The sequence below is a fragment of the Urocampus carinirostris genome, chromosome 7, assembly GCF_059441175.1.
Source record: "Urocampus carinirostris isolate Australia breed hairy pipefish chromosome 7, RoL_Ucar_1.0, whole genome shotgun sequence".
Taxonomy (NCBI): Eukaryota; Metazoa; Chordata; class Actinopteri; order Syngnathiformes; family Syngnathidae; genus Urocampus; species Urocampus carinirostris.
In genome coordinates this window covers 35,715,114-35,927,661 of record NC_142355.1, presented here as the reverse complement: position 1 = coordinate 35,927,661, position 212,548 = coordinate 35,715,114, and the positions used below count along the sequence as shown (strand labels likewise).

Below are 212,548 nucleotides of genomic sequence, written 5' to 3'. Positions count from 1 at the left end.
ATAAAAAGTATTCTATTTTCAAATATAAAGTAATATTTAATTTAATTACATCGTATTATTAGTTCAAATATAATATGATTGTGTGTACAATGTCTAATTATTATACCTTAAAAAAATATCACATTTTTTATAATAACAACACCGTATAATGCTTGTTATTTCATAACATTTTTTTCTTTTGAATTATCTTTTTGATTTATTAAATTTTGGCACTCTCGGGCTTCCATACTTGACTGTATGTAATGCATGTATCAATTAGATTTGTAAAAGGGCCACATTAGTCCTTGTGTTTGTTTTGTTTGACTAAAACTATCTAAATTTGTCTTGTTTGTATGTCTTAAGAAAAAAAACAAAGTTTGAATAGCTAAAAAAAAGCTTCTTTTTCTATGTGCTTAAAATCAAACGCGTCCCTAGTTACGAACAAGATAGGTTACGGATGATCGTTCGTAAGTTGAATTGGTTGGAATTGAGTTGCTTCACTGCTATATTTTTGATGTTTATGGTTCATAGAAGTATGTTTAGGGCTTGAAATATTTTGTACTAAAAATAACAATATCATCAAATAATGTGCTCTACAAAAATTAATTAATTTAAGTTTAACCTACTTTCGGAAGATGGGCTTCAAGAGTTAGGCGACTTCCTCCTCCGTGGTTAAAAGTTGACGGAAAAAAAGCGATCCAACCATTTTCTCAACCGCATCAAGCTTTCTTATTCCACTTTCAAAAGAAACGACTCACCTCTTCTTTACACTTTACACCAACCCTATTGAATAGATGCACGAGATATTAAACTATAAAAAAGTTCTAAGGGCTGGAAATACAGTATAGAATATTTATACACAAACTACAAAGAGGAAGCGGATTTTCTTCTTCAGGGCGGATGCTGGTTGACATCTCACACCGCCAGGCGGTGGAAAGAAGCACTATACCACTGTCCTCTCCTCGGTAAAAGGTGCACGCAATACAAAATATAACTTATAGTAATGTCCGGATATTTTTCTACGTGCCGAAACAAATGTTCGGATCTACCATTTTTCGTAAGTCGAATTGTCAAAAGTAGGGGAGCGTCTGTAATTGCTTTGTGAAGTTGCGAGTGTTGTTGTGTGTATGGATGGGTATGGGTGTCGCATGAATTTTGTCCTTAAGTGACACCGTAGCTTTAGAAGAGGGAGACAGGTAAAGGAGAACCCATAGGTAAATAGGAAGCTGCTTTGTTTGAGCCTGAGCCACAAAAGTGTCAGGAACAGAACGGAAACAGGACCCAATTGCGTAACATTTACCACAAGTTTTATTAAAAGAAAGAGTAAGGGCTGCGCCCACGATCCTGTGTTCGCTGGTCGCGGGATGCAAGTCGCTTTCGCACTCGGACTGTGATCCGAACAAGGAAGTGGATCGTAGCGTAGCGAGCGATGGCTGTGTCGGGGACAGAAAACCTGGTCGGTAGCCAGGACTGGGACAGCAGACGTGGTCATGATCAAAACAGGTCGTAGCCGGAGACAAACGGGAGCAAAAACGGGACAGGCGGGAGTCAGGGTCGAAAAAGGATTGCCTTGTATAAACAGAGGTTCGCAGACGGACTGACAACAGGGGATTGACAGGACTGGGTTTGATTAGGGACCGGAAACCAATCAGAACACGCAGAAGCCAAATGAGCGGGCACAGGTGATTCACATCGGTAATAATGACAAAGATGGTTTGTTCTTTAGGCTCCGGCTTCAACTTTTACGACATTTTCACAAAAAGGGACTGAAGAAAACACCATGAACACCATTTAAACATCCATGGTGAGCGCAGTAAGTTATTTTTGTTTGCTTATTTGTCTATTTGAACTATTGTATCTTTGTAACATCGAGAGTCTGTATTATCATTTATATAATACTTTGAATGGGTTAGGAGTTATGGTACTTTCATTCTGTCAAGTATGGAAGCCCGAAAGTGCCAAAATGCAATAAATCAAAAAAATAAACCCATGGGTTTTAGCTGGGTTTGATATTGATGCAGGATTATGTTCGTACTGTGAAGACCTCATGGTGACCTGTTTTCAAGTTTCTAACACTGACACACAGTTTTCACGGTGCTATGGTGAATCTGATTGCTACAACTTAAATAAAGGTCACCTTATATTCTATAGCTTATGAATGACCTATGTTCCATGCAAGTGACGTCTGTGTATTGTTTGTTGCATTGCAACATCCATTACAGCCTGGTCAGACTGGAAGGGGGATTACCTCAAAGGCGGTCCCTTTTCAAGGTTTCTCTTTTTTCTTCATGTTTAAGTTTTGAGTTTTTCCTTGCCCTCATGTAGGCTTTGGATCATGGGATGGTGTAATTATAGTCTGTAGCCTGTAATAGTCTGTGGTATGTCCAGGCCTTTGAGACTTCTTGTGATTAGGGGATTAAGGGATGTGTCTGAAACAACCTGGACGCACTGGGAACGCATCTCTTACGTTGGGCGTACAACTTACAAAACATCTCCGCCCAAGTGGCCGACAACCTTCTAAAAAAAACAAAAACAAAAAAATAACGTTTGATTTTGAAAAAAAAAAAAACAATTTTTATTTTCCAAAATCAAACGTTTGCTTTTTTCCGATTTCAAAATCTTAGTTCAGTTTGGTAATTTCGGTTCGTTTTGGCAATTTCCGGGGATCGTAGGTCACGGGTAACAGATCGCTGGGAACGCGGAAGTGGCACTTCCGTGCCGAGCGAGGAAAAACAGGAGGAGCAAAAACATAAACGGGTCCAGGAAAGAGGTTGGCAACGGGAATCAGACAGAACAACAGGGCAGGATTGAGTCAGGGGTCACAAAAGTTTGCTTAGGGTGTAGCGTGGCTGTTGGCGCCAACGGGGCAGACTCAGGTGCCCCGCATCAGTAATCATGACAGTACCGAATAACTTCGTGCTTCCAGACTCTCCCGAGCGTTATAAGGTTGTGCATTTGCATATCGTTTTCCAAAGTAAACGCACAGAAAACACAATTAAAATGGAGTAGTGGTTAGGAATCAAGCCAAAACCTCAGCCCCAGAAGAAACATTCAAAAGAAGCAAACAACATTCATGACGCTACAAAACGTAAGAGTACATTAAAAGCATCGTGGAAAGAGGAGTTCACGTGGCTTGTAGCAGACGACGCAACGCAAACATAGCATGAATGAAGATGAGTAAATACAGGCAGATGGAAAACAGCGATGTCATATTCATTCAGTGAATGTTATAAGTAGATTTATAATAAACTTAATTTTAAAGTGTTGTTCTGTTATATATTCTTATGATCAATCCTTAATACTTTGCAACAACGGGTTTTTTGGCGATGAGTCGTCTTATTGAGTTTCAACTTGTGAAAAATGGGGCAGGCTGGTGTCCGGTAACTTTTTGTCATAAATTTCAGACACTGTTAAGGGCTATACAAATAAACATGACTTGACTTCACTTGACTTAAGCATCAGCTGAGACTCTCTTTGGGGATCCAAGGGCTGCTACAAGAGTTAAATCAAGCAATTAATCCATGCATGATTTAAAAAAAAAAAAAAAAACACCGGTAATGACTCGAGTAAACATCTCGTGCGAAAAGCTTGATTTATTTTCTTGAGGGTTTCCAGCGATGACATAATCTGGCGTTTGGTGCGTTCGCTGTCCGCCAAATGGTGTTTGTTGACATTTTTAATGCGCTATCACCGAAAGTCTTTTGGGGATTAGATTGTGTAACCGGATGGAATTTGCAAACAGGCTCCTTCAGGATGTCCAGGCGGGACGCCCAAAACACGCATTTTGCATGCAAAATCCCTTTTTTGGCTTTTATGTATCTGCTCTCAGGTGGTTAGCAACCACACTACATCGAATATATGAAATTCGATTTACCATCGACAATGTCATGATTACTGATGGGAGGCACCTGAGCCTGCTCCTTTGGCGCCAACTGCCTCGGACACTGATTGGCTGTCCGTCACTTTTTAAACCCCCGTCTTCCTGTCACCGGTGGTCAGTCCGTCTGCGAATCTCAGTTTACGCTAGGCAAGCTTTTCGACCCTGAATTTCTCCTTTTCTGTTTCCCATCTGTTTCCCAGCGTTTTTCTGATTCCGACCAAGTTTTTTGCTCTCCAGTCCCGGCTACTGACCTGTTTTTTCCGTTTCCGACACCGCCATCGCTCGCCACGGAAGTCCCACTTCCGTGTTCAGAGCGACCTGCTTCCCGCGACCAGGGTTCCCAGGATCGTGTGTGCAATCCTTTCTCTTCCTTCCAATAAAACTGAGAGAAACGCACGCAAGTGGGGCCTGTCTCCGTTCTGGTCTTGACAGACAAAATGTATCCAATGAAATCAAGTAATCACAATACTTAAGGTATTTAATATCTAAAGCAACTATTATAATCAAATGTATTAGAATATGGCGTATTACTCAATTAACTGCATCAATTTCATTTTGATAAGATGATTAATTTTAGTTTTTATAACTACACATAATTATCTATTATTCATTGAAGCTGTTTAATTGAAAAAAAAGTATTTAGAGTAAGAAATAGTCAATTAAATGACTTCAATCAATCAAAATAGTCAAACTATATTCAATTGATCAATAATACAAAAAAATTGAATTAATCAAATTCTTAAGAACAATTATTAAAATAATTACTTCACTCACTCAAATAAACAAATTAATTAAATTAATTAATTGAATTAAATTAAAAATCAATTCAATACATCCAATTGATAAAACTAATAAAATAAAATAAATTATTCCTTTTAAAGAAATAATACAATCAATCTAATGAATTAAATGGTTACTTTTTTTTCAACTAAATAAGTTAATTCAATTATCAATTATTCGAATGCATATAAATAATGGTTGTGTCAATCGTATTATCTAAACTATTTTTATTTAAGCAAATTAATTACACATTAATCACTTTTTTCAGGACCAGAACGGAAACAGGACCCACTCACGTAACGTTTCTCACATGTTTTTTTAGAAGAAAGGGAAAGGGTTGCGCCCACGATCCGGGGATTGCTGGACGCGGGAAGCAGGTCGCTCTGAACGCGGGAGTGGAACTTCCGTGGCGAGCGATGGCGGTGTCAGGAACAGAAAAAAACGGGTGGGTAGCCTGGATAGAGGAGCAAAAACGTGGTCGGGATCGGAAACAAGTCGAAAGCCAGGAGAGAAGAACAGACGTGGTCGAGCTCAAAACAGGTCATAATTCGGGACGGGAGAGCAAACATGGTCGAGATCAAAAGAGATCGTAGCGGGAGACAAACAGGAGCAAAAAACAGGACAGGTGAAAAAGGGCTTGCCGTGTAAAAACAGAGATTCACAGACGGACCGACAAAAGGGGACTGACAGGACAGAGTTTAAATACTGACAGGGAGCCAATCAGTCAACAAGCTGCAGCTGGCGCCACACGGGCGGGGCCAATTGGGCGCCATGGCAACCGTGACACTTTATTACATGTTAATAGATAATGACCTGTAATAACCACAATTATTTATTCATGTAATTGATTTATAAGAAAATAATTAAGGTGAAATCATTAATTTGTTAAATCTTTTTATTCATGTAATCAAATGACAACCCGGTCATAAATCTTATTTTTTTAATGCATTTAAATAAATAGTAAAAGTTGGTATATAAATCAATTATAAGTCCTATATGAATGTTACAAATGCAGAAAAGTGATATCATCACAGCCCTAAATGACATGTCTGTGGTTGATTTACATAAATATAGTAGATCATTTGCATATGTACGACAAATCGAAAATCTATCATATATTAAAAGGATGTTATAAATATCTGAAGTGCCAAAATCTACTAATTTCAAACATAAATCACATAAATTACTCGAAAACGACATGCATTTTTATAAATATGACGAGTCGGTCATAAACTCCAGTGTGAGGAATGTCAAGAATTGATAGAAACCCTATAATGCAATCCTAGCATCATGTTTTTAAATTTGAATACACTGCACATTAAGGGTCATAAATCAAATAGGAATGCAAGGAACATAACTTCTACGGTTGTAAAACATTTTTGTAGTAAGTATGCTTGTGTCTAGTCCAGAACGCAGACAGGACCCACTTGCCTACGTTTCAAAGTTTTATTGGGAAGAAGGGAAAGGATTGCACACACGATCCGGTGATCACTGGTTGCGGGGAGCAGGTAGCTCTGAACGCGGAAGTGGCACTTCCATGCCGAGCGATGGCGGTGTCGGGAGCGGAAAAAACAGGTCAGTAGACAGGAGAGCAAAAAACGTGGTCGAGATCAGCAACGAGTCGAAAGCCAGAAGAGGAGAGTAAATGTGGTCAAGATAAAAAAAAACGGGTCGAAGCCGGGAAACAGACGGGAGCCAAAGGAGGAGTGAGTTAGGGTTGAAAAGCTTGCCTAGGGTAAACTGAGGTTCACAGACGGACTGACAACCGGTGACAGAAAGGAGTGGGTATAAACAGGGACAGAGAGCCAATCAGGGTCCGAGGCAGTTGGAGCCAAAGGAGCAGGCACAGGTGAGTCAAATCAGTAATCATGACAGCTTGCTTGTTTGTATCATGACAGGTTGGGTCCTAAATCAATCAGTGATGATAAATTAATGTTAGGAATGTCAGAAATCCAAGAATTTAATAAATTTTCTCATAAATTAACAAAAGGACACCTTTAGGCACGTAAAATCACAGATTTCATGAAAAAAAAATCAGTTTCAATCCATTTGCACGAACGGTGCTAAAACACTAAACCGGAAACGAGGTGGACGTGAGCATCAAGCCCGGCGGCGTAATCGGCCCGCATCTAATCTAGCATCGCTAACCCAATCCAGCCGCGGTCCTGTTCCGCCTCCCCTCCGCTCTATTTTTAGCCCGGCGGGTCATAAAACAGAAGCCCACGTTTCTTCAGTGATCCACGGCAGCTCCATTCTACCCTATCATCATATTTTCAAAAAAAAATTACCATTTTGATCTTGCTGATCTTGATTATTGATCTTGTTTTCTTAAATATATGCTAGCAATTGTTGTTAAGGTCCTTGAAACTCCTCTAAACATTTTACTCTTAGCTAGCTAAAGGGATGATAGCAGCAATAGCCAAGCTTGCCACCATAACGATGCTATTTGCTCATGCGGCTAGGAGCTAGGTTAGCGAAAATACAAGCTTAGTTCAGAACAGGGACTGTAATAGGCCCCTGAGACGTTCTAATGATCTTTCAAATTTGCGATCTAAAAATGGTTAAAAGTGATGCTAATTGCTGATGCGGCCAGCAGCTCCTTTAATGTAAAGATTAGCTAAATCCAAAATAAGTTTGGAACTTTTTGAGCTCACAATCCCGTGTAGTCCTTCAACAACTGATATAATTATTTTCCCCGACTTTCAATAAGAGCGATACTATTTGCTAATGTGGCTTGCTGCTAAGTTAGCCAAAACATTAGCTAAATCCAAAACATGGACTTGAATAGACCCCAGATACCGGATAGAACGAGACAGACGGGGTCAATAATGGATACTGGAGACTGGAGCAAGATACCAGACAGGACGAGACAGGACGAGACAGGCGGGCTCGGTATCGGATAATGGAGACTGGAGCAAGATACCGGGCAGGAAAAGACAGAGGAGATCGATATCGGATACTGGAGATTGGAGCAAGATACTGGATAGGACGAGACAGACGGGGTCGATACCGGACACTGGAGCAAGATACCGGACAGGACGAGACAGGCGGAATCGATACTGGAGACACGAGCAGGATACCGGACAGAGTCAAAATACAAGTCTTGCAAGTGCAGAGGTTCGTTGACAGACTGACAAGGAGTGAATGAGAGGACAGAATTTAAATAGGAGGGACGCCAATCAGGCAACGTGCCGCAGCTGGCGCCAAATGGACGGGGCCAAGTGAGGGCAAGGGGCAACCGCGACAATTTTTATATTTAAAAAAACCCAAAATAAAATATACTATAAATGAGTTACATGGGGTAAGATTTTACTTATTTGCATTGTTTTTGTCAGTCTAAAACAGAGGTTGGCAAACTACGGCCCGAGGGCAGGGTTTTTAACCCTGTCCTCCAAATGAAACTGGCCAAAATACCATGACAATAGCAGAAGTACTATGAATAATAAGAATATTATATATATTTTTGTTTTCCCCGTTTTTTTTTTGTGTCTACAACAAAAATACTATTACAGAATTACTACAAAGTGAAAAACTAAAGATTACACAAATGTAGTGCTTAAAAACAGGGACCTCATATATTACTTTGCTTTTTATTCTGAGAAAAAAACAATAATATTGAAATACTACAACAATTTAACCATAGTATACAAAAGTACTACGACCAAAATATTACCCCAGAAATACTACGAAAATACAACTTTGGTTATTTTACAAAATTACTTATGGAATATGGCAAAAATATAAATACGACAAAAAAATCCACAGAAATACAACTAAAATATTACGGAAAAAGTTGAAAATATAGAAATGTTACAAAAATACCACTGCAGTAATACTACAAAACAAACACACTATAGAACTATTGCTAATGAAACACAACAAAAATCGGAGAGATATTTTTATTATGGAAATACTTCATAAATACCAATATGGAACTAATACAAGGATACTACTGCAGAAATAAAACTACAGTAATACTACAGGAATTCTACAGATATACAACAAAAATTGTATAATTGCAACACTACAAAAATACTACCGCAGATACTAGAAAAATGCTACAAAAATTAAACTACAGTAATACTACAGAACCACAATAAAAAATTTGCAGAAATTTAAAAAAATACAACAACAGAAATACTACAAAACTAAATATTAAATAAAGTGCTTAAAAACGGGGAATTCATATATTATTTTGCTGTCATTATTTAAACTCTGTCCTGTCAGTCCCCTTTTGGTCGGTCCGTCCGCGAATCTATGTTTTTACACGGCAAGCTCTTTTTCACCTGTCTTGTTTTTTGCAACTGTTTGTCTCCCGTTACGATCAGTTTTGACCTTTTTATGCTCTCCCGTCCCAAATTACGACCTGTTTTGATCTCGACCACGTCTGTTCTCCCGTCCCGAATAACCATCCGTTTTTGATCTCGACCACGTCTACTCTCCTCTCCTGGTTTTCGACTTGTTTCCGATCCCGACCACGTTTTTTTGCTCATCTACTGACCCGTCTTTTCCGTTCCCGACACCGCCATCACTCTCCACGAAAGTCCCACTTCCGCATTCAAAGCCCTGCGACCAGCAATCTCCGGATCGTGTGTGCTATCCTTTCCCTTCTTCCCAATAAAACTGTAAGAAACGTTACGCAAGTGGGTCCTGTTTCCCTTCTGGTCTTGACATTAGTTTAATCCTTTCAAAGGAAATCAGATGAGACTAATATGTTTCAAAAGAAATATAACATGTAAATTTTTGCATGTGTATTTATTCATAAATGAAAAAAAAATGGATAGGTCTCCAGGATCGGACACTTGGCCAAATTTTTAAACCAAACGCGGCCCCTAACTCAAAACAATAGCCCACTTCTGGTCTGGAACGTACTTATTCCACCCGGTGGAGAGCGGAAAAACCATAATCCCCTTCTGGATTATTATACCACAATCCGTTTTATTTAGTTTAGCTGCAAGGTGCTACCCTAAAACTTTTTCACACAATTGGCAGCGCACACCGCAGCCGGGCCATTATAAAATAGTAAGAAATCCCAGTCCTTTCTTACACATCCGTGGGCGGTAGGGTTGGACGGTTCAATAACTCATTACAATAGCTTCGGGTGAAGGATGAGCTAGCTAACTCAGAGGAGGCCGATCCGCACCTAAGGCTAGCTAGCGCCACCTTTCACGACTTCATTAGCGCCGGCTCGTAAAACATCCCGAATCGTTCCCGGGACTCGAACCTGAGACGTTTCCCGCCGGTTCTAATTGACGAGCTTTTATCGGCGGTCCTCAATTCCGATGCCGAAAAGAGTCTGTTGTCGCTAGTAGCTAGCGACGGGAGATATAAGGAGATTACATCGAGAAGGAATTCGTAATGTCAAAAAATGTTGGCATCGTCAGATCGTCCCTTGGGCTTAGTCCGGTCCCTGTCCTGGATTTGTAATTATTTTTGCGCAGCCGCAAGCCACATTAGCAAGTAGCATCACTTTTTAAAAGCCCCGAAATTAGATGCAAAGAACTGAGAAAATCATAATTTACGAGATATCTTTAGATTTATCAGAGTTCGTGTTCTGGATATCGCTAGTATTTTGGCTAGTGTAGCCGCTAGTTACATTAGCAAAAAGCATCAGTTTAGTGGCTAGCTTTGCTGTAGCTGCTAGCATAACTTTAGTAGTTAATGCTAAATAATTTAGTAGTTTAGGCTCTTGTCAACATACTTCAAAAACAGAAACATTGTTAGAGCATCTCTGGGTCCTCTAACAGTCCCTGTTGTGGATTTTGTCATGATTTGCCCATTGCCCTCACCTGTGCCCGCTTGTTTGGCTCCAGCTGCTGCTCGTTTCCTGATTGGTTCCCCTCCTATTTAAGCTCAGTACTCTCATTCACTCCTCGTCGGTCCATCAACGAACCTCAGCATGCAAGGCAAGTATTTTGAATCTGGCTTCTGTCTGTTCCATATCCCGTATCCTGTATCGATCACTGAGCTAAGCCCCGTATCCTGTATCCTGTCCGGTATCCTGCTCGTTATCGATTCTGTCTGTCCGGTATCCTGTTTCTTGTATCAATCCCTGATCCAAGCCCCGTTATCCCGTATCCTGTATCCGGTATTGATCCCGTCCGTCCCGTCCTCACCTGTATCTTGCTTGTCTGTCCCCGACTTCCCGATCGTCTCCGGCTACTTGACCCATTCTGTCCATTGACCACGCTCCGATCTCCCGCTCCAGCTACTTGACCCGTTTTTGCACACCGAACACGCTCCGACCTCCCGCTCCGGCTACTTGACCCATTTTTGCACATCCACCACACTCCGATCGACAGTCACGGCTACTCCACTCGTTTCCGCATTCTGACCACGCTCAAATCTCGTGGGCTTCCTGCCTCTCCTGCCCAGCGATCACCGAACCGCTGGCATTTGTTTTCCGGCGCCTGATTTCTCCGCTTCAGCAATCAAGCTTGTTGGGATACGTTATGCATTACCCTCTGTTCTGGCTCTGACAGATTTAGCTAGTATTTTCGCTAACGTAGCCATCAACTGCATTAGCATATAGAATCACTTTTTTTTAAATCTGGTGAAATTATGATATATCCTGATTAAGAGAAGATCATGAACTCAAAAAGTTGTAAGATCGTTAGTTAGCCTTTGGGGCCTCTACTGGATCTAGCTAATATTTCTGCTAATGTAGGCGCTGGTTGCATTAACAAGTAGCATCACTTGTTAAAAGGCTGACAAAATAACAGCTAAAAAACTGAATTTTTTCTGAGGCCTTTTCCAGTCTCTGGTCTGGATTTGAACGTCTCATCTAATCTCATCTCATCAGCTGCACCGCTTATCCTCAGTGGGGTCGCGGGGATGCTCGCGCCCATCCCAGCAATCATCGGGCAGTGGTTAGGGGACACCCTGGACTGGTTGCCAGCCAATCGCAGGGCACACAGGGACAGACAAGTCACTCGCTCAGTCACACCTAGGGACAATTTGGACCGGCCAATTCACCTGAAATGCATGTTTTTGGAATGTGGGAGGAAACCGGAGTGCCCGGAGGAAACCCACGCAAGCACGGGGAGAACATACAAACTCCGCACAGTAAGGCCGGGAGCCACTCAGGAGGTTCCCACGACCTCAGAACTGTGCCGCACATGCGCTAACCACTGCGTCGCCGTGCTGCCCGGATTTGAAAGTATTTTCCCTAATTTAACTGCTAGCTACATTAGCAAGTAGCATCAACTCTGTGAAGGCAGGCACAAAAGTGACGGGATCCAAAAATTGTGATCTCTATAATTGCGAGATTGTCAGATTGTCTTTGGGGCCTATTGCACTCCATGGTGTGGCGACAAGCTTTACTTTTGCCACTTTAGTAGTTGAAGTGAAATTATAGTTACTATTGAAATAATTTAGGGTCTAGTGTCTGCTTACCTCAAAAATTGAGATGTTGATAGATAATTTCTGGGTCTTCTAACAGTTTCTGTTCTGGATTTAGCTAGTATTTTCACTAACCTTGTCTCTAGCTGCTTAAGCAAATAGCATCACTTTTTTAAAGGCGGGAAAATAACAATGTTAAATTGATTCGGACTTTGAGAAGATAATAATCTTTAAAAGTTTATGGGTTGTTATATTGTCTCTCGATACTCCTCCAGTCCCTGTTCTGGATCGTCAAGTATTTGAGCTAACGTAGCAGCTAGCCTCATTGGCAAATAGCAGTGATTTTTATAAAAGAGGGGAAATTAGTGATATGAGATCGTGACGGGATTCAAGTAGATTGTGGTCTAAATTTTTCTTTGACAACATTTAAAATAAGGACATCTTATGCTAATGCTAATTTATGAATCACGCTAGCGTAAATCCGAGTCAACATTAGCATTTTTCTTCAGTATCATTTCCGTTAATACTACCACTGAGAAAAATAGCTTTAATATCCACAGGCTTGGAAATAATGGACAAAGAAGACCGGGTCCGCTGTACAATATCTATTTATATCCTCATATTTTTTGGTCGCTAAAAATCCCCCAACGCAAGCTAACCGCCCTCTGCGGCGCTCGAGATGCTACTCGGGTTTTAAATTAAATTTATGCGCCGGCGTTCCCTGCAGGCGACAAAACCTCCTTCGCGGCGTTAGCCGCTTGAGAAAAACACCTGATCGTTGTTTGGGTTTGAAAATACGGCGCCGAGGATTAGGGCTGGCGAAGACAGGGACGATTGCTATCGAACCCATCCTAGTAAATACATAGTACCATGATAGAAATATTTCTATTACTACTATTTCAGAATAAAAGCCGAGAGTCGAACAAAAAAGCAGTGATGTAACAGAAATACTTCGTAACAATGTCAACTAAAGTACTAAAGTACGTTCCATTGCACAATATTTTGAAAATAATCCCAGTCATACAAAATAAAGTGTCTATTGTCTCTCATTAGCTCTGTATCCTGTCGGAATCCTGCTTGTTATCGATCCCGTCTGTCCAATATCCTATATCTTGTATCAATCCCTGATCCAAGCCCCGTTATCCCGTATCCGGTATTGATCCCGTCTGTCCCGTCCTCACCTGTATCCTGAAAACAGATTTAAAGCTTTTGTTGTTGTTTGTGGCCCATTGCCGTCTGCAGGGCAGATGTGCCCAAATATGGCCCGCAAGATCTTAAAATGTCAAGAGACCAGAAACGGAGACAGGACAGGACCCACTTGCGTTTGTTTTTCTCAATTTTATTTGAAAGGAGGAAAAGGCTTGCGCCTACGATCCGGTGATCGTAGGTCTCGGGTAGCAGATCGCTCGGAACGCGAAAGTGGCACTTCCGTGGCGAGCGAAGGCAGTGTCGAGAGCGGGGGAAGAACAGGTTGATGGCCGGAAGGAGCGCCAGAAACGTAATCGAGTTCAGAAAAGGGGTCGGAGCCGGGAGTTAAACAGGAATCAGGACAGGATAGTCAGGGTCGAAAGGGCTTGCCTAGCGCGGAGCTCAGTAATCATGACATAGTGTCTAAAAACAAGTGGGTCGAAAGAGCGCTTTGACCAAAAACTGTATTTCCCACAGAATCTCTCAACTATCATACCTGCAAAAAGGCAGCTCAATGCACGTCAGCGTTTCCATATGAGTACCCATGAGTGGAATTTAGAATTAACGATCCTAAAAAATGTCAAAGATTTTATTTTAATTATATTTGAGTTTTTCCTTGCCCTCTTGTAGGTTTTATGTCAGGGAACGCTGTCATAATAGTCAGTAGTTTGCAATAGTAAGTGGTCTGTGCAGCCCTTTGAAACTCCTTGCGATTAAGGGCCAAACAAATAAACATGATTTGACTTTATCACATTATATAGGTGTTGCATTTTTCTACATAACTTTTAATTTTGTTCAGGATTTTATTTAAATGTCTGGCGTTGCCACAGTAGCAGACCACAAAGTCCACCTGACACTGGCCTTTTCTTTACTTGAAAAACAAAAGTCCACACCCAGTTGCGCTTCCTGATGCGTAGATTTGGCCCTATAGGCAGGATGCAGCAGGGTGCTGGGTAAGAGAGAAAAAGGCTGCTCTATCTACATAGCAGCAGAGGAAAATTGGTGGTACATATATACATACAATAACACAGGTTTATGAGACTCTTGTGGGACCAATAAAACCCCGGTGGCCCGCCGGAACCTTCCTATGATATGGGAATCCTCGGCTTTAATTGATTCCTTTTCAGGCGTCTCGCTCCTTGGAAAAAAATCCCATGTCGTCCGAATAAAATCTCAACCGGTGGGAGCTTTAAAGGCGACGTTAGCATTAGCGTTAGCGCACTTCAGGTAGTGCAAATCTCAGCAGGCGGGAAGGCCGGAAAACATCAAGAAGCAATCTTTTCGTTTTTTTTCTCCCCGCCACAAGGTCACGGCATCGTTGCTGTGCAAAGGTTCGGGCAGGAAAAACTCGTTTAAGTCGCGCCGCTGCAGGCAACCTTTAGCTTCTGGTGCGCCCGATGCGAAAAACAAAGAAAATTGGCAAGACTAGCCATAATGTTGGGCTGGAAATGATTTGTGACGGCAACAAAACGACATGGAAGCTGTTATAAAGGAATGAAATGTGTCGAACGTAGTTCTACTCCGAACCACTAGTGGCGCTACAGCCCTTTATAATTAGGAATACATTTTGATACCTCTATGATTTATTATTGAATTTAATTCAAGGTGATGTCAGGACCAGAACGCAGACAGGACCCACTTGTGTGCATTTCTCTTAGTTTTATTGGGAAGAAGGGAATGGTTAGTTCACACGATCCGTAGATCGCTGGTCGCGTGGAGCAGGTTGCTCAGGCGCGGAAGTGGTATTTCCGTGGCGAGCGATGGCGGTGTCGAGAGCGGAAAAAACAGGTCAGTAGCCAGTACGGGGGAGCAAAAATCGTGGTCGAGATCACAAAAAGGGTCGGAGCCGGGAAACAGACGGGAGCCAAAACAGGAGAGAGTCAGGGTCAAAAAGCTTACCTAGCGTAAGCTGAGGTTCGCAGACGGACTGACAACCGGTGACCGGAAGACGGGGGTTTAAAAAGTGACAGCATCCGAGGCAGTTGGCGGCAAAGGAGCAGGCTGAGGTGCCTCGCATCAGTAATCATGACAGGTGAGCTAATTTTTATCGGTAATCCCACAGATGAACATGAAATACGACCTTAATGCTAATGTATTACGCCAAATTCTACTGGCATGCTAACAGAATTAGCTGTCAATTTAGAAAAGAACAAATAAACGATGCCGCTAGGATTTATCATTCCGGATTAAAATTCAAGTTAGCTACAACCTAGTTTCAATATGTAGTCCCGCGGAGGACTAAACAAATGGGACATAAAGCTAAATTTAGTTGACATGCTAACGGCATTAGCCTGTAACAATTAAAAGAAAATCACACAAAATGGAGTAATAATTCCAAAACGAATTCTACGATGTTAAAATCTTTATTTTTATTCATTTGTAATAAACTTTTAATTCATTTCTACTAAACAACTTTCAAATCAATCAACAAAGAATCCTTGATAAAATGTAATTATTTACTTTTCAGTGTTATTGATGAACTATAAAATAAAGCAACTTTTAACTATTTACAATTCAACCTGAGACAAACTATACAGAACTGCTAAAAAAACATTAAAATGTGTATTTATGATTTTAATGAATCCAGATTTGGCTCCTTCTCCTGGTACATTTCTTTTTGTCCTCCATATTGCAGTGGCTCAGGAGGTAGAGCGCTCGTCTTGGGATCAAGAGATCGCAGTTCGAATCCTGGCTCCTCTGTGTTACATGTCGAAGTGTCCTTGGGTAAGACACTAAACCCCTAATGCCCCCAATAAGCAGGTTAGCGCCTTATATGGCTGCACGGCTGCTATTGGGAAATGTGAAGCACACTGTAAAGCGCTTTGGGAAGTCTTGACTTGAAAAGCGCTAAATAAATGCAGATCATTTCATTGTTTCATTTCATTTCATAGATGTCAATATAACCTTGCTCAATCTCTTCTCCTTGTTCAGTCAATCGGCACGTTTGAGTGGGACCACATCTCATTTCATTGTGATTTTGTTGGTTTTGTTTCCTTTTTCTGACCATAATAATGGGTTCCAAGAAAGTGATAATGAGAAGAAAAAAAATGGAAAACAGTGACTACAATGATTGAGTTTAAAGAAGGAAATGATTGCAAAATACACAAATAATGTACGAGTGTCTGCCATTGAAGCGCTGATGGAAAGTAGTCAAGTCATGTTTATTTGTGACGCCCTTAACCACAAAGTCTCAAAGTGCTGCCCAGACCACAGATTAGTGCAAACCACAGACTATTATGACACGAGCCCCTGATCTAAAACCTACATAAGGGCAAGGAAAAACTCAAAAACCTCAACATGAGGAAAATGAAAAAACCATGAGAAGGGACTGCACATGAGGTAATCCTCCTTCCATGGATGTTGCAAAAACAAATAATACTGTACACAGATATTGTCGACATAAAATATAGGTTTTTCATATGCTATAGAATAGAAGTGTGTTTTAAGCTTAGAATTAAACATTTCCACTGAGGTTGCAGATCCAATTTCAGGGGGAAGAGTATTCCAAAACATTCATACAGATATTTCAGCCTAATAGATAAAAATAGTCAGGGCCGGAATCAGGCTCAAAGGACCAAGTGGTAGCCCAAAGACCAGTCCTCAGATTCATAATCCCACTGATTGTACAGTAAGTGGTTGAAAATTGTTATATTTTTAGCTTTTTACCAGTATATTAATATTTAAAAATTACATTTATAAGTAATTATCAATGTTTAGGTACAGACTTTCTTCGTATTTGAATTTATTTTCGTATGTGGCTATTTTAAAGCCGTTTTAAGGGATTTGTATGATTGTACGTCTACTTTTATGCAATTACATATACTGTCTTGGGCATGAGATGAGATGAGATGAGGAAAATATGTTCTATTATCTCTGCTTTAAACTGCAAAATCCTTTTATCGGATGCATTTAAGAAGTGGACATTTTTCTTGATTTGGGTTGCAGCTTGTCAGATTATTAGAGAACCAGTGGTAAAATACCATAAAAATCAGGGTTAGTACTCTTTTTTAAATTTATTGGATTATTATCTCATCAATGTCTCCAAATCCACAATAACCCAGTTATATTTTCAGTGTTTTCATTTGCCAAGCTTTGGCACCGCTCCGTTTGACCGGTGACATTTGCCGCGGCACCCCGTGGCACGTTGAGGCCAGATGGCCGACGGTGCCTCCAAAAACAAAAAAAAAATACTTTTGTATGCATAGGGGCTTGAACAACAACTCTACTCGGCAAAATAACGCGAGGGGCCGAGCAACAGATCGATTTATCACCCCAAATAATTCACAAAGTGCTGATGGAATGCCAAGGAGAGAACTCGGTAGATTGATGCCCTACTAGTGGTCCGGTCGCTTCGGGTGAAACCATTTTAAGAAGGGACGTCTCGTTTCTCTTTCATGTCACCTTGGTTTGGCTAAATCTGTCTGCGTCCTCCTCGCAGTTTTTCCCCTTTAGCCAATACCGAGACAGCAAACTTGAATTTGTCATTGAACTTCATGTGACCGGCGCAGTGACTGAGCGATTCCTGCTGCTACCTCGCAGTACCGACTGGTCTGGGTCAGGAAAAAAATCTTTTAAAAATGAATGGATGGCGGATACGTTGTAGACTCAGCACTCCTGAAGCTTAAACAAACAACTGGGACTACACCTGGGAATACAAATTTGTCCTGAGTCACCCAGGTGGCGAATGAGGACAGAGTGCTGGAGTGACAGGACTGGTCTGGGTCATGAACGAATCCTTTGAAAATGGATGGACGTTGTAAACTCAGCACTCTAGGAGCCTAAAAGACCAACTGGAACTACACCTGGGAATACAAATTTGTCCTGAGTCAGGCGGCGAATGAGGACAGAGTGCTGGAGTGACGGGATTGGTTTGGGTCATGAAAAAATCTTTTGAAAACGGATGGAGTCGAGGTACGCTGTATACTCAGCACTCTGGGAGGTTAAACAACCAACTGGGATTACACCTAGGAATACAAATGTGTACTGAGTCACCCAGGCGGCAAGTAAAGACACAAAGCTGATTTGTGGAGGTTTGTCCTAGTGAAGCGACTGGTCTAAAGATCATTTTCAAATGGATGAACTATGAGTTCTTTGTAGACTCAGCACTCTTGGAGGTTAAACGACCAATTGGTACTACACCTTGGAAAACAAATTCATTCTGAGTCACTCAGGTGGCAAGTAAGTACACAGCGCTGGAGTTACATACCCAGATCTTAAATGACCAACTGGAACTATATTTGGGAACCTAGATATGTCCTGAGTCACCCAGGTGGCGAATGAGGACAGAGTGCTGGAGTGACGGGACTGGTCCGGGTCAAGGAAAAATCCTTTGAAAATGGATGGAGGTTGTAAACTCAGCAATCTAGGAGCCTAAAAGACCAACTGGGACTACACCTGGGAATACAAATGTGTCCTGAGTCACCTAAGCGGTGAGTGAGGACAAGGCGCTGCTCTGGAAGTTAGTGGAAGTGGAGAGACTGGTTTGAGGGACTGGTCTGTGTCCGGAAAAAATCATTTGAAAATGAATGGAATGGGGTTACGTTGTAGACTCAACACTCCTGGAGCTTAAATGGCCAACTTGGGCTAATACAAATACAAATGTATTTGTATCTCGGAATAGTTAACAGGAAACGAGGACAGAGCGCCAATTTATGAATTTGGTGATTTTAACGGGACTGGTCTAGGTACTGAAAAAAACCCTTGGAAATTGTACGGGCTGGGGGTATGTTGTAGACTTAGCCCTCCTGGGACTACACCTTAGAAAAATAAGTCCTAAATCAAACAGGTAACGAGTGAGGACAGAGCGTTGATGTGTGGTGGTGGTCTTAGTGACAGGACTGGACTGAGTCTTGAATAAATCTTTTGAAAATGGATGGATGAGGGATAAGATGTAGACTAAAAACTCCTACAGGTTAAATAACCAACAGGGACTACACCTGGGATTACAAATGTCTCCTGAGTCACTCTTTAATGGCACTGGCCAGGCTGCGAGGGATTTGTGGAGGTGGTGCTAGTGACGGGACAGGAGTCTGAGATGAGTCAACAGCTAATAACACACATTGTGTCGACAACAGCGTGCTGTTTGAAAATATCACGTCCTAATCCAGAACCAGCTTTGATGTCCTGCTTTTTGGCAGATGGTCCTCTTTGGAAAGTTACTGGTGCGAGTCTTTGGGGTCTCGGGAATCATAACAAGAACCATCAGGGCTGTTCACACCGATAAGGTTTGAGGGTCCTGAAAGTCGTACTGAGATAGAACTTGGAATGTTGTAACACTCAACAAAATATGTGGTCCCTCAACAATCAGTCCTTGGGTCAAATGCTTCAGAACTATAAATAAGAAATGAATCACTATATGAACAAACATTTCTGTTCCTGATTGTTTGTGGATTGGTCGGAAAGATCCGTGAAAACTTTCTCCAATTGGACCGGGACACTTGAGAAAGTCTTTCGTTTCTGAGTTGAAATCATCAAAGAGGACACATTTACAGAGGATGTTGTTTTAAATAACTGACCTGAGTACGTTTTGGACTCAGGAAAATTTTGGATGCCTGCATTGTCCAAATTTGGTTGTGTTTATGACAAGATTGCTGTTCCTGATGTTTGATTTTTTTATGGGCCAAAATCTGTTCACAATTGTGTGTGTTTGTATAGGGCGTTGATGGGTCTCTGTGCCTATCCGTTTTTGGTTTATGGGACCTGTATCATTTGCTAGGGGGCAGCAGGTTGTAGAAGTAGTTTCCAGGGTGAGTTCACCGTTCATTCATCCCTAGGCACCAGTCAGCGGGGCACCTCTTACTGTAACCGTGTTTTTGTGTAGGGTTTTTCCTCCCACACATGGAACAAATGATACGGGTTTCCCCATCTGACTTTGATAGCACTTATATCATCTGTTAGTTGTTTGTCGATGAGAGAAGTCTTTTGTCCGCAATGTCCTCCAGACCAGGGGGCAGACAATGATTTTCTGTGTTGTGTTGATGGCTCTCTGAAAGAGTCTCCTGTCACTTAAACATTTTAAACCAAGCCTGAACTCAAATGGATAAAACCTTCATTGTTTGTCACCTCAGAAAAAAGTTTGGTAACATTCATGAAAAATGTTGAAATACACACCATCAAAACTTGCGTAGATATCTGAGAGGATCCCTTAAGTAGACATTGTCCTTGTTCCATTTACTTAAGAGCACAGCTGTAGACTCGTTCACAGGAATCATTCGGAAAGCAAAGAAATGTTGTCATTTCTTCAAGAAACAACATCCGAGCAGATGTGCCGATAGTTCGAGTAGCTCGGAGCGTCGCGCAGAGGCTAAAAGCTACCCGAATAGAACCGAGGTAATGACAGAGAGAACAGGTGGCACGACACATGTGCCAGCCCGGAAGGTGATCCGCAGATCGAGGAAAGCGAAACATCAACAGATAAGAGCGGACCTTGAAAGAACCGACACGCATTTGTTGTTTTTACATTCAACGTTGACTTTGCCGGAGGGGCAATAGCGAATCTGTTCTGGCTTTGATTGTTTCATCCATCAAGAGTAGCGCCGCTCCAGAGCAGCACTCTCGGAATTCATCGTACCTTCGATAACGCTAATACTCCTTCAAGAGCTTCGAGTGATCAAGGAAGTGAGTCTTCCCCGAGTAATTATCTTCACGGGAAACTGAGCACGGGATTCATTTAATCCAGAAGTCGCCCGGCAAACACATCCGGCCTTTTTTTTGCGTACCGGCAAGCATTTGGGGAGATGAAGACGCATCTGTCCTTCAAATGTAGGCCAGCTAGCGCCTGGCGAGGACGACGGGGCACGCTTGGAATAAGCATCCCGATTGGTTTACTGTGTGTTTTCTCTGCCTAATTGGTGTAAAAAGCAAAGTGTTAATTCACAGCTGTACTGGGGCTCGTGTCTGAGAGCTGCAACTTCCTGTAGTCTTTGCCGGTTGCCTGGCAACTGCTTGAGCCGATACATGACATCGTATGTACGCTAACCCCCACTGAAAAAAAATAAACAATCTAGTAAATTCAGGATGATGAACCGCTACTTTGTTGCTAGGTTTCGAACTGTGTAGCTTATACGATGATATGGCCAATTTAGGGATCAAGTTGGGGCTTATTCCTACTTTGCGTAAAGTCCTAATTAACTAAATGAATATAAATTGTTAACAATTAGTAATCATGGGAAATGTGAACTCTCTACCAAAAAAGAGCGACGAAGCGTACAAGGAGTGCAGTTTGCTGTGTTTTACGGAGACGTGGCTCACGTCTAGCTAACGTGGAGCTTCAGCGCTGTTAGGGCAGACAGAGACACAAAAGTCTGCGGGAAGCAGAGAGGAGGCGGACTCGCTATCTACGTGAACACGAGGTGGTGTAACCCGGGGCACAAAGATTTACATCTGCTGCAGGGACGTCAAAGTTTTGGTCTAGCGTGTGACGACATCCACTCCGCTGTTGCTAAACTACAACACAGCACCCTGAGACCATCCTGTTAAGCTGTTAATAAACAACACAAGGATACTGCTGGAAGTGTGAATAAAGTATCTATCTATCTATCTATCTATCTATCTATCTATCTATCTATCTATCTATCTATCTATCTATCTATCTAATACATCTAAGTAGGAACACACATGCCAATGGAAACACAAATAACTAGGTTCTTCTTGTACCTAAGTTCTTTGAGGTTTGGGTCATGGCAACGTTGGCACCGGTCCATTCCTTGAAGTTGTCGCCCCACAATTTTATACCACATGTTTTTGACTCGGGCAGCACAGCGGCACTGTGTGGCACAATTCTGAGGTCATGAGATCGAACCTCCTGTGCGGAGTTTGCATGCTCTCCCCGTGCTTGCGTGGGTTTCCTCCCACAGTCCAAAAACATTCAGGTCAGGTTGATTGGCCTAACATAATTGTCCCTGGGTGTGAATGAGCGAGTGAGTTGTCTGTCCCTGTGTGCCCTGCGACTTGGCTCGCAACCAGTTCAGGGTGTCCCCTGCCCACTGCCCGAAGATAGCTGGGATGGGCTCCACCCTACTGAGAATAAGCAATGCAGATAATGGATGGATGGATGGATGTTTTTGACTGTTTTTGAGCCATTAGCTTGTCACTACCAGGGTTGGGTAGGGTTACTTTAACTTGATTACTTTAAAGTACTTTTGGATTCCTCCAATACCAAATATGCTAATAAAAGACAAAAGGAACTAAATATGAATAAAATTATGACTCACAACACGTGGTATGCTTTCTCTCCTGGCTTTGTTCTCTTTGATCTCCGGCAAAACTAACATAAAATGCGACAGAAACAAAATGAAAATAAATCCAAACAGTTTGCCAACATCATTTTTGCCGTTCCATGTATTCCGTTACTCCCCAAGCCTGCACAAAATTTAGTCATTTTATTCATATTCAATTTCTTTTGTCTTTTATTAGCATATTTGGTATTGGAGTAATCCAAAAGTAATTGAAAGTAATCAAGTTAAAGTAACCCTACCCAACCCTGGTCGCTACACTAAAGAAGAAGCTACTTACTGCCACCTCATTATAAGACACGCACAAGAGCGATATTGATCTATGAATTCCAGTCCTCGCAGTCGTTTTCCTCCCAAACTTTAAGACTTTATTCTAGCCGGCTCAGGAAGGATTGGCACGTAAAGCGCAGGGAGGGCATCGACTCCATCGTGTTAACCTTTGAAGCAATTCTTTGCACGTAAGAGCCTTATACAAAGATAACCACGCATTGCGGCCGTGTCGCAAATGAAGGAGCGAGCCGCGGCGATAACCCGCCTATTAAAGATAACCGCCAGGTCGCCGGTCGGGGGGGCGGAGCCTCCTCGGAGTTTTGTAATTAATCAACGTCCTTCTTTGTCAAGCAAACTCTTCATCGGCGAATTTGATCTGACGCCCTCCCACGTGCGAAGCCCCGGTGTGATGTGAGCTCGTATCTTAATTAGGCTCAGATCACCGATACGACTTCAAGAGACAGAAAATCATTTTTACAGCCGAGCAGATAAGTCCCCGCGCTGCCTTAAACAGACACCCCCCACTCAACTCAGCCCCCCGCCGAGGCTCATCTGACAATTTTCTAATGACGGCCAGCGGAGGTCCTTGTTCGGCTAATTCCTCAGCCACGGGGTAGGGGAAGCTAGCCAAGAATTTTGCGCCCTATGCCCCACAACAATATCCCACATAGATTTTTCTGTCCTGCCGATTCAGCAAAAACATCCATCTGATCATGATCGCTGTTAAGATTCGGGGACGGCTTCTGCTGTAGGGCACAGGCAATATCAGGGTTCACCGATCCCTGAACCGCAAGGCTCATAGTGGCACCGCTTCCTGCGGTGTGTCTTGAGGAGGAGTTCGTGCCCCCACACAAAACAGATCGTACTGGTTTCCACCGATACCTGTCATGATTACTGATGTGAAGCACCTGTTCCCGCTCATTTGGCGCCAACTGCCTCGGACGCTGATTGGCTCCCTGTCACTATTCAAACCCACGTCTATCTGTCACCTGTTGTTAGTCCGTCTGCCAACCTCAGTTTACTCCAGGCAAGCTTTTCGACCCTGACTCACTCCTGTTTTGGCTCCCGTGTGTTTACCGGCTTCGACCCGTTTTTTGATCTTGACCACGTCTACTCTCTTCTCCTGGCTTTCGACTCGTTGCTGATCCCGACCATGTTTTTTGCTCTCCTGTCCCGGCTACTGACCCGTTTTTTCACTCTCGACACCGCCATCGCTTGCCACGGAAGTGCCACTTCCGCGTTCGGAGCGACCTGCTTCCCGCAACTAGTGATCACCGGATTGTGTGTGCAATCCTTTCCCTTCTCCCCAATAAAACACAGAGAAACGTACGCAAGTGGGTCCTGTCTTCGTTCTGTTCCTGACAATACCAGTAGAGTGATGAGGCTCATGATCTGACTGCACCGTCATCATTTAGTCACCGTTGTTTTCCGGTGTAACATCTTACAATAAGAATTGCATCACTACAGTATACAGTCGAGCTTGCTTTGACTTTGAGTCTACTGAGTCTAATAATGGTTTACATGTTGCATCATTCCTCTGTTATTATGTAAAGTTCAAAAAAACGATATTAATCCTATATATTTTTTTATGGCTAAAAAAAGTAAGATATGTGAACTAATATCAGAAAATGTCATTTCACACACATAGTACAAAATAACACAGACTACACATAAAATACTCTATTTTCGTCACGCCCTTGAAAGAAGCTAACAGCTATCCTTCATGATTCACTAGGTTAACTCATGGACGAGGGCTAGGGTTCGGCTTCAAAATCCTTATAAGTAGCCCAAACTCGAGTTTTAATCCCTACATTTAGTTTAAAATAAAAAAAAGCCCAAACACAAGCTGAAAACCAGCGTTATAAACCCTGAAATTGTTTCAAAATGCTGATACTAAGCGGGAACCCGTTTGAAAACATAGAGTTTGATTCTCTTAAAATGCTTTAGAACCATTAGGGATTTGTAGCCCTTGTTTGAAACCCTAGCTCGAAACCCTAAAACATTTTAAAACCCCAATATTTAGCTAAAACCTTAGTTTGAAACCCTAAAAAAACTTTAAAACCCTAGCTTACTGCTAAAAACCAATGTAAAAGCTCTAGTTCAAAACCCTAAAAATAATTTGAAAAACCCTAGTTTTAAACCCTACTTCGAAACTCTTTGAAACCCTAAAATTAAGCCAAAACCGGAGTTCGAAACCCAAATTCAGTCCAAAACCCTACAATAAAACCTAAATGTTTCATGATTACTGATGTGACTCAGCTGTGTCCACTCATTTGGCGCCAACCGCCGCGGGTTCTGATTGGCTCTCTGTCACTATTTGAACCCAGTACTCTCTGTCCCCTGTTGTCAGTCCGTCTGCGAACCTCAGTATATACAAGGCAAGCCTTTTTTGAACCTGACTCTCGCCTGTCCCGTTTTTGCTCCCGTCTGTCTTCGGCTACGACCTGTTTTGATCCTGACGACGTTTGTTCTCCCGTCCCGGCTTAAGACCCGTTTTTGTCCCTGACTACGTCTACTCTCCCGTTCTGGCTTACGACTCGTTTCCGACCCCGACGACACCTTGCTCTCCCAGTTCCGGCTACCGACCCGTTTTTCCGTCCCTGACACCGCCATCGCTCGCTACGGAAGATCCACTTCCATGTTCGGATCACAATCCGAGTACGAGACCGACTTTCATCCCGCGTCCAGCGAACACCGGATCGTGGGCGCAGCCCTTCCTCTTTCCTTTAATAAAACTTGTGGAAACGCTACGCAATTGAGTCCTGTTTCCGTTCTGGTCCTGACAAAAAGCTAGTTTAAAACCTTAAGTCAAAACCCTAAAAACCCTTTAGAACCCTAAAATGAAGCGAAAACCGTAGTTCGAAACCCTAATTTAAAATTCTTTTGAAACCCAAATTTAAAGATGAAACCTGATTGCAAACCTATCAACTCACTGGCTCCAGGATGTAGTGTAGGATGACATTTTGTGTCATTAATACTAAATAATACTTTTGGTGCGAATTTGGATTAGTATTGTTCACCTTTAACCGAGTGCCTCTCGGGTAGGCCAGGAGACAATAGAGAGCTGGAAATAATTAAATGCAGGTTTAGACACTGACAAGGCAGAGGTGAGCAGTTTCCAGCCACTTCCCCCAGGATGCCGCCCTCTAGGAGGGGTAAATGGTGAGCCAGATCCTGACATTACTCTCACCTCATGGCCAGATGGCCCAAAAAGCCCCCAACAGAGTCCCTACCTTGAGGGCAGAAAGAAGCACGGAGGCTCTGGTAGGCAGTCTTTCGCTGCCCTAACCGGAGCTAGAAGCGGCCGAGGGTCCTTCACGGTTGAAACCGCTGATTGTTGCGGCTGGGGGTCCCTGCATACCGTGATAAGGCAGCAGAATGTCCTTCATCAGGGAAACCGGGGACAGAACAGACGGAGGATCCTTCACCGCTATAAACAGTTCAGGATCCTTCACTGTCTTTTGCTTTAAAAACCGGAGACAGAAATAGCCGAGGGTCTTTCGCCACCTAAACCAGGAACAGAAGCTGCTGAGGGTCCTTAGCCACCGAAACTTACCGCTGAACAAAACCAGGGACAGATGCGGCTAAGGTTTCTTCACTGGTCCAAAAAATGGGGGCCAGGAGCAATTAAGGGTCTGTAGCCGCTAAAACCAGGGAGTAAAGCGGAAGAGGGTCCTTCATCACTGAAATCAATATCCAGACCAGATATAAAATACAAACTTACAGACCATATAACGTGCTGGAAACAATGATGTGTAGGGGTGGGGTATAATTAGGCACAGGTGTGCATTTTCCAGCCACTCCCATTTGTTTGCCGTTCATTGGGCAGATAGCATCAATATTCCAGTCTTTGTCTATTAATTCATTTCAAATCCTCTGTAAGAATTCCATAAGATTTTGTGGGATTTTGCGACCTACGTTGTCTGAAGCGGTGTAGGACAGAGGTGCCGCCCGGGATATAAAAAATAAATAAATAAAAGTGCCTTGGACCCGCGGCATCGATGCCACAAATTGAAAATGAGATTTTCTAAAGCCGCTGTCAGGATCATCATCATCGCTTTTCCTTTCCCGAAGGCACCGCTGCCAAAGGCCACGATATACATGAGCTGTCAGGAGGACTTCTCATTTTGAATGCTATATGACCCGCCGTTGGATATCAAAGGTCAACTGGTATTGTTGTTTTATGAACTTAAATGAAACAATAAAAGTATATTTAGTCAACTTGAAACAATATGCTCTTTTAATCGAAAACACAAATAATTCAAACTCTAGGCATAAACCAACATTAGATTGGGGTATGATCGTTTTCTAATAATAAGTGAGTGAGCATTGAGGACAACCAAGTGGCTAACATATGTGGCTAGGTAAGGAAAGAGTGGGAAAAATGTTTAAAATGACAACCCCAAGGTGCCTAAATAAAGGAATTCAGTGACATTGGCTTTTTTGATCAGCTGGGGAGGGTGAGTGTCAATGAAGTATATAGCAAGCTTTTTTTTGTGGAACAGCTAACTATAGTGGCTAGCGCTGAGTCATAGCCTGCAGCTAAGTAGCCGAAATGGGTGCCTAGAGAGGGAAACATGCCTGAATCATATAACCTGGTGACATTAGCATGAAGGGAAGGCTAGTGACAATAAACGATGAAGCAGGAGCCGCTAACAATAACAGTTGCCGCTAAAGTGCATTATACCCTGCAGCCAAGTGGGTGACATGACTGGCTAGAGAAGGAAACTGTGAAGAAAGAGGAAGATGCTTATATCACAGGAGTCAGTCACGTCTAATTGAGGAAGGAAAGTCACACTTGTAGAGAAAATTGCTTTCAATTATATTGATCTGGTTCTGAATCTAATTTGGTGCTCAAGGTTTTCCACCTGAGTTACTTTGACATAGTATCATACTGTGGTCATCATTTATGATGAAAGAAGCAATACTATAAACATAATTTGCAAGTAGTTTTATACAGACACACTACGTTTATTTATATGACAAAGAAAATTTAATCAAACGAAAAATAAAGGTCATTGTTGACAGGAGAAGCTCTGATTCCTAATTAACAAGGGAGAAACTGTGTGGGGGAAAAAAGAGTTAAATAAAGATGACAACATTGTAGATTCTTAGAAAAACACCCGATTCTGTATTGCTGTGCTTAATTTGAGAAATGTCCTCAACAAATGTGTACTAAGCTTAACGGCTAACCAAAACCTAGCCGGCATATTGTCCATGTTGTGCCCATGTTACCTTGATAAATGGGGCCAGATTTGTGAGTCACGTCTTGGCACGCAGCAGGAAGCATTTGTGGGACCACGGGATCTCACTCTGTGAGCCCTGCACCTCGAGAGTGGGGGTGCATAGTTGAGCCAACACTCGTCCCTCGTTCGCAGGAGAAATGATAGCCGGAGAGGTCAATGCATACACTGATTAAAACGTGACTTAAATCCACCCAAATGGGTGGAGAGAGGGGGGTGGCAGACCTAGCCCATGTGCCCTTCCCTTGCAGGCCTTCTGTGTAGAAAGTTGAATAATTAACAAAATAAAACTCACAATTGGTAATTTTCTACTAACTAAACATTTTATGATCCTGAATTATCTAACATTGGCCTATCGTGACATGAGAGCCCAGCCATAGATATTTCTTACAATGGAAAAACTTGTTAGTCGGCTCCGGTAAGCTATATATAATCATCTTATAGAACAAAAGGTTTTTGAGTTTTTCCTTGCCCTCATGTAGGTGTTAGATCCCGGGATGGTGTCATAATAGTCCGTAGTTTCCAATAGTCAGTGGTCTGTGCAGCCCTTTTTGACTCCTTGTGATTAAGGGCGTCACAAATAAAATTGACCTGTGGGGTGAGGGTGTGTCATTTGAGTCAATCGACGTAATGCAGAGTGTGATTGGTTTATGTAGCAGGAAGAAAAAGAGGGAAGTTTATGTAGCTTGTTTGAGAATATCTCTACATATTCTATCCATATCCTCTATACACTAGTGGCTAGCCTGTGACCAAGTGCTTAACATGAGTGGCTAGAAAAGGATACTGTGGAAACAAGTGGAAGATACCAATTATGTTGGCTTCTTTAAGTTATGTCATATAATTACAATGTTCTCAACCTAAAATCTTATGAGCTAGAATATGTGTGTTTTTTATGATTTGAATATAAATACAGTGGAACCTCGGTTCTCGACCATAATCCGTTCCAGAACCCTGTTCGAGAACCGATTTGTTCAATCACCGAAATCATTTATCCCATTAAAAATAATGTAAATCGTTTTAATCCGTTCCAACACTCTGAATGTTTACCATGATTCTTTGTCACAATATGTTAACCCATTTTGTAATAATGACAATAAAGGTATATTCTATTCTATTCTATTCTATGAATGTTTAACGTGAACATGAAGCTAACCCAGGCTAATCGTACGTTCGCGTTATCGTAATCTTCCATACGAAAGATTACGCTAACATGAACGTTTAAAAATTAAAAAATCAGGTTGTTTACAAGTCATTTAGCACCACAGGTGGCTAGCGCTTCATTGGAAAGGGGGCTCAGTTCCAACACCCTGAATGTTTACCTGAATATTCAACGTAAGCATAGAGCTAACCCAGGCTAATCGTACGTTCACGTTATCGTAATCTTCCGTACGAAAGATTAAGCTAACACGAACGTGTAAAAAAAATAAAAAATAAAATAAAGAAAAGAATTATGAATAGGATTTCTTACCTTTGTGGTGGTCAGCAGAATGCGCATGCTCTATTCCCTAGCAAGATCGGAAACTCGCACACCTCTTTCATATTTAGCTATTATGTCTTTCTTAAAGGCAATAGTTGTACGAACAACTTTTCTTTTTTCACCTGTCCTGCTTGCACCGACCTTCTTCGGAGGCATAGTTAGGGGCTAAAACACTCCGTTCATCGATATTAAAAGCGAAAGCAAAAAGAGGCAAGTGCGCACGTGATAACAGTTGGTCACGAGGGGTGGGGGCGATCTACACGATCCACACCCGTACGCCGCTCAGCATCGCACTCTAGCGTACGCACTCACGCATTACCGGCGTTCGAACTCCGAATTTTTGACCGAACTGAGAAGCAAGAATCTCTCGAAATCTTTGGTCGAACTCCGATTTGTACGAACTGAGAGGCGTTCGAAAACCGAGGTTCCACTGAACCATATCCATATGAACTAAATATTTTGACTCGACTATGGTTTCTGTACAACACACGCTGGATCTTCTAAAATGAGCAACATTTTCTTTCAACTGGGTAGCATTCTTTCTGCAGTAGGTGAAATGTTTTCTGTGCCGAAGCTCCACTCCAAGTTTCACGTGTGATGAAATATTCGACGCCCCCGGGAGTTTCACAATGCGCAAAGGCGAACGTTGGTACACGTCAAATAAGTTTGGACACGTTGCATTAAAATCAAAACGGCCGTCACGCGGCGGCCCGGAAAGCGTCATCTTTTATGACGCAAAGCGCCGCGCTAAGCTTTACAGTGAGCCGCCGTGTCTTTGATGCCAAAAACAACTTTGAAATACCCGCTCCTTAAAATAAAACCGACCCATTAAATTGCAATGTTTTCTCTTTTTTTCCGAGCTAAGCCGCGTGTTTTGTAGAGCGGCGAGGAAGAAAATGCCCGAGGGCGACGTGGCGGCTCAGGGGCGGAGTAGCAGCTGAGGGGCGATGCTGTCGCCGTGACAACGTGCTAAAATGTAAGGGGATACGGAAAATAACACGAGGTGAGCGACCCAAAGTGAACTGACGATATGACACGCCGTTTTAACACAATGTGTCAATAAAAGTAGCAGGATTTCACGATATTATTGGAATGCTGAGAACTGAACTTTGCGACTTTTCCCCTCCGTGGCTAACGGGTTGATAAATATTTTGCGATCCATTATTCCCGCCTGCATATTGCTGCGAGCGAGGGCTGACAGAATACATTTTTGTCAGGCCTGTTGGCTCTTTGTTGCCGAACTGTCCACCGAAAAGTGAGCTGCACTTGTGCAGCCATGTTCCATTATCTCAGATTGCGGCCGGCAGAATACATTTTAAGGGGGCCTGTCTGATCTTTTATGCTGTTCTCCCTACAGAAAAGTGAACTGCACTCGTGTGGCGGCAATCAATTAACCCCGGCTGCAGATTTCTACAAGCAGGTACCGACAAAAGGCATTTTTGTTTTTTCTGGAGGCATGCCGTTCTGGCTCGCTTAAAGTGAAATGCAGGGGTGTGGCCGCATTCCTTTATCCATGGTTGACTATTGCTGAGAGCAGGGTGCAGCATTTGTTTCAGTTTGGGCTGCTGAAGCTTGCATTGTGGCCCATATGAATAAACTACATAGTTGTGACCGTGATCCATTATCACCGGTTCACTATTGCTGAGAGCGGAGACAGAGAGAGCAGATTCGTGTCACGCGTGGAGGCTCCTGTTTCATTCTTTCCACTTAAAATGAACAGTACCGGTGCGGCCACGTTCCATTATCCTTGGTTGACTATCACTGCGAGCCGCAAAATTTGTATTTTTTTTCATATTTCTGAAAAAAGAATGGGAGTTTTGTTTTTTTCACAAAACAGTGATAAATCGGCCAAATTATTTTTTTTTAATTCTTTTCATTTTCATATTCCTGCAAAAACGAATTTTACGGTTACGTTTTTTTTTTTAACCAAATGACATGCAATTAATCAGAATTTTTTTTTCTGTTATTAGGATGCACCCTTGCAGGATTATGTCGGCCATCTTGAATAAACATTCTCATTTTCCGTTTCTTCATTTCCTTTTGAGCCTCGACGGAGAAGACTAAGACTATCTTGCGCTGACGGCAGACACGGAGGCAAGCAAGTGAGGCGCGAGAATGTTCTGTCTCTTTTTTTTCCCGCGGCTATAAAACGTAAGAAAAAGCAAGCATGTACCTGCAAGTGAATGCAATCCGGATTATGTCTTTTTTATGGACTGTGACCATCCAATCAAAGCAGTAATTAGTTTACAAAAAAAATGCAAGAATGCGCTGCTTTAAAGCACCCGCGGTTGTTTACACCCTTTTTTTGCAGAAGTCTCTCGGCGTCTACGACCCTCTAGGGTTCAGATTTTGTTCCAGGAACGGGCGGAAATGACAAATGTGGAAGTCTGCCAAGGAACCTTGGGGGCTGAAATGTAAATAATTAAATAGTTAATCCTATAGTTTTTTTCTATGGTTAAATGAAGTAAGATATGGGAACTAATTTCAGAAGATTTCACATGGTACAAAATAACACAGATTACACATAAAAAACATTTTGTCTGTTTTTTTTCCATTTTAGTTGTGTTGAAACATTTTGTGTGGACACATTTTTTTAAAAAAAAGATAAGCCTTAAATGTTTCAAAAATAAATGGCAACCATTGAGCAAAAATGTTCACACCCTTGAAAGAAGCTAACAGCTAACTTTCATGCTTTACTAGGTTATTTTAAGGACTAGGACTAGTGTTAGGCTTTAAAATCCTAATAAGTAGCCCAGGCTCTTGTTTTAATCCCTACATTGAGTTTAAAATAAACAAGAAGGCCAAACCCTAGCTTAAAACCCCAGTTAGAAACCCTAAAATTGTTTGAAAATGCTGATATAAGCAAAAACCCGACCGAAAACCATGTTTGAACCCCTTGAAATCTTTAAAATACTTCATTTAGGTGGTGGTCTCTGTTGGACAGCGGGTCGATGGCTTGGTGCTAACTAAATGTAGAGTTAATAAAGCTGAGGGATCTAGCGGACGCAATATAAGCACTGGCACAGTTTCTGAGCTCTTTGAACTCCTTCCTGGAGCAGTTGCGTCCTTTCCTAAATACAATGGCTCGATTGACTCACTCATGAATGAGTTCAATACCACCCTGACTAGTGTGCTGGATTCAATAGCGCCCATAAAACTAAAATCACGTCCTAAAAGACGCACACCTTGGTTTACTGATGAAACTAGAACCCTTAAAAAAGAATGCAGGAAATGGGAGAGAAAATGGCGCGCTACCAAGCTTGAGGTTTTCCATCAAACCTGGTGTGACAGCTTGTTAAAGTATAAAGCGGCCCTTGCCTCTGCAAAATCGGCCTACCTTTCGAAGGTGATTGCGTCTCAAAAGAACAACCCCAAAGCCCTTTTTGACACTGTAGCATCGCTTACAAGGCAACAGCCTATCGCAGACAGTTCGACACACTCTGCTCAGGACTTAATGGTCTTCTTCACTAAGAAGATTCAATGCATACAGGAAGAAATTGCAAAAGATATTGTTAGTACCACACGTATTAAAGGACTGAAATTTACAGATGCACGACAGGGTGGCTGCCCTGGGAAAATGGCCGGTTTTAGTGAACTGTCACTTGATGATCTCAAACAAGTGGTGAATGCGGCCAAACCGACAACTTGCCAGTTCGACCCGCTCCCAGGTTCACTTATTAAAAGTCTTTTTAGCGTCCTTGGGCCTTCAGTTCTAAATATTATAAATACATCACTCTCCTCAGGTGTAGTTCCAGCAGCTTTTAAGTCCGCCGTTATTAAACCCACACTGAAACGACCCAACCTTGATCCAGAAATATTAAGTAATTACAGACCTGTGTCAAACCTACCTTTCCTCTCTAAAGTACTCGAAAGAGTAGTGGCACAGCAGCTGAATGCTTTCATATCGGAGAATAACCTTTTTGAATCCATGCAATCAGGATTCAGGGCTAACCACTCTACTGAGACAGCTCTGATCAAGGTAACAAATGATCTCCTAATGTCAATGGATTCTGGCGCTTCATCACTTTTGCTGCTGCTGGATCTTAGTGCTGCTTTTGACACAGTGCGCCACAATATCCTACTAGAACGGTTGGAAAAATGGATTGGTCTCTCAGGAGCTGTCCTCTCGTGGTTCAAATCCTACCTCTCAGATAGGACACACTGTGTTAAATATGGTGAAACGACATCTGAGCCCTTTAATGTTACCTGCGGTGTTCCGCAGGGTTCAGTGCTCGGCCCCCTACTTTTCAACATTTACATGCTTCCGTTAGGTGATATTATTCGCAAGTACAATATCAGCTTCCATTGCTATGCAGACGACACTCAACTATATCTTCCGTTGGAGGAATCTTCCACACTAAACTGTGGAAATTTGGAGGCCTGTCTCACTGAGATAAAAGAGTGGATGTCACTCAACTTCTTGCGTCTTAACTCTGAAAAGACTGAAATGTTAGTCATTGGTCCTTCTAAATGCCGGGACTTATTCTCAAAAACTGCTGTGAACATTGACAAATGTCACATCACACAGAGTGACTCAGTTAAAAATTTAGGTGTCATATTTGACCCTGAACTATCCTTTGAGATGCATGTAAAACAAATTACTAGAACTGCCTTCTTCCATCTTCGCAACATTGCTAAAATCCGTTCAATACTGTCTCAGTCTGATGCGGAAACAATAATTCATGCATTTGTTACCTCCCGTCTCGATTACTGCAATGCACTACTCTCCGGTCTCCCGAAGTCCAGAATCAAGTCTCTTCAGCTAGTACAAAATGCCGCAGCGAGGCTCTTAACCGGGACAAAAAAGTACGATCACATAACACCGATTTTGGCTAACCTGCATTGGCTCCCAGTTAGCCAAAGATGTGACTTCAAAGTTCTCTTAGTATTGTACAAAATCATACATGGACTTGCTCCCTCTTATCTTTCAGATCTGATCTGCCACTATGTCCCGGGCCGAAGCCTACGATCTGAGAGTGCTGGTCTTCTGATGATCCCGAGAGCAAAGAAGTCTTCTGCTGGTTCGAGAGCGTTCTCCATCCGGGCACCGGTGCTGTGGAATGCTCTTCCCCCTGAGATTCGATCTGCAACCTCAGTGGAAATGTTTAAATCTAAACTTAAAACTCACTTCTACTCCATTGCATACGAATAACCTACTCCTCTTGTCGGTTGAAAATAGTTTGTGTAATATAGTGTAACAATCTGTGAAGCCCTTTGAGACTCTTCGTGATTTAGGGCTATACAAATAAAAATGACTTGACTTGACTTGACATTTAGGACCCTTGTTTGAAACCCTAGTTCGAAACCCTAAAATACTTTAAAACCCCAATATGTTGCTAAAACCTTAGTTTGAAATCCTAAAAACGCTTCAAGACATTGAAACTCTATTTTGAACTCCTAAAGACATTTTAAAACCCTAACTTACTAATCCTAACCCTACCCTAACCCTAAACCTAAACCCTTACAACAATTTAAAAACCCTAGTTTTAAACCCTAAGTCGAAACCCTAAAAACACTTTGAAACCCTAAAATTAAGCCAAAACCGTAGTTTGAAACCCTAATTCAAAATCCTGAAAATAATTTAAAACCCCAGAATAAAGCTGAAACCGGATTGCAAACCTAGTACGAAACCATTAAAACACTTAAAAACGCTGATATGAATTTCAAAATCCTAGTTTTAAACCCTAGTTTCAAACCCTAGTTTGAACCGCTAAAACGCTTTAAAACCCACCTATGAGGCTGAAACTAGTTTGAAACTGTAGTTCGAAATCCTTCAAACCCTTTTTAAACCCTGACCTGAAATCAAAACCCTAGTTTGGAAGCCTAAATCACTATAAAACCCTCATTTGAAGCTTAAAATTGTGTTTGAAACCTTAAAAACACTTAAAAATCCTCATTTAGAGCTTAGACCCTAGTTTGAAATCCTTAAAACACTTTAAAACCCTTTCTTAAGTGAAAAACTTCGTTTGAAACCCGAAAGACCCCTAAAATCCCAATTTACTGCTAGTTTGAAAACATTAAACACTTTAAAAATCTTGTTTGAAGTCGAAACCCTATTTTGAAACCGTAAACCACTTTAAAACCCATTTATAAGATGGGAACCCTAATTTGACACTGTAGTTTCAAACCCTTAAAATACTATAAAACCCTAAAGATGCTTTAAAACCCGAATTCGAAGCTGATACACAATTGCAACCCTAGTTAGAAACCATGAGAACGCTTCAAAACTCTGATATGAATCAGAAACCCTAGTTTGAAACCCTTAAAATGCTTTAAAACACAATTATGAGGCTCAAACTCTTGTTTGAGATCCTAGTTTGAACTAAAAACATTTTAAAACCTGGATATGAAATATAAAATCAAACCCCTCATTTAAAACCTAAAAAACCTTTTGAAACCCTCATTTCAAACCATAGTTTGAAACACTAAAAATATTTAAAGCCGAAAACCTAGTTTTAAGTTTAGAACCCTTAAGATCTGTAAAACCCTATAGAGACTTTGAAACTGGAATTCGCAGCTGATACCCAATCGCAACCCTAGTTTGAAACCATTGAAACCATGCTTCCAAACCCTGATATGAATCCAAAACCCTAGTTTGAAACCCTTAAAATGCTTTATAACCCAATTATGAGCCAGAAACCCTGGTTTGAAACCGTAGCTCAGAACCCTTAACACACTGTAAAACACTAGAGACCATGGGTGGCGAACAAGTTTGACACAAAGAGGCGAAATTTTTAACTGTGAAAGTCAAAGAGCCCCACCACGCACTGACCTGCCATGACAGACGGACACACACACAAACACACACAATAAAAAACATATTATTTCCCATAAAACATTACTCTCCTTACAATACAAAAAGTGTTGTTCTTGTGTTGATTTCAAGGAAAGTGTCCACCCTCAATACACACACACAAAAACTAAACATGAAACAAGGCAAAGAGCCACAGTATATAGAAGATATGATGAGGCAAAGAGCCGTATTCTTATTGGCCAAGAGCCGCACGCGGCTCTAGAGCCACGTGTTCGCCACCCCTGCTATAGACACTTTGAGACCTGAATTCGAAGCTGATACCCAATTGCAACCCGAGTTCAAAACCATGAAAACGCTTCAAATCTCTGATATAAATACAAAACCCTAGTTTGAAACCCTTAAAATGCTTTAAAACCCAATTATGAGCCAGAAACTCTGGTTTGAATTTGTAGATTAGAACCCTTAACACACTGTAAAACCCTATAGACGCTTTGAAACCTGAATTCGAAGCTGATACACAATTGCAACTGTAGTTCGAAACCATGAAAACGCTTCCAAACCCTGATATGAATCCAAAACCCTAGTTTGAAACCCTTAAAATGATTTAAAACCCAATTATGAGCCAGAAACCCTGGTTTGAATTTGTAGATTAGAACCCTTAACACACTGTAAAACCCTATAGACGCTTTGAAACCTGAATTCGAAGCTGATACACAATTGCAACCGTAGTTCGAAACCATGAAAACGCTTCCAAACCCTGATATGAATCCAAAACCCTAGTTTGAAACCCTTAAAATGATTTAAAACCCAATTATGAGCCAGAAACCCTGGTTTGAAACCGTAATTTAGAACCCTTAAGACACTATAACACCCTCATATGAAATCTTAACCTAGTTTGAAATCACCTTTAAAACCTTTATTTGAAGCCGGAACTCTGGTTTCAAACCCTAGTTCGAAACCCTAAGCTTCCAGTGGCGGTACAACAACAAAAATTTCGATTATGCTATAATGAGTATCAGTAGGGAGTCTCTAGACGGTTTTAAAAAAAATATATTTTATATCTTAAGTGTAGGTTAAGATCCTGAAAATCGCTCCTCGTCGGCAGAAGAAGCAATTTCGTCTGGTTTTGCAGCCTGACTTGATTTAGCGTCGCCCGCTGTCGTCCGTGCACGGCAGCGCTAATAATTGCAACGTGTCCATTGCGACTTTATCGAAACGACGCCGAGGCAATCCTCCCGTCGCTCTTTTAATAGCACGAAGGGAAACTCATTTGCGGCTCGGCCAAATACAAGCCGGTTATCGATCCGCCGTTTGTAGCCGCAATTAATGGCGACAACGCGACACCCGAGCCTGTTGTCTTTGATATACTCGCTTAAGTACGGTCACGTCCTCTTCGGATTGAATTGGAATAAATAAAAACGTCCGTTCTAACTGTACCTGTTGTTAGCAAACGAGTTAAACGAGGACTAATGTTGCATTCGAGGACAGTGGGATATTTCTTCCTAATCCAAAAGCTATGTGAACCTTTGTGGAATGAATATACAGTATTAAAACAAGACAACATAGGTCTGTATAGAATCGGGCACTAGCAGCTTTAGCCGGAGAAAACCTAGTTTGGCTATAGTTTGAAAGTGCCTTTGTATGATTTTATCCTCAAAAGTACATTAACGAAGCCAAAGATTTGTCACGGTTGCCATGGCGCCCAATTGGCCCCGCCCGTGGGCCCCAGCTGCAGTTTGTTGACGGATTGGCTCCCTGTCAGTATCTAAACTCTGTCATGTCAGTCCCCTTTTATCGGTCCGTCTGCAAATCTCAGTTTTTATACGGCAAGCCCTTTTTCGCCTGTCCTGTATTTTTTGCTCTTGTTTTTCTCCCGCTACGATTTGTTTGATCTCGACCACATCTGCTCTCCCGTCCCGAATAACGACCCATTTTTTGATATCGACCACGTTTTTGCTCTTCCACCCCTGTAACTGACCCGTTTTTTCTGCTCTTGACACCGCCATGGGACTTCCATGGCGAGCAACCTACAACCAACGATCTCCGTATCATGTGTGCATTCCTTTCCCTGCTTCTCAATAAAACTGTGAGAAACGTTATGCGAGTGGGTCCTGTCTCCGTTCTGCTCTTGACAAGGTTATATCCAGGTGCTGTTTGTCTCTTGTTACAATTGTATCACAATTGTATTAGGTAATTAATTTTCCCCTTCAGACACAAATATGAAGTCCTTCAGAGATAGTGCCTGGCTGTCTCACCTCCATACAATGTGCCTGTCCTCCCTATCTATGCTTCCTTAGAAATACACTGCATCATTGTTTTAGCTTACCGTAAATAATTAGCTTCTCTCCCTCCAGGAGGGCTGATCTTTATCTTCCAAGGTCAGTAGAGTAGCTGATACTTGAACTTTCGTTTCTCATTTATTATGATATTCTGACAGGTCGCGACCAGCATCATATCATTTCATGTAATCATGTGATCTTTTTTAAATCAATCAGGGTGCTGTTTTACGCATCTGTTTTTAATAAATGGGACAGTAGTTATCGGATGTGTGTGATTCCTCTCTGAGCCGATCTTGGAAGCAGATTTAAGGGACAGCTCAGGTGAGATGCTTCGCCATTGAAAGGGCTACCCAACTCAATCTCCGACTCAGAGTGTGTTTCTTCTGTAGTATTTCTGAAGTCAGATTTCTGTATTATTACTGTAGTATATTTGTTGTATTACTGTAATTTTATTTCTGTAGTATGTTTGTAGTACTGCTGCAGTAGCATTTTTTGTATTTCCATAGTAGTCTTTTTGGAGTATTGTTATACTATTTTCTAATATTTCGATTGTAGAATTTGTGTATTGTATCTCTAGGTGTGTTTGTAGTATATCTGTAGTATTTTTGTAATATTTCTTTAGTTGTATTTGTCTAGTATTTCTGTAGTAATGTTTCTGTAATTGTACCATTGTAGTATTTCGGTCGTAATATTTCTGTAATAGTATTTTTTTAGTATTTTGTGTAATATTTCTTTTGTAGTATTTTTGTACAATGGTATTGATGTGTGGTATTTTGGTATTATAGTATTATTATAGAGATGTTTTTGTAGTATTTCTTTAGAAGTAGTTTCATTGTATTATTTCTCCAGTATTTTTGGAGGATTCCATAGTACAATTTTTGTAGAATTTCTTTAGTGATTTTGTAATATTACTGTTGTACTTTTGTAGTATTTATGTTGTGATCATTCTATAGTAAGATTTTTGTCGGGTTTCTTTCAAAGTATTTTTGAAATATTTCCATTGTAGTACGTTCGTAGTATGTCTGTAATATTTTTTATAGTATTTCCATAGTAGTATAGCTGAAGTTGTATTCCTATGCATTTTTTCTTTTCAGTATTAAATAAAATTAATATGGGGTCCCTGTTTTTAAGCACTAAATGTACTTAGTTATACAGTAGTTTTTGATATTTTTGTTGTTTTTGTGGTGTGTATTTTGTACTGTTTTTGTCATCTGTCATAATTTTGTCAAAACCAGAACAGAGACAGGACCCAGTTGCGTTGCGTTTCTCACAAGTTTTATTGGAAGAAAAAGAAAGGGTTGCGCCCACGATCGGGTGGTTGCGGGACGCGGGAAGCAGGTCGCTCTGAATGCGGAAGTGGATTTTCCGTGGCGAGGGATGGCGGTGTCGGGAACGGAAAAACGGGTCAGTGGCCAGGACAGGAGAGAAAAAAACGTTTTTGGGGTCGGAAATTTGTCGTAAGCCAGGAAAGGTGAGTAGACGTGGTCGGGGACAAAAAGAGCTCGAAAGCCAGGGAGGGAGAGTAGACGTGGTCAAGATCAAAAACGGGTCGTAGCCGGGGGACAGACAGGAGCAAAAAACAGGTGGGAGTCAGGGTCGCAAAAGGCTTGCCCCGTGTTAGCTGAGGTCCGCAGACGGACCGACAACAGGGGACAGATAGGAGTGGGATTGAATAGGGACAGGGAGCCAATCAGAGTCCGAGGCAGTTGGCGCCAAAGGAGCGGGCACAGGTAATCATGACACTTTTTTGTGTTTTTGTGCAGGGTTCGATCAAACCCAGGTTAAGAACCACTAGTTTAAAGCCAAAATAAAACAATGATATCTAAAAAACAAACAAAAATGAGACTGACTTTTTCTTAGAGTGTCAAATATAACGAATTCTGGTTTCGATATCTTGGCACCGTTGTGTTTCTTTCTTATTTATTTATTTTTCATCTCGCTCCAACTGAGCCCCGAGTGAAATTCTGACAGGATCATCCAGACTGCGCTGACAACAAGTCCTGTGGAGAAAAACAAAAAACAAGTCAGATTGTATCATGCAAATATGCCAACTTATTATTTTCCTCCGCCAGAAAATAACAAACAAAATATTAATTAAAAACTTCTGTCTGGTATGAGTAGCTAGAAATGAAGCCAACATTGTACCGATACCGATATTGATGCTTTTAAATACTTGTGTCAAGAACCAGAACCGGATCAGGACCCAAACGTGTGGCGTTCTCACACAAGCCTTTTATTTTACGGGAAATGGGGAATCATGCTCGTTAGGTAGCGGTCTGGCGTGGAAAGACAGGGAGCCAGAGACTGACGACATCGATACCAATTGCCCGAGCAGATATCGGACGGACGGGGTCGATACTGGACAAGACAGGACAGACAGGATTGATAATGAAACAGGATATCGAAAATAAACAGGACTTACAAGACGGGAACGAAAACTGGAGAGAATAATAAACAGGACAAAGATAGACGGAACGAAACTGGAGACCGCTATTTAACAGGACAAAATAAACCGGAACAATAACGGACAGGAAATACCAACAGGAACAGAACCAAGTCGAAACTCACATCTTGTAGGGCAGAAGTTCGTTGACGGGCTGACAAACTAAGAGAGAGCGCACTGAGCTTAAAAAGACGGAAAGCCAATCCGTTTATGAGTCGCAGCTGGCGCCACACAGGCGGAGCCAATTGGGCGCCATAGCAACCGTAACATACTAAGATTTCATGGCCCAAAAAGTACAATAGATACGACATGAATTGGTTCTGAGGTTGAGATCATAAAGTGAAATTGCAGGAGATAGAAAACATATGCTAATCGGCTAAAATAATGCATACTAAGTACTAATTATGTGTAACATACATGCATATGATTAACATAAATAATATAGCTGTAAATGAAAAATGACATTTTATTTACTTTTGGTGAGATGTGAATTGAGCCTGGTGCAATTGAGTAGCGGTTGGATGCAAAGGGGGAGGAGACAGCTGGTTAATAATAATAAAGATTTCAAAACTTTCACTGGTGAGGATTATTATGCCTTTATAAGAATTCCTTGCTTTGATTCCCTCCTTATTTTAAATAAAGAATTGTTGATTGGTTATGGACATATTCCTTGGTGAAGGTAGTGATTCGTGTGCCTTTTTTGTATTTCTTGCTAATCACAAGCTTTGGTTATCATGGTTATCATTGTTGCTTGTCCCTTTAGCTCATTACAGGCCTTGGACCTATAGCTATAAAATATTGTACAAATAATACAGCATTGTATCATAAAATTTTTACAAAGCTCACGAGATTCTGAACTGTAAAAGAAAGAGGAAGGTATTGTTGGAGGTAGTTCAGCCAATAGTTTCAGGGTTTTTCTGATGTTGTAAACCAATCGCAGGCCAGCATTTTATAGGACGTCGACCAATAGTAGACAGGCGTCTTAACTGGTCATACCTACAAACATCATTTTTGGTCTGGCGAACTAGTTGATGTACTGTCAGGACCAGAACCTAGACAGGACCCACTTGCGTTGTGTTTCTAATAAGTTTTATTGGAAGAAAGAGAATAGGTTTGGGCCACAATCTGGTGATTGCTGGACGTGGGAAGCAGGTCGCTCTGAACGCGTAAGTGGATCTTCCGTGCCGAGTGATGGCGGTGTCGGGAACGGGAAAGCGGGTCAGTAGCCGGGACAGGAGAGCAAAGACCAGGAAAGGAAAGTAGACGTGGTCGGGGACAAAAAGAGGCTGAAAGCCGGGACGGGAGAGTAGATGTGGTCAGGATCAAGAACTCGTCGAAGCCCGAGAACAGACGTGAGCAAAAACTAGGTGGGAGTCAGGGTCGAAGAGGCTTGCCTGGTGTTAACTGATGTTCGCAGACGGACTGACAAAAGGGGATGGATAGGAGTGGGTTTAAATAGGGACATGGAGCCAATCAGAGTCCGAGGTAGTTGGCGCCAAAGGAGCGGGCACAGTTGATTCACATCGGTAATCATGACATGTGCATGTTGTATAGTGGGGAAAATGCCATGACCAGGGGGCCCGGAAAAAAGTGAAAATATCCTAAGGCGGGGGTCCACTGTACTCCCAGAAAAAAACACAAGCAGACGAAAACATCAAAGTATTTGTTCTTTGGCTGGTCTCAATACTCCGGTGTGCGACAAGCTTTTATTTATAATCATGAGCCGGTTGGTGGGAGTTTGCGCAATGCAGCTTTATTTACTCGCCACACAACAATAAAACACAAGCCGACGTGCGCACAGCCGAAGCGACATTCGGCTTTTCGGAAACGTTTTTATTTAGTTTTTTTCTGCAGAAATTCGGGCGAACGGTGGCCAGCCGAGATCGGTCGTGGTGGATAAAGGAAGAGAAGAAGCGGGAGGGAGGCGTTCGTGTGGCCACGGGAGGCTCAAGCAAAATCAATGGGATACATTCAGACCGGGGACCGCTGGCACGACGGCGTGCATGACAGTCTTTGATGGAATGTTTCCTATCCGGGGGGAGAAAAAAACCAACCCCTTTTTCATAGCGGTGGGAGTACTTCAAACGGGGGTGGACATTTGGAGCGTAAATCGAGGAAAAAAAAGGAAATTGATTTCAATTGTATTTAAAAAATATATATATATATATATACAAGTACACATATATATATATATATGTATATATATGTATATATATATGATATATATAGATAAAGTTAAACGAAAAAAGGGACAATAAAAACCACGTCTGATCTCCCGTCCCGGCTTATGACCTTTTTTTGTCCCCAACTAGGTCCACTCTCCCGTTCTGGCTTACAGCTCGTTTCCGACCCCAACCACGCCTTGCTCTCCTAGTCCCAGCTACCAACCAGTTTTTCCATCTCTGACACCGCCATCGCTCGCTACAGAAGATCCACTTCCGTGTTCGAATCACATTCTGAGTACGAGAGCGACTTGCTTCTTGCGTCCAGTGAGCATCAGATCGCAGGCGCTGCCCTTCCTCTTTCTTTCAATAAAATTGTGAGAAAACGTTACACGATTGGGTTTACCCTGTGTGCTGGTCTTGACAACCCTGCTATTTTGCTATTTCTCCCCCTTTGAAATCATGGGGTCTGAAATTTTCATCGTAGGTGCATGTCCGCTGTGAGAGAGACCAACTAGAATGAAAAATCCAGAAATCACAATGCATGATTTCTGTTGCAGTGGTTAGCACATTCGCCTAACATGCGAAAGGTTCCTGGTTCGAGACTGGGTGGAAACATACTTGGCCCTGGAAAGGGATGAGCGCCACCAGACTGTGCTTTCCCAAGACACACCACAGGTAGAAGTGCCCCTATAACCCTAGTAAGGTTATAAGGGATCAAACCAACCAACCATGTATGATATGTAAAATAAGTCCATCCATCCATTATCTGCACCGCTCATCCTCAGTAGGGTCGCGGGGGTGCTGGAGCTCATCTCAGCTGTCTTCAGGCAGTGGACAGGGGACGTATATGCTTATATCTTTTATAGGGAAAACTACGGATATAATATCACATAGTTTGTTGTAGTCTGTAGTTGTCAAGAACCAGAACTGGATCAGGACCCAATCGCGTGACATTCTCACAAAAGCCTTTATTTTACGGGAAATGGGGAGTCATTAGGCAGCCGGCCTGGCGTTGAAAGACAGGAAGCCAGAGACCGACGAGATCGACTCCAATTGCCCGAGTTCATATCGGACAGATGGGTTCAATACCGGACAGGACGGGACAGACAAGATGGATAACGACTCAGGATATCGAAAATAAACAGGAGAAACTAGACTGGAACGAAAACTGGAGAAAATAATAAACAGGAAAACAATAGATGGAAACAAAACTGGAAAGCAAAATTAAACAGGACAAAATAAACGGGAATAATACCGGACAGGAAATACCAACAGGAACAGGACTGTGTCTCAACCCACGTCTTGCAGGGCAAAAGTTTGTTGACGGGCTGACAAACTAAGAGAGAGTGCACTAAGCTTAAAAAGACGGTAAGCCAATCTGTTGATGAGTCGCAGCTGGCGCCACATGGGCTGAGCCAATTGGGCGCCATGGCAACCATGATAGAAGTCACCTTTTACAAAAATATAAAACAATATATACTTACCAAAATAATGTGTATATGCTTACATATTATAGACTAAAACTACTGATATGATATCTCATCGTTTGTCATTGTTTGTGGTCACCTATTACAGATGTATAAAAATATGGTTATAATATATACATATTACAAAAATATTGTCTCCATGCCTACATGCCTTTTTACTGATAAAATATCTCATAGTTAGTCGTATTTTGTGACCACGTGTATAAAATAACAATGGTTATTATATATACATATTGCACATTTTCCATAAGTACTGTAAAATTCCTCAGTTTCTTGTAATTAGGCGTGCACTTTCACCTATTGTAGAAAGGCATGAATATTTTGTGCCTTTTAGTTGCGCGTTTGGCCATCTAGTGCTTGTTCTTTGGGTTTTTGTGAAATCCAGGCACGATAGCGCTTATTTATGGCAAATTCATAACTTCAGGTGTGTTGGAGTAGAAGCAGGTCACCCCCCTTCGGCACACCTGATGATCTTATGAGAGACGATGACCCGAGTCTCTGCGAGGCTTCGCTTGAGCCTGGAGTTTATTGTCGACCGAGGAAATTAGGGGATTTGACTAAAGAGGATTAAAGTGACAGCGCGTAATGAGCCACAGCTGGGATGGGATGACGAAAATGAACAATGTCAACATCGTAGCTCGACGTTATAAATCCTTCATTTCATGAGCGCATAAAACCAACACTCGCTGGACCCCGGATTGGAGGGACCTGTTGTAAAGCTGATTTTTCTTTTTTTAGGGGGATTGTTTTTTATTTGAAATTAGATTTGGATTGGATATGAATTTTGTGAACTTGTCAAGACCCAGAACAGGATCAGGACCCAAACACGTGACATTCTCACACAAGCATTTTATTTTACGGGAAATGGGGAGTCATGCACGTTAGGCAGCGGTCTGGCGTGGAAAGACAGGGAGCCGGAGACCGACGAGATCGATTCCAATTGCCCGAGATAATATCGGACAGATGGGGTCGATACCGGAAAGGAGCGAATAGATAATGAATCAGGATAACGAAAACAAACAGGACAAACTAGATGGCAATGAAAACTGGAGAAAATAATACAAAGGACCAAAGTAGATGGAAACAAAACTGGAAACCAAAATTAAACAGGACAAAATAAACGGGAACAATACTGGACTGGAAATACCAACAGGAACAGGACCAAGTCGAAACCCACGTCTTGTGGGGCAGAAGTTCATTGACGGACAAAAGCGTGACTGCGCTGAGCTTAAAATAGGCAGAAAGCCAATCTGTTAACAAGCCGCAGCTGGTGCCACATGGGCGGGGCCAATTGGGCGCCATGGCAACCGTGACAGCACTTGCTGATCGCGGTAGCAAAATACTAAGTCGAAAATTTGAAGTTCACCGGAAAATCACTTCCTTTGTGTTCCAATGTCTCAAAACATGGATTGTGGGAAATAGAATTGAACCAGGATTCAGAGGTTGGATCCCTTGACAATTAGGGCTGTAGGGGCACTATTTCCTGTGGTGTGTCTCGGGCAAGTACAGCCTGGTGGTCCATATTTTTGTCCTTTTTGTCATTTAGTTATCGCTAATGTAGAGAATATGGGTAAGAAATAAGTTATTCCTACAAACAATTCATTGACCAATTTGAATCAAAGAGCCGAGTTTATTCTTTTCAAAAGTCGTCTCGCCTTTTTGGAGCACCGGATACCTTTTTAGATCATGATGTCAAGGAAACGGATCGAAAACCTTGTTTAGTCAGTAGTATTAGTGGAACTTAGCAAGCGTGTGGATAAGAGAGTACTCGGTTGGTTTGGACACATGGAGAGGATGGATGAGGAGCGAATGTTGAAGAGGTACTGCAGGAAAGAGGTCTAAATCTAGTGGAAGCTAGAGCTCTTGTTGGTGATAGGAACGAGTGGAGTGGTGTTGTGAAAGGATAGTGGGATTGTGGACGTGTTCTTAAGGATGGGCTTGGCACCTGTATGATGTGGCAGGGGTAAACCAGTGAAAGCTGTCGGGCTTTGCTTCTTGCTGGCCAAAGTTCAGACTGCCCATGCAAGGTGAGACGTGTACCAGTTCTCGGTTCCGGTTTCCTTGGAGGAGCGGACCCCCTGTGGTGGAGTTGTCATGCAACCTTTGATGCGCATGTGCAACCTCACATTCTAGCAGTATCAGTCAGATAACATATCTACGTGATTGACTTAAAACACAGTATTCACATCAATGTCTTGAGATTGTTTGGACATTTTCTGACATTGCGAAACAGAATTCTGACCAAAATATTGAATATTCTACACTAACTTTAAAGATATTGATACCTAGACCGAGCTGAATTGTTTTTTTCCCAAGATGAATACAAGGCTTTATTTATTTTTTATTATTATTTATATTTATTAACTGTAACCCAAGACTGCTTTGTTTTTGATAGCTTTTAATTGTATGTATCCATAATAGATCCAATGTCCGGACCAGAACGGAAACAGGACCCACTTGCGTAACGTTTCTCACAGTTTGGAAGAAATGAAAGGATTGCACACTCGATCCGGTGATCGCTGGTTGCAGGGAACGGTTGCCTTGAACGCGGAAGAGGGACTTCCGTGGCGGGCGATGGCAGTACCGGGAACGGAAAAAATGAGTCAGGTGCCGGGATGGAAGAGCAAAAACGTGATCAGGATCGGAAACAAGTCGAAAGCCAGGAGAGGAGAGTAGACGTGGTCGAGATCAAAACAGATCATAATGGGAGACAAACAGGAGCAAAAAACAGGACAGGCGAAAAAGGGCTTGTCGTGTAAAAACAGAGATTCGCAGATGGACCAACAAAAGGGGACTGACAGGGAGCCAATCTGTCAACAAGCTGCAGCTGGAGCCACAGGGGCGGGGCCAATTGGGCGCCATGGCAACTGTGACACACAGGCGGGCCCAATTGGGCACCATGGAAACCGTGACATCCAAGGCTGTTTTCTATATTACTTTTCTTTTATTTACAAAGACAGTCTTGAATGGATTCTTTTCAACGATGTATTATATTGTATTTTTTTACAAAAAGGTATTTATTGTATTATTAGGTATATAGCCAAAGATCTGGATGGGAGGCTTTTCTTTGTTTTATGTTTTTACCGTTTGTTTGTTTGTTTGTTTCAACCGATATCGTTCTGAGGCTTATTTTTTAAAGTGAGATCAATACAAGCCAGAGTTTATTCATTTATTTGTTTACCATGATAAAGCCAAGGATGTTTTGGTGTGTGTGTGTGATTTTTCTTTTGCAGGGACAAATCCAAGAATTTTTTTTATTCATTTCATATTAATGAATTGGTTGACTTATCGCTCTATTCATTTATTTAGCAAGATGAATCCAAGGTTTTGTTTTTTACTGCTTTCAATCCAAGGCTGATTTTTATTTCTTATTTGATTCATTACTTGATTAATTTATTTATCAGGACCAGAACGGAGACAGGACCGTTTCTCACAAGTTTAATTGGAAGAAAGAGAAAGGTTTGCGCCCATCATCCAGTGATTGCTGGACGCAGGAAGCAGGTCGCTCTGAACGCGGAAGTGGATCTTCTGTGGCGAGCGATGGCGGTGTCGGGAACGGAAAAGCGGGTCAGTAGCCGGGACAGGAGAGCAAAGACGTGGTCAGGGTCGGAAGCGACTTGTAAGCCAGGAAAGGAGAGTAGACGTGGTTGAGACAAAAAGAGGTCAAAAGCCGGGAGTGGAGAGTAGACGTGGTCAGGATCAAAAAACGGGTCGAAGCCGGGGGACAGATGGGAGCAAAAACAGGTGGGAGTCAGGGTCGAAAAAGGCTTGCCTAGTGTTAACTGAGGTTCGCAGTTGGACTGACAAAAGGGGACGGATAGGAGTAGGTTTGAATAGACATGGAGCCAATCAGAGTCCAAGGCAGTTGGCGCCAAAGGAGCGGGCACAGGTGATGCATATCAGTAATCATGACATTATTATTCTTTTTATTTATTTAAGAGGAGAGATTTAAGGATTTTTTACAGTCTTGAATTGATTCTTTTCAAAAATGTATCATTGGCAACCAGTTCAGGGTGTCCCCTGCCCACTGCCCGATGATTGCTGGGATGGGCTCCAGCACCCCTGCGACCCTAATGAGGATAAGCGGTGCAGCTGATGAGATGAGTTGAGATGAGATCATTGAAAATGTATTTATTGTATTATTAGGTATATAGCCAAGGTTCATGTTGATTCCTGAATCTTTTTTTATTATTATTATTTCAACGAAGATAATTCCAAGATTGCTTTTTCTTACCAACCTTTTTCTTACCACACTATATATATATATATATATATATATATATATATATATATGATATATATATATATATATGTATATATAGTGTGTGGATTTGAAAAATACAGCAGTAGCAAAACTGAGTTTGGTTGTGGTCTAATTAAGTATCAATTATCAATTATCAATTAAGAAGTAAAGCAAACGGGTAAAAACTCATCGGAGTACGTTTTCAGCGTCCTCCAGCTTGTGAAACTATGATTCATTGTTCCTCAATTCTCTCTCGCGGCTGCTGCTCAGTTTCTATGTTCTTCCGCGTAGTGTAAAAATCAACACACCACAACAAAAACAGGGAAAGCATTCAATGGAGGGTAAGTGAGGTTTTGGATTTAATTCATATTTGGGGGAACAGTTCTCTTAAACCTCCGGTAGCACAATAAATTGCTAGATACGCTACGGCGTTAGCATCCATGAGTCCTTCCGCGAACAATGCATCACGTGTGACGTCACTTGTCCTCTCCTGTGCAAGGGATATAATGGCAATCAAACAAGGTAGGCTTTAAAGTAGAGCTAAGATTTTGGGCCGGGCCCGAACCTAATGCGAATTTCGGGCCAGGTTCAGGTTTAGAATAGAATAGAATAGAATATACCTTTATTGTCATTGTTACAAAATGGGTTAACATATTGTGACAACGAAATTGGGCATGACACTCCAGTTTTACACATTCACAATGAGGTATGAGCCAAGAAGATAAAGGAACAGAGAAGATAAGGTTATAAAACAAGGGGGAAGATGTCAAGTATTACGTCTAGCCGGACGTGCTTCTCTCTCTATATTTTTTATTTCTCCTTCGTGGAGGATCTACACAGCATGCTCTTAATTTTACTCAAGTAAATACTTAGATAAAGAAAATTCTTACCAACCTGTAAATTCAACTCAAAATTAGTAAATCCAAAGACATTCTCCTCTACAGTGTTGAGGTAAAAGACGTGCGGCTTCCTCCTTCCACATCCCTCGCGTCAAATTTCATTTCTGCTTCCTAGCAATGGCTTAGAATATTTACAAATATTCTTTCTGCTTTTTGGGAAAATCCTTTATTATATGCAGCTGGTAATGTGCATAATTTGATGCACACTTGATTTGAGGGACTTGGCCCCAGGTGAACCCCTAGCTGCGTAGTTCGGCAGAAACGCACAGTTTGGCGCTGAAGTGTTTATCCGTGTTCATTTTAGCGGCATATTAAAGCTTTGGGTATCTTTCGGGCTCGTTTATCAAATCAAGTTAATCCGTTGGGTTTTAGCGGGTTCGGGTTTGTATACCCACGACTCGGGTTGGGTCAGGCTGAATATTTTAGGCCCGATCTTACCTCTACTTCAAAGTCATGCGAGACGCATAGATGTTGTATTTAGTTGGAAATGTGAACGATCTCACAAAAGCATCGGATTTCGCCCCAAAACATTTTAAGTTTTGACCTGGCCAAGGCTCAAACCTGTGTCTTTCCAGTCTCAGGGGCAGACGCCCAACCCTGAGGGCACAGAGCTGGACTCCATCCGCCACTCTGCACGAGAGCACTATCCGATAGGGCGCCCCCTACAATTTAAAGACAATCGGAGACTTTTACGGGCGTGAAAATATGGTAAATCGATATTTTAGAAAATGAAAATCAAATTTGGGTACTAAAGGATTTTATTACATTTGACCATTAAGGATTTTATACGATTGAATACAAGTTACATGTATTGAGTTTAATGCAATAGATATTTACTGACTGTGCCTTTATTCAATGAGCAGAGTTCAGGGCAGGTATAAGTGGTGGAAGATGTTGTTTACAGGACAGGACGTACTGCTGATAGCACATCAGCACACCCAGACGTTGTTGACGCAGAACGACTCGGCGTTGTTTTGGGAAGCCAGACATCAAGGCACTGAGTTGTGAGAACGTTGGGCGCAAACAACTGCTTGGCACACCCATGGAAGATAGCCGAGACGCCATCTTGCGGGGAGATGTGAGCCAATAAGAAAAAAGCTAAAGGTGTTCAGAAGAAGGCTTCACACCGACTCGAACGTCACTACTTCGGCCGTCTCCCGAGTACACTTAGTTCTTCTGTTGGGAAAAATAAATCCGCCCCCGTGTGAAAATGTTGGCTTTCCTGGTCATTTTTCTCTCAAGAAACGAGCGTGCATATTTGTTGGATGCATGTAGGTTGTGTTTGGTTAATGGAGTCAGATAACTAATTCAAACAATATTTGGTAAAACGGCCATTATATTCCAACAGTGCGCTAACTAGTAACAAGTAGTAGCTCTCATTTCGGAAAAGTTGGGAGACCCCCAGTCTAACTGACTTCCGTTCATCATAAAAACCCTCCAATAATACAAAAAGCTCTTTTGACTCTCCCCGTTGCTACCCTACGTTGACAACACCCCAAATCATTCATCATGGTCTCCTCCGCAGTTGAGTCCCTATCTATTTTTGTGTGTTTTATCATCAGACAAGCCCAACAGGAGCATGTTGCATTGCGACAAAAAGAAATGACAGCGCCTTATCCGTAGCGGGACGTTGATAAACGGCTAACGCTTAAAGCGGCTTTTATCGACTGCGCGGGCCCAATCAGCGCCCGGCCCCATGTATAATTTATCCGGCAACAGATAGCGATTTACCGCTAAACAAAGAAAAATGGTGGCAATCGTCCGCTTCGGACCTACCGCTTAATCCGATAGCGGATTACTTTTAACCGCGTTTTCGCTGACTGGAGGACATCATTGAGTCCTAGGCGCCGCCTTTTCCATATCCAATATGCGGCTAATTTAGTTTATGCCTGGCGAATAGAGAATGTGCTTATGGCTAGCGGAGGAGATAATGTCGTACGAGGGAACACGATGGGAAGACGTTCTGTAAATGGGCTTGAATTTACTCCTGTGTAGGAAAACGGTGAAATACAACGAGTTCATAGTTTAGTACGAGGTTTCTCAACCGGTGGGTCTGGACTATTGTTTTCATGAATGGGTTGATTCTTTTTTTTCCATTCATCGGTGAATCGGAATTTCTCAAGACATTTTGTGCACAAAACACAATCATATTTTGTAATATGGAACAATAGACATGTACTGTTTATTTGTTACGCCCATCATCACAAGGAGTCTTCAAAGGGCTGCACAGATTATTGCAAACTACAGATCTCTCTGTCTCTCTCTCTCTCTCTCCCTCCCTCTGTTTCTCTCTTGCTCTCACTGTGTTTCACTTTTTGTGCCTCTGGTTTTCACTCTTTGTCTCTCTCTCTTTCTCTCCTTTTTTATCTCTTAATTATCTTTTTCATCTCCTCTTTCTGTCTCTAAGGTTTTCTCTACTTCTATATCTATTGTGCTCTTTTTTTCTCACTGTTATGCTCTCTCTATTTCTCTCACTCTTTCTTCTGTCTCATACCTTCTCTTCCTCTCTTTTTCTCTCGTTGATCTCCCTAACTCACTCTTTTACTTTCTTTTTTTTCTCTCTCTGTCTTGCTCACGCCCACTCTTTTTCTCTCTTTCTCAGTGTCTATTGGTCTTCTCTAATTCTTTTCATCTTTCTCTCTCTTTTTCATTTTCTCTATTTCTTTCTTTTTCTGTCTCTTTCCTTCTCTTTTTTTTCTCTATTCTATTTTTCTCCCTTTATAAATTGTGCTATCTCTCTCTCGCTCTCCCCCTCTCTCTCTTTCTCTCTCTCTATCTCTCTGTATCTCTCTTGTTTTAATCCCTTCATGTTCTGAGGTATGTGTCTTTAATTCTCTCTCTCTCTCTCTCTCTCTCTCTCTCTCTCTCATTTCTCTCTCTCTCTTTCTCTCTCTATCTCTCTCTCCTTTTTAATTGCTTCATGTTTTGAGCTATCTATCTTACCTTCTTTCTCTGGCTTTGTCTCTTTTCTGTGTCTTTCCCGCTCTCTTCCTCTCTCTCTCTCTCTCTCCCTCTCTCTCTCTCCCTGTATTTCCTTTTTTATGTGTCTCTCTCTTTCTCTCTCTCTCCTGTCTCTCCTGTCTCTGTCTTTCACTCTCTCTCTCTCTCTCTCTCTCTCTCTCTCTCTCTCTCTCCCTTTCATTTACTCTTTCTTTTTGTCTTTTTTCTCTCCTTCTCTTCCTTTTCTTTCTTTTCATCAAGTCATGTTTATTTGTGACACCCTCAATCACAAGAAATCTCCAAGGGCTGCAAAGACCAAAGATGATTGCAAACCACAGTCTATTATGACACCATCCCCTGATCTAAAACCTACACGAGGGCAAGGAAAAACTCAAATACCTTAACATGAGGAACTTGTAGAAAACTTGAGAAGGGGCCGCACAAGAGGTAACCCTCCTTCAATTAACTTGACAATAAACAAAAATGCATCCAAATATATGCTATACATCTGCAAATATTTAGGATTATGCAAAGATCATTTTATATTTAGACTTATCATGTAAAACAAAAAAGAAATAGCAATACATTTCATCTAATTTTTAGAATTGTTTCAATCCACAAAAATGTATTAAAAATAAAAACATTCCTTTCAAAATAATGTCAACAAATTAGTTTTTTTTAGTTGAATCTTTAAAGATGATAAACATTCCCATTACAAAAACGATATATGATATGCTTAAGAATCTTCCCATTTTCAAACACCACAAAGTTGAAACTTTCACACCAATTTTACTTTTAATGATGCAATGTTCAGTAAAAATATTTTATAACATGTAAGACAAATTTTTCATAGAAAACCTATTTGCGCCTTCTTCTGGACCAGAGTGATACTACAACTCTCAACGTTGCAACAGAATGGTGTGCACTCTTATCAAAATTGATTTAACCTAGTCGCTCAGAAATCATGTGGTACAGCCAACCGATGATCCTTTTACCTTTAATAATCTGTTTTCATCTATTTTATCTATCAGTATTTGCAGCCCTAGTCGGTACCCAAAGGGGGGCCGTGAGCCTTTGCCCTGGCAATATAATGCTGAGAAAAGAAGATAATAACTGAGAATATTTGACACTCCTGAGCAGATTTTAACTGGTCTACTTTTTGGTTATATATATATATGGCCCTTTGAAGTGGGTGTGTAGACCAAAATTACAGGACATTCGAAAAACCAACAATCGTCGAGTCTAACATAAAAACTTTGCGAGTGTGCATTACAACATTATTTTTTGTACCGTATTTATTGGCTGTGGGTCCCAAAAGTTGCAAGGGTGTTAAAGGGAGAAGCAAAATCATGGTAACCATGGAAAGGCAGCATTTGATTATCAAGAAATACAAAGAACGCACACATTGTTTTTTTATCACTTTGGAGAAAAGCCCTAAACAATTGATGATCTGGATAAGTATTAACAATAAAGGGGCAATTAAATCTCAGAACATCATAATCGTGCAGGTTTTAAAACCTAATCTGTTTGAATCAACTATCATTCTCCCCTGTGCATCCACCAGCTACTCCACCGTACTAGCTCAAATCTTTTCACTAATTAAGTAAATAAAATGACATTTTCTTTTACAAGAATATTTACTTATAATTGTATTTAATCTTATTCAAGTATATTATGTATGAGTAGTACTATTTTGTTATTTCAATGTTATACGGCGGTTCGGAATGCCTTTGCTAGTTGGCATAGGTTTCCAATCCCTCACTATATGTGCATTTCATTTTACAATTCCCATCTCAGAACCGATTCATATTGTATTGTGGAATATATTGCTTAGCGTGCAGTTACAAAATTGATTTGTTATCAGTCCCTAGAAGCAGGACTTTATTGGTTATCAGTTTTGTGAGGAAAACATACGTTACTGTCTATCCTCAATACTTATATATTAAAAATATATTAAAAATTCATTTTTAGAGGGGAGGGGTGTCAAGACCAGAATGGAAACAGCATCGTTTCTCACAAGTTTTATTGGAGGAAAGAGGAAGGGCTGCGTCCACAATCCGTTGTTCGCTGTGCGCGGGAATCAAGTCGCTCAGATTGTGATCCGAACGTGGAAGTGGATCTTCCGTAGCGAGCGATGGCGGCGTCAGGGACGGAAAAACTGGTCGGTAGCCGGAACAGGAGAGCAAAAACGTAAGCCAGGACTGGAGAATAGATGTAGTCGGGGGACAAAAAGAGGCTGTAAGCCGGGACAGAAGAACAGACGTGGTCAGGATCAAAAACGGGTCAAAGCCGGGGACAGACGGGAGTCAGGGTAAAAAAAAGGCTTGCCTGGTGTTCACTGAGGTTCTCAGACGAACTGACAATGGGAGACAGACAGGACTGGGTTCAAATAGTGACAGGGAGCCAATCAGAACCCGCGGCGGTTGGCGCCAAATGAGCGGGCACAGCTGAGTCACATCAGTAATCATGACAAGGGGAAGTGATACAGGTGTATATAATTCTGGATAATAGTGCCGATAAGTGCAAAACGGATTAAGAGCCAAAATAGGTTCTCATTTGAATATGGCGCCGTTTTTAAAGCCCTACTTTACATTCTTGTTCCACACAAATAGCACAGACGTTTTCTATCATGCAAACCCCGCAACCACCCCCCATAGATGTATTAATTATCAGTGGTGTAGCTCAAAGCTTTCACTCCATTAGACAAAGTTAAAAGCGTGGGAGATATCTTTGGAATTAATGACATGCTGCAAAGCACGTTTTAGCACTTTCAAAATCAAATAATAAATAAAAAATGGTCGGGGCCCCCCTCTTTCTCTCTCGTGTGTAAACTGAAAGGTGTTAATGCATGCTGTTGTCTCCATTTGCATTGATTACTGCACCCGACTTTTCTGGGCTTCCTAGAACTGGGGGTTGTCAGACTCATTTCGACTCGGGGGCCACGTAGTGGGGATAAAAACCTTATCGCGAGGACCGGACTATTAAATGAAAGGAATAGAGTGAAAGAGAGGGAGCATCAGAGTGAGACAAAGAGAAAGAGAGAACAAGAGAGAGATAAAGAGGTAGAGAAAGAGAGGAGAGGGCAAAAGAGAAAGAAAGAAATAGTGAGAAAGAAACAGAGAGAGAGAGAAAGAGTTGAATAAAGAGAGAGAGAGAGAGAGAGAGAGAGAGAGAGAGAGAAATAATTCGAGAAAGAAATAGAAAGAAAGAAAGAAACAAAGAAAGAAAGAAAGAACTAGAGAAAGAATGAGAGAAAGAGGGAAGGGGAGGTAGGGAGACTGAGATAAAAAAAGATAAAGAAATAGAAAAGAGAAAAATAGAGACGAAAATGAAATATTGTAACGTAAAAGAATGTAAAAAAAGAGAGGATTAAGGGCTATACAAATAAACATGATTTGACTTAAAAAGAGTAAGAGAAAAAGAGGTAGAACAGGAGAGAGAAAGAGAGACAGAGGGATGGAAACCAGGAAAGAAGGAAAGACAGAGAGGCAGTAAGAAGGAAAGATGGAGAGAGGAGTGAGGAAAAGAGAGAATGACTGATGAAGAAAGAAAGAAGAGAGATATCTCAAAAGATGAAGCAAACAAAAGAGATACAAAAGGAGTGAGAGAAAGAGGGAGAGTGAGAGAGAGAGAGAGAGAGAGAGAAGAGGGACAGTTTGTGTGTGAGAGAGAGAAAGAAAAGAGAAATGGGGAGAATGAGAGGGAGAGTGAGAAAGAGAGAGAGGGAAAAAGAGGGGCAGTGTGTGTGTGAGAGAAAGGAGGGAGAAAGGGGAAAAATGAGAGAGAGAGAGAGAGAGAGAGAGAGAGAGAGAGAGAGAGAGAGAGAGAGAGAGAGAGAGAAAGAGAGAAGGAAAGACAAAGAGAAGAGACGAAGCGAGAGAAAGGAAAGATGGATAGCTCAAAACAGAGAGAGAGAGAGAGAGAGAGAGAAAGAGAGAGAGAGAGAGAGAGAGAAAGAGAGAAAGGGGGGAGTAGAAAACAGCTACAGTAAATAGCTTGGTTACACGAGCCTGGTTTTGGCAACATCCAGATGACATTTTGATAACAACAGCTCATTTTTCCCTTGTACTTCTCAGTGTTGTCCCCCGGGCCAGATTCACATCCTTGGCGGGTCTTATCTAGCCTGCGGGCCACATGTTTCACAAAAAACCCAAGACTTGTTTATAATTGATGCTGAATTAAGCTAGATAAAAAAAGAGAGGATCCATTTCTTTAGACTCTCATTTGTATTTAAAAAAAAATCATGAAAGACTTCATAATCCCTGGATATTTTCACGAAGGATTTGCTTAAGTAATACGTACATACATACGTGTACATTACACTTTTTTTTTGTCTAGGACAGAAAGTACATATCAATATCAGCGTGTTTATTCCATAAACATGCGTCATTTTTAAACATAATACAAGTGCTCCAACACTGAAGGTCACACAAGCCTTGGCTAAGGAAATGAGAGCAAACGACATAATCGTATCCATACGCATTAGTAGCTACAGTATATTCAATCTAAATAGATATACAAGAGCGACATTGGGCAGACATAATGCTTGGCCAATTACGACTGTAATGTACGATGAATCCAGATTTGGAACTGCTGAACCAGAATAGAATCAGCCACCGTAGACTATCTGAAGATCTTTCCATTATTTTAGATAACTATCTTGTTTCAGTCCTTCACAATAAAATATTGTGATACTGCCTACCTCTTAAATGTTACATGCAATACAGAGGCATTCGCAGATAAATGTTGTATTATTTAACTAGTTAAGGGATGCTAGCGGCTAGAATAAAGCTACTTAGTGAGCCGATGCTATTTGCTAATGTAGCTACCAGCTTTGAAAAGGGCTATATCCAGATTAGTGACTGCTCCAATGGAATCATAGAGCAGTTTTGCATTGATTTAAAAGAAGGGAGAGCGTTCAGGGTCCTAATGCTGTCTTTGAGCCTGCTGGTTCTGGCTGAGACACTGCAGTCTTTTCTCTGAAGGTAGCAGTTTGAAGAGGCTTGGACACAAATCCAGAGTTGATGGGACGTGCTTTTACTTACACAGGGACATTTTTCACTGTTCCTGGACTGACATAATCAAAATGGACGTCGCGTTTATGCCCCTCGGGGCGCTTCCCATTGGCCCCACCTCCCCCTCATATCTTTGGTTGTCTTGTTTAGCGATGCTCTATGTGTGCAGGCAAGGATGGCTGGTATTCAGCCATGCCAGTAGCAAAAGAAGAATCCCTTCCACTAAAGCGATGCTATTTTTATCAGAACCAGAACGGAAACAGGACCCACTTGCGTAACATTTACCACGAGTTTTAATGAAGAAACGAGGAAGGGCTGCGCCCACGATCCGATGTTCGCTGGACGCGGGAAGCGGGTCGCTCTCGTACTCGGCTTGTGATCCAAACATGGAAGTGGATCTTCCGTAGCGAGCGATGGGAGTGTCAGGGACGGGAAAACTGGTCAGTAGCCGTAACTGAGGAGTAAAAACGCGGTCGGGGTCGGAAACGAGTTGTAAGCCAGAACGGGAGAGTAGATGTGGTCGGGATCAAAAAAGGGTCGTAAGTCGGGAAGGGAGAGCAGACGTGGTCGAGATCAAAACGGGTCGTAGCCGGAGACAAACGGGAGCAGAAACGGGACGGGCGGGAGTCATGGGTCGAAAAAAACACTTGCCTTGAAAAACAGAGGACGGACTGACACCCGGGGATTGACAGGACAGGGTTTAAATAGGGTTTAAATAGTGGGGAAGCCAATCCGTCAACAAGCTGCAGCTGGCGCCACACTGGCGGGGCCAATCGGGTGCCATGGCAAGCGTGAAAATTTTTCTAATTTGGCTAACTACTGCAATAGCAGAAATATGCGCCAAATCCAGACCAAGGACTGCCAGGACAGAATTGAATAGGTCTCAGTGATGATCTAAAAATTTCAATGCAAAGTTGCGGCTTTGTGCTCGCAACTAAGTGCTAGCAGCTGCGTCTGCGATAGAAATTCATGTCTGCGACAGGAGCATTAGTTGCTAATTTATTTAGTAAGAATACAAATTAGCGACTAGCTAACTACTGCGTCACCAATGTCTCATTAGCATTTATCATTCATGACACTAACATTAGTTGCTAGTTTATCTATTTTCTAATACAATGTAGCTGCTAGGTACTAGCAACTGCGTTGCAACGTAGCGAAGTAGTTTTCATCAATGACACGGGCATGAATTGCTAATATATTCAGCATTAAATGCTAAAGTGATGCTGGGTCGTGACACACGTCACGTCGGGGTCAGAAGACAAACTTGCCCTTCAATGCAGCGTTGATGGGAGGTGCTAGTACTTGAATAGCCAGGGCTTTTAAATTCCAAGTTAACAATGTCGAACAATGTAGTGTGATTTTTAGAGATCTCCTTTAAGTGCTGATTTAACTATTCCTGGACTTTAGCCATGCTAAAAGAAAAATAATTCCTGCCACTAAAGCAATGCAGGTTCCTAATCCGGCTAACTGTTGCATTAGCGAAAATATGCGCCAAATCCAGACCAAGAACTGCCAGGACAAAATTGAATAGGTCCCAATGATGATCTAACAATTTCAATGACAAGTAGCAGCTAAAAGCTAGCACCTACGTGATAGCAGTTGCGTCTGCAACGTACCAATAGTAATCGACGACGCTAGCATTAGTCGCCCATTTATTTAGGATCGATAGAAATTAGCGACTAGATGCCAGACTGCGTCCGCTATGTACCAATGGTAGGTATCATCCGTGACACTAGCATTAGTTGCTTGTTTATCTAGCATTAATACAATGTAGCTGCTAAGTGCTAGCAACTGAGTTTGCAACGTATTGAAAGTAGTTTTTATACATGGCACTGGCATGAATTGCCAATTCATTTAGCATTAAATGCTATAGTGATGTTGGGTCCTGAAACACGACACGTCGGGATCAGAAGGCAAACTTGCATTGAATTCCGAGTTGATGGGAGGTGCGAGTACTTGAATAGACAGGGCCATCAAATTCCAAGCTAGCGATGTCGAAACATTGTAGTGTCATTTTTTAGAGATCTTGTTTAAGTCCTGATTTATCTATTCTTGGACTAACTTCCCATTGGCCCCGCCTCTCCTTCTTGTTCTACAATGTTTCGTATGTGCACGCAATGCTGCCTGGTATTTAGCCATGCTAGTAGAAAAACAATTGCTGCTACTAAAGCGATGCTATTTGCTAATGCGGCTAACTATTGTATTAGCGAAAATATGCGCCAAATCCAGTACAAGGACTGCCAGGACAGAAGTGAATAGGTCTCAGTGATGATGTAACAATTTCAATGAAAAGTAGCAGCTAATTGCTAGCAGCTACGCGATAGCAGCTGCATCTGTAATGTACCAATAGTAATTATCATCCACAACAATAGCATTCGTTGCTCATTTATTTAGCATCGATACAAATTAGCGACTAGGTGATGGACTGTGTCCGCTATGTACCAATGGTAGGTATCATCCATAACACTAGCATTAGTTGCTAGTTTATTTGGCATTAATACAATGTAGCTGCTAAGTGCTAGCAACTGAGTTTGCAACGTACCGAAAGTAGTTTTCATCCATGACATAGTGTCTTGTTTAAGTCCTGATTTAACTATTCCTGGACTAACATCATCACAACGTGCTTGACGTTTCTGCCCCTCGGGCGCTCCCCAATGGCCCCGCCTCCCCGTCCTCCCTTCAGTCGTCTTGTTCTGCAATGCGCCGTGCGCGCACGCAAGAATGCCCGATATCTAATGCATATTTCACGTTTGCGACACGGGACGAGACGTGCCCGTGCCAGCCCGCAGCCAATCGGCACGCTTACGCTATAGACGACACGCTTGATTAAATCCTCGGAAACGGGAAGCTAATGCGCCTCCACATCAATTGCCATGCGTTATGAATGTTAATAAAGAGGCGGCGTGTAAATAATATAAGTGCGGCGTCGAGAGAGGAGACGTGAATCGATGTGCGGCGCCTTCGCGTGTTCTGCCGCCTGGCGTGTAAATCAATTTTCACTTCATGATGCAACCGGGATGCACCGCCGTCCTGTCGCTCGGCGTTAGGAATGTTCTAGCTTCAGAATACGAACACTGGCCAAGCGGAGAGGCCGGTAATCTTCACTTTGTTGCTTTTTCATTTTTGTCACCTTCGGGTTTCCGTAGTTTCTATACCAGGTTCTCTCCAACATTTTTGAAGCTGATAGCTGCTTATCTTATAGGGTTAAATAGACTCAATTAAAATAAATCAATATACCAGAAAATCACAATGATCTATTACCAGTGAGCTATTTTCAGTACCTGTCCACAAGCTACTCAGCCGTCCTTGGAGGGCTACCTGGTGCCCGCGGGCACAACATTGGAGACCCGTGGTTTATACTATAGTGAGGAAGCCCAAGATTTCGAAAATACAATAAATAAACGCAACATTTTGAAAGATAAAAGGCAATTAAATAAAATGGCTATTAATTACATGCTATAGTTTTCAATTTTAAAAAGTTTACACAAATAATTAATCAATCATTTTTGAAATAAATAGCCATCTTTATTGTTTGTTATTTTTCAAAATGGCATTTTTATTTCTCGGTTTTTGGCACTCTTGGTATGGAAGCCCAATTGTGCCAAAATAATTCTGTCACTTGCCTGCGAATTGCTTTCACTTGTGTTTACTCTTTGAGCCCCAGATGCCACTCGTTATCCCTCTCCCTATTTAAGCACTTCATCCTCGGTCACTCTTTGTCAGTCCGTCAGCAAACCTCCGCACGTGCAAGGCAAGCACTTTTTGACTCCCGTTTTGATTGCGACCTGTTCCCGCATCCTGATTCTGTCCCCTGTATCCTGTATCGATCCCCTGTCCCTGGCTTCCTGATTACCTCCGGTGACCTGACTCGCTTCCGATCCCCGACCACGCTTCGTTTCCCTGTCCCGGCTACCCGACTTGCTTCCGAGCCACGACCATGCTTTGTTCTCTTGTCCCAGCTACCTGACTTGCCACCTGTCACCGGCCGCGAGGGCTTCCTGCTCCTCCTACCCTGCGAGCACCAGATTGCTGTCTTTTCCTCTCCCCCTGACTTCTCCCGGTTCCTTGATAAAGCACTGTGTGAAACGTTACACATTTGGGTCCACTGCTTGTTCTGTCCGTGACACAAAGTACATCATAAATCATTTAAAAAATAGAAATATACAATTTGTGACATATCTAATGAACATGAACTATCATGCTTGAGTCAATTTTAATAAAAAAAATCATAGGTCAAGAAATTTGTATTTCATTTACATAGTGGAATCCCTACTTAGAGGTCACTACCATGTTTGTCTGGTTATCTTGCTGCTTCGCTGTGCTTTGTGGCACTGTTTTTTGCATAATGCCATCTAGTGGTCAAATATCACACAAAGCTTTAAAAATATCCTGTTTTTTAAATAAAATATTAAAAAATTGCATGTTATTTCGCAAAATACTGATATCATTGGGCCAAATTTATTCATCGCATTTTGGTACTTTTGGGCTTCCATACTACGGGAAGCTTTGTTTTCTAAAAAAAACACAGTGAACGAAAAATTTTAATGAAATACAAATGAAAAAACAAAAAGCGTGAAACGGTCTATAGTTATTGCACTTGCGCAGTTATAAAATGACAAAAAATGTGCTTTGTGGGAAATATCTTAGCTCTCTGGAGGCCCCTGCTGGCTAGGAGGCCCGAAGCAATTATCCGCTTAGCCTAATAGGGAGCTACGCCTCTACTTGTGACCTTTTAATAAAAAAACGAATTTATTTTGAGCCCTGTGGGATTCTTAGATACTGCTTTCGAATAAAATTGAAAAAAAAAACAGCTTTTAATGGCCACCACTTTCGAGGATGGAATATTTTCAATGTAATAGCGCACAGGTGGCGTTGTCCCTGCGCCACCTGCTAGCTTAGCCGCACCGAAAGCCCTGTCATTTGTTTGTGTCTGCAGATGGCCGTCTGTTCGAATTTCCATAATGGAATTCAGAGCACACGCACCAAAAATTGGGCTAATTCGGAGGCTCGGCACGTCTACGGAAGCCCACGAGTGCCAAAATACATGAAATTAAAAATAAATAAAATCAACAAGTAGTTTGCAAAATAATTATTATGAAATATAGCTTTTTATTTATAAAATTAGGTGGCTTAAAATATATCAGTTATTTTTTTAATGGAATTTAATATTTCTTGTTTTTAATTCTTTTTTTTTTTTTTTTTTTTTTAAATTCCCCCAAATTAAACAAAAAACATAAACATAAAAAAAATTGCTGATGCTTATCGCTTTAAGACAGATTGTCTTTAGAATATATGAACCATTTTATCATCATTTGATATTTCTCTTTATTAACCTATTAAATGTTCTTTTTTTACCTAATATTAAAAAAAATCCTGAAAAATGAATAAAACTCAATATTATCTATCGTTTTTAAAATAGGCGTGTCTTTAAATAGTAAATGGTCTGCATTTATATAGCGCTTTTCAAGTCAATGAACACCTCCCAAAGCACTTAACAATGTGCTTAACACTTACTCATTCACACACACACTTACACACCAGTAGGATATAAGAGGAATGTACATATACACCTGACAAAATGTACATAATTTATTTTATCATTTGAATAAAATATTTGCCCCAAAAAAACTAGGCAAATAACGCTCCTTGAAAATGTTCTACCATTAAAAGTGTTGTATATTACACCAAAATCCAATTTATTGCTTACATCATGATTTGAGCTGGTTGAGTAGAGTAGCGGATGGATGCTTGCGAATCGTGCGCCTCTTTCGTATTAACGGTTTTATCATCTCATAATATTTAAACTTTTTATATATATTTAAATATTCTTTTTTTGTTTACTTTCAAATTCCCCCCAAATTAAAATCAAATATTATTAAATTTTTTATTATGAAATAAAGAAAAAAAAACACCAATTCTATTTTTTGAAATGTAGTTTTAAAATGTATTTATTTGTATTTAATTATATGTACATTTTTTTCATGTCATTGTTTTTTTCTTCCATAGTACGAGAATTTAAAATCGGTTTATGGCAGACTAGCTAAAATGGATTTTTGACATCTGTAGCCATCAATGGCAACCTTGCGAATGTTGATCTTTGACACCTTTAGTCGCGGATGGCCGCCCAACCAAAATGGATCTTTGTCGTATAAAGTACTGTATATCTATTGATGTATAAAGCTCTCTTTGACAGCCATAGCCTTTGATACCCAAGCTATGGCAGAGTAGTTAAAGTCGAATTTTGTGACGCCAGACGAGGTGGGGAGTTCCTGGCCCGTCAATGGGGGAGGAGCCGACGACGTGTCAAAAAGACAGAAGACGGAAGACGGAAGAGACAGACGGGAGCAGAGACAAAAAGATGGGAGGCTCTACGAAGACTAATTAGACTAATTCGACAATAATTCGGCAAAATTCGATGGAATTCACTTTATAAATAATTTAAGAAAATAAATCTGCCCCCGTGTGAAAATGCCTGACTCTTGTCAATATTTTTCCCTAAAATTAAAAAACGAGCATACATTGTTAGGAGAATAAAGTTTGTGTTTGGTTAATAGTGTCAGATAACTAATTTGAACAATTGAGTAAATGCTACATTTGTAATATAGTTTTTTCCTTAACACTAGCTAAAATAGATCTTTGTTGTATGTATCTGTCTAAAGCAGCTGAGCTAAAGAGGATCTTTGGCAGATACCCGGGCTTTGGCAGAGTAGTTAAAGTAGAACTTTGATGTCTTTAGCCGACTTCTATAGCTATTCACGGCATCCTAGCTAAAATGGATCTTTGTTGAATACTGTATATCTCTCTATAGGAGCCAAACTAAAGAGGATCCTTGATGTTTTCAGCCGTCTGCGGCAGCAATCGAGTTAATTGTCATGATTACCGATGTGAGGCACCTGTGCCCGCTACTTTGGCGCCAACTGCCTCGGACTCTGATTGGCTCCTTTTAACTATTCAAACCCACTCCAATCTGTCCCCTTTTGTCAGTCCGTCTGCGAACCTCAGTGTACTCTAGACAAGCTTTTTCGACCCTGACTCCCACCTGTTTTTGCTCCTGTCTGTTTCCCGGCTTCGACCCGGTTTTTAATTCTGTCCACGTCTACTCTCCTCTCCTGGCTTTCAACTTGTTTCCGATCCCGACCACGTTTTTTGCTCTCATGTACTGGCTACTGACCTGTTTTTTTCCGTTACCGACACCGCCATTACTTCCGCGTTCGGAGCGACCCGCTTCCCACGTCCAGTGATCCTCGGATCGTGGGTCCAACCCCTTCCTTTCTTCCAATAAAACTGAGAGAAATGTAACGCAAGTGGGTCCTGTCTCCATTCTGGTCTTGACATGAATATTGAAATCGTTTATAAATGTTTATTATTTTTGCCCTTCACGGTACAACAAAGTGCAACTAGTGTTACCCGGTAGCACATACCTGTGGTGCTGGCCCGGCCCAATCTATCAAGGCTGAAAAATTCTCCCCGCATGAAGAAAACAAAAGCAAGTTATGTGATACTTTTTATTTTTATTTCTGTATTTTTTTGCTAGTAGTCTGCAGTCAGTCCTCAGCGTGGGCCGGAGCGAGGGCCACACATCAAGGAAAGCTGGCTGGTGGGGGGCACTTCCATTAGCGACTGGGGCCGAAGGATCGGCTCCAATTAGAGGAGGCCACACGGGGACTTTGGCCCCTGACGTGACGCCGACGTCGGGTGGGGAGCAAGGAAAGAATACTTTTATTCTCATTTTATGTCACAAGGTTGAGTTGTCCTGTATATATCCGCTATGGGGCCCAAGACATTACATTACTTCTTTTCCTAAAATATTTATGAAATTTTTCCAATCACAGTGTTTTACAAATATGCACAGATTTAAAAGGAATCCCGAATTCTAAAACGTAAAAAATGAGAGTAAATAGTACATTTTGTTTACATAATATCTATTTATGTATATCTCATTGGTATATTCCAATTAATGCATTTTGGAGAAAATCTGCCTCGTCTTTGAATTCCTTAGGTCTGACGTCATGGGAAGCACACCAGCACCCGAGCAAACCCCATCGGTTTTGATAGATTTTGTGGGGAATAGCAACAAATGGCAAGAAGCTGACATAGGCGAACTGGCAAACATAACACACACAGAGCTAACTGGGGTTAAACCAGTTGGGACATGGCTGTCTGCTATAGAGGACGAACCGCGACCGATCGGCGGGAAAAACAGGGAGGCTAGTTGACTAAAAACATGCTGTAAGCGGCCAGAATAACCGCGAGCAACGACAGCGACAAACAAGGACACAGTACAAACAATGAGCACGGCAGGCTGCTAACAGGGTTAACTTAGACCAAGCAAAACTAGAAGCCTTCGGAACCTGTACGCTATTGGGGAGCTATCTGGACAATATTACATACCTGTCAACCTCCAGGGCTCCATGCCCTTACAAACTGTCGTATTTTCCCTTACAAAATACAAAATAATCTTACACCATGAAATTATTTTTTCACACGTGTCTATTTAGGTAGTTTAACACGTTGTATTGTACATATGTTTCTTTATATCATATGTATTGTTCATTAACATTTTGTTGTGAGATACTAAATTGCTTGACATGAATGAGGTTTATTATAAAAAAATCTTCAAAAATCAGGTAGCTTGTAGAAGGGAAAAATACATGCAAATATAATTAAGTAGAATAATACATTTTCTTATTCAAATTATAAATTCATTTTCTGCATTAAATTATTGTTGGTAATATAGTGATTAAAGGGATAGCCACAAACCTTTTTCATTTTCTCCTTTTATAAAAAAAACGATACCGAGATAGAGGCTACCGTGGCGAACTCGTTTGACTTGATTGATTTGCCATTTCGTAATAGTCGGTGTATACCGGATGGTACCCATAATTGACAAATGTGCGTTTTTCTGTACAGATTTTCTTGTACGTCGTACACGTCTTAAAATGCATAATAAACGTACTTTGTACGGCAAAACGTACAGGTTGACAGGTATGATAGTATATTATGATAATAAACTTGGACAAAAGTCAGAAGTCCCCCAAGGACACAGTAAGCAAGGTTCCAATCACTCAAAGCTGAAATGAGCGCTATTATATGCATGATTTTGGGAAGGAATGCTACACGTTCTATGCCTAATTGAGAAAAAAAGAGGGTCTTTTATAATCCTTTCAAAGAAGAATTCCAATATTTTTCTCAAGTTTTCCAGAAACACATTACACCAGGGGTGTCAATCTAGTTTTAGCTAGGGGGCCACATGGTAGAAAGAAAACTCCACGAGGGCCGGGCTGGTAGATCAGAGAAAAAGAAGGAAAGATAGGGAGAAAAGGAGCGACAGAAAGAGGGAGATTTTTTTAATTTGGTTTATTTAACTTTCATGTTTTGATTATTTAGACGCAGTTCATTTTACTAGGGAGAGAAACAAAAACAAAAAGAAAGAAAAACAAAAAAAGATCAAAGAAAGCCCATTCTTTTGCAAAAAAAGAAGTAAAAAATAAAAAGGGATAAAATAAATGGAAAACAGGAAAAGGGAAAGGGAAAAAAGACAAAGAAAAAGAGAAAGGGAAAATATTTAAAAAAGAGAAAAATATAAGAAAAAATATTTTTTAGGGATACATGTTGCAGCAAGATGGCCGACAATAATGTCAGCTCCAAACGTGACTTTCTTTCTCTACGTATGAATATTTTAAAACATGGATGTTTATTTCATAGTTCATGTATTTTTGCGTATTTTTCAAATCAGTATCTTTCATTTTATTTAATTATACTTCTGTTACGGCAGCACGGCGGCGCAGTGGTTAGCGCATGTGCGGCACAGTTCAAGTCATGGGAACCTCCTACGTGGGTTCAAATCCAGCTCCAGACTTCCTGTGCGGAGTTTGTATGTTCTCCCGTGCTTGCGTGGGTTTCCTCGGGGCACTCCGGTTTCCTCCCACATTCAAAAAACATGCATTTCAGGTGAATTGGCCGGTCCAAATTGTCCCTAGGTGTGAATGAGCGCGTGAGTTGTCTGTCCCCGTGTACCCTGCGATTGGCTGGCAACCAGTTCAGGGTGTCCCCTGCCCACTGCCCGATGATTGCTGGGATGGGCTCCAGCACCCCAGCGACCCTACTGAGGATAAGCGGTGGAGCTAATGAGATGAGATGAGATGAGATACTTCTGTCACGGTTGCCATGGCGCAAAATTGGCCCTGTCCGTGTGGCACCAGCAGCAGATTGTTGACAGATTGGCTCCCTGACAGTATTTAAACTCCGTACCGTCAGTCCCCTTTGGTCGGTCCGTCTGTGAATCTCTGTTTTTACACGGCAAGCCCTTTTTCGCCTGTTCTGCTTTTTTGCTCCTGTTAGTCTCCCGTTACGTTGTGTTTTGATCTCGACCACGTCTGCTCTCCCGTCCTGAATTACGACCTGTTTTGGATCTCGACCACGTCTGTTCTCCCGTCCTGAGTAACAATCCTTTTTTTATCCCAACCACCTCTAGTCTCCTCTCCTGGCTTTTCGACTGACTTGTTTTTTTCCGCTCCCGACAGTGCCATCGCTCCCCACAGAAGTCGCACTAACACGTTCAGAGCGACCTACTTCGCCCGTCCAGCAATCCCCGGATTGTGGGCGCAACCCCCTCCCTTTCTTCTAATGAAACCTGTAAGAAACGTTATGCGAGCGGGTCCTGTTTCCGTTCCGGTCTTGACAACTTCTCCCACCAGGAGACGCTTAGTAATACACGCTGTCCCTTCAAACTTTCCTATTAAGGCTTGGGCCTCAAACTATCCCCTTGCGGGCTGTGATTGGCCCCCGAGCCGGAAAATTGAGATCCCTGATTTATCCTTATACCTGCAGATATTCAAAAAATGCCAGAATTTGTCTCGAATCCTCCAGAAACATATTTGCGCCAGGTCTTAGACCAGATTTGACCTTTTTCTCGGTTGTAATAGAATTGATTTGAAAAAATTATGCTGTTTTTCGGCAACTTCTTTGTGCGCCGGTGTTGAAATTCTCTGCACAAATTTCCCTTTTCAAGCTTCCCAACCTCCACCTCGCGATGCATGATTCATCTCGGTGAAAAAGAAAAGTTGGAAGTTGCAGAAACTTCCTCCGGCGCAAAGTGAGTTGCATCAAAATTCCGAGCGAAACGCCGAATTAAAATTCATCCTGGCGCAAGGTGACTGATGTGTCAAACTTTAGAACCGTAATCTCCGAGGGGCGTGTCCCGCGACTTTCGGACCACCCCCTTTTCTTTCTTTTCGTGATGGCGTTTTCGTTGTGTTTTTTCCTGCCGTGTTCTTTAACGGTGATTTTCCGGCCCGGGAAAGCGAGGTGGGAGTCGTTCACAAGATCGCCGCCTGATGAATATTTCATATTTCTCCTGTATAAATAAAACACGACGACCCTGATTCGGCCACGGGGCCAAACTACCTTTCATCGGCCCCGCGTGAATGGAGGAGACGAGCGAGGATGCATTAAAACAGCGTAATAGCTGTCCTAAAAGGGCCAGATGCAACTTGGAAATGTAACTCTATGTATATTCTATCTAACAACTCCCATATGTTGTCAAAACCAGAACAGAAACAGGACCCAATCGTGTGACCTTCTCACACAAGCTTTTTACTTTACGTGAAATGGGGAGTCATGCACATTAGGTAGCCGGTCTGGCGTGGAAAGACCGGAAGCCAGAGACCGTCGAGACCGATTCCAATTGCCCGAGTTGATATCAGACAGATGGGGTCGATACCAAAACTGGAGAAAATAATAAACAGGACAAAAACTAAAGGTAGTTATGCCTGCAAACCACTATTTTTGTCCTTGGCGCCACCAACTGGCAAAGTGGTGCAAACACTCAACAAAGAATAACATAATTGACTCCTGGGAGTTGTAGAGGAAAACACCCAAATCCTGGGAAATTCATTGCAATATAGCAGGTGTATGCTATATCATTGGCTATTGTCATGGTTCCCATGGCCCCCAATTGGCCGCACCCGTGTGTGTCACGGTTGCCATGGTGCCTAATTGGCCCCGCCCGTGTGGTGTCAGCCCATCAAACGGACTTCTGCCCTACAAGACGTGGGTTCTGACTTGTTTTCCTGTGTTATCTCCAGTCCGGTATTGTTCCCGTTTATTGTTGTCCTGTTTTATTTCAGAGTTTAGTTTCTGTCCGTTTTTGTCCTGTTTAATATTTTCTCCAGTTTTCATTCCCGTCTAGTTTCTCCTGTTAATTCTCAATATCCTGAGCCGTTATCTTTCCTTTCTGTCACTTCCTGTCTGGTATAGACTCCATCTGTCCATCTAAAATAAGGGCTTGTGAGTAACGTCACGCGATTGGGTCCTGTATTTGTTCTGTTTCTGACAGTTATGAATTATAATGGATGTCTACGCGTCCAAATAATGTACATAGCATGTTTTGTGTATAGTATGAGGTTGGCTCCTAAATGCAATAACATTATTCACAGCACAATGCCATTTTGATCATCAACAGGAAATTTGAGCTCCCAAGATTTTACTTTTGAATGCTTTCAATTTGATTGGAAAAAGACAGGCTTTATGTTTCGCCGCATAAAATGATGCGCTGGGCCACATTTGGCGTGTGGTACACAAGTTTGACTCATGTGCATCTTAGACGTCCGACTGGCCTGTAAATGCGAGTGTAAACGTGGGGAAAAATTATGCGATGTATCAACTATGCATGAAGCAATTACATAGCAGGCCTGGGGGCGCCCAATGGATGAATTCCTACGACCCCCCCACCCCCAACCCCCCTTCTTTGCTTGCAGCACGTCCATTCATTAATCCAGCCAGGCAGCCATTCGCTTGGGCAAACATTGCTTCGGATGTTTGTTTTCTTTCTTTCAAGTCGGCGTCTTGTGAAACTCTCTTCAGGGATTTACGTTTGAAAGGGAAGCGCCCGCAAATAAAGGTCAAAAGGGATGCTGGATAAGGACATTCTTGCAGGGACTGTTTTGAAATGCGGGAAAGCGGAATAGAAAAAAAACACGTGGTAAAGATACTGTAATGTGTCTCATTTCCTCACTTAAACCATTTACAGGGTTGTACGGGTGCTTGAAATCCTTGAATATGCTTTAAAATGTTTGAAAAAGCGTGAAAATGACGCCAACATGCCTGCTCTAGTGGCTTGTCGTTATGCCGTTGTCATAAGAAGCGTCACCACCCCTACTGGTCACACCCAAGAGAACAGCTCTATCGAGAAAACCGTTTATTTTTGGCTCAGCTCACCGAGAAGAAGGCAGATATCACTCCCGTGTCTGTATTCTTTATCCTCCACAAGGAGCAATTGTTCCTGATAAATGGCGGTTTCTGAACGCACATTTTCCCCTTCCGACGTCAAAGTTTTTTTGTTTCCCTAACGCTCCCCATCCTCTTCATGTGTGCCGGAGCGAGCAGGGTGAGGCGCTCTTCCGCCCCGCCTCACCCCCTTTAGCCGCTAGAGTCCCCCCTGCAGTGCTGCATTAATAACACCCTTAGCGCCAACACGTGTGATTGCTCTTAAACCTCACGCCGCGTTAGCCGCGTTTGTCGCACCAGCGCTAAACACTTCAAACGCGCTTGCTAGCTCGCCGCAGCTTTTATTTTCATGTTGTTTCTTTCTTTCATTTTCTTTTTCTCGATACTCTTTCTTCCATCCGGATTCTTTTAATCCCATTCTCTCTCTAACCCACCTCTCTCTCTCCCTCCCACACTGACTCTCATTGCCCCCGTTTGCTGCCTTCGCCATTACTGTACATACACTGCCTTGTTTCCCTTTCATGTTTTGTTTTATTTAACTTTCATGTTTTGATTATTTAGACACAGTTTATTTTACTACATATCGTGAGTAGGCCTCCTTTTTGTCATATTATAGTTAGTGTTTCATATCTTGGGTTGGTCCTTTTTTGTTAGAGTTAGTCTTCCAATATATGCCGCGTTTTCTTTCCTGCCTTTGTTTAGTTAGTATCTCAACATATCCTACAATGTCTTACTTCCATGTTTTTGTTCAGTTCGTGTCAGTTGGTGTCCCAACTTTGCCTGACTGCTTGTTTATGTGAGGTTAGAGCTCTTGTTCCAACATGAACTGCATTGTCTTCTTTTCATGTTTTTTTCAGTAGGAGCTAAGTCGTGTCCCAACAGATTTACCCGTTGTCTTTTTTTCCTGTTTTTGTTAAGCTAGTTTGTGTCCCAACATATTCAGCTCAATTTTGGTTTTGTTTAATTAGGGTTAGTGAGAGACGGGCACTGGAAAATCATGGACAATTCATCACATCCACTACACAGCGTTATCTCCCGACAGAAGAGCAGCTTCAGCGACAGACTGCTGTCACAGTCTTGCACCACGGACAGACTGAGATCTTTTCTTCCTCATGCCATGGGGCTCTTTAACTCCACCCGGCAGAGTAAAGGCCAACATTAAACCACACCCCCCACATTGCATATTACCGTATTTTTATTGCAGTGTGTATTCTGTGTAGCACTATCTAGATACTCTATATAACACGCTACATTGGGTATCAACACGTCACATTGGCTATTTGTGTATTGTATTCTTTTTGCTTTATTACTGTTTTGTTCTCCAGCGCAGGGATGCTGCTGGAAGTGTGAATTTCCCTGCAGGGATGAATTAAGTATCTATCTATCTATCTATCTATCTATCTATCTATCTATCTATCTATCTATCTATCTATCTATCTATCTATCTATCTATCTATCTATCTATCTATCTATCTATCTATCTATCTATCTATCTATCTAGTGTTCCAATATATCCTAAATTGTTTTCCTTTATTGTTTTTGTTCCGTTAAAGTTAGCGTCCAATTTCCCTGCAGGGATGAATTAAGTATCTATCTATCCATCTATCTATCTATCTATCTATCTATCTATCTATCTATCTATCTATCTATCTATCTATCTATCTATCTATCTATCTATCTATCTATCTATCTATCTATCTATCTATCTATCTATCTATCTATCTATCTACCTATCTATCTATCTATCTATCTATCTATCTATCTATCTATCTATCTATCTATCTATCTATCTATCTATCTATCTATCTATCTATCTATCTATCTCTCCATCTATCTATCTATCTATCTATCTATCTATCTATCTATCTATCTATCTATCTATCTATCTATCTATCTATCTATCTATCTATCTATCTATCTATCTATCTATCTATCTATCTATCTATCTATCTATCTATCTATCTATCTATCTATCTATCTATCTATCTATCTAGTGTTCCAATATATCCTAAATTGTTTTCCTTTATTGTTTTTGTTCCGTTAAAGTTAGCGTCCAACTTATCCTAATGTTTTTCTTTTCTTATTTTGTTGATTTAGATTTGGTTAGTGTCATAACATATCGTGCGGTGCCTTATTTTCACGTTTTGTTCTGTTAGAACTAGTTGGTGTCCCGACATATCCTGCCATGTCATATCCTGCATTGTCATTCATGTTTTGTTCAGTAACAGCTTGTTGGTGTTAGTTAGTGTTCCAATATGTCCCATGTTGCCCTCTTTTATGTGATTTAGTGTTCCGACATATTCCAAGTTATCCCCTTTCTTGTATTGTATTGTAAGTAATTGTAGAATTAGTTAGTTTTTCAACATGTCTTGTTGTCTCCCTTTCATGTTTTGTTCAGTTTAAGATAGTTTGTGTGCTTCCATTATGTTTAATGGTCTTGTTGTCATAACACGCCATCTAATGCTCTATCCACTTATGGATGTACATACAGCATTGTTTTGTTCAGCTAGAGCCAGTTAGTGTTCCAACACTGTGTGTTTATGGTCTTGTTCTTTTTCTTTTGGTCATTTTCATTACTCTTTTATCCATGTGTGATTACATATTTTGCCTTGCTTTTCATCATGTTTGTTAACTTTGAGTCAGTTAGTGGTTCAACATAGCCTAAATAGTCTTTCTTTCATGTTTTGGTTCATTTATAGTTAGTATTTGACATCCAATTCATGTTCTTGTCATTATGGTGCTCACTTCTGTTCTGTCCTCGTGTGAGAAAGTTTCATGTGTTGTCCCTTTTCATTTGTTGTTCTTTTAGAACTGGTTAGTGTTGTGATACGTAGTTTTACCAACCACACCTGTGTATACCCTCCTGAGTCCTCATGCATTTGTGTGTTGTTCCGTTAGAACCTGATAGTATTTCACCATTCCCTCTGTCTTCTACCTTTCATGTTTTGTTCTTTTAGATCTAGTTACTGCTTTAACATGATGTAGAAGGGTTGTGTGGTTGAGCCTGTGTTTGAGTAGCTTTGTTGTCTTGGATTTCTGAAGACCCTTGTAAACTTTGTTGTTTTGTTTCCGTACACTATTTGATACGATTCCCTTTCTGTAAATAAATTGCATTTTTGGCGGCATCACGGCAACATGTTGCGTGGGACAGACGGGCGAGTCTGGAGGACAGACTGAGGTGGGCGTGTTGCGCTCCGGCCTCGACGTCATCGGGCCAGATGGTCCGAAATGGCCACTGCTCATCTTGCCTGGTAATGGACCCCACACGGCCCCCCCACGGGCCCCACACGGCCCCCACGTCACAGCCAGAGCGGGGAAAATGAGCACCTAATTATAGGCTCCTTTCCTCTCCTCCACGCTTGACATGAAAAATGGGCCTGGCTGCTCGGCCGCGCTACAATTATGTCCTTACTACGCTTAAGTATTCTGGCGTAAGGAAAAAAAAAAAGGAAAACGTTGAATCTGAATAACTCGTTCTCGTGGAACTGCAGGACACTTCTTGTTCTAAAACTGTTTGAAACGGAAAATCCCTTTTAACTCAGTCACTGCTGGCCAAGTTCCTATCAATACTTGACGTCTAGAGTCATCAGAAGCACTGAAATTAAAATCAATATTGGACAACGAGTCATCAACTGCAATGATTTGATGTTTATTGATGTCAAAAGCACTAAAATAAAAAAATTCAAAACATGATGTCTCCCCCCCAGGCCGTATTTTAGGTAAGGGGTCTCTCCCCAACATGAAACAGATAGTTTCCATGGATACCAGTAGCAGGAAAAGCCTCCTGAACTGATTCAGATACAGCACCTCCACCATCTGGTCACTGTTCTATTTTGTTGTCATCCTGCTCTTCAGAGATCAGCCAGATTTTGGCATTGATGAACAGTCGCGTACTCCAGAAATAATACAAAAATACTACTACAGTATTACTATAGTACCATCATGCTTCAAAATTGCCAACATCATCCCTGTGCCAAAGAAACCCCAGATCTTATCATTCAACGATTACCGGCCCGTTGCACTGACTCCTATCATAATGAAGTGCTTTGAGAGACTGGTTAAAGAGCACATCACCTCCAGTCTCCCCTCCTCATTCGACCCCTTTCAGTTTGCCTACCGGAAAAACCGCTCCACCAGGGATGCCATCTCCGCTTCACCTGAGCCTGACACACCTAGAGGAGAAGAACACCCATGTGCGGATGCTGTTCCTGGACTTCAGTTCAGCATTCAACACCATCATCCCACAACATCTGGTAGACAAAATGAGACTCCTGGGTTTCAACACCCCCCTGCGGAACTGGCTGCTGGACTTCCTCAGTGACAGACCCCAATCAGTGCGGATAGGTCAGAACATCTCAGATGTCATCTACCTCAGCACGGGCTCCCCCCAAGGCTGTGTCCTGAGCCCCTTGCTGTTCACCTTGATGACACACGACTGCGTCCCTAGGTCCGCCACAAACCACATCGTGAAGTATGCTGACGACACAACAGTGGTGGGCCTCATCAGGGACGACAACGACCTGGCCTACAGAGAGGAGGTGGAGCAGTTGGTGGCCTGGTGCAGGGACAACAGCCTGGTCCTGAATGTTGACAAAACTAAAGAGATCATTGTCGACTTTAGGAAAAACCAGCCCAACCATGCCCCACTTTGCATCAACAACAAGGCTGTGGAGGTTGTCAGCAGTATCGAGTTCCTAGGGGTGCACATTACAAACAAACTCACCTGGTCCGTGAACACTGCATCACTGGTTAAGAGGGCACAGCAGCGCCTGTACTTCCTGCGGAGGATGAGGAGAGCCCACCTGCCCCCACCCTCCCTCATCACATTCTACAGGGGCACCATAGAGAGTATCCTGACCAGCGGTATCTCTGTGTGGTGTGGAGGCTGCAGCGCTACCGACTGGGGTAGTGTGAGGAGGGTAACGAGGACAGCAGAGAAAATAATCGGGACTACACTTCCCTCCATTCAGGACATTGGCCAGAAGCGCTGCCTATCCCATGCTAAGAACATCATCGGGGACCCCTCTCACCCCCATCATGGACTGTTCACTCTGCTAGCCTCTGGGAAGAGGTACTGCAGTGTGCGGTGCAGGACCACCAGGTTCCGCAGTAGTCTAGTCCCCCTGGCCATTAGACTGTTAAATGGTCAATCTAACATATAGTTAACCTAAATCTAAACGGCTGCTAATCTGACTTTTTGCACTACTGGCAGTTCTTTATAGCTTGCCACTCCTTGCACATTTGCTCTCTGCACTATTGTACTTACAGCGTTATTGTTACAGTGTTACTGTTACTGTTTACCTGACTTGTTAACCTGACTGCCCATTTTGCACATCTGGTTAGCTACTCCTCTTGCACTATCGGCACTATGGTAAAATACTATACGTAGCCATAATACAATACAACTTTTACTTATATCTGTACATTCGAGGAAACTGTGCGGGTCAGATGTATCGACATTTCGTTCTGTATACACGTGTACTAGAATGACAATAAAGTAGATCTGAATCTGAATCTGAATCTGAATGATACAGAAATACTACAAAAATCTTGAAAAATACCACATAAATACAGGTGGTCTGTGCAACTCTTTGAGACTGTTTGTGATTAAGGGCGTCACTTGACCTGTATCGTCATCAATGGCACTGAAACTATGACAGCACGGTGGGTGAGTGGTTAGCACATCCGCGGCACATTTCTGAGGTCGTGGAATCAAATCCAGCCACCAGCCTTCCTGTGTTTTTATGTTCTCCCCGTGCCTGCGTGGGTTTCCTCCGGGCACCCCAGTTCCTCCCACATTCCAAAAACATGCATGTCAGGTTAATAGGCCGGTTTTCTGTCTCTGTGTGCCCTGCAACTGGCTGGCAACCAGTTCAGGTTGTCCCCTGCCCACTGCCCGAAGACAGCTGGGGTGGGCTCCAGCACCCCCACGACCCTACTGAGGATAAGCTGTGCAGATAATGGATGGATGGCACTGAAATTAAAATCATCCCTTGATGTCTACTAAAATCAACTTTTGACGCCTTTAATCCCTCAAATCAGTTAACCCCTTAATGGTCCTGTAAAATTTGACTTAAATCCCAATCCAAGACGTACCCAAAGTAAATTGAAGTCATTTGGAGAATATGGACAGTTTTGGTCTCTCTTGAAAGGTAACGCACTGAAGTTTTGTCACACACTGAAATAATCCCTGCAACCGGTGGGAAAATTGATTCATCTGAGTTGGAAAACACTGGAATAGAAGGGTTTATTCTCCCCTGATTTCTTTTCTCCAGCAATTAAATGTCTGCAAATGAGTGTGGCATAGGTATCTTATCTGAAAAATAGGTGAAACATTAGCAAGAAACCTTACCTGGTACCTCCTCAAATGTGATCTGAAAAATTAAACATTGATTTTTTTGACATTTTGAAAGAGTTGTAAATATTGAACTTTTCTTTCCAGAAGTCAATGAATGATTGTGCAAACTTTCTCGTAATATGATGTAAAAACGTATCACGAGTGATGTTGCAAACGTTTATTGTTTATTTATCTGTATATCGTTCTGTGTACCCAATGTGTCAATCATCATTTTATGCAGTTATTATTTGGAACTAAAGAAGGCGGTCTTGCTTTTATTAATACAGGCCCTTATAGGCTAATGCGGGCAGTGGCCCGTGAAAAAAAGTGCTGTCAATCAAAAGGCCAGACGCTAATGGCCATAATGGAAATAAGTTTAAGTATCTTTATTTGTAAACGGAATTTATGTGGCGAAACCAATGGAATGCAACAAGGAACGTCTAACAAGGAAGAAATGCTTTTAGGTGGATTTTTATATATCTGTCTGCATTATCGTGTGTTTTGGGGTAAATATTCTACACGGTTTGATTCACTGGACTCCATTTTTGCAGGGAATTTAATAATCAGCTGACTACCAGGAGACTTATAGGCGAGCTATCCCTGTTTTAAAGTTGTCATGTATCTTGTTTCAGACTGATCGTGCTGTTTCTGCATTGAGTTTATTTTGCAATGGTCATTGTATATTGAATCCCGAGAGTCTTAAGCTTTCAAATGATGCGTGGCTTGACGTATGTCAGCAATTGGTGACATCGTACAGACACATATTTGTTTATTAACAGGCAAAAACTCAGGGGTTCAAATCAACCTTTGACGTCTATACTCATCAATGGCGCTGAAATTAAAAGCAATCACTAGAATGGCACTGAATGATAAAAAAACCACCTTTGTCGTTTACAGTCTCAATGGCATTGAAATTAATAAGCATCGTTTGATATCTGTCATAGGCACAGAGGTTAAATTCAACCTTTGACGTCTATTGTTGTCAATGACAATGAAATTTAAACCAATCTTTGACGTCTAAACTATTTCAACGGCACTGAAATTAAAACCATAGTGTTGTGTCTGTAGTTGGCTGTGGCACTGAAATTAAAATCAACATTTGACATTTATAGTCATCCATGGCACTGAAATCAAAATGAATCTTGGTCGTGAATACTGTATCTGCCAATGGCACTAAAATTAAAGTAAACGTTTGACGTCGATAGTTGTCAGTAGCAAGGAAATCAAAATAAACAGTTCCAGCACCTATTTAATTTCATTGCCATTGAGGGGGATGGACATCAAATATTATTTAATTTCAGTACAATTGATTGATTTTTTTAAAATGCCATTGATGACTACAGATGTCAAATGTTGATTTTCATTTCAGTGCCTTTGACAGCTATACATGTCAAAGGTCGATTTTTAATTTTAGGTCCGTTGATGGTTACAGACGTGAAGGATTAATTTAAGTATCAGTGCCATAGATTTGAGTATTTATTTTTAATTTCAGTGCCACTGACAGCCATAGATGTTATATGTTCATTCTTAATTTCTGTCACGACCGGTACAAGGAGGGGACCCAAATGCGTAACGTTTCACACAATGTTTTATTAAGGGATTGATACAGGAAACAGAATCAGGATAGCGGTAGCCGGGACGGGAGAACGGAGCTTGGATTGCGGATCGATACAGGAAACAGAATCAGGATACGGGTAGCCGGGACAGGAGGACGTAAGTTGTATCGGTGATCAATACAGGAAACAGAATCAGGATAAAGGTAGCCGGGAGAGGAGAACGGAGCTTGGATCGAGGATCGATACCGGAAACAGAATCAGGATACTGGTAGCCGGGACAGGAGAACGGAGCTTGGATCGGGGATCGATGCAGAAAACACAATCAGGATAGCGGGACCGGGACAGGAGAACGGAACTTGGATCGGGGATCGATACAGGAAACAGAATCAGCATGCGGGCAGCCGGGACAGGAGAACAGAGCTTGGACCGGGGATCGATACAAGAAACAGAATCAGGCTACAGGACAGGTCTGGAACAAAATGGGAGCCAGAGTCAAAACTGCTTGCCTTGCAAGTGCGGAGGTTCACTGATGTTCTGACCAGGAATGAATGAGAGTGTTGAGTTTAAATAGGAGGGCAACCAATCAGAAAACGAGCAGCAGCTGGAGCCAAATGAGCGGGATGGCAATGGGCAAATCATAACAATTTCAGTTCCCGTGACGACTATAGAATAATTCTAGATGTCTATTTTGTATCTAAATCTTGTCTAAAATCTTGTGGGGATCACATGAGACTTAAATGTTTTTATTTCAATTCCATCTATGAACGTCAAAGCTTGATTCTAATCTCAGTACTATTGATAAAAAAAAAATATTCCGGTGCCATTGACAACTATAGATGTTAAATGCTGATTCTAATTTGGTTTCCATGAATGACTATGGGTGTTTGGATCCCTTAAGCGCACGGGTCATATGGGCACCATTTCCTGTGGTGTGTCTATGGAAAGTACAGCCTGGTGGCACCCATGCCTCTTCAAGTCAACATATGTTTCCACCTGGTCTCGAACCGAGGACCGTTTGTGTGTTAGGCGAATGTGCTAACCAGTGCAATACAAAATCAACTGAAGACATCGAATATTGTTGATTAATTTCAGTGCCATTGACGACAGTAAAGTTCGATTTTGATTTTATTGCCTTCGAAGACTAAAATATTTTTTTTTTATTTCGGTGCCATTGACAACTTTAGACGTAAAATTCGTTTTTTTGTTTTCACTTGCAGTCTAATTTGAGACGTCTATTTTTAGTTTAAAGCATGTTGAAAACAGATCGCAGAAGTTCTCACGAAAAAATGAAAATTAATCGTGAATGCTGTGTCTGTCAATGGCAGTGAAATTCAAGTAAACATTTGACCTTGATCTTCTACTGGCAATGGACTCCGGCGCTTCATCACTCTTGCTGCTGCTGGACCTTAGTGCTGCTTTTGACACTGTGGACCATAAAATCTCACTAGAACGGTTGGAAAAATAGATTGGTCACTCAGGAACCGTCCTCTTATGGTTCAGATCCTACCTCTCAGATAGGACGCACTGTGTTAAATATGGCGAAATGATATCTGAGCTCTTTAGTGTTACCTGTGCAGTTCCGCAGGGTTCAGTGCTTGGCCCCCTTCTTTTCAGTATTTACATGCTTCCATTAGGTGATATTATTCCCAAGTATCATATCAGTTTCCATTGCTACGCAGATGACACTCAACACTATCTTTCGATGGAGGAATATGACACACTAAACTGTGGAAATTTGGAGGACTGCCTCACTGAAATAAAAGAATGTATGTCACTCAATTTATTTTTATTAACTCTGAAAAGACCGAAATGCTAGTTATTGGTCCATCTAAATGTCGTACTGCTCTCCGGTTTCCCAAAGTCCAAAATCAAGAGCCTTCAGCTGGTACAAAATGCTGCAGCGAGGCTTTTAGCTAAGACAAGAAAGTTTGACCACATGACCCCGATTTTAGCTAACCTGCATTGGCTCCCTGTTAGCTGTGATTTTAAAGTTCTGTTGGTAGTATACAGGTACAAAATCATGCATGGACATTCTCCCTTATATCTTTCCGATTTAATTTCCCCCTATGTTCCGGTCCGGAGTCTTCGCTCTGAAAATGCTGGTCTACTAGTGATCCCAAGATCCAAGAAGAGATGCACAGGTTTGAGAGCGTTCTCCATTTGGGCCCTGGTGCTGTGGAATGCTCTTCCCCCCTGAGATTCGGTCTGCAACCTCAGTGGAAATGTTTCAATCTAAGCTTAAAACACACTTCTATTCTATAGCATATGAAGAGCCTATATTTTATGTTGACAATATCAGTGGATGGTGTCATAATAGTCTGTAGTTTGCAATAGTCTTTGATCTGTGCAGCCCTTTGAGACTCTTTGTGATTAAGGGCTATACAAATAAACATGACTTGACTTGACTAGATGTATTTTTTCTTATTTATTGATTCATTTATTGTGATTTCTGTTTCCTGTAGCTTTCGTCTGGTCTTGTGCGGTCAACCCCCCCGAGGATGCAACATCGTAAGCAAGTTCCAATCCCATTCTGCAGCCAAGCAGGATTAATTATGCTTACAATGGAAGGTGACTCCTCTGTTTTCTTTCCGCTCCGCTGTAAAAAAGAGAAGTAGTTCATCTTCATGGGGGGGTTTTGTGGTGGCGGTGGGTCTTCAATGAGCGTTTTAGATCATCTGTTGCAACACAATGACATCTTGACTAATGCTGCCACCTTGCGAATCATTTTTTGAACTAGTATGCATGCAAATGAGAGTGGGCGGGGAAGGGGGCGGGGACAAGAGCGATTTTTCGTGGGGCTCAGCAGACTCTCAGTAGAGAGCTATTAGCAGGAAATGGCAAGTCAGCATCCCACCCAAGGGGGGTAAGCGATCCTCGTAAATCATCATCAGTTTAAAAAACATCCAAGCGATAAAAAAAATGGGGGAGGAAAATTCTTCACTAAATCCGCAAAAGAAACGAGTGTCACACCGCTAGCAAAAAAAGAAAAAAAGCCCCCCCCCCATAATCTCTTAAGGACTCTTCCTCCCAGACCACCACCTCTCTGACCTGTCGCCCTCTGGTAGGTGCTACAGGTCCCTTAAAATAAGGACGAACAGGCTCAGAGACAGTTCCTTCCCCGGGACAGGAGAACGGAGCTTGGATCAGGGATCGATACAAGAAACAGAATCAGGATAGCGGTAGCAGGGACAGGAGAACGGAGCTTGGATCAGGGATCGATACAGGAAACAGAATCAGGATACGGGTAGCCGGGACAGGAGCACAGAACTACCCTAAACAAGAGCACAAAAATGTGAAAGAATACCTCATCTCATCTCATCTCATTAGCAGTACCGCTTATCCTCATTAGGGTCGCGGGGAGCTGGAGCCCATCCCAGCCATCTCCGGGCAGTGGGCAGGGGACACCCCGAACTGGTTGCCAGCCAATTGCAGGTGAAAGAATATATGTTTGCGAATTATTGGAGATTTTTGTTGCTGCCCTTCTTTCATTCCAATATTTCATTGCACTATTATTATAGCTTGGGCAATTTTCTCAACGTTTTTACGGTGTCAGAACCAGAACAAATGATAGACCCAAACGCGTAACGTTTCACACAAATGTTTGTTGGGATATTGAGGAAACAAACGCCAGCGATCCGGTGCTCGCTGGACAGGGGGAGCAAGCAGCTCACGGTATCGGAGCATGATCGGGGCAAAAACAGGTCGATAGCCGGAGCAGGAGATCAGAACGTGGTCAAATTGACAAAACGGGTCGATAGCTGGAGACAAACGGTAAATCAGGAACAGACGAGTAGGAAACGGATGAAGATGGGACCGACGGGAGCCAGAGTCAAAGTGCTTGCCTTGCGTATGCAGACATTTGCTGACGGACTGACAAGGAGTGAGTCGAGTACTGGGTATAAATAGGAGGGGAATCAATCAGGTAACTTGGAGCAGCTGACGCCAAACGAGCGGGCACAGGTGATTGCGATAAGTAATCATGACAGTCGGGGCACAATTCCCTGTGGTGTGTATTGGGCAAGTACAGCCTGGATGTGCCCATCTTTCTCTGGTTTTCCACACAGGCTCAAATTGAGGACCTTATGTTTTAAATATGTCTTGCCTGTCTATCCCTTTGTATCTGATTTTTCCTCTTTATTACAAGTTTTACCGGGGAGTGCCATGTCTAATATAATTGCATATAATATTTCACAACATTGATATCTATTCAAGAAAGAAGCAATATTCGTCAATGTTGCCCAACCAGTCTTAAAAAAAGTAATGTGAATAGGAATTTAGATACTTTAAATACAATTTAAATACACAGGAAATCGATCAAGTTAAAATGTATTTTTTATACACTGCCAAATTTTCTTAAAATTTTACAAAAATCTTGTTTAAATTTCTTTTTAAATGACAAAATCACTACTTTTTTACTTTTGTTTTCTTATTTATTATGATTTATTTTTTATTGTATTTTTATAATGTTTTATTCATTTATCATTTGTCACATTTTTAGTCATGTTTTATTTTGTTTATTTTATTTATTTACACCAAGAGAAAAACATTCAGTTTTTATTATAGTGTAAGTGTGTAATAAACTGCAAAAATGGGTTTTGTTTTTCCATTATTATAAATCAGCCTTTCATAAAATCTTCTGAAGATTAAAAAAAAGTTTCATGCTCAAATCAAAATTAGGGTATTTTTTTTCTTTCTTCAAATTTCTTAAACATTAATTAAAGTGACAATGTGTATGAATCTTCGTTATTGTCTAAAAAAATAATCCAAATTTCATTTTTGAGTTAAAAAAAAATCTTTCTTTTACATGTTGATTTAATTTCTCTATTTTTCCCACAACTTTTTTTTTTTTTTTTAATAATTTCATATAAACTGTCAGGACCAGAACGGAAACAGGACCCAATTGCGTTCCTGTCACAATCACCCGGATCTGGAACACCTATGCTCAGGATTTGGCGCCAACAGCCAGGACAGCTGATTGGCGCACCCTGTCCATTTAAATCCTCAGCTTCTGGAAACAAGCTGTCTGATAGTACTATGCTACCTGTTGCCATCTGCTCAGAAAGCCCGTACCTCCGACTCTTTGCCTGCCTCCTGTTTTCTTCTACTTGATCTCCGTTGCCGACCCGTTTCCGCCCGTCTGATTCCTGATCCCTTTTCCGAACACGAGGACGCCCTTCTTCTCCAGCCCCGACCAACAACACAACGATTCCGCCTGTCCACGACCATTTCCGCCAAGCCTTCGCCCGCCTCTCAAGCTTCGCCAATCTGCCAAACAACGGATCGAAGAATCACGCCTTGTCATTCCTTCCTTCCTTCCAATAAAAACCAAGTAACGAGTGCAAGTGATCTCAGTTTTCCTTCCGTCCCGCTTGACAGTTCCGTTTCTCACAAGTTTTATTAAAGGAAAGAGGAAGGGCTGCGCCCACGATCTGGTCTTCGCTAGGCGTACTCTGATTAGGATCCAAACACGGAAGTGGATCTTCCTTAGCGAGTGATGGCGGTGTCAAGAGCGGAAAAACAGGTCGATAGCTGGGACAGGATAGCAAAAACGTGGTCTGAGTCAGAAACGTGTCGTAAGCCAGGACGGCAGAGCAGACATGGTCGGGATCAAAAATGGGTCGTAAGTCGGGACAGGAGAGCGGACGTGGTCGGGATGAAAATGGGCCGTAACCGGAGACAGACGGGAGCAGAAACGGGACAGGTGGGAGTCAGGTTTGAAAAAGGCTTGCCTCGTAGACACTGAGGTTTGCAGACGAACTGACCAAAAGGAGACAGACAGGACTGAGTTCAAATACTGAATGGAAAACAATCAGAACCCCGCGGCAGTTGGCGCCAAATGAGCGGGCACAGGTGATTCCAATCGGTATTCATGACAATAAACAACAGTGTCCTTTTCAAATTTGTCTCTTTTTTAATGTCAAATTTTCCCACCAAGACCAAAACCTTAATTAAAGTGTGTAAGCATCTTTGAAATCTGTATTACTCGTTCAATATCTAGATCAGCTCATTACAAAAATGATCCAAAATGTATTTTTAAGTAGAAAAAAAAAAATCTGTTTCATGTTCCTTTAAATCCTTTATTTTCCCCACAACCTTATTTTTGGTAATTGCATTAAAACATGTTAGAGTCCCTTTGAAATTTCTAATTTTTTTAACTAATAACAGAACACTAGTTAAAGTGACAGTGTTCAATAATCTCTGAATTTCAATTTTATTAGTTCCTTACCTCAATTCCAAAAATAATTACAAAAACTTAAGTGATTCATTATTAACTAAACTAAATTGAATTGCTTTGTGCTTTTTATTTAGTGTATTTATTTTAATTCCCTATTTTCTTTCCACAACAGTATTTCTTATTTCAAACTAAAACCCCAATGTGTCATTATTTTTTCCTTTCCCAATTTTTCATTCTTTCCAAAACATTAAACATAAAGGCGTGCTGTACAGTGTAATTGTTTTCATTATCCAAACCATCCAAGAGTTATTTAGTCATCATTTATAAATTAGATAATTGCAAATGTATCGCTTTTATTTAGAAATTTAAAAAAAATATCTGAAATAATTGTTTTAGGGGGAAAATTATTTTTTTTGTCCTCCTGGGAAAAAAATCGAAATACTTGTTTTCACATGACAGCAACACATTTCTAAACTTAGCCTAGTGTCTGAAACAACGTCTGCCCGGACGCCCGCGGCGTGCGTCTTTCACGTCGGGCGTACAACTTACAAAACGTCTCTGCCCGGGTGGCCGACAACTTTTAAAACAAATAAATAAAAAATAAGAAAATTAAAAAAACTGTGTTTTATTTGTATTTTATTTTTTCAAATGAAACGTTTGCTTTATTCCGATTTCAAAATCTTCGTTCGGTTTGAGAATTTTGGAACTTCGTTTGGCAATTTGCATACTCGGCAGCCAATCAGAGGCCTGCATCAAATAACTTCGTGCTTCCGGACTTTCCAGAGCCTTATAAGGTCGTGCATCTGCATATCATTTTCCAAAGTAGACGCACAGAGAACACAAGAAAAATGGAGGAGTGGTTAAGAGCCAAGCCAAAACCTCAGCCCCAGAAGAAAGATTAAAAGGAAACTAACAAAATTGATGACGCTACAAAACGTAAATGTACATTAAAAGCGTCGTGGAAGAGGAGTTCACGTGGCTTGTAGCAGACGACGCAACGCAAACATTGCATGAATAAAGATGAGTCAATACAGGTAGATTTATAATAAACTTAATTTTAAAGTGTTGTCCTGTTGTATATTCTGATTATCAATCCTTATCAATACTTTGCAACAATGTTTTTTGCGATGAGTCGTTTTATTGTGTTTCAAGTTGTGAAAAATGGGGCAGGCAACTTTATGGCTGGGCAGGCAACTTTTCAGAATTGTCTGCCCTGGTGTCCTTTAACTTTTTCGCAGGTTTCAGACAATATATATTTACACCAATAAGGGTCCTAATATAACACACACTTTTGCAATTTTTATCAAATCTTTATTGGATCTGCAAAAATAGGTTAATATAACAAAAACAGGCAAAGACTCCTTTTGAAATCATACAAAATCCGCCGTGCGCCACACTTCAATACTGCTGTGATTTAATTGGCTCCTCCCACTCACATATTTCCAAATTGACTAATCGTAACTCGTCATCGTAAAGCGAATATGTTTCCAATTCGTAAAAGCAGCGTCGGGGTTTTTAACACACAATTTGGCTCAAACGCACACAAAAAAACGCTCGAGTGCCGTAATTCATCCGAAAAACGGGGGCGGGGCTTCACGACGAGCAATAGGAATCGATTTGACGTCTCAGGGCGCGACCACTTTGTAGGGGCTCCCGGGAACGTTATCGTCCCCCCATTTGACGATGACCGTGTAGCTGCCCTTGTCTTTCACCGTGTACGTCACATTGTAGAGCTTGTTGCCGACGTGCTTCACGTAAACTTCTTCGCAGGGGGCCTGGGGCCCGTGGACCCCGACCATTAGCATGTTGCTACCTGTAATGCAAAGATGGCCAAAAAAACAAACAAATTATATTAACATTTAAAATTACAATCTTCCTTTTAATACAATCGTTTAAAAAATACTATTTAGTACATTAGAATTAATTAGCATTTTTGATTATTTTAATTTGTTTTCACCAAAAACTGACATTTTCGAAAATGTATTCACGTTCTGAACCAAATGTTACCAAAATTTTGCATTTTTAATCAAAATGTGCGTGGTTTAACCCAAATCAGAAGACAATAGCATTTGCAGCTAGGTCCTTGGAGGCTACTCAAATCTGGGGCCCCCACATTAGCATGTGGCTACCAGCGAAGACGGAAAGTTAAGATCATAATTTTCTTTATTAAAAAATGCTAACATGATTTTTTTCTAAAGAAAATTATGATCATAAGTTTATCATGATTGTTAAAAATAACAAAAATAAAGTTGCGACTATTTAGCAAGTTAGCATTAGTTAACATCTCTATCCATCTTTAGGTAAATTTCTATCCAAAAATAAGATACTTTTGGAAATGTAGCTTTAAATACTGCAACTTTTAAAATTAAAATTCAGATGGTTTAACTTAAAACATTATTGCAAAAATACTAGCCATAGCGGCTAGCTTCCTGAATGCCTCAAAGAGCCCTACGGGCAATGAACCCCCACCAATAGCATGTTGCTACCTATAACAAAAAGAGGGCAAAAGAACATCACGTTTTTCTTGCAAAAGAAATGTACCATCTTGATTTTATCACGATTTAAAAAAAACAACTTCCTGTTTTGTCCATTACCATCAATATTAGTTAGCATTTTTTTGCTGTTTTACACTATTTTACTATCATATATCATTTTCTTCTACCCAAAAAATAAATCTGAAATTTTAGAAAATGCTTATATTTTCTGATCAGCAATTAATTGAAACTTACATGGTTGAACACAAGGCATTGAAAATTAGTGGAGAAAATCTTGACACATCTTAGGAAATTAGCATTAACATTAGCATTAATCAGCATTTTTAAATCCTTTTTTTTGACTAATGAGCACACTTCTGGCTATTTGAATTCATATCCCAAAGTCCGCCCAAAAATTGTTTTAAAACGTTGCGACTCATTAGCCCATTAGCATTAGCATTAATTCACTTTTAGCACGGAATAAAAATTTAATCTTGGATTTAGCACCTGCTTTTATAGCATATCAGCGTTTTTCTACCGATTTTCCATTGATTTCACACATTATCATTAACGCCTAGCGGTCATGTCGAATACGGTGAAAGTGGCATCTGCTACTTATCTTTTTGGCTTTTAATACTTAAAAGCTGCTAGTGGCTAAAGTGAAGCTATGCCCCAAAGCAATCCTATTTTCTCTTGTGCCTAGCGAGAATACTGACACAGGAGTACAGTTACATCATTTTATCTGCGTATCATTAGCTAATTTAACGTAGCTTACCACAGCAATCACTCTATCAAACAAAAGAAAAGACAGCTAGCCGATTTATTTGCGCTCGTAAAATCCAGCTAACAGCGCTAAAAAGGCCATCAATCAGATGCTACACTGAGCTAGCGGCTGTACTACAGCCACGACTTGCTCTGGCTTTTGAAAGTACAGCAAACCCTCATATTTTGTGTTTTTCTTACAAGTAACTTCTTTCAATTTATGATTTTAAAACATAGCCTTGCAATTTTATTTCAGAACTGTAGGGTATTAATTAAGGACACAAACCACTTTGCTTTACATGATACTTTGTCGCCATCATGTTATAGAAAACTGCATTTACCTTCGAGCCAGCCAAAAACCCCAAAAGGCCATATTTGATGAAAAAGTCTCAAATATGCCTCATGAGGAAGGAAACACATACTGTATCCATCCATATTCATTGAAAAACCTTAAGAATGTGTTTTCTTTGCCCTTTTCTTTTTTTAGGAGTAGGATATGAAGGTAAACCAAGAAGCTTCGTTTATGGTGCAGCGCAACGGCACTCAAGACCTGGTGGACGCTAAAGTCCACACCCCATCTGGATGCTCCGAAGAGTGAAACTGTATATTTTTCCAATATCAACATTTTTTGATAAAGCGCCAGGGAGCCACTAGGGAGTACCAAAGAACCGCATGTGGCTCCAGAGCAAGTCTAGCGAGAGGTAGTAGTGGAAGCCCAACTTTGTTGGCAATAGAAAGCGTCTTCTGCTACCTTTTGGTCAGATCTGAGCGTTTTATTGACATAATGGTTTTAAAATATTTGTGAATAGGTAATGTCAGTCTGTTAAGCTATTTTATGTTTCTGTGCATCAGTACTTTTTTTTTTTTTTTACACATTGACTGTAACGATACTGACAGCCAATCAGAATGCAGAACACAATGGACAATGAAAATCTGCCAAACCGTGATAAGTAAACTGCGATTCAGCAAGTGAATACTGCAATCAACTACTAATTGTTAATATATTAAGAAATGACATACAAATTCGTATATATATACAGTACGTGTAGCTCACCCGCGTTGCTGCAATCAACCGCAAAGGTGTTTTTCTGTCCGACGGCAGCCTTGCTAAGTCCGGCCCCGTGGCAGACCACCTTGCTAGCGTCCGACGTTAGCTTGGACGAGGAGGAGGAGGCTGAGCTAAATGTGCCACCGCCCACTTTAGACGATTTGGTGACCGTTTCCACCAGGACAGACGAGGTCTCATGCAGGCTATGACCGCCGGACAGACGGGCACCTGCCGGACAGAAAGACAGTCGGGATTTCCCATGGTTGAAAAAAAAAACACAGAAATACAGTGTATAGTATATATAATCTGGACTATGGCTTTAACTACGATGCACCCTATTTCTTTTTTGTGGCAGGAAAAACATTTCGCCCAGCACCAGTAGACCAATAAAATTGTATGATTAATCACGATTTTCGTCATTGTAAACCGGTCAGGTGTGTGGGGGCACTTTTTGTAGAAAAATGGCGCAGTGCGGATGGCGCCAAGTAGCGACCATCTTTGATCATTTTTAGGTCGCCAAAATGATCAAGCGTGGTGGGCACAGGAGAAAACAGGAGCTGTGTGAGCACCAGAACGAAGACAGGACCCACTTGTGTGCGTTTCTCTTAGTTTTATTAGGAAGAAGGGAAAGGATAGTATACACGATTTGTAGATCGTTGTTCGTGGGGAGCAGGTTACTCAGACGCGGAAGTGGTATTTCCGTGGCTAGCGAAGGCAGAGAGGGGAAAAACAGATGGCCGGAATGGGGGAGCAAAAACGTAGTCAAATTCAGAAAAGGGGTCGGAGCCGTGAATCAAACAGGAATCAGGACAGGAGAGAGTCAGGGTCGAAAAGCTTTCCTAGCAAGAGCTGAGGTTCGCAGACGGACTGACAACAGGTGACAGGAAGATGGGGGTTTAAAATGAGACAAACAGCCAATCAGTGTCCGAGGCAGTTGGAGCCAAAGGAGCAGGCTCAGGTGCCTCGCATTAGTAATCATGACAAGCGGCCCTTTTCGACAACGCACGAGTTCCTTATCCAAAAACGCAGTGACATCTGAAAATATTAATGATGCCCTTCTAGAGGAGGAATTAGTCATTGTTTTTGTTAACATTATTCATATAACAGTAACAAAATGTGGGGTTTAACAATACTTTATTCAATATTGACTACGTACTCACGTTATTTAAACGTTTTCACCCATAAATCAAGTCCTCAATTTATACAGCTGCAGACATGCCAACCTTTTGACATAAAAAATGATTGGTTTTTGCGTTCACTTCATTCTTAAGCGCAAAACACAATCCGGATCCAGAATGTTAAAGAAAAAAAATGCTTATTTAAAACCGGAAGTGGCAGACTAATACCAAACGGAACGGAAGATTTTTTTTCATGTTGTTAACATTTCATAAAGCGGTAGATTAAAAAAAATCCATCAGTGTTTTTTGGGGAGAACAGCGGTAGTTCAAAGCCTGAAACAGTAGTAATGTTGAGTATGCATCTGATTTTAACAGCAGTGGAAGAGGTCTTTCAAAAACTCCTCTGTTCTCTTTCCATGTCATCGGTGTCAATGAGAGGTCGCTAAAGGTTCTTCTCAACCTCGAGGAACGATAAACAACTTGATCCACTGTGTACATACAGTTTCTCCTGTTACTCTTAACAATGGAAACCAGTGCTATCTGTTTCATATTATGGAGAAAGCCCCTACCCAAAAATATAGCCTCGAGAGGATGGGCGCCACCATGCTGTACTTTCCCAAGACACAAAACAGGAAGTGGTGCCCTGGCAGTTAAGGGATCCCTGAGAACAGCGGCAACCACCAATGCAACCAACCGCACAAAAAGACCTGTCTTTGTTGCAATCTGGTACTATTCTCCCCAGTAGGGCTGCCCTGGCACTGTTGTCTAGAAATATAGTGCTCATTCGCATTTTCTTTAGCATGTGCTTGTTTTCCTAATTGCTCCAGCAGTCTCCATCTTGAATCGTTACATGTTCTGAAAACGCGTAACAAACAACTTGCCGTAGTCGAGCTGAAAACGTCTTCAGTTGAGCCTTTGGGGTTCTGTAGCCAAAGGCCTCGACACCTTAAATTCCAGTGCTGCTTGTATGAAGACAAAATTGAGTTCCGGACCTAATTTTGAGCATGCAGATTTTAATCAGGGGCGCTCTTTAGTCCCGAGATTACAGTAAAATAAAATGGACTCGCATCATTTTAAAATTGGAAATATGTGCGTGCTGTCTCACCTGTGATCTTGGCTTTAAAGGGGCTCCCCACGATGTGTTGGGGGCCGCCATATTTTATGGTAATGAGATAGTTTCCGGGCGCCATGGGGATGTAGGTGACCTTGTAACCTTCAGGACACTCACAACAGTCCATTTTGACCTTGGATGGACCGTCGATGTTTACAGACAGCGTTCCTGGACCGGCGTTGCATGTATTCACCACAAACTCCGATGGAACCCCTGAAACAAAAAACAAAAAATTGTGAGAAAATATTCAATAAAATAAACTCCATGCCCTGATTTCCATCTATTATATCCACCTGTGTTTCCTCCCAGAAGTCCGGGTCCATGCGCCGTGACCATGCCGGGATCTCCGACCGATCCGGGGTCTCCAACACGCACGTTGAAGGGGCTCCCCGGAATATGGCAACCATTGAACTTGACGTCGATAGAGTGGACGCCATTCTCCCGAGGGATGAAGCGGACCGCCGTCTTGTCTGAAAGGTCGATTTTACACATACACAACTACGGTGAACCCCAAATGAATAGTTTATCAGTATTTACATCATACCCCAGCAATACAGCGTCTTTTACATTATGATGTTTTCGCCTTACAATGTGAACTAAGATGTTTTTTGGTCCCCCTCGATAAAGTATTTGCCCCACTGTATATACAGTCAAGAGAACAAGTGTTTGAACAGTTTGCTATTTTGCCCACATAGAAATTATGGAGGGGTCTGAAATTTTCATCTTAGGTGCATGTCCACTGTGAAAGAGATAAACTAAAAAGAAAAGTCCAGAAATCACAATGCATATATATCAACATTGTAAGGCAGCTACCAGTCTATTCGTCTCTTTTGTGTTTTGCCGCGGGCCTGAAAGACACATCCTTACCCCCAAGACCTTTCGCCTTTCTTTTCAATTTTCCAAAACAACCAAGTCTTATCACATGAAATTGTAATTGTAATTAAAACCATTTACTTATAATATGTGTCGTGATTAGCACTACTCTCGTTTTAATTGTCCACCCTATTGGATTCAAAAACAATATTGGGTAAGGTTTTCAAACACCTAATCCAGAAACCAGTTCACTGACGAACCCACCGGAAAAGTATTAGGTTTCCCCCAAACCGTGCACCTGGGGTGCGATTTTTAACCACACAGGACCTGTCTGTTAAAATGGAACAGTGTACAGGTTTCACTCTCCTTAAAGTCAAGTCAATTCATGTTTATTTGTAAAGCCCTTAATCACAAAGACTCTCAAAGGGCTGCACAGACCACAGATTATTGCAAACCACAAACTAATATGACACCATCCCCTGATCTAAAACATACATGAGAGCAAATAACACACCGATATTGTCAACATAAAATATAGGTTATTCATATGCTATAGAGTAGAAATGTGTTTTAAGCTTGGATTTAAACATTTCCACTGAGGTTGCAGGTCGAATTCTCAGGGTGATGAGCATTCCACAGCACCGGGGCCCAAATGGAGAACGCTCTCGAACGTGCGGATCTCTTCTTGGCTCTTGGGATCACTAGTAAACCGGCATTTTCAGAGCGAGGGCTCCGGACCGGAACATAGGGTAAAATTAAATCGGAAAGATTTGAGGGAGCAAGTCCATGCATGCTTTTGTATACTACCAACAGAACCTTCAGATCACATCTTGAGCTAACAGGGAGCCATTGCAGGTTAGCTAAAACCGGGGTTTCTTGATATTCGGACAATATGGGGGAACCACTGAGCCAAATCGTGTAAAAAGAGCGCTTCAAAAGCACGCCGTCGCACCCTGCAAGTCCAATCGATCTCACCTGTCCGCACCACTGTACCCCCGCTGAAACGAGCATCCCAAAGAACATCACAAGAACATCAAACACATGCTGTACGAATGAATATCCCAAATTAATCCCATCAAAATTGAGATCCCGATCCTTTTTAATCTTAACTTCACTTTGGACTACCTAATTAGAAAGGCAGTCCACGATTGGCCAATACTCTGCCCCTTTTCCACGTTCCCGACACACTACATTGGCCATCACCCACTGCCCCCTCGTTTTTGTCTTTCTTCCCCTTTACACACTTTAACGGTTAACATAGTGAGTTTGTCTTCTAATTACTAGACTGATCCAATTAAAATTCTGTCGTGAATCGCTGGCACTCTCTAGTGGCAAGTTTGGCATCTGTTTCGAATAAAGAATAATTATTTCTAAAAGCTGCGTGGATTGAAATTAAAGCAAACTCTTTTCAACGTATTTTTACAATTTTTGTTTGGCGAATCGATTTCAAAAGCCTGACGGGCTGCTTGTGGTCCGCAGACCGTAGTTTGATAGAATATTGTACCGCCTATTCTTAAAGTCTCTACAAAGCACACAAGACTCTGAGCTGACTTAAGAGAACAAACGGCATTGTGGGAAGTAACTCAGCTAATAGCATATCACCATTTCCGCGATGCTGGGGCGCAAATTGATAGCATACCAGTCTTCGGTATGACGTCGACCAATAGCAATCAAGCATTTTTGAGACATAACTCATCAATTTTAATGTCATGTAGTGGAGAAAATGCCATAAAGAGGGGCTGAAAAATCATCTTATTCCACCGTGAAGTAAATATGTCATAAGGCGGGGTTGCCTTGTCCCGTAGGGGTTCTATTGTGCTTTGAAATGAGCACTTACCGCCATCCAGCTCAGTGACGTAACACTCCTCGGAGCATCCAGAGGGGGTGTGGACTTTAGCGTCCACCAGGCCTCGAGTGCCGTTGCGCTGCACCATAAACGAAGCTTCTTGGTTTACCTTCAAATCCTTCTCCTAAAAAAAGAAAAGGCCACAAATCACAAAAGGGACAGGCATGCGATTGGTTGATCCCGACAGGACTAAAATAGACGAATCCGGCGGGGATACAAGGCGGGAAAAGGTCAAAGTTGATAGCGAGGTCTTTGCACCCTGCGGGTGCTTTGGACATGATGGCTTGCCTGACATTTAGAGTCCTGCTCTGATTTTTTTTAAGTGGTAATAAAGAAAAAGTGGTTTTAATATTGCTGGCAATGAAAAATGGGGAAGGAGGGCAAGTGTGAAGGGTGTCCTAATACTGACACTTACCTTCTTGTGCACGTTGACTTGAAAATAAAAACGTTTCTATGATGCGAAGTCGGCTTTGACTTTTGAGAACTTTTTTATAAAAACTGGCAGGCATTGGGCTCACAACTAGTCTGACTTGAGGACCCACCAATCCCACCTTAATGATTTGTTGCGATCCAAATCATAAAAAAATATATATAAATTCGAATTCTAATTCCTCAAATATAAGAATTTTGTAGTTTACAGTAGAAATAGTAAACTACATTCACATTTTTAAAAACAAATTGACCGGCAAAACATAAACGAATTTAACTAGCATATATACTCGAAAATACGCCTAGATGGCATAAAAGCAAGCCCTAAAACCTCTTTAAAATAGCCACACACTAAAAGAAATTCAAAATACAAACAAAGTATGTACATGCTCATCCCCGAGTATTTGCTATGGTAGCATGAAAATGGTGAAAGTAAGAAAAGGACTGTTTAAAATATAATCCAAATGCCAACCCAATCCCCCGAAAAGTTTAAAAGTGTCAAGAACAAGAACCGGATCAGGACCCAAACGCGTGACGTTCTCACACAAGCCTTTTATTTTACAGGAAATGGTGAGTCAAGCACGTTAGGCAGCGGTCTGGCGTGGAAAGACAGGAAGCCAGACCGACCGACGAGATCGATTCCAATTGCCCGATTTGATATAGGACAGATGGGGTCGATACAGGACAGGACAGGACAGACAGGATAGATAATGAATCAGGATATCGAAAATAAACAAGAGAAACGAGACGGGAACGAAACCTGGAGAAGATAATAAACAGGACAAAAATAGACGGAAACAAAACTGGAAACCAGAATTAAACAGGACAAAATAAACGGGAACAATACTGGACAGGAAATACCAACAGGTACAGGACAGAATCGAAACCCACGTCTTGCGGGGCAGAAGTTCGTTAACGGGCTGACAAGGGAAGCGTAACAGCGCTGAGTTTAAAATAGACAGAAAGCCAATCTGTTAACAAGCCGCAGCTGGCGCCACACGGGCGGGGCCAATTGGGCGCTGTGGCAACCGTGTACATTGTAGAAAAGAGTTTAAGTTACGTACTTGCACGCACAACAAAAATAGGTTCAGCTATTAGAATAATTTGAAGCCACCTTTAAGACCATGAGAAGACATCTAAATTTCGACATCATTCAGTCATCATTAACTATTTTGGGACTTAATGGAAGGGCTATACAGTTGTTCCCAAAGTCGGCCCCAGTCAGTTGTTCACGTGCTTTGGATTTTCATTTTTGCACAATAAACTAAAATGCGGTTCAACTCTGGAAAGGGCATTTCTCGTATAAGCTTGCAGATGATTTTTTTTTTGGTCTTCATATATAATCAAGTTAAAAACCTCGCCTCACACTTGTACGTGGCAACGAAAAGAAACAAGTATTCCATGGCTGATTTGGCGAGTTTTGGGAACAGTTCCAACCCCTTGCACCAAACGGTTCTATGACAAATCTCTTCTACTTCATTCCTTCAATCACGTTTGAGTTGACACTTACAATACGTGCAGCGCAAAGTCCACTCCTTCCTCTTGTGCCACGCGTCTTCTCTCTATGCTACAGCGCAAACCACAATCAAAATCAAATCCACTCCTTCCTCTTGTGCCATGCGTCTTCTCTTTGTAGAGCTTGGGGGCTGCCTGAGTCACCCATCTGGGCTGGGCTCAAAATAAAACTGATGGGCCGTGAGAAAGGGCGAAACAGATATTTTGTTCTCTTCGTCAGAAAACTATTTTATTATTACTCGGTCTGAGACATTGTGTCAAAGACCCCCTGGAAAGAAGTTTTTCATTTTTCGTCTGTGCATACCACTTTGGGAACCCCTTGGCTATACATAGCTTCATTCTAGATGTCTATATTGGTCTAAATCATGTCAAAAACAAACAACAGCAAAAAACTAAGTCAGGTTTTTAGAAAATCCGATTGTGATGACCCATCATAACCGCCAAAAGTAAATGGTCTTAGTGTCGTCCTTGTCGCCATTGACAGCCCTCAGCGAGGAACAGCTAATCCCGACCTGTCCCGCCGGCAAGCTCGCCTGTATTTTTTCGCCAAGGTCGAAGAAACGCGCGTCCCCGAGCGCCGTATCTGTTGTTTGGAGCCTTGACACCTTCTGATTATTTCGGGCGTGAAATTGTGCTCACCTGCAAGCTGGTGAAGGTGAGCCTGCGGGCTTCGTCTGACAGCGTCGCAATGGGGACAATGAAAGGACTGTCGGGGATGTGCTCGTTGTTGAACTTAATTGACACTTCGTAGTCGCCTGAGGGGGAAAAAACGAACTTATTAGTTCTCTGCTGCATGCAAAGCAGGAAGAAAAACACAGTGAGTCCACCGTGAGGTTGGGGGGGGCAGGCTTCGAATTAAAATACCGTATGTCCCAGGATACGATATGAGATCTTTGGCCCGGGCCTGAACCAGGTCAGGCCTAAAATGTCAATCATTAGGTCGGGTCGATCTGGCTTCTCTTTCGCTGTATTTCTTTACTTTGATTTTGACATGCCCTTACTTTTACTCAAATAGTTATTTAGATAAAGAAAATGCTGACCCAACTATCAGTTTTACTCAAAATCACTAAATCCAAAAAAATGTTCCTCCTCGGGGTTGGGGTAAAAGACGCGCGGCTTCCTCCTCCACCTCCCTCACGTCAGACTACATTTCTGCTTCTTTCCAGTAGCGTACAGGCTTTACAAACTTTCTTTCTGCTTTTGGCCAAATATTTCACTGTTTGCAGCTTTTAATCTGCAGAACTTTATTTATTACCCAAGCTGAGTCGTTCAGCCAAAACGCACAGTTTAGCACTTAAGTACGCACGAAAGCTTTGTTTACTTTGGCGGCAAATTGAAGCTTTGGGTTTACTTAGAGCTTGTTTATTAAATCAAGTTAATCCGTTGGGTTTGGACGGGTTCGGGTTTATATAGCTGGGACTCGGGTCGGGTCGGGCTGTAATCCCTTCGTTTATTACAGTTAATGGGGACAGGAACTCCCCGCGATATAAAAATATCAGCAAAATAGCACCCTCCTACCCCTGCTCAGAGCAATAGTTATCCAGGGATAACAGATTGCGGTCACACAAGTGCTGTTTATTTCTTACCTCTAATACAAAGATCCCACCTAAATGACATAATGGGTTAAGATGGTTTTTCGACCCCTATTTACCACGTTTTTCCTACTATACTACGTGAACAACGTATTTCACGTGCTCAGAAATGTTTCAAATTCAGGCTGTACTACCTCCCACAATGCTTTTCACTTGCTTCATTCAGTTCAAAATCTTGTGTGACAAAGCATAGTTTTGTTTAGCTGTGGGTCCAAAGATTTGCATTGATGCTAAAAGTAGAAGCAAAAGATATTTTTGTGTTAGCTAATGTGTTGAATGAACAATTTAACCAATACTGTCATTATACAACTCTACAACAAAATTGGAGGGCTTCTCTCCTCAGTCCAAAGCAAAACAAATTGAAAATATAAAAATGTGCAAAAGAATAAAAATGTTAATAATATATAATGATATATAATAAATATTATATGTATATTCATATTAGCAGTAGTAAGGAACATTATGCTCATGAACACTGAAGATGGGAATTCAGGGTGGTAAAGGATTTCTTTAGCCTTTGGTCGTTGCTAATGTTGCTAAAGGCCTTAATTTTCCGTTTCTAATCGTTGATTGGTTTAGCTTGGTCATGTGACATGGGTAATCAGGAAGTGCTAGCAAGACGCCTACTGTGTTTTGTAAAGACTCGAATTGGCAATTCAAAACTGTGTTTTCTTGTAATGTATTTATTGGCAACGAGTCCCAAGACTTGCTAGGAGCGTGCGATTAACAAGAAACAGGAAGATGGTACACTGTTGCATGGTGGTAACCAATCGACAATCAGGAATATTATTAAAAATAAGGATGCGATTAAAGCAAGGAATGGCACATAAACCCTCACAAATGGAATGTTTAAACTCCGTTTAATTCTGCAGACACCTGCTTCTCCACTGGACCAGCTCATGTCATACCAAAGTTAAATAAAATCTTCATCTTGCGACACCTTGCGAATTACTGACCGGGTTCTTTGACGACATAGGAGACGCCGCAGGAGCCGTCTTTCCTGTCCTCGAAGGAGATTTCCGCCTTGCTCGGCCCCTCTACGGCAATGGAAAGCCCCCCGGCGCCCGCCTCTCGGGTCCAGATGCTGAATTCAGCTGGAGAAGGTAAAAAAGAATCAATAAAAAAGAAACAGTGTCGCATTTTGTTACAAACCGAAGCTGGAACTTTGTAAAGCGAACGTGTTTTTTACCCTTCGAATTCGGTAGTTATGGCCTTTGAGAAGTTAGGCTCAATCCCATTACTTCCCCTTTCTCTTCTCCCCTCCACCTCTTTGGTGTGGTTACGGGAACAATTCCTCTTAGAATTAGGAAAGTTCTCCCTGTTTTATAACATGTCTTCACTTTGAGCAGTATTTATCGTTACCTAACATGTAGCAATTATTAATTTCTTTTGCTTCTTTCCTCTTTTTCCTTTTCTGCTTTCTACTTTACCTCATAGTAGTAGTAATCTAAATCAGTTTCAACAATACATTGGGTTTACCTTGCTAGAAAAACACTTCTCTCTGTTTATTCTTCCTCATTTTCCCTGCAATCACTTCTCCTCCTCTGTGCTCTTCCTTGTCTCTCAGTGCTCTCTGTAGGACTTCAGGCTCCATACCACAACATAAACACATAAAGTGCTACTGAATTCGACAAATCTACTGTAGTTTACTATACTAGTTTCTAGTAAATTACAAAATATGAATTTTATATGAAGCAAAAAAATTAAGTAATGCTATTCTTATATTGACAATGTTGGTTGTTACTTGGTAGATTTTGTTGCACTATTGGCATCTGCCGGACATTGATTTGGTGTTTTTCCTAGTACATTCGTTAATATGACTCAATGTTTTGCAGCTCTGCAAATGATTGGTTCATTCGAGCTGGTTAGTCGTGCCAAGTGGGCGTGGCTAGTAAGAAGCTAGGGCGCCCCTGACCTGACATAACTTTGCCATGGGATTGGAATTTCTTCCCCTCATTGTGAATTTGTTTTGCCAGGAATACAATTAAGGGCAAGGAGAAGTAATGGGATTAAGCCTTATAAATTCAATTCCGTATTATTCAGCACCATCTAGTGGCAAAAAAAAACATTATTGATTTGAATAATATGCAAAAATGCATCAAATAAATGTGCTTTTTGGTTTTATTGGTCGAGAAATTTGTATTTACTTACATAACTTAAAGGGGTTGACATCATTGTCCGCCATCTTGCTGCTTAGGGTAACCCCAAAAACCAAAAACCTTTTGAAAGGCTCGGAAAACAAATGATGCGGTTTGGTTACTTTGAGTTTATGTAGTTTGTATTCTTACTTGTGCTTTATAGCACTACACAATACAGCGACATCTAGTAGTCAAATATAACACAGTGCTCCTTTAAAATTACATAAAAGCCTGGATTTTCAAGATGTATTTATCTTTTTTTTACATGTTTTTCCATATTTCTCTTACTTTTTCTTGTCTTTTGATGATACATATTAGTCGTTCTTCTTTTAGTTCCCGGCAGCGAGAGCGTGAGAACAAGTGCGAACGATCGAGTCTTAATTTAATCGTGTTAACTGCGTAGAGGTGTGAAACAGAAAAAATATGCTATTTTCACGCGGCAGATTTTCCCATATTGCACGGGGGATCTGAGAAACTCTGCAATCGTAACTTACACGGGGCGGAAGCCACGCCTCTCTCCAGGCCAGGACCTCCAGCACGCACCTTGTGGGGCCCTCCCTCGCCCATGGGCCCCACGGTAAACTGGAAGGGGCTCCCGGGAACGTGCTGGCCCCGGTACTTGACGTTGACGGTGTGCGGTCCCATTTCTTGAGGGATGAAACGAACGCTATATGTGCTGTTGCCGCCGTCCACGATGTCGGCATCCACCGTTTTGCCATTCGGGCTGGTCACTTGGGCCGTCATGGCCTGGGAGCCCGTTTCAACTGCTGGAAAGGCAGAATCACTTACTGTTAGATTAGGAAAATAGGTCAGTGAATGTGGTCACTGTCACTATCACTCTCGTAGTATTATTAAAAATAAATGATGATTAAAGCAAGGAAATCTTCAAAGGGAATGCCAATTTTTTATTTGCCGTGTCCCCCCTCAGCCTCCACCCGCTACTCCACTTGACCAGCTTGAGTTACGTCACACCAAAGGTAAATTAAATTTCATTTTTCCATTTCATGTTCATTTTTAAATGTTATTTAACTTTATATACGTGTATTACACATATGTAGTACAATATACTACTTTGTTGTTTTCATGTTCTTATCTAGTGTGCCGGGGGTCTGGAACACATTAGCTAATTACAATTAGTTTCTTTCCCCGCTATATAGCAAGCTTACTTTGCTACCCCAATTCAGAACTGATTAATGTTAATCCCAGGGATCTATTGGACTTAATTCGCTATTGGTCCTGAGGTTGGCAGCGATGCTAAAGGGAGGAGCAAGAACATGGGGGTTCTATTGGTTCTATCGCCAGCTATACAGCAATTTCACTACATATCAATGTTAAATCTTGGGGTCTAAAATATGCATTTGAACGTGTGAGTTTCAAAATGCAACTTGTAAATGTCACCTTCGGGTCTGGCCGTGATGCCGGCGAAGCTGCTGAGGCTCTCCCGGCCCAGGAAGTCTCCGAAAACGTCCCTGAAGGGGCTTCCTCCTCCCCCGACTTGGGTGCTCTCCTCAACCCGGACTTCTCGTTTGGTTTCGCCGCCTCTGGTTTTGCTGATCTCGGTGCGCTCGGTGCGAGTGTAGGTGTGACTGCTTCGAGTGAAAGTCCTGGTTAGCCTCTCCTGGGCCGACACCGTTTGGAACCAGTTTCCTACGAAAAGGGAGAAGGAAAACCTGTTAAAAACGGTGATCTTTATTGTCAGGGTGTATTTAGCTTGTGTGCAGACCTGGGATCTTCAGGTTTAATCCGCAAGTGCTTCCCACTGAAGCAATAGAAGACGCTTGCCTCTTTCTGGTGATGCTCTCCTTCATCCTTCCTTCTCCAGTCACCTTCACCGTGAATGGACTTCCTGGAGGAAACAAAGGTATTTTTATAGTCTCGAACCCCCGCAATGTTAGAATATCAGCGAAGTAGCACCCCCAACCGATGCACGTAGCAATAGTCAACCAGGCATAACAGATTGCGGCCACACAAGTGCTGTTTATTTTAAGCGGAAAGAAAGAAAAAAGGGCGGCCAGGCATGACACAAATCAGCTTTCTCGGCCTCCGCGCTCAACAACAGTCGACCGGAGATAATGGATCACGACCAAACAGTGTAGTTAATTTCAGGGGGGCCACAATAGCACGTTTCAGCGGCCCGAAAAGAAACAAAAATGCGCTCTACCGGTAACCGCTCTACATAGTAGACGACCAGGATTAAAGATCATGTCCAAAACCGTGCATTTTATTTTAGGTGAGCCATGATGACTCTGCTCCTGACAAAAGGGCCTTCTGCCGCTCTCCGCTCGCAGTGATCGGGGATTGGGGGTAATGGATCGCGGCCGCACAATGGAACTTCACTTTTTAGTGGACAGAATGGCAAAACAGAGCCGCCAGGCCCAACAAGTAATGCGCTTTGCCGGCCCACCCTTGCAGCAATATGTGATTTGGGATAAAGGATGGAAGAATCGTTTTCAACCCTCAACGCACTGTTTTTCCCCCTGTTCCTGATGCTAAAGCATGCCATTGTGGACCGCCTAAAATGAACTGCACCTTTTTCTTCAGTATCCATTAACCCCAGTCGACAATTGCTCAGAGTGGGGGCCGAGAGGGTAAATTTGTGTCAAGTGTAGCAGTTTGTTTTTTCTGTTCTTTCTGCTTGAAATGAACAGCACCAGTGCGGCTGCGAACCATTATCCCCTAGCTGGGAGAGCACAGTTGAGCATTAGTTAATTTGGTTTTCGACCCAGTAGAATCTAATTGTCCATTGAAAACATAGAATTGACGAATATACTTGTAATTAACCAACCTGGGATGTGTTTTTCTGCAAACTTGATGTTAACCGTGTAATTTCCTGGCTCCGTGGGACAATAAGTCACCCTGCACGTCCCGTCTTCCATATCTTCACAGTTGATATCCACTTTACTCGGACCTTCGATGGACAGTGCCAGTCCGCCATAGCCTATTGGTTGAAAGGATGACAATTGATTGTTTACTATGTATTTGAGATAAACGAAATTGATTTTGTGGGACATACCAGCGTTCCTAGTGTCCACGAAGAATTCGGCCATCTCGAAAGTGTGCGCCTCCACCAGGCCTTTACCAAAAGCTTTAACCCGGCTGGCCTCGCCGATCTCTGATTGGCCGACCATGATCTTGAACGGGCTGTTGGCCACGTGCGCGCCGTTTTTCCTCACGCTCACTTCATGCTCGCCAACTTCTTTAGGAGTGAATGAGATACCTGACCAACAACGAGGGAGGCAAAAGTAAGGCAATAATGGCGGATAGTGAAATGTTTTCCATTGTGTTAAGACAGTCACGTCACAATTTTTTGTGTATCCCCCGATTAGAGACCTTTTTCCAGCCTATCTCATCACACAATGCATGCACCTAAAACAGCAGGAGTAGGAGTACGAGTTTGAATAGATGGAATATTTGTATTTTGAGTTGCGTTTTTGGAGTAGCGATTTACCAAATCCACGTGCCCAAATGTTCTTAGTAACGTATCCACCAACGCCATCACTTTACGCGTTAGACTACCGCATGCAGGTTTAAAAAAAAATCTACCCGTTTTTTTTATTAACACAACAAAGAAAAAGTAGTATTTTCTTCTACAGCTGCTTTAGTCTACGGCTGTTTTATCTTTGTCCATGAGTGAACAGCTCCAACGATCGCAGCGGATTCCCGTTTCGGTAAAAGTTTTTCACTTCCAGTATTAAACTAGTGCATATTATTTTTGAAATATTTTGGAGACGGATGCTGTTTTACGCGTAAAAATAAAGTGTGCGATAAAATATAACGCGCATGCTCACCAACAATACCGTTTGATGGTTTAGCCCGTCGCCTTTTTCCCCTTTAAAGCCCCAGTGTGTAATATTTGACCACTAAATGGCACTGTATTGTCTAATGCAAATTAAGTCGCACAGAGCACAGCATAGCAGCAAGATGCCAGACAAACATGGTGCGACCTCTAAGTACTAGGTTTCACTATTTTATTTTTTTATAAAAATCTATTTTGGGATGATAATTCATGTACTTTTGCCTATTATTTAAATCAAAATGTGTTTGTTTTTTACCACTAGGATGCACTCAACTTACATATTAAAACAAACAAAACTACTACCATATTTTTAAAGGAAAAAATGTTTTTTTTTTTTTTTTGTAAATTGATTTTTGATCATTGTGACAGTGACTAATGTTAGAGAAAAATGAAAGTCGTCCTGAAACATAAATAAACACAAACAAAGCACGACAAGGGAAACAAATCTTTGGTGTATCTGATGATGAACGAGTCTTTGCGTTTATTTATATCTTTCAGGACGACTTTCCCTGTTTTCCTTTCTCTAACATTTGTGTTGGCACTGTGAGTAAAAATAGTGTTATAGTGTGATCAAATCCAATACCTTATTATATGTCATCTATATAGTGGGCTAGTGGGTGAGTGTCAGCGCTCTCACTGCCGCGACCCAGGTCCGATTCCCGTTGCATACAAGGTTTTGCGATTTCTCTCAGTGATGTATTTTCCATTTGATCAGTCACTGTGCAAATACGCTACTATAGCGTGAAACCTCAGGTAGAAACGCACACAAATAAATTACATGCCATTGACAAAATTTGGAGTTCTCCGATTTGCTACTGGAGGCCTCTGCTGAAAGGCTGCATTCGACTGCTTCCACGTCCGTGATTTACTTGGAGATCGCAATCCACGCAATGAGCTAAGGGATCTATTCTCACCTAGATGTCTGTTGGGCAGCCTTTTTAGCAGGCAGGGTTCCTCGTTGCCCGAAGGTGCTTGTATGCTAGCGCTAAGGGAGCTCAAATCCGTTTCGGCGATCTTGAGCGAGACGTCGGCGGACGTTCCCACATTGAGTTGAGACGTCCTGGTAATGGCGTCGTCCCCTTGACGAAGGAAAAATAGTTATTTGGAGAAAGGCTCGACAAAAGGATGTCAGATAAATCCATTCCTCACCGGTGATTTTAGCCACAAAGGGACTGCCGGGAATGTGCTTGTTGTCGAACTTGACGATAATGTTGTAGTCTCCTGGCGCCGTGGGAAGGTAGGACACGGTGCAAGTGCCGTCTTTGTTGTCCTTACAGGTGATTTCTGCCTTGGAGGGACCCTCCACTGCTAGGGAGAGACCCCCTGGCACACAGAAGCAAGAAGTTCCATCAAAATAACAATATTCAAGAGGCTGGCCTAGATTTCTGACCTACTTTCTACAGGTTTGCTCCCTGAAAGTGATTCCTGGATATTCGTTTTGTCGGAAATTTGAGTTTAGTCTGGCTTCCTTATCCTGGGTTTTAGTGTCAGTGCCTGTGTAAACTTGATTGGCATTGATGCTAATTGTTTAAGCAGTTTGATTTTACATTCAGTTCGGAGGATATTCTAAGGATCTTCTATATGAACCAAACAATACGAGAAACTCGAATAAAATTGGCAATCGAACAAACCTGAACTGTCATGGTTGCCAGGGCGCCCAATTGGCCGCACCCGTGTGTGTCACGGTTGCCATGGTGCCCGATTGGCCCCGCCCGTGTTGCGCCAGCTGCGGCTCGTTGAGAGATTGGCTTTCTGTCTATATTAAGCTCAGCGCTCCTTTGTCAGCCCGTCAAACGACCTTCTGCCCCACAAGACGTGGGTTCTGACTCTGTCGCGTTTTCCTGTTGGTATTTCCAGTCTGCATACCCGTCAACCTCCAGGGCTCCATGCCCGTACAAACTGTCGTATTTTCACTTACAAAATACAAAATAATTTTACACCATATTTTTTTTCTGAATGATGCATGATGGGAAATCCCCAGGCGGCAGACGCATGCGCACAGTAGCATCAAACCGCTCGCTTCGTTTGCAACAAAAAAAACGATGGCGAGATAAAGGCTACCGCGGCGAACTTGTTAGACTTGATTGATTTGCTGTTTCATGATGGTCGGTGTTTGGTTGGTACCCATAATTAACAAATTAGCGTTTTTTATTCTTACAGATTTTCTTGTAAGTCCTATACGTCTTAAAATGCATAATAAACATACTTTGTACGGCAAAAACGTACAGGTTGACAGGTATGAGTCTGGTATTGTTCCAGTTTAATTTTGTCCTGTTTGATTTCAGGTTCAATTTTGTGTCCGTCTGTTTTTGTCCTGTTTGTTATATTCTCCAGTTTTAGTTCCTGTCTAGTTTCTCCTGTTTATTTTCGATATCCTGATTCGTTATCCATCTTCTCCGTCCCGTCCTGTCCCGTATCGACCCCATCTGTCCGGTATCAACTCGGGCACTTGGAATCAATCTCGTCTTTCCACGCCAGACCGGCTGCCTAACTTGCATGACTCCCCATTTAACGCAAACTAAAGGCTTGTGTGAGAACGTCACGCGATCAGGTCCTGATCCTGTTATGGTTCTTGACATGAACACAGTTGAATGTGTAGCCGAGTGATGTGAGTAGCCATCTTGGCTACTTGGCTTGCATATTTTTGGAGAGATTGTCAGTCCAAATTTAGTGTGGTTTATTGTCTTTTTGTTGATAGAATGGGTCTCATGAAAGTTTGTGATATTTGGAAGGAAAATAGCAAAATGATGAGAACAACAATCAAGTTGTAGAGGGAAAAAACTGCAAAATATGAGTGTCTGCCATCAAACCTCTGCAAAAGATACAGTCAATGTGTGATGATTACCGTTGTGATGCACCTGTGCCCGCTCCTTTGGTGCCAACTGCCTTGGACTCTGATTGGCTCCCTGTCCCTATTTAAACCCATTCCTTTCTGTCACCTGTTGTGAGTCCGTCTGCGAACCTCAGTTCTAGGCAAGCCTTTTTTGACCCTGACTCCCACCGGTTTTTGCTCCAGTCTGTCCCCCGGCTCCGACCCGTTTTTGATCTGACCACGTCTACTCTCCTTTCCTGGCTCACAACTCGCTTCCGACCACGTTTTTGCTCTCCTGTCCTGGTTACTGACCTGTTTTTCCGTTCCCGACACCCCCATCGCTCGCCACGGAAGATCCACTTCCGCGTTTAGATCGACCTGCTTACCGCGTGCAGCTATCATCGTGGGCGCAACTCTTTCTCTTTCTTCCAATAAAACTTGTGAGAAACGCAACACAAGTCGGTCCTGTCTCCGTTCTGGTCTTGACACAATGTTTGATATTTGTATTTTCATTACATCTATTATTTATTAACAACACATTTGAATCATAATTATTCTTAAAGTACACGTTTTTTTAAAGCTGGAACGCATTGAAATAAATACCATTCCTTTGTATGGGAAAAAATGTTTCAGTATTTGAACAATACACAGGTTAATAACCAATCTCGAACAGATTACGGTGAGTACCACAGTATCACTGTACCATCTTGAAGTTGTTGCAATTTTAGAATTGGATTGTCTTAGAGTAGTTTAAAGAGTAAAGGGGATATACAGGGAAAAATATTTACAATATGGTACTTGGACTAAGTTGCAATAATAGCGCAGCAACAAAAACTCCAAAATAAGTAGATAGTTCAGTTATGAGTACAGACGTTCCCCTACTTACGACCATTTGACTTACGAAAAACGATACATACCAAAAACATATTCGGGATGTCGAGAAATATCCAGACATTGCTGTATTGAGTACAGGACATCACTGTAGTGCTTTTTTCCGCCACTACCAGCGTGAGGCGCTGTGAGAGCTCACCTAGCATCCGCCCCGAAGAAGAAAATACGCTTCGTAGTTCGTGTGTAAATATTCTATACTGTATCTCCAGCGCACTAAGAACTTTGACATTTTTATTGTTTTATATCTCGTGCATCCACGATATGGTTGGTGTAAAGTGTAAAGAAGAGTTGAGCGGTTTCTTTTGAAATGAAAGTGGAATAAGAAAGCTTGATGCGGTTGAGAAAATGGTTGGATCGCTTTTTTCGGCCACTTTCTACCGCGGGGGAGGGATTCGCCTTACTGTTGAAGCCCATCGTCCGGAGCCTGTCACGTTTGTAAGTAGGGCAGCGCCTGTATACTGTATCCCCAGTGCTATGGACTTTTGAAATGAAAGTGGAATAAGAAAGCTTGATGCGGTTGAGAAAACGGTTGGATCGCTTTTTCGGCTACTTTCTACCACGGAGGAGGAAGTTGCCTAAGTCTTGAAGCTCAACTTCCAAAAGTAAGTTAAACTTAACTTTATCTATCTTTATAGAGCATACTATTTTTTAGTACAAAACAATACTGAACTTTTTCAACTAGAATTCTGTACACGGAGTGACATCAGACATTCGAATCAAACAAAGTAGTAAACCGATACCGTACCTTCTCCTGCATTCTTGGTGACCACAGTGAAGGTGGCGGCTTTGTTGACCATGCCGTAACTCAGGCCCGGTCCATAGGCCGACACCACACCGCTGTTCACAGCGTCCACGAAGAACTGCAGAGGGCTTCCTGCAGTCAGTTATTATTATTATTATTATTATTAGGATAATTTGCTAATGCTTCTTAGCTTAATCATAACAGCAAATTGATTGCTAAAACATTCAAGTGTTGTACTAAAGGCTTAATTGTTTTTGATAATGCTCATACAGAGCCCCTGGGATACGGTGTCCTTCCTGTTTACGTCTTGGAATATGATGTTTTTTCTGACCCGCTTTAAGGCATTTCCCCCATTAAACAATATGAAAAACATATTTCGAGTGCTCGAATACTTCTAAAATTCAAGCTTTTCTACGTATCCTGCATATGACGAGTTACATCTCTAAAATGAATGGCTGCTGTTGGTTGACGTCATGTAAAACGCTGGTCTGATATCAGCATGAAATTGCCAGCATGCCCGTGGCCGAACTAATTCCCATAATGCCTATCTCGCTCTTTGTTTTGTTCAGCGATTTGGCGATGCAAGATGGTCTTTTTGTACTGTATTTAGCGCTGTGGGTCCCAAGGTTTGCAGTGATTCTAAAGGGAGAAACAACATTATGATAACAATGTAAAACATATCAAGAAATACGAAGAAGCCACAGGACTGTCTACCCTAGCTAAGTTGCCTGGCTGTAACCCATCGATAATCAGGACTTTTATTACAAACAAAGAGGCGATTAAAGCAAGGAAATGCATAAAAATCCTCGTAAGTGTAATTTTTTAAATCATCCCCTGCGCACTCCTGCATCCGCCCGCTACTCTACTTGACCAAGCTAAAGTCACATTTTTACCAAAGGTAAATTAAATTTCATTGTATTTTCTTGCTATTCAACGATTAGCTTTGCAGTAGATACTACTGTGGTATCTTAACGTTTTTATCCGGATTTCCCGGGTGTTCTGTGCTAGGTGCCATAGTTTTCTATTCCCAGCTGCAGTGTATGTCAACTTCAGTTTGTGATCCCCACCTCAGAACGGTTTCATGTCATATCCCAAGGAGTCTACCGTATAATCGGAAATAAATCACATTCTCCGTATATTGTTCTGAACCTGGAATGTGGTTGCCGTCATATTTGATATCCATCTCGTGCAGTCCCCTCTCAGTGGGTTGGTACTTGATGGTGATGGTGCCGTCTTTATTATCTGTGATATGCGGCCGGGACGTCTTGCCCGAGGGCATTCGAACCTCGCCTGTCAATGACAATAAATCGCGTTAGATCGATAAGAAATAGAGATAAAGAGTTTTTTATTGTCTTTGCGCTCGAGACCTGAAATTTCTCCTTGCTGAGGCGTGAAAGGCACCAGGAAGTTCACAGGCCTGAAGAGGGGATCCACTGTATCTCGAGGGGCAACTGGCTCATTGGAGGCCTTGAAAACATAAACAAATATCTTGTATGTATGTATAATGTATTTTGACTTTTTCTGCCAGCCGGGCCACATCGGGCTCTAAATTTTAAAGGGACAGTGTGTAATTTTTGACCACTAGGTGTCACTGTATTGTGAATGAAAGCTAAAACGAGTAGGGAGGAAGTGACGAAACCGTACTATTTTCATATTGTTATTTTTTTATTTTAGTTATTTTTGTTACCAGCTTATTGCAAATAAATACAAAAGAAAGAGGAAAAAAAGAAAAAATGTGAAAAAAAAGATAAATAAGAGCAAAAAAGAAAAAACAATGAAAATGGGATAGAAAAAAAGATAAAAAAGAAAAAAATGGAATAATGAAATGAGAAAAAAAAAACCCTGAAACAAAAAAAAATGAGAAAAAGAAAGAAAAGAAAGGGAAAAAATGTCAAGTTTTTGTTTTTTTGGGAGATTCCCGTAGCAGCAAGATGGCCGCCAAACATGTCAGCTTCCCAGGTGATCCTCATCTCATGTCAAATAAATTTAAAATTTTTCAAATTATGATCATTTAAAAAGTACACTTCAATATGAGCGCAGCATGGCGGCGCAGTGGTTAGCGCGTGTGCGGCAAAGTTCTGAGGTCATGAGACTGAACCTTCTGTGTGGAGTTTGCATGTTCTCCCCGTGCTTGCGTGGGTTTTCTCCCTCATTCAGGTTAATTGGCTGGTCCAAATAGTACGTAGGTGTGATTTGTCCGTCTCTGTGTGCTCTGTGACTGGCAGGACTCTAGTTGAGGGTGTCCCCTGCCCACTGCCCGAAGATAACTGGGATGGGCTCCAGCACCCCCGCGACCCAACTGAGGGTAAGCGGTGCAGATAATGGATGGATGGATGGACTTTCATATGACAGTTCATGTATTTTTGCATAATATCCAATTCAATATTTTTCTTTTTGAACCACTAGGATGCACTCAATGATACACACTGTCCCTTTAAGTATTATTCGATACAGTGTCTGGCTCCAATGCATGTCATCTGGTTTTGAAACAGTAAGAAGTAAGAATCATGAATAATGAAATAAAATTATATAATATGTCCTTTTTAAGCACTACTGTCATGATTACCGATGTAATGCACCTGTGCCCGCCCCTTTGGCTCCAACTGCCTCGGACTATCATTGGCTCCCTGTACCTATTTTAACCCACTCCTATCTGTCCCCTTTTGTCAGTCAGTCACCGAACCTCACTTTACTCTAGGCAAGCCTTTTTCGACCCTGACTCCCATCTGTTTTTTGCTCCCGTCTGTTGCCCGGCTTCGACCCGTTTTTTGATCCTGACCACGTCTATCTCCTCTCCTGGCTTTCGACTCGTTTTCCGACCCCGACCACGTTCTTCTCTCCTGTCCTGGCTACTGACCCGTTTTTTCCGTTCCCGACACCGCCATCGCTCGCCACTGAAGTCCCACTTCTGCGTTCAGAGCGACCTGCTTCCCTTGCCCAGCGATCACCGGATCGTGGGTTTCGTCCCGGTCCTGTTCCTGTTGGTATTTCTTGTCTGGTATTGTTCCCGTTTATTTTGTCCTGTTTATTGTTTTCTCCGGTTTTCGTTCCCGTCTAGTTTTTCCTGTTTATTTTCGATATCCTGTTTCATTATCTATCATGTCTGTCCCGTCCTGTCCGTTATCAACCCCATTTGTCCGATATCAACTCGGACAATTGGTATCAATCTAATCGGCCTCTGGCTTCCTAACATTTCACGCCAGACTGCTGCCTAACGTGCATGATTCCCCATTTCCCGTAAAATAAAAGGCTTGTGTGAGTTACGTCACGCATTTGGGTCCTGATCCTGTTCTGGTTTTTGACATGTGATTTGAGTGTGCTATCTTTTGTGGGAGTTTGGGGGGCATTCAAAGGGAAAACATTATCAGTAGTACTTTTTACGATTATATTCTGACTATTTTCATTCGTCAAAAACATCAAAATGTGTGTTTGAGGTTCACCCACCACCACATGGAAAGGACTCTTAGGGATGTTCTGTCCTCCAAAGCGAATCGTGATGACGTATTTGCCGGGTTCGGGTGCCGTGTAGTAAATATCGAAGGTCCCGTCGCGATTTTCCACCACGTCCATGTCCAATTCCATCCCTTGCGGTGTCAAAACCTTGCAGGTGACCTTGCCCTTGCCGGCGGCCTTGGCGTCCACCGTTATCACCGTGTCCTCCGAGGTTTGCAGTTTCTGAAGGCCCGCTGTTGGAAAAACAAAAGAAAAAGAGATGAAAATATCTCGAAACGTTTTCTGGCGGGACCAGAGTGAAACTGAAAAGATATCACTTACATACTCCATGTCCTCCAATGGATACTGCAAAGTACAAGAAGTTGTATACTATGTTAGTTATATGTTCGTGATGTATTCACTGCAGTATAATAATTCCTTTTCTGTTGACAGTACATCTTCACTGTTGGTCATAAATCTTCCTAGCTTAAATTTGGTCTTTGTAGAATTAATACTTCCATATTTTGCAGATTTTTAGTAGTTCAGAATACAAGTAGCAACTGGTCATTGAAAGCATAATATCTATCTATCTATCTATCTATCTAGACATCTAGACATCTATCTAGACATCTATCTATCTATCTAAACATCTATCTATCTAGACATCCATCAAGACATCTATCTATCTATCGAGACATCTATCTAGACATCTAGACATCACAATGTCTGACCATTTCTTTTTTTCTGCACTATGATGACTATGTTTGCACCAATGCATATGCTAACTATTTTTTTGCACTATGATGACTTTTGCACCAAATGCAATATTGCACAACCCTTACGATACCAACGGTATCACGATAACAACTGTATGTAACATCCCACATGCCGACATTTCTTGTGTAAATACCATGTAAATTATAACTATAGCCTTATCCCCCTTGTTTTATAACCTTATCTTCTCTGTTCCTTTATCTTCTTGGCTCATACTTCACTGTGAATGTGTAAAACTGGAGTGTCATGCCCAATTTCGTTGTCACAATATGTTAACCCATTTTGTAACAATGACAATAAAGGTATATTCTATTCTATTCTATCTATCTAGACATCTATCTATCTATCGAGACATCTATCTAGACATCTATCTAGACATCTATCTAGACGTCTATCTAGACATCTATCTAGACATCTATCTAGACATCTATCTATCTAACTGCTGACTTGTACTCACGCTTCTATTCCTTCGAAAATGAATCAAAAAACTTAATTCAAATATCCCACTGAGGCAACCCAAGGAAATACAAAATGTTGTCCTGAAATGTTCTATCTTTCTATCTTGGTCATATCCCTCAAGAGGGGTGACCGACAGCAAGACAAACATACATTAACAAAGAAAATGAAAGGGGAAAAATAGCCAAAAAAACACCAAAATATTTTTGAACCATGTCCAACCCAAATAACCAAACAACCCAAACAGGTTAGGGACCTCGACACCTAAGTCGGTCATTCCTTTGTCCCTCCAGATGAAACGGGACACAAGAAAGCAGCCATGTCACTCGGGTCAGGGTGACACGACACACTCTTCTTTTCAACAGCAGGGCCCGACAGCTTTCACTGGTTTACCCTTGCCGCATCATACAGGTGCCCTGCCCAACCCTTAGAACGCGTCCAAACATGCCACTATCCTTTTACAACACCTCTCCACTCATTCCAGCAAGACAGCAAGAAAGCATGATAAGAAAGAATATACAGTAAGTCGCATTGGAGCATAACTGAGATTGTGCCAGGTATGTAAACATATTAAGAGTCTTCCGATACCTATAGTATCAATCACATACTAAGAAGTGTCACTCCAAATACTCTCTGCTGTTCTCTCTACTGCTCGATGACCCTTTTTGGCTGCATATTTTACTACTTGCAATGTACAATCTTCAAAACATTATCTTATTTTCATTTGCATTGCAGTTGTTTTTAAATTACCGCCAATGTTGAAATGATCAACAAAAGCATAGAGCATATTTCATTTTAGTGGTACAATAAAATCGAAATATAGACTGACAATAATATGTTAATATGTCACATATAAATCGCTCCAGATTTTAAGGTACACTCCTGGGAAAACGATGAAAAGAATGCAAATTATAGTGCAGAAAATACGGTACATTGGTTAGTGTCGGCACCGTCCTGTTTGAAAATAATTCAAATACATTTCATTAAGCTATAAGTATGCCCTAGAGGTAGTAGACTCATCTACTTTTGTTTTTTTCTTGTCATGAAGAAATTGTTTATTTTTATTTTGAAAAATATCAAATAATCACATTTACCTGTGAGGAGACACTTGCTGGCATCTCCGGTCGGATTTGACTGAATCCTGTAGGGGGAGTACGGAATCTCATCCCCTCCGTATTTGATGGTAATGGTGTATGGTCCGATAGAGTCGGGTACGTAGGACACCGTGTAGGTGCCGTCTCTGTTGTCTTGGATGCTTGCATTTTTCGGCTTTCCCTCCGGATCCTGTCACCCGAAAGGTTTGGGTTGTGTTTATTATACATTTGTCGAAATCAGTGTGACATTAATTGATTATGTAATGCTATGAAGAAAGGCTTCTGAATTCCCATATGGTCTATATAAGCCAAGGTTGTTCTAATTTGATCATTGAACGCTTGCAATGAAAAAAATGCTTTGTATTCTTAGATGGTTCTTATGACGCCAGGTTTTTCCATTATGATCTTTGAAAGCTTGCAATGAAGAAATTATTTGCATTTCCAGGTGGTACTTATAATGCCATGGTTGTTTTCATTTGATCATTGAAGGCTTCCAATTAAGAAATGCTTTGTATTTACGGATGGTACTTATAAATCCAGAGTTGTTGTATTTTAATTGATACATTTGCAATAAGGTTGCTTTGCATTTGCTCAGGGTATTCAAAACTCTAAACTCGTACAAATCCGATGATTGAATGCTTGCAATGAAGAAATGAGTTGCATTCGTGGATTAGATTTACAGGGTTGTTCTAATTTAGTCGCTGAACACTTGAAATGAAGAAATGCTTTGCCTAGAAGATGATAGTTTTAATGCTAAGGTTGTTTTGATTTGTGCCCTGCAACTGGCCCCTGACCACTGCCCGAAGATAGCTGGGATGGCCGCGACCCTACTGAGGATAAGCGGTGGAGATAATGGATGGATGAATGTTTTGATTTGATAAACACTTACAATTTTTTAAAAAATGCTTTTCATTCTCATATGATACTTATAATGCCACGGTTGTTCTATTTGTGGTCACTCTTTGCATCATTGTGTTGTTCTCCACCCATGATTGTGCACGGAGACCAACTATGTTCCTTGATTTCCTTACCCTTAATAATTGGTTTTGTTCATGTGACCTCCGAAAAAAAAATTGAAACAAAAGAATCGAGGGGAGACCTTTGTCCTCGCAAGTTCAAAATGAATTCCTGTTGCTTGTTTCACTGTAAATTTAACAGCGGGTATGGAAACATCAAAACCAGAGAAGTAGATTTTGGATGAACTGACCAGAATCTGCACGGTGAGCAGCCCCTCCCCGGCGTCGCGGGCGTCAATGGTGAATTCCACGGGAAGGCTAGCAGCCACACCTTTGCTGTCCAGGCCCGGCCCGCTAGCTCGCACCTTGCTGGCGTCGTGCCCGGGCTGAGACATTACCTTGAATGGACTGTTGATGGGACAGATAAAATGAAGAGCCATGAATCAAATCAGTGCTGCTTGATGGCAAACCGGAGTTCATCCTCCTGCTGCTAGCCGGCAGTTCATCATTTGCCTCATGGACCGTGACGCTTTGGAGAGTTACAATACACGGGTGGGTCTGAATTTAATTCGTTTTCACCCCGGGGTGGGGACGTTGCGGCGGTTTCTTGGGATACATGCCTATGAGGGACTTCCTGGTCTGGAAAAAATGTTTTAAAGTGCTTGAGGGTTTTCGAACTCAGATTTTAAACTAAGCTTTTGGTTTTAAACTATGGATTTGAAGCACTTGTAGGGTTTCCAACTAGGATTTCCAACTAGGTTTTAAAATGCTTAGAACGTTTTTAACTGGGGTTGTGGCCTCACACTGGGGTTTTAAAACACTTCTAGGTTTTCAGACTAGTTTTGGACTTGGATTAGGGTTATAAAGCATTTGAAGGGTTTCAAACATGGGTTTCTGGCTCAAACTAGGATTTCAAAACGCTTTAAAATGTATTGTTATTTTAAAATGCTTTCAAATCCTGGTTTGCGGTGGGTTTAGGGTTTTGTACTAGGGTTTCCAATTAGGATGTCAGCCTCAAACCAGGGTTTTAAACTGCTTTTAGGGTTTCAAACTAATTTTTTCGCCTAGAATTCTGGTTTTAAAACAATTCTAGGGTTTCCAACTAGAGTTTTGGCCTCAAACTAGAGTTTTAAATCACTTTCAGGGTTTCCTGCCAGGTATTCAAACTAAGGTTTCTGTCTTAAACAAGGATTTCAAAGGCTTTTTAGGGTCTCTTACTACAGTTCCTAGCTAAGACTTTGGCTTGGGATGAAAGCGCTTTTAGGGTTTTTAACCATGGTTTCAAGATTAGGTGTTGGCCTTTTCAGTTTCTAGCTAGGGTTTCGGCCCTAAACTACAATTTTGACACGCTCTTGGGTTTCAAACCATGGTTTCGGTATCAGACTACAGTTTTAAAGTGCTTTAAGGGTTTCAATCCAGGATTTCAAACAAAAGGTTTGGTTTTAAACCACGGATTTAAAGAGCGTCAGCCTCAACGTAGGGTTTTGTAGTCATTAGGGCCGTTTCTAGGAATTCATACCTGTGTGGGACTTCCTGGTCAGCATATTTGACTGCCACAGTGTATGGTCCATCCTGAGCTGGGGTGTAGTGAACTGTGTGAGTACCATCACCGTTGTTTTTGACACCCACTGGCTCCATAGTACCTTTAAATAAAAACAAAATGTTAGATGATACTGTGCATGTCACTACAACGCTTCAAAAAACCCACCAGTTGGTCCAAAGAGTTTGACATCAAGGGGAGCATGTCCAGCCTGTGTGCAGTCTACTGTGAACGTTTGAGGGACGTGTGCTCTTACTCCAGAACCCAAACCAGGCCCTGAGCACTTGACCTTGCTGGGGTCCACGGGGTCTTTGACAGGCACTTTGAAGGGACTTCCAGGGATGGGGTGACCGCCATAATTGATGTTGACGTCATAGTCTCCCGGCGTGAAGGGGACGTACTCCACGCTGCAGCTGCCGTCTTTGTTGTCTTTGCAGGAAATTTTGGCCTCAGATGCTCCCTCGATGGTTAACCCCAAACCACCGGTGCCGGCGCCCCTACAGATATCCATAGAGAAACCTTATTAATATGTTTTTTATAATAATAATTTGAGCCCCAAAATAAGGTTTTAAAGTTCTTATAAGGTTTTGAACTGAGGTTTTGGCCTCAGACTGGGGTTTTAAAACACTTCTGGGTTTTCAGACTAGTTTTGGACTTGGTCTAGGGTTATAAAGCATTTCAAGGGTTTCAAACATGGGTTTCGACCTCAAATTGGGGTTTTAAAAAGCTTTTAGTGGCTTGAACTAGGGTTACAAAGCATTTTAGGGCTTCAGGTTTGGGTTTCTAGAATTTCAAAATGCTTTAAAATGTTTCGTTATCTTAAAATAATTTAAAATCCTGGTTTGAGGTCGGTTTAGGGTTTTGTACTAGGTTTACAATTAGGATGTCAACCTCAAACTAGGGTTTTAAAGTGATTTTAGGGTTTCAAACTTGGGTTTTGGCTTTGAATTCTGGTTTTAAAACACTTCTAGGGTTTCCAACTAGAGTTTTGGCCTCTGACTAGGTTTTAAAGCGATTTAAGGGTTTCAAACCTGGGTATGAGCCTCAAACTACGGTTCTTAGGTTTTCAAACCAATTTGAATCATTTTAACTTGGGTTCAAGCCTCAAACAAGGTTTATGAATTGAATTAAATTTTCTTTATGGTCATTGATATCAATGTTTAGACACATTGTATGCATTGAGATTAGGGTTTTAAACTTTTCAACAAGGGTTTCAGCCTCTAAATAAGGTTTTGCAGCACCTTCAGGGTTGGGATGAAGGATTTTACGCCCAAATTAAGGTTTTAAAGCATTTTTAATGTTTCAAACAAGGGTTTAAAACTAGTGGTTGTTTCTTTGTATTACATGTATCCAATTCGGATACTCACAACCGCTGTTTGATTTGATATATACTGTACCGGGTCTCCACAGTGAAGCAGTTGGGCTTGTTGGTTATTCCTCCCTCAAGGCCTGGTCCATAGGCCCTCACCCGGGTGGGATCGCATCCCTCCACCACTGACACTCTGAATGGACTCTTGGGTACTGGTACATCATTATAGACTACCTCAATTAGATGCATACCTGTACACAGGGGAGGTTCAAGAGTGAAAACCGATATTACATCCGTTGACAACATTTAGATGACTTTTAATGATTTTTGAATGACTTTGAAAGATGTTTGATATATTAATATACCTTTTCATGCTCCTACTATAAGGCAGGTGTGCTAGTAGCCTTGGGCACACATACCTGCATGGATAAGAGTTTGTGTTCCTGAACAGACTATTTATAAATCAGAGCCTGTCTGGCTGCATGCTCTCTGGCCCTCACATCATTGCAGCACTGCATCATTCCGTATTTATACCCTCCCCAAATCTCTCGCGCTGACTTTTCACACTCTGCCTTACTCTGGTGCTGTGCATTACTAGCGCCTGTTAGTATTTTCATGTTACATTTTGTGGCAGTTTTTGTTTTTTATATGCACTATACTTGTGACATGCTGTGAGCTTCTTGCCTGGAGAGGCACAGTACGTAAACGTATTTATTATTGGGTTAGCAGGGCAAAAAAGTGATGATAGGGGAAAAACGTATTATTGTCAATAGTTGTAAATTAATTGAATTAAGGCATCAAAATATAGGTATGTCTCTATTATTAAAACAGTCCATGCAACGACAAAAAAATACTTGATGACTTGACTTGTTCTTAGCTTGCTAATGGTTGGTTGGTGGGATCCCTTAACCAATTGGGTCGTATGGGCACCATTTCCTGTTGTGTGTCTTGGGCAAGAAAAACCTGGTGGTGACCATCCCTCTCCAGGCCAACATATAACTGTTTTGGATGCGGAGGTTATAATTCATGCGTTTGTTACCCCCCGTCTTGATGACTGTAATGCACTACTCTCCGGTCTCCCGTAGTAAAAACTACGTTCTAGTACATTTCTGACACAGACAGAATTTTAGCATGCAAAAACAATCTGAGCAGCATGGAAAACCGATCTTGTATTTGGTCGTGTATTTGGTGATTACTGTAATGCACAAACTACTCTCCAGTCTCCCAAAGTCCAAAATCAAGAGCCTTCAGTTGGTACAAAATCCTGCAGCGAGGCTTTTAACTAAGACAAGAAAGCTTGCTCACATGACCCCGATTTTAGATAACCTGCATTGGCTCCCTGTTTGCTTAAGAAGTGATTTTAAGGTTCTGTTGGTAGTATACAAAATCATGCATGGACTTGCTCCCTCATATCTTTCAGATTTAATTTCCCCCTATGTTCAGGTCCAGAGCCTTCCCTCTGAAAATGCTGGTCTACTAGTGATTCCAAGAGCCAAGAAGAGATCCGCAGGTTCGAGAACATTCTCCATTCCGGCCCCGGTGCTGTGAAATGCTCTTCCCCCTGAGATTCGAACTGCAACCTCAGTGGAAATGTTTTAATCTCAGCTTAAAACACACTTCTAATCTTTTCTATAGCATATGAATAACCTATATTTTATGTTGACAATATCTGTGTATCTGTATATTATTTGCCCTCATGTAGGTTTTAGATCAGGTAATGGTGTAATAATTGTCAGTGGTTTGCAATAATTTGTGGTCTGTGCAGCCCTTTGAGACTCTTTGTGATTAAGGGCTATACAAATAAACATGACTTCACTTATTGTTTAAGGCTGAGGTATGTGCCAAATCAGAATCCTTGGTCTCACTATCGCTAACTACCATTAAGCAAGAGAATTGCGGGCAGCACTTTGCATTTGCAGACTTCTAATTGTATTAATAATATTCATAATGTGAAAATTCGACGATTTGGGAAGATCCAAAATATGTGACGTTAAATGAGATGCCAATAAAGACTGTTCTATTCTATTCTAATATTGTGTTTTAATAATAATAATTCCCATGACTGCACATCACTGTTGTAGATCCCAGGATGCAGCGTCCCCACCTTTCAATGCTTTCACTTCACAGTGTGTAATGAGAGGCTTTTTTGCCCCCTCTTTATGACATTTTCATATGCCCAAAAACTGAGGTATTTGGTGTCAAAAAATTATGTCAGCTCCTTCTAAGTGAGGCTCTTTCTATGTAAAATGAATGCATATTTTTGACCTATGAGTATTTAACAAAATAGTGAATGTTTTTATGATAGTTAATGCATTTTTGCTTTTTTATTCAAATTAATGGTGTTGTTTTTTCAATATTTTATTTTGTACCAGTAGGAGGTGCTGAATAAAACACAATGTCCCTCCATATAATTACATCCCCTTCCCCTCAATTTTCTCTAGCAAAGCGTGTTTGTGATAGGGTAAGAAAGTCCTGACCCTTCACACAGTCAGGTCAAGAGCGCCCTAGCTTCTCCGTAGCCACACCCCCTCAACAAGACTGACCTGCTAGAAGCAATAACGGGAGGGAACAAATCAATAATACACGTTTATATTTATGGCCAGGGCCCCAAACTATTGTCTAGTGGGTCTCAAATCAGCAGCAGTTTTTTAAAGGTAAAAGAATGATAACTATAAAAAGATGAAACGGGAGATTCTTGCTTTCTGTAAGAATTGTTGTATTTGTGTCTTCCTACCATCCTCAAAGGGCGTGTACTCCACTCTGTAGGTGCCGTCTCCCTTGTCGGTAACGTAGGCTTCGGTGGTCGTGCCGGAAGGGTTGACGATACGGGCCTTGACGTTGTTTCCGCCGATTTTGTTGAGAGATCGGGCATCCACGATGAAGTGTGTGGTGACTTCTCGCAGGACGCCTAGCAACAAAGCGGCACTCATGGTGATTTGTCGCTCGGTCTTGGAGCCCTTTGTCGATTTAAAGCCCCGTCTGTATTTATCTTCCCCTAGCTCATCCTAAGCCGCTAATGCCGTATGCGTTTTTGTGATGGCTTTATGCTAAAAGGAATGAAGCTGGAAAGATATGCATGAATCATGTTGACGTCTATCTTCTGTCGTGACTTTTTTACGGTCTCACGTCAGAGGTTTTGCAGGGGGATTTGTTCTAACAATTGGCGTTGAGGATAGCCAAAGTACAGTAGAACCCCAGGATACGGTGTCCCCACCTTACGACATTTTCACTAAGATGTTTCCCGTCTTTAAGGCATTTTCCCTACTCTACGACAACTACAACAAACCATTATTTTAAGTTTGCCTCCGACAAATTACGTCTCGTGAACTGCCCGTCTGTTTTTAAGTCAATGTCATTTAAATCTGGTCTGCTATTGGCATTGTGAAAACTACCTCCTACAATGCCTTTCTCTCTATTCATTCGGTTCAGAATCTTGCATGCTTGGTAAAGATTTAGCGTTTTTTTTAAACTGTACTTTTTTAACTGTACTTTTTAACTGTGTTTTTTCGCTATGACTCAAGGCTTAAGATAATGCTAAAGGGAGAGGCAAAAAATGATAACTGTTGAAACGAGCTTGAGATCATTATGAAATACAAAGAGGAACAGGAATTGCCACTCTTGCTAAGGGGCCGGTCACACCAGACATGGGGACTTGAGACTTAGTGACTTGGACTCGAGTCGACTCGAGTCGCTGTTTTTATGACTTGTGACTTGACTTGGACTTGGCAATCTAAGACTCGGGACTTGACTTGTGACTTGACTTGCCCAAGAAAAAAATACTTGGGACTTACTTGGGACTTGAAGGTGAAGACTTGAGACTTACTTGAGACTTGCACATGTGTGACTTGGTCCCATGTCTGGGTCACACAGACATTTGCGGCTGAATCACGGCTAAAATTTTGCGTTTTTTTTTTGCCCGTGGTTGCCCGGGATGGAAAATGCGCAAAATTTGACAACCCGCCGTTCGTCTGTGGTATGGCCGGAAAAAAGACGCGGCGACTGTTTTGCTTCCTCATCGCGTCATTTTCTCGTGTGGACCACGGGTATAAAATCTCCCGAGCCGGTGTTGTGCCCAAATCCGACTCCTACGCAACACACCCACCCCCCCACACCCTCGCGTGAACGCGCATTCTGCTGCGATCGCTTTTGACTTTTTCATCCGCGTTAACAAACGCATTTTGTAGAATATGATCGCACTTTATTGTTTAAATAAACGCGTTTTATAGACTAGGATCTCCCAATTATTATAATTAGCTCGCTTTAGTGTTTTAATAAGCGTTTAATATAGAATACGATCGCTTCTGATGAAAGCGCAGCAGAATGCGCGTTCACGCGAGGGGGGAAGGATTTACCGTTCGATTACGTTTACAACAAAATTAAAGACGGAATGGATTATGTTGTATTACATTCCCAACGAATGCAGGACGAGGTGGATTTGGTTATATGTTCGCCATTACATTCCCTATAAGTGAGATAAAACGAGGTATAAATGGTTGGAGAAGCGAGGAAATGCAAATCTCGGCAGGGATGTATTTCTCGGGCTGTAGAATTCATAAACGCTCTAGACACAGTCCCGTGAATATCAAGATTTCAAACTATGGCATTATATTTATTTTATTATCTTAAAAAGAAATGTCAAGAATTAAATATGGGTTAAGACGATATCACTACGCTGACGGGGAGGGGTTTATTGAGGGTAATTGTTTTATCTATTTTGCTAATTATTCATTATTGATTAGTTCATAACACGTTACAAAGCTTAGGAGCCGGGACTCTTACTCTCGGCCGAAAGGGGTTTTTGGGGTTTTTAAGGGTTATTGTTCTATCTTCGTTATTCATTATCCATTATCCGTTATCGGTCAGTTCATAATACGCTACAAAGCCAAGGAGCCGAGACTCTTACTCTCAGCCAAAAGGCCAAGCTAAGGTCCTATCCCTAAAGCCTTGCTGCGATCATTGCGAATGCACCGTTCCCGGAGGTACTGCAATACCGGGCCGATGCGTGGAGTGGACAGAGCAAGCTCTTATTCCATCTCCAGATTTCAAAAATCTGTGATCATTACCACTAAAGGCCAAGTTAAGTACTTAGCTTCTATGCCTTGCTGAAGGCCAAGCTAAGTACTTAGCTTCTATGCCTTGGCCAAGCTAAGGATCTAGCATCAAAGCCTTGCTACGACCATTGATAATGCACCGAAAGATTTATTCGAAATGAAGAGAAACTACGCTGACGGTGATCCATGTTCACCCCCTTGACGTCACGAGCACAATGGTGTGCTCGGCAAATCGCGCTGTATATACGCGGAGAAAGGCGTTTGACTGTCACACGCGTAACACGCTAATTTCACGTAATAACACCGCGATACAGGCGCAGAACATGCTATTACCATGCTCCGCCCACGATTACCCGCTGAAATTTCCCGTCCTACCCATGTGTAACTACGCCCTGGCCGCGGCCAGAGCACGTCGTTCCGCGTCATTTCCGCGTCATTACCTCGTGTTGACCACGTGTGCGGCACGCGGTTTAACACGTGCTCAAAGTTTTGAACGCGGCCAACCACGTGAAAATTTCCGACCGCGAGTAAAGCACTGCTCTATCTCGTCTATATGACGGTCTCAAAACGTCCAACAGCGCTCAACGACATCTGCTTCACGGCCAGAAGTTTATGGCCGCGGTCCAGCCTCGATAAACTCGTGAAAGGCTGTGTCCACGCGCTCTCAAGAATTGAACAGCGCAAAATTATTTCGCGCTGCCACCCGCGCGCCAATTTCCGACCTCGTGTTATGCACTGCCATAACTCGTTTGAATGGCGATCTCAATGCGTCCTATAGCGTCCGCCTCAAAGTCAGAAATATCTGGCCGTGATTCAGCCGCAAATGTCTGTGTGACCGGCCCCTTAGGAATATGGCTGTAACCAATCGCTGGTCGGGACTATTATTTAACAAAATGAGACAATTAAAGCGCATAGATCTTTAAAGGGATTGACAATCCTCGCAAAAGGGTAGTTTTGAAATATTTTTTATTGTTTTTTTGTTTTAATCTACCTTCGACTCCCCTCTCTGCAGCCACCCGCTTTTTTATCAAACCAGCTCAAGTCAAGTCACACCGAAAGTGAACCAAATTTAATTTTTCCTTTTCATGTATATTTTCTCATAATTTTATTTAATCACATACATGTATTTTACACGTAATTGATATACTACTATATTACTATATTATATTTTGTGATTTGAATATTTTAATCGGGGATAATCGGGGGTCTGAAAACATGAGCTTATTATCTTGGATTTCTATCCCCCAATAATTAAAAAAAGGAGCTGATTAAAGCAAGAATACATTTTTAAAAAATTGGAAGTTTTAAAATCAGTTTTAATCCGCTTTCACCATCTCCTCCCCGCCTCTGCATCCACCCGTTCCTCCTATAGACCACCTGTACATTATAAAGTAATTTAATCCCACACATGTATATCACACCTAAGTAGTACTTTCTATATAGTATTTTGTTTTTTTTATCTGTGGCTCCGCGAGTTCTGAACACACAAGAAAATGAGCATAGGTTTCTATCCCCTGCTGCGTGCCAATTTTAGTTTGCGACCCCCCCCCCCCTTTGGAGGGGATTTATGTTGTATCCTGCGGTCTTTTGTTCAAGGTTTTATATGTTGTACCTAGGCTTTATCAAAAGCTTTTTGGCACCTTGTTTTTTAGAAGCAGAGTGATGGAGAAAGGAACAGTGACAAATCCAACAGGAACAATTGATATAAAAGCAAGTTATGGCATAATAGTCCAAAAAGCCCGCATTTCGTATACAAATTACCTCTTGGCTCCACTCCTGGTCCATAGACGTGCACCCCACTGGTGTCCACAGAAGGATCCACCTGAAGCACTTTGGGGAACTGCGGGATCAGGTGTCCTCCGTACTTGATGGTTATAGTATGCGCTCCGTGGAACGGCGGGATATACGTGACCGAAAAATGTCCTTCCGCCGTTTTCTGGATGTGGACCTCCGCCTTGGCCCCAGTGTCCGACACGATCTCGATGGTCAGCTCGGCGTCTCCGGCCCGCGTGCAGTCCACGGTGAAGGTGGCCGTCTCCCCGGCCTTGGCCTTCTCCAGACCGGGACCGCTCGCTGTGACTTTGCTGGGATCGAACGCGGGACGCACCGCCGCCTTGAAGGGGGATCCCGGAATGTGTTGTTCGGCGAACAGGATGTTGATGGAGTATTCTCCGGCCTCCGTGGGAAGGTAAGCCACCGAGCAGGTGCCGTCGCCGTTGTCTTGGCACTCGATTTTGGCCTCGCAGGGACCTTCCACTGTGAGTCCAAGTCCACCGGCACCAGCTCCTTTGGTATCGATAGTGAACGGAGCCGGTTTACCCACAATCCCGCCTTGGAGACCTGGGCCAAACGCTCGGACCTGGGATAGGAAAATATCATGTCAAACAAGAAGGGACGCGGCATAATTAACAGAAAAATGAGGTATGTTTAATGTGTTTTAGTCTCTTGATACAGTAGAACTAGAAACTTGTTGCTCATCTAACAATTTCCTTAAACCCGACACATTATTTCCATATTTCAGTACTGCGTAGCTCTTCGTTGTTACTATCAGCAGATCTCTTCAAACATAGTACTCTACTACTTATGTGTAATATATAAGCGTATGAGTACCGGTAAATAACATCATAAATGGATATATACGTGAAGGTAAAATGATATTCTATTGACCTGTGGTGGGTCAAGTGGAGTAGCGGGTGGATGGAACTGATTTTGAACTTGATTTACAAACTTGAATGCTTCAATCACCTCCTTATTTTTAAAAACAGTCCAAACGGAGGTAAGTTACCCTCGATGTGAAAAACGCTCGAAAAAAGCGGACTCTGAGCTTTTTCTTTTGTTGATTCGGCATTTTTTTTCCCTCAAAGCAAAATTCCACCCTCCAAAGCTAGAACGACGTTAAATATCAACAGCTTTTCCGGATTTTAGACTCTCTTTGGGTTTTCAAGTCTCATGTGGCCTGCCAAAAAGGGAAAAGCCTCCCAAAAAATGGTTTTGTGTCTCAATGCTGGTGATTTTCGTAAAGTGCATAACCATTCCTATTGTATTCTATTGTTGTCACTTTTCAGTCAGTTCAGTAAAGTGTAGTGTAAAATCCCCCTGTAATCATTTTAGAATCAAATCCTACATCCCTGAATCATAAGAGTGAGTCTTCAGTGAGACCCCCAGCCCTGTAGCCGAGGCACACTTTCTATGCCATTACTTAACAAGTCCGGCCCCCGTGAGAATGTTTTTTCTGCCACGTGGCCCCCGAGCTAAAACGAGTCTGACACCCCTGCTCAAGAGCATTCTGGTGCGCATTTACCTTTGAGGGATCAGCAGGCATCACGGCCTCCAAGCCAAAGGGGCTCCCGATGATGGGGTTTCCATCATAGCTGATGTCCACCTTATACTGTCCCTCCTCGGGGGGGATGTACCTGACGCCGTGAAGGCCTTTCGCTTTATCCGACTCCAGCTTGCAGGGGATTGGTCGCCCGGTGGGGGAAGTCATCTTCACGGCTACCTTGCCTTGCCCGCCGGCACCCTTTGCGTTCACCGTGAATTCCTGGTCCTTTCCCACTTCCACCTCTGAAAGAAAAACATTTTTTGTAGGGGAAACGGGTCGAGTTTTACGTCTCTTTAGATCGGGGGTCTCAAACATGCAGGATGATATGTTTTGGGGCCCTGTCTTAAAAAAACACCAAAATAACTAACCTTACAATGAAAATTTACCCCCAAAAAATGACCCAAAAATGTTCAAAAATGACAAAGAAAATGACAAAAGAAAGGACCCAAAAAAAATGACAAAAAAAAAGGACCAAAAGATTACCAGAAAATGACAAAAAAATTACAAAAAAATGACACTAAATATATTGAATTGAATATAAAGGTTGTACTTTTGTCTAATCCTTCCACTTTGACTTTTCCAATATCCAGCTGCGGTGCCACCGTTATATGGAAGGGGCTTTTGGGGATGGGGTCTCCTCCGTGGGTCACTGAAATCACCATGTTACCCTGGAAATCCCCCAAAACGAGAACGTCAGTGACCGATCTCCTTATTTGACGATAACACAATGTACCTGTTGTAAAGCGGTGTACTTGACGGTGTAGGAGTAATCGTGGTTATCGATGATCTCGAAGTCCCGAACCGCCTCTCCTGCACCCGAGGCTGCAAAGCGTACTTCCGGTTTGGCTTTGCCTGCCCCCTTTGTGTAGATGGTGAAGTGGGTCGGGTTGCCCACCTCCACTCCTGATAGGGTTAGCAAAGGATAAGACTTACAGATGCTTGTGATCTGGTGACCTTGATTTGTGCTATTTTCACTTAGCAATGTGAAATAAGAAGTTTTTGGGGCTTTTCTATACAACGTCACTATATGACATCAACTACAAACTATTTTGGTTGTTTTCATGTTACGACTTCAAAATGCCTGTCTGCTATTGGTCGATGTCATATGAAATGCTGGTTTGCCATTCAATTGCATCACGGCATTGAAATGAAATGGTAAATCATAAATGGTCTGCATTTATATAGCACTTTTCAAGTCAATGAAGACCTCCCAAAGAGCTTTACAATGTGCTTCACACTTACAAAAATGGTAAAAAAAAAGCAAAAAAAGGCGAAAAGAAAATAGCAAAAAATGCAAAGAATAAAGAAAAAGGAAGAAAATAATAATGAAAAGAAAAAATGTTTAAAAAAAGAACACAGAAAAAGAATAAAGAGGAAAGGGTAAAAAACTAAGAAGGAAAAAACAAAAGGAGAAAGAACATGTGGGAAAGAAAGAAAACAAGGAAAAGAAAAAAATGGAAATAATAGAAAGAGAAAACAAGCATTGAATCAAATTTTTAAAAAAGGAAAAAAAGAAAGGAAAGTAGACAAAGTTTTGTTGGTACCCTTAGTATCAAGATAGCTGACAATCATGACAGCTCTAGATGAGCCTCATGTCATGAAATTTCTAAAGAGAATGGGACACAAGAAGATTTCACAACATTTACACGTCTCACAGAGAGCAATGTGACAAAATGGAGAAAGCATAAAACTACTGCAATCCTACCAAAACCTGGCTGTCCCTCTAAACTTTCATACCAAACAAGGAGAAAACTAATCATTAAAGAAACCAAGACACCCCATGATCATGCCAATATGTTATTGGCTAAACTACTTCCCACAATTATTTTCTCTCTTCTTAGAAATGTACACAAACGCAGACCAAATGCAGCATTTGCCCCTTCCTTTTACAAACCTGTCTTGTTGAGGCCAGGCCCCTCCGCTCTGACCTTGCCGGCATCGTGAGAGGGGTCGACTTTGACCTTGAAGGGACTGATGGGAATTTCCTGACAAGTTAAAAGATGAGAAAATAAATGAGTCATGAAAAAGGCCGAGAGATGGTGCGCGGCGTAAGACGCGTAACGTTACCTGGTCAGCAAAGAGCACCATGACAGTGTAGCGGCCTGCCCCCGGGGGAGTGTACTTGACAGTAAAGGTGTCATTGTCGTTTTTGATGATGTCAAAGTCGATGTCAGCCTCGGCAGGGCCAACCACTCCTGGGGCGCACTTGATCCCGATGCTGATGTCGCCTAGAGATAGTTGAGAAATCGGAAGATAGAGTAAAAACTACGTTCTAGTACATTTCTGACACAGACAGAATTTTAGCAAGTAAAAGCAATCTGAGCAGCATGGAAAACCGATCTTGTATTTGGTCGTGATTACTGTAATGCACAAACTACTCTCCAGTCTTCTAAAGTCCAAAATCAAGAGCCTGCAGCTGGTACAAAATCTTGCAGCGAGGCTTTTAACTAAGACAAGAAAGTTTGCTCACATGACCCCGATTTTAGCTAACCTGAATTTGTTCCCTGTTAGCTTAAGATGTGATTTTAAGGTTCTGTTGGTATTAGTCAAAATCATGCAAGGACTTGCTCCCTCATATATTTCAGATTTAATTTCCCCCTATGTTCCGGTCCGGAGCCTTCGGTCTGAAAGTGCTGGTCTACTAGTGATCCCAAGATCCAAGAAGAGATCCGCAGGTTCGAGAGCATTCTCCATCAGGGCCCCGGTGCTGTGGAATTCTCTTCCTCCTGAGATTCGATCTGCAACCTCAGTGGAAATGTTTAAATCTAAGCTTAAAACGCACTTCCATTCTGTAGCATATGAATAACCTATATTATATGTTGACAATATCTGTGTATTATTTGTTATTGGAAAATTCGTTGCAGCTTAGTCATCCTGGAAGGGGGCTTACCTCATGTGCAGCCCTTTCTCAAGGTTTCTTCATTTTCCTCATATTAAGGTTTTAAATGATAATATCGACAAAGTACGCTAAAATACAACTCCAAATGAAAACCAAAATACTGTACATGCCAAATTACAAACCGAAATACATGACAAAATACACGTGAAAATACATGACAAAATACACAATAAAATAAATGATGAAATACACGACCAAATACATAACCTTATAAATGGCAAAATATGCAACAAAATATGCAATTAAATATGCAATGAAATACACGACAAAATAAGTGAAAAAAATACTTGACGAAATAAACGAAGAAATACTGTTGTGGATTAACTGTAAGTCAGCAGCCTGGTGTGCAGACATCTGGCAGGATGTTATGTTTCATGATATAATGTTGATACAAGAAGTCACAAGTTTTTTGGGGCGACACCCAACGACGTCCTCTCCAGAATAAGTGGCGCCCAACAAAATACACGATCAAATACTCAATTAAATGAATGATGTAATACACGGACAAATACATAACTTAATAAATGACAAAATATGCGACAAAATGTGCGACAAATTATGCTACAAAATATACGACGAAATACACCAAAAATGACACACAAACATAAACGACTAAATAAATGACATTAATATGCAGCTAAATACGCGACGAAATAGTCGACAAAGTAAATGACAAAATACACGACAAATTCAACAAAAAAACACATGAAATAGTGCGTGACAAAATACACGACGAAATAAACGACAAAATACACGACAAAGTGTTAAAAAGACGAAATGAATAAATTACTAACTGGAATTTATGTCCTATATTTAGGTATTAGGTGATTTATTTATGTGTTCATTTCTTCATAAAGCATATTTTTGTAGGTATTCCTTTCTCCATGTATTTCTCCATATGTCAGGATGGTTCCCCCATAAATCAGTTCCTTGGGATTCACCGGGCCTGTCAAGTGTTTTTATAACATTGTATATTTGATGCGTGCTTACCTTGACCGGCCTCGCTGCAGTCCACAGTGAAGTATGTGGGTTCGTTAGCCTTGAGTCCCGTCTTCTCCACTCCGGGACCGTAGACCTTCACCTTGTCCGGATGACATCCTTCTCCCACTAAGACCTAATCAATTCACATTGGAGGTAAGAAGCCTGGAAGCCCTTGCTTGCCTTATTTAACTCAATTATAGCTCTCTATATCAGAGGCAGGCAAACCCGGACCTCGAGGGCTGCGTGTCCTACGTGATTTTGGAGATTCTCTGCTCCAATACACAGTGCCGTGAACGAGTATTTGCCCCCTTTGTGTGTTTTTTGCATATTTATAACTCACAAAGGTCTGAGATCAAATTTAAGATCACACAAAGAAACACTGGCCCTATGTGAAAATGTAAGTGACAGCCATAGTTTTGGGAAAGTTAAGTTCAATTGCACAGGCCACACCCCAAATTATATGTCATTGCCTGTGTTGAATCAAGAAATCACTTAAATTGAATCTGTTAGACAAAGTGGAGTACAGTAGGCTACAAACTCTCCACAACATAAGTGTCATGCAACGATTCAAAGAAATTCCATCAGAAAAAAAAGTAATTGAAATCTATCAGTCAAGAAAGGGTCACAAAGGCATTTCCAAGGCTGTAAGGCTCTGGTGAACCACTGTCGGAGCCATTATCCACAAATAGAAAATAATGCGAATTATAGCAAACATTCCCAAAGGTTGGGTTGCAACGATGGCTCATCCAGGAGGTTACGAAATAACCTCGAAAAACATCCAAGAAACTGCAGGCCTTGCTGGCCTTACTATAGGTTAGTGTTCATGACCCCACTATTAAAAAGACACTGGCCAAAAATGGTATCCGTGGGACAGTTCCCAGGCGAAAACCTCTGCCGTCACAAAAGAACACACAGAGTTGTCTCACGTTTGCCAAAAAGTATCTTGATTATCCTCAATACTGTTAAAGAGATATTCAAATTTTCTTTGGAAAGTGTGCAGCCCCTTGCGTAAAACTGGCACAGCATTTAAAAAAACCATGATGCTAACAGTAACGCATAGTGGTGGCAGTGTGATGGTCTGGGGTTGCTTTGCTACCTCAGGACCAGGACAGCTTGCTGTGGCCGACGGAATAATGAATTCCAGTGTTTACCAAGAGATTCTGAACGAGGACATTTGGCCATCAGTTCGTGTCCTCAAACTCAAGGGCTTTTGGATCATGCAGCAGGACAACGGTCCGAAACACACCATCAATTCCCCCTCTAAATTGCTCAAAACCTCCCGAAATGAAAGTTCTATAATAGCCAACTCCATGTGAGGATTTAAATTCAACTGAGATAGCCTAGTGTGACCTTAGACAGTTCATGCTAGAAAACCCTCCAATATGGTAGATTCAGGAAAAAAAATTGCAAAGAAGAGTGGGCAAAAATTCCTTCAGAGCATTATGAAAGACTCTTTACTAATTATCATAAATGTTTGATTTCTTGTTATTGCTGCCCAGGGTGGCCCAAGTTGCTATTCGGTCCAGAGGTCAATTACCTTATCGCAGAGGGCCAGATGGGTTTTGATTTTGTTGAGTGTCAATCAACATTTCAGGACTACATTTTGTATTTCCTTGCGTTGCCTGAGTGTGGTATTCGAATTAAATCTTTGATTCATTTTCAAAGGAATAGAAACGTGTAGTCATTGACTTTCTGTACTCGGGCACTTACTGTTAACAAGTATAATGAAAAGGCAGCTAACATTGGCTTCCACTTAATGAATTAGCCATTGTGGGATGAATAATACCATGTGAATTTTGAATTTTGAAAGCTTTTGGCATGCTTGAGCGCGTCTTACCCTGAAGGGGCTGTTGGGTACGTTGACGCCGCCCCAGGCGATGATAATGGTGTGCTTGATGGGTTTGCTCGGAGTGTACGTGCACAAATAGGTGCCGTCGCCCTTGTCGGTGATTTTGATGTTGATGGCGTTGCCTTCTGCATCCTGATTGAGGGCAAAACATGTCAAGTTGTGCTCACAAATTGTTTATAATGGAAGCGCAGCTGTCAAAAACAAGAAGACTGGGGTGAGTGGCTGGACTGCACACACCCGCATCTCATGATTACCCGTTCTACTTATTGACGGGCTCCATGCTCCATTTGGGGGGAGTGGTTGAAGAGCACACACCTTCATCTGATTATACAGCCCTACTTATAGATTAGCTCCACACCATCGCCCTTTAAAGAGTGCCAACCTGGGGGGAGTGGTTGGACAGCACACACCTGCATCTCATGATTACCCATTCCGCTTATTGACTGCCTTCATGCTATTTCCGTCTAGAGGGCAGCAAAATGGAGGGAGTGGCTGTACAGCATGCACCTGCTTCTCATGATTTGATTAAATTATAAGTATTTTAGTAAAATAATTGAGATAACAATACATTACCTATTGTCTGGCTCCATGGCCTCTCCACTCTCAGATATATTTTCATATGTGTAAGTTATAAATAGAAATGGGAGGTTTGAGGCAAAGAGAAAAAAGAAAATAGGTGCTAGGTTGCAAGTGTCTAACTCCAGCAGGGATAATCATAAATCTTGTTGATCAAAGGGGAGGGGTAATCTTTGAACCGGAAACTGATGCCTTGCTTTTTTTAAGGGACGGCTCAGAAAAAGTGGCTAGAGTTATCTATATATTCCCTGTGAGACGATTGTTGGGTGGCTCTGTCATCTTTTTGTTTAGAAATAAAATCTCCTTCTGACCCACTCTAGCTGAGTCAACCTAGTCTTCTTTCGTCTCCAGCAGGGTGTTTGATTTCCTTATGAAAGGCATAGGACCGACTTTTACCATTCTTCACAATACACCACAACTGTACGAGACATGACTTTTGTCTTTCTTTTGTTGATCATTTTCCCCTGTGTTCCAGAGCACTTTTTGGTTTTGCCATTCTGCCACATCCCTCATATATCCCTATATAAGGTTTCAGTGAATCTTAATAGATACAATTCTCCATACCTGGGCGTAGATAGTGAGGGGACCTTTCCCGGCCATGCGAGCATCGATGGTGAATTCGGTGGGTTTGTTGACGGTAAGCCCAGTCGGTTGGAGGCCAGGTCCAAAGGCTTTTACCTGAACATGTCAACAGATTCGCCTATGAAACCAATTCTGGAATCCTCCGCTCGCCATTGGTTACCTTTTCAGGGAAGGTGTCATTGGCAGCGGGCAGTATGTGAGCCATGAAAGGACTGTCCTTGATGTCCTCGTCATCGCAAATGACGTGGACAGCGTAGTCTCCGGGTTCGGTGGGCCAGTATCGGACATCGCAGGACCCGTCCCCTTTGTCGTCGCACTCGATCTTAGCTTGGGAGGGCCCTTCGATGGAGAAGCCTTTGCAAAAAAGTAAAGAAAGAAGGAATCAGTTTAAAACAGTGAACATCTACTGCATTAGATCCAGTGGGATACAACGTTAATCCATCCTGAGGTGGGATCGCTTAGTAAAATTTCCTTATAGTGGGGAATAGAAATCTAAAGTAATTAGCTCCGAACTGCAGCCACCCCAGATAAAATCATAAACATACAACTTATATGAAATATATGTGTATATAATTCAATAACATTAGAAATAAATATATATGTAAGTGAAGAATGAAATGTTATTTTGGTGTTAAATGATTTGAGCTGGTAGAGTGGAGTAGCAGGTAAATGCAGAAGTTGGCGACTGCAGATAAAACTTCTTTTAAAACTAATGCACTTTCCTTGCTATAATCAATTCCTTATTTTTAATAATAGTCTCGATCATTGGGATCGATTGGTTAAGGCTAGCGACATAGCGAAGATAGCCATTGGCATGCCTCGTTCATATTTCTCAATCATCTCAGGCTTTGTTTTTATGGTTGTCATATTTTTGCTTCTACCCTTTGCATCACTTTACAATGATGCTAAAGAGTGAAGCAAAAACATTAGGACCTATAGCTAATATATACAGTATAAAAAATACAGTAGAGTATCGCAGATTGGTTCTTACTAAGCAAATTAGTTTCTGAATTGAATGAAACACAAGCTATGTTTCCATGGTTAACATGTTTTCTCCTTTCAGCAATACTGCAAACAATAGCACATATCGAATAAATACATGACAAAAAAGAGTATTTTATCAACAAAACGCAAAATCTTGTAAAAGTACTTAAGATTCTGAACTGAAAATAGAGAAAGAAAGGCATTGTGGAAAGGAGTTCAGCCCATAGCATATTAGCATTTTAATAGTTCCGCAATACAAGAATAGATGACCAATAGCAGACAAGCATCGTAGAGACATAACTACATGCGCACAAACACTGCAAAGCGCAAAATAATTTGTAGTGGAATGTCGAACAGAGTAGAAATCCCACACAATAAAGTGAAAATGTCTTAAGGCGGGGATACTGTATCCTGGGGTTCTACTGTATGATAATTTCCTAAAACACAGGAAGGATACCAAAGACCAGTGACTTACCCAAAGTCCCAACATCCGTGCCAATGGCCTCCACCACAAAGTCAGCAGACTTTCCCACCATCCCTGTCTTCAGACCAGGACCCCAAGCCCTCACCTTCTGGAAACCGGCCTCAGGTCCCACAATCACTTCAAATGGACTGCACACATTGTTTACCAAAGAGAACTCAACAAATATTCTCTGGTTGACGATGAAATTGCATTTGTTTACCTGCGTGGAATGGGTTGACCTCCCCAGGTGATGGTGACAATATATTTACCCGGCTTGAGAGGGTAATACTCGCATTCATAGACGCCGTTCCCGGCATCTCGTACTTTCACTTGCTCCTGCGCTCCGCCTGGCAAAAATGATAACAGACCTACTCAAAACCACGTTGATGGTATGGACGGATGCCAAGAAGCCAGAACTGATCCAGTAAAGACGGGTAGGCTGTCCGACTCACTTGGTCCTTTGACCGAGACATTTAATATTCCGCTACCGGCTCCTTTGGTGAAGACTTTGAAGTCGGCAACCTCCTTTACTCTCACGCCCTTCGGCTGAAGGCCTCTGCCTGTAGCTCTGCAGGCGTTTGGATTCATAGCTGAAAGGAATACCGACAAGAATTGGGTAAGGAAACGTTTCCTGGTCTGGACTCACTTGCGGTGTTAGTAGCAGAATATTCAACTGGGATTCCTGACAGACCGACTAAAAAGACCTGCAAACGAGAAAGGCGCTTTCAGCCATTATCTAGAAAGACGTTTGAAGACCGAGCAACAGTTCAGTCCATTAAGCAGAAGATTGTGCGGACTAAAGGCAGATTGCAAGCAAAAGTTGAGCAAAGTGGAGCAAAAATGCACAACAAGGACAGTTGAATGCAAAGGAACATTACATCGGCTTTATTTTTTAAACTGACATGGCAAGCTAGCACGCCGCGAGTACTGTATTTTCACGACTAGTAGGCGCACTGTACTATAAGGTGCAGTCTCTGTTGACGTGTGCCATTGCTAAATTTAACACACATATATAAGGCGCACCTGATAAGGCTTTATAAGCAATACACGAGCCAACACTTCACCTTTTAACAGTCCGATGGTGTCCTCTGCTACAACAACACACACTTGGGTTAAAAATGGGACCAACCCAATACTTGGGTCAATGAGACCTGTTTTTTAGTGGAATTTTACAACAAAACTTCCTGTTTGGAACAAAATTGTCGTTTTAAACAAAAATCCAGTTTTTTTCCATGTTCACTTTCAGATTCACTTTCCGTTTTAACAATGATGCTTTTGCGAAAGATTGAACAACAGTGTCACGTCCAAAATCAAATCAGGACCCAATTGCGTAACGTTTACCACAAGTTTTATTGAAAGAAAGAGGAAGGGCTGCGCCCACGATCCGGTGTTCGCTGGACGCGGGAAGCAAGTCGCTCTCGCAATCGGATTGTGATCCGATTACGGAAGTGGATCTTCCGTTGCGGGCGATAGCGGTGTCAGGGAAGGAAAAACAGGTCAGAGCAAAAAAGTGGTCGGGGTCAGAAACGGGTCGGAAGCCAGGACGGGAGAGCAGATGTGGTCGGGATCAAAAACAGGTCGTAAGTCAGGACAGGAGAGCAGACGTGGTTGGGATCAAAAACAGGTTGTAGCCAGAGACAGACGGGGAGATCAGGAACGGGTAGGTGGAAAAACGGGTGCAAAGACGGGACAGGCGGGAGTCAGGGTCAAAAATGGCTTGCCTTGTATCAACAGAGGTTTGCAGGCGGACTGACAACTGGAGAGTGACAGGACTGGCGCCATATGAGCGGGCACAGGTGATTCACATCGGTAATCATGACAAACAGTGCCAGCAGACAATTTAGCCCAAGAATTTACAATACGCCTTGAATGACGACAAGCTCAGAGTTCACTTGTTTTCTTCACATCGGCTGTGAAACTCCTCGCAGATGAGGCCCAGTTTGCGAGACGCCATTTTCAGAGATGCTTCAAGTTGTGTTGATCCCGTGTTTGGGATCACGTGATCATCTAAGATGGCGACGTCATGTTATGTAGCATATTCTTGAGATCTAAAGTTTGCTGCTGATATACAGAAACTGCTGATGAGAAGTAATGTATGCTAGAAGAAGACAACATGCCAATAGGTAAAATACAGTGGAAAAGTAAATGTCGCAATTGAAACACCAGCACTTTTACCCACGGTGTCCTATACTTATGTCCGCTTCATTTTAAATAAATAAATAAATAAATACTTTGATGTGCGCTTTATAGTCATGAAAATACAGAAGTTGGACCAAGCACTACGCTGCCTCGTGCACCCCCACCACTGTGAAGTGTCCCAGGCCATGACACATAGAGCTGTTCTTGGGTGGCGGTCAACCAAGGCTCGTCCCGATGGGACATACTAACTTGGACGGTCAGGTTTTTTTGGTGGAGGCCCCTTTGGCCCGGGAGGGGAGAGCACTGACTGAGGGATTATCTGCAATGGAGCTCCTGCGGGAGGAGCAACCGGAGGTGCTAGAAATGACAGATGAGAAGGTTTATGTTCTAAAGTCGGAGACCGCACCCTAGGGAAAAGACTCGTACAGTCTTGGAGTCCCACTGTCAAAAAGACATAGCTCACCTTCTGCGATGTTGACAGGGAAAGGACTTTTGGGGATCTCCTGGCCCCCGAACAGCACGTGGATGGTGTGGGGACCCTCAATCACGGGCCGATACGTGCATCGGAAGACGCTGTCGCCTCTGTTCTCCAGAATGATCTCCACCGTGTCGTTTTTACCCTGAGGATCCACGATAACCACGCTGATGTCCCCGTTGCCGGCACCTGGTTATTTTGGAAGAAAGATTTTTCGCCAAATGAGGATTTCATTGATTAGTGACCACATCATAGGCGCCGCCGCGAGCGGCAGCCTTTCCAGCTTTCTCCGTGTTATTTTACACTTTTTGTGATTTATTGTTTTAAGTGTCTGCTTCTATCCTCTGTGTTTTTCGTCCCGTTTGACAACTACACTTTGGATTACTTTCTATCCTATCGATATGGGTTTTAACGCACAAAAATGCGTTTATTCGCGGAATCAACTCCTTGGCCTGAAGAATTCTCGTGCCGGCGTGATGAGGGGGCCCTATCGTGGATGCAGAGCCGGAGCTAAGCTGAAGGCTAAGCGGCTAGCGGCGTTATAAGCCTTCGGTACCGTCTGTAATCATGGTAAATGTGAACTCTCTACCAAATAAGACCGACAAACTGACTGTGCTGGTGAAAAATATCAAAGAGTACAGGGAGTGCAGTTTGCTGTGTTTTATGGAAATGTGGCTCACGTCTAGCATCCCGGACGCTAACGTGGGCTACCTGGCTCCAGTGCTGTTAGGGCAGACAGAGACACAAACGCCTGCGGGTAGCAGAGAGGAGGTGGACTCGCTATCTACGTGAACACGAGGTGGTGTAACCCTGGGCACAAAGATTTCTATCTGCTGCAGGGCCGTCGAACTTTTGGCCTAGCGTGGGACGTCATCCACTCCGCTGTTGCTAAACTACAACACAGCACCCTGAGCCCATCCTGTTAATCTGTTAATAAACAACAAAAGAATACTGCTGGAAGTGTGAATTCCCCTACGGGGATGAATAAAGTATCTATCTCTCTATCTATCTACATCGCCGACAAACCCAAATGTAAGGAAGTCAAAAGACTCGAATTAGAATTCAGTTCTTCGGTCTCTCCTGTTGCGAGCAGCTAAATTAGAAGTCTTACCTGCTGTGTAGATGTCAAAGTAAGTGGGTTTGTTGGCCACGTTGCCTGTGCGCTCCAAACCAGGTCCCCGAGCGTGGACTTTACTAGGGTCACCCATGTCCTTTGCCACATTCACTGCATAAGGACTTTTGTCAATGTCCTGACCAGCAAATAAGACTTTGACCTGATGCACAAAAAGGTTTTTAGAAATTGTGATTTTTTTTTAAAAAAGTAGGATGTAATTGTGATTTTCTAACCTTGTGGAGACCCTCAACTTTAGGCACGTAAGTGACGGTGTAGGTTCTGTTTTTATCCTTGTTGGGTTTGACTTTTGCCTGCGGAGAATTTACAAACAAATAAGAGGCTTCATCCTAGAACAATAGACCCTCGGAACATAGCGTCCCCACCTTACAACATTGTCAAGTCACAATGATTTGTGATGCCCTTAATCACAAAATGTCTCAAAGGACTCCAAAGGGCCACAATTACACCATCCCCTGATCTGAAACCGGCATGCAGGCAAGGAAAAACTTAAAAACCTCAGCAGGAGGAAAATAAGAAACCTCGAGAGTGTGGATTAACGTGGATTTTTTGGGGCCCCTCTTTACAAAATTATTTTGCATGCCAAAAAACTCACAAACTAACTTTGTGGTGTATGACGAGTTGTGTCTGTAAGATGCCTGTCTGCTATTGTTTGATATATAAAATGCTGGTCTGCTGGTTTGCATCCCGGCATCACAAAAAGGCTGATATGCTATTGGCTGAACCACCTCCCACGATGCCTTTCTCTACATTCAGTTTTGAATCATGTGTGCTTCATAATACTCTCAAAGTCAGCAATACAAGAATGTACTTTTTGCGCTTTATTTATTCTCTATGGGTCTTAAAGCTTACAGGGATGCTAGAGGAAGAGGCGAAAACATAACAGTGGGAAACAAAGCTTGTAATTATCAAGAAATACGACAAAAGCACACAAATGGCTACCTTGCACAGCCATAACCATTTGATTATTAGGACATTTATCAATCATAATGAAGTAATTAAGCCAAATAAATTGTCTATGGGCATGAAAATCTTTGTGAGTGGAAGCTTTAAAATCAGACAGTGGATCCTCCCCCTTTGCATCCCCCCACTAACCCCACTGCACCAGCTCAAGTCACGTCACACCAAAGGCAAATTAAATTTTATTTTATATTTAATATAGGCTCATTTTGGTTGTTATTTAATCCTATACACCTATCTTACACAAAAGTAGTACTTATTATACAGTATGTCCTTATTTCAATGTTTTTACCATAGGTTTCGATCCCCTGCTATACAACAATTTCACTCTGCAATCCGCACCACAGAACAGCATCCTATCCCAGGGGTCCCCCATATTTTCTGGACTTGCGCCCACTTTAAAAATATCAAACATACCTCCTCTTTGTGTCCCTCAGGATCCTCCACATAGACCAGGACCTCGCCGCTGCCGGCTTCCAGAGTCTCCACGGTGAACACAGCCGGGTGAAGCACCTTGTTACCGTGAGGCTCGATACCTGAGAGGCAAACAACATGTCTCGTTTTGGAGTCCGTCTCGTTTTGGACCAGGGCGGGTACAAAGGGAGTCTTGTTGCGGCACATGTATCGATGTCAAACAGATGCTTGATTCAAAACTTTGTGTCTCTTCACTTCGGGTACCCACCTGGTCCGTATGCTTTCGCTAGGTGAGGGAAAAGCTGTTTGGGTTTGAGAGGGGCCCCCGGCTTGAGTTTGGCTTTGGGGAACTGCGACAGGTAGGTCATCACCGAATGCTCGTCCACATCTGGATCCACAATCTCCTCAGGTGCAATCACCTAAAATGCACAACAATTTGTCGGTACATTTTCGATTTATGGTGTGGGGTAAGGTGTTTTGCTGCCCCCTCTTTAAGGCATTTTCCCCACTGTAGGGCATCAACAACAAATCCATTAGGTCAATGAATATTGTTTGCGATGCTATTCAGGGTGAATTACAACAGCAAATTGATTGCTTTAAGTCTTGTGCGGAGGTTTATTGCTTAAGCTAATGCTTCACAACATTTTTGCTTCACAGTGTAGATTAAGATGTTTTTTGAGACCCTCCTTCCAGCATTTTCTCCACTGTGCCACAACAAGGGCAAATGATTTTTCGCTTGCTCCCAAAAACGTGTACGATTTTGTGGTGTCGGTTTGTATGTAGTTATGTCTTCAAGATTCTGATCTGCTATTAGTTGACCTTATAAAAAAACCTTGGCTACTATTGGTTTAGCGTCACGGCATTGTGAAAATGCCGATATGCAATTGGCTGAAAACCTCACAATATCTTAGAAATACAAACAGGGCACACAGATCGTAACTTTCGCACAGGAATAGGGCTGTAACCATTCGCAGATCAGGACTATTATTATTAACAAGGTATTTAAAGCGAGAAAATGGTGATGGAAGTTAAACAATCTCTTTCCTTTTAAATCCGACATCCCCTTTCCCTCTCTGCATCCACCCGCTACTCAACCTACTCACTAAAAGTAAATCAGTTTTTTTTCCGTTTACCTGTATATTCTTATATGTTAGTTGAATCATTTACACATATATGTCACAGTCTTGTTCCACAGACAGAATGAGGAGATCATTTCTCCCTCATGCCTTGAGGGTCTTTAACTCCACCCGGGGGAGTAAAAGCCCACATTAAACCCTAACCCCTATTCTATCTACCTTGGTCATATTCCTCAAGAGGGGTGACCTAAACCCCAACCCCATTTTTTGCATAATACCCTATTTTTATTACAGCGTGTATTTTTCGTAACACTATTTAAATGCTCTTTATTAACACGTTATATTGGGTATTTTTGTATTCCATATCTTTTATTTTATTTTTTAACACAAATATAATACTGGAAGTGTGAATTTCCCTATGGGGATGAATAAAGTATCTATCTATCTATCTATCTATCTATCTATCTATCTATCTATCTATCTATCTATCTATCTATCTATCTATCTATCTATCTATCTATCTATCTATCTATCTATCTATCTATCTATCTATCTATCTATCTATCTATCTATCTGTCTATCCATCTATCTCGCACATAAGTATACTCATTTTTATCTTAATTTACCAAGAGTTAGCTACAGATTACCATAGGTTTTTATCCCGATTTATATGGAAATTATACTTTTTAATCTGCTCCTCCTCTGGTATCTTTTACCCCATGAGGCAATGGTATTTCACAAGAAATAAATATATCTATTAGCACCGCCACAAACTCTCCTCACACTCTGTCCGTCAGTCAATTGCTGGCACAAAGCAGTGACCCTAGGCTGGTTATATTTAACCTTGGCCCTCCGGGGTTAAGGATTGTTGCTTTCTGTAAACCGGCCAGGGGGGGTTATTTATACTTCAGAGGAGCCCTCCCGCATCTCCCCAACACGAGTGCACTGGAATTCAAGCCCCCTCCAGCCATCGGAACCATGACATCCACCCTGCAACCATCCGGCCGATGCTTATCCGTGTTGTGCTTGTGTGCGACTAAACAATCGGCCCGTTGAACTGCAGAGGCCATTAAAAAGGGAAAGAACGGTAGAATGTAACCTTGCTCTGATGACATCGTTATCCCGAGGGACACCGAATCGATCTTTTGTTTCGGGGGGCGACTCGGGAGGTGTTTAACGCTCTCTCGAAGCACCAAAATAAAACTCCCAGACGCCGTGAAGTCCTTGAAACCACCGTAAAGCATTCCACCGCTTGTAAAAACTTTCATTGGAAACTATGCTTGCTTTAAACAGTTTCAGGCATAATTGCTACTTCCTAGTTTTTTGTCAGTAGTGTGTAAAATAGAGTGCGTTGAACTCTCGCTCTGTGACCTTGCTTGTTATGTTCACATTCCTACGGCGTCTGGCATTGCTCTGTAGCGCTTACCCGCTATGGTGAATACTGATCTTGGTTATGAAATAGTTTAAACTGCTTTAGTATTTGATGCGAAACATCAGGGAACGTGTGCATCATCAAACCCACCGCCCACCGTCAATTCAGCCAAGTTTTCATATAATTCGTAGGTTCCGACTTACCTGAGGTACGCCGAGCCAATCATCAGCCTGCTGCATGGCTTCCCTGGCATTCTCCACGGGCTGGTTGGGGTCCCACTCGGCCCAATCAGGACACAAACCTAGCCGGATGCAAACAAGTCATTAGCCCGGATGACCGCAGGCTAGCCGTGGGTGCCGCCGCCATAATAAGGCCCCGTAGGGCTGCAGCCCCTATCGCTAATATCGCTACGACACCTCAAGCAAAAAGGTCTCACGACCTTACCGAGGCTGCTATGCTAACGCCGTCTCTGGGCGCTCGGAGAGAAGCAGGACGGCTAAGACGGGAGCACGGTGGGAAGCTAATAGTTAAATTGGATCAGAGCTTTTCCCGGAAAGGCCACTGCAACCTCACAATGATATAATCCAATTATTAGAGACACTGGAGTGTAGTTTTAATGGACAAAGGAATATAATCTGTTCCCAAATTCTTTCTTGTGACTTGTTCGCTCGTCATCCTCTATGTTGCAAGAGAGAGCGAAAATGTAAGCTAATATAGCAGTTTACCTCTTAAACAAAGGAACTAAAGACAATGTTAATACTCCAAATACTGTTAGCCACAGAGTTTGTTATTCTGTTTTATCTTTAAAAACAAAAACAAAACCAATGTGACTCCAACCACTTGGGACAAGTTAGCTATTTAGCCATATAACTATGTTATGTCCTTTCAATAATATAATCAAATTATTAGAGACACTGGGGGATTGATTTAATGGACGAATGGAAATAATCTCTCCCCAAATCAGGATTTTTTTTTTTCAGACGTTTGCTTGAAATTATTCTGAATTGTTAGCTTATTAAGCAAACAGCTAGCTTTACTGTGTCCTGTAAAATATATAATCCAATTATGAGAGACACCGTAGCATAGTTTAGCGGAGTGATTTATCTGTCCCTAAATATTGATATATTTTTTTTAACGAATTTGTTATTGTGACAAGTTAGCTTGATAAAACCCAAAATCTGAGTTGATATAGCTTTAAATCTTTATCTTTAAAAATAAATAAAAAACTGTGTTGATACTCCAAATATATGTGACGTGTTAGCCACATAGCTAGATATTCTGTGCAACAAATAGAACATCTGAGCAAGTACTGTGAAGCATTTTTGTGTAAAGTTCTGTCTTTAGATTGAAACCAAAAACCAAATGCTTATATTTCACTGATATATTCCAATTATAAAAGACACTGGAGAATTGTTTTAATGAACAGACACAGTATCTGTCTCCGAATCTTGATGGGGTTTTTTTCAATCAAATTCCTTCTTTTTGTAGGTTAGCTCGTTAACCTCTTTGTTGTATAATAGACGTAAAATTTAAGCTAATGTATATATTTTTTTGTTTAGTTTAAGAATAAAAAATAATAATAATAAATAAAGCAAAAACTAATGATGCTTAGAATACTACCAATACTTGTGACAACTTAGCTTGCTAGCCATAAAGTTAGCTATGGTGTGTCATCTAAATAATATCATGAAATGATTAGAGACACTGGAGCGTAGATTGAGAGGAAAAATGGAAATAATGTTACTCCGAATCTTGAATTGATTCGAGGGGACAACATTCCTTCTTCTGAATAATTAGCTTGTTTGCTAGCTTTGTTGTGTCCACGTGTGATATCATCCAATTAATAGGGACAATGGAGTGCAGTTTTAACCGACGGGTGGATAGAATCTGTCCCCAAATCTTGGATATTTTTGGACCAAATTCATGTGTGACTAGTTAGCTTCTTAGCCACTATGTTGTGTGAGGAGACACAGAAAATCTGAGCAAATACAGCATTTTGTATAACTCTGCTGATATTCCAAATACTGTACTTGTGACTAGTTAGCCTCATTGCTAGCTATTTTGTGCAACAAGCAGAAAATCCAAGGTAATATAGTATTGTTTTGTGTTAAGATATGTTTTTAAAAATTATCCTGATACTCGAAATACTGGTGAGTAGTTAGCTTGTTAGCCACTTAGCTAACAACGTTGTGTCCTTTCATTTATTGAAGACACAGTCATGTAGTTTTAAAGGGACTGACGAACAGAATATGTCCCTAAATCTTCTAGTCACTAGTTAGCTTGTTAGCTTGTTAGCCATATAGCTAGCAACGTTGTGTCCTTTCATTTATTAGACACAGTAGTGTAGTTTTAATGGAGTGACAGATAGAATCTGTCCCCAAATCTTCTAGTCACTAGTTAGCTTGTTAGCCACTATGTTGCATGAAATACGGAATATTTTAGCTAATATAGGATTGTTTTGTTAAACTATATATTTAAGATGAAACAAAACTTTGGTACTACAAATCGAATGGATTAAAATGTTATGTATTTTAAACAAAATGAATGGGATTATAAAGACCTCATAATTTTTCCATATATAGTCCTTTTCATCTGAAAAATTCTCTTTCTAGAATTTAGCTTGAACAACAGCCGGTATCATAAAATAGCCACAAGCTAGGACACTCATACTGTGAGGACCCATGCTACAAAGCACAAAGCTAACTTGAAGATAAAATGATATTTGAATAAGAAGGATACAAATAAACACCCAGAATAATAGTTTATTGTCTAGGCATTGCAGAGGCTTTTATAATCGTCGAAGAAAATCTCCGCCGGGCGCACTAAAAATATTCCTCCTCTGTCTTTTTATTTACAATATCGATTTGAGCTCAGCGCCCATGATTTATAAAGACGATTTTCAGGGTGGCGTGCGAAAGTAAAACAGAACACGGCGGACGCTAACGCTACCTTGTATGGGCAGCGTGAGAGAGGCGACCTCTCACACATTCAAACAAGGGATGCGCTCGATTCCCGTGCAGCCGCCGATAACAACTCTACTTGCACACAGGGGAAAATATGGCTCGCGAGTCTTATATGGCTCTTTTCATGAGAAGATATGGTTCGGAGATCAAATGTAACCGTTTCTGTGGCGTTTTAAAGTCCGGTGATTTCATTCCTATTTAGATACATAAGAAGCCAAAGCAATGCTGAAAAGGTTTTGGTTCAGTCCAGTATATATAGGGCACATTCTTAACTACAGTTTAGTCAGTCTGGTCGCTAAGAAACCCTTTAAAGGGATCCTCATATAACTATGTCAGTTCACTTTTGAGATATTTCATGATGATAACTCACAGAACAAACTGCAAATACCAAAAAACGCCAGCAAACCACTGTTAGATTATTAAAACGTGGCGCTGATTATGTCGTCCCTTTCGAATGAGTTTTGCAGTTATTAGTTTTATTGTTGAATCATTACATGATTACTTTAATATTCACATTCGTGCAATTTGATTGGGTGTGCGGTAGAGGTGGGCGGATCTGTTCATGCACAGCAAGGCACTCCCTTCTTTCTCTCACTCAGTGCAGTCTGCGCCGAAGGTAAATATGAAGATAACCTTATTGTTTGCAGTATTTTGTGACATTTTTACAAAAGAAGTTTGCTTGCACCTCGTTTTGAAACCATTATTTAGGACAAAAATGGTCAAAATAAGCCTTAACACTCTGGTAACTGAGGGAGGGAGACAAATTGTAATTATATTGTATGGGACACAGGCTCTGGTTTTATTATTATTATTTCATAGATTGTATGAAACCAAGAAGCGTCAGTGAAATAAATTACGCTAAAGTATTAGCTTTTGTCTGGAGAGGTTTTTTGATTTTGTCCTAAAATATGTATAGTGTGTCTCTTTCAAAAACATTTTTTAAATATTTTTGCTTTTTTGGCTCTTTGGGTCTAAAAGGTTCCCGAACCCCTGCCCACTATGATATTATATAAGAATTTGCGTGTATAAATGCAAAATCCAGCATGCTAGCTCATTAGCCGTGCAGGCTTTTAACAAGCTAACTTGTCACAAATAGCAAACAAATGACTATGATAGCTCAGATTTTTTTTTTTCCTCACACAACATAGCTAGCTATGTAGCTAACAAGCTAACTAGTCACGAGTATTTAGAGTATCAGCATAGTTTTTTGTTTCTTATTTGAAATAAAACTAAATAAAAAATGATGCAGAATAAATTCTTTTTTTTCAGCCCCTCATCAGGATTTACAGCATTTCCTCCACTATACAATATCTACAAATTATTTTGAATGCCCAAATTTTTACAAAAAAATCAAACTTTGCAGTTTTCATGCGATTTTCGTCTCTAAGATCCCTGCCTACTATAAAATGCCAGTCTGCTGCTGGTTTATTCTATTCGCTAAAATACTTACCCCAATGCCTTTCTTCTCATTCAGTGCTTTGTAAAGACTTTGCAAGACATTGATACAAAACAGTTTTTCTATTACTGTATTTGCAATGTGAATCAAGACTTCTGCTAAAGAAAGAAGCAAAAAATAATAACCATGGAAGTAAAGCTTGTGACAAACGAAGCAAATAATCACAATCAGACAAGCAGTTAATAGCAAATTACAAAATGTGATTTTTTTTTTCCCAAAAACCTAAAGAAATCGAGAAAAAAATGTTGAATGTTCATTTTTGTAATAAAAATGTTGAAGTTCCCAACACGTTAACTGTTACAATCACTAAACATTATATAGTAATACCAAATCCGTACAATACATTTATTAATGATCTCCTGTTGTTTGTAGTTATCCGTTTCACGCGATCACATTGTTTAAGGACCACTCTTAAACACGACTAGGAAAAAAAATCTAAACCTGTAAATTGTCTATCCATTCTGAAATTGGATTTTTTTCGGTACCCATGCAAATATCAGGAAATGTGATGAAATCACTCGAATTGTTAACCTTACTCAGGAATATGTTCGTAACCAATCGACAAACGGGACTAATATTAATAATAAAGATGCGATTAAAGCAAGGACATTTTTAATGCTGTCACAATTCTCGCAAGTCTTCTACCCTCTCTGCATCCACCCACTACTCAACTGGACCATCTCAAGTCATGTCACACCAAAAGGAAATCAAACTTAATGTTCCTTTAATTTATATTTATATATAATGTTATCTAATCATATTTTATGCATAAGTAATGTTTACTATAAACTATTTTGTTAATTTCAGGGTTTTTTGGGGAGCACTGGGGATTCGGAAGGCATTCGCTATATATCACAGGATTCTCTCTTCCGCTATATGGCAAGTTCACCTTATGATCTCCATCTCAGAATGGATTCATGTTGTAAACCCAGGTTTTACTGTATATTAATCACTCTTTATCTTCTACAAGCTACAGCTCAAGACACTCAAAGACAATTCAAAAGGGAAGACCAGTTAAGCCTTACCATATGTTCTTTCGCCTACTGGTTTAAACATGCCACTCTGATTTATATTCTTTTGGTTTTACAAATCTATCTATTTTGGTCCATGCCACAATATGCAAAAACCATAAAGTGGACCTGAAAAATCTACCTGAGATACACAAAAGAAGCTCTCGTGCTAGTGGCTTTGATGCCGGCGTCTGTGACATATCACTCTGCTTTTTTTATGCCTGGCCAAGTCCGAACCTCCCCAGGCGGGGGAGTAGAGAGAACGCTGGCCAAATTTGGGTTGTAGCAAGTTGTTGCAGCGAAGAATCAAAACCGGGGCCTGAAGCGGTCAACAGTTTCAGTCACTGAGGGACAGCTGGCGAAGACGTAGCCCAGCCTCGGGTAACCCTCCGACGCTCGCTGCCCCCCCAAGAGACGAATGACATAGCCTGACGTCGGCCGGCGAATTCTCTCTGGGAGGTGTTAACGTTTCTAATGCGCTGATGGACTGCTTGCTTGGCCTTGACTCCTTAGCAACCCAGAAAAAATGAAAACAGACACCTCGTCCACAATGTTAGAGACTGCCTAGCTTTGTTTGTTGTGGGAAAGGCCGACTAGTTGAGTCCAGGCATTTTCTGGAGGTAGAAGGTCTAGTTAGTTGAGTATCAGGTTCTAGGCAGTGCCTGGAGGCACCTGATCTGTAATGAGCCACCCCAAATAGGAAGTAACTGGTCTGTAATAAGCTGCATCTAGAAGGAAGTCCAGGTAGTCAAGTGTCTTGTCTAGTCAATGCCTGGGGGTAATGGGTTTGAAATAAGCTGCCCCTGAAAGGAAGTCCATGAAATCATGTATCCGGTTCTAGGCAATACCTTGAGGTAATTGGTATGAAACAAGCCCTCTCTGATAGGAAGTCTGGGTAGTCGAGGCCCTGCCCACTGTTATCAGATCTGGAAGTAGGGGACTCTGATCGAAAATTCTGGTTTTAGTTAGTACCTGGAAGTAACTGGTCTGGAACAAGCTGCTTCTAGATGGAAGTCCAGGTGGTCGAGTCACTGGTTTTACCTAATGCATTGAGGGAGCAGGTCTTTATTAATACAACTCTGAGTTTGGGCCATCAAACCCCTCGTTCGAGGCAGCGCCTGGAAGTAACTGTCCTGAAATAAGCCGTCGTTGATAGGGAGTCTAGGTAGGAAGTTTCTGGTTCTATTCACTCCCTGGAGGTACTGGTCTGTAATAAACGGACACTGATAGGAAGTCCAGATAGTTGAGTCTTTGATCCGAGTCAGTTTCAGTTAAGGATCCCATAATCACCTGGGTCGTCAGGGCACCCTTTCTTGTGGTGTGTCTTGGGAAAGTACAGCCTTCTTGCACACATCCCAATCCAAGTCATTATATTGGGTTGGGGTTTGTAACAGGTTACCAGTAGCAGGATTTGGGTTGGAATAACCGAAATGTACCAGGCCTCTGCGGTCCTAGTCCAGGTAGTGCCAATCATAAGCCTGAGTAAAAGTCGACTGTTGGACCCTGATCCAACAGCATTGCCCTTGAAAACCTCAAAAACCCCAACCTGTTCTGGCCACATTCGAAGCATTGTTTCCGTCTTACCTGGAGCGCAGTTGTCCACCAAAGCACCGAGAGCTTTTCCATCCCTCCAGTCGCGGTTGAAGTTGTTGATGGGCAGCTGCGGTACTTTGTTTTGGATCCAGCCCAGCAGGCGCTGCTTGGGGGTCAACTTCTTGGTCTCTTCGTCGTCCTCGTCGTCCCACATGGGCATGGAGATGGAGTAATGCAGGATCAGGGTCCAGATCATGCCCAGGATCAACTTGAGGTTTCCGTCAACGATGGCTTTGCTGTCTGTGAGGAGAAGAAAGCAGGAGGAATAGTTTGGAATTCAAGTCACAATTCAGGGATAATACTATCCATTCTTCGCGGAGGATGAATAATATATACCGGTGAGGATTGTTAGTGGTGCTGATCCTCCAGGGCCAATTATCGTCTGTTGAAAACTCCTCAGTGACTTATCGTATGTTGTTGTAAGTGTTATATTATTACAGTGAGCCAATCGCAATATTGCTATACTATTTTAGCTATAGAATTAATCTAGCTGACTTAAAATGGTCTTTAATTGCTTTTAATTCCTAAAAACTGTTGTCTTATCTTTGTAATCTGTGACCTGTCATCTCGGCGTTATAATACTACAGTGAGCAAGTTGGGGTTTTGCATTACCATGTTAGCTTTAGCGTTAAGCTAGCAAACTTAGAGTCGTCGTTTACTATACTCACAAAAGTCAATCGTCAAAGAAGAAAGCAGCTAAAAATTCTGGTCTGGGTTTTCCGTGGCCCGCCACCTCAGCACTGTGAAACAACAGTGAGCTACATACTATTTATTAGCTTTAGCATTGAGCTAGCAAACTTAAAATCGTCTTGTACTTTACTTACAAAAGTCAATTGTCAAATATGGAAGCAGCTAAAAATTCTGGTCTGTTTTTGTTTTCTGTGGCTTGTCAACTCAGTGTTCTAAAACTAGAGCGAGCTAATTGCTACTTATTAGCTATAGCCTCAGACTAGCAAACTTAACAACGTCTTGTTATCTTAATTGTACATCAGAAAAGTCAATTGTCAAAGGAAGCAGCTAAAACGTGTGGTCCAGTTTTGGTTTTCTGTGGCTTGCCACCTCAGCGTTTTAAAACTAGAGCGGGCTACTTGCTACATATTAGCTATAGCATTAAGGTAGCAGACTAAAAGTCTTTTTCTGTTAATTGCACAACTTGCATCAGAAAAGTCGATTCTCAATGGAAGCAGCTAACAACACTGGTCTGGTTGTACAGTGCCACCTCAGTGTTATAAATCTACAGCGAGCTACTTGTTACATTTTAGCCATAGCATTTAACTAGCAGACAAAAAGTTATCTTTTTCATTGCACAAAGTTTACCCGTAAAGTCCATTTTTAATGAAGTCACCTAAAAACTCTGGTCGGGTTGTACTTTGTGGCTTGCCACCTCGGTGTTATAAAACTGCAGCGGGCTACTTGCTACATGTTAGCCATAGCATTTAGCTAGAAGACCTAAATTTATCTTTTTCATTGCACAAAGTTTACCCGTAAAGTCAATTCTCACTGGAGGCACCTAAAAACTGGGTGTGCTGGGTTTTGTACCCAATGACTCTTGGGAGATTTAAGAGCAACGCCGAGCATGTTTTATCCATGTTTTAGTGCAGAGCTGACCAGGCTATTCTGAGTAGGTTTATAAACAACCGTGATTGACTTCTGGAGGGACAGCAATCTAAGGCAGATACCCCATCGTACCACCCCCCTTTCTTGCAGACAGCTGCCTGGCAGAGGAGCGCTAACAATCCGTCACACGCTCACAATGCTAGCTGGAAGAGCGTGACAGCTGAGGATGGGCGCAAGTGGATCTCTCCCTGCATAAATAGCGCTCGGATTTCAATTACCTCCCAAAGTGGAAGCGCCGCCGTGCCATAAATCAACGGCGGGCCAAAGCCGAGCACTTCATTTCCTAAAAGTCGCCTGCAAGGAAAGTTTGCTCGCTTTCATTTTCAAGAGGCCCTCGCTTAATGGAGTTTTGACGACGTCAGCGCTTTGTGGCAGGATGATGACTTCCGATGATGGGGGACTCTTTTTATTTCATCTTTTTTGGTGTCTGTCCAATTTCACTGCCTAGGAAGTGGTTGGTTCTTATGCGGTACGGTAATCGTTTATCGCGGGTAATGGGAAACGGAATGCATATGCAGAAATCCGTAAAGTAACCCCACTCCACTCCTCTATCGTCTCCCGGTCGCTGCAATTCGATCGGGGATAATGGATCGTGGCCACACAGGTGCTGTTCTATTTTGGTGGAAAGAACAGGGGAGGAAAGCTGACACGCATGACACAAATTTGATCACTAGAACCTCGCTCTCAGTAACACTTTACCGGGGATGATGGTTCGCCGCCATAACAGTGCAGTTCATTGTAGCCACCTCACCAATTGTAAAGGTAGATATGGTTTGTTGGCCACTGTTCTCAGCTATAGTTAACTGGGGACAATGGATTGCAGTGCATGGATACTGTTCATTTAGGCAGAATGAATGGGAACAAAGCGACCAGGCATGATATAAATTTGCCCTCTAGACCCCCACTTTTAGCAATACTCAACCGGGGATAGTGGGATTGCGGTCAAAACAGTGCAGTTCATTTTAGGTGAGCGTCAAGAGCACACTCTCAAGAAAAAGTACTCTGCTGGCCCCTGCTCGACGCCATACTTGACTGGCGATAATGGATCGCAACCTGGTGGGTGATGTTCACTTTTGGCAGAAGAAAAAAGCGGGGAAATAAGGCTGCCAATCATGACACAAAGTACCTCTCTAGAACCTCCCTCTCCGTAATACCTGATTGGGGATAACGGATCACAACCAAAACAATGCAGTACATTTTAGGCCGGCATCAATGGCACGTTGCAGAAGCCCAAACCTGAAAAATGTGCTCTGCTGCCCCCTGCTCTCAGCAAAAGTGGAGCGAGGATAATGGATTGCAGCCACAAGCGTGAACTTCATTTCAGGCAGAAATAATGTCAAAAAAGGTGCCAGGCCCGACAAAGGAATGCTGCGCTGGTCCCTGCTCGCAGTAATATGTGATCAGGGATAATGGATCATGACCGCGAAAGTGTTGTTAATTTAAGGCTGGAACAACAGAGCCGTCGGGCCTGACAATCATGTGTTTAATGGTCCCCACTTGCAGCACTAGTGATTAAAGATAATGTTTTTTTTTTAATTTCTTTTTTTTAGTTAGCTGGTTGTTAATCAGATGTTTCATATTTTATTTTATTATTTATGTATTTGTATTTGTTTCCACCTGTTTTTATGTTCATCAATTTATTTATTTCATCAAAGGATGGGCAGCACGGCGGCGCAGTGGTTAGCGCTTGTGCGGCACAGTTCATGTCATGGGAACCTGTCGTGGGTTCAAATCCAGCTCCAGACTTCCTGTGCGGAGTTTGTATGTTCTCCCCGTGCTTGCGTGGGTTTCCTCCGGGCACTCCGGTTTCCTCCCACGTTCCAAAAACATGCATTTCAGGTGAATTGGCCGGTCCAAATTGTCCCTAGGTGTGAATGAGCGAATGAGTTGTCTGTCCCTGTGTGCCCTGCGATTGGCTGGCAACCAGTTCAGGGTGTCCCCTGCCCACTGCCCGGAGATGGCTGGGATGGGCTCCAGCCCCCCCGCGACCCTAATGAGGATAAGCGGTACGGCTAATGAGATGAGATGAGATAAAAATATTATGAATTATTAAATTATGAGGTTATAGATCAGTGGGAGGTGTAATGGTGGTCTGTAATAGTCTGTAGTCTGTACAGCCCTTTGAGGCTTCTTGTGATGAAGGTCTATTGAAATAAACAGGACATGATTTTAGTGGCATTTTTTGCTCATAAATTGTTGCCATTTTTTGGTAGCGACTACATTTTTAGATATTCAGCAAACTATCTAGCTAACTTTTTACATTTTTTCATGCTATGTAGCTAACTATCTTAACTGTTTTGCTAGTTATATAACTAAACGTTGAGCTCTTTTCTAACTAGCTATCTAGCTTTGTGTCTAGCTTTTGTCTCTGTCTATTTAGATGCCCTTTTACACTTTTAGCTAGATAACTTGCTCCCTATTAGTTCTTTACCTGTTTACCTTCTAGCTAACTATCAAGCTACCTTATTAGCTATTTAGCAAGTTATCTAGTTAAGATTTGACCTTTTTTGCTAGTTATCAAACTAAAATTTGGGCTCCTGGAAAGGGGATTACCTCTTGTGTGGTCCCTTCTCTAGGTTTCTTTATTCTCCTCATGTTGAGGTTTTTGAGTTTTTCCTTGGCCTCATGTAGGTTTTAGATCAGGGGATGGTGGCATAATAGTCTGCAGTCTTTGCAGCCGTTTGAGAATCCTTGTGATTAAGGGTGTCACAAATGTGATGATTACTGATGTGAATGCCTCGGACTCTGATTGGCTCCCTGTCCCTATTCAAACCCACTCCTTTCTGTCACCTGTTGTCAGCCCGTTTAACGAACTTCTGCCCCACAAGATGTGGGGTCTGACATGGTCCTGTTTTCCTGTTGGTATTTTAAGTCCGATATTGTTCCCGTTTATTTTTGTTCTGTTTAATTTCGGGGTCCAGTTTTGTTTCCGTCTGTTTTTGTCTTGTTTGTTATTTTTTCCAGTTTTTGTTCCCGTCTAATTTCTCCTGTTGATTGTCGTTATCCCGATTCGTTATCTATCCAGTCCTGTCTGGTATCGACCCCATCCGTCCGGTATCAACTCTGGCAATTGGACGCGATTGGGTCCTGATCCTGTTCTGGTTCATGACAACAAATAAACATGACTTGTCTTACATATGTAATATGTTTGCCTATTATTAATTGTATATTCATCATGTTTTAAAACATTTTTGCAGGATTTTTGTCTCTATCCTGTAATGCTCGGGTCCTGACTAGAACCAGGAAGTACGACCGTATTAGTCCTGTGCTCAAGTCTCTGCACTGGCTTCCTGTCGCTCAGAGAATAGACTTTAAAACAGATCTGCTGGTGTATAAGTCTCTTCATGGTTTAGCACATCTGTGACATGTTGGTCCCATATGAACCATCTCGGACCCTGAGAACCTCAGGGACAGGCCTTCTGCTGGTGCTCAGAGCTAAACAGGGTGAAGCTGCGTTTCAGTTCCATTCAGCTAAACTCTGGAATAGTCTTCCTGATGACGTCAGACAGGCGTCTACTCTGACAATGTTTAAGTCCAGGCTGAAAACAGCTCTGTTCAACTGTGCATACAACTGAAAGGGTTCTATCTGCACTCTTCACTTTTACCTTATTTTAACACATTGATTTTATTATGTTGTATCTGTGGTTTTAATGCATTTTAAAAACCACATTTTAAATTTTCAATGTCTTTTATTGTGTGTTTTTAACCTGACTGCCATTTATGTAAAGCACTTTGAATTGCCTTGTATAAATTGTGCTATACAAATAAACTTGCCTTGCCTGCCTTTTATAGGTGTTTAATTTAGCCTTCATTTTGTAGAATCTCAAGTTTTTATCCAAATAGACCGATATTTTCCGCATGTCCACTCGTGCACCTTTCCTCAACTCCTCCAGTTCCATGGGCTACGATCGGCCACCAAAAATTATGGGGTTTGACTTTTTGTGGCCCCCTGCCACGAGTGAGCCAGCCGCCTTGTGCAGGTCGGCCTCGTCGCACACGTCGGCTTTAAAGGACGATGGTTTGAGCTTTGAGTGGCGTCGGCAGGTGCCGCCGACGCAGACTGTCGTGCGTCTCTGGCAACCGCCGGTGCAAAAGGCACGTCCGTCAAACGGATGCTCACTAAAACGTCACTTTGCGGTGATAAAATGTCTGCATTTGGGAATTATCTGATACACACTACAGTTTAAAAGTTCGGGGAACTCAGACAATATTGTGTTTTCCATGTTAAAGTCACTTTTATTTTGCCTATCTCTTCCTTTTGTTGGCCAGTCTCAGATATGGCTTTTTATTTCCCACTCTGCTTTAAAGGCCAGCATCTTGGAGTACCCTCTTTACTGTTGACGTATTTCTCAAACTAAAGACTCTAATCTACTTTGTCATCAGTGTTGGACACAAACGTTACAAAAGTAAGACAGAAAAACTGGAAATAGGATTAGTCAAGTCAAGCTGCATGGGTACTGTTCATTTAGGCAAAAAAATGGGGGGCAAAAGCCATCACGCATGATACAAATTTGCTCTCTAGGCCCCCACTCTTACCAATACTCGACTGGGGATAATGGGATCGCGACCAAAATAGTGCAGTTCATTTGGACTGGCCATACTTGACTGGCGATAAAGTCATGTTTATTTGTGACGCCCTTAATCACAAGGAGTCTCAAAGGGCTGCACAGACCACAGATTATTGCAAACCACAGACTATTATGACACCATCCCCTGATCTCAAACCTACATGAGGGCAAGGAAAATCTCAAAAACCAAGTGAAGTCAAGTCATGTTTATTTGTGACGCCCTTAATCACAATGAGTCTCAAAGGGCTGCACAGACCACAAATTATTGCAAACCACAGACTATTATGACACCATCCCCCGATCTAAAACCTACATGAGGGCAAGGAAAAACTCAAAAACCTCTGCATGAGGTAAATGAAGAAACCTTGAAGAAACCATCCCCCTTCTGGGATGATCAGGCTGCAATGGATGTTTAAATATAAAATGATTAAATTATAATGTTAAATAAATAATAAAATAGAAAGGATGACCAGGTTCCAATGGACGTAGCATTAACAAACAATACACAGATATTGTCAACATGAAATATAGAGCTATAGAATAGATAAAATACAAAATAATGTTAACCTTTATATGTTCAATTCATTTAAAGTCAACAACACGGAATCCTCTCTCAAAAATGCGTACTGACCAATCACAAGATCGTCTCTGAGAGAACCAGCTGTTGATTTGGGCCATTCGTTCACTTCTAAGAGCCGGCTCATAGTGTTGGTGAACAAAGGGAGTTGGGGGGGGCTGTCAAATATGTGGCTCACATTTTTTGCAAATGAGCCCTCATTCGCCTTTTTCGTTTGGCGCAGTAGCTAATACTATATTCGTAATCGCTATCTAACTCTATAGTTGTCGCTATTTTGAATGCCGACGTGATCCCGAAAGACGTGACGTAAACAACTCGGAGGAGAGTGAAAAACTGCGCCTCTGAATACGGTGTCGGGTTTAAAGGGGCATGCCGGCGTTAGCGTTCTGCAGCTAACATAACACGCCGCTTTTGAACATCGGTAACGGCGGTAAAAAAATAATGATTTGAATGAAACCATTACTGAAAAATAACGCTGTTAACTAATGCCGTTATCTATAACGGCCTTATTCCCAACACTGATGTTTAACAAAGTTGCTAGTTCATGACCTGTAAGGTGTCCATTTCTAAAAACTTGAGACTCTAATGTACTTGCCATCTTGCTACTTCTCTTTCTACTCTGGTCAGAGCCTGTTTGTGCTGTTCTCTGAAGGGAGTAGTACGCACTGTTGTAGGAGATCTTCAATTTCTTGCCTGGACTAGCTTTCTTTTCTTAGAACAATACTAGACTGTCAGGTATCACACGGAAATATATATTTTTTTACTATTCTGAAAGTTGAATCACTCCAACAAATGTGATGCTCCTGATACTCAACTAGCTCAAAGGAAGTCCTGTTCTATAGCTTCCTTAACCAGTTAAAAACTGTTTTCAGTCGTGCTAGCATCATGGCAAAGGGTTTTTTTAATCATACATTGGCCTTCTAATGGAATTAGCTAACACTGGAATGATGGTTGCTGAAATCAGGCCTCCATACACCAGCCCAAAATTTTGAACGGTGTTTTCCACTAAAACTCCGGGATACGCTGAACGCACCTTATGACGTTTTCACTTTATGGTGTTGTGTAAGCTGTTTTTAGCCTTTCTTTAAGGTATTTTCCACGATATTTGACATCATTAACACATGATTTTGAGTGTCCAAAAACGTACAAATTTAAACTTTATGGTGTTTGAGCCTGTCTGCTATTGGTTGATGTTATATACATACTAGTCTGCTATTGGTTTGTGTCACAGCAACCAACTTCCTGCACTGTTTTGCATAAACAACTCCGCCCCTGAAGATTTATATACTTTTTATTAATAACTTAATTAATGTGGTATATCTTTGGACTAGCTCCCCCCCAAATGTTGTATTTAGTTTGGAAAAACCTGCATTATTTTTTGTTTTTAAAGGAAAAACAAAAAATTTGGTCACACTTTTCCAAATACCAACACAACAGGTTGAGTACTGTACCCCCGATTCTCAAACCCTGACCTCTCGGAATGCACCCAGGACTGTTTATCCGTTTAATCTGGGTTCAAACTTCCCACTGCTCCCCCCTCAGTTAAGTCTTTGCTGCTAGCATGTTTGCTAGTTGGGTTAGCTTACTTCCAATCAACCTTAAATACAAAAACGTTCTAGAATTTCTCATCAGATGCAGCTTACGATCGATAATTATCCAAACTACCAACCAAGAATATCAACTTGAAACAACACATCGCACTTGTTAAGTTTTCTCGTTTTGCTAACCAAATAAACTGAAACCGGTTTTCTTTTGCCTAGACAATATGAGGATGACAAAAAAACGGCATCATTGAGGTCAAATATAGGGCTTCACAGCTTCAAGAACAATCTTAAGTATATTTATGATAGATGTGTAGTTCTAATGATCTAAACAGGGATGGAATTCTTTTATCTGAAGGCTTCTCTCCCTGTTTCCCCTTTCAAGTTCAAAATCCATTCATGTATTTTCTCCTTACTTTCAGTGTCTACTAAAGTTTAAACGTAACACCCTTTTCTTAATCCAATCCCACCACTCACCAATGGACACCAGCTTGATGCGCTCCCGGTCCAGAAACTCCAGCGCCACAGAGACGTTCTCCAGCTTCATTTGTCGGAAGTTGGGCCTGCTGTGATACTTTCGGTACATCTTCTTCTGGCTAAGGACCTCCAGAAGCCAAATCAGCTTCAAACCATCACTGAACTCTCGTTGTAGATCTCCGATGTTCTTGTTGACACATTTGAGGTGCTCGTTGCACCAGCGCGTGAAGGTGTTCTGCTGGATCTTCTTCCAGGGAGCGTCCTCCGCCAAGTCCTTCTCCCCTGCCGGGATCTCGTCGTCCTCCTCGCCGCCGAAGTCGGCCGACTGGTAGTATTGCGGCTCCTCGCCGTAGTTGTTGCTCATCATGACCGTCCCGGTTGTTGATTAACCACGTTGCGTTCAAAAACTTATTCAATGAGCAGGTTTTCGTCAAAGTCTTGTCCTCGGGGCCTCGGGAACGGCCTCGGCTCGTCTTAGGGACGCGTCGGACTCGAATGTCCGGACGGACCGGAGCCGGCCTTATAAACCCACCCGCCCCCGGACCGCGTCATTCCCAAGTCCTACCATCACGCTCCGTGCCTTCATCCGGGGGGCTCCGGCTCGGTTTACCCAACCGGGGGGGTTGTGGTCTTATTTTTAGGCGCTCCTATTTGGGAGAGCCTGTGTGAGTGTTTGTTGACAATGTGTGTGTGACTGCCCGAGCTCCAGAGGCCGAACAACTGAGCTAAGAAAAGAAAATGAGAGAAGGATTTAAAAAAAATACTGTGATGTGTGCCGGGTGTCGAGAAACGCTGGCTAACGTACGGTAGAATCTGCTGGAAATGAGTCATGTTCAACTCATTTCATAGAAAATTAGAAATATGCGGCACATACCATAAATACTCGCACATAGGTCGTCTTCAGAACTTTTATATACGATACTGAAATCAGAGGGTCATCTTATATGAGCATAAAACAAACATTTTAAAATTTAGGTGAAACGCAAAATAGCGAGAAAAGAGGTCAATGGATTTTGTCAAGAACCGGAACAGGATCAGGACCCAAACGCGTGATGTTCTCACACAAGCCTTTTATTTTACGGGAAATGGGGAGTCATGCACGTTAGGCAGCGGCCTGGCGTGGAAAGACAGGAAGCCAGAGACCGACAAGATCGATTCCAATTGCACGAGCAGATATTGGACGGATGGGGTCGATACCAGACAGGCCTGGACGGGACAGACAAGATTGGTAATGAAGCAGGATATCGAAATAAACAGAACAAACAAGACCAGAACGAAAACTGGAGAGAATAATAAACAGGACAAAGATAGAAGGAACGAAACTGGAAACCGATATTTAACAGGACAAAATAAACGGTAACAATACTGGACAGGAAATACCAGCAGGAAAACAAGACCGAGTCATAACCCACGTCTTGCGGGGCAGAGGTTTGTTGGTGGACTGACAAAAGAAAAATGAGAGGACTGAGCTTAAAAAGACGGAAAGCCAATCTGTCAATGAGCTCAGCTGGTGCCACACGGGCAGGGCCAATTGGGCGCCATGGCAACCGTGACAGATTTTGAACTTGAAGAAGGACAGGGAAAGAAGCCTTCAGATAAGAAAGTGCACCCTGTTCCAAAGGCCCGCCCCTGAGCCCTTTCTTTTTATTACATCCCCCTTGATTACAAAAGCTGATCCACCCTAAAGGATTTGACTTTCAAAGAACAGCAACATGATTGTCCAATTGCAAACATGATGTGCATGATAGTCAAAACCACAAACTTGGATCCTCTAAAAGCTCCTTTGCCGGTGTCCAATATTAAAAACGGAACAAAAAGCAAGATCAATACACGACAAAATAAATACTTACATATATTACAAATTTCATAAAAATATGTGTAAATTTCAATAATGTCACATACTGTATATAGGTATTACATTTATGTACTGCAGGTGTTCATTTACGTGCATTCGGGGTTTGAAAATGTACTTGAAATCTGGGTAAAGGCTTGAATTTGAATGTTTTCAAGGTTGGGAAAATGTCATGATTACCGACGTGAATCACCTTTGCCCAATCCTTTGGCGTCAACTGCTGTGGACTCTGATTGGCTCCCTGTCCCTATTTAAACCCACTCCTATCCGTCCCCGTTTGTCAGTCCGTCTGTGAACCTCAGTTAACACTAGGCAAGCCTTTTTCAACACTGACTCCAACCTGCTTTAGTGCTCCCGTCTGACCCCTGGCTTCGACCCGTTTTTCTGATCCTGACCACGTCTTCTCTTCCGTCCCGGCTTTTGACCTCTTTTCGTCCCCGACCACGTCTACTCTCCTTTCCTGGCTTACGATTCGCTTGTGACCCCGACCACGTTTGTGCCCTCCTGTCCCAGCTACTGAACCGTTTTCTGTTCCCGACACCGCCATCGCTTGCCACAGAAGATCCACTTCCGTGTTCAGAGTGACCTGCTTCCCGTGTCCAGCAATCACTGGAATGTGGCCGCAACCTTTTCTCTTCCTTCCAATAAAACTTGTGAGAAACGCTAGTGGGTCCTGTCTCCATTCTGGTCCTGACAGAAAATGGTTGAGCTCTGGGTGAAGTGCTTGAAAAGGCTTGAAATTCTTGACATGTTTCTCAGCAGACCATGCATCAAACGAAGAAATAATAAAGTCACGGCAGCTGAGATTGCAGGGCGTCGATTCATCGCCCCCTACAGGTGCTTTAGGACAGGTGCATCAGAGTGTTAAAAAAAAGAGATAAATCCCTTCACAATGAAAGAACCAGCACTTTCCAATCACGTGAAAGATAACTCACGAAGATGACTAGCTCAACTATGATTTCGGCACTATGAAATGTGTGCTTTTAATGATACTGGAAAAATTGGCCTTTAATAGTTCTTCAATGTGGTTGAATTTGGCCATGAAAAAGGTATACAAAACCTTGTATATGGCGTATAAGAGTTGGTGGTCAGAATGAGAGGAGTTTGCAATGATGTCGGTAATATCCTCCAGACTGGGTAGGGAGCAGCCCATGCTTCACTGGGCTGTGTTGATGGCTCTGTAAGATTTTCCTGTCAGTTAATTCCTAGAGCAAGTCAGTCTTTGTTTGCCTAAAATATTGCTCAAAATCACCAATTTTCGTGAAGAAGACACGTGAAGATTATCTTGGAAATTTTTTTTTTTTTCCTTCTGGTTTAAAATGGAGAGAAATGAGAAAACGACCAAAAGAAAGGGGAAAAAAAAGGATATAAGTTGCATGCATCCAGGCCGGGCAAGAATGACATCATGCGCAAGTCCGTCAACTCCGAGTGAAATTCTACAACGCGCCGATGATCCCAGATGACTACAATATCTATTTATAGATTGCTGCTTCTCATTGGAGTGGACTACAAAGAACTTGAAGGTATTTATTGTCGGAATATTCAAATCACAATGTCCAAGCAGAACAAATCTAACTTTGTAAGAGTCGCATTTAAAAGCTACGACAATGGACACATCGGGATTCTATTCATCTCTCAAGACAGACTAGTTTGAAACACTAAAAGCACCGTAAAACTTTATCTTGAGGCTGAAAAACCATAGTTTCAAACCTAGCTTGAAACTCTTAAAGGACTTTAAAACCCTAACTTTAGGCCAAAGCCCTAGTTTGAAACCCTAAAGGCGCTCTAAAACCTTAACTTGAGGCAGAAACCCTTGTTTGAAAAATTAAAAGTGCTTCAAAAGCCTAGTTTGAGCCTGAAACCCAAGCTGGAAACAACAAAAGTGCATCGAAACCCAAACTTGAGGCTTAGGCCCGAGTTTGAAACACTAAAAGCACCTTATAACCCAAGTTTAAGGCTGAAACCATTGTTCAAAATTTTAGGTCAAAACCATAAAAGCTCTTTAAAGCTTTAGTTTTAGCTTGAAACACAAGTTTGAAACCCCAAAAATGCTTCAAAACGCTTGCCTGAAAAACCAAAAGCACCTTAAAACCGAAGTTTGAGGCTGAAACCATAGTTCGAAACATTAGCTCAAAACCCTAAAAGCGTTTTAAAACCTATTGACCTGAAACCCAAGTTTTAAACCCTAATTTGAAACCCCAAAAGTGCTTCAAAAACCCAACTTGAGACTGAAGCCCTAGTTTGAAATACTTAATGCACCTTAAAACCTAAGTTTGACACTGAAACTATAGTTGTAAACCTTAGCTCAAAACCCTAGAATCTCTTTAAACTGTTAGTTTTAACCTGAAACCCAAGTTTTAAACCCTAGTTTAGAACCCCAAAAGCACCTTAAAACCCAAGTTTGAGACTGAAACCAAAGTTCAAAACCTTAGCTCAAAACCCTAAAAACTTCTTTAAAACCTTAGTAGCAATGTTCCCTCTAATTTTCCACGGGTCTGAGCGTTCACACAAAGTCGGTGAGCAACGCTTGAAACAACAGTGAGCAACCATAATCCCAAGTGTGGCAACTAAGTCATTATCAAACATGTCCAAAACTTGACATCAAGTTAAATTTTGCTGAGTTTGCGGCAATGCAAAATTATTTTTCTCTTTCGAATGAATTGACTCATGTACTATTGCAAAGGTTGTACGGCCTACAAACATCGTTTGTTCTTACAATTCTTTCACAAGATATCCATTTCTTTTTATTTCCTGATATATTTTGTCGCATAAAATTAACATTTTTGGGGGCTTATTTAGTCAGTTGTAAGATACAAAACTGTACTTAATCACATTTTTTAGTGGAAGTACAGTGTTGGCAACAAGATTCACTTGATATAATTGGAAATTATTTGAATACAACACAAACTTTTTCTTCTTTTTTTCCGTGTTTTTTTCTACTTTTCTTTAAATTCCTTTAAAAAAAATCTCATTGTGTTTATTTTTTACGAGCTGTTACTTTTTTCTTTTTGTTCTCTATTTACGTTTTTCCTACATTTCTTTCTTTTTTCTGGCTTTTTTTTTAATTTTTCCTTCTTTTTTTCTCTTCCTTTTGTTTCTTTTTTTCGCAGCTTTTCACTACTTTTTCATTTTGGTATTTTTTACTTTTTTGTTCTATTCCCCCCTTCCTTTAAGTCATTTTGTGCATAATGTTACATAATATTTGGTCATGTTGGGATTAAAGAAGCAAAAATAACCTGAAGAGCCGTTTAGGACTTGAAAGAGACGGTTCCTTTTAGTGAGCCGAGCCGAAAAAGCCGGTTCTCGACAAACTCTACTAACTTTACTCAACTTCGTTCTACTTCGACTCGACTTAGCGAAATAGCGCATTTAGGACACAACGTCAGGGGAACCCGTGTATTTTTACCTTCATGCACTGTAACTTTAACTTAAGTCGCTTCTTAATTAGTAATTTTGAGCACTCATTTTTGTGCGCTGGCTAGATTTTCTTGTGCGCTGAGAATGTGCGAGCAGTGCGCAATTGCGCAGCTTAGAGGGAACACTGGTTAGGAGTAACCTTAAAACCAAGTTTGAAACACTAAAAAAGCTTCAAATCCCTAACTTGATGCTGAAGCCCTAATTCGAATCACTAAAAGTACCTTAAAACCCAAGTTTGAGGCTGAAACCATCGTTCAAAACTTTAGGTGAAAACCCTAAAAGCTCTTTAAAGCTTTAGTTTTAGCCTGAAACCCTAGTTTGAAACCCCAAAAGTGCTTCAAAACGGTAACTTGAAGCTGAAGCCCTAGTCTGAATCACTATCCGAGGGATACACAGAGACCACTAGATCTCCCTGGGTGATCTGCCTGCCGACAACGACAGAGCAAAAGAAAAAGGCTGGGCCTGGGCTAAGAAGGCGACCACACAGACCAGCGCTCCCAAGCATGTTCCTAACCAACGCCAGATCCATCGTCCACAAAATGAGTGAATTTGAGCTGCGGATCGCCACCAACAGCTTCGTCCGAAATAGGAGTATTTTTGTCATCACGGAGTCTTGGCTTCCCCGACGCCGCAGTCGAACTAGCAGGACGCACGCTTCACCGGCACGAACGAGACGGAGACTCCGGTAAAAACAGGGGTGGGGGACTATGCGCTACAATAACAGCCAAATCATTGACACACACTGCTCACTCGATATAGAGTTTCTAGCAGTATCGTGTAGACCCTTCTATCTACCGAGAGAGCTAACTGTGGTCATTAACGTTCCACCGGATACTAACGTTAGCATAGCGCTAAATCTCCTGCCTGCTGCTATCAATAAACAGCAGCTTGCACACCCCGACGGAGCTTTCATCGTCGCCGGCGACTTGAATCGGGCATGATTAAGGACTGTACTTCCCAAATCCATTCAATAAGTGTACTGAGCAATTAGGAATAAAAACACTGGACCGTGTGTACAGTAAGATCAAACATCTAGTTGGATCCGCCCATCTCTGTCTGTCCCTCACCCCCTCATACACCCCCCCTCCGGAGGAAAACAAAGCCTATACAACAAGGACAGTACAAACATCTTCTTTGTTCCTTTATCTCTTTGTTTTCCTTATCCTCACTGTAAAATGTGGACCTGGAGTGCCACGTCCAATTTCGTTGTCACAATATATCCCATGTTGTAACTATGACAATAAAGGTATATTCTATTCTATTCTATCCTAAAATCACCTTAAAACCCAAGTTTGAAACTGAAACCATAGTTCGAAACCTTAGCTCAAAACCCTAAAAGCTTTTTAAAACCTTAGTAGTAACCTTAATACCAAGTTTGAAACCCCAAAAGTGCTTTAAAACCCTAACTTGATGCAGAAGCTCTAGTTTGAAACACTAAAAGCACCTTAAAACCCAAGTTTGAGGCTGAAACCATCGTTCGAAACCTTATCTAAAAACCATAAAAGCTCTTTTTCAAACCTTAGGTTTTGCCTGAAACCCGTTTGAAACCCCAAAAGTGCTTCAAAACACTTCAAAAGTGTTATTTGAAAACCTAGCTCAAAACCCTAAAAGTGCTTCAAAACCCTTACTTGAGTTCGACACCCCAGTCTGAACCCTTGTCCAAAACCCTAACAAAGTGCTTTAAAACTAGAGTTTGAGGCTGAAACCATAGTTCAAACTCCAAACAAGTCTTAAAAACCTCATTTGAAGCCAAACCCCTAGTTTGAACTACTGAGTATTATGAATTGTTTCAACGTGTGCATACTTGAATCTGCCATACTAGAATTAAACTGCTAATCAATTTTGGTTTTAACCCCATTCTGGTACGGTTTTAACCTAGCTACACAACTATTTTATCTTAAACTTTAGTTCGTGAGTGTGTAGTATAAAAATAAAGAAAAGTAATAAAATAAATATATGAATGAAAAATCATAACGTGCAAACACCACACCAGGGCAGCAGTTTCTATTTATTTTATGGAAGTCAAAATCAATACATTCCACAATAACAAACACAAATGTAATTACAAAGCAGCTTGCTGAGGAAACCCCGCCCCCTTTTTGGCATAGCCAATGAAAGTAACTCAGACTCAAACCGACACAGTAAGGTTTGAATTACAAGATAATAAATAAAACACGTTAATGACAACTACGATAGCAAAGCAGTTTAACAGAAATGTTTTTACACACTAAAACCGGCTATTAGCTTAGCCTTATTAGCCTAGCTATTTACTGCGTGTACAGCTGAAGTGGAGGTCAACTAAACTTAACCTATCTCGCAAAGTTTTACCTCAAATTGAGGAACCCTAAATCTGATTTTCTTTTTTGCTTTAGTGAGCAAGTTACAGAGGCTATTAGCTTAGGTACTCACGAAAGCAACTTTCTTAATGACAGAAGTTAACATGGAGTTCAACAAAACTTAAACTTCATGAAGTTTAAACATAAATCGAGAAACGCCAGAACATATTTGCTTAGCCTTAATTAGCAATTTACTGACACGATTAGCTTAGCTACTTATGAAAGCAATTTTCTTGATGACATAAATGAATCTGGAGTTTGACTAAACTTAAACTTATCTTAAACTCAAATTGAGCTACTGAAAAACATTCAAGGCTATTAACTTAGCCAATTAAAAAAGCGATTATCTTTTTTTTTTTAATTGTAATGACAAAATTTAATATGGAGGTCAACTAAACTTAACTTATGGTTATTTTAAGTTTTTACTCAAATTGAAAAACTCCAAAATATATGTTGTTAGCCTTAATGACCAACTTACTGCGGGTATTAGCTTAGCCACTTATGAAAGCGATTTTCTGGATGACATAAATGAATCTGGAGGTTGACTAAACTTAAACTTATCTTGAGCTCAAATTGAGCTACTGATAAACATTCTAAAGCGAGTTACCGAGGGTATTAGCTTGGCCACTTATGAAACCAATTCTCATTATTTTTTAATTGTAATGACAAAATTTAATATGGAGGTCAACTAAACTTAACTTATGGTTATTTCAAGTTTTCACTCGAATTGAGAAATCCCAAAATATGTGTTATTAGCCTTAATGACCGAGTTACTGAGGCTATTAGCTTAGCCACTTATGAAAGCAATTTTCTAGATAACATAAATGAATCTGGAGTTTGACTAAACTTAAACTTATCTTAAGCTCAAATTGAGCTTCTGAAAAATATACTAGAAGTTATCGAGGCTATTAGCTTAGCCACTTATGAAAACCTTTTAAGTGTGGAAAAAATGGAGTTTATTCAAAAAAGCATACACTCGCACAAAAGCTTAATATTATTATTATCATCAATAGCATTATTATTATTATTATTATCACTCTTTGAAGAAAATCCCCATAAATAAACATTTGACATCCGACTATATCAAATATACAACATTTTTTCTTATTTTTCAAAATAGAACTTTCTACAAAGCAGGTACAAATGGAATTTTCCGAACTATGTTGACGTGGACGTTTGTATTTACATAAGTGACATCATCGTAACGTTGCTGACGTGGATTGTAGTTTTTTGTTTTTCTGTCACCTTTACAAATACATTTTAAATGGCTTTCCACGTTAGAACTTCTTATTGTACACAAAAATCGACCATAAGTATGACAAAAATTTTCAAAGTTATGTCCGCTCCGAAGAGGTTTACGTGCACGCTAACATGCTAACATGCTAACATGCTAGCCGATACGGAACTTTTAAGGTTCTTCGGACTCGTTTTTGGAAAACAAAACAGCTTGTATATAACCTATTCATTTATTTATTCATTTTTATTGATGTATTCAATCATTGGTTAAACCAAGGATTCATCAAGGACAGACTGAGGAGATAATTTCTTCCTCCTGCCATGAGGCTCTTTAACTTCACCCGGGGGAGTAAAAGCCCACATCAAACCCCACCCCCACATTTGCATATTACCTTATTTTTATTACAGTGTGTATTTTCCGTAACACTATTTAAATACTCTATAGCAAAATGTTATATTGGGTATTTTTCTATTCTATATCTTTTATCTTATTATTCTATTTTTCTACACAAGGATACTGCTGGAAGCGTGAATTTCCCTGCGGGGATGAATAAATTATCTATCTATCCATCTACCCATCTATCCATCAATCATCCACTTGTTTAATCAGTTATTCATGTAGTCATCCATTTATAAGTTCATTGAATCTTTGACAAGTATTCATTGATTTAGGTATGAATTTAACTACTCGTTTTAATGTTATATTCAATTCATCATTTGTGTCGTTTTCAATGATTTTTTGGAGTAAAGGAAATATTTCTAATATTTTATATATTTTTTTATTTTTATTTATGAAACCTTTGAGTACTTTTTAAATACATTTTAGTTCTTTTAATGCTGCCCTTGGTCATTTTTACTACTTTTTAGTCATTTTAATGACTTTTTAGGGCTCTTAAGTACGGTTATTGAGTACTTTTTGTTCTTTACTATTTCTCGGTTGTTCGAGTGTTTTTAATGACTGTGTAGTACTTTTTAGTACTTTTAAGTACTGCACTGGGCTTTGCAGTACTTTATGTCATTTTTACTTTTTAGTCCTTTTAGTCTTTTAAGGTACTTTAAATGGATTTTTAAAACTTTTAGTTACTGCACTGGGCTTTTCAGTACTTCTAAGTCCTTTTTACTACATCTTAGTCATTTGAAGTAGTTTAATGGATTTTTAGTACTTTTAATGAGTCCTGAAACTGGCTTTTAGGACCTTGTGTAAGTTTTACTACTTTTAATGGCTTTTTAGTACTTTTTAGTACTGCATAGAACTTTTCAGTACTTTTTGTGTAATGTCTTTACATCTTTTTAGTTGTTTTTAGTACTTTTTAGTTCTGCATTGGACTTTTCAGTACTTTTTTGTGTATTTTTTACTTCCTATTTAGTTGTTTTTAGTACTTGTAATGCCTTATCAGAATTGTTGTCATTTTTACCACTCTTGTTTTAAGTACTTCTACTGAATTTGAATTATTTTAAGTATCTTGTGTGCTTTCAGTACTTTTACTACATATTAGTAGTTTTTAACACTTTAAGAACTGCATTAAACTTTTCAGTACTTTTTTTGTAATTTTTACTTCTCTGTAGTTGTTTTTAGTATGTTTACTGACTTTTGGGTACTTTTAGGTAACGCATCAAATTTTTCAGTACTTTTTGCATCATTTTAGTTGTTTTAGTACTTTTAATGACTTGTTTGGACTTTAAGTAATTTAAGTAATTTGATTTTTCAGTCATTTTTTGGTAATTTTTACTTTGAGTTTATAGTACTTTTAATGAGTTTTAAGCACATTTTATTTATTTTTAAGTCATGCAGTGGATTTTTCAGTATTTTTTTGTAATTTTTACTTCTAGTTACTTACTTTTAAGGACTTTTTAGCAGCTTTTATGACTTAATTTTATTACTTTATTCTGGTACTTTTTTGTCTGTTCCAGGACTACTTAGTACCTATTTTTCCTCTCTTTTTTCTCAGAGACTGTTGTAAGGCAGATTTAATCTCACATTTGGAATTTTGGGCATTAAGAATCGGGCAATTCAATTCATTTTCCCCATTGGAATGTCGATAGTCCATAATAGTCCCCACCCCAAAAATATATGTATATACAGTATACACCAATACAATATTTTTTTTTTGTAAAAAAAACAATAAAATCTATAGCATAAACAGAGTGAAATCTGAATAGATTTTCAAATTGGTTACATCGCTAACATGCACGACTGTACATATTTCAGTGCATTTGACGACACACTACAGAAGCTAACAAATCAATAAATAAGCGTTAAATAAATCCACACAAAAGGGGAAAATATTCTCAAAAGAGGAGTGACTCGTCGCCACGGCGATCATCCATCTCCGTCGTACCTCGCTCGGGCCCCTGGGCGCCCCCGGGGGCCCCTCCCCTCGTCACCTGGCGAGAATTCAGATTGGAGCGTTCCAGAAGCGGACGTCCTTTTGGGGAAAAAGTTGAGGTCTCAAACTCTCACCAGCGCCCTCAACAGGCCCATCATGGCGAGAAGCGCCCCCGTCGCCAAGATGCACTTCCAACCTATCTCCATCCCCTAATGGAACAAACCGAAAAAAAAAAAATCACATTTTTTTTCACTTTTTTCGTGTCTCATTTTACAGTGTCTCTTATAAGTCCAACTTAGTATAAACGTATTATGTTGTACTTAAAAGTACTAAACAGAAACTAGAAATTATACAAAAGTAATGATAAGTTAGTTAAGAGTAACAAAAAGTAACGGAATGTCCTAAAAACGACTTAATAGTACCTGTCATGATTACCGATTTGAATCACCTATGCCCGCTCCAACTGCTTCGGACTCTGATTGGCTCCCTGTCCCTATTTAACCCCACTCCTATCTGACCCCTTTTGTCAGTCTGTCTGGGAACCTCAGTTAACACTAGGCAGGCCTTTTTCTGACACCCCTGACTCCCACCTGTTTTTTGCGCCTGTCTGTCCCCCGGCTTCGAACCGTTTCTGATCCTGACCACGTCTACTCTCCCGTCCCAGCTTTCGACCTCGTTTTGTCCCCGACCACGTCTACTCTCTTTTCCTGGCTTGCGACCCGCTTCAGACCCCGACCACGTTTTTGCTCTCCTGTCTCTGCTACAGACCCGTTTTCCATTCCCGACACCGCCATCGCTCGCCACGGAAGATTAAATTCCGCGTTCAGAGCGACCTGCTTCCCAACAATTACCGGATCGTGGGCACAGCTCTTCCTCCTTCTTTCAATAAAACTTGTGAGAAACGCAACGCAATTGGTTCCTGTTTTCGTTCTGGTCCTGACAGTACCAAGTCCTTTAAAGTACTAAAAACTATTAAATAGTACTAATGAAAATACTTGGAAAGTAATGCAAACTATTAGAAAGTACTAAACAAAAGTAATGACAATTACTAAAAGATAATAACTATAAAGAACTAAAAAGTACTATATTGTGCTGAAAAGTACGATGTAAAAGTAAAAGATTTAAAAAGAGGCTTAATTTCTTGTTTTCGCATCTCATTTTATTGAGTTATTTCTCTTTCAGCATCTTTAAAAAGTCATACATACAGTAGTACTAAGAGGTTGTACATAAAAGAACACAAAATACTAACAAATAAAAGTACTGACAAAGTACTTAAAATTAATAGTACTAGACCTAATCTATAATACTAATCAAAGGTCCTAAAATTAATGTAAATGTACTCAGAATTACTGGAAGGACTTAAAAGGCACAAAAAGGACAAATAATAACTAAAATGTAGTATAGAGCACTAAAATTACAAAACAGAACAGAGTTTCCTGTTTTCACATCTCATTTTACTGTAGTTTTACAGTAATTTGTTATTTAGTCTCCCTAAAAAGTCCTATATAGTATTCAAAAGTATTGTAGTGCTACCATGCATTAAAAAAACTATGAAAATACTAGTGGCAAAGTGGTAAAGAGGAATGAAAAGTACTTAAAAGTATGAGAATCTACTATATAGTACTAATTTAAAAAAAGTCATAACAAGTAATGGAAAGTACTGGAAAAATACTGAAATGTACTTGAAAGACTCAAAAAGGACAAAAAAACTAAAAGGTATGTACTGTATTGTACTAAAAAGTACTATATGGTTCTGAAAAGTACTATGTAGAAAAGTAATGGAGTAAGTATTAAAGAATAATCAAAAGTCCTGATAAGGACTAAAAAGTCCACTAAAAATTCCGCTAAAGTACTAAAACGTACTCAAATGTATACAGTACTTAGGAGTACAAAGTCATACTAAAATATAATAAAAATACTATGAAGTAGTGAAATGTACTAAAAGGTATATAACTGGAAATACTCATGGAAAGAAAAGTACTAAAAAGTCACAAATGATAAAAAAAAACCTTGACGAAAGTACATAACTTTTCTGTAAAAACCTCAACAGTACACAAAAGTACTAACTAAAAGGTACCAAAAAGTATTAAAAAGAAACTAAAAATGTTTCCTCGTGGAGATAATCTCGCATAAAAAAAATTGAATTTGTAACTTTGTAAACATAATGGTCAGGAACATGTGATGTTTCTTATGGAGATAAACTCTTCCATTGGCAAATTTTGAATTTGTAACTTGTAAGGTTACAAATTAATGTAACGGTAAGGAACGTGAGGTTCCTCATGGAGATGTTCTCCTCCAATGAGAACATTTCCAATTTGTTGCTGGATAAACGTAACGATAAGGCTCGTAGGGTTCCTCGTAGAAGCAATCTCCTCCCATAGGAAATTCTCAAATTTGTAACTTTGTAAATATAATGCTAAGGAAGGTGATGTTCCATGTGGAGAAGATCTCCTCCATTGGCAAATTTTGAATTTGTAACTTTAGAAAAGTAACGGTAAGGAACGTGGGGTCCCTTGTGGAGATGTTCTCCTCCAATAAGAACATTTCCAATTTGTTGCTTGATAAACGTAACGGTAAGGCACGTAGGGTTCCTCGTGGAGACAATCTCCTCCCAAAGGAAATTCTCAAATTTGTAACTTTGTAAATCTAATGCTAAGGAAGGTGATGTTTCTTGTGAAAAGGAAGATCTCCTCCATTGGCAAATTTTGAATTTGTAACTTTAGAAATGTAACGGTAAGGAAGGTTGGGTTCCTCGTGGAGATGTTCTTCTTAAATAACAAAATGTCCGATTTGTTACTTCATAAACGTAATGGTAAAGCATGCGGGTTCCTCGTGGAGACGTTCTCCTCCCATACCTTGCTCTCTGGGACGCCAACTCCGACAACCAGCACCAGACCACAGCCACTATCACAATCATTCCTATGAAGGGGATGGAGAGAAGAGCGTGCTCAGATGGAGGGATGAAGTTCTGAGGAGGGAATCAAACACAAGGACCATGGCCACAGCGGGGGTGAATGGAGGGAAACGTGCAAAATCACAAACAAACGAGTACAAAATGCGATGATGTGGTCAGGTGGGTTGTCCACACAAGATGGACATTCAGAGAACAAGGACAGGAGCGAGACGGGCACACGTGGACACTTTGACATTGAGACATAGAAGACACGTCTTGTCACAAATGTTAGAGACAAAACATCTACCTTAAAAGCTTTTTTTCGCAGAGTATAAAGTTTTTCAATAAGATAAGCCTTAGAAGGATATTTTAACCCAAAAAGACCCACAGAATAAATTCAAAGTACTGGTGGCATACCCTAACTTTTCTCAAAATTGTCTGTAGCACTGGAAGTCGTTCAAAAGTTAGAGCTCCCTTTGGTGGTGGATTTCTGGGGAGCCTTCCTTTTCTAACGGGCATATTTTCAGCCACCAATAAATGTTTTTCAAGACCCGAGTTGGCCAATCTGTTTGTTTAACGTCCTGACTAAATTATATTACCAAAAAGACAGAGACACAAAGTTTAAAGTACTTGACTTTTTTTAACTGTGTTAGTAGCACTAAAAGTTGTTCAAAAGTTGGAGCTCGCCCTGGTGGTCAACTTCTTGGCAGCTTTTGTAACAGGCATCTTTTCAGCCAACTTTCAATATTTCTCAAGACCCAAGCAGACCAAATTGTTGCCCCTGCGTTGTCTGTAGTTTGATCACATATTTTTTAAAAAGTAGTGGTTTCTAATCTGGGTAAAATCCCATAACGTTTCTCTAAATTGCCTTTATTGTGGCAGTAATATAGCCTAAAAGGTTTTCAGAAATTATAGCTCCCTCTGCTGGTCAATTTGTTAGGAGCCTTCCATTTGTAACAGGCATGTTTTGGCCACCTATAAATGTTTCTCAGATCAAGTTTGAGCAAGCTGGACTTCATAAGAAATACTTTGTCCGCATAGTTAAAAAAAGATTGGTTTATCATTATTATTTACATACTTTAACACAGGTGTGTCCAAACTTTTCAGAAAGCGGGCCAGATTTGGCAAGCTGAAAATATGTGAGAGCTGATCGAATTTTTTTCGAACAGTTTTATGACACGATCTCTAATCAATTCACCCTCAGTGCTTGGTTATTAGCATCACGACCTCATAGCTCGCCTTTGTAGCATTTTCATTTGACTTAATTTAAAATGTATTTAATACTTCGTACAACATTACTGGCAGGCCACATATTATTAAGTCAAATGAAGTCATATTCATTTGTAACACCCTTTATCACAAGAAGTCTCAAAGGGCTGCACAGACCACAGACTAAATGCTGAGTCAGCTTTTTTGGCTTTTTTCACATCTAGGGTAACTAACTCAACTGCCTGTGAAATGCGGTGCTGATATTCAATGTCATTCTGGTCTAGAAGAGTAGAATGTCTTTCTGGGCAAAAATGCTGAAGCGACAAAACCAAAAGTGCTGAGTCAGCCTGTGAAAGATGGTGGTCACGCTGAGCAAATAGGGCGTCCAAAACAACAGTGAGCGACTCTTTAGTGGCATTGCCGTATCATTTCTTCATTACTAATTAAATATTATATAGTATATTATTTTTGATCCCGGCCTGTAACTGGCACCCCAGGCAAGACTAGGGACATGCCTGCCTTAATATTTCTTAAAATTGTCTGAAATGTGGTCGTAACATAGCACTAAGATTTAGAGCACCCTCTGGTAGTGGATTTGTTGACAGCTTTATATTTGTAAAAGGCATGTTTTCAGCCACCTATAACTGTTTCTTAATACTTTAAAAGAGCAAGTTGGACTTTATATGACATATTTTGTTTGTAAATTGTCCGCATGGTTCAAAAAAGTATATGTTGATGCCCCCCAATAGCTGACTCAGCACTTGTGGTTTTGTCGCTTCAGTTTTCTCCCCAGAAAGGCATTCTACTCTTCTAGACCAGAATGACATTGAATACCAACTCCATATTTTACTGGCAGTTGAGTTAGTTACCCTAGATGTGAAAAAAGCCAAAAAAGATGACTTTTGCCCGAACTGTAAGGCGCATCCCGCACATTTTTAAAGGATAATCATTTTCTATTCTTTTTTTATATAAAATATGCCTCAAAGCATATATTTACCAAGAAGGACACACAGAGAAACATTAAAGCTCTATTAACATACCTTGACTTTTCTTAAAATTGTAACGGTCCAGTACCAGAGCACCAAAACGGCACTTAAAATTCTTGCTTTTGTATCGGGCACATTTGCGGCCACCTTTAATGTTTTCTCAAGACCCGAGCAGACCTGGTTGTTGGTCAAAATTGCTGACCAAAGTGTATTCCATTGAGTTCATGTTGCTGGGGCCAACTGGACACGAACAGCTCATAACAAGTTACTGTAGTTGTTTCTTCTTGTGATACTACAAATGGTTTAAAAAAATGTCACTTCATTTAAAATGAAGCCTTAATTTCTACTTTCTTTTTTGAGATATGGTCAATTAGCGTGTCGATTGAAAATGTTCAAGATTATACACGAGAGACGACAGACACACAGTGGGTGTGATCGTACAAAGGTTAGTTGACATTGCACAGAGGGAAAAAAAACACTACTACCATTTAATTACAGTGGTGCCTCGACTTAAGAGTGGAATTTGTTCAGTGAACAGGCTCATAACTCAATTTACAAATCATTCAATTCAATTTGAAAACTGAAAACGAATGAATAATTCCAGGCTGCTTAAAACGCCGCACAGATAAACAGATCTGAGATGATGATAAAAAAGATGTCAAATTATAAGGATGTAAATTCATATCATAAAGCGCTATTATGTCAACAACAAAAAGGGCTCATAACTCAAGGTACCACTGTAGAATTTGTTGTAAAGCAATCAGTTATTTAAAACATTCCAAAAATAGAATGATCATAAAATCGTCTGTATTCTAAATCATAAGCCTGGATGAAGCTCATATGTTTGCAAACACAACTGCTAGCCACGTTAGCGATTAGCATAGCTTTGGTGGATGGAATCACTTTAGCAGTTAAAGCTAATTATATTAGCAATTATTGTTGTTGTTTTTTATTGTTTTACATCTTTTTGTTTAATGGGTATTGAATTATTTCATTCATTTTATTTTTTCCTTCTATTTTTTTCATGTTTTTAAAATTTAAACTTTCAAACAAGACAAGATCTTGATCTAAAATGGAAAAATCCTAAAATAATCTCTATTTTCTAGCAAGTCCCAACCCTGGTTTAACTCATATCTTCACCAAGACAATCGCTAACCTATTAAGCTAATAGCGTCTTTTGGTGACTGGCTTTAATTTAGCTGCTAGCATCACTGTAATAGTTAATGCTAATTCATTTAGCGCAAACGCTACAGTCACAGTTAAAGCTAGCGTTGTGCTTGCTCTTCACTAATGCTAGTTTATTAACCATTTAAAGTCAACATCTTTCAGATAAATGTTTTCATTTTATTCTTCAATTTTTAGCCTATACCTATCTTAGATTTTCACTAACGCAACCGCTAGCCGAGTTAGCAAATAGCATAGCTTTGGTGGCTGACTTGGATTTCAACAGTTAAAGTCATTAATTTAGCAGCTAATGCTACCGTCACAAACACTTACTTTTAAAAGCTAGCATCATGGCTATGCTTGCTAGCCGCTAATGCTAATTTTTTGGTTCACTTTTTAAATTCAACTTAGATTTTTCTAGTGAAACAGGAAGAAAAATTTGTCTGAAATGCTTTAGAAAGAATCCTGGAAAATATGATGTATAATAAAATATTATGTAATAGATTTTCAATATAGTTTTTGCCATGTGGCTCATCTTTACTTTAGCGTATGCGGCGTGGCAGGTGCGCCTCACCTGAGCCCCCCCGGCCAACTTCTCCAGCTCCGCCTTGCAGCGCTGAAGCTCTTCGTCCAGCAGGTTGCGCTCTTTCTGACTGCCGTCGTAAAGTTCCTGAAGGTCCTGCAGCTCCAGCTTCAGCCTGTCGCACTAGAACACAGAACAATTTCAGTCTGTCATCTCTTAATCATTGGGATAAAGAATACATGCAATAAGTAGTCTTAACTTCTGAGTTTAATTAGAGTGAAGGTTACATTCCAAAAATATAATGTTACAGGCGAAATCCATCAATCCTTTATTTATTTTACAACGATATACAATTACATACAGTAGACCCCAGGATACAGCATCCCCACTTTATGACATATTCACTTTACAGTGTGGAATAAAATATTTTTTCTGCCCTCTTTATGAAATTTCCCCCGCTATACAACATCAAAAATCAATTGTCTAAGAACTTTACAATCCTCGAAAGTGAAAGTTTCAAAAGTCTACTCCCCTCACTGCATCCATCTGTTACTCCACTCGACCAACTCAAGTTACCTCACGCAAAAGGTAAATAAAATGTCATTTTTGCTTTACATGTGCATTTATTTGGAATATATACAGATACGATGCATATAAACAGTACTTGATACATACTATCTTTTTAATTAAATGGTTTATCTGGAGAGTTCAGAATACATTAGCTCATTACAATAGGTTTCTATAAGGCAATTTCACTTCGCGCCCCCCACCACAGACCGCATTAATGTTGAATCCCAGAGTCTATTGTACATACTAAAGTGGAGAGACCGTTCAGCCAATCAGAATACAGACCACAATGCACTACGCAAATCAGTGAAATAGCAAATAGGTAAAAAGTCAACTACATTATTGACCCTTTATTTCAGGAATATTCAACTTAGTAAGGGCAGTGATTTGTGTGCCTTCCTCCTATTTCTTGATTACTAAAAGCTTTGTTTCCGTGGTTATCAAATTTTTCTTCTCCCATTGGCATCCTAGCGAGAAAATACAGTACAAAAAAATACAGTATTGCTAACACGCAAAGTCTTTGTGAAGAGAGAGAAGGCCATTGTGGGAAGTAGTTCAGCAAATAGCATACTGGTATTTTTATCAAGCCATGACGCAAAGCATACACAAGTACACCAGAAAGTATGAAATTTGTAAATTTTTGGACATGCAAAATAAGTTGCATTTGATGTCCTATAGTGGGGGAAATTTGGTAGCTAGGGGCTTAAAAATCTCATTTCACAACAATTTTTGTGAAGTTTTATCTTTAAAATGAGACCAAACACTATGCTTGTACAATCTGTGCTAATATAGGATTTTTACTGCTAAGTTTTATCTTTAAAACCAAACCAAATACATGCCTGGCCTACCAGTACATATACTCTTCCATGAGTGGGGTTGAAAATTAGTGGGGGGAACATAAAAATACTAATGGCATCATGTCATAGACAGGTTTTATGAGGAATACCTGGACAATACTACAACTCTTTTTTATTTTGAAATATTTTGAAGAAAACAACCCATGTTGTCAGGAGCAGAACAGAGACAGGACCCACTTGCGTTACGTTTCTCTCAGTTTTATTGGAAGAAAGGAAAGGGTTGCCCCCACGATCCGGTGATCGCTGGGCGCGGGAAGCAGGTCGCTCTGAACGCAGAAAAGGGACTTCCATGGCGAGCGATGGCGGTGTCGGGAACGGAAAAACGGGTCAGTAGCCGGGATAGAAGAGCAAAAACGTGGTCAAGATCGGAATCAAGTCGAAAGCCAGGAGAGGAGACTAGAGGTGGTCGGGGACAAAAAAAGGTCAAAAGCCGAGACGGGAGAGTAAACGTGGTCAGGATCAAAAACGGGTTGAAGCCGGGGGACAGACGGGAGCAAAAAACAGGTTGGAGTCAGGGTCGAAAAAAAAGGCTTGCTTAGTGTAAACTGAGGTTCGCAGACAGGGGACGGATCGGGGAGGGTTTAAATAGGGACAGAGAGCCAAATCAGAGTCCGAGGCAGTTGGCGCCAAAGGATAGGGCACAGTGAAGCACATCGGTAATCATGACACATGGGGTCATTTTTAACCCCACTTATGCGTCCAAGGGTTAACTCTTCAGAATTGTTAGCTTGTTAGCCTCATAGCTAACTATGTACCTAAAAGTTGAGCCATCATTTGTTGTTAATGTCATATACAGTGCATCCGGAAAGTATTCACAGCGCTTCACTTTTTCCACATTTTGTTATGTTACAGCCTCATTCCAAATTGTATTAATTGAATCTCTTATCTCAAAATTCTACACAAAATACTCCATTATGACAATGTGAAAACGTTTTTTTTTTACTTTTTTTGAATTTATTAAAAATAGAAAACGAAGAAATCACATTTACATAAGTATTCACAGCCTTTGCTTAATACTTTGTTGACCCACCTTTGGCAGCAAATACAGCCTCAAGTCTTTTTGAATATGATCCCACAAGTTTAGCACACCTATCTTTAGGCAGTTTGCCCATTCTTCTTTGCAATAAGTCTCAAGCTCAATCAGGTTGGATGGGAGACGTTTGTGCACAGCCATTTTCAGATCTCTCCAGAGATGTTCGATCGGATTCAAGTCTGGACTCTGGCTGGGCCACTCCAGGACATTCACGGAGTGGTTCTGAAGCCAATCTTTTGAGATCTTGGCAGTGTGCTTTGGGTCGTTGTCTTGCTGAAAAATGAACCTTCGCCCCAGCCTGAGGTCAAGAGCGCTCTGGAGCAGGTTGTCATCCAGGATATCTCTATATATTGCTGCATTCATTTTTCCCTTTATCTTGACTAGTCTGCTAGTTCCTGCTGCTGAAAAACATCCCCACAGCATGATGCTGCCACCACCATGCTTCACTGTAGGGATGGTATTGGCCTGGTGATGAGCGGTGCCTGGTTTCCTCTAAACATGGCGCCTGGCATTCACACCAAAGAGTTCAATCTTTGTCTCATCAGACCAGAGAATTTTGTTTCTCATGGTCTGAGAGTCATTCAGGTGCTTTTTGGTAAATTTCAGATGGGCTTCCATGTTCATTTTACTAAGGAGTGGCTTTCGTCTGGCCACGCCACCATACAGGCCTGATTGGTGGATTGCTGCAGAGATGGTTGTCCTTCTGGAAGGCTCTCCTCTCTCCACAGAGGAACGCTGGAGCTCTGACAGAGTGACCATCGGGTTCTTGGTCACCTCCCTGACTAAGGCCCTTCTCCCGAGATCGCTCAGTTTAGAAGGCCGGCCAGCTCTAGGAAAAGTCCTGGTGGTTCCAAATGTCTTCCATTTATGAATAATGGAGGCCACTGTGCTCATTCGGACCTTCAAAGCAGCAGAAATTTTTCTGTATCCTTCCCCAGATTTGTGCCTCAAGACAATCCTGTCTCGCAGGTCTACAGACAGTTATTTTGACTTCATGCTTGGTGTTTGTGCTCTGACATGCACACTCAACTGTGGGACCTTATATAGACAGGTGTGTGCCTTTCCAAATCATGTCCAATCAACTTAATTTACTGCAGGTGGACTCCAATTAAGCTGTAGAAAGATCTCAAAGATGATCAGTGGAAAAAAGATGCACCTGAGCTCAATTTTAAGCTTCATGGCAAAGGCTGTGAATACTTATGTAAATGTGATTTCTTAGTTTTTTATTTTTAATAAATTCAAAAAAGGTAAAAAAAAAACGTTTTCACATTGTCATAATGGAGCATTTTGTGTAGAATTTTGAGATAAGAGATTAAATTAATACAATTTGGAATGAGGCTGTAACATAACAAAATGTGGAAAAAGTGAAGCGCTGTGAATACTTTCCGGATGCACTGTAAGTGGGCAAAATGCTATAAAGACGGGCAGAGACGCCGTATTCCGGAGTCTACTGTACATGCAATGAGTGGTCCCTAGTTTTGGGGTGAGTCCAAATGTCGATTGGCTCAATTTCCGCATTTTTGAAGCTCCTCCAATTTGAAAAATCAAATAAAATTCTTTACCTCTTTCTGCACGAGCGATGCCTTCTCCTCGGCCTGTTTGAGCTGCTCCCTGAGCGAGAAGATTTCCCCGACGCCACCGTGCCAGCTCGTGGGTGTGCCGGGCTTGCCGTCGAAGGAGATGTTCTTCTGGATGGAGGCGTCCACCAGTCGGCAGTTGTCCATGCTCATGTAGTTTTGGGTCAGGACTTCGTCTGTTTCCGAATCTTTGCCTTCGTTGCCTTCGTCGCCGCCTTCTTCTTCTTTCAGGGATAAGTAAACACTGGAGCTGGCGGGAGAACAGAAGAAAAGATGGTGAGAAAACCAAATCATCTGGACACTTGGCCTGGAGATCATCTGCTCGTGCCCTGGGGTACTATTGTCCTGGTATCCATACTTCGCTCCTCCACCAATTTCTTTATGCAACAGGAATCGAACACGGGTCGCGGCTGTGAGGAGAGCATCGAACACTGACCACTAGACTACCAGTGATATATGTGACATACAAAAAGGCAGTACATTTTATCTCATTAACAGACTGTTTTTATTCACAGTACCAGAGATTAATTTTATATAAATAAATAAACGCAAAATGAAGGAACCAACTCTGGTGTATCTGATGATGAATTGAAATTTGAAGGATATTAAATACCGTGAATTCCGGACTATAAGCTGCTACTTTTTTCCCAAACTTTCAACCCTGTGGCTTATTCAGTGATGCAGCCAATTTATGTAATTTTTCTAACGGCCGCCTGCGGCGCTCGAGTACAAAAGGTAAGATTTAGACCGGTGGAATATATGCGCCGAGGAAGACTGCAACTTCTTGGCTTGTGCATAAATTAAATTAGCGTAAACATACCCTCATCATGCAAAATGCAAAAAGAAAGGCACATGACGCAGCTTTCAAGCTAAAAGCAATCGAGCAGTCCGATAAAGAAGGAAACGGGAGCGTGGGACGACGTCTATATGACAAAGTTTCTTTCCGACACTGAGGAAGACGACTTTGATGGCTTCAGTTCTGAGGAGGAAGATGAGGACGGTTAACCGTGATTTTTACAAGTACGGTATGTTTTTTTAACAGACCCGTTTACTGTGTTGCGAGCGTGTTGCTAGCGTGTTGCTACCATTAACTCCCCTGTCACGGGCACCGTTTGGGATGAAAGTTGTATTATTATTATTATTATTAAAGCTTTGAAAACTCTCTCGGTGTACCGTCTTTCTTTGTAAATATGTGTAACCCATGTATAATATGTATTTGCAACTGTATATTTTTGTAATTGTATTTATTTGAGACACTTATTCTGATATATTTTGCACGGGTGAATTAAAAAAGAGGGGCGGAACAAACGGGGGGTGACGGGAAGTGGGGTAGAGGTGAGACCTGTTTGTTGTCGCGGCGGACAATAGTGGATATATATTTTTCCCACCCTTACCTTTGGAAATATACACTTTTTTTCCTTGGATTACTTTCAACGATACCCGGACTCTGCAGGTCTGCATCAAACCTTAAGTACCGTTATCATTTGGCCGGCTGTGATTTTTGGACTGTGTACTTCAATGAAGGACATTTAGTTGTGGAAGGTAAAAGTAAGAAGGGAGAGGACCCATCTGAGCATCCCAGGCAGAGGACTGGAGGATGCTGCTTGGGAGGGTTGGATGGAATCCCACTTGAGAAGACAGAGCTATGCCCTTGCACAATAGTATTGCCCTTTACACGTTGGTTAACTGCTGTTAAAAGTATCGATAAAAATTGTTCAAATCTCATATTGTTAGAATATGATATAATGAAATTTAAAAGTGTCGATAAAAACTCATATTGTTGGGATATAATGAACTGTGTGTTTAATTGCTGTTAAAATGTCGAAAAAAATTGTGAATATGCTTAATTGCTGTTAAAATTGTCGAGAAAAACTTTTCAAACCTCACATTGTTTATTTGCTGTTAATAGTGTCAATAAAATTGTTCAAACCAAAAAAAAAAAAAAAAATTAGTTTAAATCGTGGGACTTGAAGTCAGGTTTAGATTAATTTTGTGTTTGTGTTACATCTTTTTAATGTGGGCGCATGTGGCTTATATACAGGTGCGGCTTGTGTGTGTACAAAATTGGTTTTCCTCTTAAAATGTGGTGGGTGCGGCTTATAGTCAGGTTCGCTCTATAGTCCGGAATTTACGGTAAATGTGTTATGTTCACTTTAAGTCTCCGTAGTTTGTATACTTAATTGTGTGTTTTAGCACAATACAGTGACATCTACTGGTTAAATCATACCAACTGTCCATTTTAAGTTTGCATTGTAGTTATTTAACCAAATAATCATCTTTGTGCTGTGTTTATCATAATTAGAATAAACTTACTCAAAGTGGAGCTCAAATTCTTAAGATTCATGACGTTTTCTTGTAAAAAGTATCTGTATCTGATCAGTATCGATCGATACCACTTTTTAATTACTTGGATTGAATTGATAGTAAAGTTTCAAATATTAGCCGCCGTTAGCATTTAAGACAGACGTTCATATTCTGTTCCTTTGGGGTTTAAAATAAACTGCAATGTAACTCTTACTGAAAGGGACACTCATTTGACCACTAGTTGTCGCTCTACTGTGTAGTGCAACCAAAAACGAGTGCTACAAAGAACGTGGAAGAATACAAACTACGAGGACTCAAAGTGACCAAACCACAACGTTTTCCTTCTTTTTTTGCCTTTGACAAGGTTTTTGAGAGTACCCGTAGAAGCAAGATGGCGAGCAATCATGTTCGTAATTCCAACTTTTAATAACATAGTAATAACATAAAATCCGATTAATGCACAAATGCTAATCACTGCAACAGTAGTAGTCCCTTCAGGATCCCTTGTTTGGGTTTCGACATAACGTTATAGTGGCGTTTTAAGAGCCGCACCACCCCCGGCCATCAAACAGGTGGCGATCATTCCCCCCCTTGCAGCTGATCCACGAGACGCAGCTGTCAAGCTAGCTCGCGACCTCTCACCCGGTCCTCTGTCGACGCAACAGCTGCAACTTCTCGGAGAGTCGCTGGTTGTCCTCCTTCAGGGCCTTGCATTCTTCTCGTAGGTTCCCGCACTCTTCCTTCAGGGAATCCACGTCGCCTGAATGGGACCAGAATATTCAGTGACGCTAGCAAAAAAAGACGTTCCTGGTGGCTAAGCTAAACCTGAGTCACAAATGATTTGAGGTTGAGCGGCGGGTGCTGACATCGTGTGATATAAACACACTCGTGACTTAATGGGCCTGTCGTTCTAATGGTGAACGCCGTTCCCCTGAGAATCATATGAAATGCCCTCCATAATTTACGGGACGGATTGAATAATGCTAATGCGATGGGATGACTTTGAAAAATGGTTTTGGCTTGTGTTGTCAAAGAAAAACACCTAAGCAATATAGCCATCAATGGCAGCCAAGCGAGAATAGATTTGAAGTCTGAAGTCGTCCGTGACAGCCTGGCTAAAACAGATCATTGACGTCAGATTCCGTCATTGGCAGCCCAGCTAGGATGGTTTTTAGCTGTCAATGGTAGCCTAGCTAGCAAGGATATTTGACAGAGCCTAGTAAAAATGAATTGTTGACGTCTTAAGATGTCCATTGCAGCACAGCTAAAATGACTTTTTGACGTCTATACATGTAGGTTGCCTACCCAAAATTATCTTTAATGTCTCCAGTCATCCAATGCAGCTCAGCTTGAACGGATCTTTGATGTCCATAGCCGTCCAAGGCAGCCTATTAGGAAGGGGTCTTAGCTGTTTATGGTAGCCTAGCTAATAAGGATAGTTGACGTCTGTCCATTGAAGCTTAGTGATAATGGATTGTTGACATCTATAGCTGTCGATGGCAGCCCAGCTGTAATGGCTTTTTGACAACTATAGGTTGCCTACCGAAAATAATCTTTAATGTCTCGAGTCATCCAATGCAGCCGAGCTTGGATGGATCTTTGACGTCCATAGCCGTCCGAGGCAGAAAGGATCTTAGCTGTCTATGGTAGCCTAGCTAACAAGGATAGTTGACGTCTTTAGCTGTCCATGGAAGCTTAGTGATAAGGGATTGTTGACATCTATAGACATTCATGGCAGCCCAGCTAAAATTGCTTTTTGATGCCTATAGGTAGGTAAAATTAATATTTTGATGTATCTAGTCATTTAATGCAGCGTAGCTGCAATTGGTCTTTGACAGCTATAGCAACCAAGGCAAAAAGGGTCTTTTAAACTTATTTCCATCCAGGGTAGCCGAGCTACAATTAATCTTTGACATTTATAGCAAACAATGATGTTTACCTAGAATGGATCCTTGACGTCTATAGCCATCTACGGCGGCACAGAAAATATATTATATGTCTACTGCTGTCTTTAGCAGTCTAGATATAATACATCTTTGTTGTCTATAGCCGTCTAGGGCAGCCTAGCTAAACTGAGACGTTGACCTCTACAGCCATCTTTGTTATCTAGTCAAATCAAGTCATGTTTATTTGTATAGCCTTTAATCACAAGGAGTCTCAAAGGGCTGCACATACCACAGATTTTTGCAAACCACAGACTATTATGACACCATCACCTGATCTAAAACCTACATGAGGGCAAATAATACACAGATATTGTCAACATAAAATATAGGTTATTCATAACCGCGTACTACCTTTATTTCTCATCATTTTTTAGTTACATTTGAGGTGCTGCTAAATGTTGTATTAAAAAAATAAAGGATTTAGCAGACGCAATAAAAGCACTAGCATAGTTTCTGAGCTCTCTGATCCTCTTTCAGGAGTAGTTGCGTCGTTTCCTTTATATAGATGCTCTATTGACTCACTCATGAATGAGTTTAATGCTACCCTGGCCAGTGTCCTGGATTCAGGAGCGCCCCTACGGCTTAAATCACGACCTTAAAGATGCACGCCTTGGTTTACTGATTAAACTTGATCGCTTAAACAAGACTGCAGGAAATCTAGCTAAAATAGATCTTTGACGCCTATACCCATCAATGCCAGCCTACTTAGAAGCGATCAGTCTATTATGGCCAAGCTAAAATGAATCTTTGGCATCCATAGTAGCCTATCTAGAATTGATATTTGACGCTTATACCAGTCAACAGGAGCTAAAATTAATTTTTAATGTCTGTACCTATACATGGCAGCCTAGCTAGAACAAATCTTTGCGTCCGTTTCAGTCTATGGAATTCTGGCTAATATGAATCTTAGATATCTAAAACCGTCCCTGGTAGCCTAGTTAGAATGGATCCGTAATGTTTATAGCCTTCTTAGCTAAATGTAATTATTGATGTCCTTAGCATCTATGGCAGCAAATTAGTTCAATATCATTCAGGTTTTGATTCGATTTAGGCTATAATTGCTACTCCCAACTAACAAGGATAGAATTGTATGTATACAACACAAGTGACCCTTGTTCTAAAAGAGAGTGCTTATGGATAAGACGCCGTTGAAGCACGACTCGGGTCTAAAAGATGCTTCTAGACTACTTCAATGTACAGCTTTTCCTCATTCTTTGTATCCAATCGAAAGATGCGATTTCATGTTTTGTTGTTGGTGTTATTCCACTGTAGACCACTAGATGGAGTCTGTGCGTTTTGCAGCCTCACCCTCCTTCCTCTCGGCCTCCCTGCGGCGGCTCTTCATGCCGATCTCGGCCCTAAGCGTCGTGATCTCAAGCTCGTATTCTTGCGTCTCCTCGGCCAGGCGCTCCAGTTCAGCCCTGCGCCTACAGAGCTCCTCCTGCAGGGAGGCGATATCGTTCTCTCGCTCGGCAGCCGCCTCCTCCGCCGCCTGTTGCAGAAGAAGAACCTCCTCCTGGGCCAGGCGGAGCTCCTCCTGGGCTTCCGAAAGCTCGCTCTCCTTCTCCTCCTCCAGGCTGTCCATCTCCTCCTGTACCGAGCGAAGTTGGGCTGAGGGAAATGATGTTCACAATTTATGAATTCCGTGATTTGTTTTTTCTCTTTTTGACAACAAAAATGGGTAAAACATTCATCAAGGTATTTCCTTTATTTTCATCGACCTTCATTTTTTTAACGTCAACTTTCGCCAAAAATCAAAAATAAAAGAAAAATCATAATCTTTTATGAGAAATGCATTTTTTTTATTCGAGTAAGCTTAAAATAACATAAACATCAGTTCAGCTTTATTCCTCAATTTTAACTAAAAATTAAGGCAAATAATTCAATTATAACTTTTTTTTAATAATAAAAAAACAACCTTTCCAAGAAAAACGTTATCTTTGAGGGGCTGGTTGTTTTTCCAAATTCTTAGTTTTAGTATTTTATTTTTGTACATACAGTGACACCTCTGCTTATGAATGTCTCTACTTACAAAAGTTTTAGGTTACAAACTAAATAGGAATATATTGCTTCTAGTTACAGAGGCGCTTCGGGATACAAAGTCAAAAATACAGTATAGTCCGTGCTGCTATTAGCCACTCTCAGAGTTTCCCCAACATAAACAAACTGGCTATCATTTGAAATCTGCCTGGCAACCCACTGTGCATGCATGCTTCCAGCATGCTTTTCGTGTCACCGTCAGGGTTGAGAGTTCAGAGACGAGTAGGAGAAGGGGTTCCGGCAAGATGATGGGAGGAGGACCCAGTCCAAATAAAATTAGACATTTAAGCGAAATTCTTTGAAGTCTCGAAATTTGTGGAAAGGAATCACCCGGAAAAGTGTTGACAAGTCAGACTATCGCTGTATATCACGCATTTTTGACCGACTGTCAAAAACCGTCAGATGTCATTGGATCCGTTTTTCAAGGAACGCCAGGCAAAAGGGTAAATGGATGTTTTATTATTTCCTCTAGTTTTTTATTTTTACAATAGGTGCCTCTTGTTTTATGTTTATTGTGCAGTAATCTAATTTTATAAGTCAAAAGCTCCTTGGTTCGAGACTGGGTGGAGACATGTTGGCCTGGAGAGGGATGGGAGCCATTAAGCAGTAACTGCCCAAGACACACCACAGGAAATGGTGCCCCTACGACCCTAGTGGTTAAGGGGTCCGACCAAGCAACCAATCTAATTTTAACATGTATTTGTTTCATGTTTTGATGCTTTTTATGATTTATTTAAAAAATATCATTGAGGACTTTTGCAGGTCTAGGAACAGATTAGCGCATTTAGATTCACAATAGGTCTCCACTTATGGAATTTTCAGGTTACGAAGCCACTCCCAGAACGAATCAAATTCTTAAGTAGACTTACCACTGAATAAAGTTAGAAAGAAAATATCAGTTTATGATATTTTGTTTTTTTACTTAATTCAATTTTTAAGGCAGGAGAAATTGATAAAAATAACACAAAAATTAATGCTAAAATTGTTTGCAAAGTGAAAAAAATAATACTTCGAAATTTTCTACCAATTTAATTTTAAAGACATTCAAGTTTCCAGCGTGGAAAACTTGACCACTGGAGGGAACTGTATGTCTAATGCGAAAGAAAACCAGTGCCACAGAGCACAGTGTAGCAGCAGGATCTCGTACAAATATGGCGGTAACCTCTAGGTAGGTATTCCTATATGTAAAATAAATACACATTTCTTGACCTATGATTATCTATAAACACATTGGTATGATAGTTCATGTATTTTTACCAAGTTTTCAACTCAATGTTGTTGGGGTTTTTTTTACCACTAGGAGGTACTAAATATTACACACTATCCCTTTAAAGATTTAGGGGGAAAGACACATTCTGCTGAAATTAATGGCATTTAAAAAAAGGCTGGAAAATAAGAAATAGTAATAAAATAAATTAATACGTTAAAGTGATTATTTGGATTATTATTTGGAAATATTCAAGGTAAATATATATATGGACAATTGATTTTGAGATTATCCAAAGTATTTTTTTGGTACCTTGCAGATTGTGGATTTGTCGCGTGAAGGCTTCGGCCTGGTGAGCGCTGGCCAGACGCTCATCTTCCAACAGTCCTGCAGAAGCGAGAGAGATAAGGGGGGGATGGGAGGTTTATTTGAGGGAATAAGATAAGAGGAACATGTCAATTCAGCAGAGGGACACAAAGATGACAAGAGGATAAGCCGTTCGCCCTTCAAGCAAAACTCAGGGACGAAAGAAAACTTTTGTGGCTGCATGCACAACAATACTATAATTGGTTGCAATTTCTCTCATCTCTAATGCGATCCAATGAACAAGCACTAAATACATAGCAACAAGTTGTCACGGTTGCCATGTCGCCCAATTGGCCCCGCCAGTGTGGCGCCAGCTGCGGCTCATTGACAGGTTGGCTTTCCGTCTTTTCAAGCTCAGTGCTCTCATTTTTCCTTTGTCAGTCCGTCAATGGACCTCTGCCCCGCAAGACGTGGGTTTTGACTCGGTCCTGTTTCCTTTTGGTATTTCCTGTCCGGTATTGTTCCCATTTATTTTTGTCCAGTTTAATATCGGTTTCCAGTTTCGTTCCCGTCTATTTTTGTCCTGTTTATTATTCTCTCCAGTTTTTGTTCCTGTCCAGTTTGTCCTGTTCATTTTCGATATCCTGTTTCATTATCTATCTTGTCTGTCCCGTCCTGTCCGGTATCGACTCCATCTGTCCGATATCAACTCGGGCAATTGGTATCGATCTCGTCGGCCTCTGGCTTCCTATCATTTCACGCCAGACTGCTGCCTAACGTGCATGACTCCCCATTTTCTTCCGGCGCCGTCACGAATGGCAGCCACTCCAGCAGCTCCCGTGTGTTATTTTCGATTGTTCTCGATTGTTCTCAGCTCAGGGATGCTGCTGGAAATGTGAATTTCCCTTCGGGGATGAACAAAGTATCTATCTATCTATCTATCTATCTATCTATCTATCTATCTATCTATTTCCCGTAAAATAAAAAGCTTGTTTGAGTAGCGTCACATGTTTGGGTCCTGATCCAGTTCTGGTTCATGACACAAGGGGGGTTAAGAATACAACTAACCAACTGTAATCAAGACATTTTTTTCATTAGAAAATGAGGGGGAAACTATTGGAATACCACCTATGCCCGCTCATTTGGTGCCAACTGCCGCGCGTTCTGATTAGCTCCCTGTCACTATTTGAACCCTGTCCTGTCAATCCCCTGTTGACAGTCCGTCTGCAAATTTTTGACATACAAGGCAAGCCTTTTTTTACCCTGACTCTTGCCTGTCCCGATTTTGCTCCCCTTTGTCTCCGGCTACAACCTGTTTTGATCCTGACCACGTCCGCTCTCCTGTCCCGGCATACAACCTGTTTCTGACCTTGACCACGTTTTTTGCTCTCCTGTCCCGGCTATCAACCTGTTTTTCCCATCCCTGACACTGCCATCGCCCGCTACGGAAGATCCACTTCCGTATTCGGATCACAATCCGATTGCGAGAGCGACTTGCTTCCCGCGTCTAGCGAGCACCGGATTGCGGGCACTGCCCTTCCACTCCCTATCTCAATAAACTTGTGGTAAACGTTACGCGATTGGGTCTACCCTTTGTTCTGGACGTGACACCTTCTCAAGGTTTCTTCATTTTCCTCATGTTGAACTTTTTGAGTTTTTCCTTGCCCTCATGTAGGTTTTAGATCAGGGGATGGTGTCATAACAGTCTGTAGTTTGCAATAATCTTTCGTCTATGCAGCCCTCTGAGACTCCTTGTGATTAATGGCGTCACAAATAAACATGACTTGACTTATTCCAATACATGTTTATTATATCGCTGTAACCAGAGTACCATTGTTAATGAAACCCTATAGGTGTGTGAGTGTGTGTGTATGAATGGGTAAGTGTGAAGCACATTGGAAAACCCCTTGGGAGGTCTTCATTGACTTGAAAACCGCTACATAAATGCGGTTCATTTACCATTTAGAAATTGCAATAGCTGGAAAAAGGAATTTTTGGGTTAGGAAGGCTGGGTTATGATTTACAACTGTAGGAAATTTACAAATACTGTAAAATAAACATTTCTTGTTCCAGGGGGGAGGGGGGATTGGAATTATACATCAGATTAAAATCCCATTCTAATGTAAAAATAGCTATATCTGAATTTACCACACTTTGTTTAGTTCTTGGACAGAGTCCATAGGCAACGTGGGCTTTAAACCGTCCTCAGTCGCAGGGATGTCCAATAAATATCAACTGTCACCCCCAGCACCTTATGTCAGCCCCCCCACAATATTCCCTGAGGACCCCCTACCCCAGTTGTTAGGGGGGTAACAGCTGAGCTGTCCCAACGGGAAGTCTGGAAGCTTCTTGATCATTCACAGTTGCTGTTGCTGACACACACACACACAGGCACGTATCAGTATGACACACACATTTCCCAGAAGGCCTTGGTAGAATTGCTCACGGCTGCCAAATGGTGACGTCAAGAACTTCATATTTATTATAGTGTTTTTATGAATTTTTTCGACCATGTGAACTGCCTGACGAGTCGGATATTTTCCAAGTCACGGTAGCTTACTAAAATTAAATATTAATAACAATTTGCACAGGGTTCATACACCTTTCTCATAGCCAAATTCAAGCACTGTTAGCGACGTTTAGAGCCGATTTTCCAATTTCTCCAGTACTACTAAAAATCCGGTGTGAATCGTGTATTTTGCAGAGCCAAAAATCTATCTGTATCACCAAAGCGGAACCACCATCAACATTTTTAGGCAGACTTAAAAATGGCAACAATTTTAAGCATTTACAAGCACTTTGCCCAAAATTCAACACTTTTCAATCCTTGAGAACACAACATTAAAGTTCAACCTTTTTCAAAGATTTCAAGAACCCGTCCGAACCATGTTTGCAAAAAATATACATCAAATCGCGTTTATAAAGCTTACCATAATGTTGAGAATAAAACCATTTGGGCAAGATTGGCCACTAGGGGACAGTACATCACAGTCAGGAATACAAAGAAGTTTACAGCGAATGACTTCCTGTGTACATGTTTTAATTGCCTGTGTAATTCATGTTGAAAGTGTTTGTTGACCAATAAACCATGGATATTAAACACAATAGTAAAAAGTACAATGATAATAAATCAAATAATAATTGTTGTTTGTTTACATTTTAAATGATCTGGAGACGGATTGTTTTAACGCGTAAAAATAGAGCGTGCGATAAAATCTACCGCCTTTCAATGTCAACATGTTGGCATGTATACATTTATTCTAAAAAAAATCACGTTTGGTAACATGTATTTTAACAGTTTAGTGAATGCAGTTTTACACCTAAACAAACTCACCACACTATACAAACTCCACACTGCCATGTAGCAGCTGGAGTAGGTGGTTGGTTTGTATTTTTTATTTTTAAAAAATCATCATAACTTTTGGTAGAAATGACCTAGGGACTTTCTTCTTTTTTTAAATACTCAGAAATTTAGAATGTATGTGTCAGGACCAGAATGGAGACCGGACCCACTCGCATAACGTTTCTCACAGTTTTTGAGAAGACGGGAAAGGAGTGCACACACGATTCGGAGATCGCTGGTCGCGGGGTGTAGGTTGCTCAGACGCGGAAGTGGGACTTAAAGACGGGTCATTAGCCAGGGTGGAAGAGCAAAAATGTGGTCGATATCAGAAAATAGGTCGTTATTGGGGACGGGAAAACAGACGTGGTCGAGATCAAACATGTCGTAATTCCGGACGGGAGAGCAGCCGTGGTCGAGATCAAACAGATCGTAGCGGGAGAAAAACAGGAGCAAAAACACAGGACAGGCGAAAAAGGGCTTTCCGTGTAAAAAAAAAAAAATGACGTTCAGAGACGGACCAACAAAAGGGGACTGACAGAGTTTAAATACTGACAGGGAGCCAATCTGTCAACAAGCTGCAGATAGCGCGCACGGGCGGGCCAATTGGGCGCCATGGCAACCGTGACAGAAGCTGGCGCCACACGGAGGGGGCCAATCGGGCGCCGTGGCAACCGTGACAGTATGTATGTTTGATTTAGTTGGTTTTAGTATTTGAATATAATACAAAAAAACTTAATGACATATACAATATTATTTAATGATTAAATATATTTACCAATGTTGTGTAGACGACACTTTTTTTTCTATTTCTTCCCATGGTACATTGCAATTACTACTGTTTACAAATTTGAGTAAACTATGATATTTTAAAAAGTGTTTATTAGTAGAGCTGAGGACTAATTGCACTAAGAAGCAAAAATGAGTAAAATAGTCAAATTAATTGTCTTTTTCACACAAACTTTAATATATTAAGGGAGAAAAGGGAAGGATGACGATAAATATATATTAGATTTCAGTACTTTTTACACTTCTCAGTACACATTCATATTTTTCGGTACATATATCTTAGTACTTATACCACGTTTTAGTATTTTTTTGTTTTGTCCAAAAAAGTGCAAGAAGTATTAAAATATATAGCGTATTATGACAGAGTACAGTTTAGCACATATTCTAGTGAGAAAATAAGCTCCATTTTTTTTCCCGTAAGAACAAAGTCCAACAGCGTCGCCCAGCGGCGACAGTTCATATCTCACCTTGCAGCTCTATGAAGCTGTTCTGATGCTTCCCAGAAGTCTCCCTGGCCTCTTCCAGCTCCAGCAGAAGTTGCAAAACCTGAGCGCGAAGCTCCTCCAGCTCCTGCTCTTCACTCAGCTCTTTCTTCTCCTCTTCATCCTCCTCCATCTTCACCTTCTTCTCCACCTCGTCCTCCATCTTCACCTTCTCGTCTTTGTCGTTGACCTCCAGGGTGGGCCTGCTGTCTGTTTTCAGATCATCTGAAGGAGAAACGGAAGCTTCAGATAAAGGTGACATTCTTTTATCCGTGTAGCTTAAAAGGAAAGCTTGCGATTGTCCGTTTGGATCAGAAGAACTCTTGGGATGAAAGCGCCTTTCGATGCTCTTTTATATTCAAATATTCAAAGAGGAGGAAGCTTTTTGATCATGGATGTTAGAGAGAATGGATAGAAGAGAGAAGGAGTATCAGAGTGAGGAGGGGAAAAAAACAGAACCTGGAAAAAACAAGCACTTTATAGTGCAAGTTGCATTTTGAAGGAGGATAGCATTTTTTCCAAAATAAAATCTAAAAACGGCTTAGACAGGCACAAAAAATAGAGGACAGTGTTGCATACACAAACCGTTTTAGTAATTGAAATAATAGAAAATGGGGGAGAAACGTGTCCCCAAAAACATGTTTTTATTACTAGTTCTTTATTTTATACCTGTTGTTGCCCCTGAAAAGCCTTGCATGGCCAACACCGCTATCGGTGTATGAGTCTGTGTGTGAATGAATGAGTGTGAAGCACATTGTAAAGCACTTCAGGAAGTCTTCAGTGACTTAAAAAGTGTTATATGAATGCAGACCATTTTCCATTTCAATGGGATTTTTTTTACATTAAATGTCATTTTGAGTGACTTTGAATAGTTATTTTTAATGAGCAATTTTTATTTATTTCCATCCATCCATTATCTGCACTGCTTATCCTCAGTAGGGTTGCGAGGGTGCTGGAGCCCATGTTAGCTGTCCTCGGGCAGTGGGCAGGGAACACCCTCAACTGGTTGCCAGGCATTCGCAGGGCATTTACCTCATGTTGAGGTTTTGAGTTTTTCCTTGCCCTCATGTAGGTTTTAGATCAGGGGATGGTGTCATCATAGTCTATGGTTTGCAATCATCTGTGGTCCGTGCAGAAATCGCTCCCCTTATCAATGATTGCAATTCACCTTAATAAGCAATACAACAAACATAAGGCAGAACCTATTTACTCACAGCAAGACAGAGTGAAAACAAAGATAATTGGTGTAAAACGAGTTTATACCATTTACCAAAGGAATTATTTCAGCATCTTTCTTGGTTCTTTTGCTTCCTGTAGTAAATTTAGTGATGCATATTATATATAGCAGTGTATATAGATATTTTTTATTCCCTATCTAACTTGTAATAATGGAAACATGTATAAAATACAAGGAAACCGTATACATTGATAGGTACGCATACATAGTTCATTATAAAAATATCTAGCTATCAATCTACCTTGGTCATATCCCTAAAGAGGGGTGACCAACAGCAAGACAAACACAGACAATAACAAAGAAAATAAAATAAAAAGAAAATAAAAGATTTTTAAAAAAAAAAGGGGGGGGGGGAAGCACACACAAAAAACACAAACATTTTTGGACCATGGTCATACCAAATGCCCCCCTCCCCACAACAAAAATAAAAAAGTAAAAATGAAAAAATAAATATGTGACAGCAAAAAAAAAGTAAATAAATAATCCGATAAAATATTCAAATCAACCTGGACAAACGTTTTATTTGAATGCTAAACACTCAGAACAAGTAAATGCATGTTCTATGTAGTTTTCAAGTCAGCAGAGGACGCCAATGAGCTAAGAATGCAATGAAGCGAGGGAGGAGGTAGGGGATCATAATAATGACATCATAATAGTGACTCACCACTCTGCAATGCAAGTCCATAGTAAAAACCAGAGCAACCAGTCCCATCATGTGACAAAAACACGTCTCCCTGCATAATCCAGACAAAAAACTCCGAATTCATTAGGATTATGAAGAAAAGGACATCCCTTTTTTCATGATTCTCATGAAAGATGCAGCTGTTGCGTGCTCATGAGAAAAGTAGAGCAGAAGCGGGGATATCAGCCAAACTCCAAGACCCTGAGGGGGAATTTGATTCTTTAGAGAGAGAGAAAAGGAGATATTTTTGCATCAATTTGTTTTTGTTGTGTCCATGTTGTGGGGAAAAACAGAGATTCCCAACAAATGAGGTGATTTCCTTTAATTATTTTGATATATGATAGCTATTAATGTGTAGGGATAACAAAAAGCACCTTGATAGTCTGAGTGAGGTATTCTTCTTGGCCAAGCCATGTTTGCCATTCGGAACGCTACCATGTCACTCGCGTCAGGGTGACACGACACACTCTTCTGTTCAACAGCAGGGCCCGACAGCTTTCACAGGTTTGCCCCTCCCGCATCATACAGACGCCCTGCCCAACCCTTAGAACACATCTAAACATCCCACTATCCTTTTACAACACCTCTCCACTCATTCCTATCACAAACAAGAGCTCGAGCTTCCACTACATTTAGACCTCTTTCCTGCAGTGCACTCATCCTTTCATCTTTCTTTCACTCAATGCTAACACATCAACCATCCTTTTCGTCATCATCCTTCCGATCTGCTCACTCAGTCGCTTTACTTCCACATCCTCTCACATTGAGTGACCCTATAACTAGGGTATGCGAGACCTTTCCGAATTGCACGGCGAGATCGGACACTCGAAAACCACTTTACTACTTTTGCGATGATTTCCTTTTCCGGTCCAATAGTTTGCCTTTGTCACGACCAGTACAGGAGGAGGACCCAGATGCGTAACGTTACTCACAAGTTTATTGAAATATAGAGGAAAGGCAGCACCAGCGATCCGGTGCTCGCTGGACGCGGGAAGCAAGTCGCTCACGGGATCGGAGCGTGTTCCGAATGCGAAAGTGGATCTTCTGGAGCGGGAGATCTGGCGTAGTTAGACGGAAAAACAGGCCGTTAGCCAGGATGGGATATAAGAACGTGGTCGGGGTCAAAAATCGTGTCGTAGCCGGGACGGGAGATCCAAACGTGGTCAAGATAAAAAAAAACCGATTCAGGGTCAAAAAACAGGTCGTAGCAGGAGACAAACGGGGAAATCAGGAACGAACGAGTGGAAAACGTGTGACAAAACGGGACCGATGGGAGTCAAAAATGCTTGCCCTGTGAAAACAGAGGTTCGCTGACGGACTGACAACAGGCGAGTGAAAGGACTGAGCTTACATAGAACGGGGAACCAATCAGGTAACCCGCAACAGCTGGCGCCAAACAGCGGGCACAGGTGAGTGTAATGAGTACCGTATTTTCCGCACTATAAGGCGCACCTAAAAGCCTTTAGTTTTTTTCAAAAGCTGACCATGCACCTTATAATACAGTGCGCCTTATTTATGGATCAATATTAAGTCGCAAAGTATTGCAACTAATGCAGCAGCCGCCGACTAGATTTTCCCCCGAACGCCAAGTAGTCCGCGGTGTATGCTGGGATTTATTTACCGGCGTTTCATTGGCTAACCAATGTGTCAATCATCATTTGAATCGATCACTATTGGCTAAAGTTATTCGGAGGTAAAGGGGGCGGATCCTTTTCATCATTTACAGGCTGGCATTGGCTAAAGCGGCAAAACAAAGCCTGCAATTGGCCGAAAAATATGAATGTGAATCACTCGTTGGGTTGACGGCGTAGAGAAAGCATTTTTTAATATTCTGTATTTGTAAATATTTTATTCTCCTGGATTTACTACACTCACGGATATAAGAGGACCATGGTTGCACGTTATTATTGAACACAACGACTTCGGTGAGCTACTCCGACTATATATTTTCCCTGTATCTTGTTTCAGACTGAACTCGATGTTTCTGTTATAAGCGGTGCAGATAATGGATGGAATGGAGTGTCTATTTTTAAATTAAACTCAATTCCAAGTGTTTATTGCCATATGCACAGTCAAGTTGCGAGTGAAAAAGAAAATAGAAACTAAGGAATGGTTGGCATTTCTTGAATCCCAAGACTTTAACCTTTCCGAATGATATTTGAAACGATGCATTTGAGTGACATCGTACGGACACCGCATCCGCACGTGTCTACGACACGTATTTGCTTCTTTGCAAGCTTTGGGAATGTTAAGGGGGTAATAAGTTTGACTGAATCATCTGACTGTTTTGTCGACGTTCCCATTGTAGCGCCTTATAATCCGGTGCGTCTTATGTATGTCAAATATAGGACCAAAAACTATTTTTTCGGGGTGAGCCCTATAACCCGGTGCGCCTTATAGTGCGGAAAATACGGTAATCATGACAGCCTCACTGTTTTCCTCTTATCCTTCCTTTATCGTGGTTGTTCCTGGCACCCATGTTCAAAAGCAACGCAAAAGCACAAACTAGGGAAAAAATACATTCGAAAATGACGTACCCCTTCACTTATTGACGGTCCGGATAGAAGTGGCACTAAAGCTAGGCTAACTCGCGCTGCCGACTGCATCTCGGCTCCATCCGTTACGCCCCAAATCTCATTCGATTCGACTATTTTCGGCTATTTTGGTCTATTTTGACTCTGCTATTTTTGGTTGAGCACAGAATTCCGTGTTGAGCATCGAAACATTTTTTGCGCACATCAACCGATCTGGTTAAGCATTGAGGCGGTTGAGGACCGGGGTACCACTGTATTGGTCATCGTTATGGAGCTCATAGTTATTACTGACACAATAACTGATCAAAATGGTTAAGTTAATTTCTAGTGGCTCTTTTAAAGGCTAAAACGCGAAAGGTCCCCTGTTCGAGACTTGATGGAAACATATGAGAGGGCTGGGCGCCACCAGGCTGTACTTGTCACGGTTGCCATGGGGCCCAATTGGCCCCGCCCGTGTGACGCCAGCTGCGGCTCATTGACAGATTGGCTTTCCGTCTTTCTAAGCTCAGCGCTCTCATTTTTCGTTGGTCAGTCAGTGTGTGACTGACTTATAGGCTCCGAAACGGATAAACCGATTTTCCTGAAAATTTGCGCAGTTGTGCTTTAGGCTTCTGCAAGTGTCTTTAGCTAGGTTTTGTGCCAAAGCACCCCCAATAAATACTAACAAAATCAATCGAAAGCTTTCGTTGGGTCTCTACTGCTCCCTGGCGGCCCAGTTGGGTGTTGCAGCTTCAAACCACCGACCACTCAGGGCAGCTGAATCGAAGCTCCTTCCGGCCCAGCAACATCAGGCCATTTCTCTTGTATAGAATTTTTTAATGTCGTCTCCCTGCAAGTGTTAATGCGATACCTGTGCTATTTCTCAACCCTTCTATAATGATAAAATGTTAGCATTAAGCTATCAGACAGTACTGAATAACAACTATTACTATTGGTGTGATCTACACAGCACAAAGATCAACATTTTCTGGACACTTTGTTTCTTTTTTGTATGTACCTCACTGTCCTTGATAAAGTGGCTAGCGCCATCTATGGCTCTCTCTCAATTCACAGAGGACCGACAAAGACGTTCCCAAGGACGATTGCGAGTGGGGACGGTGCGTAGGATTAATTAAAAGTCTTCCAGATCTAATCTCAGCTCAGGGGATTCTTGTCTTTCTCGTTGTAATTATTTTTCTACCTTATTGTCTCGGCCAGATGTAAAAAAAAATCCATCTGAATCAGGCGTCACATGTCACTAGCTGGTACTTACATAAGTGAATTCATTTCCACATTGCAGCCCCTTAAGAGGCACACGAGGCGGACGAGTTCATGGGCAGTTTGGAAAGTCACGTCAGAAATAGTTGGCCGGCAGGGCCTGCAAGGCTCCCTCTACTGGCCCAAAAAATACCCATATGTTGTCCATGAATACTTATTAAATAATTACAAATGATCATCCTCCTTTCATTCCTTTGCCCCCATGTGTGCTGCTTCCAGATGAGTGCTTTCATATCCAAGCATATAACCCATCACTTTTCAGCCATTACTTGTTGCCAGGGTCAGTAATCTGCTCGGGAGGCCTTCACAAAGACTTCTGAAGGCTGTGAGACATAAAAACAGTGTTTTATGCAGCTTTTGGTTAAGCCAATCAGATTCCGAGTGAGTGTTTAACTGCATTCTGGCGAGCCTTGGTAAACATCACTGTTTTCACAAACAATGATTGACCAGGGGGCGCTACATGAAGTTCCACAACAAAAAAATGAAAGAAAAACTTCCCGTGTACATCATTTTTGCCCTAACTTGAATTAAAACTTGTGCCTGATATATGACAAGAAAGGCAAGACTTTCAGCATTAACTTTGGTAGCAATAAAAATAACTTCTGGGTGTAACTGATATGCACAGAATTTGTTGGACAAATCAAAGGAGATAGATATGTGCACAGAAAAATAAGGTTTTTAGTGAGCAAAAAGGGGCTACATTCCTACATGATGTTGTATTTTGATGAAATTATTATTAATATTTTATATGTGTTGCAGCTGTAGCTGCAAAAATGTTTCATAGCCATATAATAGTGATTGAGGGTTGGATTGATTCAGCCTACTGAAGGCCTAGGTGTGAAATACACGGAATGCCATTGGGTTTAAGCGGGGGCATATCAGGCAATGCAGCATCCAAATGCTTTTTAGCAAACTTCAGATAGGGCCTGGACATGTACTAGTGTAATCAGGGAGGCACTTCTGGCTCGCCAGTGATTAGGCAATTGCTGGGCCGTAGGAGTGAGACAGAGAAGTTAGGCGCGGGTAAACATGAAGCCAGAGGCAGACGAGATCGAAAGCGGACAGGACAGGCAGGATCGATACCAGATATAGGATACACGAGCAGATACCAGACAGGATCGGAAAGAAGGTATCGATACCTGATACTGGAGCAAGATACCGGACAGGACAAGACAGAAGGGATCGATACCGGATACTGGAGCAAGATACCGGACAGGGCAGGACAGACGGTATTGATACCGGACACTGGATACACGAGCAAGATACGGGACAGGGCAGGACAGACGGAATCGATACCAGATACTGGAGCAAGATACCGGACAGGACGGGATGGACGGGATCGATACTGGATACTGGAGACTGGAACAAGATACCGGACAAGGCAGGACGTACGGAATCGATCCCAGATACTGCACACACGAGCAAGATACCGGACAGAGCAGGACAGACGGGATCGATACCGGATACTGGAGACTGGAGCAAAATACCCGACAGGACGAGACAGACTGGATCGATACCGGATACTGGAGACTGGAGCAAGATACCGGAGAAGGCAGTACAGACGGAATCGATACCGGATACATGAGCAAGATACAGGATGGGACAGACGGGATTGATACTGGATACTGGAGACTGGAGCAAGATACCAGACAGGACGAGACAGGTGGGATCGATACCGGATACTGAAGCAAGATACCCGACAGGACGAGACAGACAGGGTCGATACCGCATACTGGAGACTGGAGCAAGATACCGGACAGGACGAGACAGGCGGGATTGATAGCCGGGTACTGGACACGCGTGCAGGATACCGGACACAGTCAAAATACAAGTTTTGCAAGTGCAGAGGTTCATTAACGGACTGACAAGGAGTGTATGAGAGCACAGAGTTTCAATTATTTATTATTATTTTAGATATATTTGTGTATAATATGTTATTATTAATATGTTATATTGCCCTACTCTTATTTTGGAAATATGTTGCTGCTAATGTTGCTCTACTACTAATTGTGCTATTGTTCTGATGCACTAATAAGAATATAATTGAATCTTTAACTGAATTAACTGTTACTTTTGCTTTTATTGTAGTTGCTTTTTATAACCTAGGAGATTTAAAGAAAATAACGTGCTCAGAGTAGAACAGTTCAGAACAGATTTTTTTATCCTCTCCTGTTCTCTTTGCAAGCTCATTGATGTCCTCTCACATAGTTTTGAGTATTGAATAAACGGTAATCTTATCATGCACTTACAACTTAAGCCAGTCTCCAAGCACTACCATGCAGATATTTGCCTATTTGTCCTGAAATGTTTTCACTTATAAGTGTCTTTCTCAGTACTCTATGTTGTTATCAATGACAATAAAGACAAATTAAATTCTAACAACAGTGGTGAGAAATACTCCCTCACACGGGGCACCAATAAAGCCTGGACTGCCGCTACCGATGTGAAGCCCCATTTATTGCATTGGTAAGTACACTAATGAGCGTGCACACGCTGTATTCTATGCTAGGAGGTCATGCATAATGTACTTTGAACCTTTGAAGTGAGCGCACTAGTGATAGGGTACTGCTCATAAATACGCCAGGCAGTATTCGTTGCAATAAGAGGGCAGAGCGGCGGATTGAAGGCACAATAAACAGAAAGGAAGAGGAGGGACAGGAGTAAAATATCTGGAGAATGAAGTCATCCGTTGCACCCAAAGCTCATAAAATGACGTAAAGTGGTGCTCCTTGCAGTAGATGATCGGCATTTCATGAGAGGAACATAAAATGGGTCACCGGAATGAATATGTATAGCGGAGCAAGCTTTTGTTGGGCCTCATTAAACCGGCGTGCAAATAAACAAAAATGTGTCTTCATACATGAGGAGATTATTCTCCACTTTGCCTGATGCGCGATTCCGCAGGGGCAATTTGAATAGCAAGAGAAAAAAGCTGGAGACCAAACCGGGCAGCGCTAATCCATTTGATTGCAAATCAGTGCTTTACACCTGACACAGACGACATCTTTGTCTAGATTTTGCATCACCTGAGGACAAAACTGGAGTACCAATCAATAAAGAAGACCCTCAGAATACAACCAACCAACCAACTGAATTGTAATTGTAATAATAAACAAAAATAAAGAGACACATTAGCAATATTCATATTTTGCGTGTTTAAATCAAGAAGCAGGATTTAATCAGGAAAAACAGTTATCGTGCATCTCTAGTTTAAATGCTCAAGATTCAAAATTCAAGATTGTCTTTATTGTCATCACCCTAAAAATGGCGAAGGAAATTTTCTTTGCAAACTCGGAGTACAATGTTGATTCATTTGAGAAAAGTGGCAAATTTTTATCGGCGATTTTCTTTCAAAAGCCCCGATTTGGCCACAGCTTACGGACCCTAGCTACGGCGGTGCCCTTATTAACGATGTGAATCAGCTGTGCCCGCTCCTTTGGCACCAACTGCCTCGGACTCTGATTGGCTCCCTGTCCCTATTTATACCCACTCCTATCTGTTCCCTTTAGTCAGTCCGTCTGCGGACCCCAGTTAACACCAGGCAAGCCTTTTTCCACCTTGACTCCCACCTGTTTTTTGCTCCCGTCTGTCCCCTGGCTTCGACCCGTTTTTGATCCTGACCACGTCTACTCTCCGGTCCCAGCTTTTGACCTCTTTTGTCTCCGACCACATCTACTCTCCTTTCCTGGCTTACGACTCGCTTACGACCCCGACCACGTTCTTGCTCTCCTGTCCGGGCTAGTGACCCGTTTTTCCGTTCCCGACACCTCCATCCCTCGCCACAGAAGATCCACTTCCACGTTTAGAACGACCTGCTTCCTACGTCCAGCAATCACCGGATCGTGGGCGCAACCCTTTCTCTTTCTTCCAATAAAACTTGTGAAAAACGCAACGCAAGTGGGTCCTGTCTCCGTTCTGGTCCTGACAGACGGCTCCCAAGAAAATTGAGTTTGAGACCCCCAGACTCATACATGCTGTAAGTGTATAGAATGCGCAACGCCAACACACAAATAAATACAGTAACTATTACTGTGGTTTTATTGCCATGTTTTTTATAGTCCAATGCTCCTTATATATTGAAAAATATTTTTGGAGTGTGCCCCTTATAATTTGGTGCGCCTTATAGTGTTGAAATTACGGTACATCAGCAATGTGGGCTAATTATGAAGGGGTAGATTTTAGCTACTTGATCCCCACAGAAGGCCTCTCACTGAGGAAATTGGGTTCCCATGCCCGGAGATACAAAAAAAGAAAAGAAAGGGGGGTGGATTTTGCCTCGAGGGCCCTCCAAGATTTGTTTTTATCCCCCGTGAGAAACTCACAGCTGTGATGTTTTTACAGTGTTTTGCTACTCACACAGGCACTAACTTTAGTCTCGGGGGAGCACCAACCGAGAAATTCAGTTGGTGCCCCCTGTGGGGGCACACTGGAAAGGAGTGCGGGAATAGAGGAGGGCAGGCGTGGAATGATGTAGGTTGAAGCAGGGGAAAAAGGTTGAGTTTAGAGCATTTGTGTGTGTTTTCGTGTGCGTTTTCGGGTGAGTAGGCGCATCGGAGAGCTGTCGAGTGGGAAAGCAGGCAGCCGCTTCGTGCCTCGTACTCGTAGGAGGTGCGATATGCAATATGGTGGCTGATAGCCGCAAACCACAACAAACAGAACGGCAATTTTGCGCTTGACTGCAAAACTGCAGCATCCAAAAGTGGCCAGCAGGTGGGGCTGGGTGCAATACAAAAAAAAATACAGTGACAAGTTGTATTTTAGAGCCATACCATATATTTTTAGACAAAATTCTACAAAACCGCCAAACCTGCTCCCCAGACAAAAGCTAATTATTAAATGGTAAATGGTCTGCATTTCTTTAGCATCAACAAAGACCTCCCAAAGCGCTTTACAATGTGCTTCGCACTTATCCATTCACACACACACTCACACACCAATAGGGAGTCAGCCATGCAAGGTACCTACCTGCTTATTGGGGGCATTAGGGATTCAGTGTCTTGCCCAAGGACACTTCGACATATAACACGGAGGAGCCAGGAATTGAACCTGCGACCTCTGAGCTAATGCCGCCCGGTAAGGTGCATAATGTTTTATAATTGTTGATAATATATCATGGAAGGAAAAGGAAATCTGAAGAGCCATTTGGGAGCCGAAAGACCGGCTCTTCTCATTGAGCCGAACCAAAAGAGCCGGTTTTCTAAACCGAGCTGTCTTTTTGGGTGTGACCTGTAGGGCGCTGCAACGCTTTACATGACAACGCTACAATGACAGAGAGCAAGCGTGCCAGCGTCATTTTCCTGTACTTTTTATCACTTTTCTTGATTAATAGCCTGAGTTCATAGAGTCAAAACTGCCAAGAAACATGGCAACAGCAACAATTTCAAGCATTTTCAAGCACTTCACTGGGGAATAGCCTGGCACACAAAAAAACTATTACGGTAACTAAATTATTTGCGATGAGTATCACAGTAAACTCAGTTTTATTGCCATGGTTACGCTCCATAAAGAACTCATCTAAGGTGAAATCTGCGAGAATTTTTTTAAAAGTTATCATAAAATACTCTTCCTTTTTACTGTCTCAAGCATTTGCTTAACAAGCAATTTTTATTTAAGTGCTTTTTGAGAAAATCTATGAAATAATAATATTGCCAGAGCCTGTGTCCAGTACCATTTACCACTTAAAACTTCTCTCTCTCCCTCAGTTACTTAAGAATGTTTAGGCTCATTTCGACTGTCATTTTCGACCTGAATAAAAATTTCAAAACAGAGGAGCTCTGAGACCGGGACGGCTGATATAATAAAAGCAAATCAGATAGATAGAATGGCCCAAGACCATTAAAATGTCTAAAAACTAGTAAGAGCACCTTCAAATCGATCCCGAAACACACAGGGAGCCAATGCAGCGATTCTAAAACTGGTGTAATGTGATCCCTCCCTCCGATCCCCGTAAGCACACGTGCTGCTGAGTTCTGTAATAGCTGCAGGGAATCAATACTTTTTTGGGGAAGACAAGAGAGCAGGGCATTACTATAATCCAAACGAGAATGAATAAAAGTATGCATCAGTACCTCCGTAGGAAATGGGCCGACTCTGGCTATAGCCTTAAGATGATAAAAAACGATTTGAGTTATGTTTTTGATATGTAGAGTAAAATTGAGCTCGGAGTCTAAAATGAAGCTGTCAGGACCAGAACGGAAACAGGACCCACTCGCGGAACGTTTCTCACAGTTTTATTGGGAAGAAGGGAAAGGATTGCACACACGATCCGGTGATCGCTGGTTGCGGGAAACAGGTCACTCTGAACGCGGAAGTGGGACTTCCGTGGCGAGTGATGCTGGTGTTGGGAACAGAAAAAAACGGGTCAGTAGCCGGGATAGAAGAGCAAAAACGTGATCGGGATCGGAAACAAGTCGAAAGCCAGGAGAGGAGAGTAGACGTGGTCGAGATCAAAAACGGATCGTTATTCGGGATGGGAGAACAGAAGTCGTTGAGAACAAAACAGATTATAAGAGCAGACAAACAAGAGCAAAAGACAGGACAGGCAAAAAAGGGCTTACCGTTTAAAAATAGAGACCAACAAAAGGGGACCGACAGGACAGAGCCCAAACACTGACAGGGAGCCAATCCCTCAACAAGCTGCACCCAGCGCAACCCGGGCGGGGCCACTTAGGCGCCATGGCAACCGTTACACATGGGTGGGGCCAATTGGGCACCATGGCAACCGTGACAAAAGCCTAAGTTTTGAATGTAATCTAGAGGTCTAAAATCTTGTAATTTTGGTAAAAAGTTTCTGACTTTCAGGACCAATAAGTAAAACCTCTGTTTTGTCCTGGTTGAGTTGTAGGAAGTGTTTTTCCATCCATGACTTGATATCTGAAATGCAATTTAGTAGGTTATCTGTCGGATTTGTGTCATCAAGGGACACGGTAATGTAGAGCTGGGTATCATCAGCGTTACTATAAAAGTTGACTCTGTGATTCCTGATGACATCCCCAAGGGGAAGCATTTACAGATTAAAAAGTACTGGGCCTAAAATTGAACCCTGGGGAACCCCACATGTAATTTCATGGTTTCTGGAGGAAAATGCATCTATACTAAGAAATGTGAGGTCTGTGAGGTAGGAACAGGAACAGGAACCAGTTTAAAACAGATGCCCACCAGGTTCCTTATCATATTTAATAAAATGTGGTGATCTACCATGTCAAAGGCAGCACAGCGATCCAGTAGCACCATAACTGTGTGTTTATTAAAACCCACATTATACCTGATATCAACCAGACTGAAATTTCTCTGAAATGCTGTTTTCTTCCCCCCCCAAAAAATTCAGCTGAATAAAAAACAATGTTTCTAAAACTTTGCTTAAAACAGGAGGTTGGAAAATGGACGGGAATAATTAAAAATGCTTAAGTCTATATTTCTCTTCTTCAGATGGGGCCTCAACACCGCCATTTCAAGGGCGGCAGGGATAACGCCCGCCTGGAGAAAGCAGTTAACTATATTTTAAATCTGTTCCTCAAAGAATCCATAACATTTCATTAAAATAGATAGATGCTTTTGCAAGTGCTTCTGGGTGTTTAAAAATGATCATGTGGTTTTTCATCAGAAAGTGTCTCCACAAAGAACAAAGATTGCTTAATGAGCTTCCATATAACGAATTATTTAGCAATTGACAGCCAAAACGGGTCTGTTTGTGCGACACCTTGATGTAAACGAATTTAAACATGCCACAACTGGCCTCGTATATATCTAAGTGTTGATTGTTAGCACTAGCTGCTGGTGGTGAGCCATAGTCTGCAGCCAGTTGGCCAACATAATAGGCTAGAAAAGGAAACAGTGGAATTTACAAGAATCACACAATTCAGCTGTCAAAGGCTCAAAGCAGGAGCAAAAATCAATAACAACAACGGCCAGCCATAGCCTCCAGCCAGGTGGCTAACATGAGTGGCTAGAGAATGAAACAGAAATGAAAATAAGTGGCAGCTGTCTGAAGGATGAGCCCAGTGCCCAACACATTTGCTGAGCGGTGTGCGTTAAGCGGCCGCTAAGTGGTAAAAGCACCATTGGGACAAGCAAGCTTCGCAAAATGGTCATTCAATCTCCCATAGTAGTAAGATGGCCGCCAAACAAGTCAGGTTTTTCAAGTTGTGCGATAAAGTTACACATTTATAGACTTAAAATCATGTCTATGGGTTATTTCAAGGGGGGCACGGAGGCTGAGTTGTTTGCGCGCCTGCGGCACAGTTCTGAGGTCATGGGATTGAATTCTCCTGTGCGGAGTTTGCATGTTCTCCCCATGCTTGTGTTGGTTTCCTCCCACATTCCAAAAACATGCATGTCAGGTTAATTGGCCGGTCGAAATTGTCCCACAGTGTGAATGAGCGAGTGAGTTGTGTGCCCTGTGATTGGCTGGGAACCAGTTCAGGGTGTCCCCTGCCCACTGCCCGAAGATAGCTGGGACGGGCTCCAGCACCCCCGCGATCCTACTGTGGATAAACCTTGTTCGCAATGCTCTCCAACCAGCATTCCAGAAGCAAGCCGAGTAGTTCATCGTGCAAGCGTCTCTCAGCAAATCTAGCAAAACTCCATCCGAGCATCTCCTCGCTCGGCCATGAAAGAGGAAAACATGACGAAGCGCGTCGGAACGGAGGAATTTCGTCATCGGCGTCGAGAAAAGCTCGCAACGCGGAACCTGAGGCAGTTTTTTGCAGACAGGAAGAGGAAGTCGCATGCTCGCTGGGTTATTGACCCCCTCCAGTTTTTGTTCCTGTGCTTATAAACATCCTCCTGAGACAAACGGTCTTGGAGAAGATTAACTACCCTTATTCCCTCACCAAAACAACATCATACGATAAACCCCCGGGATACGGCATCCCTGCCTTAAGACGATTTACCTGTTTTTCAACCCCTCTTAACTGCTTTTTCACCACTATATAACATCAACGACAAAATTATTTTGTGTGACGGGTTAGGTCTCCAAGATGTCTGTCTGCTATTGGTCGACGTCATATCGACTGCTGGTCTGCCATTGGTTTGCATCGCAGTATCATGAAAAGGCATATACGCTTTTGGCTAAACTCCCTCCCACAATGCCTTTCTTACTCTTTATTTGGTTCAGGAGAGCGTTGTAAAATGTGAGTGAGTGATACAGTACTGTAGATTTTTTTACTATTTCTGGCTATGGATCCCAAGACTTGCGGTGATGCTAAAGTAAGAAGCAAAATCATTATAACCATGGAAACCAAGCTTTCCATTATCAAGAAATATGAAGAACGCACAACAATCTCTTTACTGAGTTGCGTGGCCTTAACCAATTGACAATCAGGACTATTGTTAAAGGTTGTGTCTTTAACTACTTACTGATGCCGTCTGCTGGCCTAAATCATCATTGCAGCCCCTGTCACGGGAGGCGAGTACATGACTTTCTCGACCGTGCTCAAAAAATATCTTATTTTTTCTTTTTGGGGGTTTGGGTTTGCATTTGGACTGTACTTGAGACACTCCTTTTCTTACTTTCACCATTTTAATCCTAGAATAAAAGAACAACGCGAGCACGTGTGTGAAATCACTCTAAAACCCATCACAACAGACTCCCGGCCCCAGCCCCCTTGCCTTCAGCATGATGTACGTAGCTGGAACACCAAGGGTAAAAGTAAGCTAACAGCAGATAGGCTGGTTGGGTAAAAAATATAAAGGCTCTTTAAACTCAGTTGGGCATTGTTTCCAGATACTTAATATAGAAAATATTTCTGCAATCAACTTTTCAAAGACAACCTAAACTACACACCCCACTTTTGAAAATAAGCTAGGAAATTTGCTAAGAGCAGGACCAGCTTCACAAGTCATAGCTTAAAAATGTGTTTTACTTTAAATCTGCTTTCTTCTCCTTTGCACCCGCCCACTAACTCTGTTGTGCCAGTTTAAGTCACGTCACTCCAGAAATAAATTAAATTTCCCATTTATTTTACACGTATAATTGTTTACATTGTTATTTAATCACATATTTAACTTGCTAGCTGTTTGTCATAGAACAAACGCACAAACACAGATTTAAATAAAGCAATGGGAGAGAAAATAGGCCATCGGGGCCTTGTTCAATCCAGAACAAAAACAACAGGACCACGCACTTTCACACAATTGGCCACTTCGCCTTGGTGACAAAAAAAAAGCCTTTTGCTTAAAAAAAGTTGGCGAACCCTGATATATAAAATAGAAAAACATTCGAGCAACAGATTAAGCGGCCCGAGTAAATTCATTGTTTCTTTTCTTTTTTGCTTCTCTGGACGTTTACAAGACATTCCGCAGATGTTTTAGACATTTACTAAGACAATTTGAACACTACTTCCAATAATTACCACGTTGTAATAACATAGTAATAGCAGCATAATAACATAGTAATAATATTGTAATAACATAGTAATAATATTGTAATAACATAGTAATAACATAGTATTAACATAATAACTTGTTATTTTAGAAACATATGGTACTTCTATCCATTTGCGCTAATCTGCAACAAAAAAAGTGTCTCTCTGCTGCAAAAAAAAGTTGGTGACCTCGATATAACAAATAGAAGAAAAAAAATAAAAAATAATCAGCATGTTTTTTCCCCCTTTTTTCTTTCTCGGGAAGGCGATGTTTACAAGATATTTGGCGGATGTTGTAGTCATTCACTGAGCCTATTTGAACCCTAATAATTACAACCTGGTAATGACCTAGTAATAACCTAGTAACAGGATAGCTACAAAAATACAATAGTAATAACGTAACAACATAGTAATAACATAGTAATAACATACTTATAACATCATAACTTGTTATTTTGGAAACACGTGCTACTCCTAGGCATTTGCGCTAATCTGTAACAAAAAAGTGTCTCTCGTTTGCAAAAAAATGGTGACCCGATATACAAAATGGAAAAAAACACGGTGAGCAACAAAGACACCTTGCCTTTTTCTTGGGAAGGCGATGTTTACAAGACATTCGGCGGATGTTTTAGTCATTGACTGAGCCTATTTGAACCCTAATAATTACAAACTGGTAATAACCTAGTAATAACATAATAATAGGATAGTAGCAACAGTAATACGATGGTAACAGTAATAACATAATAACATAGTAATAACAGTAATAACATAGTGATAACATAGTGATAACATAATAACTTGTAATTTTGGAAACATGTGGTACTTCTAGCCATATGCGCTAATCTGTAACAAAAAAGTGTAGTGTAGTAATAGGAAAGTAATAACATAGCAATATCATAGTAAAAAAAGAGATAACTTGTGATTTGTGGAAATGAATTTCATTTCACTAACACTAACAAAAAAATAGGCTCTCTGCTTCCAAAAGTTGGTGACCCCCGATATAGGAAACAGAATAAAAATACGGGCAGCAATTAAGACAGAGAAGAAATTCGGCATTTTTTTTGCCTTTTTTGTTTCTCAGTAAGGCGATGTTTGCAAGATATTCGGCGGATGTTTTCTTCATTGACTATTTGAACCCTAATAATAACAACCTGGTAATAACCTAGTAATAACATTGTAATAACATAAAAATGGCATATTGGAAATGCCTTTTACTGGTAGTAACGAAAACTTCACACGATAATGGACGCCACACCATCGCTTTCCTCTCCAACGCCACCAAACGCATCACACCGTCATAAACTAGGGAACATGTACTTGCCAGTGTTTCGGCTCCCTGCCAAGCGTCCTCGCACGTGTGCCAGCCTCATCCACATGAGCGCTAGCATAAATCGCGCCCCCTCCCCCACCTCAGCACCTGACCCCCTCTTCCATCCCTCCCGGCTCTAAAAATAACCAGAAAACGACCGGCGGGTACCTGTGGCGTCCAGAGCCTCCTCGATGAGCGGCGGTAAGCGCAGTCCGTCCATCGGCGGCGGGATGGGCGCGTGGGCGACGGTCACCGATGCCGCTCGCTCGCCCGCGCCAGCTGAGAGAGAGAGTGAGTAAGAAAACAGGCTACATGCAAGCTGCAGCTGGAGAGGAATGGGGATGCTGAAGGAGGGGGAAGATGCCGCTCCCGACGAGGCGAAAATCCGCCTCCCTGCTCTCTTACTTTAGCTTGCTCTCTGCTCGCAAAACGCCCCCCCCCCCTTCCTCCCAGAAAGGAGTCGAGTTACTGCATCGTATTTCTGTGCTCAATTCTTTATATTTATAGTGACGCAGGCACTCATTTTGAACGGATAAACAGATTTGAAAAGGGGGCAAAGTATGTGATGGATACGAGTTGTAGGGAACGTTTTCATTTATCTTTTAAGGCATATTTATCTATCAATTTATTTATTCATTTTCTTATTTGTTTATTATTTATTTGCTCTTTTACGAGTATTATTTTGTATATCTTTCCACATATATGATGAGAACAAAAACGCCATTATCAAAGGGAGGTTTTTATTGAATATCCTCTCTACATCTCCATAATTTGAAAATATTTTGATTCTCTATAAAATTAATAGCATAATTTGTTTGTGTCTCCTTTCTGTAGCTACATGATTAGGATGAAATTTGATTTCTATAGACGTAGTCGCCCAACAAAGTTCTATAATTATGATATATTTTTATTTTATATGGAAGCACTAGCACAACTTGGTCGTGTTTCCGCTCTACGTCTGCCTAATTACAACTTATTTTTTATTTTCTCCAGGAGTAGTAGCACAACTCAATTGTAACTCCTTTTTACCTAATTGGAATCTATTTAGATTTTCTATCGAATCAGTAGCACAACTTGGTCGTGTCTCCTCTCTACCTCCCCTAATTATGACAAATTTTCTAGAGAAGAAGTTGCACAATTTGGTCGAGTATCCTCTTTACATTTCCATAATTAGATAACATTTTGATTCTCTATAAAATTTGTATCACAATCTGGTTGTGTATCCTCTCTGCCTCTCTGTAATTAGCATTCATTTTGATTAGCAGTAGTAGTGGTAGCATAATTTGGTTTTGTCTCCTCTCCACCTCTGCATAATCAGGATAACGTTTGATTTCTTTCGACGTAGTAGCACAACAAAGCTGTGTTTCCTCTCCATCTTTCTTTAATTGTGATATATTTCGATTTTCTATAGAAGTAGAATCACAACTTGGTCATGTCCCCTCTCTTCCTCTTCTTAATCATAATATAATTTGATTTTCTATAGAAGTAATAGAACAACTTGGTTGTGTAGCCATCTACCCATCTGCAAGTAAATATATTTCAGGGTTTTTTTATACTGAAGAATAAGCACAAAGTTGGTTCCGTCTCTTCTCTACTCTTGATAATTAGAATATATTTTGACTCTTTATAGAAGTACTAGCACAACTTGGTCGTGTTTCCTCTCTACCTCTCTCGAATTATAATATACTTATATTTTTTTAGAAGAAGTACAAAGCTGGTTCTTTCTCCCCTCTAGTCTTCATAATCAGAAGATATTTTGACTCTCTATAGAAGTAGTAGCACAACTTGGTCGTGTCTCCTCTCTACCTCTCTAGAATTATAATATATTTACATTTTTATAGAAGAAGAAGCACAAAGCTGGCCCTGTCTCCCCTCCATTCTTCATAATAAGAATATATTTTGACTCTCTATAGAAGTACTAGCACAACTTGGTCGTGTCTCCTCTCGACCTCTTCATAATGTGCAGGAGGCACTGGAGATCTTGGGCATAATCAGTCACACGCCTCAGGCTGTAGTGATTAGACTGCCTTTTGATCCTTAGCCAGTACATTGAGTTTTGTTTAGTTTTTACAATGTTTTTTCTGACTTCTAAGATTTGCTCATACTTTTGGCACACTCGCCACCTGCGAGTCAAATTGGCTTTGAACTGTAATAACGACTTCCGGGAGGCTGGATGTCCTCGTAACTCACTAACCGTCATAAGTATAAATCCCGGCTAGGGTTTCCCCTTTTTTTCTGTTTTGTCCGGGCTCCTAATTCACAACAGTCGCATTCAGCCAGATGTTTTCCAGCTGTTTCAATTTTCCCACTTCATTCAACACAGCAAACTGCTCTCCCTGTACGCTTTGATGTTTTTCAGCAGCACAGCCAGTTCGTCAGTCTTATTTGGTAGAGAGTTCACATTTACCGCCGTCTCCGAGTGCGTCAGAAATCAGAAATGCTAAGAGTGTCTCAAAAACGGTCCAAAGAAGACTTCCAGCCTGGAATCTGGAGGGTCAAGAGTTCAGAGTGGGTGGTGGTGAGGTTGGCTTCTCGCTGAGATCTCCATTCCTGCAAAAAGGATATTTGTATCAGTGCGCTGTCACACAAAAGGAAGTGTGTGCACGAGCACTTCAGAAAGAGGAAATGTTAAAAAAATACAAAAAAAACTTCAGATGAAAGATGTGTTATTATCTCAGATAGATAGAGATAGAGAGATAGATAGATACTTTATTCATTCTCGTAAGGAAATTCACACTTCCAGAAGTATCCTTTTGTTGTTTATAAACAGATTAACAGGATGGCCTTGGGGTGCTGTGTTGTAGTTTAGCAACAGCGGACTGGATGACGTCACACGCTAGGCCAAAAGTTCAACGTCCTTCCACTAGATGGAAATCTTTGTGTACACGGTTACACCACCTCGTGTTCACGTAGATAGCGAATCCACCTCCTCTCTGCTTCCCGCAGGCTTTTGTGTCTCTGTCTGACCTAGCAGCACTGAAGTCGGGTAGCTCCAGGCATCTCCGAGTATCTCCGGGTAGCTCCACGTTTGTGTCCGGGATGCTAGACTTGAGCCACATTTCCATAAAACACAGCAAACTGCACTCCCTGTACGCTTTGATGTTTTTCAGCAGCACAGCCAGTTCGTCAGTCTTATTT

The 212,548-nt window shown here is 41.4% G+C and overlaps 2 protein-coding genes and 1 pseudogene across 6 annotated transcripts; all 3 read right to left on the bottom strand.

The window, feature by feature from the left end:
• Positions 1-86,200: 86,200 nt before the first annotated feature.
• Positions 86,201-158,191, bottom strand: LOC148363158 (filamin-C-like). Of its 5 annotated transcripts, none has more exons than XM_088340740.1 (47): positions 157,637-158,191; positions 148,848-149,096; positions 142,038-142,135; positions 139,655-139,805; positions 139,390-139,508; positions 138,228-138,305; positions 137,992-138,154; positions 136,869-137,069; positions 136,655-136,762; positions 134,719-134,856; positions 134,487-134,613; positions 134,279-134,415; positions 132,980-133,173; positions 132,802-132,915; positions 131,650-131,793; positions 129,822-129,945; positions 128,000-128,160; positions 127,827-127,917; positions 126,666-126,835; positions 126,483-126,600; positions 125,912-126,174; positions 124,372-124,969; positions 120,294-120,467; positions 117,648-117,810; positions 116,419-116,747; positions 116,230-116,353; positions 114,962-115,118; positions 113,755-113,944; positions 111,773-111,796; positions 111,443-111,684; positions 109,366-109,465; positions 109,148-109,288; positions 108,002-108,130; positions 104,703-104,876; positions 104,468-104,632; positions 102,771-102,974; positions 102,543-102,695; positions 101,481-101,603; positions 101,156-101,404; positions 100,252-100,521; positions 98,576-98,713; positions 96,667-96,782; positions 94,075-94,207; positions 91,718-91,894; positions 91,419-91,637; positions 89,202-89,423; positions 86,201-86,724 (listed from the first exon to the last, which is right to left on the bottom strand). In XM_088340740.1, the coding sequence occupies exons 1-47, from the start codon at positions 158,001-158,003 to the stop codon at positions 86,537-86,539; spliced, it is 8,217 nt and encodes a 2,738-aa protein (XP_088196866.1). In that variant the 5' UTR covers positions 158,004-158,191; the 3' UTR covers positions 86,201-86,536. The 5 variants fall into 5 exon arrangements, with proteins under 5 accessions (XP_088196866.1, XP_088196864.1, XP_088196865.1 ...); XM_088340738.1 differs by having other exon boundaries at positions 100,252-100,524; positions 134,487-134,634; positions 157,637-158,189; XM_088340739.1 differs by having other exon boundaries at positions 100,252-100,524; positions 157,637-158,189.
• On the bottom strand, positions 122,517-122,685 carry LOC148363159 (U2 spliceosomal RNA; annotated as a pseudogene).
• An 8,516-nt stretch (positions 158,192-166,707) lies between the features above and the next one.
• On the bottom strand, positions 166,708-209,804 carry LOC148363157 (uncharacterized). Its single transcript, XM_088340737.1, has 9 exons — positions 209,579-209,804; positions 192,013-192,252; positions 187,423-187,497; positions 185,172-185,474; positions 182,560-182,677; positions 179,599-179,863; positions 175,631-175,762; positions 171,660-171,772; positions 166,708-169,013 (listed from the first exon to the last, which is right to left on the bottom strand). The coding sequence occupies exons 1-9, from the start codon at positions 209,628-209,630 to the stop codon at positions 169,001-169,003; spliced, it is 1,311 nt and encodes a 436-aa protein (XP_088196863.1). The 5' UTR covers positions 209,631-209,804; the 3' UTR covers positions 166,708-169,000.
• Between the last annotated feature and the right edge of the window lie 2,744 nt (positions 209,805-212,548).

Coding starts and splice junctions, on each gene's coding strand:
- LOC148363158 (XM_088340738.1), bottom strand. CDS start 158,003: ATGATGAGCAACAACTACGGCGAGGAGCCGCAATACTACCAGTCGGCC. Junction 111,685..111,772: donor CATTGGAGGACATGGAGTAT/GTAAGTGATATC, acceptor TTTTTCCAACAG/CGGGCCTTCAGAAACTGCAA. Junction 89,424..91,418: donor CTTTAAAGCCAAGATCACAG/GTGAGACAGCAC, acceptor TCTGTCCGGCAG/GTGCCCGTCTGTCCGGCGGT.
- LOC148363157 (XM_088340737.1), bottom strand. CDS start 209,630: ATGGACGGACTGCGCTTACCGCCGCTCATCGAGGAGGCTCTGGACGCC. Junction 187,498..192,012: donor CAGCTTCATAGAGCTGCAAG/GTGAGATATGAA, acceptor TCGCTTCTGCAG/GACTGTTGGAAGATGAGCGT. Junction 171,773..175,630: donor AGTTGGCCGGGGGGGCTCAG/GTGAGGCGCACC, acceptor TTCCCTCCTCAG/AACTTCATCCCTCCATCTGA.